We start from the raw sequence: 288,358 nt of genomic DNA, 5'->3' as shown, positions 1-288,358 counted from the left end.
GGATGGTAAAGTGCTGCTTGTGGGAGTGTACGAAGTGACAAGGTGGGGAGTGGGGAGAGGGAAGGGCAGCTAGGTGCAGTTGGGATGTTAGACGGATGGCGGGGGGGGGGGGGGGGGGGGGGGGAACAGTAAAAAGACTGGGGATGCATTGGTGGAACAGAGGGCCGTGTAGTGCAGAAATCGGAACAAGGAAGGGGCTAAATAGGGACGGATAATGACTAACGAAGATTGAGGCCAGGAGGATTATGGAAATGTAGGATATATTGCACGGAGAGTTTCCACCTCCGACATTCAGAAAACTGGTCTGGTGGAAAGAATCCACATAGAATGCAGCACAGTGATTGCTTAGCTTGTAGATCATGTGACTGGTTTCCCAGGTGGCCCTGCTTTTGATGGGCTAGGTGAAGCTTGAGACTGGAGTGGAGTAGGTGGTGGTGGGAGGATATATGGGACAGGTCTTGCATCTGGGTCTATTACAGGGATATGAGCCATGAGGCAAGGGATTGGGAGCAGGGGTTGTGTAGGGATGAATGAGGATATTGTATATGATCAATGTGTGGCAGAATACCGGTTTGGGAGGGGTGGGTAGGATAACGGGTAGGACATTCCTCATTTCAGGGCACGATGAGAGGTAGTCGAAACCCTAGCAGAGATTGTGACTCAGTTGCACCAGTGCTGGGTGGTACTGAGTCACGAGGGGAATGCTCCTATGTGGCCAGATGTTTGATATGGAGGTTGTGGGTGACTGGAGAGATAAGGTGTGGGAGATCTTTTTTTGTTGGGAGCATAATTACATTTTGTGAAAGCCCCAGTGAGACCCTCGGTATGTTTTGAGAGGACAGATGTGACAGCCATGGGAGGCTAGGCTGTATGGAAGGGACTTCTTGGTATGGAATGGGTGGCAACTGTTGAAGTGGAGGTATTGCAGGTAGTTGGTGGGTTTGATATCGACAGAGGTGCTGATGAAGACATCTTTGAGGTGGAGCTCAGCATCAAGGAAGGTGGCATCTCGTGGTGAGTAGGGCAAGGTGAAGCAAATGGGAAAGAATTTGTTGGGGATCTGGAGGAATGTGGATAGGGTTTCCTTCTGCCAGGTAATCCTTGTGGTTCAAAACAGCAGTGGCTGAGACTTTGCCAGCAGGTAGGATTGTAAGGTTTTTATTATTTTTAGGTGGTGGGCTGCAGTTCTTTCTGTGCATGTAAGGTTACTTTGGATGTTGAGGGATTTGGGGAATTTTGGTGAGGCACAGTTTGAAATTAAGAAATTCTGGAATGTTAATAGAGGGTGATTTGGGGACAGTGAGGATGGATCACATTTGTCCTCCCGACTGCATCTAGCTGCCCTATCCTCTCTCCACCTTGTCCCTGTGTGGTCCCACAAGCAGCACTTTTCTGCCCCCCCCCCCAACCCTATCCTGCTATCTGTCCCCCTCCCTGCCACAGCCTCCTCCTTACCCCCACCATCCGGTCGCCTCTCCCATCATGTGCTGTGCTCGCAATTTGGCATCAGCAGCCAGAGACTGTGATCATGTGTGTGTGAGTTGCGTTTGCACGTTTGCACGAGTGTGTGTGTATGTTTGTTGTCTGTTTCCAACAAAGTCGTTGTGGGCTAAGAACTCACTTTCTGACGGTCTCCTTTGTTGCCCCTGTATATGACTCAGCATCTCTGCTATATGGTGAGTAGCCACTATCCTTGTTGGCACACATCGTTCACTTCTCCTAAATGAGTCTCCGTGGCTACTGATCCCCCATGGTACACCAAACGGGTCGGTTCGCTGTTGCAGAAACAGCGAAAAACGCAAGCCAAATTTAAAAGAACGCAAAATCCCCAAGACTGGAAAAGTTTTACAGAAGTTCAAAATGTGGCGCGTACTTCAATGCGAGATGCTTTTAATAACTTCCATAATGAAACTCTGTCTCGAAATCTGGCAGAAATCCCAAAGAGATTCAGTCATACATGAAGCACACCAGTGGCAACACGCAATCAATACCTTCAATGTGCGTTAACAACGGTGAAGTCACTGATGACAGTGCTATTAAAGCAGAGTTATTAAACACGGTTTTCCGAAACTCCTTCACCAAAGAAGACAAAGTAAATATTCCTGAATTCCAATCAAACACCTTCCAAGTTGAGAAACATAGAAGTAGATAACCTTGGTGTCGTAATGCAGCTTAAATCACTTAATAAAGACAAGGCTTCTGGTCCATGTCAGGTTCCTCTCAGAGTATGCTGATACAATAGCTCCATATTTAGCAATTATATACAACTGCTCGCTCACAGAAAGATCCGTACCTAAAGACTGGAAAATTGCTGAAGTCACAACAATACCCAAAAAGGGAAGTAGGAGTAAACCGTTGAATTACAGGCCCATATCACTAATGTCGATTTGAAGTAGGGTTTTGGAACATATACTATATTCGAAGATTATCAAGTACGTCGAAGGAAACGATTTATCGACACTTAGTCATCACGGATTGAGAAAATATCGTTCTTGTGAAACACAAATAACTCTTTATACTCATGAAGTAATGGGTACTATCGACAGGGGATGTCAAATTGATTCCATATTTTTAGATTTCCAGAAGGCTTTCGACCCAGTTCCTCACAAGCGTCTTCTAACCAAACTGTGTGCCCATGGAATACCGCCTCAGTTGTGCGACTGGACTCGTGATTTCCTGTCAGAAAGGTCACAATTTATAGTAATAGATGGAAAGTCATGATTTATATTAAAGATATAGGAGACAATCTTAGCAGCCGCCTTTGATTGTTTGCAGTTGATGCTGTCATTTACGGTCTTGTAAAGCCATCAGATGACGAAAAGTAATTGCAAAATGATGTAGATAAGATATCTGTATGGTGCGAAAAGTGGCAATTGACCCTGAAAAAAGAAAAGTGCGAAGTTATTCACATGAGTACTAAAAGGAACCTACAAAATTTCGCTTACGCGATAAGTCACACAAATCCGAAGGCTGTAAATTCAACTAAATACTTAGAGATCACAATTACAAATAACCTAAACTGGAACGATCACATGGATAATATTGTGGGTAGAGCAAACTAAAGACTGCGATTAATTGGCAGAACACTGAGAAGGTGCAACAGATCTACTAAAGAGACTGCTTACACCACGCTTGTCCGCCCTATTCTGGAGTATTGCTGTGCGGTGTGGGATCCGCATCATGTGGGACTCACTGACGACATGGAAAAAGTACAAAGAAGGGTGGCTTGTTTTGTATTATCGTGAAATAGGGGAGATAGTACCACAGACATGATACGTGAATTGGAGTGGCAAGCATTAAAACAAAGGCGTTTTTCGTTGCGACGGAATCTTCTCATGAAATTTCAATCACCAGTTTTCCCCTCCGACTGCAAAAACACTCCGTTGGCACCCACCTATATAGGGAGAAATGATCATCACGATAAAAAAAGAGATATCAGGACTCGCACAGAAAAATTTAATTGCTCGTTTTTCCCGCGCGCCGTTCGAGAGTGGAACGGTAGACAGACAGCTTGAAGGTAGTTAATTGAAACCTCTACCAGGCACTTTATTGTGAATAGCATAGTAATCATGTAGATGCAGATGTAGATTCTAAAAAAGGGGGAAAGTAGTCTTGCTTCTGCTATTGGTATCAACTCACCTACCTTCCCACTAATATACAAAAGTTAGTGCAAACATGAATAAACCTTCTGCTTATTAGAAATCAGGCATTTCTCTGGCAGTAGAAAAACGCCTTCTGATCTACATGATGAAAAATCATTTAACGAAAAAAAAACCACTTTTGACCTATGTCTTCAGAATCAGTACTTGTACAACAGAAAGTTCCTTCTACTCTGCACTTTGTAGTGGCTTGCAGAGTGTAGGTGTAATTTTAAAGAAGAACACGACTGCATCTCACAAATAGGAACTGGGGAATGCTAGAAGCTTGCTACCATTACGACTACAGAAATTTTCGTCCCAAGTAACACAGTGATGTTCTTGCAACTGTTCGTTATTCTTTGCGGCATGTACAGCTTTCCACTGAACTTTAGCAATCAGCCCTTGCTGACGCTGCACATTTTCAGTGCCATCAAACAAAATAATTATGTTAATGCCATTCGGTTCATGTAAATAATACAATAAAGATACAATGCATAAGTAGGTAAATTACAACATCAAACAATCACACAATAGATCACTTACAAGATAAATGCATACATACTTAGATAAATGACAGTCAGTAATTAAACAGCTAGGTGAATGACAATAAATAATAAAGTAGACACACAACATGACTTATGGTTATGTAGCACAGTCTGCTCCAGTGGTTCAAATAACGGCCCCCATACCCGGGAAGGATGACATACCAAGGCGGCCACATAATTTAGAGGACTGCAAAGTACCTTCAGTGATATATTTAAAAATTGTATTCCTATATTCAATATCATTCCCCAACTTTTCTAAGCTTACATGATCGGATCGGAAGGTGTGAAGACTGTCTCTTAAAACGGCATAAAGGGAGGTAGGACATCAAACGGCCCGACTTGGAGCAGGAGAGGCACCACAGGACATTTTAATTTCCACTGTCTATACTTTTACAAATAAATTCATAAAACTTTAACCGCATGACCAGGAAGGATTCAGGAATCATACTCATAGCAGTGGAAGCTCAAAAACGTAACAAAACACTTTTTTTTACATGTGAAATTTCATCATGTTTTCACTTACTACTGGCTGCATTTGTTGCTATAGGTACACTTTTCTTCCTAAGTAAGAGAGACTCTTCGATGACTTTTGTACAGCATACAAACCATAGTTACAGGTGTATGAAACTCTAGAAGTTATTTAATTTATGAAAACATAAATGAACTGTTACATTTTAAACTTCATGTTTAGAAAAAACTCAAGTTTTGTAGTTAATTATCTCAATTTTTTCCACAGTATTTTAATAGATTTGGAAAATTCTAGAGTTTCATACACCTGTAACTACTGTTTGTATGCTATGAAAAATTCATTGAAGAATCTCTCTTACTTAGGAAGAAAAGTGTACCTACAGCAACAAATGCAGCCAATAATAAGTGAAAAAATGATGAAATTTCACACTTAAAAAAGGTATTTTGCTACATTTTTGAACTTCCACTGCGATGAGTGTGAGTCCTCAATCCTTCCTGGTCATGGTGACAAATTTTTATGAATTTATTTGTAAAAGTATAGACAGTAGAAATTAAAATGTCCTGTGGTGACTTTCCTGTTCCAAGTCTGCCCGTTTGACGTCCTACCCCCCTTAAGAGCATTGTTATAGCTTTTTTAAATACATATACTTTGTGTTTCTTTTTGATGATTGTAGGTGTTACAGCATTCAGCCTAGCAACTGCCTTGTGGTTGCTAATCCTTGTATTCGTCACAATACTATTTGTCCAGGATTATTTGGTCCTAAGAGGTCAAGTATGCTTTCGCAACCATTTACACTTCGAGTGGGCTCCTGAACCAATTGTTCAAAACAATTTTCTGAGGAAGCATTCAGTAGAATTTCAGATGAAGTTTTATGCCTACTGCCGTCTTTAAATGTATAATTTTTGCAGCATAACGAGGGTAGATTGAAGTCACGCTGTCTATAATTGTATAAGTGGGGAACCTGTTTGAAATGAGACTCAAGTTTTCTTTGAACTGTTCGGCAACTACATCTAACCATACTGTAAAATGGGGTGAAGTAGATCAAAAATTGATTTTTTTTAAAGAAAAGAGGACTTAAATGATTAATGAGAATCTGACAAAAATTGTCAGGTATTTTACATTTATCATCTTTCAGATTCCACTAACATTATATTTTTACAGAACATGGTTACCAAGACAAAAATTATGAAAATCCTATCCGCTTTACCCCACTACTTGGGGTAAAGTGGATCACCTATATATTTTCATAGTTAAACCACTTTACCCCATTCAAGGTGGAAAGTGGACCACTGTATGTCTTTTATGATGAAATAATGGTGAATGGTAGTATATGTTTTTAAAAAAGACATTTAATATCAAAATTATGACTGAAAATACAGTTAAATGAGTACTACTTTTAAGAACTTGAACACAAAAACAACATCATAAAAATGTTATCATGTCACATATGGCAATTCTATCAACTCCACATTGTTCATATTAATGTCTGAGTCTGCGTAAGGTGGAAGTAAGACAAAACGAATGTTGTTTGCTTCACAATCTTGGATAACTTGTAATGTTGAATGACTTGTTAGATTGTCACATCAGGATACACAAAATGTGTCTCTTTTTTGCCACCTTTTTTCCTTAAAAAACTGACCATAGCAGTGTCTTTATCTGCTTCCATAATTTTTCCTACATAACATCTTTCTCTTTTTTCAGTATTGAAGGGAACAAGGACATGATCACCTTTGTCATAAGGCATTTCAGAAAATCCACTCTCTTCTGTTTCCTTGACATCCCCCATATCAGCATCATTAACTGCTCTCTCTGCCTCATCTGTAACAATCAAATCTTTGCATTGGACACTTTTTCCTGGCAAAATGTTGAGTCGTTTCCCAACTTTATAAGAGCCTGTTGGTATTTCACTTTCACGAGTTTTATGTTTCAGGCAGTTTGCTCAGAACTTTTTGTGGATCTAGAGGGACTATGCCAGAAGCTTTACAACCCGATTTCACATTCTCTGCTGAAGTAGAATTTATGGCTTCGAATGCAGATTTCAGCAATCTAGGAAATTCTGTTTTAGGAAGTGGTCCCCTGTTTTTCATCTTCCACACACCAAGAACTTTTCGACATGCTCTCTTTAAAGGACAAAAGTATGCCACATCCAGAGGCTGTCATGTGTGAGTTGAGTTAGGTGGAAGTAAGACAAAACGAATGTTGTTTGCTTCACAATCTTGAATAACTTGTAATGTTAAATGACTTGAGAGATTGTCACCAATAAGTACTTTTGGACCACCAAGCCTCCTGCAATATGGCATAATTATTGTGGAGAACCATCCACAGAAAATGTCTGCATCAAACCATCCACTGGAGTTGGTTGTATGCAGCACCTTCAGTCCATCCTGAGTAAATGTATTTTGCCTTATATACCACATAAGGGGGAAGAACATTTCCATGTGCTGCTGCAGCAACCATGATGCTGGTGTCACTTTTGCTCCAGTCTACAATTCTCTTAGGATGTTTTATGCCCCTCTTCACAACTACCTTGACTGCTCCTGGATCATCTGTAAAATTTGTCTCATCATAATTTATAATGTGAGACAATGGAACTCTAGGTTTCTAAAATAAGGTACAATAACTTCCTATGATATTCCAGATCTATCCCTCTTTATATTCTCTGAACATTTCACATTCAGTTCACAGTTCTGTGACATAAATGACTGAAACCAGTCCACACCTGGCATATTGTCTGTAAATCGTGACTCTGTCACTCCCTTCCTGTTTAGATACTGCTGTACTACAATTCTAATGTCTGTACTTCCAAGTGGAAACCCCCAATGTGCACATAGAAGAAGACCTTCCACAAGACATTTCTCCTCATTTTCACTTAACACAGTCCACCTTCATTAATTTCATTAATTTATCACCTTCTTTCACCAATCTTTGAAGTGTAGTATGAGGCACAGCATAAATTTCAGAAGCTTTTCGCAAAGTCATTTCATTGTTCTTTACTTTTTTCACTGCTTCATGCAAATAAGCTTCATTATAATTCCTTTTTCCTTTTGCTCCAAGCTGCTTTATGTATTTTTGGGGCATCATCCACTTCACCCCTGGGATCACAAAAAAGTCATGTTTGGTACAATAACTAAAAGATAACCTATGATAAGAAAGTGAGTTTCACATACATTGTAGATGTAGTATTGCTCTGATTGAATTCAGCTGAAAAATAGATGTAGCTACTAACCTGTGGGCAGTGCAACTGTTTGTTTTCGTTGAAATCAAAAATCTTTAAATGTACACTAAGATAATAATTGCTGATGGTTGTCGCAATCTTCATTTCTCATCTTGCTTATGACACAGGTAACAAACATACAGGTCACAGCCTTCTATGTACGTCTCAGGGTTCGTGTTGCTATCTCCTGTCACCTAGATGGCAGTGATTTAGTACAGTAATGTGTCTTTGATCTGCTTTACCCCATGTGATCCGCTTTACCCCATTCTACGGTACTATTTCGCAGGAACTACCTAATTCAATTTTGCTACAAGGTAAACTACTTCTGACAGCAATAAATACTCCACCACCATCTGTATTTAATCTAACCTTTCTGAACACTATTAGGTTGTTTGAAAAAATTATGGCTGAACTTATTTCTGGCTTTCCATACCTATAACGATTTGAGCTTCAGTGCTTTCTATTAGGGCTTGCTGCTCTGGTTCTTTCCCTACACAACTATGACAATTTACAACTACAATACCAATCGTGTCTACAACTAACTTACTGTGTTTTACCTGTCCCCTTTTAGACGGATGCCCATTCTGTGGTTCCCTGAGACCCTCTAACCTCTTGTTAAAATTCTTTAATCAGAATTGCATATAGCTCATAGCACTGAATGGAAGTAATGGTTTACAGATCATAAGTGAATTTTATGATTGTTCACAAGAGGAGACAGTAATTTGTGGCATTATTTCTGTTGCATCCTTTGCAACTTAAATAGCTCATCACAGTCATATTGCAGTTTCCTAGCCAAATTATCTTCCCACAGAGGAATTAAAAGTGTTTACTTGATGTAGGTGACGTTAACTGGAATACTCTCTTTCAAATTCTGAAGGTGGCAGGGGTAAAATACAGGGAGCAAAAGGCTATTTACAATTTGTACAGAAACCAGATGGCAGTTATAAGAGTCGAGGGGCATGAAAGGGAAGCAGTGGTTGGGAAAGGAGTGAGACAGGGTTGTAGCCTCTCCCCGATGTTATTCAATCTGTATATTGAGCAAGCAGTAAAGGAAACAAAAGAAAAATTCGGAGTAGGTATTAAAATCCATGGAGAAGAAATAAAAACTTTGAGGTTCGCCGATGACATTGTAATTCTGTCAGAGACAGCAAAGGACTTGGAAGAGCAGTTGAACGGAATGGACCGTATCTTGAAAGGAGGATATAAGATGAACATCAACAAAAGCAAAACGAGGATAATGGAATGTAGTCAAATTAAATCAGGTGATGCTGAGGGGATTAGATTAGGAAATGAGACACTTAAAGTAGTAAAGGAGTTTTGCTATTTAGGGAGTAAAATAACTGATGATGGTCGAAGTAGAGAGGATATAAAATGTAGACTGGCAATGGCAAGGAAATCATTTCTGAAGAAGAGAAATTTGTTAACGTCGAGTATAGATTTAAGTGTCAGGAAGTCGTTTCTGAAAGTATTTGTATGGAGTGTAGCCATGTATGGAAGTGAAACATGGACGATAACCAGTTTGGACAAGAAGAGAATAGAAGCTTTCGAAATGTGGTGCTACAGAAGAATGCTGAAGATAAGGTGGGTAGATCACGTAACTAATGAGGAGGTATTGAATAGGATTGAGGAGAAGAGAAGTTTGTGGCACAACTTGACCAGAAGAAGGGATCGGTTGGTAGGACATGTTTTGAGGCATCAAGGGATCACAAATTTAGCATTGGAGGGCAGCGTGGAGGGTAAAAATCGTAGAGGGAGACCAAGAGATCAATACACTAAGCAGATTCAGAAGGATGTAGGTTGCAGTAGGTACTGGGAGATGAAGAAGCTTGCACAGGATAGAGTAGCATGGAGAGCTGCATCAAACCAGTCTCAGGACTGAAGACCACAACAACAACAACAGTTGATGTAACAGCAAGCCAGATAATTACCATAAAAGTTATAGTGGTGATGTCTAATTAATTCAAATCTTCAAATATTCATCACAATAAGTTATCTCGTTAATAATTAGCAGCCCCCAGGGGCTCAGCATTCATTTGCTTGGCGACCCCGGGGTTCCTGAGCTGGGGACTGGTAAGCGCCACCAGTCCCCTGTCACCGTAAGCTCAGGTCATACTTCAGCGACCACCGTGCGGCGCGACGGTGGAATGTTGTATGTCTCAGGGAATGGGGATCTTGGCTTGACCGCTCGGATCGCGAGGATGAAATAAAACTCAATAAACAACCCCTCAATCTCAAGATGTGCTGCGTGCTGATGAGATGTATGGCTGTTGAGGTGGAACAGCCATTAGCGGGCGACCTCTGGGGAACCTGTTGCACCTCAGTTGTATGAGGCTTACCTCAGCACACAGGGCTCTGTCTAGGTGGACTTCTAGTTCCCTAGCTGCTCGTGGGATCGAGATGGAACCCTTGAACTTTTATTCTTCTCCTCCTAGCGGAAAGGGTGGACCGCTGGTGGGTTCTAACACCCAATACAACAAGAGGGCTCGTGTAGCCAGTCCTCCTGATTCAGTTACTACTAACAGAATGCAAACTGCTTCGCAGAATGTGTTTCTCATAATGAAAAGAAAGGAGGGGAATTTCGATAAAGTTTCACCATTTTATATACAGAAAGGCTTAGAAGGCATTGCTGGCACCTCAAAATCTGTCAAGCGCTTGCAAAGTGGAACCTTGTTGGTTGAAGCATCTAGCTTCCAGCAAGTCCAGAATCTTCAGAGAGCACAATTTCTTGGGGAGTTTGCGATAGAGACTGAATTTCACAACACCTTGAACTACAGCAAGGGTGTTGTGACTTGCAAACATCTTGTTGACATTCCCTAAGACGAACTGAAGGCTGAATGGTCCTGGGAAGGTATTGTCGATGTGCAACACATTATGAAACAGGTGGATGGTGCTCTCATGAAGTCTGACTCATTTATTCTTACGTTCAACAGCACCAAATTGCCAGAGCATGTGAAGGCAGGTTTCCTACGTCTCAGTGTATGGCCTTATTACCCCAACCCCATGCGGTGTTTTAAATGTCAACACTTTGGACACACTACTCTCGGCTGTAGAGGGGAAGCCACTTGCGGGAAATGTGGTAAAGCCGCCCATAAGGGAGTTGGTTGCTCCTCTCCTCCCAAGTGTGTCAACTGCTCGGAGGATCACACTGTGTGGAGTAGGGAATGCAGAGTTTTCCTTGAGGAACGGAAGATACAGGAACTTAAAACCACAAAACGCATCCCGTATGGTGAGGCAAAGAAAATATACAAGTCCCAGCAGCCGCCCATGTTCGCTGCCTCCCTTTCTTCCGTTCTGAAACAGCCAGTCTTGAAAACTGATGCCGCTACACAAACGGAGGTTGTTACTGTCAGAACTAGCACCTGCGTTTGTCAATGTACGTATGCTGTTGCCGTTCCTGTGAAGCCTGCTGCTCCCCCCCAGCTTTCTGACCAGGCCATGGTAGCTGACATCATGGACCTTCCTGCCCCTTCCCGGGTCCAGTCTTGTGCACTGCCCAGCACTGCTACACCCCCTACTGCTTCTGAGGTTTTGGCTTCAATGCCACCTCAGGCCAAAAAATCCAAGCCAAAGCCAAAGGTGAAGACTTGCCCGCTGAAGGAGACTTAAGTTATAACAGTCTGCTGACGTTGATGTCATTCTCTCTGACGTCTCTCTCGACTCCTCTTCAGAGGCGATGGAGGTTGATGTCAGACTGGGGCAATCATCTCGCCCCAAAACTGAGCCTCCACCTGTTGTGGGCTCTCCTCCTTTGCAGGAAGTGAGGATGAAGGTACTGCCACCCTGATAGATGGCTCCCATTATACAGTGGAACGTGAATGGATTCTGGGCACATGTGGAGGAACTGCACCTCCTAGCACGGCAACACCCCCTGTGCCTGTGTTTACAGGAAACGCATTTAAAACCATCTGATGCTCCTGTACTAAGGGGCTATATGCTATATCGCAAGGATGACCTGAGTGGGGAAAGGGCCAAATGCGGAGTCGCTGTGTCTGTCACTAATGACCACCACTCCTCTGCTCTCCCCCTGGATACTGACCTGCAAGCAGTTGCAGTTGAAATTCATTCACGTTGGAGGCTTACTGTTTGCTCCCTTTATTTACCTCCTCTGGATGCAGTGAACTTAGAGGCTCTCACAGATCTTATCGAACAACTCCCCCGCCCATTTCTCCTCCTGGGCAACTTCAATGCCCATCATGTCCTGTGGGGCTCCACTTCTCTTTGTGCTTGAGGTCGAGTTTTGGAGAGCCTCTTAACATCCCAAGTGTTGTGCATCCTCAACACAGGTACTCTGACTTATTTCTCTGCTGCTACTGGGTCATTCTCAGCCATTGACCTATCTTTCTGCTCTCCAACCCTCACTGACTCTGTTCACTGGGAGGTCATTGATGACCTTCATTCCAGCGATCACTTCCCCATCCACATTCATCTCCTGGATGGTGTATTGCTGGAGCAGAGGCCACCATCGAGGATGATTGGCAGGGCTAACTGGCCACTGTTCAGTCGGTTGGCTGTCTTTGAACGCCACAACGGCATACAGGAATGGGTGGATCACATCACACTTGTGATCCATCATGCTCCTGACCTGTCCATACCAAAGTCTTTTGGCCCTCTTAAGTGGCGCCTTGTGCCTTGGTAGACAGAAGAGTGCCGTTCAGCCATCCAGGACAGGGGTGCGGCTCTTTGACGATTTAAATGCCGCCCAACAGCAGTCAATCTTACCGCCTTTCGAATCACGAGAGCCAGGGCATGCCGTGTCATTAAACAGAGCAAGAAAAGGTCATGGCAGGAGTTCCTAGACTCCATCAATCGTTTCACTTGTTCTACAAAAGTATGGGAAGCCATCCAGAGGATTTCCGGTAAACGCAGCCGTTTACCAATAGCTGCAGTCCTGAACCAGGGGTGCCTCCAAACTACACCCAGAACCATTGCTCAGACGCTGGCAGAGTATTTTGCACAAAGTACTGCCACTGCAAACCAGGATCCAGCATTTCGTCGCTACCGTGCGACTGTCGAAAGAGCAAACTTGGACTGTTGGTCAAACAGTTCTCAGGCCTACAACTCCCCTTTCTCCATGTGGGAACTTGAATCGGCACTTACTGAGAGTTCTGACACTGCACCAGGTCACGGCCACATCCGGTACTCCATGCTTCGACATCTGCCAGCAGCGTCAAAGGAAATCCTCCTCGAATGTTTTAATCTCATATGGCAGACAGGAGTGTTCCCCACCTCGTGGGGGGAGGCAATCCTCATCCCTCTCCTCAAACCAGGAAAGGACCGCACATATTCCAGTAGTTAGCGTAGTATCACCTTGACAAGCTGTGTCGGAAAGACCCTGGAATGGATGGTTAACCATTGTCTGGTCTGGCTGTTAGAGACGAGACAGCTCCTTAGCCGCTTTCAGTGTGGATTCCGGAAATTTCGGTCCACGGTCGACAACCTGACCCTCCTAGAGGCGGCTATTCAGCAGGCTTTCCTCCACCAGCATCACTGTATCGGTATCTTCTTTGATATCAGTAAGGCATATGATACTACTTGGAGACACTGTATTCTTGCACAACTGCATCAATGGAGCTTTCGTGGTCACCTCCCCATTTTCATTCAGCCTTTCCTGTCTCAGCGGTTTTATCTGACCCGCGTTGGTAGCACACTGTCTGATCGCTTTGAGCAAGAGAACGGTGTCCCCCAGGGCAGTGTTTTAAGCGTTACCCTCTTTGCCATAACCATCAACAGTGTAACGTCTACAGTGAGGAGTCCAGTACAGTGCTCCTTATTTGTGGACGACTTTGCTGTTTTCTGTTACTCTTCCAGTGTTGCAACTGTGAGCCATCAGTTGCAGCTAACAGTGCGGCGGTTAGAGGAGTGGGCTGCAAAGAAAGGTTTTTGGTTTTCTGCCGATAAGTGTGTTTGTGTTCATTTTAATCGTTCTTGTCATCTTTTTACTTCGCCTGCCTTGCATATGGGGGATACTGTCCTACATTTTAGAGACACAGTGCGGTTTCTGGGCCTAATTTTTGACTCCAAGTTGTCATGGCTGCCACACCTACACGACTTGAAAGCTAGAACCCTGAAGGCACTAAACATCCTCAAGTGCCTCAGCCACAGGTCTTGGGGAGCGGACAGGGCGCGTCTCCTTCAGTTTTATCGAGCTTTTGTGCGTTCACAGCTGGACTATGGGTGTACAGTGTATGGGTCAGCGAGGCCGTCTTAGTTGCAGATCCTTGACGCTGTCCACCATGCTGGGATTCGACTGGCCATGGGTGCTTATCGGACCAGTCCCATACCCAGCCTCTGTGCTGAGGCTGGGGAACCGCCACTTACCATTCGGCGGCAGCTCCTGCTGGTGCACCAGGCTTGTAAGTTTCTTGCAGCTCCCACCTCGCCTGCTCACCATCTTGTTGCTCATCCACCTCTGGACCGCCTTTTTTCCCACTGTCCTCAGGCTACGTTGCCATTTGGGATCCGTGTGCAATGTGTCCCTTGGTGTGGAGTCTGTACAACCCCAAATCCTGGGTTTTAACTGCCTGGCACCCTGGTTACTGAAGAGGCCCGGAATGATTTTAGATTTGTTGCAGTACAAGAGAGATTGCATTCCTGCCACCGTTTTTAATGCAACATTTTCTGTCATTTTATCTGAGCACTACGACTATGTAGCTGTTTTTATGGATGGTTCAAAACAAGGGGATTCCATTGGTTGCTCTGTTGTTTTTCCGGATCGTGTCCTCAAGGTCCGACTGCCTCAAGCATTTACTGTCTTTGATGCAGAATTATCTGCGATCTTGTGGGCACTGGAGCAGATGAGACATTCTTCCTGTCCTAAATTTCTTGTCTGTTCCGATTCACTAAGTGCCCTTCACTCTTTGCAACATTTGTATCCAGCAGATAAAATAGTCCAGACCATCCAGGATGTCCTCCTCCACCTACAGCGATTGGGGAAGGTGGTGGCTTTCTGCTGGATTCCGGGGCATGTCGGCATTGCTGGGAATGAAAGGGCAGATCTCGCAGCCAAGGAGGCGTGTCTCGATCCACAAGTATCTCAGTGTGCTATACCCTTGCATGCACTCACCTCGCTGTTGAGCTCACGAGTCATGCGTCGGTGGGAGGATGAGTGGCTGGAAGTGACTGACAATAAGCTCCGTATAGTCAAGCCCACAACGCATGTGTGGTGTACTTCCTTTCAGCCCCGTCGACGGGACGAGGTTCTCCTCACTCGGCTTCGGATAGGCCACAGCCCTGTAATGCATGGCTTCCTGCTCCGGCAGGTCACTGTGCGCCACGTTTTATTGGATTGCGTTTTATTTTCTGACCAGCGGGCCGTGGCTGACTTGCCAGCGGACCTGCCATCTCTTTTAGGCAACACTCGGACGAATGTGGTTAAAGTTTTAAAGTTCTGTGCCATGTCTAATGTTTTTACAAAGGTTTTAGGGAGAGGATCTTAATTTGCTCACTGTGTGACAAGCTCGCCCATATTTTATGTAAGTAGTCAGCCAATGACAATTTACTGTGGCATTCTTGTTGCTACGTTTTCCCTTTCCTTGCGTTCTACTTTCTTATGTAGCATTTTCCTTCTTTTCCTGCTTTATTTGCGTGTGTGTTTCACTTTTATTAGGTCTGTCCACATTTGTTCCCTTTAATGTGTGTCAGGGCGCTGATGACCTCGACGTTGAGTGCCCATAAGCCCCAACACGCACAATAATTAGGAGTCATGATATTCTGAGCGTTGCACATATCTGGAATCTAGGGCACTTCTGAAATGCTAAGATTCATATGCCAACATTGGAAATTCATTAGTTCAACTGCAAAATAAACAAACATTGTGAGGTTTGCTCCTACTGCTGGCAACGAAGAATGTCCCTGTTTATGTACATTGTTGTAAATGTACATTGCTGTAAGTGTTAGTTTTCGCTAAGACATTGTCCATCAGGGTACAAGCAGCAATGGAGCCTCACAAGCAGCTGTCCAATTCCATAATAATACCTCCACATGTCATTCTCTGAAGCTCTTTTTATGACTGCAGTTTGTTAGCTTGCACTCATATTTCCTGACGAAATAGAGCTCATTAGAAAAAAAAGAAGATTAGGATGAAGACATTGTGAACGGGGAGAAATTAGTGGAGGAGGATTCAGGGTGCTGATCTACGCCAATCCTCATCTCATCCATAACAGCATGCCCAGCTGAATGTGAATGTGTCTACGAAGATGCTTACTAGGGATGAAACAGAATGGGAGATTGCCAGTTTTTCATTTTCTGGAGGAAAGTTGGCTGTGAATGTGCTAAAGGAGGTTCCTCTACTTATGCTTGCCCTTGAGTAGGTGACTATGTCATCAGGGCTTTCTGTCTTAATTTTGATGAAGCCATGCTACTCCTCACAAAGAAATACCAAGAAGCAAATGCTTGAAAAGTATAAAAGAAATACTGAGTGGACTGTGTCACTTGAGGAACTGGATAAAATTATAGCTATCATATATGATCGGTGTGTGATTTGTATAAAAGATGATCTTTGGTTGCATTTCTGGGGCCTAATTTGTTCAAGGATGTTATGTCAAAGGAAAGAGTTTAGGAGCTTCTGAGATTTTTCTGTTTTGTTGAAAAATCAGTCCAAGCTGAGTGCCTGCCAGCCAACAAACTTTCTCTTGTATCTGAAATTTGGAGAAATTGGGAGAAAATATAACCATAAATGAGTAACTATTACCAAGCAAAACAAGATAGAGGTTCACTCAATTTGTGCCCAACATATTCAACAAATATGGTCTCAAATTCTGGATTGCTGCCAGTGTAGCAACAGAGTATATATGTAATGCTTTCTCATACTTCAGAAAAGAGGACACACATAGAGAGAAGCAACCAATCAGAGACTGTGTCATTCTGTGTGTGCATAAAAAAGAAATCACCTGTGATAAGAGTGCATAGCAGAACCCAATGACCTGAGTAAAAATTACAACAAAGTCACATGTAGAATACATGCAATTATAATATGGATCACAAATACTAAATGTGTCTACACGATTATACAAAGAGTTAACATTCATGGTGTCTCAAGAGGAATGGTCAATATCCAGTGATATGACAAGAACGACCATTTGAAGCAGAAAAGTCTAGTAAACATTGACTCTAAAATGCTTACCTTAACAGCTCTGAGAACTTCTTTAACTTCTATACTGTGAAACAAATATCTTGTACTGCAAGCTCTACAATTTCCACATTTTGGCATGAGGTACTATGGACCAAAACAAGAAAAAACCGTCTAGTAAACACAGTTCTAAAATATCTAGCTTAATGGCTATGAGCACTGGTTCAACAGAAGATATGTACAGTAGTATAGATTTTTTTCTTATTTTCATCCATGCTACCACCTATCAAAACGTGGAAAGCAAAGACCTTGTGATAGAAGAGATTTGTTTTGCAGTACAGATAATGAAGTAGTGCTGATAGGCCTTTAGGTATACATTTTAGAGGCCATATTTCCTAGCATTTTTTGCTTCAAATAATTCCTGTAATATCCCTGAATACTGATCATTCCTCCAAGAACACCGCTACGAAAGACTACAGTTTAGGGAACTTGCTAGCATGAACAATGATAAATCAGTAAGATATTTTTTATGGAAATAGGCAAGTAATGTGTTAGTTATCATGTAGGATGCCTTGCTGCAACTGTAAAATGAGTCGGGCTGTTCTTTTCATTTGAAAATTAAGTCAGTGCATACTTCATAGTTTGAGGGGTTTGTCTTCACATATGTTGGGGTAAACTGAAGCCTGTTGGTTTAATGTGGGTATTTAGGTTGGTGTGTAGTTTGGTGGTGCAATGTATAACATCACTTGTCAAATTGTTCTGTAGCAGTGTTTATAGTTGGTTACCTGGATTTCAGCCTGCCAGATGTAGCATCTGGGATATAACCACAAATAGGAAGCTTGGAGTTGACTTCTATCTTCTTACACTTATGTGACAAAATCTTGTGTGTTCAGTTGGAGAGAGGTGGGTTAGAGTTGGGAGCCAGTGAGTTGGTATAGTATTTAGACAGCCTGTGATCACAGGTGATGGTGCATTGAAATGGGTGTCAAACTTACTGTTAGTGACATAGGAGCATCATATTCTTCTATGCTATAGACTAATCCCAGTACACAGAAGCAGAACATTACAACTCTTGATCTCCATGTGGTGCCCCATAGATTTTGGAGGATATTATTCCTGATACAAACTTTGGTTGGCCTACTTACATAATTAGATGGTCCTGCAAAGGACATTTGTCTTCATATGATGTACTCTACTTGTTTAATATGGCCAGATCAGAAAATGATGACTGTATGAACACTAGTTGTTAATGCTCATTTGACACCAACCTGGAGACACATGCAGGGCAATTGGCAGGTAAGTTTTGTGGAGGTTAGCAACGCTAATCCCCCTGTGGAATGGTACAACCATATTTTATGTTACATTGGTGAGTGAGGAGAGTAGTGTGTTGGCAATTTGCGATGATCTCTGTGTGCTTGGGTAACCAGCCCCCTTTCTGCAGCTCAGTGAGGTCTTATTATTTATTTATTTATTTACTAGCCTTTGCTCCCTCACAGAACTTCACTGAAACACACCATGAACAATTGTGCTATCAAGTTGGTTTAATGGTACAAGGATGTCCTGAGCAAAGAGATTGAAAGCAGTGAGGTAGGCTGGGCTAGAATAAAGTACCAAAGAGGTTGAGTGAGTAAGAGACACATATGCATACCACTAGCCCAAAATTTTTTTGCTTCAAATGAGCATTCCTGTTATAGTGCTCGGTATTGATCACCCCTCATGGGACACCCTGTATATATAGATTACCTAAAGTTTTTACATTTGCCCTGCATGCTAGAAGCTGCTACAGGCCATGTGTGACTCTTACTGTTATTATTATTAAAATCACAGTGAATGAATAAAATTATTTCTTTCTTTTACAAGTGCAGTTATCTGTGCAGCCCTGAAACCCAACACCATTTTACATTACTTAACTGTTTAAAAAGAAAAAAAAAATGAAGAGAAAGTCATCAAGTCATCTAGAAAAGTTGGAGAGATAGAGGGCAAGGGGATAATAAGACTGAGAAAGGCAAGGGACCACCTAGCTGCAGACAGGTGTTGGACATTACCAGTAATGATAAAAAAGTAAAGAAAATAGTGAGATAAAGCTAGGCATAAGTAATACTTGTTCATGATCCAGTTATTGTTTTATCTGCATATAATGAAGGGCAATCAACTAATTGTGGAGCAATACAGTATCTTCAGACCCTCAGCACCAGATCTGGAAAACATGGCCTTCTTCTTTTCTTGAAAAATGCGTGTCATTCCCTCTTGTAGTTAATCTGTAGAGATAATGAGAACAAGGTCATTTTTACCTCAGCATGAGGATCATCCCCTTTGAAGGTATTAGGTAACCCGTTTTTGGACGTTCTCTAATGTCTGGCAGAGTACTATACACTCTTCTTTCTGTGCTGGTACTGTCTCAGATATGATGCCGTTCACCTGTCATCCATCTTTTTATGCCTTTCTTTGTCAGTTATTGGTCATTTCTCTCACTTTTACAATACTTGACTTTTCTGAGTAAATATTCAACATCCTTTCTCCAGATCCATAGATTGACTTGATATATTACGAGTCTTTCAACCAATATTATCAGAGAGGCTCCAGAGATCCTTATGATGACACTGCACTGCATTCTGTGAGGATTTGAGGTCTCACTTGCTGAAGTTTGAATGTGCACACACTTGTACTGAGAGAGATTAATGATGTCAACTGGCAATAAAGTTTAATGAGACTAATTGATAATCTAAATCATTGATAATCTACATTTATTTGCTGCAGTAGTGGCCACTTTGCGTGTAAGCTTCGAGGCCTTCTCCCAGACTTCAGAAATGTGAGAGAAGTATGTCCTAATTTCATTCAGTTATATCCCCAAATATCTGTTAACCACTTTCCTATTAATGAGACCACCATTTATTCTAAGACAAGGATTCATAGGCTTTGTCAACTTTCCCTTCAGCAGCATGCAGGAAGCCTTGTTTGTGGCAATCCTCAATATATTGTGTTATGCTTTTGTTCTACCTGAGCTCTAGAGTTTACACTAATAACGATAAGTGCACCATCAACACCCTCTCCACCCCACCCACCACCCCACCCCCACCCCCCAGGGGGCATGCCACTCTTTGCCAGGTTCGTGCTTGGCTACCACAGGGCCCCAGCCTTTGCAGCACTTTTTCCCTTCTGTGCTGCATGTCTATCCTCTTTCTATTCTTTTTCCTCTTCCTTGGGGAACATGTCTGAAGTATTCTTCATTCTGTTGCTCACGTGTGAACAGTCTTATCTTTGTTTTTTGCTGCCTTTTGCTTTCTTTGTTTCCCTTTTCCTGTCATTCCTCTACTTCGGTATTTAAGGATCCTCTTTCCTCTTATTCCTCCCTGTGTGCTCCTGAAGGCTGGCCCATGCGTCTGACGCATAACAGGTGACTGGGTAACGCATAATTCCCAGCCCCAGGTCAACAGGTAGGGTTCACATGTACCCCCTGGTACACGCCAGGCCCAGGGAGGGGTGACTGCCTGAGCTATAACCTTCCCAAATTGCCAATTGGTCCCTCCATCAGGTGCTAGGGAAATGTGACCTGAGGTGAGAACAATCACCTAAGATGGGTATGCCACCTTGTGAAGGAGGGGGCCCTCAGTTGGAAGGAGCACACCATTGGAGACACTGGCAATCATGGGGGATTTGCTTGTGATGAGTCAATCATCTTCCCACTCAACTTCTACAAAACGTAAACACAATGAGGCTAATGATTCAATGACCCTCCCCACTGCTCCACGGTTCCTCACGGTCTCACGCACTGAAGACAGTCAGTCTTTTGCCACAGTAAATCCGGTCATTATTCAGAAAGGTGTCAATGCAATTGCTGGCCGTGTGAAACCTTGCTCTCATTTATGGAATGGTACTTTGCTTTTGGAGACCACTTCCGATTCTCAAGCACAACAACTGCTTCCTGCATCGCTTCTCCACAGTTACCCTGTTTGTGTCGAGGCCCACAGAACCTTGAATTCTTCCCGTGGTATAATTTACACCAGGTTGCTCGACTGTATAACTGAGGCCAAAGTACCATCTTACCTCTCAGATCATGGTTCATCATTTAACGAAAAAGGTAGATTCCTCTTTAGTGCCCATCTGCACTCTTTCTCACCTTTGATAGAGTGGTGCTTCCGTCCAAGCTCAAAGCAGGCTATGAAATTATCACAGTCCTGCCATACATTTCGAACCTGATGCGCTGCTACCAGTGTCATCGTTTTAACCACACTAGAATGTCTTGTCGACACCCACCCAAATGTGTCACCTGTGGTAGGGATGCGCACTAGGGTGATTGTCCACCTCCTTCTCCCTCCTGTATAAACTGCAACGGTGGCCATGCCGCCTCTGCTTCGGGAGTGTCCAGTATATCTTGATGAGTGGGCTTTTCAAGAGATCCGGATAAAGGAAAAGGTGCCTTATCCAGTTGCTCGCAAGTTACTGGCTAGTCACAAACCCTGTGTTCTCCCATATGGTATCTATAGTTCTGTTCTTGTTACCTCTCACGCCATGAAGAACATGGCCACACAGACATGCAACGTCCAATTCAGCTCTGAGGTCGTGGAATTGCCCAGTGTCAAGGTAGCATTGCCAACCGCCCCTCCCCCTCCCCCTTATCCAGCTATGCAAGAAGCTGTCAAACTCTTGCCTCAAGGAGTGAATCCACCAGCTGCACAACCAGTAGCCCGAAAATGACAGAAGGAATACTCCTGTGAAGACTTCCTCTGTCCCTCCAGCCAACCAACACCAGAGACTTCATCTAACCAGAAAGGCTCGAAGAAGTCCTCCAAAGGCCTTCTCCTTCACCACCTCAAATATCCTCTTCGATGGTGTCGGCACACGATACCTTAGCCCAGCCAGCCTCCATGTCACAGGTGCGCACCAACAACCCACAGACTGACTGCACAAGCAAGCTGATGCTCTGCAGACCTCATGGCGCAGGATCCTCCTGCTGCTGTGCCCTGTAGTAGCGCCTCTTCTGCATCTGTCACTTGGCAGCCGCCCAGGTCCCCATGTCTCTTCATCGTGACTCTCCTCCAATAGAATGTTTGTGGCCTTCAGTCCCACAAAGAGGATTTATGGCTGCTTTCAGCGTCACAGCATGCTCTTGTATTCTGCCTTCAGGAAACGAAATGGCGCCCTCACAACCACTTTGAGCTTTCACATTTCTTACTGATTCATTTTGACCTTCCCCCTGAGGTCGGCATTCCCTCTCATGGGGGCATCATGCTGCTCATACGGGATGACATTCGTAGTCAACCCATCTCGCTGACTACCAATCTTCAAGCTGTGGCAGTTCATTATTTCTTTTCCCACCTGACTTTTTCCCTCTGTACTAAATATGTCCTTCCATCATTTGTTGTCACCAGGGCAGACTTCCTTCAACTTATTGGGCAGCTACCTCCCCAATTTTTGCTACTTGGTGAGCTAATGCACATCATCCCCTTTGGGGCTCTCCCAGGACCTGTTAGAGAGTTGCCCTCTTGGCTGACCTTCTTAACCAACTTAACCTCTACTGCCTTAACGCTGGAGCACTCACTTTCCTTTCCGACTCCTTGCACACCTATTCCCATTTGGACCTATCCTTCTGCACTGCCCAGCTTGCCCATCGTCTTGAATGATCTGTTCTCTCTGACACCTACTCAAGCGACCATTTCCCATGTGCTATCCGTTTGCTGACCCCTACCCCATCTATGTACATGCCTAAATGGTAGCTTCCTAGGGCTCACTGGCAGCTTTTCTTCTCCCTGGCGACCTTCGAAGAACAAGATTTCCCCAGTTGTGATGACCAGGTCGAATATCTCACAAACGTTATCCTTACTGCTGCAGAACGTTCCATCCCCCACACTTCCTCCCTACCATGTCGTGTCCCAGTCCCTCGGTGGACTGAGGCACGCCGCAACGCAATTCGCGCACATAGACATGCTCTCTGCATTTTTAACCACCACCCTATACTGGCAAACTGCATTCATTATAAACAGATGCGTGCGAAGTGTCATCACATTCTTTGGGATAGGAAAAGAGCTAGCTGGATTTCATTCACTAGTTCTTTTAACAGTTCCGCACCTTCCTCTGCTGTGTGTGCCAACATCTGACAGCTCTCTGGAACCAAGATCCATTCACCAATTTCCGGCCTGACAGTTGCTGATGATGTCATCGTGGACCCAATTGCTGTCTCAAACATCTTAGGCCATCATTTTGCGGATGTTTCGAGCTCTTCCCACTATCACCCTGTCTTCCTCCATCAGAAACAAGCAAAGGAGGCTCAGGCGATACCCTTCTCTTCTCTGAATTGTGAGTGCTACAGTGCCATCTTTACTGTGAGGGAGCTGGTTCATGCTCTCAGTTCGTCCTGATCCTCCGCCCCAGGGCCAGATGCAGTCCACATTCTGATGTTGCAGCACCTTTCTCTTGCAGCCAAGCACTTTCTACTTAACACGTACAACTGCATCTGGGCAGTGGGCACATTTCCTGGATGCTGGCATGAAGCCTCCGTCATACCCATACCCAAGCCCAGTAAGGACTAAAACCTTCCTTATAGCTAACGCCCCATCTCTCTTACTAGCTGCTTTTGCAAAGTGATGGAATGTATGATTCATGCCTGGCTGGTGTGGTGGCTTGAGTCTCGGAATTTACTAACGAATGCACAGTGTGAATTTCGAGTGTGGCATTCTGCAGTTGACCATCTCTTTACTTTGTCCACCCATGTCATGAATGGTTTTCTGCAGAAATCCCAGGCTGTGACCGTGTTTTTCAATCTGGAGAAGACCTACGACACCTGCTGGAGGACTGGTATCCTTCATACTCTTTATACATGGGGCTTCCTGTTTTCTTCGGGCATCTTTACAAGACCAAGTTTTCAAGGTGTTTGTGGGTTCTGCCTTGTCGGACACCTTTATACAGGAAAATGGTGTGCCTCAGGGTTCCGTCTTGAGTGTCATCCTCTTTGCTATCACCATTAACCATATAATGGCCTGTCCCCCACTGGGCATCTCCGGCTCTTTTTTTGTAGAAGATTTTGCCACCTCTTGCAGTTCACTGTGGACCTGTCTCACTGAGCGGCGTCTTCAGCGCTGTCTTGGTTGTCTTTACTCCTGGAGCATCGACAATGGCTTTTGCTTTTCCCCTGACAAAACCATCTGTATGAATTTTTGGTGGCGCAAATGGTTTCTCCCACCATCTCTACATCTTGAGCCTGTTGCCCTTCCATTCGTTGAAACTACGAAATTTCTGGGGCTCATGCTCGATAGGAAACTCTCTTGGTCCTCCCATGTGTCTTACCTGGCAGCCCTTTGTATGCGGTCCCTCAGTGTCCTACGTGTCCTCAATGGTACTTCCTGGGGTGCCGATTGAACCACCCTCCTCCGTTTGTACTGGCCACTTGTCCATACAAAACTAGACTATGGGTCTTTGTTTATGCGTCTGCATGCCCATCCCTCTTACGCCATCTCAACACCACCCACCATCACGGCATCCGTTCGTCCACAAGTGCCTTTTACACCGGCCCAGTTGAGAGTCTGTATGCTGAAGCTGCTGAACTACCAATGTGCTACTGCTGTTACCTTCTCCTCAGCAGGTATGCATGCATTTTGTCTGCCATGTGTGGCCACCCCTCCTATGCCTCCTTGTTTGATGATTCCTTTGATCATCAGTAAGGGGCTTGTCCCTCTTCTGTGTTACCTCCTGGAGTCCGCTTTCGCCACTTGCTACAGTGGCTTAACTTCACACTATCTGCAACATTCCTAATGGGTGTAATCCCTTCACCACCTTGGCTTTATGAAACCGCCCATGTTAACCTTGGCCTTCATTCGCTTTCCAAGGACACTACACCAGCCTCTGTCTATCGCCTCCAGTTTCATGACCTTCACATGGAACTTCATGATAGTACCTTTGTCTACACTGGTGGCTCTGGGATTGACCGTGAGATCAGGTGTGCCTTCGTCATTGGAACCCATGTCTTTCAATATCAGCTTCCAGTACACTCATCAGTATTTACAGCTGAGCTCTTCGCCTGGTGTCAGGCCATGGACTACATCTGGTGACACAGCCTTTCCAATTGTGTCCTCTGCTCTCTGACTCACTCAGTGCCCTCCAAAGTCTATGTCCACTGCACGCTGCTCATCCCTTAGTGCAGCAGGTCCAGGAAAACTGTCACTTGCTCACTCTTTGTGGAGCCAGTGTCATGTTTCTGTGGGTCCCTGGTCATGTCGGTCTGCCAGGAAACAAGGCTGCTGACGCTGCTGCCAAGGCTACAGTCCTTGTACCTCAGCCTGTGAGTACCTACATTCCCTTTGATGATCTCTGTGTTGCAGTCTGTCGGGAGGTGGTGTCCCTTTGGCATCGCCAAAGGTCCTCCCTTCATGGAAATAAGCTTCGGCTTGTTAAGCCTCTCCCAGCACCTTGGACGACCTCCACTTGGCTCTCCCACTGGGAGGAGATTATTTTAACTTGGCTGCATATTGGACACTGCCTTCTTAGCCATCATCATTTGCTAAGTGGCACTATCCCACCACTTTGTACACACTAAACCCAAATTTTAACTGTCTGCCACTTCCTGCTGGAATGCCCCTTTTTAACAATTTACGTTCCAGCTTGGATTTGCCGTCTAATTTATTAGCCATCTTAGCGAATAATTCGCGGGCTGTCGACTGTGTTTTACTTTTTATCCGCCGAAGCAATATGGCGAAGACCATTTAATTTTTAGTTTTGTACCTCCATTTCTGTATGACATTTTTTTAGCCCTTTTTCCACCTGCCTGTTTTTAGCTGTCTCCTATTCTGTCCATTGGGACTGATGTATAGTCATTTCACTCCTCTCTGTGTTCGTATTGTATAGTTTTGACTTGGGCGCGTATGACCCCAGTTGTTTTTTGCACCCTAAAGCAAAACAAAACAAAACAATCAACACATACAGTGATGCGAATGACCATTGCACACTTCTCTACCATTTCCAAGAGTAATTCAATCGTTGCATTCCAGAAGGGCCATAGAGAGACCCTTCAAGTCGTCCTTTTGTTATTACTCTTCTGACTGTCACATCAGGAGATTTACATGTCAATAGTCAATCGTGACAGTAGTCTATGAAGAATATATACAATATTTGGGGAACTTCAGCTGTCTAAATCTTGCCAATAATGAAGGCCACCAAAGTTTATTGAATACTCCAGTAATGTGTATCATGTCATAACTATAGACCAGACTTTTATGTAATTACATTTTTTCTCCTTCCCTTCCATGCACATGAAAAGTGAAATTCTCATAAATTATGTTGCCAGTGGTGATATATTTCATTTTATAATTGCATATTTTTTACATAATTCACTATAATTACATGATTTTACATATTTTAACTTTATACTACATGAAATTATGTATGTTATTAATTTTTTACTCTTCTTATCTTCAGTAGGCTGCCCCCTATAGAAGTATCTGAACCGAATTTACCACAGATGTTCAATACAAGAAGTAAATTATCTTTAAAAACCACATTATAGTGCAATAAAACGTGTGGTAGTCTTTTCAAATACAGATCTATTCCACATATGTTACTTACAGGGTGCACGGTATTTGTAGTGCTACTTACATATAAAAAGAAGCAAGTAGTAATCAGAGAAAAAGTAATGTCAAAGAATACATGACAGAAAAGTAGACACAAAGAATATTTATGTACTTTCACTGTGTCTGTGCATTTACACAAGTAGCATGACTCACTACACATGGTTACTTACGCTTTGAGTTGTATTGTGAAGAATGTGCTACGGCTTAATTTTCAAAGTTTTGAAATTTAAGTTCTCAAAAGCAAAGTTCAACAGTGGAAAATCCAGGACGTAATGTAACAGTATTATGTAATGTATAGTTGCTACTCACCATATAGCAGAGATGCTGAGTTGCAGACAGGCACAATAAAAAGACTGTCAGAAAATGAGCTTTCGGCCAACAAGGCCTTCGTCAGAGTTAGAAAATAAAAACACACACACAGACACACACACACACACACACACACACACACACACACACACACACACACACACACACTCGCGCGCGCAAGTGTGCGCACACATGCTTGGGTGTGAGTTGTGTGTGTATCTCCGATGAATGTCTTGTTGACCGAAAGCTCATTTTCTATGTAGCATTGTCAGAGCCATTATTGCATATACACTCCTGGAAATGGAAAAAAGAACACATTGACACCGGTGTGTCAGACCCACCATACTTGCTCCAGCCACTGCGAGAGGGCTGTACAAGCAATGATCACACGCACGGCACAGCGGACACACCAGGAACCGCGGTGTTGGCCGTCGAATGGCGCTAGCTGCGCAGCATTTGTGCACCGCCGCCGTCAGTGTCAGCCAGTTTGCCGTGGCATACGGAGCTCCATCGCAGTCTTTAACACTGGTAGCATGCCGCGACAGCGTGGACGTGAACCGTATGTGCAGTTGACGGACTTTGAGCGAGGGCGTATAGTGGGCATGCGGGAGGCCGGGTGGACGTACCGCCGATTTGCTCAACACGTGGGGCGTGAGGTCTCCACAGTACATCGATGTTGTCGCCAGTGGTCGGCGGAAGGTGCACGTGCCCATCGACCTGGGACCGGACCGAAGCGACGCACGGATGCATGCCAAGACCGTAGGATCCTACGCAGTGCCGTAGGGGACCGCACCGCCACTTCCCAGCAAATTAGGGACACTGTTGCTCCTGGGGTATCGGCGAGGACCTTTCACAACCGTCTCCATGAAGCTGGGCTACGGTCCCGCACACCATTAGGCCGTCTTCCGCTCACGCCCCAACATCGTGCAGCCCGCCTCCAGTGGTGTCGCGACAGGCGTGAATGGAGGGACGAATGGGGACGTGTCGTCTTCAGCGATGAGAGTCGCTTCTGCCTTGGTGCCAATGATGGTCGTATGCGTGTGTGGCGCCGTGCAGGTGAGCGCCACAATCAGGACTGCATACGACCGAGGCACACAGGGCCAACACCCGGCATCATGGTGTGGGGAGCGATCTCCTACACTGGCTGTACACCACTGGTGATCGTCGAGGGGACACTGAATAGTGCACGGTACATCCAAACCGTCATCGAACCCATCGTTCTACCATTCCTAGACCGGCAAGGGAACTTGCTGTTCCAACAGGACAATGCACGTCCGCATGTATCCCGTGCCACCCAACGTGCTCTAGAAGGTGTAAGTCAACTACCCTGGCCAGCAAGATCTCCGGATCTGTCCCCCATTGAGCATGTTTGGGACTGGATGAAGCGTCGTCTCACGCGGTCTGCACGTCCAGCACGAACGCTGGTCCAACTGAGGTGCCAGGTGGAAATGGCATCGCAAGCCGTTCTACAGGACTACATCCAGCATCTCTATGATCGTCTCCATGGGAGAATAGCAGCCTGCATTGCTGCGAAAGGTGGATATACACTGTACTAGTGCCGACATTGTGCATGCTCTGTTGCCTGTGTCTATGTGCCTGCGGTTCTGTCAGTGTGATCATGTGATGTATCTGACCCCAGGAATGTGTCAATAAAGTTTCCCCTTCCTGGGACAATGAATTCACGGTGTTCTTATTTCAATTTCCAGGAGTGTAGTAAAGGACATGTGTTGTCAAGACTGTGAGAGCGCAAACACAGGCCTAGCTGCCCAAAGTTTTCCAACTACCAGTGACTTCTACTGATTCAGAACTAGGGAGTGTGTGTATCGTGAAAAGTTTGCCTAATAGTACTTCTTAAGAGTTCATCACTATTTATGGTGATGATGTCTCGTGTCACATCAAAATTATCATCTAAATTCAGATGTTGGAGTATGATCGACTATGCTGACACTACTGATGGAAAGATTATTCTGTGTTGAGCGTGCATTAAGCAGATCGCATGCACTGTTAAGTCCCAACTTCAGTGACCTATACACAATGATGTGCACACGAAGATCAAAGTAGTGGAATAATGTAGGAGGCAAATATTATTGACACAGATGTGAAAGACTCCAAACTCCACAAACGATTTTTTCAATGAGGTGTGGGCCACTATGTTTGCTATGTGCTCCACTAAGTTTGCTGTGAACGTTCCATGGTACAGACTTCAAGCACCTGAATATTGCTCATTTCTACAAAAGCACTGTGGGCAACAGATTCCTGATGAAGCAGTATTAAGGGAAAAACTATTCAGATTTTTGTCACCAGGAGTCTCTGAAAAGTATGCTGCTCTTAACAGGGTGTCCCAGGAGGAATGATCAGAAGAACAATCATTCAAAGCAAACAAGTCTAGTAAACATGGTCTCTAAAAGGCATACCTTAAGGGCTGCGAGCACTTTGTTTTGAAATACTGAAGATGAAGCATCTTCAATGCTTCAAAACAAATCGTTTCTACTGCATGTCCTTTGCTTTCCATATTTTGACAGGTGATAGTATGGACAGGGAATTTTTGCATCTTGGAGAAAACCTGGAAAAAAACCAGGAATTTTTCATTATTTCAGACTTAACTTAAATTTTTGTAATTTTTACTGGTAAGAACTGATAAACAGCACAATGTGTCAATGGCTTTAAGACGAAGGTCAATGGAATACTTCATAACAATAAACTGCTGCCGACGAACGTGACGTCACAATTGTTTACATTAACTTCGTTTGAGCAGTTGTCCATGGGCCCACACGTATGCGTAGTTGAGTTGCATATGAGCAGTACCTTCTCCTGCTTCCAGCTACATGTAGAGTGGCTGTTATCTATCAGCAGTAGCAACAAGCAGCCAGATGCTAACCGAAAAAAAATTTCTGGCACTCCCCAAGCTGCTAGGTTGTCGCGTGCTCGTAGCAATCTTGGTTGAAGGGCGGAGGGGGTTAGTGTCCATGTAAGGCATGCTTCCATTTAGTGATTTTGCTGTTTCCTCTTCGTTTACACTTCTCACTTCAAATGAAAGATGGTGTCCAGTGAAAGAATGCTTTGTGCTAAGTGTGAGAAAAACGTTAAAAATAAGGAATTCAGTGTTTTGTGTGGAATGTGGTGTGGAAAATCGCTTCACATGGAATGTATGGGGCTCACCAACAGCAAAAATCGCATTCTAGCGTGCTCAAAAGGTAGCTTAAAATACGTTTGTGACAACTGTGAAGTGAGCTTAGCTGGCGAAATCTCAGAAGACATTAATACAGTGAAACACGAACAAATCTTGTACTCTAAGCACCAATGCAGTGTTGATCTAGTTGAATCTTATGCAAATTGTGAAAAAAACTTACCAGTGACAACAAGCAAATAAAAGAAAAACTAGACACTGTGATTGCCACAAACTCTAAGTTAGAAATATTGGTACCGCGAAGTGAAGAAGCATCTCAATCATCGAGAAACACAGCAAGACAGTGTGCAGAGGATGTAGAAAACAACATGCCATGTATTATAACCAGAAATAAAGAGGTAAACATCGCTAATCTGAGGCAAAGTTCAAATACAGGTCTGGAGTGTGTCAGAGAAGCAGCACCTATCACCATCACCAATCACAGCAGCAGCAACAAGCCTACAAATTCATCAAGTGGTAATTTTCCAATGAGAAATAACGTTGAAGACCCAAACATTGCTAGAGTGGCATCTAGTACAAATGTAAACAAGGAGTGTGTCAATGAAACTTTACCCCTCATTAAAAACAAACCAAATACAGACGTAAACAATCTGATGGATGAAAACTCTTCGGAAGGCATCAATACAGACTGGCAAGAAGTGAAAAACAAGCGAGGAGGCAGAATAAATTCGACTGTAGCGAAGCAAGAAAATGAACTGGCCAAAACCACTAAAGACACAGAAAATGAAAACGAAACATCTTACAAGACTGTGCTACAAAATGGAAAATCTGGTGAACAGTGTTTGAGGCCCACTATACAAACATTTGTGAATGCCAATACTAAACACAGAAATAAAGCCATAATTTTTGTCCATGGACTCCAGCTGAAAATCCAGCAGAGAGTATTGGGTGTGTCATATAATAGGCTATTAACATCAAAGTTGATTTCATTACATTTAAAAGAAAAAATAATTAAAGATTCAGATTCTTTATTAGTCATTCAGCATTATTACATGCAATAGACTTCGTCAGTTCATCTAACCTATTAATTTTACAAAATAAATTTTTACATATTTAAGTTGATATTGGACATTTCTAAAAATTCTTCTAATGAATAGAATGGATTAGTTAACAAGAAGTTATGAACATTGTCTTTAAATAATTTGTCAGGCTTGATTGACCCATTTTTAGACAATTTGTTATATATTTTAATTGCCATATACTTATGACTATTGTTAGTTTTAGCTAATCTATTTTGTGGCAACAGCAGAGAAGTACACGTTCTTGTATAGTAGCCATGCCTTTCACTTGTTACACTTAAATTAGGTAGTTCAGCAAGTATGTAGTTAACACTGTCAAGAATATATAAATTAATTACTGTTAAAATTCTATATTTAATGAACAATGGTTTACAATGTGTTCTATTATCTACCTTAGCCATTACTCTGATTGCTTTCTTCTGGATCACCATAATTTCATTTACTTTTCTGCTGTTTCCCCAGAGTATTAACCCATACCTTAAAACAGATTGAAAAAAGGCAAAGTACGCTGTCCTTACGTACTCAAATGTCACACAACACATCAGTCTCTTCAACAAATATATAACTCTTGACAACCTAACCACTATGTGATAAACATGAGAGTTCCATGTTCGACTGTTGTCAAGTACAATACCTAAAAACTTTGCCTTTTGTTTTTCTATTTTTGTAGTCTTTGATAGACTGAACCACATATTCTGGGTCTTTTCCTCATTTAATAGCAGACTATTGGCATTAAACCATGATGTTGCATTTTCTTTTGCCAATTTCATATCACTTACAAGGTTATCAAGTACATGGTTTACAGATAGAAAAGTTGTGTCATCTGCATACATATATATCTTTACATCTATATTTCCTGGTAAGTCATTTATGTGTACAAGGAAAAGAAATGGTCCCAATTTAGATCCCTGTGGCACTCCGTGTTGAACCTTTTGACAGATGACTTCCTGAACTCACCACCTGTTTCCTTTTATTGAGGTATGATTTGATGAGTTTTAAACTTTTATCACATATTCCATAGTACTCAAGTTTAGAGAGTAGAAGTGAGTGGTCAACACAGTCAAAAGCTTTGCTCAGATCACATAAAGTTACCTGTGTGTGCGCATGGTCCTCAAATGCTACTAGAATGTCTCTGACTAAGAGCTCTATGGCATGTATAGCTGACCTTCCTTTTCTGTAACCAAACTGTGATGCACTTAACATACCATTTAGTTCTAGGTACTCATACTTCTGCTTGTATATTATGCCTTCAAAGACTTTTGCTAGTACTGGAATTAGTGAAATTGGTCTGTAGTTTGCAGGATCTGATTTGACACCCTTCTTAAAGACTGGAGTTACCTTGGATAGTTTGAGAGGATCAGGAAAAAAACCTTCTATGAGACACAGGTTTATAGAATATGTTAATGGTGCTGCAATGTAATGTATGATTTCTTTCAATAGATTGTTTGACATATTAAAAATATCTGTGCTGTATGAATTTTTCATTTCTTTGACTATTTTAAGAACTTCATGTTGGCATACCTCTTTGAAGTGTTTCAATGATGATCTGGCCCTGTTATGATTTAGGTTTGCTCTCTTCAGATAATCTATACATGTTACATTGGGTTTACTGATCAGCTTTTTGATATCATCAGCACAGCTTACAAAATATTTATTGAATGTATCTGCTGGTATTGGGACTGTCTTGTCGAAGTTTCTGACTTCACCTTTAACAGTATTAATTACTGACCAGGCTGGTTTGCATTGGTTTTTACTATTTTTTACAAAATTTGTGTTGTATCTTTGTTTTGCCAATTGAAACTCTTTCTTATACAGTTTCTTAGTGATTTTTTCGAGATCCTTGATTTCATTAGAATTGTTCACTTAGGCAGGGTGCTTCAACAGCAGTAGCTAATTTTTTAGATTCTCCAGTACTTTGGTGTACCAAAATTTACCCTTTCTTGTTTTATGGTATTTCTTTTGAACAAGATGGGCTTTTAAAATACCTGTTAAGTGATTGTGGAATGTTTCATAAACTGTTTGGGCACTAGAATCACAGTTTTGAAATAATTTGTCCCAGTTTGTTATGCTCAGCTGGTGTGTTAGTTTTATGAGATTGTGTTTTGTTAATATTAAGGTATTAGATTTTGTTAACTTTTGTGCAGCCTTGCTCTCATCCCCTTTTATAAAATGTCTTAACTCTACTGTTAACATGGAGTGGTCTGAGAAAACAAATTCCTTTACCTTGGTGGAGTACATATCACGAGCACAGTTGACAAAAGCATTATCCAAGCACGCTTGTAGTCTTGTTGGTTTTGAATTTACATGATGGAAGTTGTGCTGCCATAGCATATTCAGTAACTTATTTACACTGGGTTTGTTACATGTTACATCAAAGCTTGAATTAAAGTCTCCCCCAATTACAGTTACATACTGTTTCCATTTCGTTATGTAGCAGAGTACACTGTCTAAATTATCTTAAAAAAGTTTTATCATCTGAGTCAGGGGAATGGTAGATACATACTATGATAAGTTTCATTATATCACATATGATCCCGGTAATTTCAAAGTGTTTCTCTACACATGCCCAACTAAGATATAGTTCTCTACACTCTATTTCATTTGAAACATAGATAACAGTACCGCCATTACGGTACTGAGATCTGCAAAAATTGTTTCCATGTTTATAACCTTCTGGTACATAGTATTGTATTTGTTCTGGTTTAAGCCAATGTTCTGACAGACATAAGAAAGAATACTTATTCTGTGGCAATGACTCCTCCAGAATTTCAACTTTATTTTCAAGACCCTGAATGTTCAAAAATAGGATGTTGTTGTGACTTATCTGTGAGTTAGCAGGCTGGTTTTTCACTTTTTTTCCCCTCTTGGCTAGAAACCATAAAAAATTATCACTGAATGATGCAGATGTATTTTTCCTTTGGCTCCTCCTTAAGCATTACTGTGTTGCTGCTCCAGTCGTTGGTTCTGCTGCTGTTGCTGCTTCTGCTGATGATGATGGTGCTGCTGCTGTTTCACTTATTTCTGGTGTTTGTTGTTCCATAACTGCTGTGCCTTTCTGTGAATTATTAACATTTGGAGTGTTCACTTGCATTAATAAAATTTCACATTTGTCTTGGAGAGGTGTAGCTTCACTGACAGCAGATTTCACATTGGAGTCTACAGGTAACACACACTTCCTGTCCATGAGAGGCATGAGTTTTCTATCATCACACTGCACATTTGAGATTTTATTTACAAATTCTAAAATGTTTGTTACTATTACGTTTTTCCCAAGTACATTTAGATGGGAACCGTGTGTTGTGTGAAATTTTTTCCCTAAATTGCTGATGTTCACAAATGTTACATTTTCAAAGCGCTTGCAAATATTTTGCATCTCTTTATTTGCAGTTTCAATTTCTTTATTCACACAGGACCATTCTATCAAGTCGTAACGGTGTGGCACTGAAAAAACAATAACATTTGTTCCTCTCGGCTCATACAGTTTTCTTTTTAGTGAGATTAAGAGATCGTTTTTTTCGTTCCTAGCTGTATCATTTGATCCTGCCAGGAAGATGGAAAAGTCCTTTTTGCTCAATGAGGAAATTTTTTCTTGACTCATTGACGTAGCAGCACTGAATTTTGCTCCTGGTTTTATTGTACAGTTAAAACTAAAATTCTGACTACTTGTACGCCGAAATTCAGTGGCTATATTTCGTCCTTGGCTGTCAGCATACAGTTCAATTTTACCGGTACTTGCTGTTCCGAGATTACCTGTTTTCTGCCTACCTTTGCAGTAAGCGAAGTCTTGTTTGGCACTATTTATTATGTCTTTTTTGCTAACACATGTCGATATTGTCTCAGTAGAGCAGCTTAGTGGTGGAAGATTTTTCGTGAGCACTTTTGCATATGATATTTTACTTAACTGCTGCTGAAATATTCCATGTTTTACCTTATTCACAAAGTTGTTTGGTTTTACACATGGTACACTCGCACTGTTAACTTCACTTTCACAATCCGTAGTTGAAAGAGCTTGAAAGTAATTTTCGTTCACTATATTTATGTTTCTTTCGCCGTTTTCTGTATCTTGTATTATCTGTTTGTGTCTTGGGTTGTACTTCACTTCCGTCCAATTCTCCGACGTATTCGTACTTTCATGGCGCGAGTTTTTCATGTTCCATTCATTTTTTTCTTCTTTAAGTTTCTTGATATCCATCTTCAAGGAACTGATGATAAATTGTAAATTAGACACCCGTTCGCTGAGCTTTGTAATTTCATCCTTACAACTGTCACAATTTTTCTTTTTCACGGCAAAATTCACACTTTTTCTCGGAGACGCACGACGAATTTTTACTTCTATAGTCTATAAGCATACAAAGGTATTACATGTTTCACATTATATATACACACAAATCCAAACAACATACAGAAATGATAATTTTTAAAAGTACATTTGAGCAATGATATAACATATTTAAACACTATCTTAGTATTCACTCAAGCTGTATATTCATTTCTCTTTGAGACATAGGCCCTAGTTTCAAATGATTTTTAAAACATTTTAGGTACGTTTCTTTTTTAATGATTTTGGGGAGTTTATTAAAAAACCTTTTGCCTGCTTCTTCAGGGGCAGTCTTAGACAGTTTTAGATTTCTTTTTATCATGTAGTAATTTTCATTTCCTCTTGTACCGTGTTCGTGTACATCTTTATTTAGGAGGTGTTTATCGCTTCACCTTACCGCCGTTATACTTTGGTATATGTACAGTGAATATACTGTCATAATATTATAGTGTACAAAAGCTTGCCTACAAGTCTCTCTTGGTGGTATTTTTGCAATGGATCTCACTGGCCTTTTCTGAATTGTGAATATTCTTTTTAAGTAGCCAGCTTGCGCACTTCCCCATCTATGAACTGAATAAGACAAAAGTGAGAAGACAAGTCCACAATACATTGATTTGAGGACTTTATCATCCACAGTCTTAGCTGTTTTATGCATGATGAAGATCTGTTTATCTTTTTACACATTGCATCTATGTGGTCCACCCATGCCAAATGTTTGTCTATTATAGTTCCTAGAAAGTTTGTGCTGGTTACTTCTTTAATAGTCTTTCCATTTATATTATAATTATCACTATGCTTGGTCTGAAATACTACATTCATTGTTTTAGACTGATTCATAAACAGGTTGTTTTGTGTTAAATATTTATTTGCATTTTCGATATTCAGTAGTGCTTCTTTCTAAAGCTCCTACTTTGTGTCAGCTGTGCAAATGATTGTTGTGTCATCAGCAGTTTCTGATTTATATAGCTAGGGAAGTCATTTACGTAGAATATAAATAGTATTGGCCCAAGCCCCGACCCTTGCAGCAAACTGTGTTTAACTGTTTGCAATTCTGATCTGTAGTTTGTTATATTTCCCCCACTAGTATGTCTGATTTCTGTGCATTGTTTCCTATTTGTAATCTATGATTTAAGTATGTCATTTTCCTCTAATTCCATACTGATATAATTTCATCATTAATTTTGAGTGGTTCACACAATCAAATGCCTTAGATAGGCCCATAAAAATCCCACAAGTCTTTTGTTGCCTGCCAAGTAAATTAAGAATGTGCTCAATTATATCTGTTGATGCTGTTTTTGTTGACTTCCCTTTTCTGAAACCATGTTGTGATGAATGCAGTATACTGTACTTTGTTATAAAACTTACAATTCTATTCTTTATTATCATTTCATAGATTTTAGCAAATGTTAAGATAAATGATATTGGCCTGTAATTTCCTAATTCATCCCTGTTCCCCTTCTTAAATATTGGCTTCACTTTACTTACTTTCAGAGGATCTGGAAATATATTTCTGGGGAAATGTACATCAGGCCATAACAGTTTTCAGGAAACAAAAGGCAATTATAAGAATAATGAAACAAGTGAGCAGCAGAAAATCATGCAAACCTTTCTTTAAAGATCTAAAGATCCTACCCCTTCCCTGCATTTATATACTGGAAATAGTCACGCATGTCAAAAAAAGCATACTGAGAAAAGAAAACCTTTTTCCTCAAAACAAAAGTGTCCATAATTACAGTCCCAGGTCAGACAGTGACATACATGTCAATCATTGTAACACCACATTATGCCAAAAAGGTGTATATCATGCAGGAACAAAACTTTACAACAGATTACCTAGACATATAAAATCTCTTACTGAACTACAAAGCTTTAAAAAGTCTGTGACATCCTACCTTCTGAAAAACTGCTACTATTCAGTCTCACAGTATCTTATGCAAGAAAAAATGTAATTTGTATCTTTAATTGTAGAAATAAGTTATAAATACACAGTATTTCAAAAATTTGTAATTATTAACTGTATAGATCCAATTTGTCATAAAAATTTATAAAATTTATGTTTGATATTTGAAAATCCAATAGCCAAAAAATGTTTTCTGTCCAATATCCTGTGTACAATATATGTACTTAAAAAGAGATTTATATGGACAAATAAATAAATAAATAAATACCTTCTTCTGTCGCAGCATTCAGCATGTGTGTCAATGATTTTAATATACATTCTCTGCATTCCTTTATGAGATGTGATGTGACACCATCCAAGCCAGATGAATGTTTAATTTTAAGTCGTTTTATTAGGTTTGACGCTTCTGTATCTGTTGTAGGTATAGTATGATTTGTACGTGGGGGTTTAACAATTTGTTTTATTTTGTATTATTAATTCGTCTGCTACAGTAACATAATATCTGTTAAAAGTATTGGCGACTTCTAGAGGGTTTGCATTGCTTTTCCCACTCATCAGTGGGCAGATGTCCTCTGCCCAATTTGTTACTTTTCCTCTCTCTTCATTAATGAAAGACCATATACCTTATGAGTAGTTCTTTCCCTTATCTGTAGACATCCTGATGAATGATGCTTTAGTTTCTCTGATAAAACTAAAGTACTCTTTCTTTTTTATTTTATACTGTGTGTTGTACGGGTTTCAGTATTTTTTTGTTTGGAGAGGTCATAATACACTCTCAGATTATTTCTGACATGGATTACTTCTCCAGTCACCCAGCCTTTCTTTTTTTGTTGCTTTTTGACAAGCCTTTTACTAACAGGACATGTAACATCATAATAATAATTGAATAAAGAAAAAAACTGGTTCCATGAGGTGTTTGCGTCTTTAGCTGCATATATTGTTTTCCAGTTTTCTGCCTCTAATATCTTTTTTAGCAGCTTTATGTTATGTGAGTAGTTCTGTCTTCTCATCTCCCATATCTTTTGCACTGAATCACTAGTCTTTATATTTATGTCTATAATGATTGCAAAATGGTCTGCTCATGTGGAGTTTATTACCTGTGTGTCACAATAGCATGTAGGAATATTTGTTATCACATGATCAATTATGGTTTCACTATGCTTTGTTACTATGGTTGGTTTATCTATTTTTATTTTTAGATTGTATATGCACAATACGTCCAGTAGGGTCATAGTATTGTCTGTATTTTTACTTGTGTCTATGTTCAGATCTCCTATAATGATCAAATAAGCATATGTTTTTAAGAGGTGTTGGATTATATCTTCCAGCTGTTCAAAGAAGGTTTTAATTACACCATTTAGTGATCATTACAAACCTAATACACAACATAAATTCCCCACAATTTTAGTTTCCAGTGCTGTAGCTTCAAAGCTCAATTCTGTAGTATATTTTGTTATATTTATGGCTTTAGTTGATTTATAGTTAGAAAAAAGGGCAACCCCACCACCTTTATAGGAAGTTCTGCAAAAACTGGCTACTTTCACATAATTCTTCAAGTTGTATATTCCTATGTGATTTTCTTTTAGCCCATGTTCTGTAACTGCTAGAATGTTTGGCCTATATTCCTGTAATATTACCTCTAGTTCCTTTGTTTTACTGTTTATGCATTGAAAATTTTGGTGAAGTATTCTAACAGTTGGCTTTAAATTTAATAGCTCCCCTTCCTGTAATATACTAAGCACATCACTTGCTCAATTTGCTTCTGGTACTATGCAGTGATTTTTTTCAGTTTGTGTCATTAAACCTGGGTCATATCTTCGTCCTATGTTTATATTCCTCTCACTATTGTCACACTGGTATTTAAGATGGACAGTTTTACTTACATCTTTTTCCATGTTCTCTTTCTGCTTACTCGATACCATAAAAAATCCTCACTTAGTGTACCAGGTCTCCTAGTTCTCAGGCATCTGTCTTGATTGGAAGCTGCTTCTGCTGTTGATCTCCCAGGCCTCAGGTACCTCTTCTGTGTGGTTGCTGTTGCTGGTGGCTCCTGTGCTCTCCGACTTGGTGACTGCCCTTCTTTGTTAGGTGCTGCAGCCAATGACCCTTGTATGTTTTCTGCAGCTAATGACCATTGTATGTTTTCCTCACAAGCATTTTCATGCCCTGAGATAGTATTATGGAGTCTGCTGTTCTGGATGCTGTTGCTGATGACGACAGCTCTGCTGATGATTGTGGTGATTCTGCTGCTAGTGGTTTATCTGACACTGCTGCTGAGAATATCGGAGCCTTTGCTGCTGCTACTGGTGTTTGTTGTAGCTCTCCTGCAGATAATGATGGTTCCACTGTTACAGACGACTCTTGTTTTGGTGGAATTGGGATTGGAGACCCTTCCATTACAGATGACTCATTAATAAATTTAAGTATTTCGGCACTAATAATCTTTTTCCCTTTTACGTTCATGTGGAGACCATGTCTTGTGAAGTGCTCTCTGTGAACACTGTTTATCTCTACGAAAGTCGTATTCTGGAAACCTCTACATATTTTCTCAAATAGCCTGTTTGCTGTAACAATCTCGATGTTTACACACGAGTTTTCCATCAGATCGTGTCTCCTGGGGATACTAACAATGTAGAAATGCACTCGAGGCATCCTTTTGATTGTTTTCTTTAGGATTCTCATTGCACGTCATGTTTCATTACAGTAAACGTCATTTGCGCCTCCTATTATGATGCAGCTGTTACCGGTCGTCAATATGCTGTCACTGTTTTCCAAAATTTCGCGTAGTGGCGCGCCTGGTGTGATGATGCCTGTTACAGTAAGGTCTGGATGATTTCTTCTAGTAATATCTGTAACTCCTCTCCCATGACTATCTGCAAAAATGTATGTCTGTTGCTTGTATCCTTGCTTATGCACCAGGTGGTTGTTTACTTTTCTTTCTTTATGAATATTTGCCTTGTGGTTTTCTCCATTTAATCCACTTGCATCTTTTTGTGTGGATAGTTTGTTCATATTTTTATCCATAGACGCACTATTAACACTTTCTTTTCTTGCGTTTAATTCACGTGTCTCTTTTTGAGTGATCAGTTTGTTCATATTTCTAGTTACAGTCGTACTGTTTACACTTTGTACATTTGGTTGTGCAGACCTACGAATTTTATGGCTAGCATTAATGAGATCTTGTTGCCTTGACGATTCAGACAGTTCCCGTATGGTTAGTGCCACATTTTCCATTGTTTTTATATATTTTTTTATAATGTCAAGTTCTTTTTGAAGTTCGTCATGCACGTTGTCTTCTAATCCCGCGTAGCACTTTTCACTCACGGTCTCGCGGCCGTTACCCTCTATGTTACATTTACACTGTGTTTGTAAATCTTCCTCAGCAAAGCAGTGTGAATGGCACCATTTATGTTTAAACACGCATATTCTAATTCCATTTAGCACTGTTTCGTCACATACAATACACTTGATTGAAATTAAGTCCTCATAAACTGCAGAGCGGTTTAAAGTTACTTGTACACTTGCCACCATCTTGGTTACTAATAGGTATTAGCGATTAGGAAATATGGAAGCGTCCGATCCCACCCGTCTGCTTTAACCCATGACATCACAAATATGGCGGAAACAAAAACAAACTCACACACTTTCCAATAGAAGCCTAATGACACTAACGGGACAAGCGCGGGAAATGGGGTGTTTTGGGTGGGGGGCAAACTAAATATAAACAAATTTAGACGCCTTGCGTACCTACAACGCGTAAGTGAAGACAGCCATGCATGAATACCGACCCACCTCCCCAGGGGTCGTAACCCCTGCAACCCATAGAAGATAAAGATGCTTCAGTAGCTGATTAGTGTTTTTTGTCTTTAAAAAAAAAAAATCTCACGGGATAGAACGAACAGATCAAAGATAAATATAATAAACTAAAACAGAAACTCGAGGAAACAGATAATTAAAATAAATAATAAGTGTTTCTAAATTTAAAAAAATCTTACGAGATAGAACGAACAGATCAGAAAAGTAAATAAAATAAGATAAAACGGAACTGGAGACAGCCACACTCAAACCAAACTCCGCGCCGTCATTACGTCACACACAACACCCTTACGTCACGGGTCAAAGCTGACGCGTTGGATCGGACGCTTCTGTCGACCCAGCGATTAAAAAAGAATGCTGTTTTGGTGACAAAAAAATCCTGGTTCCACCTAACCTAAGGAAACGAAGAGGTGGCACCACAGCTGAAACTGTAGCTAACTTCTTACAGAACACTTTCCCAAATCACAACAATTTTACAGTTGAAAAACTGGAAACAAAAGGAATAAATAATAGCTTCAAAATTGGTGTTGATTTCGACCTAAATGATAAAATAATGGACAACAGTATATGGCTGAAGAACATTGTGATAAAACGTTTTTTGTTCCGGAGGATGCCCAGTGCACCAGTGCGATAAACTCCAAAGACCAAGAGCATTTCAGTGAAAAAGGAAATGATATCATTGAAGAAAATGCTGTCTTAGTTATAACGAGTGTAAATGTACAGTACCTCAGAACAAAACTTGATACATTATCACTGTTTGTTGATGAAGTGAGACCTGATGTACTATGTACACTACTGGCCATTAAAATTGCTACAACATGAAGATGACGTGCTACAGATGCAAAATTTAGGCGACAGGAAGAAGATGCTGTGATATGCAAATGATTAGCTTTTCAGAGCATTCACACAAGGTTGGCGCCGGTGGCGACACCTGCAATGTGCTGCCATGAGGAAAGTTTCCAACCGATCTCTCATACATAAATAGCAGTTGACCAGAGTTGCCTGGTGAAAAGTTGTTGTGATGCCTCGTGTAAGGAGTAGAAATGCTTACCATCACGTTTCCAACTTTGATAAAGGTCGAATTGTAGGCTATCGCGATTGCGGTTTATTGTATCGCGACATTGCTGCTCGCTTTGGTCGAGATCCAATGACTGTTAACAGAATATGGAATTGGTGGGTTCTGGAGGGGTCATACAGAACACTGTGCTGGATCTCAACTGCCTCGTATCACTAGAAATCGAGATGACAGGCATCTTATGCGCATGGCTGTAATGGATCGTGCAGCCACGTCTCGATCCCTGAGTCAACAGGTGGGGACATTTGCAAGACAACAACCATCTGCACGAACAGTTAGACAACATTTGCAGCAGTATGGACTATCAGCTCGGAGACCATGGCTGCGGTTACCCTTGACGCAGCATCACAGACAGGAGCACCTGCGATGGTGTACTCAATGATGAACCTGGGTGCACAAATGGCAAAATGTCATTTTTTCGGAGGAATTCAGATTCTGTTTACAGCATCCGTGTTTGGCGATATCGCGGTGAACGCACATTGGAAGTGTGTGTTCTTCATCGCCATACTGGTGTATCACCCAGCGTGATGGTGTGGGGTGCCATTGGTTACATGTCTCGGGGATCTCTTGTTCACATTGATGGCACTTTGAACAGTGGACGTTACATTTCAGATGTGTTACAACCTGTGGCTCTACCCTTCATTTGATACCTGTGAAATCCTACATTTCAGCAGAATAATGCACGACCGCATGTTGCAGGTCCTGTACGGGTCTTTCTGGATACAGAAAATGTTCGACTGCTGCCCTGGCCAGCACATTCTCCAGATCTCTCTCCAACTGAAAATGTCTGGTCAATGGTGGCCGAGCAACTGGCTCGTCACAATACGCCAGTCACTACTCTTGATGAACTGTGGTATCGTGCTAAAGCTGCATGGGCAGCTGTACCTGTACACACCATCCAAGCTCTGTTTGACTCAATGCCCAAGCATATCAAGGCCGTTGTTGAGTGAAAATGTAATCACATGTCAGTTCTAGTATAATATATTTGTCGAATGAATACCCATTTATCATCTGCATTTCTTGTTGGTGTAGCAATTTTAATGACCGGTAGTGTATATGTGAACACTGGCTAGCCCAGCCAGGAACAAAATACTTCAGAAACATTGAATATTTAGAAATGGTGAATGCATGGTATAGAGAAACTACTATCCACGGTGGTGTGGCTATGTGTGTAAATAGTAAACTCAGTGCCAATAATATTGACTTAAGTAAATTTTGTGTAGATGTAGACCTAGAATTAGCTGCTTTGGGACTGTCTGAAGCCAATGTAATTGTTGTGTACCGTTCTCCACATGGCAATTTTTAAATTTTCCTCAACCAGTTGGAAAGCTGTCTGTGTCACCTAGTGCAATTAGGGACAAAAATTGCTTTATATGGAGACTTCAACATTCATATTGGAGAAGGTAATGATAAAGAAAGAGCTTTCATGAACTTAGTAAGCAGCTATGGGCTATTTGTAGGAAACTCTCTACCAACAAGAGGAGCTTTTTGTCTTGATAGAATTGTGACAAACCTAAATAGTTGGGACTACAAAGTAAGTGTGGTGGACCCTATACTAGCAAATCACCATCCAGTAATCATGAAGTTATGGACAAACTCAATAAGTACATAACAAATTCCCAGCTGGCATTCAAATTAAGTATTCCAAAATAGAGTTATTACAAAGAAAAGCTTAAATGATTTCAAAACTACAGTGTTTTCTAGAGATTGGCACCAAATAATCGATGAATTGCCACCAAATTCTGCATTCAACCACATGTTCCAGACCCTTAAAGTGAAATTTGATGAACATTTTCCATTAAAACCCGAGAGATATTAAAATGCTAAATCAAAATGTAGATGAAAAACTAACAAAGTAAAGAGGTGGTATACTCCTAGACTACCCAATATAAAATGTATTGTCCAAATACTAAATGACAAGGTCAAAGCTGCTAAAGATATAGATATTAAGGATAGACTGTACTCTAGTTATTTACTGACCAAAAGATCTAGAGAAAGGAAGTAGAAAAAGCAAAGAAGGAAAGCAATGCCAGATTTATTGAAGAATCTCACAATCCCTGTAAAGCAGCATGGATCTGGTTAATGGGCACAGGAAAAAGCCCACCTCTTGCTCTAATTCTTGCAATCCAGATGAGTTTATAAAAATAGTGGAAAACACAGTAGATGAAATTCCTGACTTTGGAATAGATCCTGCAGCTGCTGTGAAATTTGAGAATAAATGCAGGATGGTAAAGTGGAAGAGAGTGTATCCAAAAGAAATAATAAAAATTGTAAAAAGCTACAAATCTTCAGGGAGCCCTAATATTTATGGCACATCCTGTATTATGTTAAAAACTATAATCAGTGACATTGCACAGCCATTAACAGTAGTAATAAATAAAAGCCTCCGTGCAGGGAAATTTCCGGACTTCCTGAAAGTAGCACGCACAGTGCCTGTTTACAAAAAAGGCAGTCCACATGAAGTGTCAAGCTACAGGCCCCTATCTATAAAACCAGTACCAGCGAAGGTGATGGAGTTGATAATGAAAGAACAACTATTAAGTTACTTTAAAGGAAATAGTATCTTTTGTGATGTGCAACATGGCTTTCGGAAGGGCAGGTCAACAACAGCTGTACTTGACTTAGTACAAACATAAGTCAGTGTTTTGAAGACAAAGAGTCTATAGCACTAGTACTCTGTGACCTTAGTAAGGCATTTGACTGCATCCCACATACGGCCCTTCTCAGAAAGCTAAAAAAACATATGGTATAGGGGGATCTGTCCTGCAAACTCTTTAATCCTACTTGAGAAACAGATGACAGATTGTCTCCGTGCGAGGAGCTGATTCAGGTGAGAAGAAGCTACAGCATGGTGTGCCGCAGGGATCAGTGACAGGGCCCCTGCTGTTCCATATCTTTGTACACTCCTGGAAATGGAAAAAAGAACACATTGACACCGGTGTGTTAGACCCACCATACTTGCTCCGGACACTGCGAGAGGGCTGTACAAGCAATGATCACACGCACGGCACAGCGGACACACCAGGAACCGCGGTGTTGGCCGTCAAATGGGGCTAGCTGTGCAGCATTTGTGCACCGCCGCCGTCAGTGTCAGCCAGTTTGCCGTGGCATACGGAGCTCCATCGCAGTCTTTAACACTGGTAGCATGCCGCGACAGCGTGGACGTGAACCGTATGTGCAGTTGACGGACTTTGAGCGAGGGCGTATAGTGGGCATGCGGGAGGCCGGGTGGACGTACCGCCGAATTGCTCAACACGTGGGGCATGAGGTCTCCACAGTACATCGATGTTGTAGCCAGTGGTCGGCGGAAGGTGCACGTGCCCGTCGACCTGGGACCGGACTGCAGCGACGCACGGATGCACGCCAAGACCGTAGGACCCTACGCAGTGCCGTAGGGGACCGCACCGCCACTTCCCAGCAAATTAGGGACACTGTTGCTCCTGGGGTATCGGCGAGGACCATTCGCAACCGTCTCCATGAAGCTGGGCTACGGTCCCGCTCACCGTTAGACCGTCTTCCGCTCACGCCCCAACATCGTGCAGCCAGCCTCCAGTGGTGTCGCGACAGGCGTGAATGGAGGGACGAATGGAGACGTGTCATCTTCAGCGATGAGAGTCGCTTCTGCCTTGGTGCCAATGATGGTCGTATGCATGTTTGGCGCCGTGCAGGTGAGCGCCACAATCAGGACTGCATACGACCGAGGCACACAGGGCCAACACCCGGCATCATGGTGTGGGGAGCGATCTCCTACACTGGCCGTACACCACTGGTGATCGTCGAGGGGGCACTGAATAGTGCACGGTACATCCAAACCGTCATCGAACCCATCGTTCTACCATTCCTAGACCGGCAAGGGAACTTGCTGTTCCAACAGGACAATGCACGTCCGCATGTATCCCGTGCCACCCAACGTGCTCTTGAAGGTGTAAGTCAACTACCCTGGCCAGCAAGATCTCCGGATCTGTCCCCCATTGACAATGTTTGGGACTGGATGAAGCGTCGCCTCACGCGGTCTGCACGTCCAGCACGAACGATGGTCCAACTGAGGCGCCAGGTGGAAATGGCATGGCAAGCCGTTCCACAGGACTACATCCAGCATCTCTACGATCGTCTCCATGGGAGAATAGCAGCCTGCATTGCTGCGAAAGGTGGATATACACTGTACTAGTGCCGACATTGTGCATTCTCTGTTGCCTGTGTCTATGTGCCTGTGGTCCTGTCAGTGTGATCATGTGATGTATCTGACCCCAGGAATGTGTCAATAAAGTTTCTCCTTCCTGGGACAATGAATTCACGGTGTTCTTATTTCAATTTCCAGGAGTGTATATGACATAGGCTCCAATGGGCACACCTTGCAGTTTGCAGATGATACAATCTTGTTCTCAAAAGGAGAGAATGTTGTACAGGCAGTCTAACAAGCAGAAGTATTGTGCAACGGAGCTAAGGCCTGGTTTATCATGAACAAAATGAAAATTAATGAAGAAAAAACTCAGAGGATGATATGCAGCCTCAGCAATACTGGAAAACTGGGTAATGCAGCAGATGTTAAACTTCTGGGCTTTCTCGTTGATACCAAATTAACCTGGCAACAGCACACCAAACATGTATGTTCCAAAATTCCACGGGTCCTGTACCTCTTGAGGAAACTGGAGAGTATAGTACCAGAACAGTACCTTCTGACTGTGTACTATGCAATGTACCACACCCACATCAGTTATGGGCTGTTGTTCTGGGGCCATTTTGCAGGCTGCAAGAATGTGCTTTTACTCCAAAAGAAAGCAATGAGGATCATTACTTCAAGAAAAAAACAGACCACTGTAAACCAATTTTCACCAGGTTAGGTGTTCTGACTGTTTACAGCCAGTATATATTGAACTACCTCTTCCACTTAAAGCGAAACCAGGATACCTACAGAAAGAGAAATGAAGTTCACAAAAACAGCACTAGCAACAAAGACAGTATTGACATGCCAAGGTGTTGATTAGCAAAGACACAAAACAGCTTCCCAATGGTGGCCCTAAAATTATTTTGTGCTCTACCTGACGACATTCAGTCTTTACCATGGGAGCAGTATAAAACTATTATTTTGTGTAAGCGAAAAGAGCAACCCTTCTATAATCTTGAAGAATTCTTCTCTAGTAATACCATAGTGTTTACTTGAGCTGCAGCTCAGTTCCATGACTCCAACAGCAACCGTTATATTTAATTTCATTATATAATGTATCTATTTTATTGTTGTGATATTATTGTAATCTAATTTATAACTTAAATATGTCATGTAGTATTAAATTACTATCATACTAGACTCGTATTCATGTATTTTGATAATGTTGTATCTTGACGCTGTCTGTCCAGCTGTGGCTGATGAGTGACATAGAATTGGTAATAAAGTAATAAAAGAAAACAAAATGGATTTCTGTGGTTGGGAGCTATCAAGTGAATTAAAATACATTCACATAAATATGGAAGGATAACATATGTTATTAGTTTCAGTTTTCTGATTATATTTTATTTCCACATGTTCAACAGTTAGTCGCCTTGTAGAACAATGAAGTTATTTTTGTCAGTTTGCTAAATAAATGTGGCCTTTGTTAATATTTTCCTCAGAGGCAGTCAATTTATTAGAAATGAAGTGTTTCATTCTGCATTATTGGCTAGTTTCAACTGTTCACTGAATTTCCACTTTTTCATTGTCTAGCATTATTCCATAATAAAGAACCAAACATGAGGTAATATAGTACTGGTACTCCAAGAAAATTTGCATCCCAAAAACCGCACTGAGATCTTAATATCAGGTTGGGGCCTACTCCATTGTGAATCTGGACGTATGAATGTGCACTTTAAGTTGAATTATGCATTTTAGTATGGTGTACGAAATTCCAATGCTCTTGGAGTATCCTAGTTCTTTAATGACATCATGTAAGATCTCTTAATACTATATATGTACAAACATACAGGCTTCCTATGTCATCGTAGTTGCCCACATGCAGTAACGTCCATTTTCTGGCGCTCTCTGACAACTGCTGAAAAGAAGCTGTTTCTAACAAGTCACAGGAAAATATTATGAATGGTACTTTGAAAAGCGTTAGTGTGAAAGTACATTTCCTTTTATGCAAGATGAATTATGTTATGTGTGCGAATGTGCAATGAATTTCTTAAATCAGAAACTTAACACTTTGAGGACTGGCCACTTAGAAGAATTTCGAGCCCAAAAATACCAGATATTAATGCCATTTTTTAAAATTTTACTGGCACATTTGTGTGATGTATCTTAAAGTGTCTCTCACACAAAAAAGACCACTATTATGCATGCAAGTTTAGCTTTTCTTGTAGCTACACTGTGTACGTTAATTTAAACCATTAACTTTTCCTACTTGGGTGTTCACACTACTTTAACAGTGATGTTGTTATTGGCTGACTACGTCACGTGTCCTATGCTCTGAATATCTGCTGTCATTGGTTGATGAGATCACGTGACATGAGCTATGACTGGCTTACAAAAGCGCATTTCAATCTCGATTGCAATGCTTTGGAAACTAACGTTGTGGCATACTATCCACAAGTTCATCAAGGCACTGTTGGTCCAGATTGTCCCACTCCTTGATGGCAATTCGGCATAGATCCCTCAGAGTGTTGGTGGGTCACGTCATCCATAAACAGCACTTTTCAATCTATCCCAGGCATGTTCGATAGCGTTCATGTCTGGAGAACATGCTGGCCACTGTAGTTGAGTGACATCGTTATCCTGAAGGAAGTCATTCACAAGCGGCCCTTATGGCACCTTCCATGATAACCAGCAGTGTACGTCGGCCCCACATAATGCCACAACCCAATGCCACTGTGTCTGTGTCACAATATATACAGGGTGAGTCACCTAACATTACCGCTGGATATATTTCGTAAACCACATCAAATACTGATGAACCGATTCCACAGACCGAACGTGAGGAGAGGGGCTAGTGTAATTGTTTAATACAAACAATACAAAAATGCACAGAAGTATGTTTTTTAACGCAAACCTACATTTTTTTAAATGGAACCCCGTTAGTTTTGTTAGCACATCTGAACATATAAACAAATACGTAATCAGTGCCTTTTGTTGCATTATAAAATGTTAATTACATCCGGAGATATTGTAACCTGAAGTTGATGCTTGAAACCTCCGACGTTCAGTTGCGTGTTGTAACAAACACGGGCCACGATCGGCGAGCAGCATCTGCAGGGACATGTTTACGATGACGACCGTGTTTACGAGTGTGGCTGTAGTGCACTGTTGTGCTTTGGTCTAGCTGTCACAGTGTCCGCATGTAGCGCTTGCTGCTATTGTTATTCTGCATTTGTCTCCGCACGCAGACCAACTGTAGTACACCGTGTTACCAGACGTCTGTGATAGTGTAGTGTTGTAGGTACTGTGACCATGGTGTATTCGAACTCTGAAAAGGCGGAGATGATACTCATCTATGGCAAGTGTCGACGAAATGCAGCTGAAGCCTGCAGGGTGTATGCAGAATGGTATCCGGACAGAGAGCATCCAATGTGCCGCACATTGCAAAACATCTACCACCAACTGTACGCAACAGGTATGGTCAAAGCATGCAAACGGGTCCATAACAGGCCCATCACAGGAGAAGCAGGTGCAGTTGGTGTGTTAGCTGCTGTTGCCATGAACCCACACATGAGTACATGGGACATTGCGAGAGCCGGTGGACTGAGTCAAAGTAGTGTCACGCGCATACTGCATCGTCACCGCTTTCACCCGTTTCATGTGTCGCTACATCAGCAATTACATGGTGATTGGCATTAACAGAGAATGAGTTGCAGTTCTACCTGTTTACCGATGAAGCGGGTTTCACAAACCACGGGGCAGTGAATCTATGGAACATGCATTACTGGTCCGTGGACAATCCTCGCTGGCTCAGACAGGTAGAGTGACAGCGACCGTGGACTGTAAATGTGTGGTGCGGAATCATCGGTGACCACCTCATTGGTCCTCACTTCATTGCAGGGGCCCAAACAGCTGCAACATACATCGTGTTTCTACAGAATGATCTGCCAACGTTGCTCGAAAATGTCCCACTGGAAACGCGTCGACATATGTGGTTTCAGCATGATGGTGCACATGCACATTTCGCAATTAAAATTAGGCTGACCCTTGACAGGATGTTCGACGGGCGTTTCATAGGACGTGGAGGACACATAAATTGGCCAGCCCGTTCTCCTGATCTTACACCTCTGGACTTCTTTCTGTGGGTTACGTTAAAGGAGAATGTGTACCGTGATGAGCCTACAACCCCCAGAGGATATGAAACAACATATTGGGGCAGCCTGCGGCGACATTACACCAGATGTACTGCAGCGTGTACAACATTCATTACGCCAGAGATTGCAATTGTGTGCAGCAAACGATGGCCACCACATTGAACATCTATTGGCCTGACATGTCGGGACACACTCTATTCCATTCTGTAATTGAAAACGGAAACCACGTGTGTACGTGTACCTCACCCCTCATGGTAATGTACATGTGCGCCAGTGAAAAAGACCAATAAAAAGGTGTTAGCATGTGGACGTAATGTGCTGTTCCAGTCTCTTCTGTACCTAAGGTCCATCACCGTTCCCTTTGGATCCCTACGTAATTCGGTGCTCTCCGATACACACGATCGAACAGCGAAGGAGTGGTACTCAAGCGTCAACTTTAGGTTACAATATCTCTGGATGTAATTAACATTTTACAATGCAACAAATGGCACTGAGTATGTATTTGTTTATATGTTCAGATGTGCTAACAAAACTAACGGGGTTCCATTTAAAAAATGTAGGTTTGCGTTAAAAAACATACTTCTGTGCATTTTTGTATGGTTTGTATTAAACAATTACACTAGCCCCTCTCCTCACGTTCAGTCTGTGGAATCGGTTCGTCAGTATTTGATGTGGTTTATGAAATATATCCAGCGGTAACGTTAGGTGACTCACCCTGTATATATTGTGACACAGACACAGTGGCATTGGGTTGTGGCATTACGTGGGGCCGACGTACACTGCTGGTTATCATGGAAGGTGCCATAAGGGCCGCTTGTGAATGACTTCCTTCAGGATAACGATGTCACTCAACTACAGTGGCCAGCATGTTCTCCAGACATGAACGCTATCGAACATGCCTGGGATAGATTGAAAAGTGCTGTTTATGGATGACGTGACCCACCAACACTCTGAGGGATCTATGCCGAATTGCCATCAAGGAGTGGGACAATCTGGACCAACAGTGCCTTGATGAACTTGTGGATAGTATGCCACAACGTTAGTTTCCAAAGCATTGCAATCGAGATTGAAATGCTCTTTTGTAAGCCAGTCATAGCTCATGTCACGTGATCTCATCAACCAATGACAGCAGATATTCAGAGCATAGGACACGTGACGTAGTCAGCCAATAACAACATCACTGTTAAAGTAGTGTGAACACCCAAGTAGGAAAAGTTAATGGTTTAAATTAACGTACACAGTGTAGCTACAAGAACAGTATAGACTTTCAAAATAGACTTTCTATACCTACTCTTGTGTTTTTAGAACTTTTATGTGCATATTAAAATTATATAGTGGAGTATGGTGTTAATTCAGATGTTGATTTCAGTTGAAATTATTATTTAATGCTAAATATTTATTAAAACATTTTCATGATATTACGTATTTTCTTACATGTTTTACCATTTTTAATTACTTAAATATTTACATATTTTGTGTGTTGGTATTGCAAAAAAATTTGTGCTGCAGTCATAACTATCAGCAATGATTGCAGATATCTGATATACAGTGTCACTAATTGACTTTCCCTTCCTGAAATCATATTAAGTCTGTGTGAGCCCTATTAGCTCTATCTAAGCGCAAATAAATCTTTCAACTTAATAAGAGTTTTATGAGGACGTGATAGAAATTTGGGGACTATTTCAGCAGTGTCCCATAAAACTCCCAGTCAGCCTGGACTGAAAGTCGGCACTGAAACTTCTATCATACCAAGAAAATGGGACAGTTTTGCTTGAACCACCTGGTAGACAAGAAAACCTGTTTTCCATTGTCCTCTGAAATTCTAAATCTGCAGTTCAGTAGAATCACAGACAATTATTTCTACAAATACAGTAAATATCTGAACTCCAGAACCCCAGGTTTCATTCTGGATACTGGAAATAATTTCACTGTATTATTCAGCTGCTCATGAAACAATTTCATCCAAGAAAGATGTTCTTCATAAATGTCTCTGCGTGTAATTAGTGCCATCTTTTCCCTCACTGCAAGTGATAATCCCAAAATAAGTCAGTCACTTCTTCCTCATTCCTAGTATCATCAAGTATATTTTGATGGAATCCTTCATTGTTCCATTTTTTCATGACTATGATTTGGCTCGTCTATATTTCTGTAACTAATAAACATATACAATGAATTTTGTTTTTTGATGAATGGGAAACTCAAAAAGTTTTTTTTTCCTCTCCATATCTTTTCCTAAGTGTCCAATATGCCTCCCTAGAGATGCACAGCATATGTCAATGTGGTATTCAAATTGTTCCCTCACTGCAACGTGAAAATCTTGAGTTACAGCTTCCACAGCTGCTGTTATGTGATGTCTCAGTTCATTCATTGTTGTTGGTAGTGGAGACACATAAACAGAATCTTTTATAAACCATCACAAGAAAGAATCACATGTAGTCAGGTCTGGTGACCTTGGAGGTCAGTAATGTAAGGCTGAATCATTTGGTCCAGTGCGACCAATCCATCATTCATTAAACATTTGATTGAAAAGTTCCCACACTTCCAGGTGCCAGTGTGGTGAATCGGTCTCCAACTGTGGGAAAAGAAAGTCCTCAAGCATATCGAGATATGTACTTCATGTAACAGTGTTCTCAGCCCCTTTTCTCATGAAACTGCACAAAACACGTTAAATGTTGGAGAGCCCCTCTCATGTTGTACAACTTCATATGGTTGTTCCGTACCCCATATTCTCACATTATGATGGTTCACCTTTTCATATAAATGGAATTTTGCCTCGTTACTAAACACTAAGCATGTAAGAAAACTGTCATCCTCCATCTTGCCAAGACCGAAATTACAGAACTCCACATGTTGTCACCTTCAGGAAGAGCTTGCAGTAGCTCAATTTTGTATGGTTTCATGTATAAACATCAATGCAAGACATGCCAGATGGCTATCAGGACCATTTTGAGCTGTCAAGCTGCACAGCGAATGGATTTCTGTGGACTCCTTGTGAAACTATGGCTGATGTGTTCAATGTCCGGTGATTTGCCTTTACACAAACAACCAGTTTCTTGGAACTGTTCATGCCATTGTCCAATGCTCTGTGCTGTAGGAGGATCCCCAACATACCTATTATGAAAGTCACACTGAACAGTTATTACTGACTCACAATGTGCAAAACGTAGAATACAAGACACTTTCTATTGTCCTGACACCATTTTTACTAGAACTGAATTGGGCTCACATTGCTGCTACCTACTATCAGGAACCATTGTAAAACTTGAGAGTTTACTCTTTCCAACAGTATATTGTTCATGCACATATCTCAAATAATATGAGAGTTATGATTTTTTTAAAAATCAGATGATTCTTTTTGATACACCCTGTATTTTGATGGTCCTTCATACTGGGTGTAATTCTGACACTATTTGCTGGCCCATATCATCCGATAAATAACTAATGACAAAAGCAGATTTAATTGTCTCATTCCATATGTTTGAGAATACACTACTCAATCTTCATGAAAGCCGCTGAATGGTCATCATTACCCAACTACTTAAGTGATTAGAAGTGACATGTATCAAATAATTGTCAGCTTGCTCTCCAGTGATTGAAGTTGCTAATTCTCTTTAATGATCTTGAATAATTTCATGTACTTTGCAAAAAGCTTCTTCTGTACGTCCTGCAATCAGGAAAGTTCACTCTGGAAATGCTGTTCAGCAAATCTACAGATATTGTCCAACTTCCAGAAAGATACACAATATCTCAGTATGTACGAATAAACTATGTGATCAAAAGTATCCGGACACCCCCAAGAACGTACATTTTTCGTATTAGGTGCATTGCGCTACCACCTACTGCCAGGTACTCCAGGTCAGTGACCTCAGTAGTCATTAGACATCATGAGAGATCAGCATGGGGTGCTCCGCGGAACTCCCGGACTTCGTACATGGTCAGGTGATCCGGGCGTTATTTGTGTTATACATCTGTACGTGAGATTTTCACACTCCTAAACACCCACGGGTTCCTTGTTTCCAATGTGGTACTGAAGTGAAAATGTGAAGGGACACGTACAGCAGAAAAATGTACAAGTCGATCTTGTTGGTTGACTGACAGAGACTGCCAACAGTTGAAGAGGGTCGTAATGTGTAACAGGCAGACACCTATCCAGACCATCACACAGGAATTCCAAACTGCATTAGGATCCACTGTATGTACTATGACAGTTAGGCGGGAGGTGAGAAAATTTGGATTTCATGGTCGAGCATCTGCTCATAAGCCACACATCATACTGGTAAATGCCAAATGACACCTCACTTGGTGTAAGGAGTGTAAACATTGAATGAGTGAACAGTGGAAAAACATTGTGTGGAGTGACAAATCATGGTACACAATGTGGCGATCTGATGGCAGGGTGTGGATATGGCGCATTCCCAGTGAGACTCATCTGCCACGTGTTTAGTGCCAACAGTAAAATTCAGAGGCAGTCGTGTTATAGTGTGGTCATGTTTTTCATGGATGAGGCTTGCACCCCTTGTTGTTTTGCATGGCACTATCACAGCACAGGCCTACATTGATGTTTTAAGCAACTTCTTGCTTCCCACTGTTTAAGATCAATTCGGGGATGGTGACTGCATCTTTCAACATGATTGAGCACCTGTTCATAAAGCACGGCCTGTGGCAGAGTGGTTACATGACAATAACATCCCTGTAATGGACTGGCATGCACAGACTCCTGATATGAATCCTATAGAACACCTTTGGGATGTTTTGGAATGCCGACTTCACGCCAGGCTCAGCGACCGACATCAATAGCTCTTCTCAGTGCAGCACTCTATGAAGAATGGGCTGTCATTCCCCAAGAAACCTTCCAGCACCTGACTGAGTGAATGCCTGTGAGAGTGGAAGCTGTTGTCAGGGCTAAGGGTGGGCCAATGCCATGTTGAATTCCAACATTACTGATGGAGGGTGCCACAAACTTGTAAGTAAATGGAAATGCCGTGTGGCTAGGGCCTCCTGTTGGGTAGACTGTTCACCTGGTGCAGGTCTTTCGAGCTGATGCTACTTTGGCAACTTGCATGTCGATGGGGATGAAATGATGATGATAAGGACAAAACAACACCCAGTCCCTGAGCGGAGAAAATCTCTGACCCAGTCGGGAATCGAACCTGGGCCATTAGGTATGACATTCCGTCATGCTGACCACTCAGCTACCAGGGGCAGACAACTTTTAAGTAATTTTCAGCCAGGTGTCTGGATACTTTTGATCACATAGTGTGTATGTATAGTGGGTTACATAAAATCAAATGGTACTGTGCAACAATTTTTCTCCATTCTGATGTCTAATGATAGCTTAGCCCATTAAAAAAAAACTGTGTACAGTTAACAAATTGCACTCTATACAGAATCTAGTATTAAAAGTGCCCTTAATGCCACAAATGTTGATCTTGTCTCACAACTGAACTGAACAGAGCTGAGCATATGTGCTGTGGCTGTAGGACTGCTGCTGATATTGTTCACGTGCAGGTGACCACAGTATTTGTTCAAGTTTCAGCAAATGCAGTCTCTAGTCATAATTGTCACTCATGTAGTTCAGTTGGTACACATCATAGATTATATATTAAATGCTCTCATACATGTCAAAATAAAGGGAAAAAAACAGTTTATCCACACCACAACATCAGTTGACAATTTGCATATCTGGAACCCTGACACTCTTTCTACAGGTGCTGACAAATGTACATTGTCCAAGAAAAAAGTTCTTTGTCTGTGATACATGAACCAGCTACACTTTTGGCACTCCAGAAAAATAACATACTCATGTCATTAGCTACCACGGAGTAACCCTTATCTTTGGTTATTGAAAGTGAAACCAAATAACTTGCAGGCTTGAAAGATTTCACTCCTTCCATGGTTACCACAGTGCCAGCTCAGTCCTGCCAGAACTCATGGGTACCAACTAGTATAAAACTGCAAATGGCAACTGCCTCAGTGACCTGATCAGTACCTCACCTTTCAGCTCCTGATGACTGGTTACCTCTTGACTTTGTTAGCTCAGATTTGTGTTGTCTTTGAGGGAGATGGGCTTTGGAGAGAGAAAGTTCATATACAATGGAATCACTGAAAAGGACACATTCTAGATGCTGAGATTTTTATGTTTCAGATGGGTGGACTTTTGAGAGGATGAGTGCATTTTTTAGTTCATGTGAAGTGGATATCTGGATAAGGTATACAAGTACAGACCACGAAGTAATCATTCGCCATTAGTACTCAATATTTTACCTAATAATAAGTAATATTGATTTGGAAAAACGGTTTTTAAGGAAATTTATTTATGGGCTGGACAGTGTCATACTTTTCCTGAAAAAAGATGATGTTTCCATTCAAAATAGTTATTTTTAATAGGGATGATAGTGCAGTTTAATGATACATTTCAGAGTTTTCCTCTGTAATGACAGGAGGTAACTACTTGGTTTGGTGAAGGTCAGTGTTTAATTTCAGATAATGTCTCATTGTACAGAATGTAATGTCATGGATTAAGGGTGACTAACTTTTTTTTGTATAGTTTTACGCATTGGTTGTGGTATGAGCCGTGTGCAATACAGTAAGGTCCAAGGCTGTTTCTACATTATATTGTTGGGTACAGAAAGTTGTTTTCTTTAATACCTTTGTACAACCTCTAATTACAAGTTGGCCTTTTCTATAAAGATAAGCACTACACAGTTCGGTTTTAGTCAGATACATCAATATGAGACATGAGCACGGTTACAGAATGATGGTAATTAGTGTATGTGATGGGCAGAGGTAAGCTCTGAAGTTCACTTGAAACATGGCTTAGTAATTAGTATTGACTGGGTGAATGCTAAAGTGGTATACAAGGTATAATATTTCAAGAGAATAAGTGATCGTAAACTTGCAAGTAATACTTCAGTAATTCAGTTGTGATTATTATAATTATTAATGCCAGTTTTGATAGGTCTTAAGAGAGAGAGAGAGAGAGAGAGAGAGTGGGGGGGGGGGGGGGGGGATATTCACATTTCACTGAAACTTGTATACAGAATGAAATCAGGAGCCAGTTTAAATATCAAGCCTAGCTTTCTTGTCTAAGGGTTGAGAAAATGGAAAGGAATGACACATGCCTCCTTTCCTCTTCTTTTTTTTCCAAACACAGCAAGTGTCAATATTTGTGGCAAAATTGGTTTGTTTATTACACTCATAATGAGCAAGGACTACATCTATGTATCTGAGAATAGTGTTAACATGAGTGAAAGCTAATTTAGAGAACCCAGTTTCATAATTTACTGCTAAATGTAATTATAATTATGAAGCATTACATGCATGTCATTCACAGGGTGCTGTTAACCAGATGAGTCATGTAATTATTGCTATAGGAGAGCATTTATAGTGGACTCCCAGCTTAATACAACTTCTACAGTGATAGCATATACAGCTGTTAGCAATTAAGTCCAGTTTTTCATTAACTTGAATATTTGCTGTCATTCATTGATTCATCTAGAGAATGTGTATGTATGATAAAGGAGATCATCTAGTCAAAACTTGTTTTTCAGCTTTAACTTGGAGGAATTTTATAATTGGAGCAAAAGACAAGCATTTTCTCCAGTCAAAATGATCCTGATGATTTATGATTATAACACTGATTTAAGATACAATTCATCTATTGTTGTGCTCAGTGGCTGTCACAGGCAATTCTTAATAGCATACAAAGGGCACACAGATATGTATTCTCTACTGTGTATAAACACCTACAAGAACAGAAAGATTTTACAACTCTCCAAATCGAAATCAGCACTAGAAAAATAAACTAAAGACAAGCAACAATCAGACTTTTGGAAGACTGTGTGGTACTTTTACTAATTTATATCAATTCTTTTTTCTTTCCCCTTCTCTTTGTTTTAGTGTGTAGGTTTTTACTTTTTATTTTTATTGGTTTACAGAATGTAACTTTTGAAAAAAAATTATATTCATGTGTGCCTTTGTCAATAAATGAAGCTGAACAAAAAAATGTATTGAAATTGAAAGCACATCGAAGATTTATGGCAGTGACTCCTAAATATACTGTGCACAGTACCTCATTATGAGACACATTTTAATTTTGCTGTGTCATTTTTATAGTGATACATAATATATTGTTACCTATAGATTTTAAATTGTTACATTTTTGTTTTTTTGGTGATTGTTTTTATATCCAACAAAGTATCAAATGTGTTCTCCTTCGGTGCTGTCAGTGTAATAAAATACTGAAGCTACAAAGCATCTCTCAGCAAAAGCCAATACGGCAGGCTGAGGTTGTTGGATCAAAGTATGTGAACAGTGGGCACCACCTCAAAGCCATAGTCAGAGCTCCACCCCAGGCCCGCCAGCAGTGCACATACCTGCAGCAACAATGATGCACTCTGTCAAAAATCATGTAAGAGATGGATTTTTATTATATATAATAGCTCTTGTTTTAGCCAAAAATCTTTGAACTATGGTAACAGACTGACTAATTAAACTAAACATGACTTTTATCCTGGAAATGAAAAGACGAAAATGATATTATGTGACAGGAAAACAATTAAAGAGAGTGAACAGCAGTGGAGTTGATCTGAAAAGTATATCAGGCCTACGTTCCCAGAAGTGTAGTCTATAGGTGGCACAGCAAGGTAACTAATGTGTGCCTTTGGAATTGGCAGCCCACCCAATAACTTTAACTGCATTTCAAAATAATGTATTGTTACCAAGATAAAACAGTAAGGTGTTTCACCACTACCATGCTCTTTTGATTTCTTCCACCAACAGTCAAAATTACCACATTCATGTATTCTATCAAAATTTTCCATAGTTTTAGCTACTCATCCAATCCATTGCCATGGTACTGATAAAGTTGTCTACTGTAGTGTTAACTAAGACTCAGAGTATGAATCTTAAGAGCAATGTGTGTAAACTACCACTCCACTGTTTAAGTTAGGCCTATTCTAATATGTGCAAGAGGATAGCATTCTCATATACACAATTTCTTTCATTTGCTGACAGTCTTCTGACAGATGGAACACATCATCAGACACTTCTTGTGAGTTTACTGCTCTTTGAAGAGAAATCAGTTCTTTTTATTAAAAGAGCTTTTCTATTTCAATGAAAGATACAGAAATTATACAAACATATGAATTTATACCAATATTCCATACTTACATCCAAACAGTGGTTGCCATGAGCCAATGCCACAAGTACTCTACTCGGGGAAGAAGGCATTTTTGGATTTTTGTGAACTACAAGTGTTTAGAGACAGAAATAGCCCATTTCAAAGTTTTACACTTAAGCAGGAGTAGGTCTCCATCTTGGCTTCTTAAAAGATTCAGAATAGTTTTGGACATTACAAGCTTTAAGAAGGATACACCCCTAAGTTAATTTTAAATACTTTTTTTGTAACAGTTTAGATAAGCATGATTTCCATGTCATATACATGACTATTGGCTGTTCAGTCATTTTCTCTGACTATGGCTCCAGAATTTACCTTCCCAATCAGTAAATGGGTATTTAGTACAGAACTGCATGTGATCCTGAAGTTCTGTAGGCACTTGAGTAGTCCTGATGACTGAGCGTCTGAAGATGACAATAAGTCATGCCTTTTGGACTAAGCCAACTGGCTGAATATCTTGGAACATTTAAAAAACAAATTATATATGCTTCCCTAGCTGTTGAAGAAGCAGCAGTTTTTTCTTCAAAGCAAAATGTTTCTCATTTGCTGCAGTTTTCTTAGTCCCCTAAAAGTACTGCAGCAAATGTATCCAGCAGATTAAACGATACAGCAGTGAAGGAAAAACACTGCTATTTCAACAGCAAGGGAAGCATGTATAATTTGTTTTTTAAATGTTGTCAGGTATATAGATGGTTGGCTTTGTCCAAAAGGTGTGATATTTTGGCAAACTAACTTGTTGCCATCTTCAGACAACAGGTCATTAGGACTGCCTGAAGGTGACAAAAAATCAGTTTGTGTCATTTGGATGACATCACCTAGCTGACTAGCCAAGAACATTTAAAATAATCATATGCTCAGAACACCTGAAATGACACGTTTCATTATGTTGTGTACTGGGGTATGAGGGAGTCTCGGGAAATGAATAAGAAACCAAGAATTCCTGCTAGGAACTCAACATGACAAATGAGACATTCCCTTGTCAGCTGTCATCCCGCTGCTGACTCAGAGGGCCATATAGCTGAGGGAGGAGGAGGAGGGGCTCACACTCAACCATCTGGCTGTAGCAACTCACTGTATGCCACATTTTGTAACTGATGCATTTTATATTTTAATAAGAGGGTGGGGGCAAAACTATATTGACATTTGCCCATGCAGATGATGACAAGATGGATGTGATAACACTATTGAAATTTTCATGTAGTGTGTTGCAGATTGCCTAGTTCATTGATCCAGTGATCAGCCATGCACACTTACCTTCTATACTATTTTAGATCATTCCAAAGGATTTATCCTTTTATCATAAGATTCAGAACTGTCTATCAACATGAATTTGGTGTCCCTAAGTGTGTGTGTGTGTGTGTGTGTGTGTGTGTGTGTGTGTGTGTGTGTGTGTGTGTGTATGGGAGAGGGGGGGAGGGGCAATATGAATTCACACCCTCTCGAGTTTTTTTTGTCTTTTCATATTTTAATTCTTGTTGTATTTTACTGTTTTTATACTTTTAACCCTCTCATCTCTTAAAAAGATTTTAGTTAGGCCACCATTACAGTTGTGCATCTACAGCTAGTCTGCACCTTATTCTTTCTTTTGTCCCAAAAGAAGTTGTATGTATTTGTTGCTAAGTGTGGGAATTGCTTGAACACTATATTGGTTGCATATAATGCTTTTGGTGAAGAACGGTGTCAGCAGTCTTTCAACTGCTGTATTTCGACGTAAATTCACGTTGAGAATTGTGTTGGTAACCTAGTGGCTTTCCACCAACTTCACCTGTGTGCAATCACCTTAATACGTCAAACTGATGTGAAGTATCCTTTTTGGCAATATTTGTAATGGTGTACTCAGTCTTGTAATAAGACTGTGACCTATTTAGTGGTCACTCTCTGAACAAGTATGTTCCTAAAACTGTGTAGATTACAAGGAATATTGCTGAGTTAAACATTTGGAATAAACATACTTCTGATATGTGAGTTGTAACTTGACTGCTACAAGAAGTATCATGCTGTGTCTTACCTATCTTAGTTCCATGCCTGTGTGGTTTGATGTTGCTCCCCACACTAATAATCTATCCCATAGAGTTTCTTTTCTCTCTCTCTCTCTCTCTCTCTCTCTCTCTCTCTCCCTCCTCCCCCCTCCCCCTCTCTACATCTGTATCTGTGTGATTAATGTACCCAACATCTGTATGAACTGGTTACTGCAGTCAAGCCTTAATATTCTCTACAATTACAGTTATTATCCTCACCCCCAACACATGAACTTCCTTCCATTAGCAAATTAACTATTTCTTAATGCCTCAGAATTTGTCCAGTCAATCTAACTAATCTTTTAGTCAGGTTATGCCATAAAGCTCTTTTCTCCTAAGTTTGACTCAGTACCTATTCATTAGTTATTCAACTTATCCATCTAATTGTTAGTATTCTTCTGTGACACCACATTTCAAAAGCCTCTGTTCTCATCTTAAATAAACTGCTTATCATCCACACAGACTTTCAAAAAATGATACATTCTAAGCAAATACTTTCAGAAAAGATTTCATAAGACTTAAATTTATACTCAATGTTAACAAATTTTCCTTTTTAGAAAAGCTCAGCTGCTATTTCAAGTTTACACTTTCTATCCTTTCTACATTTGCAGTTATCAGTGACTGCTGCCCAAAGGGCAAAACTCGTCAATTACTTTCAGCTATAATTTTCAAAACTATTTCTCCTATCATTATTTGATTTAATTTGACTACAATCCATTACCCTTGTTTTATTTTGATATATCTTCATCTTGCCATCTCTGACAGAATTGCAATGTCATTACCAACAGTTAAAATTCTTATTTCTTCTAGCTTAACTTTAATTCCAGCCACTAACATTTCCAGGCACTAAGGCCAGTCTGCAATGAGCAGCAGCCACTAATATTTCCAGGCACTAAGGCCAGTCTGCAGTGAGCAGCAATTGCTGCCTGTGAGAATGTGAAGCCATGTAGTAGAGATAGGATCAGCATATCGAGACTGTACTAAAGGGAAGGGGAGTGCAGGAAAAAGAAGGGTGGGGAGGGAGACGAGAAGCGGAGGAGGAGATGGGACTGTGCAGATGCACTGAGGGGATAGCAGGTGTGTGTGAGACTGGAGTGGGAGCAGGAAGAGGGTAGAGTCAGGTGGGGACAGGGATTAGCAAAGTTTGAGGCCAGGGCAGTTATAAGAATGAAGGGTATGTTATAGGAAGGGTTCTTATCTATGCAGTTCAGAATAGCTGGTGTTGGTGGGAAGAATCCAAACAGCACAGCCTGTGAAGCAGTTGTTGAGCTCAAGCACATCATGCTGAGCAGCATACTTGGCAAATTTCTTGATGCAGTAATTTACCAACAGCCGTATGTATTTTATGAACTTGGCAAATGGTTGGTCCGCCCGTCTCTTGGTCACACATTAGTTATGGCCGTTAATGTGGACAGAGAACTTGTTAGTGGTCACGCCCACATAGAATGTTGGACAGTGTTTTGTAGAAGGTACCTGTGGCAGCATTGGAGTAAGTCATAGTGGGAGGATGTACGGGTCAGGTCTCAAGGTTAGGTCTTTTACAGGGATATGAGCCATGGGGCAAGGGGTTTGGAACAGGGGTGGAATAGGGACAGACAAGGATATTTCATAGGTTAAGTGGGTGATAGAATACCACTGAGGGAGGAGTGTGGAGAATATTTCTCATTTCAGGGTACGACTGCATATAGATGAAACCCTGATGGAGAACATGATTCATTTGCTCCCGTCCTGGTTGGTACTGAGTCACAAGGGAGAACTCCTTTCTGACCAGTTTACATCAACAGCTATACTCTTCAAGCCATCTTCTTATGGTGTGTGGTCGAGGGCACTTGCTACTGTCACTCTCCCACCTCTTTCCAGTTCCAGGTGAGAATGGTTTGTGAGAAGAACGTTCTTAGTAAGCCTCTATGTGAGCCAGAATCCCTCTAATTTTATGTTCATGGTCATTTCGTGAGATATACGTATGAGGAAGCAACATATTGTTTGACCCTTCTAGGAATACACACTCTTGGAAAATTAACAGTAAAGCACACCATGCGCAGAATGCCTCTCTTTGCATCACCTGCCTCTGGATCTCTGTGAAGCTTTCATGATTACTAAATAAACCTGTAACAGAACTTGCTTCTCTTCTTTGGCTCTTTTCTATTTCATATATCAATTCTACCTGGTACAGATCCCAGATTAATGAGCAGTATCAAAGTATTGGTCAAACAGGGGTTTTGTAAGTTGCTTTCTTTGTGAGTGGGATATGCTTCCTGAGGACTCTTCCAATGAATCTGTCTGGCTTCTGCCTTACTGTGATAAATTTTATGTGGTCATTCCACTTTAAATTGTTTCACATGCATATCCTTAGATGTTTTATGGATGTGACTGCTTCCAGTGATTGTTCTGCAATCATGTAATCATACAGTAGTGGGTCTTTCTGCCTATTTATGTTCAGTATGTTACATTTGTTTATGTTGAGGGTAAATTACCAGTCCCTGCACCAAGTGTCAATCATCTGTGGGACTTTTCAGGCACTGTGACTTCTCTGTAGGCAACAGCCTTGTGGAACTATTGACATTATTCATTTGGTTGTTTATATCTGTTATGAGTGGTAATGGTCCTATAACACTCCCTTTGGGTATGCCCGGAGATATTTTTATGTCCACAAGTTTAGCTCCGTTGAGAGTGTCATGCTGTGTTCCATTTGCTAGAACTCTTCAATCCAAACACACAGCTGGTTTGATATTCCATACACTCGTATTTTGTTCATTAGGCAGTAGGGTGAAACTGTGTCAAATGTCTTCTGAAGTCAAGAAACTCAGCATCAACTGGACACCAGCATCTAATGCTTTCTGGCTCTCATGGACAAACTGTGCAAGCTAGGTTTCACGTGATCACTGTTATTGAAGCCCATGTTATTTCCTACAGAGGAGATTTTAGATCTCCAGTAATGTTGTAATACATAATTACAAAACACGTTCCAAAATTTTAAAGCAGGCTAATGTCAGAGATATAGTCCTAAAGTTTTGCATGTCTTTTCTATGACCCTTCTTGAAAATGGGAATGACCTGCTATGGTATGTGAGGGATGGTAGGTAACTAAAGAGATAAGGTGCAGGAGATCTGTTTCTGAACAAGGTAGTGAGGATAATTTTGGTCTGTGAAAGGAAGGGTAACTTTTGTCCATGAAAGCCTCTGTGAGAACCTCAACATATATGATGAGGGATTACTCATTACTGCATCATGAGTAATTAGGCTTTATGGAAGAGACTTCTTGGTGAGGAATAGTTGTCAGCCATCAAAATGAATGTATTGTTGGTGGTTGGTAGGTCTGATGTGGATCTGAAAGCTGGAGGCTTACCTCCAGCAAGGTGGCTTGCTGGACTGAGAAGGACCAGGCGAAATGAATGGAGGAGACAGTGTTGAGCTTCTGGAGGAATGTGGATATGGTGTCCTCATTGTTAGTCCAAATCATGAAGGTGTTATCATTGAACTTGAGCCGGGTGAGGGTTTTGGGATTATGGGTGGTTAGGAAGCATTGCTCCAGATGGCCCATGAAGAGTTTGGCATAGGATGTTGCCATGCAGGTGCCCATGAATGTACCATGGTGTTTGTTTTTAGGTGATGCATTCAAAGGAGATGTAGTTGTGGGTGAGGGGATAGCCAGTCACAGTGATCATGAATGATATTGTCCCTACTATTGTCCCCTCCTCTGCCATCCACCCATCCTATGCAGCATCCTTGTTCATACCTGTTCCACCCCTGCTCCCACCCCATGCCCGGTGGCTCACATCTCTGTAAAAGATGTAGCCACAAGACCTGACCCATACATTCTCCCACAATCACCTACTCCAGTCCTGTCACAAGCATCTCATAACCCATGAAAGGCAGAGCCACCTGTGAATGCAGCTATGTGATCTACCAACTTTGCTGCAACCACTGTTCAGCACTCTGTGTGGGCATGACCACTGACAAGCTGTCTGTCTTCATGAATGGCCACTGCCAAACTGTAACCAAGAGACAGCAGGATCATCCAGTTGCTGAGCATGTCATGCATCGTGGTGTACTTGACTTCACTAGTCCCTGTTCCACCTTGCCTCTATCCCCTTACTGCTCCCACTCCATCCTTACCCACACCTGCTATCCACCCAGCACATCTGCATAGTCGTTTTCCCTTCTCTGCTTCTCTCCTCTCCAGTTTTCCTCCATACCAGAGACACCTGATACTAACAGCTCACCACACTGCCCCATCATATCCCTGCACACTCGCACAGGCAGCACTACAGCATCTCCCTCCCCCCTCCATCCATACCCTAATATCCCTCGCCCTCAATGCCCCATTTGTCTTCTGCCCCTCAGCTACCCCTCAGCCAAGATTGCTGCTCACCACTTTCATGCTTTAGTGCCCAGAAACAACAGTGGCCATATATGTGTGAGTTGTGCATGTATGAATGTGTGTGTGTGTATATTTTTCTATGTCTGAAGGAGGACTTTACTGATGGTGTACGATATCTAACAGTCTTCTTTCAGTGTGTGGGTCTGCCACTCAATGCCTTCTTTATGTGGTGGTAATCTATCAATTTTATATTGTTGTCATTCTAGCCTAGACTTTCTGTTATCCTCTAAGGTAAATCATAGTGCCAGTATTACTTAGAATGTTCCTATACCTCTAAAACTCAAACTGACTTTCCCCCAGGTCAGCTACTACCAGCTTTCTGTAGGTAAACTGTTACCATCTTGCAACCATGACTTATTAAACAAACATTTTGGTAATACTCACACCTGTGATCAAATTTACTTCTTTTCCATAACCCTTCTATTTATTCTTTGCGCCTTTGAACCTTCCTTTCTTTGCTTAGAACTTCCTTGCCATCTGTGGTCTTGATGTTCCTGTAGCTGCTGCTTTATCCTCCAGAGTTTTTTAAAATTATCCTGTAAGCAGCATCTACCTTAACTATAGTTACACATGCTTCTACAGCTTTGCATTTCTCCTTTCGTCATTCTTGTTTTGCCACTTTACAATTGCTGACAGTCTCACTTTTTAGACATATGTATTTCATTTTACAAGTTCCTTTAGCTGTATTTTATATTTTCTACTTTCCTCATTTAAATTTAATATCTCCTGAGTCATCACAGATTTTCTGCTAGGACCTGTCTTTTTATGTAAATCTTCCTTTATTTCATTCACTACTTTATCTCACAAAGCTTCCCATTCCTTTTCTGTTCTATTCATGTTCTATGTTTTGGTTTGTCATTGCCTAATACTATCTTTGAAACCCTGAAAAGTTTCCAGTTGTGTTAACTTATCCAAGTCCCATCTTCTAGCTTCCTACTTTTTTTTACAGTACCTGAACCTTTTGTCTGCAATGTCTGCAACTAATAAATTATTGATTGAGTGCTCAACTGTTCTTGGAACTCTTTTGAAGTTTAAAACATTGCTTCTAATTCTCTGTATACAACAATGCAATCTATCTGAAAACTTCTTCATTACACAATATTCTGTCATTTTTATAAACCAAGTGTTTGCAATTATTAAACTGTGCTCTGTGAAAACTTCTGGTTGGCAGCTTCCCCCTTCTTCCTCCATTTCATGATCTCCTGCTCTTTTTCTTTCTCATCCTCTTCCCACTACTAAATTCTAGCCCCCAAAAATTGTTAAATTTTCTCCTTTCTTAGTATACTGACAAATTTCTTTTATCTCATCATACCCTTTTTAAATATCTTTTTCACCTACAGAGCTAGTAGCATGTATTATTTTACTACTGTGGTGTGTTTCTGTCTATTTTGGTTTGTGATAATCCATTCACTCTGTTCTTCATAATAGTTCACCTAGATGTCTCTCTTCTTGTTCATTATTAGACCTACTCCTTCATTAACCCTATTTGATTTTGTATTGATACCCCCTCACATGGCCAGAAATACTGTTCTTACCACTTCTGCAGTTTGGTATTTTTGACTACATCCAACTTCAACCTGTCCATTTCTCTTTTAAAATGTTTCTAATCTACCTACACCGTTATATTTATTTTGTTTTAAATGTCTAGTTCCATAGATGAAGTCCATAAATTGAGAAGCAGAGCTCCATGTTCACAGAATATGCCAGCACATGAAATTACAACAGAAAACTAATAACATATTAAATACACTCCTGGAAATTGAAATAAGAACACCGTGAATTCATTGTCCCAGGAAGGGGAAACTTTATTGACACATTCCTGGGGTCAGATACATCACATGATCACACTGACAGAACCACAGGCACATAGACACAGGCAACAGAGCATGCACAATGTCGGCACTAGTACAGTGTATATCCACCTTTCGCAGCAATGCAGGCTGCTATTCTCCCATGGAGACGATCCTAGAGATGCTGGATGTAGTCATGTGGAATGGCTTGCCATGCCATTTCCACCTGGCGCCTCAGTTGGACCAGCGTTCGTGCTGGACGTGCAGACCGCGTGAGACGACGCTTCATCCAGTCCCAAACATGCTCAATGGGGGACAGATCCGGAGATCTTGCTGGCCAGGGTAGTTGACTTACACCTTCTAGAGCACGTTGGGTGGCACGGGATACATGCGGACGTGCATTGTCCTGTTGGAACAGCAAGTTCCCTTGCTGGTCTAGGAATGGTAGAACGATGGGTTCGATGACGGTTTGGATGTACCGTGCACTATTCAGTGTCCCCTCGACGATCACCAGTGGTGTACGGCCAGTGTAGGAGATCGCTCCCCACGCCATGATGCCGGGTGTTGGCCCTGTGTGCCTCGGTCGTATGCAGTCCTGATTGTGGCGCTCACCTGCACGGCGCCAAACACGCATACGACCATCATTGGCACCAAGGCAGAAGCGACTCTCATCGCTGAAGACGACACGTCTCCATTCGTCCCTCCATTCACGCCTGTCGCGACACCACTGGAGGCGGGCTGCACGATGTTGGGGCGTGAGCGGAAGACGGCCTAACGGTGTGCGGGACCATAGCCCAGCTTCATGGAGACGGTTGCGAATGGTCCTCGCCGATACCCCAGGAGCAACAGTGTCCCTAATTTGGTGGGAAGTGGCGGTGCGGTCCCCTACGGCACTGCGTAGGATCCTACGGTCTTGGCGTGCATCCGTGCGTCGCTGCGGTCCGGTCCCAGGTCGACGGGCACGTGCACCTTCCGCCGACCACTGGCGACAACATCGATGTACTGTGGAGACCTCATGCCCCGCGTGTTGAGCAATTCGGCGGTACGTCCACCCGGCCTCCCGCATGCCCACTATATGCCCTCGCTCAAAGTCTGTCAACTGCACATATGGTTCACGTCCACGCTGTCGCGGCATGCTACCAGTGTTAAAGACTGGGATGGAGCTCCGTATGCCACGGCAAACTGGCAGACACTGACGGCGGCGGTGCACAAATGCTGCGCAGCTAGCGCCATTCGACAGCCAACACCGCGGTTCCTGGTGTGTCCGCTGTGCCGTGCGTGTGATCATTGCTTGTACAGCCCTCTCGCAGTGTCCGGAGCAAGTATGGTGGGTCTGACACACCGGTGTCAATGTGTTCTTTTTTCCATTTCCAGGAGTGTAAAATGTTTATGAATCCAATAAAGATTTCAAGCTGTAAGTTTATGTAAACAAAAATATAACCCAGGAATCAGCTTATGTTTTCAAGGATCTCTGTGACAGAATAGAAGGAATGACCATGGGGAAACTCTTTAGTTTGGATTTGAAAGTGCGTGGATTACTGGTAAGATTTTTTATTTCTTGTGGTAGCTTGCTGAAAATGGATGTAGCAGAATACTGCACACCTTTCTGCGAAAGAGTCAAGGAGGTATGATCCAAATGCATTGGATTTCTGCCTAGTATTAACTGAGTGAAAGCTGCTAATTCTTGGGAATGAGCTGAAATTGTCAATAAGAAATGACAGTAAAGAATATATATAATGAGAGGCCAGTGTCAGAATACCCAGACTAATGAACAGGGGTCAACGAGAGGTTTGCAAACTTATACCATTTATTGCCCAAACCATCCATTTCTGAGTCAAAAATACCCTTTGATAATAGGAAGAGTTGCCCCAAAATATAATGACATACAATCATAACTGAATGAAAATAAACAAAATAGATAACTTTTTGTGTTGAACTATCACTTACTTCAGGTACTGTTCTAAATTGTAAAAGTGGCAGTATTAATTCTTTGGACAAGATCCTGAACTTGGGCTTTCCATGACAGTGTACTATCTATCTGAGCACCTAGAAATTTGAACTGTTAAGTATCACTAATCATATGCCTATTCTGTGTAGTTTAAAAACATCAGATTTGGTTGAACTGTGTTTTGGAAACTGTATAAACGTAGTCTTACTGTGATTTAGCATTAGTTTATTTTCTCTGCAAACCATGAACTCATGTCTTGGACTGCACTATTTCAAACAGTGCCAACATTGCACAAAATGTCTTTTATTACCAAGGTAGTATTGTCAGCAAGCAGAAATAGTTTAGAATCACTTGTAATACTACAAGGCATATCCTTTATATAAATAGGGAGCAGGAGTGGCCCCACTCTGATCGCTGGGGCAACCCACATTTAACTGTGCTCCTTCAGACCCCACTAACCATTCTCAGTACTATGGAGAATGACCTTTTTCTGTCTGTTCTTGAAGTAAGAGGTGAAACAAATGTAAGCTACTCCCCTAATTCCATAATGGTCCAACTTCTGGAGCAATATTTTGTGATCAACACAATCACATGCCTTAGTTAAATCAAAAAATATGACTAGCATTTGAAACCTTTTGTTTAATCCATTCAGTACCTCACAGAGAAAAGAGAATATTGCATTTTCAATTGTTAAACTACTTCTAAAATTAAATTGTACATTTGACAGCAAATTGTATGAAGTGAAATGATCATTTATCCTTACATATACAACTTTTTCAATAGCTTCACCAAACACTGATGGCATAGAAAAGGGCCTAAAATTGACTACATTATCCCTTTCCCATTTTATAAAGTGGTTTTGCTACTGAATACTTTAATTGTTCAGGAAATTGACCATTCCTAAAGGGAAAATTACAAATATGGCTAAGCACAGGGCTAACATGTACAACTTAGTACTTTAGTAATCTGCTAGATACTCCATCATATCCTTGACAGTCCTTAGTCTTTAGTGATTTAATTATTAACTCAATCTCCTCCTTGTCAGTATCACAGAGGAGTATTTCAGATACCAGTCTTGGAAAGTCATTTTCTAAGAGTGTTATATGATTCCCTGTAGAAACTAAGTTTTATTTATTTCACCAGCTATGTTCAAAATGCGACTGTTAAATAGTGTACCCATGTCTAACTTATGAGTAACAGAAATATTTTCACTATATACTGACTTTATATGATCAACCTTTTGGTTCTGACCAAACACTTCCTTCAGAACTAACCGTATGGATTTCATTTTATCCTGTGAATTAGGTATTCTATTTGCCTACCTAATAACATTTTTAAGCATCTTACAATACTGTTTGTAATGGACTACTATAGCTCAATTGTCATGAATCTGTCTGTCTAAGTTTGTGGTAAGTTTCCATGGGACCAAACTGCCGAGGTCATCAGTCCCTAGGCTTACACACTACTTAATCTAACTCAAACTAACTTACACTAAGGACAAAACAGACACACACAAACACACACACACACACACACACACACACACACACACACACACACACACACATGCCCGAGGCAGGACTCAAATCTCCGGCGGGGGGAGCCACGCTAACCGTGGCAAGGCGTCTCTTCTTCATGACAACCTTATCCCACTAGTCAGCCACCCAGGCTGTCTTTTACTAATAGTACCCTGTTTAAAACATTCTAATGGAAAGCAGCTTTCAAAGAGCATGATAATTGTGTCAAGGGAAGCATTATATTTTTCATCTATGTTAGCAGCACTATAAACATCCTGTCATCTTGTTTCTTAACGAGATTTAAAAAATTCTCTATTGCCATTGGATTAACTTTTCTACTTAGTTTGTAATTATATATAACCTTTGTTTGAGTACAAAAACGTTTTACTGTTAAAATTTGTGCATTGTGGTCTGAAAGGCCATTCACCCTTTTAAGGAATCAAAACGTTCCTTGCTCTGACCTGTGGGACTTCAGATTTGTTTTTTCTTCTTACAACATCCTCCTTAGAGAATCAAATGAGGGGCTGTTTTACCTCCAAAATAATTTATTTCAGCAGATGCCATCATCATTAAACAATGCAGTGGAGCTGCACACCCTCAGGAAATTTAACAGCTGTGTTTTATCCTTGCATTCAGCCCTGCTACATTATTACCAAAGCAACATGATATTGGCTAATGTTAAAAGGCTAGATGGGCCTGGTATCAGGGCTGATGCCTCTGCATTTAATGAAAATGCTGCTGTCTCCATGTGCCATAGTCCACAATTCATTCCTTTTATATAAAGGAATTCCACTGTACAAGTTTACAAACATATGAATCATTACACTTACGTCACTGCAAACATTATACATGTGAGTGACATATCCTCAGATAATCACCCATGTACTTCCTGCAACACAAGATTTTAAGTGAAACAAACTTATGGCAACCAATCATATCAGAAGAAATTGTGACAAACCAGCGGCTTGGCTGATCTGTTGAGCACTATACAGAGGCAAGTGGTGGAGAACTGGTTTTTTTGTTGTGTATTGCTGGGCTAGGTGAATTGGGGAAGTTGAACAGAGATGTAGCATGAGTAAAGTGGCTGAGTACTGGCTTGTCCACAGACAGAGCATGATACTGGGGAAAGCCTGAGGAAAATGTGCCTGGTGACAAAGGGGGTGAATGTCAATGTGGCCTGGCAACTGATGTGTTTCAATAAAAGTATTGTTCATGTACTAAAATAGCCAAAACTGCCTACAGTTAAGGTAAAGATAATATAAGGACATTTCTGGAATTTTTGGAATCCCTAGAGCACAATAAAATTATTACCAAATTTATATGACAGCTTATTTGGATGTCATTAAAGTTTAAATGTTTGTTTATTTATAATACATAACATTGATTAGCAGACATAATATAAAGCAAAATGTTAAATTATTTATTATTTTTAATTAAGCTGTGATACAACAGAATTCTGCATACAAACACTATTATTTAGCTTCAACATGTTGACATTGCAGTAGAGATTAAGATATAATATTTACATAAGTATGATTTGCAATGTTCATAAAAAAAAGAAATGACCTTTGACTTTCAAAATGCCACAGTGACGAACAGAATACAGTTGTGTATTTGACTAGATTTTGAGATTTCATTTCTGAACAAAAGTAAAATAATAAATTAAAAGGATAAAGTAGAGACATTTAGTTATAGTATAAGATGTATATATATGTGATTTAAAAAATTAATTTTCATAATGTATACAAAACAGTGTAACATGTATTTTCCATAAGGAGGACCAGGGAAAGTAACAGACTTGACAGCAGTAGATGGTCTTGTGACCGAGCTCTGGAGTAGGCAAGCAGAGTGGTCTTTTGACACTGTCATTGGTGTAGTGAATACAGTTTTCTGATCATTGTCACTGGAACAGCGAAGGTTTTTGTTGGCAAGATTGGGCGGTTGGCAAGCCGCTTGTGATAAAGTGGTTCAGGATAGTGGTAGTACAGATTTGTTGTGATTGTAATTGACTGCATTAGGATATTAAAGTATAAAGAGGGATGGGTGCCAGAAAGTAAACTGAATTCATTCATAAAGACAGTAAGTGAGAAACCAGTTGGTGAAATAAAATCTGGTTTTGATTATGAATTTGAAGAGATAAAATCTAAAATTGGAAAGAATAGTGAGGAGCTGGGAAATATAATCAGTGCTGTGTATAATAAATTGATCAGCTGGAAAATAAATTTGCAGAAGTAGAAAATAAGCTTTAAAATAATGTTAAAAGGGTTGCAGAACTCTCTAATAGAGTAGAGGGATGGAAATAGTGTTATGAGAAAAAACAGAAGCTGTGCAAAGTAACCTTGTGGGGAAAATTCAGGTGCAGGTACAAAACTGTACATTACTTGAAAGACAGACAGAGGCAGAAATTAAATTAATCGAAGTGGGAATTTCTGACTTTCATAAGAGTATCTGCAATAATAAAAGGGAACTAGAAGGGGAAATTAATGTATTGAGGGAAACAATTATGAATGCAGCAGCAGGGAATGGAAATGTGTTGTTGAGATGTTCTTTGGGACATGGATATCAGTCAAAACTATTTAGTGGGGAAAGTAAGTACCATGCAGTTGGCTTTTTGGCTGCATGCAGTGATGACTTTGTGACAGGAAAGAGTGATGTGGCAGGAATAAAATTTGTTGGAAGGGGGTGCTTAAACATGGGCAGCCAAAATGCAGATAAGGTGTGTGATCTTTTAAAATTTGTTCTTGAATAAATATGGGGGTCAGGCAAAACAACTAAGATTGCAGAATGACTTTTTGAATGGACTTAGTTATAAGAGTGGAAAGAAGAGTTTGAGAGAGGTTTTTTTTTGTTAGAGAACTAAATAAATTACATTGCTTGGATAGACCACTGGGTGTGCTAACAGAAATTTCAATAGTAAAGAAAAGGTTAACAGAGCACTTGCAGTGGGATTTGATTCATAGTGAAACAAAGTCAGTGGAGGAATTTCTAAATTTTGTGGAGAAGATTGACAGGGTTTTTGTTATAGACCTAAATACATGGAACAGAGGGAGAACGAATGGCAGGTACTGTGAAAGGGTAAATAGTAAAAAGGAGTACAGTAATAAATCACAGTAATTAATCACAATAACAGGCCGAGAGAGGATATAAATGGTCAAAATAATCAGGATAGAGATTGGAGAAGCAGGCCTCAAAAGGATAACAGAAATTTTGGGGGGAGAAGGGACAGTTTTGATCAGAGGAGTGATAGGGAAGGTATGAGAATAGACAAATTGCCAGATGCAAACGGACAGGATAGGCAGTCAAAAAACTTAATGTCTGCATGGGGAATGGTAATTATGATGTGAACAGCACCAGACAAGGACATGATGGGATGAGGAATAAAATTAGCAAGGAAAATAAAGAAATTGATAAGTGTCATATGAATGCTGTCTTAAGTAATCAAAAGTTTTGGGGAGGATTTAATAATCACAGAAACAGAGATAAAAAGAGAAAATGGCACAAAGGTCAATACCAGTAATAGAACAATACAATTTTAGCATTGATGAGATTATTTAAGAGAGAAACAAAATCAGAGGACAATATTGGTTGAAGTGCAACAAAATTCATTGACATATCAGAGACAGATGTTGTAGTTTCATCAAAAGGGGGAACAGAAGTGGATATGGAAACAAGGGCCAATGTTCACAGTAATAATGAGTGTGATGAAGAAAGGAAAGGAAGAAAGGAAAGAGTCTACAGTGAATTACAGGGAGAATTATGCTGAAAGTAAAGAAAGGATTATTCATTGTAGTGTAAAGGGTGTGGTGTCTGTGATAATGTAGCAGATGTGGATGAATTATTTGTTGATAATGTTGATGTGCCTGTGGTTGCAGGTGATAATTATGGTTATGAGTTAATTGTAGAAATGGAAATGTGTGATCATATGGAAACTGCTATAGTTTGCCCTGAGGATAAAACTGAGACCTATGCTTCCTTAAATGGCGAGCATGCAAGTCTGAATGATGTCAATTGATGGACAGGAGGAGGCTGATTGTGATTAAAATGATCATATGCGGAATTACACAAAGCATTGTTGCCTGAAGAATGGGATGAATTAAAATTTAAAACTGCTAATAAATAGGAGGAACAAAGTGTAGAAGAGACTGTTTCAAGTGCCATTAAGGATCTTTTTGAAGTGGATAGTGATGTGGATTTTGGAGGCAGATGTAAAGGTATTTGGATTATGTAGGAAGAAAGCAGAAGTGAAATAGAAGGTGATTTATTATTGAACAGAGCTGAAGCAGTCAATAATTTATATCAATGTGGGAGGAACTGCAGATGTAGCCTTATTAAACTCTGGCTCAAGTTTATCTCCAATTTTTGAATCTTTTTGGCAACAAATTAAATGTTTAAGATTAATAGAACTATCAGTTACAGGAGTAAGGATTAAGACAACAACTGGAGCATCTGGTAAGCCCATCAGCAAAGAAATATCATTGGTATTTGAAATTAGTGATTATTTTTTAATATAAATTGTTATGTGACAAAGGGTTTGGCACTGAATATAATTTTGGGTATGGATTTCTTGTACAAACATGACTGTAGCACTTTTGTGAAGGACAGAGTGGTGGAATTTGATGCAGGTGGAAACAGAAAGAGAACAAAATTTAAAGAACTGAAAGGAGGCAAGTCAAGGCTCATTTACAAAGGATAGATTAGATATGTTATGAAATGTGTACTGAACAAGTAATATATGACAAAATAAATGAAATGGGTCATTTAAATGAGGAAAAGAGGATGCAGATTCCAGATTTTGTTGTGTAAGTATAAATATATTATTATGAGAAGATATGTTAAAGGTACAGACAAAATGGGGCTGATGCCTTGTCAAGGTTACCACTGGTTGGGGAAGAAAGTAAAGGGAATGGAGTAGAGAAAGAACTACAAATACTGTACATGAAATAAGTGAGTGGAGAGAATAAGACCAAATACATCTGTAAGGACTTGAGGAGACCAAACATTGAAGTTAATTAAAATCAACTTTGGAATTAAAGGACATAAGAAAATTGCTCAATTTTATATAATTTTTAAGGGGATTTTATTTAGGTATAGAAGTTTTGGCAAAGAGGAGTGGAAAATGTAAAATGCAGGCAAGCATCTGGAAACATTAATAAAATGGCTTCTTGTGACAGATGTCAAAAAGTAAAGTATAATTCTGCTGCAGTACAAGGAGACTTGCAGAATATTATTCATAACAAGAATAGTGAACTGCTGGCTATCAATCTGTTTCGGAGACTACCAGCATTTTGAGTGGTGTGTGAAGTATGTTCTTTAAACTCTTGATGTGTAAGGCTGCATCCACTAAAAAAGGCTACCAGCCAGAGTATAATTAACAGATAAAAATCTAATAGTCATGGGGGACTGGAATGCAGTTATAGGGGAAGTAGTAGAAGAAAAGGTTACAGGAGACTATGGGCTTGGGACAAGGAATGAGAGAGGAGGAAGACTAATGGAGTTCTGTAACAAATTTCAGCTAGTAATAGCGAATACTCTGTTCAAGAATCACAAGAGGAGGAGGTATAATTGGAAAAGATCAGGTGACATGGGAAGATTTCAGTTAGATTACATCATGGGCAGACAGAGATTCTGAAATCAGATACTGGAGTGTAAGGCATACCCAGGAGCAGGTATAGACTCAGATCACACTGTAGTAGTGATGAAGAGTAGGCTGAAGTTCAAGAGATTAGTCAGGAAGCATCAATATGCAAGGAAGTGGGATACAGAAGTGATAAGGGATGAGGAGACAACACTTGAAATTCTCTAAGGCTTTAGATACAGCAGTAAAGAACAGCTCAGTAGGCATTACAGTTGAAGAGGAATGGGTAACTCTAAAAAGGGCAATCACAGAAGTTGGAAAGGAAAACATAGGTACAAAGAAGTTAACCATAAAGAAACCTTGGGTAACAGAAGAAATACTTCAGTTGATTGATGAAAGGAGGAAGTACAAAAATGTTCAAGGAATTTTAGGAATACAGAAATACAAGTCGCAGAGGAAGGAAATAAATAGAAAGTGCAGGGAAGCTAAGATGAAATGGGTGCATGAAAAATGTGAGGAAATAGAAAAAGAAATGATTTTTGGAAGGACTGACTCAGCATACAAAAAAGCAAGGGTGGTAACATTAACAGTGCAACAGGAATTCCACTGTTAAATGCGGAAGAGAGAGAGGATAGGTGGAAAGAGTACATTGAATGCCTATATGAGGGGGAGATTTGTCAGATGTGATAGAAGAAGAAACAGGAGTTGATTTAGAAGAAATAGGTGATCCATTATTAGAATCAGAATTTAAGAGCACTTTGGAAGACTTGAAATCAACTAAGACAGAAGGGATATATAATATTCCATCTGAATTTCTAAAATCATTGGAAGAAGTGGAAACAAAACAACTATTGATATTGGCATGTAGAATGTATGAGTCTGGGACATACCATCTGACTTTTGGAAAAATATCATCCATACAATTACGAAGACTGCAAGAGCTGACAAGTGCAAGAATTACTGCACAATCAGCTTAACAGCTCAAGCATCCAAGTTGCTGACAAGAATAATATCCAGAAGAATGGAAAAGAAAATTGTGGATGTGCTTGATGATTATTAGTTTTGCTGTAGAAAAGGTAAAGGCACCAGAAAGGCAATTCTGATGTCATGGTTGATAATGGAAGTAAGACTAAAGAAAAATCGAGACACGTTCATAGGATTTGTTGACCTGAAAAAAGGGTTCAACAGTGTAAAATGGTGCAAGATGTTCGACATTCTGAGAAAAATTGGGGTAAGCTACAGGGAGAGACGGGTAATATAGAATATGTACAAGAGCCAAGAAGCAATAAAAGGGATGGACGACCAAAAACGAACTGCTCATATTAAAAGGGGTGTAAGACAGGGATGTAGTCTTTCCCCCCTACTGTTCAATCGTACATTGAAGAAGCAATGATGGAAGTAAAAGAAAGTTTCCAGAGTGGAATTAAAATTTAAAGTGAAAGGATATCAGTGATAGGATTTGCTGATGACATTGCTATCCTGAGTGCAGGTGAAGAAGAATTACATGATATGCTGAATGGAATGAGCAATTTAATGAGTACAGAATATGGGTTAAGACTAAATCAAAGAAAGACTAAAGTAATGAGAAGTAGGAGAAATGAGAATAGTAAGAAATTTAGCATCAGGATGGACGGTCACAAAGTAGATGAAGTTAAAGAATTCTGCTACCTGGGCAGCAAAATAATCAATGACAGACAGAGCAAGGAGGACATCAAAAGCTGACTAGCCATGGCAAAAACGGCATTTCTGGTCAAGAGAAGTCTAATAGTATCAAACATAGACCTTAATTTGAGGAGGAAATTTCTGAGGATGTACGTCTGGAGTACAGCATTGTATGGTAGTGAAACATGGACTGTGGGAAAACCGGAACAGACGAGAATTGAAGCATTTGAGATGTGGTACTACAGGTGAATGCTGAAAATTAGATGGACTGAAAATGTAAGGAATGAGGAGGTTCTGCACAGAATAGGAGAGGAAAGGAATATGCAGAAAACACTGACAAAGAGGAGGGACAGGATGATAGGACATCTGTTAAGAAATCAGGGAATTGCTTCCATGGTAGCAGAGGGAGCTGTAGAGGGGAAAAACTATACAGGAAGACAGAGCAAATAATTGAGTACATAGGTTGCAAGTGCTACTCTGAGATGAAGAGGTTGGTTGGCAAAAGGGAGGAATTTGTGGTGGGCCGTATCAAACCAGTCAAAAGACTGGTGAACCCCCTCCCCCGCCAAAAAAAAAAAAAAAAAAAGGCCTTATGCAGACTGAAGACAACGAGGACTGGAATTAACACTATCAACTAGCAATGAATAGTGTCAACCAAAGTCAGTTTTCTCTTGTGTGATTTAAGTGTTATGAGATCATATGATTCTAGAGTAAGAAACAAAAGCGTGGATAAACTGCGTTACATATAAGGTGATGGACAGGCTGGCTAATAGTCTAATACACAACAACAATATTAGCACACACCTTTGTGGGCCAGTTAATAAGTAATCACTTGGAATTTTAATTGAGGAGTGTATTCTCTGTGCTACTTTGTCTCAAATGTGATGGGCAAAATTGACACAAAATGGTGGTAAGTGGGGGGGGGGGGGAGGCCATTCAGCCGTCTGTTGAGTGCTATATGGAGGCAAGCAGTGGAGAACTGGTTTTTTGTTGTATATGGCAAGGCTAGGTGAATCGAGAAGGCTGGCCGGAGCTGCAGCAGGAGTAAAACGACTGAGGACGGGTTTATCTGTGGACAGAACATGGCACTGGGGAAAGCCCAAAGCTAACACACCTGGCTGCAAAGGAGGTGAATGCCAAGGTGGTCTGGCAACTGAATGTGTTGCATTAAAAGTATGGCATATCCACTAAAATAGCGAAAACTGCCTACAGTTGCAGTACAGAAAATGAAAGGACATTTATGGAGCCCCACCCATACACTGCTATCCTTTACCTTCCCTGCCCTCTCCAGATTGTTGCTTCCACTACATGTGACAGTTGCATTCTGATCCGAGCTGCTAGATTTGAGATCATGTGTGTGTGAGATGTACTAGGTGTTGTAAATAAATGGTGTGTGTTTCCCTTTCTTTGTCTGATGAACGCTATGGTCAAAACCTAATGTGTAAGTGTCTTTCAAGTCTGCCTGTCTACAACTTAATGCATCATCTTCATGGTAGTACTCTATCTTTTCTTTACATTGTTGACATCGAAACCTGTAGTTTCCATTGTTTGTTAAAATTATTACCATATTTATATGGCTCTGATTTAGAAGTCATTAAAGTTTAAATGTTTATTTATTTATAACACGTAATAAGTGTTAGCAGGCTTCTTATTAACACATATGACACACAAACAAATAGGGTTGACATCGGTTATATGATAAGCAAGCTCGTTGTGCAATATGCACAAAAACAAATTGTTAAATTATTTATAATTTTGAATTAAGCTGTGATACAACAGAATTCTGCACACAAAGACTATTATTTAGCTTCAGCATGTTGATGTTGCAGTAGGGAGTATGATGTAATAATTTATGTAAGTATGATTTATTATGTTCATAAAAAAAAAAAAAAAAAATTAAGGAATGTGCTTTGAGTCTCATGGTGCCACAGTAGAATACAGACATGTACTTGACTAGCTATTGTAATTTCTTTTCTGAACAAAAGTAAAATAATAAATTAAAAGGATAAAGTGTAGACATTTAGTTATTGGATAAGATTTAAATAAATGTACATTTAAGAATATGTTAACTGAATTTTCATAATGTATACAAAACAGTGTAAAGTGCATATCTGATAAGATGGGCCAGGGAAAATAACAGACTTGACTGCAGCAGTTGATCATGTGACCAAGCTCTGGAGTAGGCAGGAAGAGTGGTTTTTTGTTGCTGTCATTGTTGGAGTGAATATGGTTTGCCGATTATTGTCGTTGAAGAGTGGAGGTCTGTGTCGGTAAGACCGGGAGATCAATGAGCCATTTGTGATGAAGTGGTTCAGCATAGTGGTAGTATGGACTTGTCGCAATTATAGGTGACTACATTGGGACATTAAAATAGTAAGCAAGTAAATATTAGTGCTGAGTTCAGTGTCAAGAGTTAATCTGATTTGTAACGAGTTTCAGTGGAATTTAGAAAACACTACAAAATGTTTAAATTGTGTTACATGTACTACAAACTGACACTTGTTAGCATTCAGAACATTTATTCAGTGTCTTGCTAGCTGTGCTCTGCTCTGTACACTGACTCATGAAAGTATCTGCTGCAAGTCTACTTTGAAATGTATGGCCACCTTTTTGTAATGTTTCCTTTGTTTGATTCTTTGCTTGCAAGTAAATTTGCAAATTGAATTTAAACCAATGCATTAGCGATCTCATTCTCTGCCAGGTTTGTATCTAGAAGTCTCAAAGTGCTCAAAAACATAACTGGACTAATATTTTTCCCCATATTTATAACTGTGTTTTACTGATTGCAACATTTTTGCCAGCAGTTACCAGTGATTCTAAGAATATTCAAACTATTTTATTCACAGTATTTGACACAATTATTTTAAAAGTCCAGATAATTAATTCTGTTCAGTGATTAACATCTATTCTGTGTAATTATATGTAGAATATTTGAAGTTGTTCAACACTGGACAAAATTATTGAGGCTTTTAAAAAAACTATGATGGAAGACTATGCATAAAATAGTTTTGAGTAATGGTGTCTATTTTTTTACCATAAAATCCATGAAAAATAAAATATTTATTCTGAACACATGAAGAATCAGAAATAAACATTCTGGATGTGTTAAATACACAGTTAACTAGTCATAATTCAAATCTAGCTGATGGTATCTTTTTGTAAATCTGTTGCTAATATACTGATGTGGGTTGTTCTTTGCTTAATATCATGTAGTCACAACAGTGACAAGTCTTACCTCCTGCAATTTGAATGGTCTATAAACCGGCCCTCAGTGATGCAGAATGGATGCTGTGGTGCATGAGTGTTGGTGACAGCTGGTGTCACTGATGTTGCTTGAACTGGAGATGATGCCACCTGTTTTGTTTGCGAAGTTGCTGTGGTAGCTGGAGGGTTTACATGAGGAGGGCTTGTGACGCTCTCCTAACAACAGGAAATTTAACTGCTTCACAATGACACACATAACAACAACATTGTAATAATGTAGCAAAAAGTCTTGATGAAATGTTATAGTTTGATTACTACAAACGCAGGATCCAGTTGTGTTGTATATTTTTTGCAACACCAGGAAGTCTAAGTTTATTTGTTGTAAGGATGGAAAAACATTTTATACAAAGCAGGTAGGCTGGGGACATGCTATCATGGAACAAACTGTGGTATGCTTACAAGACATTTTGTAGTTTTAACATTACACTCTATATGTATCATTTATTACATAGTTATGTGCATTTCATAACACTGATCTACATAGTAAGACACTTCTCTTGCAAAAAGCAGATTTTATGAAATGTTCCCATTTAATATACAGAAGTAGTTGTTTCAGTATGTTATGCATTTGTAACAATGAGGGTTGTAACAGTGTTTCACTGCAACTTTACATAGTCTGTAAGAGCTGTAGTTTACTGTGTACTGGGTTCCATTTCTTATGTGAAGATTAATGAGAATGCAAGAAGAGAAGTTTGTCTTTCACCAGACAGAGTATTCAGCATACACTGGCGACTCACCAATTCTGGAGATTCATCACTGTTAAACAAAAAAGATCAATACTGTTAAACAAATAAACAAGTTTTGAAAAGAAAAGAGAATGTTGTTATTAATTTAGGAACTCATGGAAATGTGGAGTGTATTTAGTTATAAAACTTGCAGGTTTTGAACTTAGACATTTAGGGTAAAATGAACTACTGATATGAGGGTTGACTGAATAGTAATGCCTCCACCTTTGTAACTCCTCAATAGTCGGCAGCATTGGTATGCAGCAGGTACTGGCTTGTTCCATAGTCTCTTCTCTACAGCTCCAGTTGGCGGGAAGCCTTTGGACTAAACAGTTGTGTTGTTACAGGGTAAAGTATGGAACCCTGTGCAGACGGTTGGTCAATACAATTTAAGCAACATGCAGTCATTGAATTTTTGACAACAGAAGGTGTCACCCCAAAGGTGGTTCATCAGAGAATGAAAGCAGTTTATGGTGACTGTGTTGATGTGAGTACTGCATGTCATTGAGTGAGTAAGTTTAAAGATGTTGAGGTGGGAACATCTGCCTGCATGACAATCAAAGAGTTGGACGTCCTGTGACAGCAACCACTGAGTTTCACAAGCAAAATGTTGACATATAAATACAGGATGATTGTCATCACTCAGAGAGAATTTTCAAGCACAGTTGGCATTTCACAAGAAGGTGTGGGTCACATTATTGCTTTGCTTGGCTATTGGAAGATCTGTGCACAATGGGTAGCCTGGATGCTCACTAGTGAAATGAAAGGACACCACCGTACGGCATCCTCCATACAGTCCAGATTTGGCACCATCTGACTTCCATCTGTTCGCAGTAATGAAAGATGATCTGCGGGGACATCATTATGCTTCTGATGAAGATGTGGAGAGAACTGTGAGACTGTGGTGCGGAAACAGAGTGCCGACTTCTTCCATGACGGCTTCAGAAAACTTGTTCACTGTTGGCAGCAATGTCTCCAATTCGCTGGTGATTATGTGGAGAAGTGGATATTGGTAATTAAAGATCACATTCTAAGGATTATTTGTGCATTTGATTTATTAAAACGTTCCCATCCAAACCCAATTAACGAAGGTGGAGGCATTACTGTTCATTCAACCTGCGAATCATTTGCTTGGGAATATGTGAAAATGTGTAATTCTTATTTGTAAGTATTTCATGGATAATATCAGTCAGAAATGAATCAGATTTTATTCAAACAATAATACAGAAATTCTGGTGCTTTCTTAAACCCTATAATTAAACTACCACAGATAATTTTATGATTTACGACTGGGTGTCAAGTACTTATACACGCAGCCTTTCTTGTATATACTGTTCCAATTAGTCACTGAAACACACATTAACATGAGAAGAAGAAATATACTAAAAATTAAAATTTAAAAATAAATACATAAAATGGTCACTAGATTAGCTGGTCACTGCAGCTACGCATACCATCTGTTGGTATTCCTTGGGCTTTCTGATCGGCCCAGGAGCCATCACAATAGCAACATGTCTGCATGACCTATTGGAATGATGCAACACATCTGTTCGTATAAAAATAATGGAAGCAGTAAAAGTAACTGTGGTAATCTGCTGTTTACTACACTCACCAACCATACCAGACATAAAACAGGCTGCTGTGGCAAAAGTAGTGTGCACACTGACATTAGAACAGCATGTCTGCAATTATCTGAGGTGGCTGCCAAGGGCAGACCATCAGCAACCGCCATCACGAGATCTGCTATGCACGTGCAGCAAAACACCAGTGACACAGATGTTAAATCTGTTCCACACATGTAAATACTGTCATTGTATGCTAGTTGTATCTCTTTTACAGTCATTTGTTTCCTTGTGTTCCTATTTAGAACACAAGAGGCAACATTGAGGGTTGAGTTTTTGTGTGTTTTGGATTCTGTATTTTTTCTGCTGTTTGGCTCTTCCGTGGAGGCTTTACTCCAGTCACTTTTGCACCAACTTCAGGTGCATATGGCTATGTTGGAGCAGCAGTTGGCTGCATTATTCAGGCTAGCTCATTTGATGAATCTGTGAAGACTGGTAAGCTTATGAGAAGTGGCTTTACCAACATTTCATAGTGTTCCAGGTGCCCAACACAAAGGTCTGTAAGGCTTTTTATTTATTGTGAATACACCATCACATGTATCACTCATTGTACCAATTAGCTCCTATGCAAAACCAGCATCACTTTCTTTTGACAATCTGTGTAGTTTGCTACCATCCTATCACCACAAGCATACACATGTGGTCAAGGCATGAGTTGAATTCTACCACTGTCACAAGCAGCTGCAGCAGTTGTTCCAAGTTAGGGTGACCAAGCTTTTTGACCTCAGTCATAAGTGCCAGTTTGGAGCCTTATGCACACACTATGGTCAGAGAGACCATCATTTGCATGGCTCCAGGAAAGGAGGTGCTTCAATGTACTCTTCAGTTTGCAGAACCTGTATTAGAAGAGGTTCACAGTTGTTCAAGGCCTCCCATGCTGTGAATTACTAATTAGAGGCTTGGAATGATGTCACCATTGTTGACAATGTTGTTGTTTTGTGCAGCATTAACAGGCACCCTGCCCCAAGCAGTGGGCCTCTTGGCATTTGAAAAAAAAAAAAAAAAAAAAAAAAAAAAAAAAACAACGGGTCACATAGCAGAGGTATGTCGATGTCTACCCTCGCCCCATCCCCACCTCTACAGGAGTCATTACAGGAATCAATGGACATTAATATTCACACTGTTTCATTGCCATGTTTTCCATTATCTGAAGCCCACAACAAACTTTCCATTGAAATGTGTTCTACAAGTCACACAGGGGCCACTGTGTGTCTACTCAACGCATAGTTGTACACCAGGCTAGGGTCCCCACTGTGGCAATTTTTGAGTGTCAATTTGTAAGCTGTAACAAAAAGAAGTTTTCTGTTCTTGGCCAATTCATAGCCAGTTTATAAGTCAGTTGTCCACTCCATTACATAATTGGTGATAAATGATCAAGTACTAAATATTTGCTTGGGTTAGTTACCTTTGCAACTTTTGGTGTCTCTGTTGCTGATGTGGTGCATCTGGTGTCAGACCAAAAGCCTTATCATGAATTGGATTCCTTGTGTTCTGAATTTTGTATCTATTTGATCCAGTGTCAGGTTGTGCAAACAATTTCACAACATACATTGCCCTCAAACCCTCTGACCACTCTCATTTTTTTGGGAGGTGTGGCTTTTGCCAGTAGCTTTAGGTGATCAGGTTAAGATGGGCCCAGATTGCTTAACATCACTGGGAGTGATAGGACTGATTTCCTGAAGTGAGTGAACTATGCTCTTAGTGGTAATAAAGAAGCCATCCACTCAGCTCCAACCCTGTGGTGACTTCAAAGTTATTATTAATGCACAGGCAGTCATAGACACCTACTTCCTGCCTCGTCTGGAGTAGTTGCTCACAAATTTGGCTGGGGGACAATTCTTTTTGAAAGTCGACTTGGCTGAAGCCTATCTTCAGACTTCATTGGACAAGGCCTCAAAACAGTTTGCTTGTAGTTAATATTCATTTCAGTCTCTATTAGTATCAGTGGGTAACGTTTGGGATCACTAGCACACCTGCCATCTTTCAACACTTTTTAGAATAGGTTGTGACAGTTATCCCTCAATGCATAACTATCTTGATGATATCATTGTGACAGGTGCCATGATGGAGGATCACCTACCTAACTTCTGTTTTCTGTTTACTGTTGTGCAAGCTGTGGGCCTCAAATATAATCTTGCTAAGTCTAACTTTTTCCAGCCTTCCATTGTTTATTTTGGTCTTGAAATTTCCCAGCAGAGCATGTGGCCCATGGAACAATATGTCACTGCCACTACAGCTTTGTCCCATCCTTCTAATCCATAGGAACTTCAGACATTCCTCAGAAAAGTGGCGTATTATCACAAATTTATTCCCAGAATGGGTAGTATCACCTGCCTCTTGCATTTGTTGCTTCAGAAAAGTGCTCCTTTTGTTTGGTCTGCAGCCTGTCAGCATGCTTTTATGCAGTTTAAGGATAGTCTTCATTTTGCACCATGTCTTGCAACATTTCATTCTGGTACGCATCTGCTCCTGGCCACGGACACATCCCAGTATGGGCTGGGGGTGGTCCTCAACACATTGGTGTGGTCATCCGACTGGCGACCAGCAGTGTTTTCGAAATCCAGGATGAACCTGCAGCACTGGGACAGGGGAACTACATAACTCCTAAAGCGTGCGCATGTAAACATGCCCATCAACACATAGGGGAAAGGGATCAACTGGCTGCCCTGACAAGGTCTACACCTGGCCCCCACCCTCAAATAGGGTCTAAACTACCCAGAACAGTTGATGCTGTCACAGTACTGAGGGCAACAAAACAAATACGAAGATTTGCATGTTCAGTAAAATAGGCAAAGAGGAGCATTGTACTTTTTCAAGGAAAAAGCTGGAACTTTTAAATCTGGAGAGGATCATGTAGAGAAACTGGCTCAAGTTGAGAAGAACAGTTGACCAAGCATTGGGTTGCTATGTGGCTAGCAGAACATGATAGCAGGAAGCCTCCCTCACTGAAAAGAAACTTAAAAAAAAAATAATAAAAAAAACAGTGACTACTGCATAATGTGTGTAAAACGGAGTATAGCACTATCAATAGAAAGACGCTGAGAAGGACATGTAACCTTCAACAAATATTGTTGCAGAATCTTATGGAAGGACTTCCACAAAAGCCAAATAAATTCTGGTCATTTGCAATGGTTCTTAGTGGCACTAAAATTAGTGTCTATACACTCACAGATGACCCAAGTAATAAATCCAAGATTATCAATGCAAAAGCAGAAGTGCTGAACTCCAGTTTGAAATGAAGATAAAGGAGTACTGCTGCAGTCAATTCTTTCACTATTGCAAAGATAAGTCACATAGATATTTGTATCAGCTGCACTGAGAAACAGTCGAAATCACTAAAACTGAATGAGGTTCTATAAGCCAATGGAACTGCTGTCACATTCTACACAGAACTTGCATTTGAATTAGCCCTTCATCTAATTATAATAAACATAAATCCCTTGGAAAAAATTTTAATCAGCAGTTGGAAGAAAACAGGGTCACACACATGGGCCAGAAGGTAGCACAAGTGACTGACAAAACTACTGTCCACTATCACTGCGGGCCATTAAACTTTAATCTTCCTTCTGTTTTCTCCAATATCACTGACATCAATCTGTCTTGCAAAACCAAACCTGTGCTTTCCTGACATGACATCCTGAAATCAATGAATTAAGGCATTGGGGGGGGGGGGGGGGGGGGGGGGGGGGATGCAGGATTTCCTGATTTTTGGTAAAGCATTTGACTCAGTACCAATGATTATTAGCAAAAGAATGTACATAAGGGGTACCAAATGAAATTTATGACTGATTTCAGGGTTATACCATGTTAGCCTAAACATTTCTCTTACAAACATGTTTCCTCCTCCTTCTCCTACTTAGTTTCTGCTTCTGAGGAGGCCGAAACACCCCAGGAGTGATGAATCTATATACTTTGGTTGGTTGGGTGGTTGGTTGATTCAGGGCAGGGGACCAAACAGTGAGGTCATCGCTCCCATTGGATTATGGAAGGATGGGGAAGGAAGTCAGCCATTCCCTTTCAAAGGAACCATCTCAGTATTTGCCTGAGGTGGTTTAGGGAAATCATCAAAAACCTAAATCAAGATGGCCAGACACAGATTTGAACCATTGTCCTCCCAAATGCAAGTCCAGTGTGCTAACCACTGCACCACCTTGCTCAGTCATGCTTTGGAAAGAAAGGCATGTGTACCCTTCATTACTTAAGACATCTGCAGCACAATCAACCTCATCAACAGCTTCCAGTGCAATCTCTGCTGTATCAGCAAATAAATTATTGTCTGCAGTTCCACTCTGCTTCACACGAAAACCACCAGCACATGTGCTTGACTGTACATCTGGTCCAGACTCTATGCCCTCTAAACATGACCCATTATCACCCAATGAGGCTGATACTACTGTACTTAAATCAGCCACGTTGCTATCCACACATTTAGTTACTCTAGTACAGACTAAATTTATGAAGGGAAGAAATCACATGGGAAGAGAATGGGATGTGTAAGGGCTTCCCAGTGAAACTTTTGCAGCACAGTCAATCTCCTCAACAGTTTCCAGTGCAATCTCTGCAATGTCGGCAACAAAATTAATGTCTGCAGTTCCACTCTGGCAACATGGATCTAGCAGGAAACGAGATTCCGCAGTATCTCAATGTGAACATGAAGAACAACAGTACAACTGCACACACAACAAAGAACAAAGGTGTGATATTTGTGCAAGAAACCATTATTGATGTTTGATGATGGGCTCAGGCCCAAAACTAATTAAAGTGAAATAAATCAGTCATTCAAAAACTGTGGTTGGTTGAAATTTTTTCTTCAGTGATATTTTATGGAATATCCTAGAGAGGAGCTCACTTATAGCAATGAGTTGATTCAGGAGTGGCTGTTGAGGTTCTGGAGGCAAGAGTATAGGCTGGCTGTATTTACAATGGTTGCATATCTCTACAATGTTATCAATGAATCTGAACCAGACAATGGGTTAAGATGGAGACTGGATAGTAGAGTTTCCCCTATGTTATATAAACAGACTGGTGCAGAAAGGAGCCTATGCTAGTTCTTCGAATTTCTAAATCTTGTCTTCAAGGAGGAATAATTAATGTCAGAATGTAGTTAACCAAAAGAATTATAAAAGGGCAATTGTTCTGAGGTCAGGAGGATGTTGGGAAAAATAAATTCTATGACAACAAGACAACAGGCTAAGAGAATTTTCTTGTACAGGATTGAAGCATCAGCAGTAACAAAATACATACTGTTTGCGATATTTAAGAAGAAAGTAAAGAAGATTAAAGTTTTAATCCCCTGACAACAAAGTTGTTAGAGAGAGTGGTTGTGGAATAGTCTCATCACAATGTCTTCTGTATTGCTGTGGTAAGTGCCACACTGCATACTGAGCAACTGGTTTGATGCACCTGATTCTCAAGTTTCTCTCATAGCAGAGTGTAATACCTCCAATCATTCAGATAATCTGTAACTGGCACCTCTAATTAGTAAGTTGTTGACCACTTTCCAATACAGCACTGCTGTGCTGCCTACGGGAGTTGGCAGGGAAGAGGTGGGGAGATGAAGGGCTGCTACTTGCAGAGTCAGGTGGCTGTGCAGGGGTGCAGGTTGGGGAGGAAGGGGTGGGGGGACCGTTGGTAGAGGGAGGGGAAAGGGAGGAATATGAGGAGAGAAGGAGAAGAGACTAGTAGGTGTGTTGGTGGGACACAAGTTGTGTGTACTGCTGAAGTGGGTGTTGGACAGAGACTAGCAAAGTTTGAGATGAAGGGGGTTATGGGAATGAAGGATATAGTGTAGTGAGCGTTCCCACCCTATGCTGTTTAGAAAAGCTGGTGTTGGTAGGAAGAATGCAGATGCTACAGGCTGTGAAGCAGTCATTGAATTGAAGCTTATTGTGTTGGGCAGCACTGGGTGATGCACCTGCCTCTTACGCACAGTTTGATGGTGGCCATTCCTGTGGACAGACAGCTTGCTTGTTTGTTGTCATGCCCACGCAGAAAGTGGCACAATGGTTGCAGCTTAGTTTGTAGATCACATGACACTGGACTCGCATTCGGGAGGACGACGATTCAATCCCGTCTCCAGCCATCCTGATTTAGGTTTTCCGTGATTTCCCTAAATTGCTTCAGGCAAATGCCGGGATGGTTCCTTTGAAAGGGCACGGCCGATTTCCTTCCCCATCCTTCCCTCACCCGAGCTTGCGCTCCGTCTCTAATGAACTCATTGTCGACGGGACGTTAAACACTAATCTCCTCCTCCTCCTCCTCCTGTAGACCACATGGCTGTTTTCACAGACATCCCTGCCTATGATGGAATAGGAGATGCCTGTGACAGGACTGGAGTAGGTGGTGATGGGAGGATGTATGGGTCAGGTCTTGCATCTAGGTATACTGCAGGAATATGAGCCATGAGTCAAGGGGTTGGGAGAGGGTTGGAGTAGGGATGGACAGGGATATTGTGTAAGTTTGGTGGGCAGCAGAATACTATTGCAGGAGGGGTGGGGAAGATACTGGGGAAGGATATTGCTAGTTTCAGGTCATGACTAGAGGTAGTGAAACCCTGGTAGAGAATGTGAATCAGTTGTTAAAGTCCTGAATGATACTGAGTCAGTCATGAGAGAAGTGCTCTTTTGTGGCTAAAGAATGCATATGTGGGAAGTGGTATGTGATTCGAGAGAGAATGCACACGAGATCTGTTTCTGTACAGTGTTGGGAGGGTAATTTCAGCCTGTGAAAGCCTAAGTGAGACCCTTAGTATATTAGGGGGCTGCTTGTAACTACAGATGTGATGACCTTAGGTTGCTTGACTGTATGAGAGGAACATATTGGTATGTAATGGCTGGCAGCTGTCAAAGTGGAGGTACTGTTGGTGGCTGGTAGGTTTGATGAAGAGGGAGGTACTGATGTAGCTATCTTTGAAGTTGAGGTCAGCATCAAGGAAGGTAGCTTGTTGGGTTGAGGAGGACCAGGTGAAGTGAATGGGGGAGAAGATGTTAAGGTTCTGGAAAAATGTGATAGGTTGTCCTCACATTCCACCAGAACCTCAACACCTTCTGATACATTTGCTTCACCTGTCTCCATCCCAGCAGATTGCAGCTCACATCAAGTGCAATCACAGTCTACAGTTGGGGCTTAGCGCCTGAAGACAGTGGCCATGTGTGAATGAGTTGTGCTTGTGTGTGTGTGTTTGTTTTTTCATTAGTTTTCATTGTGCCTGTCTGCAACTAAATGCTTCCTATTTGTGGTGAATAAGAAGCTATCCTCATATTGTTGTAACCTATTAATGTGTCTTCTGAAATTATATACATTGCATATTTAAATGTAATTGAGCTATATGAGTGGACACTGAAGTAATTGATCAAATTTATGGAATAAGTGGAAAAAATTTCTCTGCTGTGTAATAATAAGCTGACACAATCCTTGTGAAACAACTATGTAGAGAAAGCATAGAATTAAAAAAAGGAGGAGGGGCAGAAGAAATCAGAATTTCTTTACGAGGTCAAATGAAGTCACACCTGATCTCATTTTTTCTAAACATTTGTGGGATTCTATAAGAATAAGAATAAGAATCTTTATTACCTGTTCAGTATTTTCTTATACAATAGGCTTCATCAATAAGTTCAATTACAGTATAAAGATGGTTATATTCTCATAACAATGTATATATAAATCATATGAATATTAGTGTAGTACAATATCACACATTTGGAATTTTATGTATTGTTAATTTTACAATAAAAAAGAAAACATTATACAGATTTATATTAAGCAGGGAGTATTCATGTTGATGACACTATGTCATTATCATATACATGTTGACAATACTATGTCATTATCCTAAGCTATTGATACAAATATAGAGCACTCGAAATAGGTCTATTATGCTTATATGTTAGATAATGTTTTTCCAAATTTAGTTCCTACTACAGACAGAGGTACCTTTCTCTATATATGGTACAGTAAGAGTACTCACTACACTGTCTAAGAGTTTCAATGCACTAAACAAGCAGCTACTATTTTTAACTCATTAAATAAGTTTTTACTCTACAGAGATCCTGTTAAGAATATGTTCTTCAGCAACTGTAAAGTAGCAGATGATTACTGTTAGTAATGATTTAAACAATGTGCACTTAGTCTTTCATAGGATATGTGATCCTGTACTGATCAACAATGAATAACTCACTGTGCTAATAGCCATCTGCGTGTGTAAATGAGTGCAATGTGAAGTGAATTACAATACCTGTTGAGAACAGCCTGGCACTTGAGACTCAGGCAGACACATGCGGCGAACAGCGTGGAAGGCAAGTCCTGGTCCACACATCAGGCGACGGGGTTGTGCGCGATCACCAGTGCACTCGATGTAAGCTCGGCAGTCACCCTCCACAGGCATCCGACCACGACGGCTCCCACAGCTATCATAACAAAACGTATAAATAATGCTGCCTTACCCTTTCTTTTCTATGGCTGCTATCTCATTTATATTCTAGATCTGGAGTTGAATTTTAACTGAACTGGACAGACATAGCCAGAAACAGGGATACACTGATGAGCCAAAACATTAATGACCATCTGTTTAATAATGTGTTGGTGCAATTTTCAGACAGAATACAGCCATGATGGATTCAACACGTCCTTGGTAGGTTTCCAAAGGTATGCAACAACATATGTCACCGCTCAGATCAGGCAATTACCACAAATTACAGGCTGGTGGTTTGCAGTCGACACCTGATATGTGTTCCAACCGGTACAGGTCATGGGCGTTTGCTGGCCAAGACATCAAAGTGGCTTTAATGCCATGTTCCTCACACCACTGCAGCAAGAGTCTGACCTTGTGACATTGAAAGTTATCCCGCTGGAAGGTTTCATTGCCATATGGGAAGACATCACACATGAAGCGATGCAGTTGGCCCTCAATAATGTTCGCATAGTCCACAGCTTTCATGGTGCCTTTGATTACTACCATGGGTGCCATAGAAGCCCAACTCAACATACCCCATCACATAATTCTGCCCTCACCAGTCTGCATCTGTGGCACTGTGCATGTTTCAAGCACCTAGATTATGGTGTGTAAGGACAAAACTGTTGACCTGGTGTAAGAAGAAATGTGGTTCATTTGACCAGGTGACCCATGTCTAATAATCTATGGTGGAAGCTCAGAGATGCCTTGCCAATTGTAATTGATGATGTTGTTGGGTCAATATGGGAACAAGTAGGGGGTCATGTGCTCTGGAGTTCCATGTTCAACAATGGCGTTTGAACAGTGTGCTCTAAAATACGTGTGCCTGCAGCAGCATTGTATTCTATCATCAGATCTGCCACAGTTCACTGTCCATCCTGCTTTACACAGCAGGCAATACTCTGGTCTCCATGCTTTGTGATGAGACATGGATGTCTAATACCATGTGGCTTGCTCATTATTTCATCATCCTCCAATCACATTCCACAGATGCTAATGACAGTAGTATGCAAATAGCTGACCAGCTTCACAATTTCAGAGATTCTTGTTCTCAGGCTCAGGGCCATAACAATCTGACTTCTGTCAAAGTCACTCATATCAGTGAATTTACGCATTTGTGGTCATTATGTTCGCTACAAAGACCACCAATTCATCTCTGTTCCACTTATATTCTTTCCTTACTGCATCATGTGACTGAAACACTAGGAGAAGACATTCAGTCTTGTGGTGGCAGTAGTCATAATGTTTTGGCCCATCAGTCTATAATAAATGATTAATGTAAACAAAAGGCTGAACAAAACATGAAAAATTAATGTTGTCTTGCTCTAATCACCTGTGCATGGCCTATATATGTATTTAGTGCATTCTGTGACTGAAAATCTTCCACTTAAGTAACTTGAAATGAGATGCAGATGTCAGAGTACTATGGTGATGTTAATGACACACTTTTGTTGTAAACTGAGATTTGACTAAAATGAAAGGACATAATTGGAAATGATATGTACTGAAACCTATTCAAGAAAACCAATACTTTACTATACTCCACTAATTCCACATGAACAACTTTGACCACACCAGCCAGCAATAATGTCCAAGTGCTGCCTCAGGAATGGTACCCAGCAATGACTGCAATGTGACATTGCCTACAAGCACTGTTTTCCAGTTTTTTTTCCATGCTCAAGTTAATGTCAGTTGCCATGCTGTATGATTTCTGGTAGGGTAAACAGACATACACCATACACAATGGCCTTAATAATGCAATAATATGCATTTTACATCAGTAGAAACTTTCAGGTTTTTATAAATAAAAAACAGACAGCAACACAATCAATTTGTTACAATATAAATGGTGCAGCTAAAATTTTTAGTGAATTGACCAATACCCAAAGAAGGACAGATTTTGAATTTTCTTACATAAAACTGAGCACTGGGGCAGCATGCTCAAAAGTACCAGGAATGTCTAAAACAGTAAGCAGAAGCAGCTTCATTTAGCTAACCAAATATAGTGAGTTCAGAGCCTAATGAAATAGTGCAATGGAGCAACTGATAACGTGGAATTTTGTTACACAATGAGAAAGATGGTGATGTACATGCAAACTGTCAGCAAATTTTTTGTTTATGACTGGATAAAATGCTTTTTATATGGAAAAGACACTATTTATGACGTGTCACATTCACTAACTGTTGACAGCCACAATGTCAAGCAAACCTGAGCATATTCTGCCACAAAATCAGTTGCTGCCTCTGAGACTGAAATAGAGATTAGCCAAAACAGTTTTAATGCTGTCATTCAGAGATATGTTTATTAAGAGGTAGATCTATTGCACATTTGGGGCATGTAAATTGCCTGACAGGCCGAAGGTAATACAGATGGAAACTACTGAGATTTCATTGACCAGCAAAATTTTGTAGGGCTTGATATGAACACATTTTTGGTGAATACACTAATTAATGTCTGCTTTTGTCATGTAAGTGAAGTTTTGATGTTCATAAATGAATTTTAGACTACATCTCAGATTATCTGAAATCCTACTGTTTCTTATGCCTACTTTTATGAGCCAGATGTTCCAAAAACATTACATTGTAAACTTAGTACCACAATTTCCATCAAATTAAGTTAAAAGGAAATAACATGCACTTAAAGAAAAAGAAAACATGATAAATAATTACCGTACTGTTTGTTTATGTATAACTTGAAATATACTGACCTGTAGGCTTAATGAACAATGTATCTTTTTGTGTATTTACATCTTTTATTGTTGCTTCTGTCTTCAATATTTTTCACTAAGAGTGAGAACTTTGCTTGCTGTCAAAGGATTGTGGGATTTATTGTGAATCTTACAAGCAATGTTTCTTCAGGGCTGAGTGCAGTGAATGAGCACTTGGGAAAGTAGAGAGACCCTTAGCTGTGCTGGGCTGTGTCAAGTGCCTTTATGCAGGGTTTTCAGAAAGGAAGTTTAGCTAGTAATAATGAGTAAGACAAGAGACAGTCTGAACAGGGTCTTTAACATAAGTAGTGAGCCGGATAAGATAGCCTTTCTGACTCTGTGAAACCAATGTGCAATTTGTTAAACTGTTAAAACATTGTGACTGGCCATGCCTCACTAAAGCTGCAATGAGGATTAATGTGAGGCTGTAGGTGACAATAGAGACAGTTGACTTCATACACATTACACTGACACCAAAAGGTGGTGGTAGTAGTAGTAGTAGTAGTAGCTTTATTCATCCGTAGATCTCTTTTTACAAGGATATAAGACATGTTAAAGTATTTACAAGTTTAGACCAATTTAAAATAAGCTAATTTGTATACACATACATTTACAGACTTCTAGTTAGAGATAATCATTAGATTTACTCCTGGTATACTATACTTTTTTCACAAATAACTTATTAAATAAAGTAATGCCACACTGTTCACTCATATCTCACTATCAGTCATCGCACACACTATACAATCATTGTTTCATAACACTTCACTCACCACACACACACACACACACACACACACACACACACACACACACACACACAAGCGTGCGCGCACTGGTGATCTGTGATCTCTGGGCCATTTACTGTGCCACAACTTCCCATTTGCTATCCTGAAAAACTGAGTCAGCATTCCTCTATAATAAGTGACATGTTGAGCTCAGAAAGAGAAAGAGGTGTTAGCATTTTGCAATGCATAGCTTGGGAGTAAGTTTTTCTAGAAAACGAAAAAAGAAGAAAAAAACATAGTGTGAAGGTGTTATGTGGAATGTTGGATGTTTTATAATCATTACTATTATTTATTTGTATAACATTTTTTTACCAAACCCCTACTCTGTTTTATCTAAGTAATCCTTCAATGTATAAAATGTATTGCATAACAGGTACTTTTAGCTGCCTTTTTAAATAAGTGTATTTTTGCAATTTCTTTTATCTCTTTTGGTAATTTATTGTACAGTTTTATTCCTTGGTAGAAAATGCTGTTTTGAGTTTTATGTTTACTTTTTCTTGGCAAATGTAAGTTGAGCCTAGCTCTTGTTCCATAGTCATGGACAGAACCATTTGTGCAGTAATTATCAATCGACTAACATTTTTGGTTATGATTCTTATGGCTATTTTATGGAGTTTGAAAACTGTGTTCATATTTAGTGCATTTGTTCCCCAAAAAAGAATGCCACAGCTAAGAATTGAGTGCACATTAGTATGTAACTAAAAGACACTGCATCTTACACACTGATGATAGGATTTTTAGAGCATAACATGCTGATGACATTCTTTTTGCAAGAACCTTCATGTGTTCTCACCACTTCAACTGAGAATCAGTATTCATTTCTGGAAATTTTGCATTTGTTACACAGTCTATAGAGGTGCCAACTACATTTAATTTAAGATTTTCTTTTTCCATCTTCAAACTGAAATTCATGGCATTAGTTTTCTTTATGTTCAATGTCACCTTATTGCTTATTGACCAATTGTAAACTTCCTTGGGAGCTTCATTTGCTTTCTCTGCAAGGAGTTCTCTGGTTTTTTCAGTGACTATAATATCGCTGTCATCAGCGAAGAGAATTATTTCACCATGAGTAACATGGAAAGTCATTGATGTATGTCAGGAATAGTATTGGTCCTAATATGCTACCTTGTGGAACCCCTATATTAATGTATTTTTGTTCTGATATGTGTTTCACTAAATGCTTAGATCTATTTGAAGTATATGTTATCACTACTGTTTGTACCCTATCTGCTAGGTATGATTGAAACCAGTCATTAGCTACCCCTCTTATTCTTAATGCTTCTGATTTATTTAATAGAATCTTGTGGTCAACTGTATCGTAGGCCTTAGAAAGATCCAAAAATATGCCTTTGACACACTCATCTTTGTCAAGAGCATGAAGTACAACCTTTGTGAATTCTATTATGACTGACTCCGTATTTTTGCCACTTCGGAAACCAAACTGTGAGTTGTTTAAAAGATTGTGTTTATTCAGGTAATTTATTAATCTGTATTTCGTAATTGCTTCTATTATTTTTGAGAATGGTGACAGCAGGGAAATGGGCTGGTAATTTTCTGACCAAATTTCTCTAGCTCCATGGTTACCATTATTTTGGGATGTCATGAGTTCAAATGATCCAAGAAGCCCTCCAGTCTTTCCCAGATGTGGGGTCACATGACGAATGTGTCGTCCACGTATCTGAAGAAACATGTCAGCTGGTAGGTGACAGTTATAATGGCCTCATGCTCAAACTTCTCCAAAAACAGATTGGCTGCTACCAGAGACAAGGGGCTACCCATCACCACTCCTTCAGTCTGCTCACAGAATTGGCCTCCACATAGGAAGTAAGTTGATGTTAAAATATGTTTGAAGAGATCCAGCAGAGCTTCATCAAACATCTTACTAATAAAACCGAATGTGTCCTAGAGTGGTATCCCAGTCAACACGGACACCATGTCAAAACTGACCATAATGGCTGCATCTGAGATATGGCCACAGTTTGTATTGAAAGCCAAAACACCAGTTTCTATCTACAGGCCAACAGTTGCCATCACCCAGCACACAAGACCAGGGTACTTGGAACACTTTGACACTGAGCCAAGGCATTTTACAACTTAGACAGCTTGACAACAGGGTTGGAACATCTTCAATGAGTGTTCACTGACAATGGATATTCGATCAGGGACAACTGCAAAGCGTTATGTCCCACCAGATGACCCAGTACAATGGAAGAGGTACAAGAAGAAGAGACCAAGAAGGCCACTTTTCTGCTGCATGCAGGGACTATGTCTGCCAAGTTCAGCAGAATCCTGAAGAAACACGAAATCAAAAGTGTGGTCTACCTACCACCAGAACAGTGGACTTAAGATGTATGGAACACCAAAGACATACTAGGTTAGGGAATGCCACAAAATCAGCAATATCAAAACACTGCCTTGTGTATGAACACACATAGGTTACAATACAACCAGGATCCTGGCCCAGACTCCCAGATTCTGGGATAGTGTCTAAATGAATCAACAGAAATCAAGATGGCAGAAAATATAATCACTTAGGAAGGAGGGTATCAACTCAACACTGCTCAGAATCTGGCATGAGAAGTACTACAGAAACAGTGGAAAAAAGTTCCCATTTCCAGTAATGAACCACAGAAAATTGCAGGCATAAATGACAGGCTCAGACCACCAGAGTACTAGATAGTGACCACCACCTCAGCACACACTCATGAGATATGGAACAATGTGAACAATCTGAGACCTCAGGGATTGCATCTCATGGGCACAGACCTTATATGGAACACTGTACAGTGGTCTCTGCTGCAAGAGGCTGCTGCAGGAGGTACAGACATAAAACTCCAGCAGCAGTGCGGGGTTGCACGGAGTGCTTCTCATGGGCATGGACTGAATATCAAACACCAGGAGATGGATACCGCTATGAGAGATATCTGCAGTGGGCACAGACGATGTAGTGAATATCTACAGCGGCATGAGACTGCAGGGTACAAGCCTCATGGGTGCAGACCAAATACAGGATATCAGGTGGTGGCTGCCACCAAGGGAGACAGTTACAACAGGTGATGATGGAACAGGGAACACCTGGAGCAGTGTGGAACATGCCCTGTGGAACACGCCTCACAGGTGCACGCTGAACACAGAACATCAGGAGATGTGTACCACTGTTAGAGACAGCAACAGTGAGCATGGATGGCATGGGGAATGCCTATAGTAGTGCAAGATTGCAGAGAACATGCCTCATAGGCATGGACTGAAAATAGAATACCATGATGCAGCCACCACCATGGGAGACTGCAGCAGTGGGCATGAATGGAATGGGGTACATCTGCATGCCTTGTGAGCATGGCCCAGAGAGGTTATACCCGATCCGGAGAGGATGGCAGAAGGAACTCCAGGCACTGCTCGGGCATGAATATGGGACCCAGTCTGTCAGGTAGCCAGTCTCAGGAAACATTTAATGAAGACATCAAGTTCCAGTGTGGAAATATCATTTTGGGAAGATATGGACCACCAGCGGAACACCCAATCTCAACAAGATGACAATGATTCACTGGGAAGTCTATAAGATTGTACCAACATATCCATATTTTAGAACTTCTTCAACCTGCCCATAAATGATAGAATTGAATACATAAAAAAGTATGCTTATTAGGTATCACGAACAAAAAGCCACAGCTGCAAGTAAAAATATAATATATTAAAGAACTAAAAATACAGCAATGACATAAATATAAAGAAAAATGTCATGGATGAAATCAGTAGCTTTGTTATAAACATTTCTCACAGTTTTGGCATACCACAGTAGTTCAAAAGGGCAGGAATTGTAAATGAAAACTGAGCATCAAGTGGTTACAGATGCAGACAGGGACCACTGCTATGTATCTTCAAAAGTTCTTGAACACTGATCATTCCATTCAAATAATAAAAGCTGTTGGAAAAATCCGTCAAACAACAGACATACTCAAGATCTTTTTCTAAAAAGTACAATCGTTGTTGAAGAAACAGTACTCTATTATTGGCTTTTCTGATTTTCTGGATTTTGGTCAGTTGACTCAGTGCACCTGCTGTTACTTCAGGATAGTGAATTTTCAATTCTTCAAAGTGCAAATTAAGCTGAAAGAATACCTAAACTGAATAAGTTAAAAGAAGTTTAAATTACAGGTAACTGCAAAAGAATCTTTGCAGATTATTCTGTTGTCTGTAGGGAGGTGACAATGCCAGAAGACTATAGCAAAGTGCAGCAAGACATGTAGAAGATTGACGATTGTTGCATTAGCTATTAATCAGTTTCAAAAAGAAATCTCCTCTTTCATATCATACTTGCAAGTGAAACCAATCAATTATTGATGAAATTATTTAATTGTATATAAAAACAAAGATGAGGTGACTTACCGAACAAAAGCGCTGGCAGGTCGATAGACCTGCCAGCGCTTTTGTTCGGTAAGTCACCTCATCTTTGTTTTTATATATAATTTTTCCCACGTGGAATGTTTCCTTCCATTATATTGAAATTATTTTATTGGATAGATAAAAAAATCTACTCACCAAGCCGTGGAAGAATACACACATAAATAAAAGACTGTTGTGACTGGCAAGATTTCGGAGCCGGTGGCTTCTTCTTCAGGCAGAAGAGTTGAAGGCGAAGGAAGAAGGGCGAAGGAAAAGTACTGGAGATGTCTAGGAAAGGGGATAGATTTTGGGAAAGTTAACCAGAACCGTAGATCAGGGGAGACTTACCATATGGGTTAGGTTCCCCTGACCTGCAGTTGTGGGTGACTTTCGCAAAATCTACTCTTTTCCTGGACTTACTGTATGGGGTAAGTCTCTCCTGACCTGCGGTTCTGGGTGACTTTCCCAAAATCCCTTTTCCTTCCCTTTTTCCTTCACCCTTCTTCCTTCTCCTTCAACCCTTCTGCCTGAAGAAGGAACCAGTGGCTCTGAAAGCTTGCCAATCACAACACTGTTTTATGTGGGTGTTCTGCTGCCGCTTGGTGAATAGATCTTTTATCTATCCAATTAAATTATTTCATCACTACTTTCAAATGAGCAACAATTTCTTTCTCATGGCTTGTGAAATGCTGTCTATTTCCATTAGTGGTAATCTTGACTCAAGAACTACTTCCCTTCATGGAGAGTTAAGTAACATGCAGTAACAATGTATTGTGGCTGCACACACTTTTGCATTTACACTCAAATTGACCCAGATTACAATTACATTGTATTTTTCCTCGGTGATGAAATGCAGAATTACTTAAGGGTATTTTTTAGACCAGAACTAGGAGGAAGTGGTACAGAAACAATATAGGTGGAAAATTTTCCATTTCTCTAGACTATTTAAACTGAATTTTGTGTGGAAATTTGCAAAAGTACACATATCAGTAACAATTCCAATAAAAATGTGCACAACAACATTTATTAGAAAATCCTCCCAGACTGTTCAGTTTCTCACTCATTACCATTAAAAACCATAGTGAGCCTGAATTTCTAAACTCTTATTAATATCACTGCAGTAGCCATCAGAAAGATCGCAGGAGGCACACATCGGCACGGTGCATCACGGACAGTAGTTGCCGCAAGTAAAGTCCTGTCCACCAGAGGACACACGAGAATTCGGCTGTGTCCTCTGCCGGCGGAACAACAACAACTCAAGCAGCACGGGCCGTGCCCAATCAGTTCATATCAGACATGCCTAGCAGACAGTTCCTGGTCTACACTAGGTGAAGTGCGACGGAAACGTGAATCGTGTTACTACACAATTGGTGACGAGTAGGGTCGTTCTTTCACATGTTGCGTCATTGTTCTGTTTTCGCAGCTTATCCACAGCATGGAGGATTTAGTGCGGGTTTTGGTTGAGCAGCAGACAGAGCTCATGGCAACCATGAAACAGGTGCTTCCGGCGTTGTTCTCCACGCAGTCTGCTTCAACGCCGTTATGGGTATAGGTATGATGAGACAGCGGAGGATTGGGATGCATATGAACATCACTTTTGGCAGCATTTCCAGGCGTTTCGTGTTGCTGATGCAGAGGTATGTCGTGCTCATTTCTTGTCTTGGATATCTCCCTTGCTGTATCAAGTTTTGCGGCAGCTAGCGCTGTTGCAGAAACCCTCGTCCTTGTCTTTTCATGCATTGTGTTCATTGCTGTCTTCATATTATTGCCACTGCACGCATGTTGTGGCGGCTAGGGTCGAGCTCAGTCAAAGCAAGAAACAGCCCCATCAGTCTTACCGGGCGTGGGCCGCTACCCTGCACGGTTTTAGTCGCAAGTGTCATTTTGTCATGGAGGAGTTGCGAGATTCGTATGCCCTTGTAATGGTGCACGACGTCATTGTTCATTCGGCCCCTGATAGGGAGGTCCGGCAACAGGTCCTGCAGTTGGAAGACCCTTCCCTTGAGGAAGTCCTGTCCATTGCTCAATCGTATGAAGTCTCTCATGCCGCAGGTCAACAGTTGGAAGTGTGGTGTGACGTTACAGCAGTTCAGGGCAGCACAGCCACATCCACTGCGTCTGGGGTGGACAATGTGCGAGCGGTACAATCCAGCCGTTACGGCTGCTCCCGCAAGGTGCGTAAACAGAGTTACGGCCACCAGCCCCTGATACCGTCCTGTGCGTCGTGCTATATACATCATGATCGGTCAGAGTGCCCCCAGCATTGGACCGTTTGTCACAAATGTAATAAAAAAGGACACATTGCTAAAATTTGCCACTCAGCCTCAAAAGAATCGAAGGAAGCAGGTACAGAGGACATGGACGTTGACATACAGGAAGTTTCTTCAGGCCACGCTCCTGACGCATTGGCACACAAACTCTTTACCGAGGTGTCGGTTCAGTCGCGCCGATTACAACTGCAAGTAGATACATGTGCGGCAATTTCCTTGTTGAATCCACAAACTTACTCTGACCTTGGGTCGCCCCCGTTGGCGCCAGTTTACCGGCATCTACGCGGTTATGGTAAACAGTTCATTCCCCTACTGGGTCAATTCACTACCGACGTTACTGACGTATCAGTCACGTGGCCTCTTACCTTTATTGTTGTCAGTGATGCGAGCTCTGCTAACCTTTTTACATTGGATGCCTTTCAATGTTTCGGTTTTTCTATTGCAGACACCGTACAGTTGGTCTCCGAAGATGTTCCCTATCAATCATTGGAATCTTTGATCTCTGACTTCAAGGATATCTTTGAGGAGGGCCTGTGGCGTTTTTCAGTCTTTGAAGCTCACTTGACGTTGAAGGCGTCGGCTCGCCCACGTTTTCTACGTGCGAGGCAGATCCCCTTGGCTCTCCGCCCTCAGGTAAAAGCAGAGCTAGACCGGGTGACAGTCCTCAAGGTCATTCTTACCATTTCTTCTAGTAGGTGGGCTTCGTCCCTCGTTATCATCAGGAAACCCTCAGGAAAATTACATCTTTGTGGCGATTTCAAGGCCACCATTAATTCCCAATTGGTGGTGCACACCTATCCCTTGCCTCGTTCTGATGAATTGTTCGGCCAATATTGTTCGAAAATCGATCTTTCTGAGGCTTATCATCAGATACCACTTGATAAGGACTCCAAATGGCTGGCGGTCGTCAACACCCGATTTGGCCTTTACCAATACCAGCGGTTGACCTTTGGAATATCCAGTGCCCCGGCGATATTTCAGCGTTATCTTGAGCATGTCACGTCGACAATCCCTCATTGTATTAATTACCTGGACAACATAATTGTCACAGGCCGCAGCACGAAGGAACACTTGCACAACCTTTGAACCCTCTTTCTCAAATTCAGGTCCGTGGGCCTGCATTGCAACCTGCGTAAGTCGAACTTCTTCCAACCATCCATTGAGTATGTGGGCTACACCATCTCCAAGTTTGGTCCAAGGTATCGTCGACCTTCTGCGGCCTGCTTCTCTGAAGGAGTTACAAGCTTTTTTAGGCAAGATTGCCTATTACCACCGATTCATTCCCAGGGCTTCCACCATAGCCCACACCCTGTACTGCCTTCTGTGCAAGGGTGTTCCTTTCGATTGGTCGCCTGCATATGAGCGAGTGTTCACCTCGTTGAAGGGCCTCCTCTCGTCAGTGTCTTGTTTGGCTACTTTTGACCCCAATAAGCCATTGGTCCTGGCTACAGATGCTTCGCAGTATGGGGTGGGGGCAGTCCTGGCCCATTGCAACGCGGATGGCTCCGAGCAGCCACTGGCATTTGCGTCTAAAACTCTTAGTCCCGTGCAGGCCCATTACTCCTAGGTGGAAAAAGAGGCTTTGGTCATTGTCTACGCTGTTACCAAGTTTCACCCTTTCTTGTATGGCATGAAGTTTCTGTCAGTCACTGACCATAAGCCATTAATATCGTTATTTGGCCCCGCCTCTCAGATTCTGGATAGGGCGGCCCACAGACTGCAGCGCTGGGCCTTGTTCCTCTCTAAGTACCATTATGACATTCATTTTCACCCTACCGGACAGCATGCCAACGCCGACGCTCTTTCGGCGGGAAGTGGCAGCTGACCCAGTTTTCCAGCAAGTCGTTCACTTCGTTCAGCAGGGGTGGTCATCCCGACCTCCAGGCCAGGCCTCGGACCCTCTTCGTAATTATTTTGTTCTACGAGACCGCCTCTCAGTCTTGGAAGGAGTTCTCCTTCTGGCTACCAATGATACAGCTGCTCGCGTGGTTGTTCCTGCAAATTTGCGAAGGGAGGTCCTCACGTTATTACATGAGGGGCACTGGGGTGTTTCTTGTACTAAAACCTTGGCTCGCAGACATGTGTACTGGCCCTGTATTGACAGAGAAATTGAGCACTTGGTGGCCGCCTATTCCCAGTGTGTGAGCCAACAGGTGTCTCCCAGGTCAGCGTTCTCTTCATGACCACCTGCAACCCAGGCATGGGAACGTGTTCACATAGATTTTGTGGGCCCATTTCTCAATGGCTTTTGGCTCATTGTCATTAATGCTCATTCCCGAATCCCATATGTGGTTCGCTGCTCCGCAACCACTTCAGAAGTTGCAATCCAGGCACTCGCAAAAATCTTTTCAGTGGAAGGTCTGCCAGTCACCCTGGTATCGGACAATGTACCTCAGTTTATTTCGCAGACCTTCCAGGATTTTTGTAGGCGCTTCAGTATTCATCACGTTTGCTCTCCCCCCTTTCATCCAAAATCGAATGGGGAAGCCGAGCGCATGGTGCGCACATTTAAGATGCAGATGAAAAAGTATGTGCATAAATTTCCTGCGGAGGAGGCGTTGACATTTTTCCTGACGGCATACCGAACCACATCGATGGGAGAACACAGCCCTGCAGAGCTCCTCCATGGGTGCCAACCTAGGACTCTGCTGCACCTCCTCTGGCCTGGTCCTCACCAGTCTTCGGAAAACGGGGTACCCGGCTTTTCACCGGGTATGTCGGTCTGGGCACGTGGGTTTGGTCGCAATCCACGTTGGATACTGGCAGTGGTCCTGCACTGCAATGGCCACCGGCTCTATACCTTGCAGGTGGGGGACCGGGAGGTACGTTGTCACCAAAATCAGCTACGTCCACGTTTGGGCACCCACCCTCTGACCCCTCGGGCACCGGCTTCCCCATTGCCAGCCCCCGTGTCGTTTACTCAGGGGACGCTACAGCCCCTCCCACCTGTGACTCCACCACACTGCGATGGTTCTCAGCCTTGGTGGCCTCCAGTAGCTCCAGCACCAACAACGCCATCGTTAGAGATGCCCCGGCGAGAGCCAGCCCCCCTCGCAGGCCCGGTTTCTCAGGAGGCTGGTTCACCTGTGGTCATCCCTTCCCCATCGTCCTCGCCACTGGGTCTGGCCCCTCCTGAGGTGGACCAGGATCCGGAGTTGGACGGCTTGTCACCCGTTCTGTCCCGAGCTCTGGTGGTGGGGCGACGGGGGCCTCTTCGTGTGGGTCACTTCCAACCGTATTCGAAGGTTCGGGCTCAAGGGTTGGCAGATCCCCCCGACTCCAGCCTTCCAATGGACGTGGAGGTCATTGCTACTGCACGATGCTCCACCTTCCAATGCAGTGGATCACAGTGGCTTCACTCCCCAAAGGAGGAGGAGTGCAGTAGCCACCAGAAAGATCGTGGGAGGCGCACATCGGCATGGCGCATCACGGACAGTAGTTGCCGCAAGTAAAGTCCCGTCCACCAGAGGACACGCGAGAATTCGGCTGCGCCCTCTGCCGGCAGAACAACAACAACTCAGGCAGCACGGGCCGTGCCCAGTCAGTTCATATCGGGCATGCCTAGCAGATAGTTCCCGGTCTACACTAGGTGAAGTGCGACGGAAACGTGAATCGTGTTACTACAATCACAAAATACACTCCTGGAAATTGAAATAAGAACACCGTGAATTGATTGTCCCAGGAAGGGGAAACTTTATTGACACATTCCTGGGGTCAGATACATCACATGATCACACTGACAGAACCACAGGCACATAGACACAGGCAACAGAGCATGCACAATGTCGGCACTAGTACAGTGTATATCCACCTTTCGCAGCAATGTAGGCTGCTATTCTCCCATGGAGACGATCGTAGAGATGCTGGATGTAGTCCTGTGGAACGGCTTGCCATGCCATTTCCACCTGGCGCCTCAGTTGGACCAGCGTTCGTGCTGGACGTGCAGACCGCGTGAGACGACGCTTCATCCAGTCCCAAACATGCTCAATGGGGGACAGATCCGGAGATCTTGCTGGCCAGGGTAGTTGACTTACACCTTCTAGAGCACGTTGGGTGGCACGGGATACATGCGGACGTGCATTGTCCTGTTGGAACAGCAAGTTCCCTTGCCGGTCTAGGAATGGTAGAACGATGGGTTCGATGACGGTTTGGATGTACCGTGCACTATTCAGTGTCCCCTCGACGATCACCAGTGGTGTACGGCCAGTTAGGAGATCGCTCCCCACACCATGATGCCGGGTGTTGGCCCTGTGTGCCTCGGTCGTATGCAGTCCTGATTGTGGCGCTCACCTGCACGGCGCCAAACACGCATACGACCATCATTGGCACCAAGGCAGAAGCGACTCTCATCGCTGAAGACGACACGTCTCCATTCGTCCCTCCATTCACGCCTGTCGCGACACCACTGGAGGCGGGCTGCACGATGTTGGGGCGTGAGCGGAAGACGGCCTAACGGTGTGCGGGACCGTAGCCCAGCTTCATGGAGACGGTTGCGAATGGTCCTCGCCGATACCCCAGGAGCAACAGTGTCCCTAATTTGCTGGGAAGTGGCGGTGCGGTCCCCTACGGCACTGCGTAGGATCCTACGGTCTTGGCGTGCATCCGTGCGTCGCTGCGGTCCGGTCCCAGGTCGACGGGCACGTGCACCTTCCGCCGACCACTGGCGACAACATCGATGTACTGTGGAGACCTCACGCCCCACGTGTTGAGCAATTCGGCGGTACGTCCACCCGGCCTCCCGCATGCCCACTATACGCCCTCGCTCAAAGTCCGTCAACTGCACATACGGTTCACGTCCACGCTGTCGCGGCATGCTACCAGTGTTAAAGACTGTGATGGAGCTCCGTATGCCACGGCAAACTGGCTGACACTGACGGCGGCAGTGCACAAATGCTGCGCAGCTAGCGCCATTCGACGGCCAACACCGCGGTTCCTGGTGTGTCCGCTGCGCCGTGCGTGTGATCATTGCTTGTACAGCCCTCTCGCAGTGTCCGGAGCAAGTATGGTGGGTCTGACACACCGGTGTCAATGTGTTCTTTTTTCCATTTCCAGGAGTGTAGTTTACAGTGAAATAAGTGATCAAATGATAAAATAATATTTAATGCTGAAAATAAATAAATGAATTTTCACTCTGCAGTGGAGTGTGCATGATCTGAAACTTCCTCACAGATTAAAAGTGCATGCAAGACTGCGACTTGAACCTGGGATCTTTGTTTTTTTGTAGGCACGTGCTCTACCAGCTCAGCCATTTAAGCACAATATACGAGCCACCCTCACAGGCTGGTAATGAGTTGTGCTTGGATAACTCAGTCAGTGGAGCAGTTGCCTGTGAAAGGCAAAGGTCCCATGTTTGAGTCTCAATATGGCATAGAGTTCTAACCTGCCAGGAAGTTTCAAAAGCAATGGAATTTGGAAGGTCATTAAACAGCAAACACAGATAAAACAAGTACATGCATAAAAACATATAGGGGAAGAACAGGGATAGGTTAGTAAAGGATCCACACAACTGTACCTTCATCAGTGAGATGGGGGCAAGATGCCACCCACAAAGGAGTCATGAAAACAGCACAAAAATTAAAAATCAGCACACATGGATGAAGTGCCAGTCTGTGTACTGGCAGAATGCACAGGCATAATATCAGCTTTCATAACTAATATAATAAATAAGTCCTTCAGCTAAGGTATCTTTCCAAGGTATCTAAAACAAGCAAAATAATTTAATTGGATAGATAAAAATATCTACTCACCAAGCAGTGGCAGAACACACACAAAAAAGACAGTTGTAACTGGCAAGCTTTCAGAGCCAGTGGCTGCTTCTTCAGGCAGAAGGGTTGAGGGGTAAGGAAGAGGGGTGAAGGAAAAGGACTGGAGAGGTCTAGGAAAAGGGGTAGATTTCGGGAAAGTCACCCAGAACTGCGGGGCAGGGGAGACTTACTGCAGGGATGAGAAGGAAAGACTGATTGTTGGGGATTGCATTGGATGATATTTGAAAACCTCAAAGAATTAAAGGTGGAAGACAGGATGATGTGCAGACAGAGATTATTGCTCATACATCATGCGTGAGGTAATAAGAGTGAAAAGCTAATTGCATTGTGCGTAATAGAGGTGGGAGGGGAGCAGTGAAAAATAGATGGGCAAGACAATGAAAGTTGTAGAAAACTAAAACGGTGAGAAGTAAAGAGTAGTTACTGTGAAGAAATGCTGGGTCAGAAGAAATTAATGTAAATTAAGGCCAGGTGAGTGGCAAGAAACTGGTGTCTGGGGGAAGAATCCAGATGGCACGAGTGGAGAAACAGGCATCAAGGTCATGTCTGTCATGCTCTGCAACAGGATATTGTGAGTTGCCAGTATACACCCTATGCCTATGCCCATTCATCCAAATTGATAATTTGATAGTAGTCATCCAGATGTAGAAGGCCAAACAGTGTCTGCATATAACAGCTGGTATATGATGTGTGTCATTTCACAGGTGGCTCTCTCTTTGATAGTATATGTTTTGCCAGTAACAGGGCTGCTATAGGTAGTGGTAGGAGGGTGCATAGGGCAAGTCTTGCAGCAAGAATGATCACAGGGGTAGGAGCCATAGGGTAGGGAGATGGGTGCAGAAGGAGCATGGGGTCTGACAAGAATATTGTGGAGATTGTGAGGATGACGTAAGTTTGTTGGTAGGTTTAATGTCGACAGAAGTGTGTAGCTGGCCTTCGGTGAGGATGAGATCAACATCAAGGAAAGTGGCACGAGATTCAGAATAGGACCATGTGAAATTAAATTGGGAGAAGGTATTCAGAGATTCCTGGAATGTTAGCAGGTTAGCCTCACCATGAGTCCATACGGTAATGACGTCATCAATGTATCTAAACCAAACCAGGGGCTGAAGACTTATGGATCCCAGGAAAGTGCCTTCCAAGCAGCCCATGAAAAGGTTGGCATAGGAAGGAGCCATCCTGGTTCCCATGGCCATACCACTGATCTGTTTGTATGTCTGCCCCTCAAAGGTGAAATAGTTGTTGGTAAGTATAAAGCTGATTAAGGTGAGCACGAAGGTTGTCATACGGTTGGAATCAGGTGGGCACTGACTGAGGAAATGTTCAGTAGCAGACAGACTGTGTGCATGGGGGATGTTGGTATAGAGGTAGGTGGCATCAATGGTGACAAGCAAGGTATGTGGTGGGAGTGGGACAGGCATGGATTTCAGACATTCTAGGAATTGTTTGGTATCTTTGATGTAGGAGGGGAGTCTTTGTTCTATGGGTTGCAGGTGTTGGTCAACTATGTTCATTGGGTGCTTTGCAGCCAGGTGAGGATGATTGGGTTTGTGGAGCTTACGAAGAAGGTAAAAAGGTAAAAGGTTCTTCCTAAGAAGGTAAAAGGGCTGCACCCCTCATACCTCTGTTATGTACAACGCACTTAGCTTTTCACTCTTATCACCTCATGCACGATGTTTAAGCAGTAATCTCTGACTGAATATTACCCTGTCTTCCACCATTAAGCCCTCAGGTTTTCAAATCTTGTCTGATGCGGTCCCCAACAATCAGTCTTTCCTTCTCGTCCCGTGTGATAAGTCTCCCCTGACCCGTGGTTTTGGGTGACTTTCCTGAAATTTACTCCTTTTCCTAGACCTCTCCAGTACTTTTCCTTTACCCCTCTTCCTTCTCCTTCAACCCTTCTGCCTGAGGAAGGAACCACTGGCTCCGAAAGCTTGCCAATTAAAACCATCTTTTATTTGTGTGTTCTGGCGCCACTTGGTGAGTAGATTTTTTTATCTATCCTATTAAATTATTTTGTCAACAATTGATTGTTTTTGTTGTTATAAAACAAGCAAAAGTTGTATCTTCACAAAACAAAGGTAATACGAAAGACACAGGAAACTGCAGACCTGCTTCTGTCATCATTTAAAACAATAATTGAATAAATTATAAAAGATGAATTACCTTAAAAAGGTTACCTCACCAACAAAGCTCTCATTGGTTTCTGGATTAGTAAAAGTACAGAATCATAGCAGAGTTTACAAAAGTGGTACTTGATGCTCTAGACAATGATGGCAGTGTCACAGGCATTTGTTTAGATCCATTCAAAGTCTTTGATACTGTTAATGATAAAATCACACTAGAGAGGCTACAATCATTAGTAATAATGGGAATAGCAAATTAATCATTCTGTTTTTATCTGGAAAATGAGTTAGAGGTCAAAAATAGCAGAAATCTCCTTTCTTTGGAAATATTTAAGAGACAGAAAATAAATTATTACAGGAGTTCTTTGGCATAGCATATTAAGACTATTATTATTTTTAATATACATCCGGATAATGTTAGACACAAGAAAATATTATGTTTGCTGATGACAGAAACACTGGTTAGCCATTTTAATTGTGGCAATCTCTACACAAAATGCTTTGCAGTGGACAGAAGTTAGTTGGTAAACAACATGCATTCAGGTTGTTTACCTTTGATATTGTAGGAGGTACCAGTAGGGGGACTGGAGTAGGTGGTAATGGGTGTATGCATGGTGCAAGTTTTACATGGGGTTAGAGGTTAGGAGGGTAGCAGAAAGAGACTGTGGGTCGTGTGGTGAAGATAACAAGAAGACAGAATCTCATTTCAGAGCCTGACTTATGAAAGTTACAGCCTTAGAAGAGTAATGTAGTGGCCATCCAGGGCCTGGTAATACTAGATGACAAGGTGGAGGCTTCTGAGTTTTTCTGGAAGTGTGGGCTATATTAGAGTGCAGCACGGGGCAATTGCCAGGAGAATTGTTTGTAAATAAGATCTGTGGCGTAGCCATGGGAGGGGAAAGCATGGGAGAGTTGTTGGTGTAGATGGTAAGGTTGACTCCATTCACTAACAACAGTAACTTCTGTCAGGTATGAAAATCATCTGTTACTGACAAGCCATGACACTCATCTCCAATTCCTGTCAGTTAGAATCTTTTTATGACCTTCATTCTTATGCCGTGTTACATGAGTGTGAGTGATATACAGAGGGGTTCAGAAAAACGTAGACACTCTTTGATAGTTAATATCTTTGGAACAAACTGAGATACCATTGCAATTTTGTGTGGTAGTGTAGTCCATTGTTTTCTCAACAGATCATGGTATGCATTTTCCAGCAGCTGGCAGTGCAGCAATGAATGAAGTAAGATTGTCTTTTGAGGAGCACAAGGACATATTGAAGTGGCACTGGAAGTGCAAAAATATGATAGAGGTTGTAATGGTTCTTTATTTACGTGACCATTATGGCACTCCAACCCCAGTTCTCGATACCAGTAATATCGTACTACTTTTCTGCGAAGTAACAGACATATTTTTGTGACAATATTCACATTTGGTTTTATTAATGTATAGGTCCTCTGATTATCAATATATTACAGTGATATGGTTCTTGTGTGTATTCATTTCTGTGAGACTGTCATAATCTTTGACTTACTTGTAAGCGTTTTGGCGCAAATGCAGACAGAGCAGTCTTTGTTCCACTTTGCAGAAGTTAAATTGTTATTTCGCTTTGTAAAAGAACAGTCAAGTCTTGTGTTTGGTTAAAGTGGAAATTAAATATATGAAGATTGATACAAAACTGTTTTCTTGATGATGTGACAATTAAGAAGAAGAATATGTGAATTTACAAGAAGTTTAATAAAAATGTGGATCTTGAACACCAAGTCAAAAATTATTTCTATCATACCATTGTTCTGATCTGGGATTGTTTGATCATTAACAATTTCCTGTAAAACGGATTTGTTAGGTCTTCAAATATTGCTAAAATACAGATCTGGACCTTCTAGCAGTCAAAGTGGAATCACTCTAGAATCAACAAGATGAGCCATAACAACTTCGACAAAATCTACGTGGGAATCCATTCAAGATAAGTTCCAAAATTAATGACTTTTTTACAGTGACTTCATTATTTCCATTCTGACGATACCATCCACAGTCAATAACTTTGTTGTTGCCCGATAAAGCTAACATATGCGACATTATCAATGCATGGACATTATTAATCTGATTTCTAACCTACTTTGCAAGTGGTGGTATTGTTAGAAGGTGCAATAGCAATGGCATGATGTGTATGGAACTCAGCCACAAACACATAAAACAATTCATTGCATTCAGGATAAATTTAAGGCTGACAGTACTCTTCAGGATGTGGCCAACCAAAAACATCAAGTCCAGGTTCCAGTGCTGCTGTGTTGTAACATTCTGTTAGGTAACCTAAAAAGTCTGTGAAGCAAGTGGAAAGTGTACATTCCAAGATTGCTGTGTGCTATGAACGAGGATGACCTGGATCAAAGGATGGAGTACTGTGAGTGGTTTGAGGGCATACTTCATGAGGATGAACAGTCTGCAGGGTGCTTATCTGGTCTGTCAAGGCACAATTCAAACTGAACAGTACTGTAAACCACCACAGCCACATGTACTGGGCTCCTGAAAATCCTCAAGTTCGCATGGACAAATGTGTTAATCTATCGGGTGTTAATGTGTGGTATGGTTTGTCATCAGGCATTTGACTGGCCTATTCTTCTGTGGAGGTACCGTAACTAGTGAGGTGTATCTTCATATGATGCAAACATTGATTTTACCTGCCATCTGAGAGGTGTTTGGAAAAGAAAAATTTTACCTACAACAAGATGGCACCCCGCCTCACTAACACAGAGATGTCAGAGCCTACTAGGACAATATCTATCTGGACCATGGATAGGTCAAATAGGAGGTGTTCAGCACCCACCACAATCTCCAGACACCTCTTGACTTCTACCTGTAAGGAAAGTTGAAAACAAGTTTATCAACAGAATCCAGCTACACTGAATGAACTATGAGGAAACATTGAGGCATCCTGTGCAGCTATCACACCAGCAACACTGACAGCTGTAGTTCAGTCAACAGTTCAGCAGCATCTATGTTGTTTGGCTGCCAATGGGAGTCACTTTGAACACGTAAAGTAATCTTCTCCCCCATGCAAGAATTGTAACGATGTCATTTCGTTCCATTAATATTGACTATCAGAGAGTGTCTACATTTTTCTGGACCCCTCTGTATTATTGCTTGTAAAAACATTGTACACTATTTGTTGATACACCATTAAATTGGGTAACTTCACTCAAGGTGTGGCCAACGGCATGCCCAAACAAGATATATCATTTCTCCAAGTCAACTCATCTTGCTGTACTGATTCCTACAACCAACTGGCTCATACACACCACTTCACTGCCACAATTTACATCAGCACTGGAGAATCATATGACTGCCTGACACAAGTTCCCACACTGCTTCACCAGAATGTTCTTTTAATGAGGTGACTAATGTTTCGTCTGGAGAGGCTTTTGCTTTTCTGTTTATGTCCTCCTTCTTCCTCTTTTTCTCATTTCTTTTATCCTAGTTCTAATACACACTATTCATTGCTCATCCTCTAATTTATCTGTACTTCTCACTCTGTTCCAATCATGTCTGAACTGAAAATGGTACAGTGGTCACCAATGTACTATCTTTGACCTCCTACTCTCTCTCCTTTCAACCTCACAACAGGTGGGTCCCACTCATCCTGAGCTCTGAGTGATCTACTTTCTTTTTTAACCTTCCCCAACCTATCTCTTCCTCCTCTCTGAAGAAGGAAATAATAGTTTCAACACCAATTATAGTGTTTGTACTTGTATCTACTGACAGTACTAAATATTTTGCTTTTTGATGATAATTACTGGCCAGCAATTCTGTCTCATACATGTTTTAGTTTCTTGGTTGTTTTTCGCTTTTCATACAAAATTCAATTTGTCATGTATTATCGAAGGATTTCTGCTGTAACTTGTCTTTTGCCTTTTTAGTTCTATCCTGTCTTATATATTTCATCTCTCAAAGCTATCCATTCATCTACTGTTGTATTTATTTCCCATTTCCAATCAATGCTAAATGCTCCCTTCAAAACTCCCAACAAGCAATGTTTCTTTCAATTTATTCAAGTTGCAGCTCCATAATTTCCAATTTTTCTGCAGTTTCTTCAGTTTAAAGCTGTAGTCCATAACCAATGATTTATGTTCAGAGTCCGCATCTTTCTTGTGTATGTTTTTCGGTTTAAAATCTGGTTTCAAAATCTCTTTCGCATCATTATATTATCTACCTGAAGGCTTTTGGGTCTTCAAACCTCTTCCATGAATACAATCTTCCTTCATGATTTGTAAACCAAGTGTCAGCAATGATACTTGTGTTCTGTACAAAATCTCTTTCGCATCATTATATTATCTACCTGAAGGCTTTTGGGTCTTCAAACCTCTTCCATGAATACAATCTTCCTTCATGATTTGTAAACCAAGTGTCAGCAATGATACTTGTGTTCTGTACAAAATTCTATCAGGTGTCTTCCCATTTCATTCCATTCCCGCAGTGTATGTTCTCCTACTACCTTTCCTACTATTTAATTTGAGTCCCCCATCAGAATAAAATTTTTGTCTCCTTTCATGATCTGAATAATTTCTTTTATCACATCATAGTTCTTTCAATCATCTCATCATCTGTGGATGTAGTAGGCAAGTAATACAAACTTGAGCTACTGTGATGGGTGTTGGTATTGTGTCTACCTTCGCTACAATAATGCATTCACTATGCTGTTTGTAGTAGCTCGCCTACTTTCTTATTTCTTGATTCATTATTAGACATATTTGTGCATTACCCTAATTTGATTTTGTGTCGATGATCCTGTACTCACATGAGTAGAAGACCTGTTCTCCATGCCACCTCACTTAACTAATTCCCACTGTAACTTCAACCAACCCATTTCTCTCTTGCATTTTATCAGCTTACTGATCAATTGTCTAACATACCACACTCCTACTTGGAGAACATCCTCTTTACAGTTCCTGCCCAAGGAAACAAATGGGTTACTATTTTACCTCTGGAATATTCTACCCACGAGGATGCCATCATCATCATCATCATCAAATCATAACAGTAGAGCTCCACGTCCTCGAGAAATATAATGGCTGTAGTTTCCCCTAGCTTTCAGCCATTCACTGTACTGTAAAAGCAAAGCCATGTTGACTAATGCTACAAAGTCAAACCATTCATTCACTCAGGGGAGCCTTCAGGGATGGAATTAACATATAAATAGTACCTATTTTTGGGGAAAGGAGGAAAAATAGAAAGAAAGAAAGAAAGAAAGAGAAAGCCATTGCTCTTCTTCTTACACTTCTCAGCTACTGTTTTTATCTAATACTTTGTACTAAATATTTGTGTAACTTAACTGCTGTACTAATTTCAGAGATCACTATCAGCTGTCTACACAGAGTGAGGCAGCTAAGAAAGGTCACCTCAAATATTTCCAGAATGAATATCAAGGTGCAATTTTCTTTAAGTTACAGTAGATGACGTGGCAAATTTTCTGAGATATGCAAGGAATTCTTAATGTTTATAGCTGCAAAATATGACACCAATTCTTTTAATGGAACTATGTACTTATTTCTGTGGCATCAAAAAGAGTCTTTGGAGGGCAATTCAGTCACATAATGGGTGGAACTTGATCAAATAGTAACAAGGTAACAACACAGCTAACCACTATCTCACTGTCAGAGGAAGAGATCCAACAAATGTCTCCCTTACTGTAAAAAAGCTTATGATCATTAACCATAGACCCCAAAAACTGTTGTTGCCAACTGCAGTCCAACATTCACAAAAGAAGAAGAGAGAATGTGGATCTTGGTCTTGGATGGTTTAGTGAATTGTGTTAGCGATCAGCACATCATCAGTGTAGCAAACAACAGCTCCAGTGGTGACCTGTATGGCTGTATCCATCAGATTCAGGTACTGAGGGAGTTAAAAGATTACTGTATGAGTTAATGGTTGGTTGATTTAAAGGAATGGCACAAACAATGAGGTCATTGGTCCCACTGGATTAGGGAATGATGGGGAAGGGCATTGGCCATGCCCTTTGAAAGGAACCATCCCGGTCTTTGCCTGCAGCAATTTAGGGAAATCAAAGAAGATCTAAATTAGGATGGCTGAACGTGGGTTTGAACCGCCATCCTCCCAAATGTGAGCTTAGTGCGTTAACCACTGCACCACCTCACTCGGCCATGAGTTAATGATGCTAACTACCACCTTCTGTTGTTTTACTTTCTTTACCTGCTCTTCTTCTGAACTGGCACATGCTTTCCACCTGACTGTTGAAGTGTCTACTTCAGACGTTTTACCTTATTTTAATTCATTGGCTTAAAATCAATTAGCATTTGCTGTTTTGTTGTTTTTCTATCAGTAGTCATTTCTACAAATTATCTGCAGGTGTTTATATAACTATGAGTTAGCTGGCACAGCTGGCCAGTCAGCACAAATGCGCCAGAAATACACTGGTTTCCAAAATTAAAGCAACAAATGGAAATTTTTGCAAGGTTGCATTTATTTTGCCACAAAACAGTACAAACAGGTGATAGCAAAGTAGAAACAACGTATAATAACACAGAATGCAAACAACTGTGACATGCATCACAGTAGACAAAAACGTTCTTCACTTTTTCCAACTTAACAACACACACATTGTGACAACTGGTTAATGCACTCACTAAGGGGTGTGACCACTTCTGGTAGCAACACAGGCCTGACAGTGACAGAGCATGCTGTGAGTAATGTCATCAGTATCATGTTGAGGCGACAATGCTCATTCTTCCTGCGGAGCTGCTCGCAAGTCTTGGAGAGTAGTTGGTAAATGTTGACGTGATGCAACCCGTCTGCCTAAGTGCATCCCAGACATGCTCTATGGGATTCAAATCAGGAGTGTGAGCCGGCCATGCCATGCAGTATCTTTTGTTTCCAAGAAAACATCAACCACTCATTCTCTATGAGGTCAAGCACTATCATCCATCAATACGAAGTCTGGGTGCACAGCACCTCGCAACAACTGTATTTGAGGTCCCAAGACCTCATCATGATACCTGACAGCAGTTAAACCTTTCTGATTCACCCATAAAATTTCATGAAGAGGTGTTTGAATGGTCAACATAATCCCTGGTCACACCATTAGTGATCCTCCTTGATATCAGTCTCTTTCCACGGTCTCAAAATCATTTTCCACATTCCTTTCAGATGTGAATCCATCGAGAACCACTCTCCAGACCAAATCGGGACTCATCTGTCAAAAGAACATTGGCCCACTCTTCGACTGTACATGTGGCATGTTGACAAATCCACTCTACACATTCCCTTCTGTGAAGATGTGTCAGAGGCACACATACAGCAGGTTTCCAACAATAAAAGTCACTCTATTAAAGCCTTCTCTACACTGTTTGCCTCAATACATGTCTAGTGGGTACTGCGTGGCCTGATGTCAGTTGCTACGCAGTACTGTGGTGGTACTGCATGCCCTTACAGCTAAGTAATGGTCCTCTCTTTCTGATGTCACATGTGGTCAGCAATGCCCTGGTCTTCGGGATACAGTATTGGTTTCTATAAACATGTTGCCACATCCAAGAAACAGAACAATTCATGTTAAGCCATCAGGCCACATGAGTCTGTGACTGTCCTGCCTCCATTCTTCCTACGGGCCTCCACCACAGAGAGTCTGGTAGGCATCTTCTCTATGCCATACTGCACCGTCTGTGACTGTGTACACAGTGATTGTGGATGTGGGACTACCCAAAAAACACTACTGCATTTGACAGGCGCCCTGACATCATTGTTGGTGAGGTTTTCCATTGATTGAAATGCCATCTTCCATGCAGGACACATTGTATGGACATCTGTTGATTGTTTGTATGTTATATCATGAATTAGACACAGGATGGGGAAACAGCAGTTTGTTGCTTTAATTTTGGACGCCCAGTGTATTTGTAAGATTTTTTTCAATCTTATTGGTGACATTACAGTACAACTTGGTTTATTATCATCTTACTTGAGTGTTCTCGAGAGAGAGTGCTTTAATCTTCACATAAATGACAAGCCAATGAGGTTACAGTGAGTGGAGAAGTATACATAGTGTAATGTTTGCATCAGGTTTATGCTTAACAATGTATAAAGTCAATGAAGAGCAGTAAGTATTTGACTCGAGCACATATGGGTAACCAAGCATTAGGAATGTTTAGTTAAAAAAAAAAAAATAATAATAATAATAATAATAATATGAAACACTCTGGCGGGTTTAAGCGAAAACACAGGAAAAAGAATAGAGTAAACAAAAATTGAACAAAATTGATAATTTTTTACTCAGCCTTCTACAAGTACGTCAGGCCCAAACATTTGTGCTGATTGTGATTCAGATAATGTGGTATCTGTTGGGAAGCCTATTGACGACAATCTGATAATAAACACAGTTAAAAATACTGCCGGCCACTATGAAGCCACTGATCATGTTGATGACATCTGTATATGAAACAAGGAAATAATGGTCGACCTATAAACTCTTCGAAATGGGACTTGGGAAACTTCACGATCAGGACATTGAGTGATAATGAAAATGTCTAATTCTTAACTGGGAACATTACAGCCTTCAGGTCCATTTCCTAAAGACCCACACTAGAACAACAGGTGTTTTTCAACATTGTTCTATGTTTTAGTTTCTAAGTATGGACCATTTAATCATTTTTGGCTCCATTATTCCAAAATTCTAGATGCTGCCTATTGTCATCCTTGCTGGTTGTTTGCTTCAGAAAGGAATAATGTATAGTGTACAGGTAATCGAGACTGGAAGCACTTATCAAATAGAATTAAAGAACACAGTTTCTCGAGTGGCCATACAGAAGAATGTGCTGCGTTCAAACTTTGGAAAAAGAATAATACTATTGACAAAGAGTTGAAAATGAAATCTGTAAAGAAGTGTCATTTTAGAACATGGTTCTTACCAGGTTATTCGATATCATGCTTACTGTAACAAAAAGTTTATTGCTTTTCAGAGGACATTGAGAGAACTTAAGTCAGGAGGAAGGCTACCATAGCAATTTTCTGTCTGTTATAGAGCTTGTCATCCAGTATGATCACAATGGGGCAAATTTTGGATACGCCGAAAGGTAATCATTTTCACGTCTCAACAATTTTTTAGCATTTTATTGTTTGTTTAGTTTTTTCAATTGCTTACATTCGAAAACCTTTTTAAAATCATATCTTTTTGTTTGTCCAATCCACAAGGTATCTGAGTCCAACAATTCAAAACGAAATGATTGAGAATTAGAGGATCACCATTTTTCGCCGTCATAACGGACAATACACAGGATATATTGAAGGTAGATCAGCTAAGCATTGTTCTGAGATATGCAGTAAAGAAAAGATAAGAAAATGAACAATTAATTGCTATAGAAGTAAAAGAATTATTTCCAGGGTTTTATGCAGTCATCAAACATAGAACAGCAGATTTAGTCAAGCAGGTGATTAAATTATTTTTTACTGACAAAAATATTTATTTAAAAAGTTCGAAGGTCAAGAGTGTGATGGGGCCAGTGTGTTGAGCGGTGTTTATAATGATGTAAAAAATAGATTAAGAATATTCAGCCAAATGTGGAGTGTGTACATTCTACCAGTCATAATTTGAATTTAGTGATAAATTATGCCATTGGCAGTTATGTGGAAGTACAGAATTTTTTTGCAACAGTGCAAGACTCGTATAATTTTTTTGGGAAGAGTGTTAACCATTTGGATGGACTGTCAAAATTCACTGGTGGATCAGAAACCACTCTAAAAAAAATTGAATACAGCTAAGTAGCGGTCTAGGGGAGTTAATAAGAAATTTGCAATAAAACTTCATTTTTTTAAATATAATCAAGACACTATCAGAAATAGTACTGAAGAGTTCCAATAAAGATGAGAGTAGCGAAGCAGAAGGTATTAAAAAAAAAAAGTGCTAAATTCCGAGTCCATATCCCTTTGTGAATTCATGCACCAAATATTGAAAGACATCAATTATGCATCCAAAATTCCACAAAAAAAACACGATATCAATTTGGACGTGGCAAATAGAGCTTTAACAGATGTTACAATAAAACTGATATTTTATAGCTATGATTTCGAATCATTCAAGTGCAAAGCCAGTGGAACTGTTAAAAAAAATCTGACAGAGATTACAATTTTCACAGAAAACAGTGAAAGAAAGTTAAAAAAAAACATTTTGATGAACTAGCTTTTGACCACGGATTTCAAAACAGGGAAGAAATATTTAAAGTTACTATTTTCAGAAATGTACTACACTCAATAACAGCTCAGTTAAACACATGTCAAATATTTAATTTCCTAACACCATTACTTTTGCTCATTGTAGATGAAGTAACTTTGTTACAAAAATATTCAGTTCTAAGGGAAATATTATGATATAATAGACCCTAATTTTTCACTTTAGTTTGTTAATATTTATCACCTTGTTCTATCTAAATTGACTATGACATGGACTGTTCACCAATTATGTAAGGATATTATAATTAAAAATGCAATGCTAGAATCCAATATTATGGAAGATTTTACCACAATTTTATAATTTTATACAATACATGGCACTTCTGCAACAGCCAAAAGATCATTCAGCAAATTAAAAATAATAAAAACTTATTTAAGGAATAGTATGTGTCAAGCTCAACTCCAACATTTGGCACTCAAAGCAATTGAAAACAGGACTGCATCAAGTCTAGATTTAGCAGTAATTACTGATGATTTTACAAGAAGTAAAGACAGAAAAAAACTGTAAAATACTCTTACTGACAATTACCAATTGGAAATCATAGCTCTAAACAAAATGAGGCTGATTGGTACAGTACACTGAGCTCACAGCACACTAGTTTAGCAAGAATGAGTTGCTGGCTCTGATGACAGTCCACCTCCCTGCACCTCTGTGCCTTCACAGATGCGCAAGTCCTGACTTTGCTGTTTCCAGAGTGCTTCGCAGTAAGGGGCCATGTTTTCATGGCTGTCTAATTCTTCTTCATTGTTTATTTTTTACTAGCTTCTGCCTGCAACTCTGTTCGGTTGGTATGGACCAACATTGAAAATTATCTCATTGGATTCTTTTGTCGGTATGAAAGTATCCTATGTCCTACCCAGGTTGCACTCTATCCATGTGCAAAATTTCATCCAAATTCAGCCAACAGTTTCTGTATGAAAGCTTAACAAACAAACAAACTTTCACATTTATAATACTATTATGAAGTATGATTAAATATTATATGCTGCGTTACTCATAATAATTTACTTATAGTAAGTAGGTTTGCCTTATTGTGCCAAGAAGTGGGTAGCAAGAAGCTGATGATGAAATAGTTTTGCATCTTTAAAGTAGTTAGTTTAGTTTAAATAGGGCTTCAACTTCATTTTTGTCCTGGGGCCCTTGGTTATATAGCTACACCACTAGGCACAATCAGGTAATCTTTCAGAAAACAGTCTCACTGCTGCACTAACAGTTGGGTACAACTCACTGCAAACGTAAATCATATCCATTTTTTTGACTACCATGTACATTGCAAAAGTTTAAATAGCTTCCAGAACAAGTTGTCTGATTTCTACAACAGCAGAGCAAAGACCGATGGGCTTCAAGCACACAGACAAACATACAAACCACACCTGAGTTACATGTTTACATTTAGAAATTATTTTGTTCCTTGTATCATGTAAATTTTACAATTAATCCTAAAATGATTCTTTATTGTTAACCACTAATACCTTTAGGGAGTAAACGTATTGGCATGTAAGATGTAAGAGCTCCAAGATGTCTGAAGAAGCTCCTGCAAGCCGTTCAGTTAACTATTTTACTTGGTATTCTTAATGCACATTTCTGTAGAATAAATAATTTTCTTACCTTAACTGTACCATAAGATTATGCCATAGGACAACAATGAGTGAAAGTATACAAAGTGTGCTAGGCATATTATCTGCAGATTAACACAAGAAGAGATATTTTCAAGTGCAGATTAGGCAAAATTAAGTAATATACCTGCGTGTACGACCTTGTTAACTCTTAATTATGTTATATTGTTAACTTTTAATTATGTATTGTTTTTGTATTAAGCTGATATGTCTAAAGGGACAGTAAAATGATCTGTGGATGAATCATCAATTAACTAACTAGTCAACAAGGCTGCAATGCATAGATTTCGGCATAAATGTGACATCAGTGCTTTGGTGATGTTTAGCCAGCTGCAATAATTTTTAAGATGACTATAGATATTTCATTAGTATTTTTTTATCATTGACCTATGCTTTTAGATATACCTTGAGAAAATATTTAAAATAAGTTAAAAATAGCAACAATGTGGGAAAAGACAGGTTGCTACTTCCCATCAAAAAAGACATTTTAAGTTGCAGACAGGCACTATTAAAAGACACTTACATAAAGCTTTCAGCTGCAGCCTTTATCAGAAAAGGAGGAACACACACAAGCAAGTGCACCTCATGCACACATGACCACCAACTCCGGCAGCAGGCATTTTGGTCTGAGCCGCCGGAGCTGGCAGCCACGCGTGCATGAGGTGTACTTGCTTGTGTCCATGAATGGCATGTGTTTCTCCTTTGCCAATAAAGGCAGTGGCTGAAAGCTTTGAGTAAATGTCTTTTAATGGTGCCTGTCTGCAACTTAATGTGTCTTCTTTGCAGTAAGTAGCAACTTATCTTTTCATACATTGTTGATATTCCTACCTGGAGTTTCCATTGTTTAAAATACATTAAGAGCAGTTTCAATATTGCAGAGATGCTGAGTCGCAGATAGGCGCAACAAAAAGACTTTCACACTTAAAGCTTTCAGTTAATGGCCTTTATCAACAATACACCCACACACACACACACACACACACACACACACACACACACTCACGCAAATGCAACATACACACGACTGCCTTACATTGTTACATTCCATCCTGGATTTTCCATTGTTTGATTAAGAAGAGTTTCAGTATTTAAAAAATGCTCTAGAACGATATAAATTTAGTATGGTATCACATCATGAGGAAAAATCTGAAACACAGAGCATAGATCGAATTTAACACATAAAAACATTTAGAACATTAAATTACAAGGTATGATCAAAAAATTCCAGAACGTTCATAATTTTGCACCAATGGTGTGTTGGAGCAAAATGCAGTTGGTATAGCAGCACACTCCCGTGTTTAATGTGCAAGTGCTGGAAGCTTCATCATTACATGTCTCCTAGTTATTGTTCAGTGCTGTGTTTGAGTAGAACATTGCGTTGCACAGTTTGTGAATTTCGAGATGGCAGAGTTAGAGGAGCAGCATATCTACATTAAATTTTGCGTGAAATTCAAAAAAACCTGCACATAGACACACCAAATGAGCAGGAGGCCTATGGTGATGAGTGGTTAAGCCATACTGTGTGTTACAAATGGTTCATGTGTTTTAAAAATGGCCAGATGGAAGTTAAAGATGACCCTCACTCAGGACACCCTTTCACGTTTACCAACACCACTCACGTCAGGAACATCAATGAAATTGTGTGCACCAATCGAAGACTGACTTTCTGAGAGATTGCAGAAGAATGTAACATTTCAGCTGAATCACGTCAGGAAATCCTGACACAGCATCTTGGATTGCATTGTGTTGTCACCGAGTACATCTCACCGTTTATGGGTCATGACCAGAAAGACCTTCGCCTCGAGAACAAGGTGTTCCTTAGAGAATCAGAACTTCCTGTGCTCCATACATGAATGGAACAGGAAGAAACCCTAATAACTGGTACAATGGGACGTACCCTCTGCCATGCACCTCACTGTGGTTTGCAGAGTATAGATGTAGATGTAGATGTAGTGATGAGACATGGGGCTACAGTTATGATGTTAAGATGAAGGTTCAATCATCACAATGGATCAGGGAATGTTCTCCAAGACCAAACAAAGCTTGCCAGGCCAGGTCAAATGCCAAAACCAAGCTGATAGTTTTCTTTGACTTAGAAGGATTAGTTCATCATGAATTCATGCTACAGGGACAAATTGTTAATCAATGGCACTACCACGGCATATTGTGATGCCTGTGAGAAAATGTGAGGAGGAAATGGTCTGAAATGGGGTGAGACAATTTTTGGCTCCTGCACATTCATCCCTGTTGGTATGTGACTATTAAACAAAAAACAAAATCACTGTGTTGCCCCATGCTCCATACTCTCCAGACCTGGCCCCTGCCAAAATTTCTTTATTTACAAAGTTGAAAACCCCATTGAAAGGATGAAGATTTGCAATGATAGAGAGATAAAAGAAAATTCGCAGACGGCACTTTGCCTGCGAACCACCAAGAGGTGTACCAAGACTGCTTCTGGAAGTGGTAAGGTGTTGAAACTCATGTATCATTTGTGGAGGAGATTATTTCAAAGAAGATCATGTACAGTAAGTAAAAGGTAAGCATAGAAAAACTTTATGGACAAAGTTCTGGAATTTTTTGAACAGACTTCATATGTGATAGGTTGCAGCCAAATGTGTAAGATACCTCAATGACCACATATACCTGGGTCTGCACTTCTTGAGTTTATCATCGAAGAGCTGTCCCTCTGGGCAGCTCAGAACTGATATGTGATTGGTTATCTCAGGCTTTGTGCCATCCTTGGCAGGTGCTAATGAAGGCAAGCAGACTGCATAGTAGGCAGGTGCATGGGCCAGTGCGTGCACTGCGCCCAGTTTGCTGCTGCAGTCCACAGCTGCTCCGCAAGAGGTAGGAGTGGTTGGTTCTTTAGTCGCAGGACTGTCCATGCAGCTCTTGCTCTCCGGGTCATAGCGCTCATCACATTTGTCTGTGGAGACAGCGTGTGTGATCATAAAATAGTGTTCACTTGCAAATAATTGTTTCTAGTTTGGTAAAAACACTGGTTACATGTTCAATGTAATACTGTAAGCAGTTGAATAGTCAAGATGCTGAAAGCTAAATAAAGAAAACATAAAAAATAAATCAATAAAAATAGTAGAGTGCCAGAAACAACAAGAAAAAGAAGATGGATGTTTTTTGGGCATTTATAGAAAATGAATGATGACAGGCTGACAAAGCAAATGTTCAGGTGTCTTGGGGGAAAGGAATCCACAGTGAGTTTGATTTGAGAAGTTAAAAAAGATTTAGAAATGCATAATACAAAAGCAGGAGAATCAGCAGAAACGAATATTTTCAGAAGGAAAGTGTTAAATTTATAAGGATTCTGCCATGCCAGAACTGTTCATCGTCTCACATAGTAACCAGTCATACACCAGAATCAAGCAGAGCAAATCTGCAGAGGGCAGTCCAGCATACAACAGCCAGATGGGTTTGCATACCCGTTGGGCCCATGGGCAGCAGTGTGACCATCAGAAGTCGCTGACCACATGGTCCTACTTGCCTCTGCAGGATCACACAGCTGCAATTAGACTCAGTGATGTTAAGGCCCATAGTGCTCCGAGCCATTTGAGCCAGACCCAGCTGTACTCTGGCACCTTCAAGGCTGTGCCTGGCCAGTTCAATCCTAACAATCTCTCTGGGCCAGGGGCTGATCATAGTAGTGGTTTAGCAATCAGAGTCTCACTGAGGACCCATCAGCATCTTCAATTCTATATTCCAGCCAGCAATCTCCATCACACAGAGCATCCAGTGCTATCTCAGGCTTCACTGAGACGTGGCCTCTATACTGGGCACATGTGTGGATTACAGTATTGGCTGCAGTAGAGAGTCATGCTATTAATTTTCTATCTAAAATGAATCCAGAAATTGACTTTGATATTTCTTGGAGTCACGAGCCCAACAAACAGTAAGTGCAACTCTGACTTAACCACATACTGTCAATGTAAAAGCTTATTCAAAGGAGGAGATTTGAGTTCATGTGTTTACTAATAAACTTGTTCTGCATTGTTTACCTGGACTGTGTTCTTACTGCACCTCCAGTGGCACAGTGCACATCAGCTGGCAACAAAGTGTTTTGTCATTGAACTCAATTATAAAATGTATACTACCTCCAAAGTAGATAGTGTTTTCTTACAAGTAATTCTCTGTTCCAGCATGTCTGTTACAACAGATACTACTAACCAAGTGTTGATACCTCTCCAGAATATGCAACAGATTCAAGAACTGCAGCTAGAGAAAACTGCTGTCATCAACATGACACTGTCAGAAGTCTCCAACTGCTTGTGATGCATCAATTCACTGGTAAAAAGCACTATGTGACTAAGCTTGAATAACTTTTTCTGGTGCATGGTATCATAGGTGACATTCAGAAGTGTGCATACTTTTTAGTCTATGCAGACCCCAAAGTGTACTTTTTACTGTAGTAGCTCAATCTAGGGGCTGAGGTTCATGCCCTTTGGTATGCACAGTTGAAGTTTTGTGTATTTGACTATTTTGACTCCCAAGTGCACATCACTGCTGTCTGTAACAAATTTTTCAGCAGCCATAAGCTCAGTGGACAGTCATAGAGAGTATCAATAGCAGCATTATAGAATCTGTCCAGAGGCTGCCATTTTCAGTATGCAAACCCTCCCAGTGCAAACAATCTTACACCACATCCTTAGTTCAGGGCATGATTCCCATCCACTCATCTGATGTAGGGCTCTGCAATGATCTCCTTAAGCTTAAGGATCCCTCATTGGATACATTTCTTCCCATTATTACAGCCTTTACACAACCTGTTAGATCCTCAGCAGTGTTGCAGGACCCATCTCAGATGTTTGCAACTCACCTAACTCCCTGGATCCAGTCTCAGCCTCGGCCTTTACACAGGCTCAAGTTGCTCACCACAGGTGAAGACACTTTAGGCATATGATGCCTCCATTAGCTGTCCTCCCATGGTAATTGCTTCATTGCATCAACAGAACTGAATGCTTGCCTGTGTAAAAATGGGCAAAAGACAAAAGTTTGTGAGTCATCTCTGAAATGAACGTGGACTGTGCTCACCTATCCCCCCCCCCCCCCCCTCCCATAATTCAGGAACAGAATAGGTGCCTGGTATTTTTCCTCCAGATGTTCTGGGTGTCCAGGCTGCTCTCCCTAGACTCTTAATGCTGATTGTGGTTGTCAACACTGTTCCAGTGGTTTTCCAAATTGATACATGCTCATCAATGACCACTGTTGACAGGAAAACATATCACCACATGGGCTCCCGTCTGCTCCAGGTGTTCTCCAAACTGCTAAAGAGCTACAACAATGACACCTCAAGATCACAGGTCAGTTTAGTGTGAGAGTCTTATTCACAGTGAGTATTCTCATGTTTGACGTTATGGGATATGAGCATTCTGGAGTTAGACCCTTTCTGTGCCCTGGGGTTCTAAGTCTATAATTCTACTAACAGTATCCAACTGTTCATGGCCAGATAATACCTACAAGATCTTTGCTCTGAATATGAATCAGTTTTTTCACATCCCTCTATCAGAGCCACAGGATTTGAGACACATGCTGCATTCCTCGCCTCATCTATGCCCCGCTTCTTTAAAGGGCACGCAGTTCCTTTTGTGCTCAGTAGTAAGCTTCAGAGTGAACTCCAATGCCTGAAGGATTAGGATATCTTGACCCCAATCCCCAGCATTCATCGGCCACTCCCATTGTCAATGTGGAAAAACTGAATGGTTTGTTAAGGATTTGTGGGGACTTCAAAACCACGGTTAATGCCCAGTTCACCATTGGTCCTACCCTATACCTAAGGCAGGAGACATTATGTTGTGCCATACCAGTGGCAAGATCATGACAAAAATTGCTTTGTGTGATGCATACCTCCAACTCTCACTAGATGATGTGTCAAAAAACATCTTGATCAACAGCAGTCAATTTGGAATTTTCTGGTACATATAATCAGATTCCCTTGGCATTGCCAATGCATCTGTTATCTTTCAACACTACTTAGAACATCTTACATGAAAGGTGGCGGAGATGACCAACTACTTAGGTGACATTACTGTTACTGGTAAAAATGCTTAAGATTTAGCCGCCAACCTCAACTCCTTATGTGACACACTCCACTGTGCCAATCTCGAGTGTAACAAGGACAAATGTAGTTGTTTCTAACTACAAGTAGAATACTTGGGACACATGTTCAGCACATCAGGGATATGGCGCACACTGCACTACATCCTGATGATTGAGGAACTCCTGGCTCCCAACAACAGTAAACAATTAAAATCCATGTTTGAACAGCTTAACTACTGTAGAAAATTCATTCTTCATGCAATGGCCATTGCTGAACTTCTCCACCAGCTGTTGCAGAAAAATGTTAAGTAGGATTCCTATATGCGACAAGGCTGTCAGAGATCTCAAATAAGCATTTCTTCATCCAACATACCTCAGGACCTATGACCCTTCCAAGCAGTTGCATCAGACAATAACCTCGGAGCAGTCCTTTCCCATGAAGTTCATAGGAAAGAATGCCCTATTGCATTCACCTCCAAGACACTAACAAAGTACTACATATTTATAGCCAAATAATGTAGGAAGCACTGGATATTACCTTCGCCCTGAAGAAGTTCCATGATTACATGAATGGCAGAAATTTTGCTCCATTAACCAACCATTAATCTCTTTTGCCATTGTTCAAGACCAGCTCCAAAATTCCAACCAGAATGGCATGTTCTCTCCAGCGATGGGCATAGTTCCTGTCAGGGTACACCTATGAGATACAGTATAGGTCCACAGTGCAGCACACCAATGCTGATATCCTCTCAACACTACCCCTTGGACAGGACCTGGAGATCAACTCCATGCCAGAGCTCTGTTTCCACATGGATACAGAATCAGAAAAAGAGGTGGCAAACTTTCACTTGGATTTGGCAGTCATAGGCTGCTGATCATTAGGTGACTCGGTCATCCAGTATCATCAAAATGAACAATCAACTCTCAACGGCATCCTCTTGCTTAAGGGGACAATGGTCAAGGTTCCACAAGCCCTCAGACAAAGCATCCTGCACTTCCCCCATGAAGGTCATTGTAGAAATCACAGTTGGGCTGCTTGATTTGTTACTGATAGGTTTGAACAACACGCAAGTGTTGCTGAGCTGTTTCAGGAATTCCATTGGGAATCCTGGAGGGAAGGTGATGTTTGTTTTGAGGAACACTATTGAGCAAATTTGGAGAACCAGGATTTGAAGCTGGCTGTAGAACGTATACTACCTCCAACATATATTGTGTGTAAGGACCATGAAGATAAGATACAAGAAATTAGGGCTCATAAGGAGGCACATAGATAGTCATATTTCCCTTGTTCTATTTGCAAGAGGAACAGGAAAGGAAATGACTAGTAGCAGTCACAGGAGGTGACTGGCGCCACAGTCCTACTTGCTATGCAGGATCACGAGGCTGCAAATAGAGCTGGCTGTGTCCTGGCATCTTCACAGTCTTTATGCTGGTGTCCAGGCTGTGCCAGGCCAGTTCATTCCTAACAATGAGCTCTATGGTGCGGATGCCTATCACAGTAGCGGTTCATCAATCAGAGTGTCACTAAGGAACCATCAGGATTTTCAACATCATTTCCCAGCCAGTAATTTCCACTGCGTAGAGCATCCAGTGCTGTCACTAGGCTTCGTGAAGACATGGGCTCTGAAATGGGGACATGTGTGGTCTTTGGTCTTGGCCCTTGTAGTGCTTTGTGTTATTAATTTTTCATTCTAAAGTGAATCCAGAAATTAACTTTGTTATTTCTTGGGACCATGAGCTCAACAAACAGTTACTGTGTCATTCAAGAGCAGCTCTGACATAACCACATACTGTCAACATAAAAACTTATTCCAAGGAGTAAAACTTACTCCAAGGGGGAGAAATGAGTTCTTGTAATTAATAATAAACTTGTTCTGCACTGTTTGCCTGAGGGATGTTCTTATTGCACCTCCAGCAGTGCAGTACATATCAGATTCCAAGCCAAAAGCAATATGAGAATAGGCATGAAGCTGTCAGAAGAAAAAATAGAGAGAGATAGTGAAAAGATGGAAAAATTGGAGGAAAAGGAGAAATGGACATGAGATGGAATTTAAACTGTCACGTGATCTCTGGTTGGGCGGAACAGAAGGAGGAAGAATTGATCTCACTGTATACTGGTAATTAAGAACACGCTATACTGGTACCCCTAAATTAAGAAACCATCACTAATGCACAAATAACACAAGAAAATTAAACAACAGTTAGCACAAAGCTTGAGTATGTCAATTTTACATTAGTGCTGCTCATAACTGCTACGTGAAAACCAAAGGGCTTGCAATCCTCTCAAGCCATTTGCACAAAGCAGACAACTGCATAAGATTTCCTGACATATAAAGCTGTGTACTGGACAATTGTTTGAGGTTTACTGTTGCTTATCAAGAATAATGATCTCACCAACTGAGTTATCTATGCATGATTCACAACCAATCTCACACCTTCCATTTGTTTGTTCCCATCTCCTAGCTACTGTACTCCTGAGAATCTTTCCCACATGGCTTGTTGAACTGGTGTAGCTAGGGTAAGGGATATATTAGAGAGTGAATTAACCTAGTGTTTGTTTGTGAAATGGTTCCGACAGCAGTGAGTGTTTCTGATCAACTTTAGTGTGCACTTGCTTTGCAGCAAAATCATTTTGATTTGGCTTTGTTTGTAAGCTCAAATTATCTGCAAAAAATATTAAGACACATTTGTCTGTGGGATCACAAATATTTAGGCAGATGCATTGACATCCGAGTCTTTTCACCTCTTTTTCCTAGCATGAATCTTATTGTGTAAGCTCAGATGAGTCATAATGTTCACAGTACATTACCACCCCCCACTCCCCTTTGCCATGTTACAAACACTTTAGGAGAGGAATGGTGTCATAGGTTTAGTAGTTACTGTATATACTCAAATAATCCGCATGTTTTTTCCCGAATTTAAGTATGAAAAACTGTGGTGCGTGGATTATTCAAATTAAGTTTGGTACTGCTCTGCCTCCAACAATAGATCCCATTATACTGTTGCATTGTTGTGGCCTTGGTCTGTGTCATGTCAGTAGTACAGTAGCACATTAGAAGTGAAGCGTTAACAACATCTTCGAACTTGTTAATTAAGGCTACAAGTTCTCATTATTGCTTGTACACTGCTAAAGAAAAACTGAAAATTATTGAAGAAGCCGAGAATATTGGAAACTGTTCAGTGGAAAGAAAGTATGACATGAGTGAGGGCTGTATTTGCAACTGGTGGCAAAAAACAAAATGCAGCCTCAAGAAACTAACAGTAATCGCTGGGCATTTTTCAGCCAAAAAGTGTAGCATCTGGACCTCAGAAAAAGGCTCTGCGATTATTAGATGAGAAGCAACAATATGGATGCTTGGTGACAAGTGAAATGTGCCAACTTAAAGAACTAGGTGTTACCAATTACAAAGCTAGCCAGGGCTGATTATCAAGATTTTTTAACCGAAATGGGTTAGGAATCCAAAGGAAAACTACCATCACTCATCGGCTTCCATGCGATTATGAGGAAAAAATAGTGCATTTTCATTGTTACATGATAAATGTGCAACGCAAACAGTTATATATGTTATTGCAAATTGGTAGTGCTCTCAACAACACCGTTAACAGGAAAGGAGAATCAAGCATCATGATATGAACTGGCAGCAGTCAGAAGCAAAGGTGTACAGTGATATTGTGCATAACTGGCGATGGATGAAAGCTACCACCTTACGTGATTTTTAAAAGGAAAACTATACCAAAAATATCAGTGAAAGGTGTATTAGTGAGAGTGAACAGATGGATGGACAATGACTGTGTGATTGACCAGGTGACGCATGTTTGGCAACATCGTACTGGTGAATTACTGAATTTATGTAACATGTTGGTCCTGGACACCTTCCATGGACATACAACTAAGGAAGTGCAAGACAAATTACAAAAAGGGAAAACTGACTTGATTATTATCCCTGGAGGCCTAACATCCATCCTACAACCACTAGATGTGTGTATAAATTGTTCACTCAAAGCTGCACTTAAACAGCGATATACACAATGGATGGCTGATGAAAACCACAAGTTCACATTGAGTGGAAAAATCAAACAGCTAGATTTGCCCAAGATTGATGAGTGGGTGAAAAGTGCGTGGGACTCCATTCTGCAACCACTGGTGGAAAAATTCTTCAAAAATGTGGGTTCACAAATTCACTGGATGGACCAGTGGATGACGCTCCATGGGGAGGTGGTGAAGACAACAATTCTTCCCTCGCTAGTGATAACAATGAAAACGATGATGAATAGAGAGGTAAGGGAGCATACATGTTGACTAAAATATTTTGTTGCACATATTAACATTAAATTCTTAAACATGGTAATTCACTTTTTTTCCCTATGGTAGGTAGGCCTAGAGTCCTGGCTGGTGGGGATAATGTTGCCCGGCCAGCCACCTGGTTATGGGCCAACTGGCAGGCCCACCGGCTGGATAGCTGCATGCCGCTGAATTGGTTGCATTTTAATGATTTATCAACCTGTACAACAGCATGAGAAGATTATGATGCATTTCTTCAAACCAATTGACATTATATGTAATTTTGAACACATCATTACCTCAGAAAAAAAATTGTGGATAAAACAAATTAAAGCAAAAAATAAATTCCCTCCCTCAGAATTAAGGTGCACAGATTATTTGAGTATATATGTTATACTTACAGCAGGTGGGCAATTGAGACATTATAACCATAGTGAAGAATGGAGAGAAGCTCTGTCAAAATGTTTTAAGTGCATCTCACAAACATCTATGACAAAAGGGCACAACATTAAGATCTGAAATAATCACTTGCAAATAGACACTAAATCCGTTCATTAGGAATTTCAGGTCATCGTCAAAGCTACATAGACAATTGTTTAGCACACTGTGCATTCGAAACAGACTGAAAATATGGTATACAAGGTATCAGAACACAGCACCACACAGCATAAGTTGTGTGGTGGCTTTTGCACAGATACTTACCAGAGATGTGTCCAAGGTCAGTGCCACACAGGTGGTAGTGTATGCAGTCCTCAGGATCTGGGAAGATGCCAGGTTCCAGGCAGCGGAATGGCAGTGGTGCTGGAGCCACTTCGCATGCTGGGCCATCCGGCACGCAACTATTTTGCTGGGTCTGAATCACACATTAATATTAGTAGAGAGGCACAACTGTCTCGTGATATTGTGGCACAAAATTCTACATTAGAGTACCAAACTAGAAGGAAAGTAACAAAAGCTAAAGAATTTGTGGTGTAGATACATAACCCAGTTGAAATTTGCAAGTGTGCTGCTGTTCAATTGTTAATCAGTGATACCCAGGCTACTGACTGAATAAGATAGTAAAAATTAAATCACTGTCCAATTATTTGGAAGGAATCCAATACGATTTCCAAATCATCCATCCTAATTAGATTTTCAGTAATTCCACTATATCGGAGTGAGTGAATTCAGGAATGGTTCCTGCGATGGTAGATATAATGTGATGGTACAGAATCAGACGTAATAAAATATGTGCCAGAATTGCTAATTGCTGGCTCAAATTTACCTTCAGGAGGTGAAATGTATAGTACATACTTGGTGCACATACCACTTATTGTCTGGAAAGAAGTACTGTGGGGATAAGACCCATCTACCATTGACAAGACAATGGGAGTAAAAATGGATTGACACAGGAGAGGGACAGAAGGGGAAGAGTACATGGACTGAGAAAGGGGGGTGGGAGGAGCAGATTGACAGAGAGGGGAAGAGGAAATGGACAGAGAGAGAGAGAGGGGAGGAGTAGAAAATGGACAGAGGGGGGGAGGGGGCATGTGCAATATATGTAGCACACCCATATGCAGGTGAAATTGCGAGTAAACAGATAGTGGCCATAAAAAGTGACACATTTCCTAGCATCCAGGACTAATAGTTTCTTCATCAGTGAGGAGAAGGGGGTTTGGTGTGGAAGGTTAAAAAGGATGGGCTAGTCATTCAGACCCAAGGATGAGAATACTATTTTTACTTTTGTGAACCTATTGATAGTACTACACATTTAACCTCCTGAAGATAAAAACTGACCAGCAATTCTGTCTCATATGATTTTCTCAACTGAATTTTTCTTTATTAAATTTTGATGTCAGAATTCTCTTGATTGTATAGATTATTAATATTGTAACACAGCTTGTCTGTTGACCAAATTCAAGAGTTTCACTTACAGTAATTGTTTCTGCTGTGTATATGGAAGCAAATTTTATCAATGTATGCTGTCCCTTGCAACTGTAAGAAAAGACAATTTGGAATATCCTTCCTAATCTTTCTTGGGCTTATTGAAATTGTCAATGTTCATCTGCAATATGCTCCCAGGTGTTTTATTTAAAATGCTAATATATTCCTTTCTCTGTGGTTAGCATCACATATAACATGAACTACCAGTTGATATTTTGAAAAGGCAGATTCATTTTCCATTTCAGGATCTGAGTATAATATCCCTCTTTGCACAGTGATGCACTGCTGATGAAGACATTGCTGTACCTAAATCTTCTCTGTTAGTATTCTGTGAATGGAATTGTAAAAGCATATCTCATGCCTTAATGAGAAAAGTGGTCTGATGTAGCTGAGAACTAACAGGTGTTTCAGTACAAAGATATGTTGATAACGAAATTTGTATGAGAGAAAATAATAATATGTAAGAATAAACACACAGAGAAGCATATGAATTCAAAGTATTTTACAACTATTTATAAAAAAACTGAAAGCAGGGAATGCACAGTGTCAAATTAATTTCTGTGTACATTCTTCTGCGTAAGAAGGACTCATACAAGTGATAAGTGTAATGAAAATTGTTGTAATATGAAGAAAGTTGAATTTAAAATTGATTATAACATTTAGCATCTCATTTCATTAGCTGTAATTACACTTTTTAATCATTAGTAAATCATTCTCACCCAAATGTCAATGTCAACATCCCTTTGCACCAGAATATTTCTTGTAAGACCCCAGATACAATTAACTAATGCCAGCACAAAAATTTGCCCACAGCTGTAATTAAAAGTCGATAAACCTAAGTTCAAGTGCTTCTTCATCATTGTCTAAACTTGGCATGACAGAAATGCATGATTACTTAAAGTTTTATTTAACTAATGTAATATGTGCATAATCAGAAAATCTTTTCTTTAATTGCCTTTTCCACTCACAGAACAGGTATTTCCGCCTCCTAAAGAGGGACAGGATACACTGCCAACGGGGATGATGCGGCCATTGAGTTGTGCGCAGATTACCAGCCGGCTGCAGTCAGCACAGGTTGGTCCCACGATTCCAGCATCACAGTCTTCCTCTGCCCCAGCCAGGTCTACTCCTTCAGCACGACGCTGCCTTGAAGGGACATGAATGTGGACGGGATCGGTGTTGTTCTCATCAGCTTGCTCTGCGCAGCCCGCTACCTGCCAACATCATATTATCATCGTCCACAACACTGGCGTGTTAGCTCAATATTCATGCACGTGATGCCCACTAATACTAACAATAGAATATATGTGAACAGATAATAAAACTCAAGTGATGATTTTTCTGACTGTGGAAACTCAGTGTGTCACTGTTGAGGGAAAGAGGTTAACATTCATAAAGTTGTAAATGACCTCTCGATCAAACAACCAGCCAACTCCATAAATTAATGACTGAGACAACCATCACATACTGTAACAAAACACAACACACATTAATGATCAGTGCTTCCAATCATGAAATTTACCATTCCACATACCCTTTATGACAAGAGAAAATGCATTCTTACTGACCAAAATTTTCACTATTCCCTCCATTTGGCAGTACCTGTAATTACTTATCTAACAATGAAGGTCTGCTCTTACAATAACTCAGGTTATGGATGAAATGAAAAAGACTGCTAATTACATCATTGTGATGTGCTAGTAATTCATTTACTTTAATCCAGTGCACACTGGTTCAAACATTAAAGAGCACTGAACTAATGTGTGATGCAGCATTGTCCCACACTTTAAACAATGAAACAGTTACCACTCATAACCTTTTCCTTTCCCATTCCTTTTTCCTCAACTGGAACCCCTTTCTGAACAAAAAGTCTCCTAAAACCTCCATTTCAACTACTGCAATAACCTCAAAGCCCATTTCCATTATGCATTCTAATAATGGACTGATACTGGCAGGAAATAGTTTACTTAGAAAGTTTTAGAATTATGTAAAACATTTGTATTGGTTGTGTTTCATGACCAATATATATATATATATATATCCACCAAGAACTTTCCTCAGGCAGCGCTTGACTGAACCTATCATGCGTACCCACCAGCCTCCCCACCAAGCCGCACGTGGTGGTATGAATTTCCAACTGATTCCATGGTGGGCACAGTAGAGCTGTACGTCAGTATGCTGCATGGTTTTGAAAAGCTCTGCCAGTTCTGAGTTGGCTGCATGGAATGTTGTAGCATTGTCTGAGTAGACAGTGACTGGTAGGCTCCTACGTCCTGCAAAGCGTTGCACGGTCATCAAAAATCTGTCAGTGGACATGTCAATTGCAAGTTCAATATGAATGGCCCGTGTTGTTGCACATGTGAATAGGACCATGTAGGACTTTTTTGTTTGATGTCCAGATTTGACATATAATGGTCCGGCAGAATCGATGCAAATGGTCTTGAAGGCTGAACTCTGTCCAGTGGTAGTGGGGCCTCCATCTCTTCATATCGGCGACTGTGTATTATCTTGCACGGTAGGCAAGAGTGAAGAACTCTCTGAACAGCTTGTCATCCTCACAGAATCCAAAATTCTTCTCGCAGTTCCCCTAACACAATCCGCACACCGAGATGATGCAGTCTTATATGTGTGTGTCTGATGAGAAGCTCAGTGAAATGGTGACGTCCATCCAATATAACTGGATGCTTCTCTGAGTGTGACAGTGCAGCACACTGCAGCCTACCACCAAGACGAAGGATGCCATCCGATATAAAGGGATTGTATCGAGCAATCTTTGATTCCTTGGGCAATTGTTCTCCCTTACGCAATGCAGACAGTTCACTAGTGAATAGTTCCTCTTGAACTCTTCTGATCCAGTAGGTGCGGGTATTTTGTAATTCCAAAGCACTAAAACTGCCGGAAATTCTATTTTTGTTTCTTGTTGTGCTGATAAATCGAAATACAAAGGCAGTTATATGCAGTACTCGCCAATATGAACTCAACCTTGCAATGTCCAGTAGTGGTTCAGTGATGGTGATCAGAGTGATATTTGCTCTCGTTTTGGCTTCTGGCATTGATGGAGGCGGGGCTGAGATTTCCAGTGGCCACAACTGCTTGTCTTCTGAAAGCCATGCTGGACCACCCCACCAGATATCAAGAGTGGCTAGCAGATTTGCTTCTAGTCCCCGCGTGAGATGATCTGTAGGATTTTGGCTTCCCGGACAATGCCTCCATTGGCTGGGTGTGGTGTATGTCAATATCTCTGTCACACGATTACAGATAAATGTTTTCCATTTGTTTGGATCACTCCGTACCCATTCCAAAGTGACTGTCGAGTCGCTCCACAAGGTAGCTCTGTTGGCATCAAACCCTGTTTCCTGGCAAAAGGAATGAAGGAGTCGTGATCCAACCAATGCAGCAAGTAACTCCAACCTGGGTAGAGTTACCTTCTTGATAGGGGCCAGTCTGTTCTTGCTACAGAAAAGGTGCACAGTGTATCCAGTTTCAGTAGATGTCCTTATACACAAAACAGCGCCGTAGGCTCTTTCAAATGCATCACAGAATACATGCACCTCCGCAGAGCCACCTGTGCCCAGCGTCCCTATCCATCTAGGAATATGTAGTGATGACAAGTGATGAAGCTTTGAGACCCATGTGTGCCAACGACATGCAAGATCTGTGGGCAAAACTTCCTCCCATGTAAGACCCCTCAGCCATGTGTCTTGGAAAATTATCTTTGAAACTATCCCAACAGGAGTGAACACACCCAGGGCGTCATAAAACTGAGCAGCTGCTCGAAGAACATTTCTCTTGGTTGCCAGTTTGTCCATTAGATTTTCAGCTATCTTCTCGTAGTCACTGCAGATAGAGTCATCTTCTGTGTTCCAATTAATTCCTAAAACTTGGGTTGTGGTCTTTGTTTCAGGGTCTTTGACATCCCATATTGCCTTCAGATCATTCGAATTAGTCGCCCATTTGGACAATGGAAGACTTATCTGCTGGAAAAGTTCTGTCAGTTCATGGTAAACAGTTGCAGCGGTGTCGCTGTCTCTAACACTCGCTACGAAATCGTCCATGAATACTGACTTGTTTACAAGTCCTGAAGATGGTTGATATTTTTCGCTATTTAGTGCTGCTAGCTCCCTTATGGCAGCTGACAACAGGAATGGGCTTGGTGCAAGTCCAAATGGTAAACGTTTGAAGCGATATGTAATCACGTCATTTGTGGTCATGTAGCCACCACTTCCAGCTTGCTCAACACGATACCAAAGGAACCTCGTGAGGTCTCTGTCTTCTTCTTTCAACGTTAACGGCAGGAAAGCTTGGTCCACATCACACACTAAACCCACCGGAAATGTGTGGAATCGTAGTAAGATTGCTGAAATATCCAGAAGTAAATTTGGTCCCTTTTCGAGGGCATCATTCAGCGATAGAGACTCTGGCTCATGTGAGGATGCATCGAAGACTATTCTGTACTTCACACTTCCACTGATGCATTTTTTCACAATGTGGTGTGGCAGGTAGAACGTGTTTCCAGCAGTACAGTCCTCAGGTGCTACCTCTACCTGGTTCTTCTCAATATATTTCGACATGGTCTCGTGGTAAATGACCTTCAGCTCTTCATTCCCTCGCAGCTTGTTTTGTAAGGAGCGAAGACGTGCTTCAGCAGTTGTGCGGTTGCAGGAGAGAGGCATAGCCTTCTTTTGAGGCAGAGATACAACTCTGCGGCCATATTCCACACAGTATGATTCTCGGAATTCCTTATAAATAGGGTGGTCCATGGGTTTTAATGCTCGCTCTTGATGTCCAGTTATCCCGATTGTCTCCAGGTCCCAAAATCGGCGCACTGACTCATCAGATATATCACTGTAGCTACCCTGAATAAAGTTGACAGTTGGTCTGTTGACGGTGGTGCTGGATCTGTTTCCACTGAGAACATATCCAAAGTTTGTTGGGAGAAGAACCAATGATGGTGATACCTTGATTGGTTGATCCAAAGTCACGATTCTCCAGTAATAATCAGTTCCAATCAGGATTTCAATAGGTAGATCTTCAGTGTCTCCTTTAGGATCTGCGAGTGGTGCACCACCCCTCAAGGCCATATCTCCTACATCTTGTGGCACTGTTGGTTGCTGTGAAAAATTATTTGTGCTTTCAAAGGCTGTTACTGATATGTGGGAATTAGTGGAGCACCCCATCATATTAAACTGCACCTTCTTCCTTGAGAGTGATGAACTGTAACTGTATTCGAAAGTAGTTATCTCGAGGGTGTCGGGGAATGAAGACTCCTACGCCATCTGTTGGTGTTCTGTTTGCTCTTACCAGTGGGTCCTGTGATACTCACACGAGCAGTCTGCAGGTATGTGAGGTTAGAAGTCATAGTTTCAATTTTATTTACTGCTGAGGTATGGCTACTACAGATAGAAATGTGATGCTCCCCCTTACATTTCGCACAGGACGCCTTTCCCCGTTTGAAACACTGATTTCTGTTGTGGCCACGTCTCAGGCATAGAAAGCAACGGTTCATTGTCTTGAGGGCGTCGATTCTTGCCTGCAAGCTTGCAATCTTTTGGCAGTCTTGGCCCCAGTGCCCTCTTTCGCCGCAATACACACAGAAGGGCTCTGAATTCTGTTGTTTCTTCTTGTCCCTCTTCGTTTTAACCTTTACATGGAAAGCAGATGCTGTTGGTACGTAATTTTCGTGTGGTACAGTATCTCCACGAATTTTGTGTGTGTTGATAGCTCCTTCCACCTCTTCATTTAAGAACTCCATAAGGTTGGTGAGGTTCCCTTCTTCAATCTTTTGCCTTCGGGCATGAACAAGCCAATTTTTGCAAATTTCTTCAGGAAAGGCTCGAAGAAGTTTGGGTGCAAGCACTCTCCCATAAGAGTCCACATTTTCTCCTAGTGCTCGTAGTGCTTGGATGCGCTTATGGCACTCAAAGTAGGTGGAATTGAGAGCCTCTGGACTGCCTGAAGTCGAAGTGTTAAGATTCTCCAAGAAATCCAGGTGACTTTAGATAATTCTGTTCTTATCCCCATATTTGGATTTCAAAATTTGCTTAGTCTGCTCATATGTATCAGCTGTAACAGCAATGCCATCGACCAAGTCCTTAGGTTCCCCATCAAGGTAACCACGGAGGAATATATGCTTGTTCATTGTTGACACCATCGGATTCTCGTCTATGGAAGCTGTGAATTGCTCCCAAAATCGAGGCCAAGCTTCTATATCCCCTGAGAATGCGTGCAGTTTGATAGTAGGCAATTTTATGTCCATACAGGCGTGTTGTTGAGCCGCTGACGTCGTGTTTCTGTCTCCTGAGCGCGCTTCTCCTAGAAGGCCTTTCGCCTTTCGGAGGGCGCGTTTGCATTTATCAGTATATTCCTCACAAGCTTCCGTGTCGGCTTCGTATTCAGAGTCATCCAGCAAGTTCTGTATTGTATCGTTGAGTCGGGTCAACTCTTCTAATGTTTCCTGTAGGCGTTCCTGGAAGTGTTCGACTTCTTCTGCAGCTGTAGAACCATCGAAGGCGTTTATTTGGCTGACGAACGCGTCGCATTCGATCGCAAAGTCGACCGCTTCCGGCGCAGCCTCCCCAAGTTCGTAGCTACTGCTTCTGCCATGGAGAGTTGGTGGTTTTGCTTTCTGTCGCGAGAGTGCGTTCAAGGACAAGACACACCGTCAGATGGATGCTATCGCTAAGAGATGGCGCTGTCCTGGAGTGTGAACCGTTAGCAGCCCCTAGTGGTGTTTGTAGATGATGCGACCGTGCAGTTTTCAGCTTCCGCGACCTTTAGTAGTGGTTGCTGTTGCTAACAGATGGCGCTGCAGTCTACCAATACTTTAGCAAGTCCCATTTGTGCTTTGCAAATAATACGCCAACTGCCCTCTATTGCTCTGCCACCAACAAACATGCACCAAGTAACATCACATACAAATCAATCGCCCCACAGTGTCCTTTGCTACAGTTTCAGAGCAATGCCGCAACTTATCTGTGTGAGCTGAACGTGGCGTGACGTGATCGGATTTTGAGATTGAAGTCGCTCAAAACCTTCTCCGCCGGACACTTGGACCAGCTAATCGCTAGGATGCAACGGCAACTTGCTGTAATGCAACGCTGGGCGCTGCTAAATAAGATAACCATCAACCCGACGAAGACGGCAGCCGTTCTATTCACACGGAGGAAACCAGTTCTGAACGACAGACTCCAAATAGCTGACCAATTTATCCCATGGTCGCTGGGAGTGAAGTATCTCGGTGTCTACCTTGACAAAAAATTACTCTTTACGCAGCATATTGACGACAAGAAGACGGCAGCCCAGAAGATGGCCAGGTCATTGATTCCGTTCCTGAAGAGTAAGGATCTCAACCCTAAGACTAAACTCCAATAGTATAAGGCAACGGTGGAACCCACAATGTTGTATGGCTCCACCTCGTGGGGAACTACGTGCGTCTCCAACTACAACAAACTCCAAGCGCTGCAAAATATTTGCTATCGATGGATCACAGGAACTCCATGGTGGACAAGAAACGTCGACATCCGCACCGCACTCCACGAGACCACTATACAAGAGAAGTTCCATGACAAGGCTCTACGAGTTTTTGACAAGATCGATGCCCTTAGGGACGAAGTTCGACAATTAGAATCGGTAGGAACGGTAAACCTTGCAAGATGGCACAAGTATAGAGTACCGAAGTCAACAACGTTTCACTCCCCATAGGCAATCTGTCATAACACGAGGAAGCAGTCACACATAACAGCCTTGACACATTTCACCCTCCACAGGAGATAGACATCACCAAAGACAGCAGGCTAAAGGACCCATTGCGTGCCCAAGCCTAACTGAATGTGTAATGAATAAAGTGTTTTCCTTTTATCCTTACATCCCATCCTAGAAGAATAAGTCATCAAGGATGATCTCTTCAGTCCACACTACACACTATATATGAAGGAAAAAAAAAATCTCCGCCGGCGTCGAGTCCTCTTTAATGTGTAGTAGCACTCTATCTCTTCATGTCTTCCCGGGTTTCGGCATCAAAATTTTGCTACACACTAGTGAAATCAAGGACACAGTAAAACTTCTGCTCACACACACCTTTATTCTCACACGTCCATTTTACAGTTACAGTTGAAATATATCCGCTGCAGAGGGCAGCACAATGTACAGACTTAACAGAACACCAACAGATGGCGTAGGAGTCTTCATTCCTCGACACCAATGACAATAAACAAGCTCGAATCTGACCGTATTGCAGTCTGCCTGGAAGTAGCTGTTGCCAACCACATAGGTAAAAGCACAACCTACTGCACATACTGGACTGACTGGGAGAGCTATGTACATCTGGTAGGTCTCCACATCAATGGTCTCGCAAATACCAACAAAAAAAGACAGATTGATGAAAATTTGGAGCACTTTGTCAAAACATTGAGCAAATGCTACTCAAGGTTAGTGACAAAGATGCACCAAAACATATGCAAGGACTTTCCCAAAGAAATACAAGAACTACTGAGGTCTAAATGACACTTCATAAAATGGTGGCAGATGTACAGGGATTCAATAGCCAGGAGGATAGCCAACATTCTTGCCCAAGAAGTCAGGACACACCTAACTGAACTCTCAAGCGGCCGATGGGCTCAGTCACTCCACAAAATATAGCATAATCCACTAAAGTTCTGGTAGATTGTAAAATACCAGCAAGAAGCACAAAAGGCCGTTAAACCACTCCATGGCAATAATGACATAGTCTGTGCAGCCTCTGACAAAGCTGAGACAATGCCAATACTCTTGAATGCCAGTGAGGGAGAAGTTCAGTTCGGTTACACCAAACAACACCCATTTTGCAGTAGTTAATTTCTTCACCCAACACACATATCCATCCACACATATACAGACGCAGGCAGACATATGTATATGTGCGGATGGATATGTGTGTGTGTGCGAGTGTATACCTGTCCCTTTTTCCCCCCCGAGGTAAGTCTTTCCGCTCCCAGAATTGGAAAGACTCCTTTCCCTCTCCCTTAAAACCCACATCCTTTCGTCTTTCCCTCTCCTTCCCTCTTTCCTGATGAAGCAACTGTGGGTTGCGAAAGCTTGAAATTTGTGTGTGTGTTTGTGTTTGTTATTGTCTCTATCAACGTACCAACGCTTTCGTTTGGTAAGTTACAGAATCTTTGTTTTTAGATATAAAATTTATAATTGAATTTACTTGTCACTTAGACATTACAATTTTAATAGAACTATAAGAACATTAACATAAAAATATACAAGTAGGATAACAACATACAAAAAAAAAAGCTAGAGATTCTCACATCAAAGATTATTTCTATTCTTACATTAACACTGTTTCACACTTTCATAGAAACAGCAAGTATTTAAATGTGAGAAATTACAGATATTTATTATGTCAGGGAAATATTAACTGCGCTTTTATTGTCAATGATTCATAAACTCTTCAATACTGTAAAAACTATTGCTCAATAACACGTTTTTTAATTCTCTTTTAAATATGTGCAGTTTTGGTATTATTTTTAGTTCTTTGGGGAGAGCACTGTAGAGGATTTTGGGTTGGTATAGTACACTTTTGCGATACATAGCTGTTTCATGAATTTCTCTGTGGAAATCATTCCTATTCCTCATTTCATTGTTGTGAAATTCTCTGTTTAATGCAGAAAATTCCTCGTGTTCTTTTAAGAAACATATCCTTTCACATATGCATAAGGATGGTAGTGTCATGATTTTTAATTCTTTGAAAGCATGCCTACAAGAGTCTCTATATCCTATACCTTTTATTATTCTGACTGCCTTCTTTTGTAGTCTAAATGAATGTTTTGTTAGACTGTTGCTCCCCCAAAACTGTACACTGTATTTTAATAAACTGCGCATGAATGAGAAATAAACACATAACACTGTTTTAATATTACATGAGCTTTTAATCATTCTATGTATATAACATGTTCGACTTAATTTTTTTGTTCAATGATATTATACGCTTTTCCCATCTTAAGTGTTCATCAAACCATACTCCCAAGAATTTAGTGTATGATGCTTGTTCAATCTTACACTTACCCAGTTCTACTGTAAGGTTAGTTTTTATTTTATTTGTAATATGTCTGAAGCTGATCCACATTGTTTTTTTGGCATTCACAATGGGTCTGTTTTCATTAAACCATCTGTCTGCTTCGTCTGTTGCTAATGTGACTTTTTCCTGTAAGTCAGCTTCACTATTTGCTTTAACAAACAAACTTGTATCGTCAGCAAACAGTACTGCCTCTGCTTCAAATAGTTGACTTGGTAGGTCACTGATAAATATTAAAAACAGTAATCGCCCTAATACAGATCCCTGGGGTACTCCGTGCAAAACTCTCTCGAATCTTGATGAATATGTCCTATCTGCATGGCTTATCTCCACCTTCTGATACCTGTCCGACAGATATGATTCAAACCATTTGTGGGCAACTCCATGTATCCCATAGGCATATAACTTCCTAAGCAGTAACTTATGGTCCCAGAAAATATTGCCCGTACCATAGGCTTAACAGGGGATAATGAACGTATACAAGAGAAGGGCAGCAGAATGGCCATAGATTTGTTTAATCCGTGGGAGAGTGTCATAGAGGTACTGAAGGGGCAGACCCTTGAAGATAGATGCTAACTGTTCCGAGAAAGTCTGTTAACAAAGTTTCAAAAACCGGTCTTAAATGATTACTCTAGGGATATACTACAACCCCCTACGTAGCGCTCACATAGGGATAGTGAAGATAAAGATTAGAATATTCGCTGCACGCACAGAGTCATTCAAACAATCATTCTTCCCACGCTCCATACGTTAATGGAAGAAACCCTACTAACTGGTACAGCGGGACGTACCCTCTGCCATACACCTCACAGTGGTTTACAGCGTATGGATGTAGTTGTAGCTGTAGACGCAGACACTGGGTAGCAGGCGTGGAACAAAAGGGGGGTGGGAGGTGGGTTCATTGGGCTCTTGGCCTCCCGCCCCCCCCCCCCCCCCCCCCCACCTGGCCCCAAGAATATTTTACAATAACGTATACATTTTACCTTTATACATTCAAATTTCTCAGCCAATTTTGAGAAATAAAGTAGCATGATAACTAAGAATCTCGAAAATGGCAAGGATTCTAGAAAACTACAACCTATGTTTAACACAGGATACTTTTTAGTTGTTTGTTTGAGGTGCTACTCATATGGATACAAGAGGACTCCCAAACAGGGGAAAGTTCTCGGAGAAAGGAAAAATATAGTGTAGTAAGGTATTCTTCCTTCAAAAAATTATTTAAAAGTCGGTATTACGGAGGTTTTTAAAAGGGTCGGCACTGAATCTTTTTTGTGGCTGCTTTTGTCTTCCATATTAAAAATACCGTATACCCTCACGCCTATCCCCCCCTCCCCGCCTACAAACTATCGTTTGGGCGCCCTTGCACGGATGGGCCTATGGCCTGACCGCCTGCAGGGAGTATTTCAGACAGGTAAAGGCTGACCATACCTGCAGCTAACGACAAATCCGACATGGCGCCTGAGTCCACAGGTAAAACCGGCGAACCACAGGAAGCTCCTTTCGCGAGAACTGAATAGTTTTTCTTCTAAGGTCTCCCATTCGAGTTACCCAAGGATTTCTATTTCAAACATTTTATTGGCTGTGATCCAGCAAGCGTATGCTATTCAATTACAGAATGTATATACAGCCACTTTGGTTACACAAAATTTTGTCAGTTAGCCACCGTTTCGATTGCACTAGGGAAGTCCTCATCAGAATGATAAGTTACGTGGAATACATGTAATCACATCATCGTTTAAAACATCTGAGCAAAAGTGCTCTCGTCAAACAGAAACTTCATAGGAATATATTAGTTTTTATTCCTATGACATTTCTGTCTGACAAGAGCACTTTTGCTCAGATGTTTTAAACCATGGTGTGATTACATGTATTCCATGTAACTTTTTATTCTCATGAAGATTGCTCCAGTGCAATTGAAACCGTGGTCAGTTGACAAAACTTTGTGCAACCGAAGTGGCTGTATACACGTGCTGTAGTTTCTATTACACTTTCGTATGGAGTATACCTACCTTCTACATCCTAATATTGCACTTCTGAATCCATTAGATGTCTGTTGTTGTGCCTATGTGTTAAGGTTTCCAAATACTGGTACAACACTCTAGACTTAGGTGCACTAGCGTCTTGTAGTTGATTTCCATTACGTAAACGCAGCATTATCATAGACCCGTTGCAACAACTCTAACTCTTCCATTCGCCTTTCCTAACATGTTCCCATTCCGGATTCCTTCTTAGTAGTACTCCTAAATACTTGAACAATGTGACATACTCAAGCTGACCATTCCTAATCTTGTAATCGGATACTATTGGGCTTTTTCTCTTTGTTGCAGCATTATCTTGCATCTATCCTAATTTAAAAAAGCAGTTCTCCATTAAACCAAGCGGAAATTTTGTCCAAGTTTTTCTGCATTTCCTTACGACTATCCAATGACGATACTTCCCTATACAGAACAGAACTGTCAGTTCAGTCTCGTATGGCTGATTGCTGTATCCATGAGGCTCGAACGCACCACGCGGCACTGCAGTGTCAGCCGGGTTGCCTAATCAACAGGCGCATACGATTAGACGACACTAGATGGTAGCTCCGGTCCGGCATACAGAGGGGCACAATGGATTAGAGCGCATATATGCAGAGAGAGAGGGAAAGAAAGATAGAGAGAGAGGGAATGGTCATAGGTGAAATTGCACGTGACTGGCTGATGAGTCGCAAAGACATGTTTACGCCACGGATCCATCTCGATTCGTATGTTTCAAGCGCTTTCCGTGGTTGGAACTTTGTTTTCAAGACTTTTGAAAATGCCTGAAATGTATCTGAGTTATTTTCGGAGTCGTTACGCAATCCGTATGTGTTCGGACTTTGGTCAGACAGCAGGTCGTATAATTTAACGCCTGTGAGCGTAAATATGAGCTTTTAGCTGACAAGAAGACCTTACGGACAAGCCCTCCTCGAGTTTCTTCATATTTATGGTATTTCAATGCCTGTGGTCGGAGATTAATTTCTTAATGGAGTGCGACGCAATTCTGAAAGAAGGAATGCTCGGAAAAAAATTGCTTTCAAGGATTAGAAGATTCCCAAGCGATGTTACGTCCAAATATTTCGCGAGCATTTACTGAGGCATTGGTAGGTGAATGTATAGAATCGAAGTCTAGTGATCGAGGAGTCTGGTTCAAATCTTGTACGTAGCATTTTTTTACCTATATTTGGTGACAAATGGAAATTTCAATAAATAAATACTGAATCACAATTTTCTAATGAAAATGTAATCTTTTATTTTTAATTGCTGAACACGTGACGTAAATTAAAAATTTATACATACATGTAAATTCCTTATATACAATAATTCTGGTGAACTGGTGGGTTTTGTAAGCTCTTATTTCCATGTAACAAGGAAAGAATGAATTACTGGGCATTTGCAGTAAACAGAGCGGATATAAAATATCCAATAAATAATGCATTTTCAGCTGACTAGCAGACCTTTCTGTAGAAATTGAATCTCTTTTACACAGGGAGAATTCATTAAATGACTTGTCGGGGATACTAGACATGGCAGCTTTTTGCTTCCCTTCTTTACTCAGAGTTTTAGGTGACTGTTTTAGTTTGTTCCTGTGAAAGTAATTCGCTCTCCTGAATATTGCAATGTACTGATACACTACATTCGTCTATACGATCACCAGACTTTACGAAGCCTGTATCTGCCAGTCCTTGCAACTAACTTCATGTTTCACTATCAGTTAATATGATGCAGAACACAGTGCTTCAGTCGATTTCGGTATTATCGCTGATTGCTAGTGCCACTAAGTTGTGAACACATTATTTTTCGCATTTTTAGTTAGTTACTGTAGCACTGTTTACTGCAAAGAAGTGTCCACCTGAAGATATTTTGCTGAACAAATTGCCTTCACAGTACTTTATAGTCTCGTGATATACCACACGTGCCGATTTACTGCCTACATTAGGACTTCAATATCTATTGTGTATTACAGAAATTTTCTTGTTGTATTTGTTCTTTTATTTAGTTATAACAGGGTAGTGCAATGTGAATTCTCAGAAGTGCTTGTTATTCGTTACGTTGCTCATAAAAGGGATTTACCCTGAATCCATGGTTGGTTGGTTGTTTTGGGGAAGGAGACCAGACAGCGAGGTCATCGGTCTAATCGGATTAGAGAAGGATGGGGAAGGAAGTCGGCCGTGCCCTTTCAAAGGAAGCATCCCGGCATTTACCTGGAGCGATTTAGGGAAATCACGGAAAATCTAAATCAGGATGGCCGGACGCGGGATTGAACCGTCGTCCTCCCGAATGCGAGTCCAGTGTCCTGAATCCATGAATGATTCTGGAGAAACCTTATTATATTTTCTTACGGCTTCTAACACTTACTCATTGTTGAAACCGGAAGATTGCTTACGATTTTTTCTGTCGTTACGTGTGTTTCATTTTTGACTTCATGCACTTGGTATGGAAAACAAATCTTACAACAACGCAATGTGGAATCTCTGTTCTGGTTAGTGAAGCAATTTGACTCCTGAGCAAGTTTCTAAGCAGAAATTCAGAGATTCCTAAATAATTTTTACATTCGCTGTATCAACTCCACGTACTACAAGAGTAAATAACGCTAGCGAGCTGTATTAGTGTTCTAGTAAGCACACAGTAGTACAAAAAGCTACTAGTAGTGAATTTTTCGCCATTTCATCTTACATTTTTGTCTCAAATACAGAGAGGTATACTAGTGGAATTTACTCTGTGCTATCCTTCGTTCGTACGTTCCGCCGCCGTTTGGCTGAAACATGGCCATCGTAGCGGTGATGGTCACTCTCTCTCCGTATATACAATAGGGAGGCTGAGGGCGCCGCCTTTGCCACAAAATTTTGCTCTGCCGGTCACAAGGCTGGAACTAGAGCTTCGTATTATCCTTCCGCTCTCTGGGTTTGTAAAGCAGGCAGTTACGGCCTTCTTCACGCAGCAGACTGATGGAGCAGGCCATGGGAGCCGTGGAGCGGTGCGAGTGCCGTAGGGGCGGTGCACTCGGAAATCTCCAGCACGTTTGATCCCATGTGGCTTTACGGCCTCGTGTACGAGCTTTTCGTGCACGGGGCCCGACGTCATACGGTAGCCTGCTCCACTCAGGACCAACGCGCTGTTATTCTCTTTTCGCCTGCCAGAGGACAAACAGCGGTAGATACCAATCGGACAATGAAGAATGTGTATCGGGCAGCATGACTGTCGATAACCAACGCTGTGGAATGGTGTGCCAAGTTCCGCGCTGCTACTTCATGATAATGCACGTCCACATATCGCAAATGCCGTAACGCAGAAGTTAAGCCAAATCAATTGGAGACATTCGAGCACATTCCCTATAGTCCTGATCTCTCCTCATGCGATTATCACGCCTTCGGTTCCTTAAAAAAGGTCTTGAAAGATCGACGATTCATATCGGAAGAGGATGTACAGCAGCCAGTTATGGAAATTCTTCACACCGCAGGACGCATTGTTTTTCCAAACGGGTATCTTCAACTTAGTAGGATGATTATCTAAATGCTCAAGGCGATTTTGCGTGGTTGACATACCGATTCTGGACTGTACGACCTTCGATCAGAAACTCTTTGAGCGCGCTTTGTGTGTCTAGAGCGCCGCTCGGGTGGTTGCTCGGCCCCTGCTGTTCCCCGTTGCATATGTCCAACGTCTCATGTTTGTGCGCTTCCAGCGCTCTCCGCCCGGGATATGATTGCAGAGATGCTACGACGACGTCGGCAAGTCGCCTATGATGTTCTTGGCTTGTGGTCGACGAAATGGAGCCTCAAATTTAACGCCACCAGAGGTCAGGCGCGTGTGTTCCCCAGATGGGCACTGTCTCTTGCCATATCACTTGTCTCCATCTTGGTTGTCCCCGTACCGTGGCCCAGGACGGGAAAATACCTGGGGGTGATCCTGAACAGACGTTTTACTTGACAGATTCACATCGCAGACGCCAGGAACAGGGTTCTGAGGCGATTCCGTGCCTTGTACCCTCATCTTAACCCGACGTCAACGCTGCCTCCACACTGCGACCTCACTAACTGGGGCTGGTGATACCCGTGCCGAAATTTGTTGTCGTACTGTGCGGAAAGGTCGCGGCAATGACCATCCAACGACTGCAAACAGTGCAGAGTTGGGCAGTGCAGCTCGCCTTCCGCCCGATTATTCTGCACGTCAGTTCTACGAAGACACTGGCTTCTCACTCTTAAGGGACTGCCTCCGTCAGGCGAGCGTCTGTGTTTATTGGAAAGCTCAACAGTCTGAGAGCCTCCTCATCTCTGAGAGACCACGCGATGGCTGGACTTCATATGGTTACAAGCCATACCTGCAGTATCAGAATACTCCCACCATGAAAGACGCTTAACCCAGCTAACGGTTCATAAGACAGACCCAAATAAATATTGCAAGACGCTGGACCTGCAGGAATACTACTGGACTGCTTTGCCTGCACTACAGCAAGGCCGTGTGGGCATTTCATTACTAAGTGACTGAGCGAGTGAGTGACGTCGGCAGAGCAATGTGGAGGATCAGCTGGAGCATCAGCAGTTCTATTTCCAGGGTCGACGTCCTGCCATATAGTGCGACGAGCGCCGTTCGCTTACCACATTCAGCGCTCAGAGAATGTACTTACAACTTCTTGGAAATATAACTTAAACTGGTTATGTCTTTGATACAAAGCGGTTATCGGTCTAATATTATGTCTGACGTTGGTGCTCTTCAGAAGAGAGTTAAGTATTGTATGTATTCCATTCAGTAATAGATACTGTGAATTTTTACTCACAACTGACATTACAGGCATGCTCAATACATCACTACCATCATTCGTTAACTATCTGCTGTACATCCAAGCAATCTTTCGGTCTTCTTTTCGAGTTCTTCTTTGTATAAACTAGAATAAAACACAAGAAACTTAACCTGTCACGTAATTTTTCGTCTCTGTTGGTTCCCCAATACAACTTTTTTATTTTTGAGTCATCAGTTTGCTGATTGGTTTGATGCGGCCCGCCACTAATTTCTTTCCTGCGCCGTCCTCTTCATCTCGGAGTAGACTTGAGATCTACGTCCTCAATTATTTGCTGGATGTATTCCAATACCTGTCTTCTACAATTTTTACCCTCTACAGCTCCCTCTAGTACCATGGGAGTTATTCCCTGATGGCTAAATTCATGTCCTATCCCTTCTTCTTCTCAGTGTTTTCTACATATACCTTTCCTCACCGATTCAGCGCAGAACCTCTTCATTCCTTACCTTACGAGTCCACCATTTTCAACATTTATCTGTAGCACCACATTTCAAAAGATTCGAGTCTCTTCTTTTTCGGTTTTCCCGCAGTCCATGCTGTGTTCCAAACGTACGTTCTCAGAAATTTCTTCCTCAAATTAAGGTCTGTTTTTGATACTAGCAGACTTCTCTTGACCAGGAATGCCCTTTTTGCCAGCGCTAGTCTATTTTTTATATCCTCCTTGCACCGTCCGTCATTGGTTATTTTTCTGCCTCGGTAGCAGAATTCCATAACTTCATCCACATCGTTATCATCTATTCTGATGTTTAATTTCTCACTGTTTTCATTTCCGCTACTTCTTATTAATTTCGATCTACTTCGATTTACTATCAGTCCATATTTTGTACTCATTCGACTCTTCATCCCATTCAGCAGATCCTGTAATTCTCCTTGACTTTCACTGAGGATAGTAATATCATCAGCGAATCTTATCACTGATATCCTTTCAACGTGAATGTTAATCGAACTCCAAAACCTTTCTTTTATTTCCGCCATTGTTTCTTCGATGTAGAAATTGAACAGTAGGAGCAAAAAACTACATTCCTGTCGTAAACCCTTTTCAATCCGAGCATTTCGTAGTACTTGGTCTTCCACCCGCATTATTCCTTCTTGGCTCTTGTACATATTGTATTGTATCTTTCCCTACAGCTTACCCCTATTTTTCTTTAACTTCGATCATCTTGCCCCATTTTACACTGTCGATTGCTTTTTCCAGGTCGGCAGATCCTATGAACGTGTCTTTATTTTATTTTGCTCTTGCTTCCATTTCAACCGCAACTTCAGAACTCCTTCACCGAAGCCTTTACATTTCCTAAAGCCAAACTGATCGTCATCTAACACATCCTCAGTTCTCTTTTCCATTCTTCTTTATATTATTCTCGTCAGCAACTTGGATGCATGAGTTGTTAAGCCGATTGTACGATAATTCTCCCAATGATTTTAGAAATTCTGATCGAAGGTTATCTATCAAATCTGCCTTATCTGATTTTAAGTCTTCCAGAGCTCTTTTAAATTCTGATTCTAATTCTCGATCCCCTACCTCTTCTATATCGACTCCTCACAGAGGTCTGTTAATGTTACCACTTTTGCTTTTAATTTCACTGAAGCTATTTTGACTTTCCTGTCTGCTGAGTCAGTCCTTCTGACAATCATTTCATTTTCGGTTTCTTCACATTTTCCATGCAGCCATTTTGCCTTAGCTTCGGTGCAGTTCCTATTTATTTCATTCATTCTAAGTGACATGTATTTCTGTATCTCTGAATTTCCTTGAACATTTTTGTACATCCTTCTTTCATTGATCAGCTAAAGTATTTCTTCTGTTACCCATGATTTCTTCGCAGTTACCTTCTCTGCACGACGGTTTTCTTTCCAACTTCTGTGATTGCCTTTTTTAGATAAACTATTTCCTGTTCAACTGAAATGTCCACTGAGCTATTCCTTATCGAAGTATCAATAGCCTTAGGGAACTTCAATCGTACGTCTTGATCTATTAGTACTTTCACATCCCATTTATTTGCGCATTGATTCTTCCTGACTAGTCTCTTAAACTTCAGCCTACTCTTCATCACTGCTAAATTGTGATTTGAATCTGTTTCTGCCCCTGGGAACGCTTTATAATCCAGTATCTGATTCCGGAATCTCTGACTGACCATGATGTAATCTAACTGATGTCTTCACGTATCACCCTGCCTTTTCCAAGTATACCTCCTCTCTTGTGATTCTTGAACAGAGTATTCGCTATTACTAGCTGAAATTTATTGTAGAACTCAATTCACCTTCCTCTTTTCTCATTCGTAGTACCAAGCCCATATTCTCCCGTAATATTTTCTTCTACTTTTTCCCTTGCAACTGCATTCCAGTCCACCGCGACTATTAGATTTTCATCTTCCTTTACGTATCGTATTACCCTTTCAGTATCCTCATCAACTTCTACTATCTCTTTATCTTCAGCTTGCGATTTCGGCATGTATACCTGAACTATCAATGTCGGTATTGGTTTGCTGTTGATTCTGATAAGAACAACACTATCACTGAACTGTTCACTGTAACACACTCTATGCCCTACCGTCCTATTCATAACGAAGCCTACTCCCGTTATACTACGAGGGTGAGTCAAATGAAAACCTTAAATATTTTTTAAAATATTATTTATTGTGCAGAAGTGGTACAAAGCTGTATCACTTTTCAACATAATCTCCCCCACGCTCAATGCAAGTCCTCCAGCGCTTACAAAGTGCATAAGTTCCTTTAGAAAAAAATTCTTTTGGTAGTCCGCGCAACCACTCACGAACCGCGTGGCGTACCTCTTCATCGGAACTTCTATCCTCCCATTGCGTCTTTGAGTGGTCCAGACATATGGAAATCACTTGGGGCAAGGTCTGGTGAGTATGGAGGATGAGGAAGACACTCAAAATGCAGGTCTGTGATTGTTGCAACTGTTGTACGGGCAATGTGAGGCCTTACATTGTCACGTTGCAAAAGGACACCTGCTGACAGCAATCCACGTCGCTTTGATTGAATTGCAGGCCGCAGATGATTTTTTAGATCAATGTATGATGCACTGGTGACTGTGGCCCCTCTAGGCATGTAATGCTCCAAAATGACGCCTTTTTCGCCCCAAAAGAGAGTCAGCATAGCCTTCCCTGCTGATGGTTCTGTTCGAAACTTCTTTGGTTTTGGTGATGAGGAATGGCGCCATTCCTTGCTCGCTCTCCTCGTATACGGTTGGTGGAAGTGAACCCAGGTTTCGCCCCCAGTAACAATTCTTGCAAGGAAGCCATCACCTTCTCGTTCAAAGCGCTGAAGAAGTTCTCCACAAGCATCAACACGTCGTTCTCCCATTTCAGGAGTCAGCTGCCGTGGCACCCATCTTGCAGACACTTTGTGAAACTGGAGCACATCATGCACAATGTGATGTGCTGTCCCATGACTAATCTGTAAACATGCTGCAATGTCATTCAGTGTCACTCGGAGGTTTTTCTTCACTATGGTTTCAACTGCTGCAGTGTTCTGTGGAGTCACAACACGTTGTGCCTGACCTGGACGAGGAACATCTTCCACTGAAGTCACACCATTTGCGAACTTCCTACTCCATTCGTAGACTTGCTGCGTGACAAACATGCATCTCCGTATTGAGCCTTCATTCGTCGATGAATTTCAATAGGTTTCACACCTTCAGTACGCAAAAACCGAATATCAGAACGCTGTTCTTCCCTGGTTCAAGTCTTAAGTGGGACGGCCATTTTTATATTGATACTGCGACGGTATGTGTGCATCTGCACTATGCTGCCACCTACAGGCCATTATGCACGCTGTTTGTAGCACACTTACCAACTTACAGGGTAACGGCGCGAAATTCGATTTGTTATTACAAATTTAAGGTTTTCATTTGACTCACCCTCGTATTTTCTGCTGCTGTTGATATTACGCTATACTCATCGACCAGAAGTCCTTGCCTTCTTTCCATTTCACTTCACTGAGCGCTACTATATCTAGATTGAGTCTTTGCATTTTGCTTTTCAGATTTTCTATCTTCCCAACCACGTTCAAACACCTGACATTCCACGCCCCGACTCGTAGAACGTTGTCCTTTCGATGGTTATTCGTCTCAAAATGTTAGCCTTTAGTTGATTATTTAATTTTTCCTCATAGTCACCTCTCTTTTTGTCGTCCCCTCCCGGAGATCCGAATGGAGGACTATTCCAGAATCTTTTGCCAATGGAGAGATCATCACGACGGTTTTTTCAGTTACAGGCCACATGTCCTGTGGATACACGTTACGTGTCTTTAATGCAGTGGTTTCCATTGCCTTCTGCATCCTCATGCCGTTGATGATCGCTGATTCTTCAGCCTTTAGGGGCAGTTTCCCACCCGAAGGACAAGAGAGTGCCCTGAACCTCTGTCCACTCCTCCGCCTTCTTTGACAAAACTGTTCGCTGAATGAGGGTGACTTCTCGTGCCGGAAGTCTTCGGCCTTCATTGCTAATGATTCTGATTCAAAATGTAAGTGATGGTTGGGTTCGAACCCGGGACCCAGAACGTTTCGATTACTAATCAAACGCACGACTCCTTTTTTTAAACTCATTTTGTTCGTTGGATTTGTTCGTGGTGGACGTGCCCTTGGCACCCGTTCAAGTTCATCGTTGTTCCACTGACTCAGTTTTATATATATATATAGAGGGCAGCTGCTGACCCTCTGACCGAACACGCTGAGCTACCGTGCTGGCACCCCTAGACCACTGGTGCAATTCCGATACAATAACGAGCACAACAGTATTAAAGGGAGAATAACTCTCAAACGTGGCAAAACTGCGCTCCATAATCGACTGGGTGTTATTACCATTTATAAGCACTTTCTAACAGAGAAGTATGTTACTGTCCTTCTGATAATGAAGCTTTATAAATTAAACACGCTTTCTTTACATTCACACTCAGAAAAATGTATGATAAATGTGTCAGTTGGGCACTTCGCATAATTTATGGGCTCTCTGCAGCAGTCCTGACCTTGATGGTGTGATCCCGGCTCCCCCTCCTACCCCTCACCCCTCCCAGCCACGTCTCCCATTATCTTGTAGAGCCAGCCGCAGAGTAGAGAGGCAACGTAGAAGCACGCTTCAGTAGTGACATCGGGTACAGTAGTGGCTTTGCACGAGGCGAGACACGGATCTAAGTTTGTGTCTTCTGGAGGGAGGTTTGACGATGTCACAATTTACTACAACATCCTCCCTCCCAAATCTAACTTATCGTATGCCCACTTTCACAGTGATATAGATTCCTACGACTAGAAGAGAGTTGGGGATAAAGTCATTGGAACTATTTTGTTGTTGTTGTTGGAGATAACATCCTGGTTGGAAAATGCGACATACGTAGATGAAAGGACGAGGTGGCAACTACTGGACACTGAAGAACCTGCGAACATTGTGCATCACATATTTATTACGGTGGTGTACAGGACTACGCCGGTTTCATACTGCAAAATGATTACAGCACAGCACAGGTAAAGCTAGGTCTAAAAGCCCTCAAAGTACTCCCCTGCAACGTTCACCACACGATGCCAACACTGTGCGAGGCGCTGAATACCATCTGCGTCACCATTTCCTACACCATGGCTGAGTCGGGTCATCTGTTGTCACAAAACATTAAAGCCGGGTTGGAGATTATCTCCGCTCGGGGTCTGGGTGTTGCGTTGTCCTCGTCATCATTTCATCCTCATCACCGGCGCGCAAGTCGCCCAATGTGCTGTCGACTGAAATAAGACTTGCATTTGGCGGCCGAACTTCCCCGCACAAAGCCTCCCGCCCAACGATGCCATCCGCTCATTCATATTCACAGTGTCCTCTCGTGTTACACACCGCCTAACACGTGGTGGTTCCTTTACTACTCTTGTGAGATCAAAGTCACAGGGCCAGAGGTCAGGGGGGTACGGTGGGTGTTCCAGTTCTTCCAATCCCCAGCATCGCAGTTGTGCCTTACATATTTCGACTATCAAAATTTTATCAGTTGATTGTCAAAGCATTAGTAACAAAGTTCCCGAATTTACTGCCCTCCAGGAAATTCCTCGCGCTCAAATTATTCTTAGGATCGAGAGCTGACTGAAAGCGAAGTGGAATGCTCTGAGACATTTAGCGATTCGTGGAACGTATACCGGGAGGACAGATTAGTGACCATAGGAGGGGGAGTGTTCATTGCAGTTGACAAAAATTTCGTCTCAATTGAGGTAGAAGTTGGGTGTGAGAGTGAAGTTACCTGGTTGCGTATAACACATACAGGTGAAACCCAATTAATTGCTGGATACTTTTACCGGCCACCCAATTCTGCTGTGACAGTTCTAGAGTCATTCAAAGAAAATCTACAGTCATTAGCTCGTAAATACCCCGATCATGCAATACTAGTTGGAGGTAACTTTAACATACCGAGTATAGACTGGAATATCTATGGATTCATTTCGCGAGGTACAGGAAGGCAGTCGCGCAAAGTACTTTTGAAAACTGTCTTGTGCAGTCCACACGCAATGGAAATATCTCACAAGGGAACCTCCCCATCGCACCCCCCCTCAGATTTAGTTATAAGTTGGCACAGTGGATAGGCCTTGAAAAACTGAACACGGACCAATCGAGAAAACGGGAACAAGTTCTGTGGAACTATGAAAAAAAAAGCAAAATATACAAACTGAGTAGTCCATGTGAAGGATAGGCAACATCAAGGACACTCTGAGCTTAGGAGCGCAGTGGTCCCGTGGTTAGCGTGAGCAGCGGCGGAGCGAGAGATCTTTGGTTCAAGTATTCCCCCGAGTGAAAAGTTTAATTTTTTGTTTTCAGACAATTATCAGAGTTCAGGCACTCACACATAATCAACTTCGTTCTCCAAAATTCCAGGACATGTTCAGATTTGCTTGGACATATGCAGGATTTGACGGTCTAGAGACGGAAAAATTTGAAAACGTTGAAAACATATGTTTTGACAGAGCACAGGGAAAACTGTGTGACTGTGAAACTGTGTGACTGTGCACAAGTTAGGTGGGTCGACAACATATTCCTGCCATGTGGAGCACATGCCCTCACCAGTGTCGTATAGAATATATCAGAAGTGTTTTCCTGTGGAGGAATCGGTTGACCTATGACCTTGCGACCAAATGTTTTCGGTTCCGATTGGAGAGGCACGTCCTTTCGTCTACTAATCGCACGGTTTTCCGGTGCGGTCGCAAAACACAGACACTAAACTTATTACAGTGAACAGAGACGTCAATGAATGAACGGACAGATCATAACTTTGCGAAAATAAAGAAATTAAAATTTTCACTTGAGCGAAGATTTGAACCAAAGACCTCTCGCTCCGCAGGTGCTCACTCTAACCACGGGACCACGGCACTACTCACCTCACAGTCTCCTTGATGTTGCATATGCTACACATGGACTACTCAGTTTGTATATTTTGCTTTTTTTTCCGTAGTTCCACACAACTTCTTCCTGTTTTCTCGATTGATCTGTGTTCAGTTTTTCAAGGCCTATCCACTGTGCCAACTTGTAACTAAATCTGAGGGGGGGTGCGATGTGGAGGTTCCCTTGTTAGACCTTGTAGCTACACACAGGCCGGACCTTATCGACAATGTCAGTATAGAAACGGGGATTAGCGATCAATAGCAACTATGGTTAAGGAAGTTAATAAATCTGTCAAGAAGGTTAGGAGAGTGTTTCTCCTAGATAGAGCAGACACACAGTTGCTAGTATCTCACTTAGACAGTAAACTGACATCACTTAGTTCCAGTAAGAGGGACGTAGAGGAACTATGGGAAAACTTTAAGCAGATTGTAAATCGTGGTCTTGAGAGTTATATGACTACACTCATGCTCATAAATTAAGGATAATTGCAGAAAGTGGCGCCACACAACGTGGCACTACACAAAACCGGTGCTAATAGCATAGGCACATAGGGAACACACACGACACAGATCTGTAAGTCCACAGCATTTGTGAAGTTGAGAAAACCGTCCCGAAACACATGTGCTACAAAACGCCACTGTTTCCTGCGCATATACCCCGACATCAATATGGGATATGATCACTATGCACACGTACACAGGTCGCCCAATGGGTTGGCATACTCTGGATCAGGTGGTCGAGCAGCTGCTGGGGTATAGCCTCCCATTCTTGGACCAGTGCCTGTCGGAGCCCCTGAAGTGTCCTAGGGGTTTGAAGTGCAGCGATACGTCGACCGAGAGCATCCCAGACGTGCTCGATGAGGTTTAGGTCTGGAGAACAGGCAGGCCTGATATCTTCTGCTTCAAGGTACTCCTCCACGATGGCAGCTCGGTGAGGCTGTGCGTTATCATCCATCAGGAGGAAGGTGGGACCCACTGCACTCCTGAAAAGGCGGACATACTGGTGCAAAATGACGTCCCGATACACCTGACCTGTTACAGTTCCTCGGTCAAAGACATGCAGGAGTGTACGTGCACCAATTATAATCCCACCCCATACCACCAAACCACGACCTCCATACAGGTCCCTTTCAAGGACATTAAGGGGATGGTATCTGGTTCCTGGTTCACGCCAGATGAAAACGCGGCGAGAATCACTGTTTAGACTATACTTGGACTCGTCCGTGAACATAACCTGGGACCACTGTTCCAATGACGACGTACTGTGTTCTTGACACCAGGCTTTACGGGCTCTCCTGTGACCAAGGGTCAGTGGAATGCACCTTGCAGGTCTCGGGACGAATAAACCATGTCTGTTCAGTCGTCTGTAGACTGTGTATCTGGAGACAGCTGTTCCAGTGGCTGCGGTAAGGTCTCGAGCAAGGCTACCTGCAATATTCCGTGGCCATCTGCCGGCACTGATGGTGAGATATCGGTCTTCTTGTGGGGTTGTATACTGTGGATGTGCCGTACTGTAGCGCCTGGACACGTTTCCTGTCTGCTGGAATCGTTGCCATAATCTTAAGATCACACTTTGTGGCACGCGGAGGGCCCGCGCTACGACCTGCTGTGTTTGACCAGCCTCCAATCGCACTAGTATTCTACCCTTCATAACGTCATCAATATGTGTTCTTTGAGCCGTTTTCAACACACAGTCATCATTATCACGTCTGAAAACGTCTGCACACTTACTCGCTGCACTGTACTCTGACACGCACCAACACACCTCTGCGTATGTGGACTGCTGCCAGCGCAACGGTGCGACGACTGCAGGTCAAATGTACCGCATTGTCATACCCCGAGGTGGTTTAAACCCGCAAACCGCCCACCAGAGCGTTGTTTCACCATGTATCAGCATTATCCTTAATTTATGAGCATGAGTGTAGTAATCGGCTAGACCGCTAGAGGATGGAAAAGACGTACCATGGTTTAATAACGAAATTCGGAAGATGATGATGAAGCAGAAGCTGCTGCACTCTCGGTTCAAAAAGGGAACGCATAAATGAAGACAAGCAAAGGTTAGTAGACATCCGTGCGTCTGTGGAAAGATCTGTGCGCGAAGCGTACAACTACCACCGTCACATCTTAGCAAAAGATCTGCCAGAGAACCCAAGAATATTCTCGTCATACGTAAAATCGCTGAGAGGGTCTAAGGCTTCCATTCAGTCCGTTGTTGACCACGCTGGTGTGGCAGTTGAAGATAGGAAAACGAAAGCAGAAGTTTTAAATTTCGCATTTAAGAAACCGTTCACGCAAGAGAATCGTGCAAACATACCATCCTTTGACCATCGAACAGACTCCCATATGGATGACATACGAGTAGGGCACCCGCGGTCTAGGGGTAGCGTCTTTGATTCATAATCAAAACGTCTTCGTTTTTTGATAAATAATCAGCATTGGCGGCCGAAGACTTCCGGCATAAGAAGTCACCCTCATTCTGCCAACGGTCTTGTCAAAGAGGGCGGAGGAGCGGATAGAGGTTCAGGGCACTCTCTTTTCCTAGGGGTGGGAAATTGCCCCTAAAGGCGGAAGAATCAGCAATGATCAACGACATGAGGATGCAGAAGGCAATGGAAACCACTGCATTAAAGACACGTAACGTGTATCCACAGGACATGTGGCCTGTATTTGAAGAAGTGTCATGATGATCTCTCCATTGGCAAAAGATTCCGGAATAGTCCCCCATTCGGATCTCCGGGAGGGGACTGCCAAGGGGGAGGTTACCATGAGAAAAATATTGAATAATCAACGAAAGGATAACGTTCTACGAGTCGGGGCGTGGAGTGTCAGAAGCTTGAACGTGGCAGGGAAACTAGAAAATCTGAAAAGGGAAATCCAAAGGCTCAATCTAGATATAGTAGGGGTCAGTGAAGTGAAGTGGAAGGAAGACAAGGATTTCTGGTCAGATGACTATCGGGTAATATCAACAGCAGCAGAAAACGGTATAACAGGTGTAGGATTCGTTATGAATAGGAAGGTAGGGCAGAGGGTGTGTTGCTGTGAACAGTTCAGTGACCGGGTTGTTCTAATCAGAATCGACAGCAGACCAACACCGACAACGATAGTTCAGGTATACATGCCGACGTCGCAAGCTGAAGATGAACAGATAGAGAAAGTGTATGAGGATATTGAAAGGGTAATGCAGTATGTAAAGGGGGACGAAAATCTAATAGTCATGGGCGACTGGAATGCAGTTGTAGGGGAAGAAGTAGAAGAAAAGGTTACAGGAGAATATGGGCTTGGGACAAGGAATGAAAGAGGAGAAAGACTAATTGAGTTCTGTAACAAGTTTCAGCTAGTAATAGCGAATACCCTGTTCAAGAATCACAAGAGGAGGAGGCATACTTGGAAAAGGCCGGGAGATACGGGAAGATTTCAATTAGACTACATCATGGTCAGACAGAGATTCCGAAATCAGATACTGGATTGTAAGGCGTACCCAGGAGCAGATATAGACACAGATCACAATATTGTAGTGATGAAGAGTAGGCTGAAGTTCAAGACATTAGTCAGGAAGAATCAATACGCAAAGAAGTGGGATACGGAAGTACTAAGGAATGACGAGATACGTTTGAAGTTCTCTAACGCTATAGATGCAGCAATAAGGAATAGCGCAGTAGGCAGTACAGTTGAAGAGAATTGGACATCTCTAAAAAGGGCCATCACAGAAGTTGGGAAGGAAAACATAGGTACAAAGAAGGTATCTGCGAAGAAACCATGGGTAACAGAAGAAATACTTCAGTTGATTGATGAAAGGAGGAAGTACAAACATGTTCCGGGAAAATCAGGAATACAGAAATACAAGTCGCTGAGGAGTGAAATAAATAGGAAGTGCAGGGAAGCTAAGACGAAATGGCTGCAGGAAAAATGTGAAGACATCGAAAATGATATGATTGTCGGAAGGACAGACTCAGCATACAGGAAAGTCAAAACAACCTTGGTGACATTAAAAGCAACGATGGTAACATTAAGAGTGCAACGGGAATTCCACTGTTAAATGCAGAGGAGAGAGCAGATAGGTGGAAAGAATACATTGAAAGCCTCTATGAGGGTGAAGATTTGTCTGATGTGATAGAAGAAGAAACAGGAGTCGATTTAGAAGAGATAGGGGATCCAGTATTAGAATCGGAATTAAAAAGAGCTTTGGAGGACTTACGGTCAAATAAGGCAGAAGGGATAGATAACATTCCATCAGAATTTCTAAAATCATTGGGGGAAGTGGCAACAAAACGACTATTCACGTTGGTGTGTAGAATATATGAGTCTGGCGATATACCATCTGACTTTCGGAAAAGCATCATCCACACAATTCCGAAGACGGCAAGAGCTGACAAGTGCGAGAATTATCGCACAATCAGCTTAACAGCTCATGCATGGAAGCTGCTTACAAGAATAATATACAGAAGAATGGAAAAGAAAATTGAGAATGCGCTAGGTGACGATCAGTTTGACTTTAGGAAAAGTAAAGGGACGAGAGAGGCAATTCTGACGTTACGGCTAATAATGGAAGCAAGGCTAAAGAAAAATCAAGACACTTTCATAGGATTTGTCGACCTGCAAAAAGCGTTCGACAATATAAAACGGTGCAAGCTGTTCGAGATTCTGAAAAAAGTAGGGGTAAGCTATAGGGAGAGACGGGTCATATACAATATGTACAACAACCAAGAGGGAATAATAAGAGTGGACGATCAAGAACAAAGTGCTCGTATTAAGAAGGGTGTAAGACAAGGCTGTAGCCTTTCGCCCCTTCTCTTCAATCTGTACATCGAGGAAGCAATGATGGAAATAAAAGAAAGGTTCAGGAGTGGAATTAAAATACAAAGTGAAAGGATATCAATGATACGATTCGCAGATGACATTGCTATCCTGAGTGAAAGTGAAGAAGAATTAAATGATCTGCTGCACGGAATGAACAGTCTAATGAGTACGCAGTATGGTTTGAGAGTAAATCGGAGAAAGACGAAGGTAATGAGAAGTAGTAGAAATGAGAACAGCGAGGAACTTAACATCAGGATTGACGGTCACGAAGTCAATGAAGTTAAGGAATTCTGCTACCTAGGTAGTAAAATAACCAATGACGGACGGAGCAAGGAGGACATCAAAAGCAGACTCGCTATGGCAAAAAAGGCATTTCTGGCCAAGAGAAGTCTACTAATATCAAATACCGGCCTTAATTTGAGGAAGAAATTTCTGAGGATGTACGTCTGGAGTACAGCATTGTATGGTAGTGAAACATGGACTGTGGGAAAACCGGAACAGAAGAGAATCGAAGCATTTGAGATGTGGTGCTATAGACGAGTGTTGAAAATTAGGTGGACTGATAAGGTAAGGAATGAGGAGGTTCTATGCAGAATTGGAGAGGAAAGGAATATGTGGAAAACACTGATAAGGAGAAGGGACAGGATGATAGGACATCTGCTAAGACATGAGGGAATGACTTCCATGGTACTAGAGGGAGCTGTAGAGGGCAAAAACTGTAGAGGAAGACAGAGATTGGAATACGTCAAGCAAATAATTGAGGACGTAGGTTGCAAATGCTACTCTGAGATGAAGAGGTTAGCACAGGAAAGGAATTCGTGGCGGGCCGCATCAAACCAGTCAGTAGACTGCTGACAAAAAAAAAAAAAAAAACAAAAAAAAAAAAAAAAAAAAACCGAGTAACAATAAGCGTCCCTGGCGTAGAGAACAATTGAAAGATTTAAAAGCAAATAAGTCACCACCTGCGGATGGAACTCCAATTCGGTTATACGAAGAGTACTCTACGGCACTGGCCCCTTACGTAGCTTGCATTTATCGTGGGTCTGTCACCCAGCGCAAAGTCCCAAGCTATTGGAAAAGGGCGCAGGTGACTCCAGTATAAAAGAACGGACCCGCAAAATTACAGACCAATATCCCTAACCTCGGATTGCTGCAGAATCCTTGAACATACACGCAGTTCGATTATAATAAATTTTCTTGAGACCGAGAAGCTTATGTCCACGAATCAGCTTGATTTCAGAAAGCATCACTCGTGCGAAACTTAGCTTGCCCTTTTCTCGCATGAAATATTGCGAACTATGGATGAAGGACAATAGGAAGATTCGATATTTCTAGATTTCCGGAAAACATTTGACACGGTGCCCCATTGGAAGCTGTTAACGAAGGTACGAGCATATGGAATAAGTTCACAGGCATGTGACTGACTCAGAGTTCTTAAGTAAAAGAACCCAGTATGTTGTCCTTAACGGTCAATGTTCATCAGAGACAAGAGTCTCGTCAGGAGTGCCCAGGGAAGTGTGATAGTACCGCTGTTGTTCTCAATGTACATAAATGATTTGGCGGGCAGGGTGAGAAGCAGTCTGCGTTTGTTTGCTGATGCTGCTGTGGTGTACGGTAAGGTGTAGAAGCTGAGTGACTGTAGGTTGATACAAGATGACTTAGGCAAAATTTCTAGTTGGTGTGGTGAATGGCAGATAGCTCTAAATGTAGAAAATTGTAAATTAATGCGGATGAGTAGGAAAAACAAACCCGTAATGTTCGAATACAACATTGATAGTGTCCTGCTTGACACAGTCAAGTCATTTAAATATCTGGGCGTAACGATGCAAAGCAATATGAAATAGAACGAGAATTTGAGGACTGTGGTAGGAAAGGCGAATGGTTGATTTCGGTTTACTGGGAGAATTTTAGGGAAGTGTGGTTCATCTGTAAAGGAGACTGCATATAAGACGCTAGTGCGACCCACTCTTGAGTACTGCTAGAGTGTTTGGGATCCTTACCAGGTCGGATTAATGGAAGGCATCGAAGCAGTTCCGACAACACTTACGTGTTATGGCGATGCTTCGGGAACTCAAGTGGGAATCGCTGGAAGAAAGGCGACGTTCTTTTCGAAGAACACTATTGAAAAGCTTTACGCAACCGGCATTTGAAGCTGAGTACCGAAGGATTCAACGGCGCCAACATACAGGGCTATTACAAATGAATGAAGCGATTTCATAAATTCACTGTTGCTCCATTCATTGACATATGGTCACGACACACTACAGATACGTAGAAAAACTCATAAAGTTTTGTTCGGCTGAAGCCTCACTTCAGGTTTCTGCCGCCAGAGCGCTCGAGAGCGCAGTGAGACAAAATGGCGACAGGAGCCGAGAAAGCGTATGTCGTGCTTGAAATGTACTGACATCAGTCAGTCATAACAGTGCAACGACACTCCAGGACGAAGTTCAACAAAGATCCACCAACTGCTAACTCCAATCGGCGATGGTATGCGCAGTTTAAAGCTTCTGGATGCCTCTGTAAGGGGAAATCAACGGGTCGGCCTGCAGTGAGCGAAGAAACGGTTGAACGCGTGCGGGCAAGTTTCACGCGTAGCCCGCGGAAGTCGACGAATAAAGCAAGCAGGGAGCTAAACGTACCACAGCCGACGGTTTGGAAAATCTTACGGAGAAGGCTAAAGCAGAAGCCTTACAGTTTACAATTGCTACAAGCCCTGACACCCGATGACAAAGTCAAACGCTTTGAATTTTCGGCGCGGTTGCAACAGCTCGTGGAAGAGGATGCGTTCAGTGCGAAACTTGTTTTCAGTGATGAAGCAACATTTTTTATTAATGGTGAAATGAACAGACACAATGTGCGAATCTGGGCGGTAGAGAATCCTCACGCATTCGTGCAGGAAATTCGCAATTCACCAAAAGTTAACGTGTTTTGTGCAATCTCACGGTTTAAAGTTTACGGCCCCTTTTTCTTCTGCGAAAAAAAACGTTACAGGACACGTGTATCTGGACATGCTGGAAAATTGGCTCATGCCACAACTGGAGACCGACAGCGCCGACTTCATCTTTCAACAGGATGGTGCTCCACCGCACTTCCATCATGATGTTCGGCATTTCTTAAACAGGAGATTGGAAAACCGATGGATCGGTCGTGGTGGAGATCGTGATCAGCAATTCATGTCATGGCCTCCACGCTCTCCCGACTTAACCCCATGCGATTTCTTTCTGTGGGGTTATGTGAAAGATTCAGTGTTTAAACCTCCTCTACCAAGAAACGTGCCAGAACTGCGAGCTCGCATCAACAATGCTTTCGAACTCATTGATGGGGACATGCTGTGCCGAGTGTGGGAGGAACTTGATTATCGGCTTGATGTCTGCCGAATCACTAAAGGGGCACATATCGAACATTTGTGAATGTCTAAAAAAACTTTTTGAGTTTTTGTATGTGTGTGCAAAGCATTGTGAAAATCTCTCAAATAATAAAGTTATTGTAGAGCCGTGAAATTGCTTCAATCATTTGTAATGACCCTGTACATTGCGTGTAAGGACCACGACGACGAGGTACGAGAAATTAGGGCTCATACTGACGAATATCGTCAGTCGTTTTTCCCTCGCTCTATTTACGAGTGGAATAGGAAAGGAAATGACTAGTAGTGGTACAGGGTACCCTCCGCCACGCACCGTACGGTGGCTTGCGAAGGATCTACATAGATGTAGTATGCAGTTTTGCGCTGTCGTACGGTAAGATTGCTCTCTCCACTGTCAGCGTCTCCCCCATCGGTGGCAGCGTGTGATGAGCATTACAGGGGACTACATCGAGGGCCTTTAGACCCAATTTTGCCTTGTCAGATGTATGTGTGCTGTGCTGTAATCATTTTGCTCCATGAAACCAGTGTTGTCCTGTACGCTACCATAATAAATATGTGAGGCGCAACGTTCGCGTGTTATTGAACGCCCGTACATGTAGTCCCCAACTCGTTCTTTCATTTGTACATGTCGCATGTTGCAACCGGGCTGAAAAAAAAATAGTTTCAATGATTTCAGCCCCAATTCTCGTAATAATAATAATAATCGTAAAACAAATGAAATGTTTTAATATAATAATAATTTGTTTACATCAGCGCTTAGTACATCGCTTTAACAAATGGCTCTGAGCACTATGGGACTTAACATATGAGGTCATCAGTCCCCTAGAACTTACAACTACTTAAACCTAACTAACCTAAGGACATCACACACATCCATGCCCGAGGCAGGACTCGAACCTGCGACCGTAGCGGTCGCGCGGTTCCAGACTGAAGCGCCTATAACCGCTCGGGCACAGCGGCCGGCAACGCTTTAACGCAACTTCCAAGAAACTTCAGTTCTGATAATATAGCATTTGAAAGCAGACTTGCCGTCGGCAGCAGGTCCGGTGGCCTGTAGACGGTCTCCTTTACTTGGCTGCAAAGCTCTACGAAGGCGGTCGGGGTGCAAATTCATACACGTGACCAAGAAACTGGAAAGCATCTAGTGTAAAAAATTTCTTTCCATTTTCGAAACTCATAGTTTTCATGCTGCTTTTATGAGATGTTTGGAAATTGACATGTGACCTACACGAAATTGATGATTTTCAAATGAGTAGTAATATTAGTTCACATCTTCTAATTGGGAAACATGGTCCCATCTCTGTCAGGCATTTAATTGTCAACTGCAAACTAATCGCGTATATGGCGGCCATTTCTGCAATACAATTCTCAACTCTCTACCAGAAGTTAATCATCACTTGGGCTTGGACAATCAGACCCACGACTTCAGTGACAGCTCTCAGTTCCATTAAACTTGGACGTTTGTTAACATGTATATCATCTTTCATATACCTGCGCGGACTACCAAAATAATATTTTTCTAAAGGAATTTATGCACTTTGTAAGCGCTGGTGGACTTGCATTGAGCGTGAGGGAGATCATGTTGAAAAGTAATACAGCTTTGTACCACTTCTGCACAATAAATAATAATTTTAAAAAAATTAAGGTTTTCATTTGACTCATCCTCGTACTTCATGAGCTACGCAAGATCGATCAGGAGCCCAAAAAATATAATTCCGTTAAACTGATCCATTTAAATGAAAATACACATCATTGCTTGTAAGCACTATTACATTTGTGTCATCTTTAAAGATCACATGCATATGTACAGGGAGGTCTTCTCATTGTTGTAAATCGCTATCTTTCATCTGCTGCCGGTCGGAGTGGCCGAACGGTTCTAGTCGCTACAGTCTGGAACCGCGTGACCGCTACGGTCGCAGGTTCGAATCCTGCCTCGGGCATGGATGTGTGTGATGTCCTTAGGTTAGTTAGGTTTAAGTAGTTCTAGGAGACTGATGACCTCAGCAGTTAAGTCCCATAGTGCTCAGAGCCATTTGAACCATTTTGATCTGCTGAACCGTTACCATTGTATCTTGTATTCAAATGGAATTCTAAATCCAGACTTTTTCTCTGGCGCCTTCTACTTAAAAATATTTCCTGTTGCCTTGAAAGCTGTAATCTACCGCAGTAACGTACTGCGACTTGGAGCTGCGCCATTAAAATAGCTATGAAATATCAGCCGTGTTGTAATGACAGACACAGCATTTAGGACAAAGGTATTGTACACCAACGTGAGATGATCTATCGTCCACTGTTCCATTGGTATTGATATGGAGGACAGCCCCGAAGTGATGCGCTGTCTCCCTCCCGTCACTGACATAGCAGTCCGTTTTGATTAGTAGTATGGAGTTTGGATTCTTTTAGAGCGACACCAGTGTGATACGGAGAATTTTATTGAATGTAGCCTAATGTGTAATACATTTAGGTTAATGCACCTAAAAAAATTAACATTTCAATATTTAGCAGACTTCCCACAGGTTTCCTTCAGAGAATGGATTCTTGTCGACAATTAGTGAACGAGACGTTCAAACAACGCAGGTTCGATTTAATGGTACCAGACACGCTCTATCTTCCCCTCTCAGCTGAATTTTCGATGGAAAGCAATATTAGTGGAACTTTTTTTGAATTAGTGACCAGATTTACCAACAGAACTCAAGTCAGAAGAGTTTGCTAGCCACCACAGTCTCTGGAAATCCACATCATTCAGTCATTGCTGTGCAACGCTTGATCGGTGGCAACTGAGACTGTCATCTTGAAAAATAAATTGCCCAAGGTTTTCACCACTGAAATGGTCGCTAACTTTGTTCATTACTTCCTTTTCAACGATTTTACATTATTCCATACGACTGACTTCATCTCTACATATTTTTACCCTTCCTTTGGAACAGAAGACACCCGTACCACACCCCTTTACTAAACTTTTCGATTTGAATAACACACTCTTTGTTCAGTTCCTCTCCAGTTTCAATTGAGTGTTTCAAGCCATCATCGCTTCCACACACACACACACACACACACACACACACACACACACACCAAACTTCTTTTCGACATAGAAAATTAATCTGTCTCCGTCTCGTACGATCCAGTCTTCATACATGTTGCAAACTGAATCATAGCTGCAATGTTTTTCATTGTCAGCGTAGGTTTCTTCTTGATAGTCTTCTTCCTGACCTGGCATTCATCTTTGAAAGTCGTCTAAACATTGTACTATGTGAAATACACTTCTGAAAATCTCATTGTTTTGAAAGCAATATCACTTGAACTCATTCTCCTTTCCGCTTGGTGTCGTTAGCTTGACATTTTGGTACCTCTCTGCTTTTATAAAGATATACCCAGTTTCGTAGTCAATGAACAATTTCCTTGCAATTTCCCTGTTCGAATATCCTGTATTTTTTTAGCGCTACCACCATTCCTTGCTTCCTCGATGAAATATCATTCTATCTTACCATAACCTAAAGCGAGAATTGTAGGTTACATATTCTGCAGGTACCTTTTACAAATACTTAAAACCATAGCAATATTACAACAATGCTGTGCACCTCACAAACCATAGCATCCTACAACTAAAATATTAACGAGTCACAGCTGGAACACAGTCAACTCATAGAAATAGCCGGTTGTAACACTTAGTAGAAAGATTAAATAGAATGATCGTATAGGTTCAGTCGTAGGTATAGCAAACAGCAGACTTCGCTTTATTGGTAGAGTTCTAGGGAAATACAGTCAGTCTACAAAGGAGGTTACTTACAAATCGCTCGCGTTTCCCATCCTGAAATATTGGTCAAGTTTATGGAACCCGTACCAGATAGGACCAACAGGGGATATTGAACGTGTACAGAGAAGGGCAGCACAGATGGTTACAGTTTTATGCGACCGTTGGGAGAGTGTCACAGAAATTCATAAGAAACTGAACTGGTAGACTCTTTAAGATAGACGTAAACTGTTCCGAGAAAGGCTACTTACATTGTTACCAGAACCACCTTTCAGTGATAACTCTGGGAATATACGACAACCTCCTACGTATCGCACCAGTAGAAATCGTGGGAACCAAATTAATTACAGGATGCACTTTTTTTCTTTATTGTTATTTCATGCCTCTGCCCCACACTGGCAGGGTAGGGCTGACAACGGCACAACCAGTCGCTCTTCAGCCCAGTGGCATACAAACAATAAAAGAGCAAACTCATACATAAAAAATGGAGGAAAAAGGGGGATATAAAAATACATTAAATGGAGATAATGGAAGTTAAAATATACACTAACACGGGGACAGTTAAAGTCGACATACATTTAAAATAACACAGTTGGCGATTAGTGGGGCACTTAAAATATACCGAAGTCACACAAACAAGTTAAAAGTCAAGATGCACAGAGGCATTTGAACTGTTGTTTTCCCCGCGCTCCTTACGTGAAAGAGTCGTAAAATCCGATACATGAACTTCACAGTGGCTGGCAGAGTACGGGTGTAGATGCACATGTGTTTAACAAGAAGTAACACACAAAATATTAAGCTGAAACTTATTGTGACTTATTTTCTCTCCGGATCGAAGGAAAACGAGTTTTTCACGCTTCAGCAGCTATTAGTAGGCACAAAGTTTCACAAGGGACTACTACTATGCCATCTAGTGGCATAATGATAAATTATTGGCACTTGTCAACAAGATTTTTCAATCGTGTTGAGTTCGTAGTATTTTTTTTTTTTTTTTTAAACCCGGAAAATAAAATTCTCTTCATAAAATGTTATTTTACATATTTCAATGAATGTTTCAGACTGAAGTAGGGTTCTACAAATATCAACATCCAAGCACAACATTGAGTGAAATGAAAAACAAGAAAATATTGCAGTTCAACTAGCGAGGAAACATCACCCACTCGACTTCACATTTTAAGAAGAAGAAGCCTACTTGCAATCAATTAAGCACGAAAGTCTGGACCATAATTTTGATAATATGCAGTAATGACTTTCTAAATGTACAGCATTTAAACTTACGCGGTTCCCTTCGTTTGTTAATGCAGCAGCCTGAAAGTACTATACAGCATAATGAATAAGTGGATTGTGAAACGCTGTTTCGACGCTGATAACATGCTTTGTTCATTGTGTCTAAGTGCGCTGTTTCTAACCTGTTACTTTGAACATTTTTATGTTGCGATTCACAAATGCAGTGTAAATGAATGAAATGATGTTTCAAAAAAATGATTCAAATGGCTCTGAGCAAGCACTATGGGACTTAACATTTGAGGTCATTAGTCCCCTAGAACTTAGAATTACTTAAACCTAACTAACCTAAGGACATCACACACATCCATGCCCGAGGCAGGATTCGAACCTGCGACCGGAGCGGTCGCGCTGTCCCAGACTGAAGCGCCTAGAACCGCTTTTTTTTTTTTAATCTCATTTTGTTCGCTTTCGTTCGTTGTATCTGCTCGGGGCGGACGTCGTAAGACATCCGTTTAAGTTCGTTGTTGATCGATTAACTCAGTTTTTTTTATAACAGAGGGCTGCTAACCCTCTGACCGAACACGCTGAGCTACCGTGCTGGCTTTCGGCCACAGCGGCCGACAAATATTGTTTCATCAAAGAAGTAACTTAGCGCTATTGAATTATTTACATGGTTGTTGTTTGCTATTTTCTTTCGATTTTAAAGCTGGCACTGTTAAAGTGAAGTTCATTCGCAGGAAGTGCGCTATTTTTCAGTACGATTGGAATGATTAAATCATAAATACAAATAATTAGCTTCATTTCATAGTTATTCTTCAGTTACTTAGGTTTATTAATTTTGATTTTAGAGCGTATGTAGAGCTGCAGAATATAAATACGAGAATATCGTTAAAATAATATTGAACGTATATATGCGTAAGGTTGACAATTTAAGTAATCGCTATTTCTGATGTAGAATAACATGTTTTCGAAAGATTTCAAAGCTCGTTGGGCAGATATATCCACCTTCCACCTCCTGCCTTTCCACATCCCCAAAGAGGTCCCTGGTTGTCAAATGGTTCAAATGGCTCTGAGTACTATGGGACTTAACATCCGAGGTCATCAGTCCCCTAGAACTTAGAACTACTTAAACCTGACTAACCGAATAACATCACACACATCCATGCCCGAGGCAGGATTCGAACCTGCGACGCAGCAGTTGCGCGGTTACGGACTGAAGCGCCTAGAACCGCTCGGCCATCCCTGGTTGTCACTCCGCTGTACAGTACTTCAGGCTCGGGCATTAAGTGACAAACAACCAGTTCCCGCGAGGATGGCTGTAACTGCATAATATCAGAGTTATTGTGGTGTCATAGATAGGTACCACTCCAACCTGTGTCTCACAGTTCGCAATAGAAATGCACAATTCTGAGAGGCACCGATAGTGGTCGCCCGGGGATCTGGCGGATCCAGTGCTGCGCAGCCACTGCGCCACACCTTCTGCAGCTTCGACTACAAGTGCCCTCTGTCGCCGTGATATAGGATGTGGAGCTACACACCAGTCTCAGTCGCAGTCTTCGATAGCCTTCAGTCTTAGTCAGTCTTCGACAATTAGTAGCTCGAATAGTTCAGAAGGTAGTTCAAACCAGTCACGAGCAGCTGAGGCCTGGTGCCATGACGCCTTGTCATCCGCAAAAGTTCCATCGTTGTTTGGGAAAATGAAGTCCATGAATGGCTGTAAATAGTCTCCAAGTAGCCGAACGTAAACTTTTCCAGTCAACGATCGGACTAATTGAACCAGAGGACCCAGTCCAATCCACATAAACACAGGCCACACCATTATGGAGCCAAACCAGCTTGCACAGTGCCTTGTTGACAACTTGGATCCACGGCTTCGTGGGATCTGGGCCACACTCGAACCCTACCATCAGCTCTTACCAACTGAAATCCGGACTCATCTGACGAGGCCACGGTTTTCCAGTCGTGTAGGGTCCAACCAATTTGGTCGAGGGGCCCAGGAGAGGTGCTCCAAGCGATGTCGTGCTGTTAGCAAAGGCATTCCCGGTGTTCAACTGCAAAAAATGGTTCAAATGGCTCTGAGCATTATGGGACATAACGTCTAATGTCATTAGTCCCCTAGAACTTAGAACTACTTAAACCTAACTAACCTAATAACATCACACACAGCCATCCCCGAGGCAGGATTCGAACCTGCGACCGTAGCAGTCGCGCGGTTCCAGACTGTAGCGCCTAGAACCGCTCTGCCACACCGGCCGGCTGTTCAACTGCTGCCACAGCCTATTAACACCAAATTTCGCCGCATTGTCCTAACCCATATATTCGTCGTACGTTCGACTTCTGCGATTATTTCACGCTGTGTTTCTTAGCACTGACAACTCTACGCTCATACCACTGCACTTGCTCTGTAAGTGAAGGCATTCAACCACTGCATTGTTCATGATAAAATGTAATTCCTGAAATCTGGTATTCCCGGCACACTCTTTATGTGGTGTCACCGCCAGACACCACACTTGCTAGGTGGTAGCCTTTAAATCGGCCGCGGTCCGTTAGTATACGTCGGACCCGCGTGTCGCCACTGTCAGTGATTGCAGACCGAGCGCCACCACACGGCAGGTCTAGAGAGACGTCCTAGCACTCGCCCCAGTTGTACAGCCGACGTTAATAGCAATGGTTCACTGACAAAAACGCTCTCATTTGCCGAGACGATAGTTAGCTTAGCCTTCAGCTACGTCATCTGCTACGATCTAGCAAGGCGCCATTACCAGTTAATATTGAAATTATAAAACATGTATCAACAAGAGCGATGTACACCACTTATGGATTAAAGTTAAGTATTACATCAACTACGTACTTTATTTGCTACTATTAATTCCCTTAACTGTTCCAGACCTCGCGCCAGCCTGCGTGAGCTTAAGCGCGTGCCTTTCGGCTTCCTCTATAGTGGCTTGGCTGTCTTGCCAAGTCACAACACTTTACACTGTAGATCTCGAGATACTGAATCCCCTAACGATTTCCGAAATGGGATGTCTAGCTCCAACTACCATTCCGCGTCTAAAGTCTGCTACTTCCCGTCGTGAGGCCTTAGTCATGTCGGAAAACTTTTTGTAAGAATCACCTGAGTAAAAATGACAGCTCCGCCATCGCACTGCCCTCTTGTACCTTGTGCACGCGATACTACTGCCGGCTGTACACGTGCACGTCGCTATCCCCCGTCTTTTTGTCACCCGAGTGTATACTTCAAACACGAGTGAAGCACCCAGAAGACATTGTCGGATGGCAATGTAACTTCGTGTACGTGCACACTACCAGCAGGTATGTAAAAGATTAAGCTGGCCGGTGTGGCCGAGCGGTTCTAGGCGCTTCAGTCTGGAACCGCGCTGCCACTACGGTCGCAGGTTCGAATCCTGCCTCGGGCATGGATGTGTTTGCTGTCCTTAGGTTAGTTACGTTTAAGTAGTTCTAAGTTCTAGGGGACTGATGACCTCAGATGTTAAGTCCCATAGTGCTCAGAGCCATTTGAACCATTTGTAAATGATTAGACTTACAATTTTCTGTGACAGCTACAACGGTCTCCTAGGTGCATTAGCGTAGTTCGTGTTTAATATTGTTCCCAGGGATGGTGTGGCATACAAGGGGCGTGAAGAGCGTCAGACTTTCAATGATCACTGAGAAGTACACGGAGATGCTGCGTACACATGTGAGATAGCGTTATCAGGACCTTCCAGAGTTTTAGAGGTCCCTCGATGTGGGTGTCCATTTGGCCGCCTGGTCGAATGGTGCACTGTCTGGCCCGATGTTAGCAGAGGGAGCCTCAAACTGCACTACGCTCTTTAGATTGTTTTTTGTAATAACTGGACCTTATTGCTTTCCATTCTATTGTAAAGTGACTTCGCAACGCTTGGAGAAAACCATAAGTTAAATAAAACTCCCGATTACTTTATTTTCGTGTTTGCAGCACCCTGTAGTGCACCTCTCCTTACCGTTGTGTACGAAGTGATAAACAAAAGTTATGGCCCAAATTATCGCCTGAAATCGGTTGTTGTGGCTAATTTCTAGCAAGAGTTCTTTTTTTGCTTTTTTTATTTCAGTCTCTGATCACAATATGAATTCTTTAGACGATGACCGGTTTCAGTCATCCTCAGATCTTTTTTACACCATGTCCTAAAGTGATACGGCCATAAAGGCATCGTTAAAACATATAAATATAATCAGCATGGCATCGTCACATCGATTATGTCGCAGTTGGTGAGTTCTTCTTTTACTTGGAGGTCGAGTTGGTCATGATTCCTTGTAAGTAGGATATTTCTGTGGACTGTACGTTACTAGCCAGTCCAAAAACGTGCATTTCCAGTAGGTCACTATGCACGTAAATATATAAACGCTCTTACAGAACTGTATTTTGAGGACAATCATGACCCCAAGGCCCCCTCCCACCCTTCCCTCCCTCCGAATTGTACCCTCACATGTAACGAGTGCAGCGTTGCTTTTTAGCCGTAGTCACTTACCTGGATTCTCCTGCAGCGTGAGAACGCTTCCCTCTTGCTGTAGCGTAGCAACTAACCTCTGAGGCAGGTACGCAGGTCCGCAGCTGTGCAGAGAAGGCGGTGCCAGGCGGGCAGCGTAGCAGCCGACCTGCAGTCGCATTGGAGGGCGCAGCGTCGGCCACGCAGAGGACGAAGCCTCTGCAGTCCGCGGGCACCGGCCACAGCCCGGGGCCGCCGGAGCACAGGTCCCCACTGCGGAAACAGAGCAGCGTCGTCTACTTGGCGTCGCCTCGCGACTGGGGAAGGCGTGCGGCATTTGGACAGGAAAGCTGTGGACGTAGGAGTCCACTGGGAGGGAGAGGAGAGGAGGCATTTACCCCCTTCTGGTATGTGGAGGATGTAGTGTTTCAACGTCTGGAGCTGCACCACTACAGGTCTTGCTGCCATCACGATGTATGATAAAGTACATTTGTTTCGTGTTCAGCGCGGAGCCTTGGCATCAGCGAATGAATCTTCCGGAGCGATTTGAGGTGCTGCAACAAGCTACCGTCGACGAGTGTAAACATGCCGCTCATGCAACGATGTATCAGTTCGCTTTCAGTCACGTTTACTTGTACACCTTTGTTAAATAACGTAACACGTTTGTAAGCGGCAGTAGACTGTATACAGGGTGGTCCATTGATCGTGACCGGGCCAAATATCTCACGAAATAAGCGTCAAACGAAAAAATTAAAAAGAACGAAACTTGTCTAGCTTCAAGGGAGAAACCAGATGGCGCTATGGTTGCCCTGTCAGATGGCGCTGCCATAGGTCAAACGGATATCAACTGCGTTTTTTAAAATAGGAATCCCATTTTTTTATTTCATATACGTGTAGGACGTAAAGAAATATGAATGTTTTAGTTCGACCACTTTTTTTCGCTTTGTGATAGATTGCGCTGTGATAGTCACAAACATATGGATCACAATTTTAGACGAACAGTTGGTAACAGGTAGGTTTTTTAAATTAAAATACAGAACGTAGGTACGTTTGAACATTTTAAATCAGTTGTTCCAGTGTGATACATGTACCTTTGTGGACTTATTTCTGAGAACGCATGCTGTTACAGCGTGATTACCTGTAAATACCACATTAATGCAATAAATGCTCAAAATGATGTCCGTCAACCTCTATGCATTTGGCAATACGTGTAGTGTTTCAACGTCTGGAGCTGCACCACTACAGATCTTGCTGCCATCACGATGTATGATAAAGTAAATTTGTTTCATGTTCAGCGCGGAGCCTTGGCATCATTCCTCTCAACGGCGAGTAGTTCGCCTTCCCTAATGTCCGCACATGCATTGACAATGCGCTGACTCATGTTGTCAGGCGTTGTCGGTGGATCAAGATAGCAAATCTCCTTCAACTTTCCCCACAGAAAAAATCCGAGGACGTCAGATCCGGTGAACGTGCGGGACATGGTACGGTGCGTCGACGACCAATCCACCTGTCATGAAATACGCTATTCAATACCGCTTCAACCGCACGCGAGCTATGTGCCGGACATCCACCAAGTTGGAAGTACACCGCCATTCTGTCATGCAGTGAAACATCTTGTAGTAACATTGGTAGAACATTACGTACGAAATCAGCATACATTGCACCATTTAGATTGCCATTGCTAAAATGGTGGCCAATTATCCTTTCTCCCACAATGCTTCACCATACATTAACCCGCCAAGGTCGCTGATGTTCCACTTGTCGCAGCCATCGTGGATTTTCCGTTGCCCAATAGTGCATATTATGCCGGTTTACGTTACCGCTGTTGGTGAATGACACTTCGTCGCTAAATAGAACGCGTGCAAAAAATCTGTCAACGTCCCGTAATTTCTCTTGTGCCCAGTGACAGAACTGTAAACGACGTTCAAAGTCGTCGCCATGCAATTTCTGGTACATAGAAATGTGGTACGGGTGTAATCGATGTTGATGTAGCATTCTCAACACCGACGTTTTTGAGATTCCGGATTCTCGCGCAATTTGTCTGCTACTGATGTACGGACTAGCCGCGACAGCAGCTAAAAGACCTACTTGGGCATCATCATTTGTTGCCGGTCGTGGTTGACGTTTCACATGTGGCTGAACACTTCCTGTTTCCTAAAATAACGTAACTATCCAGCGAACGTTCCGGACACTTGGATGACGACGTCCAGGATACCGAGCAGCATGCATAGCACCCGCCCGTTGGGCATTTTGGTCACAATAGCCATACAACACGATATCGAGCTTTTCCGCAATTGGTAAACTGTCCATTTTAACACGGGTAATGTATCACGAAGCAAATACCGTCCGCACTGGCGGAATGTTACGTGATACCACGTACTTACACGTTTGTGACTATTACAGGGTCATCTATCACAAAGCGAAAAAGTGATCCAACTAAAACCTTCATATTTCTTTACGTGCTACATGAATACGTATTAAAAATGGGGGTTCCTGTTTAAAAAAAACGCAGTTGATATCTGTTTGATCTATGGCACCGCCATTTAGGGGGCCAACCACAGCGCCATCTGGTTTCCCCCTTCAAGCTAGACGAGTTTCGTTCTTTGTAGATTTTTCGTTTGATGCTTATTTCGTGTGATATTCGGCCCGGCCACTATCAATGGACCACCCTGTGTACACTAAAGAGCCAAAGAAACTGGTACACCTGCCTAATAATTGCGTAGGGTCCCCGGGAGCACGCAAAAGTGAAGCTACACGACGTGGGATTCACTCGACTAATGTCTGAAGTAGTGCTGAATGGAACTGACACCTTGACTCTTGCAGGGCTGATCATAAATCCGTAAGAGTAAGAGGGGGTGAAGAACAGCATATTGCAAGGCATCCCAGATATGCTCAATAATGTTCACGTCTGGGGAGTTTGGTGGCCAGCGTAAGTGTTTAAACTCAGAAGAGTGTTCCTGAAGCCACTCTGTAGCAATTCTGTGCGAGTGGGGTTTCGCATTGTCCTGCTGGAATTGCCCAAGCCCGTCGGAATGCACAATGGACATGAATGGACGCAACTGATCAGACAGGATGCTTACGTACGTGTCACCTGTCAGAGTCGTTTCTAGACGTATCAGAGATCTACTATCACTCCAACTGCACGCGCCCCACACCATTACAGAGCTTCCACCAGCTTGAACAATCCCCTGCTGACATGCGGAGTCCATGGATTCACGAGGTTGTCTCCATACCCGTACACGGCCATCTGCTTGATACAGTTGGAAAAGAGACTCGTCCAACCAGGTAACATGTTTCCAGTCATTAACAGCCCAATGTCGGTGTTGATGGGCCCAGGTGAGGCGTAAAGCTTAGTGTCGTGCAGTCATCAAGGGTACATGAGTGGGCCTTCGGCTCTGAAAGCCGGTATCGATGATGATTCGTTGAATGATTCACACGCTGACGCTTGTTGGTGACCCAGAATTGAAATCAGCAGCAATTTGCGGAAGAGTTGCACTTTTGTCACGTTCAAAGGTTCTCTTCAATCGTTGTTGGTCCCGTTCTTGCAGGATCTTTTTCCGGCCGCACGATGTCGTAGATTTCACGTTTTACCGGATTCCTGATATTCACGGTACCCTCGTGAAATGGTCGTACGGGAAAATCCCCACTTCATCGCTGCTTCGGACATGCTGTGTTTCATCGCTCGTGCGCCGACTATAACACCACATTCAAACGCACTTAAATCTTGATAACCTGCCACTGTAGCAGCAGTAATCGATCTAACAAGTGCGCCAGGCACTTGTTGACTTATACAGGGGTTGCCGACCGCAGCACCGTATTCTGCCTGTTACATGTCTCTGTATTTGAATATGCATGCCTATACCAGTTTCTTTGGCGCTTCAGTGTATCATGATCTGTATCATGTTCAACGCGGAGTCTTGGGATCAGCGAATGGACCTTGTGGAGCGGTTTGCCGGCTTTGAGGTGCTGGCCCAAGCTATTGCCGACACGCAAGGTAACCATACTCGCAAGAAGATGCGTGTCGCTGAGTAAAGATGCGCTCATTGTTATTAAAACTGCAGAAATGAAAGAAACAGATAAGTGGTCATGCAAAGATGTTTCAGATCACTTTTAGCCACATTTACTTGCAACCTTTGTTAAATATCGTGACGCTTTTGTAACTGGCAGTAGACTGTTTATCAAAGTGCAATGAATTCTTGTGATTTGTTGAACGTTACTCCGTGGTCGAGTGATGAATTTTTTACCTGCAATGCTTAACATATGATTACTAGAAGAATAATTCCGAAACGCATTAATAATGCTCAGTCAAAATGTTTTGCCAATACAACGGGTGAAAGCATAGTGCGAAGTGAAAAACAATGAAAAAGGGGAGGAACATGCAAAGGAAGCAATAACAACAGGAATACATTCACATATAAAATTGCCACATACAGAACTGAATCGGCTATTTATGAAAGGGCTCTTGTCACGAAAAGTAAACTGTTAGGAAATTAAAAAAACTGTTTATTTTCCTAATATTACTAAATACAACAGATTAGTTATTTTAATTCTACTAGCTGCTAATAATAACAATGATTAAAGGAAATTATGTTGTTTATGTTGCATGATAGTGCCTATCAAAGTTGTCTGTCAAGAGTCCTTTCATAAACAAAGGGCTACAAACCCCCATTCATAGAGACAAAAGTAAAAAAAAAGCAATGATTGATTGAGACTTTATGAAGGCTATTTATTTTACATTAAACATTGTATACACAACTGAGATTGGCTGTAACAGATACATGAGAATGGGTTTTTAACAAACGCAAATTAACATTAAAGTCTCATATCATTAAATTTCACAGTTCTTTTTCAACTTTAGGCCACTCAATCAACTCGTCATAAAAAAAAAACCCACACGTTCCTCTGGGACGAATTGAACAAGCTTCTTTATATTGTCCATTTTCTTTATAGCGATAGGTATTTTCAGTGTATGCTTTGTGTAGGGGTAGAGAAGTGGATGATTGTGTTGGGATAGCTAGTTTGAATGTGTTATAGAGGATTCCACTAATAAAAGCTGATACTGTTATTTTCCTTTACTTGATTGCTGGAACGAGAATTCATGGTAGTCAGAAATAGTAAAATATTCTCTCTTTCCCTTCTTTCCAGATTTGGTTTCTTCTGAAACAGTACATTTTCTATAGAACTGAGGCCACCATTTTTGAAAATCCAAAATATTTTCTGTTTTTATCTAATCAACATTAAACTTTCCCTGTACCGTGCACGTTAATATCATTTCACATACTTCTTTTATTGTGTAACATCGGTCACATTTCCTCAATGTTCTTTTGACAAGGCGAAAGACACTGTTACAGGGCGGATAAGAATAGTCCCTTATGGGCAGTCTGTACACAGTCTTTTTGAATCTTCCACTGACTGTAGGAGAAAATAGGAACCTAATCATTGCGTGATTTTTGTTTTGACCTGCACAGTTATAACTGTAAAGGTAAAATTCATCAACATTTTCTGGTATATAATCATTGATATACTTCATTAGAAAAGAGCAAACTTCATTTCTGCCCTTTCCTGCAACTCTTTGGTTGTACAAGTAAAAGGATGCTGTGTCAGTACTGCTGTTGTGGATACAAAATGGATAAACTGACAGCTACCTAAGGTAACAGACACCCTGAACTGGAATTGTGGGCAAAAAAATGTTTTCTATGTAATCAAAACACAGCAGCTTATGTCTGCAGGGAGACAAAATTCTACATCGCGCAGCGTGGGGCTCGAACCCACAACCCTGAGATTAAGAGTCCCATGCTCTACCGACTGAACTAGCTGGGCATTCTGGGATTGTAGGCGACGGATTGCACCTCACAAACTACTCTTTTGGGTGGGGTAGACCCTTACAGAATCTCTCCATGCTGTTTAATGTTTATCTGGCGTCACACACGTCACGTATTTCAGTTTTATTGCTATCATGTTCGGCACAGTATTGTTTTGTTTCACGTAGCGAAGTATAAAATTTGTTACCTCTCCTTTTATGCAAGAGTAACTGTGCAACAGCTACTCGCTTTGCTGTGTCATTAAGGTGAGGGTTTTTGATTCGCGTATTAAGCGTCTCACACTCACAGCAGGTGTCAATTTGGAGCCTTCCCAGCCAGTAGTTAAAATGTTCGTTGAATACCTTTTACACCACGACCAAGATATTTTTCTAAAAACATATTGTACATTTTCTTTATGTTAAGCATTGCGTCCAAATAATGTATTTCTTTCAACTAGTAGTCACTAGTTTCTAGGGGGAATGACTTAATGTGGTCTTTGATTTGGTCAGTATAATCTTGTGGAAAGGTCTTACGGTTCTTCTGTTGACCTCTCAAATCTCTAGACGACTCACCTTTTAAAATTAGATCTTTCAGTCTTCTAACTTTTTTTTATCCCTTAAGGCGCGAAAACTCAGAAACGCCTTTCTGCAAACCTTAACTCGTTGTTCAACACCCATAACATGAAACGTAAATGAGCCCATATGTTCAACAGTATGCGAAGGCTTAGTAAACTCCTCTTCTTTGTCATCTGTGGGGTTAGGTTTCAACCTAGGCCTTCTACTTTTCACTGGCTGGGCATCTGTTGATCATTAATAAAATAAGTATTGTTCATCTTTGCTTGCAAAGCTTCCGCCTCTGCTAAGAGTGTCAATTTGGTCCTCCTCAGAAAACATGTTGAAACATTTCATTCTGCACCTACAAAATGCAGTATAAGTTAGTCCCATTTCTTTTAAAATCAGTTTTAAAATGTAAGACTTGAAGATATAGGCTAAGTTAGGGCATAACAAAACTCAATAAATTGAAGCATAACCTACAACACGAACCTACAGAACTGTCTAGATCTAAGGTATTTCAAAATAAATAAATCAACTTCGAGCATGGTGTCGCTGTCTTTGGTGCTTGAGAAACATTCTCTTTATAATTAATATACTCATCACCACGGATTCTTCCTTTTTTTAGACGATTTACTTTGTAGTTCTCGATCTTGCGAATTCCTCTTTTACGTTTATTACCTTCCATTACGTCATTATCCCCCCCCCCCCCCCTCACCCCATGAACCATGGACCATGCCGTTGGTGGGGAGGCTTGCGTGCCTCAGCGATACAAATGGCCGTACCGTAGGTGCAACCACAACGGAGGGGTATCTGTTGAGAGGCCAGACAAACATGTGGTTCCTGAAGAGGGGCAGCAGCCTTTTCAGTAGTTGCAGGGGCAACAGTCTGGATGATTGACTGATCTGGCCTTGTAACATTAACCAAAACGGCTTTGCTGTGCTGGTACTGCGAACGGCTGAAAGCAAGGGGAAACTACAGCCGTAATTTTTCCGGAGGGCATGCAGCTTTACTGTATGATTATATGATGATGGCGTCCTCTTGGGTAAAATATTCCGGAGGTAAAATAGTCCCCCATTCGGATCTCCGGGCGGGGACTACTCAAGAGGACGTCGTTATCGGGAGAAAGAAAACTGGCGTTCTACGGATCGGAGCGTGGAATGTCAGATCCCTTAATCGGGCAGGTAGGTTAGAAAATTTAAAAAGGTAAATGGATAGGTTAAAGTTAGATATAGTGGTAATTAGTGAAGTTCGGTGGCAGGAGGAACAAGACTTTTGGTCAGGTGAAAGCAGGGTTATAAATACAAAACCAAATTGGGGTAATGCAGGAGTAAGTGTAATAATGAATAGGAAAATAGGAATGCGGGTAAGCTACTACAAACAGCATAGTGAACGCATTATCGTGGCCAAGATAAATACGAAGCCCACGCCTACTACAGTGGTACAAGTTTATATGCCAACTAGCTCTGCAGATGGCGAAGAAATTGATGAAATGTATGATGAGATAAAAGAAATTATTCAGATTGTGAAGGGAGACAAAAATTTAATAGTCATGGGTGACTGGAATTCGGTAGTAGGAAAAGGGAGAGAAGGAAACGTAGTAGGTGAATATGGATTGGGGGTAAGAAATGAAAGAGGAAGCCACCTGGTGGAATTTTGCACAGAGCACAACTTATTCATAGCTAACACTTGGTTCAAGAATCATAAAAGAAGGTTCTATACATGGAAGAATCCTGGAGATACTAAAAGGTATCAGATAGATTATTTAATGGTAAAACAGAGATTTAGGAACCAGGTCTTAAATTGTAAGACATTTCCAGGGGCAGATGTGGACTCTGACAACAATCTATTGGTTATGAACTGTAGATTAAAACTGAAGAAACTGCAAAAAGGTGGGAATTTAAGGAGATGGGACCTGGATAAACTGATTAAACGGGAGGTTGTACAGAGTTTCAGGGAGAGCATAAGGGAACAATTGACAGGAATGGGGGAAAGAAATACAGTAGAAGAAGAATGGGTAGCTCTGAGGGATGAAGTAGTGAAGGCAGCAGACGATGAAGTAGGTAAAAAGACGAGGGCTAATAGAAACCCTTGGGTAACAGAAGAAATATTGAATTTACTTGATGAAAGGAGAAAATATAAAAATGCAGTAAATGAAGCAGGCAAAAAGGAATACAAACGTCTCAAAAACAAGATCGACAGGAAGTGCAAAATGGCTAAGAAGGGATGGCTTATCTCACTAGGGGTAAGACAGATACTGCCTACAGGAAAATTAAAGAGACCTTTGGAGAGAAGAGAACCACTTGTATGAATATCAAGAGCTCAGATGGAAACCCAGTTCTAAGCAAAGAAGGGAAAGCAGAAAGGTGGAAGGAGTATATAGAGGGTTTATACAAGGGCAATGTACTTGAGGACAATATTATGGAAATGGAAGAGGATGTAGATGAAGAGGAAATGGGAGACAAGATACTGCGTGAAGAGTTTGACAGGGCACTGAAAGACCTGAGTCGAAACAACGCCCCGGGAGTAGACAACATTCCATTAGAACTACTGACAGCCTTGGGAGAGCTAGTCATGACAAAACTCTACCATCTGGTGAGCAAGATGTATGAGACAGGCGAAATACCCTCAGACTTCAAGAAGAATATAATAATTCCAATCCCAAAGAAAGCAGGTGTTGACAGATGTGAAAATTACCGAACTATCAGTTTAATAAGTCTCAGCTGCAAAATACTAACGCGAAATCTTTACAGACGAGTGGAAAAACTGGTAGCAGCGGACCTCGGGGAAGATCAGTTTGGATTCCGTAGAAATGTTGGAACACGTGAGGCAATAATAACCTTACGACTTATCTTAGAAGAAAGATTAAGAAAAGGCAAACCTACGTTTCTAGCATTTGTAAACTTAGAGAAAGCTTTTGACAATGTTGACTGAAATACTCTCTTTCAAATTCTGAAGGTGGCAAGGGTAAAATACAGGGAGCGAAAGGCTATTTACAATTTGTACAGAAACCAGATGGCAGTTATAAGAGTCGAGGTGCATGAAAGGGAAGCAGTGGTTGAGAAGGGAGTGAGACAGGGTTGTAGCCTCTCCCCGATGTTATTCAATCTGTATATTGAGCAAGCAGTAAAGGAAACAAAAGAAAAATTCGGAGTAGGCATTAAAATTCATGGAGAAGAAATAAAAACTTTGAGGTTCGCCGATGACATTGTAATTCTGTCAGAGACAGCAAAGGACTCGGAAGAGCAGTTGAACGGAATGGATGGTGTCTTGAAAGGAGGATATAAGATAAACATCAACAAAAGCAAAACGAGGATAATGGAATGTAGTCAAATTAAATCGGGTGATGCTGAGGGAATTAGATTAGGAAATGAGACACTTAAAATAGTAAAGGAGTTTTGCTATTTAGGGAGTAAAATAACTGATGATGGTCGAAGTAGAGAGGATATAAAATGTAGACTGGCAATGGCAAGGAAATCGTTTCTGAAGAAGAGAAATTTGTTAACATCGAGTATAGATTTAAGTGTCAGGAAGTCGTTTCTGAAAGTATTTGTATTGAGTGTAGCCATGTATGGAAGTGAAACATGGACGATAAATAGTTTAGAGAAGAAGAGAATAGAAGCTTTCGGAATGTGGTGCTACAGAAGAATGCTGAAGATTAGGTGGGTAGATCACGTAACTAATGAGGAGGTATTGAATAGAATTGGGGAGAAGAGGAGTTTGTGGCACAACTTGACAAGAAGAAGGGACCGGTTGGTCGGGCATGTTCTGAGGCATCAAGGGATCACAAATTTAGCATTGGAGGGCAGCGTGGAGAGTAAAAATCGTAGAGGGAGACCAAGAGATGAATACACTAAGCAGATTCGGAAGGATGTAGGTTGCAGTAGGTACTCGGAGATGAAGAAGCTTGCACAGGATCGAGTAGCATGGAGAGCTGCATCAAACCAGTCTCAGGACTGAAGATCACAACAACAACAATAACAACACGTCATTATCACTCTCTGACAATTTTAGGAGCACACGAAATCTTCTTAACAACTCTTAAATTAATTTTATGTTAAAGATATCACTTGAAACTAACCTACAGCAATAACAGTCACAATGAAGAGAGAGGAACAGAACTAAAAACTACACAGACTAGTGAACAGAAACAACTAGTTACTTGATCACTGCTGCCAACCGTGCTTTAATTAAGAAAGGGCTCTTGTCATTAACATGAGCCCTTTCATAAATAACCGATTCAATTTTAAGGAGACTGGACTTCATCAAGGCAGTTAAAGGGCAATCACTACGCAGCAGTTGAAGCCAAGATCCCCTTGAAATCTTGCTTTCACAAAACAAACTACAGCAGAAGAAACATCTCCACTTTAATAAGGATGTGGCTAAACTACGGGAATTTTCCAAGCCATCTGTACCGCCTCGGTCTTCGTGATGCGCCTTATTGTCAGTGTAGAAATGATGTAGTTGCTCATGTGAACCTCCTGCTATTTGTTTGTCCCCCTTAAGGAATCACCAAGAGGAGCTATTGAGTAATCCGTGACGGAAAAGTGTACCTCTCCCAGTGTATAATAGCACCCACTTGGGATCAGGAGTAGCTTCCATCTACGAAATAGTGATAAATTAAGTCAACAAAAGTGCATGTTCACAATAAGAAATGTCCTACGTACATTCATAGAAAAATATAACATCAATGAATGAAAAATTATGATTTCAGTGCTTATGGTACGTCAGCAATAATTATTGTATTACTATTATAAAAATTGAATCTACACACTCATTCTTATTGTACGACCACCCGAGCACCTTAATATTGATATTCTTAATGTATATTTTATATGAGTGATTGTATGGCAAAAGACCAATAAAGAACTAATAATTTACGTTGACTTTAATTTTCAGCAGCAGATATTAAAATGTGGCATAAAAGGTCTACAAGCTATATGTTACTGTTATTACGATGTGTAAGTATCAGAAAGAAATAAGTGATAAGATATATCTAAAATTTGAAAGGAAATTTTGAAATTCATTTGAAGAACCAATTTAAAAACGCTGAGAATATATCAAGATGTTGCGCCTGAAGCCTCCATGCCTGTGCTCCACTCGTTTACGATCTCCGGTTCTCATAGTAACGCATTATACAACAGCGAGGTACAAGGTGACAATTATTGAACTGTACGACATAAAACCATCATAGCCTCTGAACGATTTGCGTTAGGACGTACAATCACCACGTTTGGCCGCGGGGCGTGATGGGAATTAGTATGCGCTATATGGTTTAGTGACGAAGCCCACTTTCATTGGATGGCTTCTTCAATAAGCAAAATTGGCGCATTTTGGGGACTGAAAATCATTTCGTGATCGACTAGTCTCTTCATTCTCAATGGGTGACTGTGTGATGTGCAATGACCAGTCACGGAATAATCGGTGCGATATTCCTTGATGGCACGGTGATTCCCGAACGGTAGCTGAAAGGTTTGGAGGATTATTTCATCTCCATTATCCAAAGTGACCCTGATTTCGACAAGATGTGGTCCATGCAAGGCGGAGCTCGACCCTATCGAAGTAGGAGAGTGTTTGATGTCCTGGAGGAGCACTTTAGGGACCGCATTCTGGATGTGGGATACTTAGAGGCCACTGGCATGGGCTTCGATTGGCCGCCATATTCTCCGGATCTGAACACATGCGACACCCTTTTGTGGGGATATATTAAAGACAAGGCGTACAGCAATAACCCCAAAACCATTGCTGAGCTGAAAACAGCCATTCAGGAGGTCATCGAAAACATCTATGTTCCGACATTTCGGCGGGTCATGTAGAATTTCGCTATTCGTGTGCTCCACATCATCACCGATGATGGCAGGCATATCGAACATGTCATAACCTAAATCTGAATATCTCTAGTGAAGTTTACATGCTGAATAAAGTGTGTGCATGCCTTAGATTGTAACTAATTTGCAGCATTAACTGAAAATTTCTAATTGAAAAATATCAGAAGGATTGTGCCCCTTTTTATTTGAAGACTTTCGCAGATCGAACCTGCACTGATCATTAATTTTTCGGAAACAAAACTCATTTAATTAAAGCAGAATTTTACGAAGATAATGTACACATTCACACATGGTAATAACATTATAATGGCAGACTGTTTATTCATTACTTTTTGTCGAGCTTTCCTAGAAATGGTTGTAATTATATTAAACAGCAGACTAAGCAGTGCTGAATATTACAGGAAATGCTGTGGTGTTAACAATCGGTAAATAACATGTGTTTGTTTGGTTGCTGGGCTACTCGTGAGAAATTTTTCGGTGAAGTTTTTGGAGCTTCGCTGCGCGCAAGGTGGATAGGAACGTCTGCACGATTTTGCTGAAATAGTCTCCATTCTTTTCATCGTCGTTCCATTCCGCAGCCCTTTTCGAGTTACAGAAAGAAACTTCCAGCAGTCGGGCACGGATTCCAGCTCCAAATAACCATGGCTGCTGTGCACTGTCCAACATCTGTGCCTAGTTCTCACAATGGCTTGCCTTCCTCCTATTGCACAGTTTAATCACAGCAGTAGTTTACCATTTGTCTAGGAGAGAGGTGAAAAAGATCGAAAAAGTATCCTTTACAGGATTTGAGGCTTCGTCACACTAAGAGGTGCAACGCATGACAACATGCAGTTATGCTACGTCAATCTTAGGACTGTTAACAGTCGGTTCTGTCGGCTAGTTTCGGGATTCTTTGGGGCGTTTGAATGCTGGACATCTGTTTCACTTTATCCAAAAAATCCAAAAAAGTAATTATTGCAACACATTTTTTCAACTTTAACTATGCCACTCGACATTAAAAAATATTGATTACTTGACGACACTGTTGTGTAATTTGAAGCACACTCTGACTTCATCGTATTTTTAGTATGGCGGAGAATATTTTAATCAGACGGATGGTGTCGTGATAGGGAGCCTATTAGCTCCATTTATAACCAATCTGTTTATGGAGGACTCTGAGGAAATCGCCCTGGACATGGCTCCTGCAATGTCTAGCTGCTTTTATGGTTGTGGTCGGCGACATGTTCGCTGTCTGATCTCACTGACATGAAAAGCTGGGAAAATGGTTCAAAAATGGTTCAAATGGCTCTGAGCACTATGGGACTCAAAACTTCTAAGATCATCAGTCCCCTAGAACTTAGAACTACTTAAACCTAACTAACCTAAGGACATCACACACATCCATGCCCGAGGCAGGATTCGAACCTGCGACCGTAGCGGCTGGGAAAATACTTGGATCACATCAATAATATCCGCGACAACATCAAGCTCACGACAAAGGTAGTGACAGATGGTGCCTTGCCGTTCCTTAATGACATCGTCCACCGTAAAGTAAATTGGTGTCTCAGCCACAATGTTTACCTGAAACCCTCCCACATGGACCGATATCTATACGTTAACTGCTATCACTATTCGTCTCAGAAACGTTCTGTTTTGAGGACCTTGATGCATCTAGCGGAAGCCGTCTCAGACGCTGAAACCCTGCCGAAGGAATTGAGCCACTTAAGGAAAGTATTCAAGGAAAACGGCTACAACAACCGCCAGATTTCGCTAGCTGTCTTTTCAAAACCTCGGAAGCAGAAGGACCCCGAGGAGCACTCCAAGAAGCTCGCGTTTATGCCGTTCTGTGGGCCAGTAACAGGGAAGAATATTCGACTCCTAAAGAGGCATAAAATCGATTCGATCTTCAGTACTCCAACAAAAATTCGACAGCCTTTGAGTCCTGTGAAAGACGATGTAGGCTTCAGAACAACAGGAGTAGTATGTAAATGGCCGTGTGGGTGTGGAGAGTCTTACGTCGGACAGACCGTGCATGCTACTAAACAGCGCTGTGTAGAGCACGAGAGATGCTTTCGACTTGAGTTCTCTGAGAAATCAATGGTAGCAATGCATGCTGTAGAAAACGGACACAATATTGCATTCAAGGATACCTGAGTTATTATACGGACTAATAGTTTCTGGGATAGGTTAATAAAAGAAAAATTTGTAACAACACCCTGAGTACATGTAGTGGCTACAGATAACTAACAAGGGAACCTCCCCATCACACCCCCCTCACATTTAGTTATAAGTTGGCACAGGGATAGGCCTTGAAAAACTGAACACAGATCAATCGAGAAAACAGGAAGAAGTTGTGTGGAACTATGAAAAAATAAGCAAAATATACAAACTGAGTAGTCAATGCGCAAGATAGGCAACATCAAGGACAATGTATGCTACGGAGCGCCGTGGTCCCGTGGTTAGAGGGAGGAGCTGTGGAACGTGAGGTCCTTGGTACGAGTCTTCCCTCGAGTGAAAATTTTACTTTCTTTATTTTCGCAAAGTTACGATCTGTCCGTTCATTCGTTGACGTCTCTGTTCACTGTAATAAGTTTAGTGTCTGTGTTTTGCGACCGCACCGCAAAACCGTGCGATTAGTAGACGAAAGGACGTGCCTCTCCAATAGGAACCGAAAACATTTGATAGCAAGGTCATAGGTCAACCAATTCCTCCACAGGAAAACACGTCTGATATATTCTATGCGACACTGGTGACGGCATGTGCGTCACATGACAGGAATATGTTGTCGACCCATCTAACTTGCACACTTGGCGAATGGGTAAAAAGATTCTTCTACCTTGCCCGATTTAGGTTTTCTTGTGGATGTGATAATCACTCCCAAAAAGGTGATGAAAACATAAGAGTTTGTCACATAAACTGCAACAAATGAATGCAACAGTTTCACAGTCGCACAATTTTCCCTGTGCTCTGTCAAAACATTGTCTGAAAATAAAAAATCAAACTTTACACTCGAGAGAAGATTTGAACCAAGGACCTCTCGTTCCGCAGATGCTCACGCTAACCACGGGACCACGGCGCTCGTAAGCTCACACGTTCCTTGATGTTGCATACCATGCGCTTGGACTACACAGGTTGTATATTTTGCTTATTTTTTTCGTAGTTCCACACAACTTCTTCCTGTTTTCTCGATCGATCTTCAGTTTTTCAAGGCCTTTCCCTGTGCCAACTTATAACTAAATCTGAGGGGGGGTGTGATGGGGAGGTTCCCTTGTAAGCACGCCTTGGGACACGGCCATCGGAAGGATGAAGCGGGTGAAGAGGGCGCGCGACGAAAACACGGACATACACGGCGTGCAGCACCAGTGATGTCACAGCGCGGCTGTATAAGGTCGCTAGCAGCAACCAGAAAACAATCATCACTTGACAGTAGCCGAGGAGTACTCGGCCGGAAGCTCGTTAATTTAAGAAACTTGACGTGGCTGGAAGCTCGAGAGAATTTTGTCAGTACATATCGCCGTGAAACCATCCACTCGTACAGAGTGTATTATAATTGCTTCTATTTCCACACAATACCCTGTTTAGGACTGCGGTTAGTTGATTTCAGTTATCCTTTCTAAAAAAAAATTAATATCTTTCCGTCAAAAACTATGATTAAAAAATAAGATATTCAAATTCCATTAATTATACTCTCAGAGTGACTTCCCAGGACGTTGGTTATTACTTTGAAACAAACGGGACATTGGCAGGGCAACTGTTCTGCCACTTATGATGTACCAACTGCACCATACATAAAAACACTGAGTTATTAACATACGAGAGCTTGTAAACAAACGACGAGGTAGATAATGTGTGATACTGTATTTCCGAAAAGCGTTGAACACTGTACCAGATCATAGAGAAATCATCAAGACTCGGCCATACAGAGTATCTTTACAGATATCTGAGGGGCTCTAAGCAATTTTGATTGAGAGACTGGACGACGAATATGTAATGAACAGTAGCTACCTTTAAATTACGATAAATGTTGGTTAAGATCATAACAAAGCGAATTTATCCGATAGTACCCGATTACAAGGTTAGTAATGAACATCTGGAGTACGTGACTAAAACGAGATCTGAAGTGGAACTAACAAGTGATATCTGTAGTATGAGTTTCATGGGATACTGTGCGTTTGAAAAGGAAATCGCGTACAACACACTAGAATCACAAGCTCTAGTGCAGTGCCCCAGCGTTACGAGTCCTTATCGAGCAGGTACGACAGACGAGCGAATCTGGAGGCACGCTCCTAGGATCTAACACGTCCGTACAGCCCATACCAAAGTGTAACAGAAATGCTGGGGAAATTTACACAGGAATCCTTGTGGTCTTCAGTTCGAAGGCTGATTTTTAGTGCAGCTCTCCACGCTAGTCTATTCTTTGCAAGCCTCTACATAACCACAGCAACCTACATCCATTTGAATCCGATACTGTATTCGAGTCTTAGCCTCCCTCTAAAATTTTTAGCCCCCGAACTTTCCTCCGTTATGATTTACAGCTTCTAGAATTTTTTGGAAAATCATGATTTGTATAAAGCTGTTGTTTGACAACCAGTTTCTCTCAGAAACGGACCATCCTCAGGTACAATGTGACACCCGGCATCTCATTAATGATGTCGCATAATACTTGAGGATGGTCTGTTTCTGACCGAAACTGGTTGTTTAATAGAGTGACAATATAGTTCTGTGGAAACCATGACTTCCACAAACTTAAGTTTATATTCGATGCTTCAGAAACGCTTTTTTTGTTATTGTCAGTCTGCACAGTATTTCTTCTCAACACATGCCTCGAAAATGAGATAAACAGAAACTACAAAATGGCAAAGGTGGAATGGCTAGCGTAGTAATGTAAAGCCGTAAAAGCATGCATGACTAGGGGAAAGATAGATGCCACATAGGAAAATTAACTTAATATTTGGTCAAAAGAGAAGCAACTGTAAGAATATCAAAAATTCAGATGACAAGACAGTCCTAAGCAAACTATGGAAAGCTGTACTGTGGAAGGAATACGTAGTGGGCTATATCTACAGGAAGAAACACGTTCCGGTGAATATCAATTTTCTGAAGGCCTTACCTCGGAAACAAAGCATTTTCAAACATAGGTTTTAATGAATTTTTTTATTGCACGCGTATGGGAATACATAACCAAAATAATGCCCATCAGTTTTGAAAAATGGGAAACAATTTTTAGGACAATATTACACAAACAGAAGAGGAAGAAGATGAGCTGTAAGATATGATACTACGAGAAAAATTTGGCAGAGCACTGATAGACCTGTGTCTAGACACGTGGAGTAGGCGACACTCCTTCATAATTACTGAGATCCTTGGAAGAGCCAGCCATGACAGAACTATCCACCTGGTATGCAACATGTACGAGACAGGCGAATACCCTGAGTCTTCAAGATGAATGTGATAATTCCTGTTGTAAAGAAGGCTGGTGCTCACAAGTGTGACTATTAACGGACTATGAGTCTATTAAGCCACAGTTACAAAATCTTCTTCTGCCTTTCCCAGATTAGGCCCGTCGACTTGTTCTGGCCTCAGTTCTGCCTTGTAACTGTCAGTCATATGACCTCCTTTCCTATGGGTTTGTATTGTAAGACCATTTCAGGAATCCTTGTTTATTGCATTCGTTCCACATGTCCCTTACAGTTTTGTTTATGTTCTTATATTTTGTGATCTACTACAAAAATATTCACGTCTTGTCTAATGTTTTCATCAGGAACCCTTTTCACCGCAGTGCAACCTTTGACTCTTCGTGAAAATTTCTTTTCAGCCGGCTGGACATGGCTAGAATCTTTCCTCTTCATAGCCCCGCATTCAAGGACACGGTGCAGGTATCATCTTATAAAATTTCATTTTTGTGACTCTTCGTGTATTTTTTAATGTTCTGCTTATTGTGCAACGTATACCCTGATAATTCTGCAATTTAATGTCCTTATCTTCCTTAAAAGTGTTATAGCTCCGTGGTTACAAAGAATGGAAAACCTGGTGGAAGCGGACTTGGGAGAAGCTCAGCATGGGTTCGAGAAATTTAGGAACTCCCGAGGCAGTAAAAGCCTACGACTTACTTAGAATACAGGTTAAGGAAAGGCAAACCCGCCTTAATAGCGTTTGTATATTTAGAGGAAACATTTTACACTGTTAACTGGATTAGATGCTTTGAAATTAAATAGAGAGAGGCAAAAGTTATCTACAACAGACATAGAAACCATACTGCAGTCGTAAGAGCCGAAGACAATGAAAATGATGTTATTTGATGTGTACACTGAGCAAGCGGCTATGGAAATCAAAAAGAGATTTTAAAACGGAATTAAGTTTCAGGGAGGAGGTTTGCCGATGGTACTGTAATTCTATCATGGAGATCAAAGGACTTGGAAGATCAGTGGAACGAAATGAATACTAAATCTGAGCACTGGCCTCTTGCACGACTTACGTCACAACTTGAGGAACAGATATTGCCTTGACACGAGGTTATAAGATGAACAGCAACAAAATAAAAACGATGGTAATGGGAAGCAGTCAAAATAAATCATCTGATGCGGATAGAATTAGATGAGAAAGTGAGTAGTAGATGGGTTTTGCCATTTGGGCAGCAAAATAACTGACTTGGATGAAGTAGATTACATATAAAATGCAGCCTGGAATAACAAGAAAATCAAGTTTGAATCCACTTGGAAGCAGCTGTGCCTAGCAACTGTACTTATTTCAGGTAGTGCAGGGTACAGTAGTCAGTCGCAAATAATGCTGACTGCATATCCAGATTTCAGTCACTACGTGGCCTGCCATCTTCAGTGCAGTAAATGTAAGTTGAAATATTAAAGCCAGAGAGCGAACTCAACCTTTGACATGAGTAGTCCAGTTGTGACTATGTGCATATCTGAGTGGTTTTAATGTTTTAAGCTACATTTACTGCGCTGAAGATCACTACACAGTGACTGAAATCTGGATATGCAATAAACATTATTTGTGACTGACTGCTCATCCTTTTACTACCTGATAACAAGAAAAGATGAAAAAGAGACATTTGTCAACATCAGATAGACATTTAATTATTGTAAAGTCTCTTCTAAAACTAAATTAACTAAAAGAAGGGATTGGTTGATACCAAAGCGGGAATATAGTACGCAGGTTCAAATAGAAACAGGTTTCAGTAGTTATACGAGATTACAGAATTGACCAAAGAGGAGAACTGCATCGAAAAAGTCTTCGGACCGGGTACGACGACAATAACAACAGATAAACTTCGATAATGAATGACATAACTTAATAGAAAGAATTTGGAAGTAAGATTAAAAACAATTACGATAAGACTGGTCCGTGCTCGTCATAGCACGGTACCAACATCTTCCAAAAAGATATGCGCGGAAATGTGACTTTTCAGGGGGTCGTATCTTGGGTTCTGTTGATCACAGAGATAAGAGGGCGGCAAGTCTTTCGGGTATCCCTGGGCTCAGCGACGATTTGTAGACCTATCGCAAGAACGGGCTTACTCTAGCTATCCTACAGTACAGGGTTACCATTTAAACAGCACACACTTTCTTCAGCCCAGGCAAACTGAGCAAACACTTGGTCCTTTTGCGTTAGGTTTGGTCTAAGGTAGGCCATAGGCGGTTAATAAAAGCATCGTTTGTTCCTGGGTGGTTCCCAAGATAGCCCTGAAAAAACATAATTTTTGTGTACCAAAAGTACCAGTTGTAGGGATGATCACTTCTATAATTTTTATTCATGGTAAACCGTTGAAATTTTTAACATGTGTTCTTGAGCTGATTTTCCTTCGGAAATTAGAAAATCTTTTCGATATCATTGTCCGTTACCGAGATCCAGAGTCTCAAAGTTACCGTATTTACGCAGAAAACTACAAAAACCATTTTTAGCCGTTTTCGAACAGTAGGTTGCAATTATATAAATAACTAACAGTAGAAAATGGCTCAAATTTTATGTTAATTCTGCAGACATTAATCTAGAAACACCATTGACCCGTTTTCGGAAATCTTTATCCTTTATTGAGATACACACAAAAAAACATGATTTTTGGGTGCCAAAAGTACCAATTGTAATTCCAAATTTTTATTCGAGACAAATAGTCGAAATTTTTTTGCTGTATGTTCTTAAGATGGGGAACCTTGAATCTTTTTCTCGATATCATTACCCGTTACGGAAATTAGCAGGTTGAAAGTTACCATGCTTAAGCACTTAACATCCGGTCTGAGGCATAGAAGGACCTTGAACAGAGGTAGTGAGACGATTGCAACGGTTTTTGGGTAACCAAACTATGTTTTAAGTCACCACTTTTGACCAATAAAACTTTATGACGCGATGTCTCTGTAAATGGGTACTTTACGCCTATACAGGCTGTCTTGATTTGGAAATGATTCAACGGTGTCACTTGGCGGCGTAATCACCTTATATACGAAAATTTATTTTGTCATGCGAAATTGTAGTTGCGAATCAAACGCTTCAATTTTTAGTATATTGTACATGTAGCCTAAGAAGTTGAGCATTTTTGTGTAATGTGGTGAAAAGTAAACTTGCGCCAGAAGAGAGACAATTTTGTGTGAAACTTATATTGTGTGTACTTATTAGTTGTTTCTATGTGTCACAGTGTGTAAATGTGTCGAAGTATATGAATTAACTGTCAAAATGTTACTGATCTACAGAATTCATTTTATATAAGCAGCACACCTTGCTGTAACAGGGAAAAAGGGAACCGGTGAAAAATTCTCCAGTCGGGAAACAAGAAAACGTGAATATGCTCCTCTTTAAAAGAATCTGACGGAAAAGTGGGGAACCAGCTGCCTCAACTCTTATTCCACCAAACTCACCAAAAATTTAGGCGTGCAGACATTTCACACTTTTTGTGCTGAAAGAAAGTAGCAGAGGTAGAGCGAGAGAGAGAGAGAGAGAGAGAGAGAGAGAGAGAGAGAGAGACTGTGGAAGAGAGAGGAGATAGTGATGTTTGGAGAGAGGAAAGTGGCAGTGAAAGAGAAAGAAAGATGTATAAAGACAACAACCGTTAGAGCCAAAGAGCAAGGAGGTATTGATGGTCAGTGAGAGCCAGTGGCCGTAAAAGAGAAAAAGAGATGGACAGAGACAAAAACAGTGGGATCAAAAAAGAGAGGAGACATTGGAACTAAAAAAGAGAGATGAGTGGAGACCAAATATAGGTTGTGGGGGGGGGGGAGGGGGGGGCAGGACCTGCTACCCCCAACCAGACTGGCGAACTTCAACGAGAACAATTTGCCCACTTTTCCCCATTCACTACACCCACGTGTTAAAGTTTCTCGGCCTAGGCGTAAAAAATCCGAGCAAACCATCCCTAAAGGACATGTGAGAAGAGGAGACAATTGTGGCTCAGGAGAAAGACAGCAGACTGTAAGCGAGAAAGAAAGAGGAGAGAACAAGAATGGGACAAATGCAGCAGCATTGGGTCACAGTGACAGTGAAAGTGGCAGGGAAGGAGTCAGCAATAAGGAAGAGCGAGAGAAACTGATGAAGACAGTGACAATGTGAGAGACAGACAGAGAAAGTGCCATTGGGAGATGGAAGAAAAAGGAGACTGTGGTATACAGGCAGTGAGAGGAAGATGGTGAGTACCAAGGCTTTACAACAAAGAGAGACTAGGTAAAAGGATTTAGAATATTCTACGAGGATTGGAACTAAAATAGTGTCAACTATTTATGCACAACGCGATACAAAAGAGTTACATGTTTGCACCTGTTACTGCCCTTCAAAGTAGTCACCAGGGTTGTGTAGAACCCGTTGCCAGCGGTGTGGAAGGCGTAGTATACCGTTAGCAGAGCCTGTTCTGTTGATGGTGCGAGTGGAGCGGTCTAAAGTTAAGGTGATTATCGTTTACGACTGTGATGTGTTATCCTAATGCATTATGTTCCTCCACGGCAGACCGTCAATGCAAAGTATTACGGTTCGGTTTTGGAGCGTCACCTGCGACCAGCTTTGCGAAAGAAGCGGCGACATTTCCTGCGCAACCCACCCATCATTTTGCACGACAATGCGCGGGCGTATACAACGCACGATGGGATTGGGTAGTACTGTACCATCCACCATACTCCCGGATTTACGTCCTTGTGACTTTGATTTGACTCCGAAGATGAAGGAACCATTCGTGGCATTCGCTTCAGAACTGTTCCAGAGATTCGACAGGCAGTAGACCGCTCCATTCGCACCACCAACAGAACAGGCTCTGCTAACGGTATATCACGCCTTCCACATCGCTGGCAACGGGTTCTACACAACGCTGGTGACTACTTTCAAGGACAGTAACAGGTGCAAACATGTAACTCTTTTGTAGCGGTTGTGAATAAGTAGTTGCTACTATTTAAGTTCCAACCCTCGTATGTTAAAAGGGCGCGAATACGTTCGCATGTCAACATTTTTGATGACCAATTCGGAATGTGAATTGAGGGAGCTGGTTCCTCATTTTTGTGTCAGACTCTTTTAAACAGGAGCGTATTCGCCTTTTTCGTGCTCCGACTGGAGCATTTTTCAGCTGGTTTTAGAATAATGTTCAGCTGACAAATCGATAAGAAAATAGTTCAAAAGAACAATGAACTCATAGAACCAGTGGATAAATTTTATACTTATGGCAGCTTAAGGCCATGGCTAGATGGACATAAAAAACAAACAGGATAGTTTGTATGACCTGAACCGCTGTTGGCTAACCAAATAGACTTTTAGATTTCGATGTCTCTGAAATGCAGAGTTTATTATCAGTATGCGTCACCAGTTCTGACTTATATCAGTGAGACACTGACTTTCTAATGCGAAAACCGTCAGAATCTGAAAGTTACTCGATGAGTAACAGTGAGATGCATGTTGCGAATTACTAGAAGAGAGAGGAAAACAAAACGAACAGGGAAAGTCTAACATGAAAGACATAATTATAGCTGTGATGTTATGACATCGAGGTGAGGAAGCCAGGGTGGCGAACGAACGGTGTAGGTGGGCCAAGGAAATTCTATGCTGCACTCGAAGAAAAAAGAAAGGAATGAAGCAACGCCCTGGTGAAAGGGAGATAGATGACGTTACAAAATACTCAGGTGCAACATTAATACAAGGTATAGATGAAGACATACCGGTAACGCACGGAAACGCCGAGAGGAAGCATTCATTCAGCAGTGGGTGTGTTGATGCAACTGACGATGATTATGCTTCTGAGTCAGCGTTGGAGGTATAAGTGATTTAAACTGTATTTGTCAAAAATTATAGGCATACTTTATCATGAGTCTTGCGACGACTGTTGAGTGAGGCACTCCATTCAGTCGATTTGTAGAGAATTATGTTTCACTGGTATTCTTCTGGTATGGTGGACGCATAGACCTTCCGTCAGAATATTTTATGTTAAGGCCGCAAAGCTCCGGTTGCATTGATGGAATAACATCGGCAGTCTTTTCTTTATTTTACATTAGGACTCATTTTTTTTTTCTTCATCAGAAGAGAGAGAGTGTACCTGCTCCAGCATCCTCCACGCTGTAGCAACGTACCTAAATAGCCGGTAGGGGTCTTTTTGAAAGTCAAAGACTAGCTTCCAATGGGTGAAGATGGGTCTAGCGTTGTGTTTCCTAGAAAGGACATCGCAATAATGAATTGAACAATTTAGTAAAATGAAGTATGTAGCTTACCTTGCGCTTTGACGTAGTTTGTGCAATGTCCATATTATTATCAACTGCAATGATATATATTACGAAAGAACGAGAATGAAGTACGGAAAAAGGTGAGTTAGGGATTTAAAAGAAGGGAACTAGCTTTTCGACTTATTTGGTAGCTTAAAACAAAATATCTTGACTTATTCGCGCTCTTTTACTCGTTTATATCAGTACCCTTGGGAGAGCCAGTCCTGACAAAACTCTACCATCTGGTGAGCAAGATGTATGAGACAGGCGAAATTCCCTCAGACTTAAAGAAGAATATAATAATTCCTATCCCAAAGAAAGTAGGTGTTGACAGATATGAAAATTACCGAACAATCAGTTTAATAAGTCTCAGCTGCAAAATACTAAAGCGAATTCTTTACAGACGAATGGAAAAACTAGTAGAAGCCGACCTCGGGGAAGATCAGTTTGGATTCCGTAGAAATGTTGGAACACGTGAGGCAATACTGACCCTACGACTTATCTTAGAAGAAAGATTAAGGAAAGGCAAACCTATGTTTCTAGCATTTGTAGACTTAGAGAAAGCTTTTGACAATGTTGACTGGAATACTCTCTTTCAAATTCTAAAGGTGGCAGGGGTAAAATACAGGGAGCGAAAGGCTATTTACAATTTGTACAGAAACCAGATGGCAGTTATAAGAGTCGATGGACATGAAAGGGAAGCAGTGGTTGAGAAGGGAGTGAGACAGGGCTGTAGCCTCTCCCCGATGTTGTTCAATCTGTATATTGAGCAAGCAGTAAAGGAAACAAAAGAAAAATTCGGAGTAGGTATTAAAATCCATGGAGAAGAAATAAAAACTTTGAGGTTCGCCGATGACATTGTAATTCTGTAAGAGACAGCAAAGGACTTGGAAGAGCAGTTGAACGGAATGGGCAGTGTCTTGAAAGGAGGGTATAAGATGAACATCAACAAAAGCAAAACAAGGATAATGGAATGTAGTCGAATTAAGTCGCGTGATGCTGAGGGAATTAGATTAGAAAATGAGACACTTAAAGTAGTAAAGGAGTTTTGCTATTTGGGGAGCAAAATAACTGATGATGGTCGAAGTAGAGAGGATATAAAATGTGGACTGGCAATGGCAAGGAAAGCGTTTCTGAAGAAGAGAAATTTGGTAACATCGAGTATAGATTTAAGTGTCAGGAAGTCGTTTCTGAAAATATTTTTATGGAGTGTAGCCATGTATGGAAGTGAAACATGGACGATAAATATTTTAGACAAGAAGAGAATAGAAGCTTTCGAAATGTGGTGCTACAGAAGAATGCTGACGATTAGATGGGTAGACCACATAACTAATGAGGAGGTATTGAATAGAATTGGGGAGGAGTTTGTGGCACAACTTGACTAGAAGAAGGGATCGGTTGGTAGGACATGTTCTGAGGTATCAAGGGATCAGCAATTTAGTATTGGATGGCAGTGTGGAGGGTAAAAATCGTAGAGGGAGACCAAGAGATGAATGCACTAAACAGATTCAGAAGGATGTAGGCTGCAGTAGGTACTAGGAAATGAAGAGACTTGCACAGGATAGAGTAGCATGGAGAGCTGCATCAAACCAGTCTCAGGACTGAAGACCACAACAACAACATCAGTACCCATGTCATGTGTTACAATGCATCGAGTCAAGTAAAGTAACATGATTACATGATTTCATCCTCCAGGAACAAATCCAACAAACTTTATACCTTTCAGAAATTTTTTTAGCTATTACGTGTATGCTCTTGAGTCATATGATGTTATACATTGTTTACTACGGTTGGTGAATCTTCTGGATTTTGGGTTCAGGACGGACTTTAGCCTATAAATTGCAAGATGTAGGTGTGCCAACACCTTTCAGCTAAGATCGCTCACTGCGCTGAGGAAGAAAGGTTTAACTGGTAAAAAAGCTAGAATATGTCAATATGTTTTCATTTAAATGTTTTTGAAGCTGACAGATAAGTTGAAAAGCCAGTTCCCTTCTTTTACCTCACTAACTCTGCCTAGGACAAATTTGCTTCTTGTTGTACTCTGGTAGGAGTAGTTTTCATTCTGGTTCCCAACTTTTACTCTACCATAAATTTGACATTAGACCGCCATAGGGTGGCAACCGATGTAGATTTCTGTTGGTTCGGGCGACGACTTATCCGTTACAGCTTTTCATTGTCTTTCGAACCATGTTGGTTACATAGTAGCAACGGTTAAAGCTTCCAAAAAACAACTGGACGACCACTGATCACAGGTATTTGTCTACTTTCTTACAAAATTTGAAACGATTTGCATTAGCTTGACCATAGAAGTGACGTGTTCAAAGGAACTCACAAAAACGTGTTTTTTGCACTTACAGTCTGAATGAAACTAGACATTTGAAAGTGAGTATTCAGTTTTATAGTTAAGAACTAATTTATTTATTTGGATCACTTTAAGAATGAATTTTACTTGCTATATTTAGCTCGAGTTTAAACCGTAGCACTTCGACAACGCTTAAACGTTATTGGATTAAAAAAGTTTCGTTTTGAATTTATCTATTTATCTATCTTAGTGAAAAGTTGAACTTATTGACACAAGTATAAAATATATAAGGGGCGCGCTTCGTAAAATCCGAGCGGTGCGCATAAAAATGGTGCCATTGGCTAAGCTTTAATTTCAGCCCAATTAGCATCTTTTGCAAAAGGAATTAATGATTTGCACAATTTGCCTAGGCGCCTACTCCGATTCGTCGTTCAAACCTTATTTAATATACTGTAAAATAGCTATAGTATCACAGATGTTGGAATACCTATACAAATGGCCGCTGACCCGGGCTGAACCAAAAACTTTCGTCTCATGTTCCTAGCTAGAAACCGACAACCAAGACACCCCCCCCCCCCTCTTCCACCAAACCGCAACTCCACGTGCGGCCTACAGTGTAAGGATACGCTTAAGAGGGCGACTGAAAATTTTTAGAATGTCATGGTTCTATAACAAATGAAATTCGTTTATATGTGACAGTTACTTTCAAAATTTTTGTGAGTTGATTGGTGTATAGTTTGTTCGATTTGCTCTAATCGTTTGTTAATTATCGTGGAAAGATTTTGTGTGCACCCACCTTGACTACAGAACGTTCCTGAGCTACGATTTTTTACGGGTTTGAATAGCGATTAACGGTTAAACAATGTGAAGATCGGCGTAGAAATGCATTTGGCAACAAGCTACACCCAAAGCAACAATTATTAATAATTGGTACAGCTAATTAAAAGAGATCGGTTTCGTTCTTAGTGAAGAATTTCTTGAAGGACGCCAAAGAAGTGCTGTCACTGGTGAAAATACTGCCGCTGTTCCAGCAATGTTTTCACGATGCTCGAGTGACATTTTACGAATTTATTCAAACGACATTGGGCATTGGTATGAGTCAAATCCAAAACATTTTACGTCAAGAGTTAGATGTGAGAAAACTTGGTTGTCGATAGGTGCCACATAAACTGATTCCCCGTCAAAAATAACGATGCATTGTTTGCTGCAGAAAAAAATTGAAAAAAAAATTCTTAGACAGCTCTTCAAATTTGATCTGGACTGTCGATAATGGTGATGAAGCTTGGATTCATTGTTATGATCCTGCAACGAAAAGTCGTTCACTTCAACGTTTTTTCGAATAGAACCTATGCCTACAAAAGGACGACGAATTCGCGGTGCTGGTAGAAAATGGTAGCTAGTTTTTTCTTTTTCTTTTTTTTTTTTATAAAACGGGCCATATTGGTACTACGGCATTAGAAGGCAGACGTACAGTTAATGCCGACTGATACATAAATGTCTGTTTACCGCAAATTTTTGAAAAAGTCAATGAAAAATTTCCAACAAGACAATGCACCATCGCATACGGCGAAACAAACAACTGAGTATCTGGATGCCCTGAAGGTCAGCTCCATGGACCCTCCAGCATACAGTTCGTGATTTCTTTTTGTTTCCAAAATTGAAGATAAAATACATGGATTCAACTTTTCGTCATCAGGTTCAGCAGGGGAACATTATAAACATTTTATTTCTGAAATGCCTCAGAAAAAAGTGGCAACATTGCTTTAAGGACTGGTTTCATATAATGCAAAAATCTTTTAATGTGAAAGGGGAATATTTTGAAAACACTAAAATAATTTTTTAAAACTAGTTTGATTTTTTTTAAAATTATCAGTGTCGCCCTTTGTTGAATATTATCCATGAAAGAAGATCTCTTAACTGACTAAGGTACGGAAGTGACATAAAGTAAAGCACATCAGTCGTGAAACACTCCTACACAACAGCGGAGCATCATTTCCTCCTTAATGTTCAAAACTCTGATGACCTGAATGATAGACCATTCGGTATTTTTAAATAATTTACAACTGCGCTGTAAACACCCTAAAGTCCAAACTGTTCATCAGCTACAGCAACTGATTAGTGAAAGATGTTGAATTCTGTTCTGAACGAATAGCACACAACATTCTCTTGCTCTCGGTTTATTGTTAATGTGGTTCCATTTAAAGACTTCTCCATTTTCTTCATTCCGTCTTTATTTCCTGCACGACCGTCAGTGAATCTCTCCTAGTCCTCCCACGCCAGACAAATATACTGAAATTCAGGAGGATCTACAGAGTAGTAAAACTTGGTGCAGGGACTGGCAGTTCACCCTCAACGTAAGTAAATGTAACATAGTGCGTATAAATAGGAGGAAAAATTCGTTATTATTTAATTACACGATTATCAGTTACTAAAACAGTCACATATTTAAAATATCTCGGACTACTAGTCTGGAGTGATCTATCGTGAAATTACCATATAAAACTTATAGGAAAAGCGGCCTCCAGAGAGAAGGTCGTTGGAGGAATGGTAAGGAAATGGAATTCGCTCACAAGTGAGGTAGCATACAAACCTTGCGATTCTTAAGAATTACTCGTCAGTTTAGGACCACTACTAGGTAGGATTAACGGAGGAGAGACGTCCCTCACGGATAAGTTAAGTCTGCGACAATATCACGGAGATGCTCATCCAATTGCAGCTACTTACGCTACAAGACAGGCATTGTGTAACACAGAAAACTTCTGTTCCCAGAAGAGCTCAACAAAAAATTACATTTTCTGATTGTATCTCACGAAACAACAGTGACGGTGAAATCAAAGAAATCGAGCTCATGTTACTTTTTACCGGAAGTCATTCTTCTCGGGCATCATTCCCGAATGTAAGTGGAGAGAGGGAAATGTTAGTTGGACGCAATATACTCTCCGTTACTCGTGGGAAAATGGCTTGCGAAATATAACTGCAAATTGTTCCTTTGGACGGAAATTAAGGATCATTAGGATATCGTGTCGTCTATGAGAATGTCATTAGAGACACGGCGCAGCTCAGATTGGATAATTATGAGGCAGCAAATCGGCCGTGACCTTTTCAAAGGAATCTTCGCAGCATCCACCTTAGTTGCTTTGGGGGAAATCATGGGAATCTTACAACTACATGGTCGGACTGAATGTGAACTCAGCTCCTGCTGAATGCGAATCGAGTGTCATGACATTCTGCCACCTTTTGTAGTTCTCTTAAAAAGACTGGAGGGTGGCTAAGAGGTTTGGTGGAGCCAGAATTGTAAACTTGGCTGCTAGATACACGTGCCAATACCGGTAGAAGCATACGAACTGTTTTCTGCCAGTGTTGTGAAAACAAAGCTGGCTCAAATGGCTCTGAGCACTATGGGACTCAACTGCTGCGGTCATTAGTCCCCTAGAACTTAGAACTAGTTAAACCTAACTAACCTAAGGACATCACAAACGTCCATGCCCGAGGCAGGATTCGAACCTGCGACCGTAGCGGTCTTGCGGTTCCAGACTGCAGCGCCTTTAACCGCACGGCCACTTCGGCCGGCAAAACAAAGCTGATTGCTTTACAGTATCAGTATGAAAAGCAACTTGTTGCTGTTGTCTCTGTACCATTTCTTTATGTTAACTTACCTTTAAAGACACCTTGTGAATTTTAACAATTAATCTGCTATGTACTCTAGTTGCATTGCCGCTAGAAGGGCAGTGTGAGTGATCCCGGATCTACTACGTTTTTCATTCGTAACGCATTTATTATTTTCTCTCCTTTGAGAGAGGTAGTAGGTGTCTTCACAAAGTATCATTCTGCTCCACATCAGATACAACACGTTTGGGTCTGGCATTATCTGCGTACTGTTACTATAGCACTACTGCGACTGCTGGAAACATATGTCGATTCCTAAGGTAAGTTATTTTCTTACACCTGATGTCAGATAGACTTCTCTACTTTACTTGCTTCATAAGGGATGTTTTTGGGAATACACATTATCTAATGAAAAGTATCCAGACACCCCAAGAAAACACGGAATTGTCCAGTAGATGTCACGAGAGGGCACCCACCAGTATAAAAGTAGTATTGTGTTGTCAGTAGAGAATCAGTAACAGCAGAATGGGTTGACAGGAGAGTTCAATGATTCGAATGTGGAATAGTCACTGCATGTCACCTGAGCATCAAATCCGCCAAGGAATTTCAGTTCTTATAAAGCTGTCAAAGTTGACAGTTGAAGTAATTGTGACAAGTAAATGCAAAGGAAAAACCACAGCTAAAGCAAGAGAAGGCAGCCCTGACGAACAAGGACCATCGAGCACTGTGGAGGATGGTTGTAAAAAATCGCGTGAAACCAGCAGAAGGAATCACTCGTGAGGTCCAAACTGCTACCAGCATTCCAGAGAGCATTGTGATTACTTGTATGAAGTTAAAAAGAATGTGGTACACTGTCGAGCAGCTCGTCATAAGCCACACATATCTGTAGTCAGTGATAAGCGATGCTTGATGTGGTGTAAAGAGCGACGCCAGTTAACAGTGGATGCTGTGAATGAGTGATCTGGGGTGATGAATGGCGCTATACCTGTGGCAATCCTGTGCTGGCACACCGGTCGGCAAAAACAATGCGAAGATCGATTAGTAGGCGCTGGATCAAGCACACCTATCACGAGAGAGGCCAGAGACACACTGACAAGCAACATGCCGCCAACGCCCTCTCGACAGCATGTACGAGGCCTGTTCAGAAAGTAAGCTCCGATTGATTGCTAAATTGAAACCACAGTGAACATCAGAAATGTTTTACTTCTAACAATTAGCTACACCTTTCAGCTACTTCTCTACCTAGTCGCCGTTCTGACTTAGACTTTTGTCATAGCGTTGTACCAACTTTTCAATAGCCTCATCGTAGAAGGCAGCCGCCAGTGCTTTCCGCCAATTCTCCACGCTGGCCTACACCTCGTTGTCTGTGTCAAAATGTTGTCTTCAAAGACAGCGATTCATGTGACCAGAGATTAAACTCAGGGGGAGACAATTGCGGACTGTATTGTGGGTAATCTCACATTTCCATTTGAAAACGATGCAGGAGCATCTTCATTGCCCCTGCAGAATGCGGCTGAGAATTGTCTTGAAGAAGAAACAGCACGACAGTTATGTAATGTAAGCTGCATAGCTTCAGGCGAAATTTCTCACCAGGCCCTCGTACTTGGCGGCAGACACTATTTTCTAGACATCTTTACGCACTCACTGCGAGCTCAGAAATGAGAAGAGCGACGTGATGCTAACTGGGGTTATACTAGAGACACTACCCAACACATCTGTGCAAAGCTTTATCGGATTTTCATAGTCGTTTCCATTTCGCGACCGATCGGAGCTTACTTTCTGAACGCCCCTCGTATTTAGGCCGCCGCCGCAGACCTGAGGGCGTCAGTCACTCATACTCCCACTGACTCAGTCTTCCAGGTTGGCGCCTGTTATTCACTCACAGAGCAGGTATAGTTCATCACAGGTTATGACAGTACAAAGCTGCCATATTAGTGCCTATATTGGGACTAGCAGTGAGAGACTAAAGTTTATAAAAGCGAGATTACTGCTGAACTTTACATCAGTCTGCAAGAGGACTTACTGAGAAGCTTGTACCACAACACACGGGCTCTATTCAAGTTAAGTTTCCAGTTCATGTAAATAAAGAACCCATACTAATCCACGTGTGCATTTGTGTTATAGAAAGAGGATACCGGTCATCCATAACAACGTCCTCTCCCTTGCTTCCTTGCAGTACAAGACTACAAATCCAATGGACGGATTTGGATTTGGTGAACGTCTGGAGTGTGTGACTTCCCACCATGTTTAGTACCAACAATGAAGTATAGAGGAAGCGGTGTTACGGATGGGGATGTTTGTTGTGGTTAGGATGTCGTCCTCATATTGTGCTTATGGAAACGTTAAACGTGGAAGATATGGACTCATTTTTCAGCATTGTGTACTGTGCACAGTAGAGAGACAGTACGGAGACAAAGATGGTTTCTGTGAGCATGACAGTGTACCTGTCTTAAAGTATTCAAAATGATTCAAATGCCGGCCGAGTAGCCGAGCGGTTCTGGGCGCTACAGTCTGGAGCTGCGCGACTGCTACGGTCGCAGGTTCGAATCCTGCCTCGGGCATGGATGTGTGTGATGTCCTTAGGTTAGTTAAGTTTAAGTAGTTCTAAGTTCTATGGGACTTAACATCTGAGGTCATCAGTCCCCTAGACTTAGAACTACTTAAACCTAACTAACCTAAGGACATCACATACATCAATGCCCAAGGCAGGATTCGAACCTGCGACCATAGAAGCAGCGCGGTTCCGGACTGAAGCGCCTACAACCGCTCGGCCACAGCAGCCGGCTCTTAAAGTATTATATGTGAGGCAATGCTTTGCGGAAAATATCACTCCTAAAATGGACTAGCCTGCCGAGAGTCCCGACCTGAAGCCACTGCAACACTTTCGGGTTGAGTTAGAGCGTCGACTTCTCTCCGACTCCAGCGTACAGCAACACTACCTCCTCTGGTTGCGGGTTCTGAAGGAGAATGGGCTGCCATCCGTCCACTGACATTCAGACACATCATTGAAAATGCCCCCCAGCAGAGTTCAAGACATCATAAAGGCGAAGAGTGGACCCACCCCATATTAACGTTCATTAACAGGTATCCGGATACTTTTGATCGGTTAGTGTATGTGGATAGCAATTTGTACCGTGAAACTTGTGTTTCGAGAAATAGTCTTGGGAGACATGAAAAACAGCTAGAGTGCATAACAGAGTTCACTGATCGTTTTGGTAAAAAATCCAGACGAATATATTACACTTAAACGATGTTCCGAACATGCGTAATGTAATTGGTTCATGTTTTACTCACCTAAGTCGTTCAAAATTTTCTGCCTGCAAACTGGTACCCTGTGAAAAAGAAAAGTTTTTCAGGAGATATTTTTGGCATAGAAACACGTTAGCGTAAGTCTGGATGGCCCAGGAACTAGACAGGGAGCGTGGAATGACAAACAGGAAACGACATGATGCACCACTCTTGAGGCAATAAATCATCATAATCGCTACCAGCTATTTGGCGCGCACTGCTGGTTAAATACACCTTTTAGATTGTTGCGTACGTTACGGCTTTGGATCAGACGCGTCCACGCAATTGCTGCAAACTTTAAATGCTCGTCTAATCCGCTTCCATTAGGTCGCCATCTCCACCTATCTTTATCTCTTGGTATCCAGTGTATGTCTGGTCCAAAGAGCCCATCGATCTCATGTTTATAAAGGCTTAGGACTTTTCTGTGGAGTGAGGGCAGGGGAATGACGGCACTGTGGTCTTATTGAAGGAACTATTCCAGCTTTTGCCTGAACCGATTTAAGGAAATCATGGCGGATGTAAATTGGAACGGCTCGATGGAGATACGGATCACACTATTCCTGACAGTTTTTTTAATACTGCTCATTTGCATGCTTAAAATTCTTTTTGAGATTTGGCCCATTCTACAACTGTGCTCTTTACAATCAAAGCCCAGTGTACTGGTTGTCCAGCAGATGAATTCGCAATTGCTGATACTGTATGTGGGAGGACTGAAGGATTGAAGATATTTTCAATTTGCTTATGGGTCAAAGATGTTCGAGATAAAAATACAGGTAATGCAGCTAAACTGTTAACCACAAATGTTTCCCGAGCCGATAAAGGTATCGCAATTCTGTTTTCACTCAAAGGAATAATGAAAAACTCTTCTTATATCTTTTCATAGCTACAAGGCATGTTTTAAAAGTAAGCACCGTTTTGAAATTCCGTTGCTGCAGCACAGCGGTCGCCATTTGGCGCATCTGCGCTTTGTCCCGCTCTCTGTTGGGAGGCCACAGACACCATTACAGAATCATTCAGCATGTTTACGTTTGTTTGCGAGAATTTGAAACGCCTCCTCCGATTGACAAACCGATGACTGTAAAATAGATCTGTGAATCATTTTCTTAATGCTAAAAGTGTGAAAACGGTTGAAATTCACGGTCAGATCAGTGATGGGCAAATACACTACTGACCATCAAAATTGCTACACCGAGAAGACATTCAGATGACAAACAGGTAATCATTGGACAAATATATTATACTAGAATTGACATGTGATTACATTTTCACGCAATTTGGGTGCATAGATCCTGAGAAATCAGTACCCAGAACAACCACCTCTGGCCGTAATAACGGCCTTGATACGCCTGGGCATTGAGTCAAACAGAGCTTGGATGGCGTGTACAGGTACAGCTGCCCATGCAGCTTCAACACGATACCACAGTTCATCAAGAGTAGTGACTGGCGTATTGTGACGACCCAGTTGCTCGGCCACCATTACCCAGACGTTTTCAATTGGTGAGAGATCTGGAGAATGTGCTGGCCAGGGCAGCAGTCGAACATTTTCTGTATCCAGAAAAGCCCGTACAGGACCTCCAACATGCGGTCGTGCATTATCCCGCTGAAATGTAGGGCTGCGCAGGGATCGAATGAAGGGTAGAGCCACTGGTCGTAACACATCTGAAATGTAACGTCCACTGTTCAGAGTGCCGTCAATGCGAACAAGAGGTGAGCGAGACGTGTAACCAATGGCACCCCATTCCATCATGCCGGGTGATACGCCAGTATGGCAATGACGAATAACCGCTTCCAATGTGCGTTCACCGCGATATCGCCAAACACGGATGCGACCATCATGATGCTGTAAACAGAACCTGGATTCATCCGAAAAAATTACGTTTTGCCATTCGTGCACCCAGGTTCGTCGTTGAGTACACCATCGCAGGCGCTCCTGTCTGTGATGCAGCGTCAAGAGTAACCGCAACCATGGTCTCTGAGCTGATAGTCCATGCTGCTGCAAACGTCGTCGAACTGTTCGTGCATGTGGTTTTTGTGTTGCAAACGTTCCCATCTGTTGACTCAGGGATCGAGATGTGGCTGTAAGATCCGTTGCAGCCATGCGGATAAGATGCCTGTCATCTCGACTGCTAGTGATACGAAGCCGTTGGGATCCAGCACGGCGTTCCGTATTACCCTCCTGAATCCACCGATCCCATATTCTGCTAACAGTCAATTGGATCTCGACCAACGCGAGCAGCAATGTCACGATACGATAAACCGCAATTGCGATAGGCTACAATCCGACCTTTATCAAAGTCGGAAACGTGATGGTCCGCATTTCTCCTCCTTACACGAGGCATCACAACAACGTTTCACCCGGCAACGCCGATCAACTGCTGCTTGTGTATGAGAAATCGGTTGGAAACTTTCCTCATGTCAGCACGTTGTAGGTGTCGCCACCGGCGCCAACCTTGTGTGAATGCTCTGAAAAGCTAATCATTTGCATATCACAGCATCTTCTTCCTGTCGGTTAAATTTCGCGTCTGTAGCACGTCATCTTCGTGCTGTAGCAATTTTAATGGCCAGTAGTGTATTATGAGCGATGGGATGGTAAGGAAACGGGTGAGGGCTTTTAAAGATGGCCATACGAATGTGCATTATGATGAACGAAGAGGGCGACCTTCAGTCATTACTGACGATTTAGTGCAGAAGGTTGGTGAAAATGTGTGAGAGAAAAGACGCTTTACAATTTCGACGTTACGTGATGAGTTTCTCAAGTATAAAGAAGTGTGCATTGCGCAACTGTTACAGAAAACTTCAATTATCGAATGTTATGCAAATCAGGAGGTAGATTTCTTTGAGGATGGTATTCAAAGCTGGTTATACGATACGATAAGAGCCTAAATACTCGTATTGGTGAGAATTATGTAGAAAATAGATTAAAGTACAGGCTTTCACGTAAAAATAAAGTTTCTAAGCAAAGTATACTTGTTTTATTTTTATTTCAAAACGATACTTACTTTTAAAAACACGCCTCGTATATCAATTACGGAGATAATGGTATCAACATCACATTTTCGAACAGAATTGTAGTAACATCTGCTGCTATTGTCGTTATAAATGAGAAGAATGCAATGACGTTTCACTCTTCAAAACCACATTAGCTGCTTCGGAGGAATTATAATATTTACAATTTAGGATTTATATGTTTTGAACTTGAAAACGACTGCTGTTTTATGCGAAAGTTCGTGTTGTACACATAGTCGCGTCAGGCTGATAGAGTGTTCCACCTCTACGCTACTAAGAAAGTCTACTTACAAAAGCGCAATAACTGAGAATAGTTAAATTTAAAGTTGATGCTAATAACACTTTGCTACATTTGGTTCGACCGACATACCAGCTATAAGGCAAACAACGTGGCAGTTGAGGATGCTTCACCAGTTAACTACAGAAACGGCTCAGCTCTTGCTGCTGCTTGAGACTGGAAAGAAAATTGCACGTAAAAAATTCTACGGATTTCTGAAACAGAAAACTGAAGTATAAATATTGTTAATAATTTCGTGTCCTGAGTTTAACGTCATGATACACACTTACATTTCAAAATTTCATCAGCAACAGCAACAAAAAGAAAATCACGAAAGAATGTAGCCATAAAGACTGCCTTGAAATTCTATTTACATCATCAACTCTTTGAAATTCCCACCATCTATTACAATACACGTTTGCAGTTAGTACAACCTCCGGAGTTGTCAGAATTTGTGCATATACGTCATATGTGAGTTTACCCCAGAGAAAAATGTCAAATGGCATGAAATCAGGCGAACGTACAGGCCAGCTGTTAAGGCCTTCACATCCAATCCAGTGAACAGGAAAGAACTGGTTGAGCGCTTTCTTAGCCGCAAGCGAGTAGTGTTATACACCAGTCGTTTCGGTCTCACATACATCTTTTTATTTCAAGTGGTACTTCTGCGAGAGCCGGTAGCACTTGGTATAACATTACAGGTCGGGATTGATCTAAGAGGTCTTGAATATCTTATTTGTATCTGTCAGTTGGTATGGAGAAATTGAGATTTGGGGGATTTCTTTATATAGTTTTGCGTGATTAAGTCCCGACGCTATGCAAAGCTATCATTTAGTTACGTGCGACTTGCGATCTGTTATGTGTTACTTTCCGATAGTAAATCATATTTTTTCTAACTACCCTTAAAATATGACTATAAATGTTTGAGATCATTTGGAATAATATTTTAATAACTATGTAGATGACGTGACATCATTCGTTTACTCTTACAAAAAGGAAAAAAAAGAAAAGAGTGTTAATTGTGCGTTTATGGACGGTCAGTGTCGGGATCAGTGATTACGATTCCAGAAATAATTGATTGGACGAAGTTCAATTGCACACAATCGCGTAGGGCGAATTATGATCTTGAAATTGGTTGTAGGTGTATGCAAGTCAATTTCGTCACAGGCTAGTAAGCATCACAAATGTGTCGCGGTATCAAGACTGCTTTCGCGCCGCCGATAGCTTGCTTTAAACTCGCGAAAATACAATTTACGCGAATTCTTAATTATCGTGAAAGGGTAGAATATTTGATGAGCCATTGTGGAGGACGTAAGTTTGGATAGAAAGATCATTTTAAAAATCCAATATAAATCCTGTTGATCGAAGTAGCTAGCAACCCAAAAGCTCATACGTGGTTGTCAGCAGAAACAGTGTACTGTTTTTCATGTACACGTTTACACTCTACATCGAGGTGTGGATTATTCGTGGGCGCGAAGTAAACTTTTGAAAGCATCTGATTAAATAAAAGGAAAAATATAAAAAAGTTTATTCGGTTATTTTGTTATTTCATGAACAGTGGTATTTTCTTATAGTGGTGTAGAGCCTTACGTATTATTAATATTGTGACAGTCTGATCGTAAGTGCTCTCGTTACAAGTCGAGTTTTGGGCCTGATTAAAAGTAGCTGGTTCTTGAAGTCTCAAAGGTTAAGTGAAGAATAATATCACACAGAAATAACGCTGCATCGAAACCCAGTATCTTTATACTATATTAAGCTAGCTATTCCGAAAGCAGTTGATACCGTGGCCGTGTAGTTGTGTGTTGTCGACAACAAATAAGTAAACACAAACATTAACATTTCTCCTGCTCTGATATCGAAGAGGGAAAGAAGAGACGACAACGACGACATACACGTATACACATACAAACGGTATACGTGACGCCTTACAACACAACACAACGGACGTCACGGTATATTGGTACGAAATTGTGGGTATATTTTACCAGTTAAGTAAAGACCAGTCATGTAGTCCCCAGTAGTACCGCCCGAAACGTTCACACTCCACTGTCTCTAATGTGCAACTTGCTTCATCCAGTGCGGATTGCCAGACGCCCAATACTGCGTATTTATACACTTAAAAGGCAATATACTGACTGACTCCTCATCACCCGGCTCAAACCGTTAAGGATAGCAACTTGAAATTTGGGGAGGGTGTTCATCTTATGCTGTAGTCGTCGTTTAAGAAGAGATTTCTCGAAATTCCACCCCTAATGGTTGAAATAGCGGATAAAAGTTTTTTGAAAATATGTCGCTTTTAATGCAATTTTGAAGCTAGGCCTACGGAAATTAGTATTTGGTTTGAAACTTCCTGGCAGATTAAAACTGTGTACCCGACCGAGACTCGAACTCGGGACCTTTGCCTTTCGCGGGCAAGTGCTCTACCAACTGAGCTACCGAAGCACGACTCACGGCCGGTACTCACAGCTTTACTTCTGCCAGTACCTCGTCTCCTACCTTCCAAACTTTACAGAAGCTCTCCTGCGAACCATGCAGAACTAGCACTCCTGAAAGAAAGGATATTGCGGAGACATGGCTTAGCCCCACAGCCTGGGGGATGTTTCCAGAATGAGATTTTCACTCTGCAGCGGAGACAAGGTACTGGCAGAAATAAAGCTGTGAGTACCGGCCGTGAGTCGTGCTTCGGTAGCTCAGTTGGTAGAGCACTTGCCCGCGAAAGGCAAAAGTCCCGAGTTCGAGTCTCGGTCGGGCACACAGTTTTAATCTGCCAGGAAGTTTCATATCAGCGCACACTCCGCTGCAGAGTGAAAATCTCATTCCAGTATTTGGTTTCTTTGTCAGAAATGAATAAATACTTGTTTCACCATTTCTGGAAATTCACCCGTTATGGGAGTGAAATAGTGGGTAGTTACATCAAGAATTTTTAAAGCTAAGTATATGAAAATTGTTATTTCACATGTTGGTTATATATAAAGAAATATATGTTAGGGAATGAAAGTTTCTATGAAACTATCACTACGGGAACGCAGAAGACAAGATTAACAAGAATCGCTTTTGGTCAGAAGTAGATTCAGAAAACATGCTTCTATAGCATTAATTAGCGTGAAAAGCTTAGAAGGTGTTGCAAGTTTTCAACAACATAAAAATTCGATTAAAGAATAAAAACCTGTGGAGACCATATAGTCTATGCAAGCAAGCAGCAGACCCTAAGCAGATTTATTATATTCAGCTATCCATAGTTTGTAAAGGTAGCTTCATCGAGAAAGAGAATTCTGTGAAGAAAGAACTTGACCTGATGAGATTTTCACTCTGCAGCGGATTGTCGCTGATATGAAACTTTCTGGCAGATTAAAACTGTGTGCCCGACCGAGACTCGAACTCGGGACCTTTGCCTTTCGCGGGCAAGTGCTCTACCAACTTTTTTTAAAATTTATTTATTTATTTTATTTTTTTATTTATGTATTTATTTATTTATTGTTTGGAAAAGCTTCAATATGGGATTGGAGCCAGATCATTCGGTTGATACACTAAACGGGTGAAGGTTTTAGAGCTCGAACAGCTATCCAATACCTGTTCTATTGAATACAATATGAAGCATATTACCGTACTTGCGACGGTGATCCGCGTAGTTTCTAATTTTAGTATATTCCGTTTCCATGTGTAACTGAAACTCGCTGTAATCTTCGCCCGTCAGCCGATTGAAGACATGACTTGTATATTGGCCCAACAGGCACATGACGGCATTATTTTTAGTTGGCGGAAAATATTTGACGTCTGGTCTGTGCAGTAAGTTCGTGTCGATGTTATTTTCAGAAGTCCTAGTTATAAGGGCGACTTTATGACGAACCCATTGCCAATTGCGCATGCGGTGACTGCAAGTATATCTGTGGGGAACAGTATCCACTTGGTGACAATCTGGACAATGGGCTGTGTCGCTTAGCCCAATCGCATGCAGGCGCTCGTTTGTGCTGATAATGTTGTTAACCGTTTTGTACCATGTCGACCTGACCAAGGACGGAAGTACACTGCTTCTGATGTTCGCCCACAGGACATCCCAATTGACTCCAGTGTGCTTATGTTCGATTTTGTTCTTGCCCTCATATTGTTTCCTGTGCTCCAGAATGTCCTTGGCAGTTAAGGGTCGATGTTGGAGAAGGACCTCGCTCAAGTAGCTCTTTTCCAGATAGTATGTGCGGATGTGGGAGAGCTGGTAGTCGATCGTCTGCACATTGATCGGCGGTTCTACGCTTTTCGGCGCGACTGCCTCAAACAACTTTGCCGTAAGGGTGTCAGAGTAGTTTTGGATTAAGGATGTCATCCGTTTAATGTACAAAGCTATTGCTTTGGCGTTCAGATCGGTCAGACCCATACCGCCATGCGGAGGGTCGAGGGTCACAGTCTTCGCGTCAACTCGAAATATTTCCCCCCGCCATAGAAAATTGGTCAACTTGCTCATTATCTGTTTGGCTATGACAGTGGGGATTGGAAAGACCTGTGCCACATAATATGCTCGCGACAGGATACATGTATTTATAAATTTAACCCTCTGAATTTGGTCCATACTGCGATAAACGTTATCTATTAAAGCACCCTTGACTTTGAACGAGACATCCCGCCAATTTGCCGTTATCATCCTTTGTGGAGGGACCGTCAGTATCGTCCCAAGAGATTTGTGTTCCGTAACATGGGTAGCCCATTCTAGGCCGACATCGTCAAGTCCCCTTATACGTAGAAATTTGCTTTTAGTTTCATTCATTTTTGCGCCAGAAGCGGAACAATAGCTTCTGAGGTCTGCCTCCAGTTGAACTACATCATCCCTGTTCCTCAAGACGATGCCGACATCATCAGCATATGCCCCAACTGCAGTTTTCTTCCCGGCGATCGTTATGCCCGTCATGTGCTCTTGTACTAGCCGCAGCAATGGTTCTAGTGAGATGACAAAGAGCAACATGGAAAGGGGGCTTCCTTGGGGGACACCCGTTGCGATGGTAATTGGTCTTGTGAGCTGGCAATTGACGGAGATCGTGGCGGCCAGATCAGTGATCATATTGCGCACGACAGCGATGGAGTCATGCCCGAAGCCCATCCTCCACATCGTTTCGAAGAGGTATTTATGGCTGACACTATCAAATGCTTTATAAAAGTCGACAAAAAGGAGGCCGCAATTAATGGTGCTGGCAGACGACAGAGCGACGATATCTCTATATTGTGCTGTAGTCTGAAATATTGATCGCCTATAAGCACAAGTTTGCTGTTGCCCAATTATGTTTGCGGTCAACGGCATCATTCGATTGTTTAAAGCTCTCTCAATAATCTTATAATCTGAATTAAGAAGAGAAATCGGCCGGAAGTTGTTAATCTTTTTACATCCCTTATTTTTAGGAATCAACACGATTTTACATTCTTTAAGTTCTGATGGTACAAACTTTCCCCGCAGTACGTCGTTAACGGCTTGTGTCAACTTATCACCTATGATACTCCAATATCGTTGATAGAATTCGACCGGAAGGCCATCAGGGCCCGGCGATTTACTTTTAGGGGAGCCGCGAATTATTTCAAGGACTTCATCTGGACTAAAAGCTGAAAATAAGCTGGCGTTGTCGTCGGCAGTAATTGTGGAGGTTGTAAACGCAAATAACTCATCCAAATCGTCCTCTTGCGTTGCTTCTGCCTCATACAGGGCACTGTAATACCTGTGGATTTCTCTGATTATCTCGTTTTGCACAGTGAGGACAGTACCGTTTTCTAATTTAAGTTCGTCCATGAATATCCGTCGTCGGTTCTTGCGATGTTTAATCAGATGATATAACGCAGCCGTTTCGTCCTCGCTAACAGATCTGGCTTTTGACTTAAGTTTAAGACCCTCCAGTTGTTTTCTCTTTAAGCTTAATAATGTCGCTTTAATTTTCTTGATGTCGGACAGGCACCTGTCTGAGCCATCTGCCTGATCATACAAATCCCTTAAGACCATGTAGTAAAATTCCATTGTACGGTGAACTGCCCGAGATCTCTCTATACTATAAGATATAATTACTTTCCGTAATTTGCGCTTCGCCTTGCGGGTCCACCACTCCAAAACACTCGGAAAGTTGTGTACAAAGCGCAAGCAAAATACCCAAGCTGTCTTTAATTCGACCTCGAGCTCGTCTTCTGTTAAAAGGCCGACATTCATGCTCCACTGATTCCTAAACCAGTGAGTTGGTTGCCGGTCTAAGTTTATGCAGGCACTCACACTACAGTGATCAGAGAAGCTGACTGGAGTGATTTCCACTTGTAGCAAATTCCTCACTATGTGACTTGACATATAGATTCTATCAATCCTGCTACTGGAATTATGTGAAATGTGCGTGTATTTCACAAGCGTGGGATACTTAACTTCCCACGCGTCCCTCAGTTTCATTTGGGAGACAAGAAAGTTTAATTCAGGGGAATAATTAAAATTGGGGGATTGATCTTTATGGTGCAATACACAATTAAAATCGCCTGCGATGATCAAGTTTGGAGAGTCTCTCCGCAGTAAGTAAATGATATCCTCCTTAAAAAACTTCGATCTGTCAGCGCGCCGTGTACTTCCAGATGGTGCATACAGATTGATTACACTGACGCCCATGATATTCACGCCTATGCCCCGTCCAGAGTCTAACTTTTCGACATCGGTTAGAGGTATTCCTTCCCTGACTAAAATCGCTGTGCCAGCACTGAATTCAGGAGCGAAATTGATTAATCCAACATAGCCGGGAATGTTAATTTGCCATGTTGCAACCTCTTGTAAAAGGGCAATATCTGTACCAGAGTCAAACAAAAATTGTTTTAATAAAGCAAGTTTTAACTCTGACGTAATCCTATTGATATTAAGGGAGGTGATAGTATAGGCCTGTAGCATATAGGTAATGAGATGTAAACGTATAACAAAACGATGGCATCGAGCTCAAGAGTGCCGGCTGCAGAATTAAAAGAGGCATAATGTGAGCAGCCATGAGAGGATTATTGGATCAAGAAGCGAAATAAAAACCATAACAAGTGATACACTACGAATCATAGGCCGGTTGTAGCAAAAACGACACAGTGAATGCTGCGAACCATAACCGGATAAAAGGACAGAAAAAACACGAAGAAGCTTTGCAACCGTAGGCGACAGCATGGAACAAACCTTGTACCAACGGAATTACTACTGTGGAGGATGGGCTTCGCCGAGTTCTTTGCTGTTGTCATCACCGGATCGTTCCCTCACAGTTTCATAACTAATATTTCGGGGTACTACATCCGCTTGCGAGGAAGTGGAATTTCCCTTGTTGCGAGGAGCGGAGAGATTTGGCTGTGGATTGAGCCTTCGTCGTGGGGCGTTTTGAGGACCCGAAGTTTTTGTGGATTCTTTGAGACGAGGTCGTGTCGTGGTCGCAGCACTGCCGCCAGCAGCTGGCAGGTTGGTAAACACTTTCACTTCTTTACTTCCGCCCGAAACTTGTTGTCGGGCGTCAGCTGTAGCGCGTTGTTGACACAACACTTCCTCACTGTGTGCGCGTTGTAGCGGCTGTTGTCCTTCGGGCGCGGCACTCAAAATTGAAGGTTCCTGTTCATGACCCGGCGTCTCAGAATTCGGCATCCCCTCAAGTCCATCCGCACTGGCTTCAAAATCGACCCGCATAACATCATCTGGTACTAAATCCTCCGCGATTGATGGTTTTGGTTTCCGGGCTGCAGGAGTCGCATGAGATACTTCCTCATCTGAATGCTCATCACTACGTTCCAGGGGCCTTTTCTTTTGCTGAGACTCACTTTCAAGACAAACTGGCGCAGCAGTTTGCCGTCCTACGAGTGGTGGAAACGCATCAGCGGTTATGGGCTGGGTCTCGGAGGTAGTTGCCTGGGGAGCATCAACATCAGGGTGTGCAGAAGAACCAGAAGTATCTACTGCCATTACCTCGTTAAGTGTTAATCTACGCCGCGGCTGGAGATTATTTTTTAAGACAAAAATTCGGCGGGGGCAGTCCTGGCGAAGATGGCCTAGTTCATTGCAGATATGGCAGGTGGGGACTTGACCAGAGTATATAATGTGAGCCTTATAACCATCAACCGTGATGTGAGAAGGAATGTTCACTTTTACTTCCATGTCCACAGATCCAATCCCATTGAAACATTGTAATTTGTAGCGAGACGACCACTTTTCGTTGACAATTTCTTTAACCTCACCAAACTTAGAAAGTGCATCTTTAATTTTAGCATTGTCAATCTCTATGGGCAAGTTAAGTACTCGAACTGTCTGAATCGAGGTATCGGCACGTGTTACAGTAACCATACTAGTGGTGCCGTCGCGATGAACAAAAGGGACTTGTTTGCCGATTTTTTCAAGAAGTGGATCAACTGCTACTGGACTGAGAAACTTGACAAACACGCAATAACGATCAGAATCTAGCTGGGTGGTGTGCACAGAATCAGAAGTGATGCCTATTACCTCGGTTAGCCAGTCATGAATCTCGAGGGCCGTCGGTTGAACTCGGCGGGTATCCTTGTCAAAGCCAAAAACCAGGGTGTTTTTCCGGATGGTGGTAGACATGGCGCTGCAGCTGTATGGAATCCGGTCAAGACCGAATCCCGTACAAGATCGGCAAGTTGCTGACGAAAAGGACGACCACAAAAAAAAGTACAATGCACGTGAATCACTCGGACACAGAAACACACAACGGCAAACAGTAAACACTGGCAACGACACCGACGACGCGGAGCAACCAGCTAGCACGTCCGAGCGCGGCGACAGCGAAAGCCGAAATGCGCCAACTGAGCTACCGAAGCACGACTCACGGCCGGTACTCACAGCTTTACTTCTGCCAGTACCTCGTCTCCTACCTTCCAAACTTTACAGAAGCTCTCCTGCGAACCTTGCAGAACTAGCACTCCTGAAAGAAAGGATATTGCGGAGACATGGCTTAGCCACAGCCTGGGGGATGTTTCCAGAATGAGATTTTCACTCTGCAGCGGAGTGTGCGCTGATATGAAACTTCCTGGCAGATTAAAACTGTGTGCCCGACCGAGACGAACTCGGGACCTTTGCCTTTCGCGGGCACACAGTTTTAATCTGCCAGGAAGTTTCAACTTGACCTGATGTTGCATCAGGACCGGCCGACTGAATTCCACGCGTCTTCAACAATCCCGCTGGTTAACTCGCTGGTGAAGTGACACGTGGTACGGATAGAAGCTGTTTGCGAAAAACGCGGACTGACTTACTCCAGAGGCACTCGGTTCCTCTGGAGCTGGCTTGTGGATTACGAGCTACAGCTGCCAAGACATCTAGTTCATTCGCTTCGCTCGTTGTAGACTTTCTCCTTGTTCTATGCGTAGTACTACAGTGCCCTTTCAAAAACAATTTGTCGCACATTCCATGAATTGTCATTCTTGTTGGATACCGTCTGTCGGGGTATCTTTGTGCGTAGAACTCAGCTCTTCTCTTCGCGTTTCTTCTGTATTCTCCGTAAAACAGTAACATATCTAATTTCGCTCGGTTTGTGAAACGTATTTTTTTTCAACTGGCCAGCACTCGATACACGTGAACGACAAATAAAATGAAAGCTACATTTTTTATGCACCTCTTTTATATCGGTACTGCGACAGTGCAACACTGTTTTGTCCTTATTCGACTTGATGTATTTCCTTATATGGATATGAAATTACGAATTTATGCATGAGGTAACAGTCAGTTTCGTGTTCAAAACAGATAAATTAGAAGTTGTAAACATTGTAATTACTCCGAAAGTAGTAATCGTACATTAATGAGTGAAACGCTGTTAAATTCATCTCTCTAGAACTGCAATACTAGCAAATACAATTACTATAATTTCATTTGAAAAAGTGTAACTAACACACTTATGAAAAGAGACTAAACGTCATTTAGCCAAGACTTTTTCTCTACTCATCTACGTGGAGACAGAATTGCGATTTCTTAATCTTAACTATTTCCGGAAATATTTGAACACTTTAGCTGAATCGCCCTGTATAATGAGTAGTGTGCGTAGGTAAACTACTCTACATCTACATCTACATTGATACTCCGCAAGCCACCCAACGGTGTGTGGCGGAGGGCACTTTACGTGCCACTGTCATTACCTCCCTTTCCTGTTCCAGTCGCGTATGGTTCGCGGGAAGAACGACTGTCTGAAAGCCTCCGTGCGCGCTCTAATCTCTCTAATTTTACATTCGTGATCTCCTCGGGAGGTATAAGTAGGGGGAAGCAATATATTCGATACCTCATCCAGAAACGCACCCTCTCGAAACCTGGCGAGCAAGCTACACCGCGATGCAGACCGCCTCTCTTGCAGAGTCTGCCACTTGAGTTTATTAAACATCTCTGTAACGCTATCACGGTTACCAAATAAACCTGTGACGAAACGCGCCGCTCTTCTTTGGATCTTCTCTATCTCCTCCGTCAGACCGATCTGGTACGGATCCCACACTGATGAGCAATACTCAAGTATAGGTCGAACGAGTGTTTTGTAAGCCACCTCCTTTGTTGATGGACTACATTTTCTAAGCACTCTCCCAATGAATCTCAACCTGGTACCCGCCTTACCAACAATTAGTTTTATATGATCATTCCACTTCAAATCGTTCCGCACGCATACTCCCAGATATTTTACAGAAGTAACTGCTACCAGTGTTTGTTCCGCTATCATATAATCATACAATAAAGGATCCTTCTTTCTATGTATTCTATCTGTTCCTCTATATAATTCAGTGAAGCCCAAAGACCTGCTCGGGATGTGTTGCACTGTAATCCCTCTCCCACCCCCGCCCCCTCACAAACGTTTCCTCGTGTTTCCTTTTTTTCCGATAAATCCCACAATTAGGGATATGTGGGAGAGGGTTTCCAGATCTGTCACTTGCTTCACGAAAAACCTACCCGAAACCTTGATCGACACTAAGATATTGGGTTTACTTTTAATATGTTTGCTTAACAATTTATCCCAGATAAAGATATGAGGACCTAGAGTCGACATGTGTATCTTTAAGTTTGTTATGTAGCAGTAAATTCGGTGACTTGGTCGCCGTGCGTTGCATCTGCTCTTCGTCTTTTTCTTCTTTTGTTATCCACGCTTCATTCTGTTCCTCTTAGGGAGGAGGCCGGGCTGATTGGTATCAGAAATGCTCTTTGCCATCGTTTGAGATTGGTTTTGCACCTTTACTGTGTTGAGAGGTAATGCTAAAAGGGGGAAGAGAAGAGTATGCTCCCAATTAGGAACTAATAGAAAGCAATTTGGTTAACAGCTGTGTTATTCACCTTTCAGCCAGAATAAATCTCCGAAAACCCTGACCAGAGTTGTCCTGTTCTTGAGTTCTTTGTTGTATCGTGCTTATTTACTTTTTTATACTTTCTATTTTCTACTTCTCTGCGCAAGTTGCCATCGCTAGTGCAGAAATATTTGGGGGCTTACGGAAAATTTTATTCCGAAATCTCTTTTATACTTTTCAACCGAGTTACCAGTGTGAGTCTTACAATGCCTATACGTCATCCCAGGCTATCCCTTCAGGACAGAAGCGGTTCAGTCTAATAAAGTTCTCTGAATCCAACCTTACGTTACTTTTCCGGTGTCTCTGCTGAATAGACTGGTGTCACCACGTCACTGTTTAACCAGTAGGGTGCGTGGGTGGCACATTACGTATGTGGTCGCTGGAGGCTCCAGGATGAATAGAGCAGTTGCTCCTTCCTCTCTTTAGTTCCACCTTTTGTTCAGAGCAGGTGCTCTTAAGTTCTAGCCTCGTGCCGCAGGTCTCTGAGCGTCTGTTCCTCAGGACCGGCCACCAGACACGTAGACTGAACCCCCACGTCTCCTCTTACCTATTCCTTCATTTAAGCCCAACTCCTAGCCTGGTAGCAAGCCTTCGCCTCCGCGCCCGAGGCGAACCTTCATACACACCGAATTGTGAGAGTATAGTCAAGAATTTACTTCAACTCTCTCTTTCATTTCTACCCGGCCTCCCTTCTGACGCTCAGAACCATCCCGCTCAAGTCAGCATGAACACCACAGTGAACTCTTTACGATCCGGTACGTTTTCAGCCAAATATCATGCTAGGTGATAGTGGGACAGGAAGAGTCCCACTTGGGAATAAATCGGACAAAGTTCCGGCATTTCCCTTGCGGCCAAGGGAAACCTCTCGAAAACCTACATCTACATCATTACAAGTCAAACCAACTTACAGTGTGTGAGGGACCATATTTCTGGTGCCACTATCTGTTCCCTCTTCCCTTTTCCATTCACGAATTCTGTCCGTATATAGTATTAAAGATTTGGCAGACAATAATTACAGTACTCTCAGACTTTTTGTTGGAGATGCAATTACCCTTAATGAAATGGTATCTGGAAAAAGAGCCTGACCAAATATTCAGTGATTTCAAAGTGGTGCAAAGATGAGCAGTTTGCTTTAAAGGTCTAAAAATTTGCAATATCGCACTTCGAAAACACAGGATCGTAGTACTGCAACATCTTCTTCTTCTTCTTGGTGCCATACACCTGCAGTGCGTCGGCTGCTAACAGGCGGCGTTCCCTTGCTTCTTGAACCAGCTCTTCAAAGTTGTCGACGCCAGTCCATGTCTTGTCTTGATATTCTGTGACCATGATTGCTTCCTTCTTCCTGGTGGGCGCTTTCCTTCTATTCTGCCTTCTGGAATTAATTGCAGAAGTTCTCATTTCTTTCCTCTCATAATGTGCCCCAGGTGCCATGTCTTTCTTCTTTTAATTGTCCACATTAGCTCTCTATCCACCCGGGCTCTACGCAGCACTTCCGCATTGCTCACTTTCTCAGTCCATGGTATTTTTAATAATCGGTGCAAGAACCACATTTCTGTTGCTTCCAATCTCTTTACAGAAGCTGCTTTAATTGACCAAGTTTCCGCTTAATGGAGTAGGACGGGTATAATATAGTACACTCCTCGAAATGGAAAAAAGAACACATTGACACCGGTGTGTCAGACCCACCATACTTGCTCCGGACACTGCGAGAGGGCTGTACAAGCAATGATCACTCGCACGGCACAGCGGACACACCAGGAACCGCGGTGTTGGCCGTCGAATGGCGCTAGCTGCGCAGCATTTGTGCACCGCCGCCGTCAGTGTCAGCCAGTTTGCCGTGGCATACGGAGCTCCATCGCAGTCTTTAACACTGGTAGCATGCCACGACAGCGTGGACGTGAACCGTATGTGCAGTTGACGGACTTTGAGCGAGGGCGTATAGTGGGCATGCGGGAGGCCGGGTGGACATACCGCCGAATTGCTCAACACGTGGGGCGTGAGGTCTCCACAGTACATCGATGTTGTCGCCAGTGGTCGGCGGAAGGTGCACGTGCCCGTCGACCTGGGACCGTACCGCAGCGACGCACGGATGCACGCCAAGACCGTAGGATCCTACGCAGTGCCGTAGGGGACCGCACCGCCACTTCCCAGCAAATTAGGGACACTGTTGCTCCTGGGGTATCGGCGAGGACCATTCGCAACCGCCTCCATGAAGCTGGGCTACGGTCCCGCACACCGTTAGGCCGTCTTCCGCTCACGCCCCAACATCGTGCAGCCCGCCTCCAGTGGTGTCGCGACAGGCGTGAATGGAGGGACGAATGGAGACGTGTCGTCTTCAGCGATGAGAGTCGCTTCTGCCTTGGTGCCAATGATGGTCGTGTGCGTGTTTGGCGAGGTGCAGGTGAGCGCCACAATCAGGACTGCATACGACCGAGGCACACAGGGCCAACACCCGGCATCATGGTGTGGGGAGCGATCTCCTACACTGGCCGTACACCACTGGTGATCGTCGAGGGGACACTGAATAGTGCACGGTACATCCAAACCGTCATCGAACCCATCGTTCTACCATTCCTAGACCGGCAAGGGAACTTGCTGTTCCAACAGGACAATGCACGTCCGCATGTATCCCGTGCCACCCAACGTGCTCTAGAAGGTGTAAGTCAACTACCCTGGCCAGCAAGATCTCCGGATCTGTCCCCCATTGAGCATGTTTGGGACTGGATGAAGCGTCGTCTCACGCGGTCTGCACGTCCAGCACAAACGCTGGTCCAACTGAGGCGCCAGGTGGAAATGGCATGGCAAGCCGTTCCACAGGACTACATCCAGCATCTCTACGATCGTCTCCATGGGAGAATAGCAGCCTGCATTGCTGCGAAAGGTGGATATACACTGTACTAGTGCCGACATTGTGCATGCTCTGTTGCCTGTGTCTATGTGCCTGTGGTTCTGTCAGTGTGATCATGTGATGTATCTGACCCCAGGAATGTGTCAATAAAGTTTCCCCTTCCTGGGACAATGAATTCACGGTGTTCTTATTTCAATTTCCAGGAGTGTATTTACCACCCTTATTCTCAGATGGAGCGACATGTCTGTGTATATCAGCACATTTCGTAGCTCTCGGTTTGTTTCTTTGGCAATCCCACAGCGAATCTTAGTTTCCTCATGACAATCAAGTTCCGAGTTTATCACAGATCCTAGATATTTAAATTTGGTTACTTTCCCGATTTTACTACCATTAATGACTAGGGACTAGTTTTGACCAGGAGTTATTTCAATTGACATCCATTTAGTTTTCTTGGCATTTATTCTGACACCAAAATGCTGACTAGCTTTATCTATTTCTGTAAGTATTTTCAGTAGCTCAGCTACGGACGTGCAAACAAAGCTGTGTCGTCGGCATACCGTAAGTTCCAGATCTTCACTCCATTTCTTTTATACCAAGTAATTCTAAGAGTCTTGACTGGATCGAAAAATCTTGTCCAGATACAAATTGAACAGTAATGAGGATAGTATACAGCTCTGGCGGCCTCCTTTCACTATTTGCACACATTCTGTTTTTAAATTTTTGTTAATTCTGACCTCTGCTCTCTGATTCCAGTATAAATTCTGAATGATTATAATGTCCTTATCATCCAATCCTATTTCTCGTAAGATTGTGATAAGTGGGTCATGTTTAACGGTGTCAAACGCTTTCTCATAGTCGATAAAGCATATATGGATATCCTGCTGATAGTCATAGCATCTTTGCACAGGTATCTTCATGCCAAATAACGCTTCTCGGGTTCCCATACCCTTCGTAAAACTAAACTGGGCTTCTACACAATGCTCCTCACATTTATAATAAATTCGGCTATGTATAATTCTCATAAAAGTTTTCAGAACATGACTCATCAGAAAGATCAATCGAAATTCTGAGCTCTTCTCCTTAACTGTTGAGCTAATCGTGGAAACAGGACGCAGTCACAGGTCTTGGTGAGCTTCGTATAAAGAGCTAGCAAATACTTGGACTCTAACAAACACAATCACACTGTAATCCCGTGAGGGATTGGAGTAGTGATTTTCTTTTATCTGAAAACCCTTTGCGGTCGCCCATTAGAGGCCGCTCAATATGGGATGCCGAATTCGATCTTTGTCTGTTGCTATACCACTTGCGACCAGCAGAGACGGTGCAGTGTGTATGTGAAGTACATTTTGTCAAGCTATTTGTGTACTGAAGCGTCAGATTGGTAATCAACCCTCCTAATGTATTGCGACTGGCTGACGTGAAGTTACGATCAACACTTCTTCGTGAAGATATGTTTTCTGATATCTATAGAGGAGGCCAGAAAAATGCAAATACTCTTTGATAGTCAATATCAATGAAACTAAATGACATACAGATACAGTTCTTGCTCGGGGGAGGGGGGGGGGGGGGGGACGTTATTGTATGTGTTCAAAGTGACCTCCTCTTCGTCTTGTCCATCGTCCAGGTGGATTTTCATCCATGTAGGCTCTGACATCTCTGTGGTAGTGAGTCGGAGCGCCATCTTGTTGTAGGTAAAATCTTTCATTTCCAAACACCTCTCGGTTCGCAGATAAAACCGACGTTTTCAGCAAATGATGATACACCTTACCAATTACGGTACCTTCAAAGAAGAATGGGCCAATCAAACCGCGCGATGACGGACCACATCACACATTAATACGCAGTAGATTAACATGGTTGCCCATGTGAAAGCGAGGATTTTCGGCAGCCCAGGACACGCATTTGTGGCGGTTTGCAGCACCGTTCAGTTTGGATTGCGCGTCGTCAGACCACATAACGACCTGTGCAAACCGCCCGTCACCTCGATTCACGGCTTCAAACCGCTCGCTGTGCTCTATCCTTCGATCCGGGTCGTCCTCGTTCATAGCGGCCTCGCGTTGCTCAAACGACGATTTTGCTTAATTCATTGCTGCACTCTCGTCTGCTGGAAAACGCGCACTAAGATCTGTCCAGAAAACTATGGCCTATGCTACTGCGCAAAACTGCAACGCTATGTCATTATGTTTCAAAGCAATTAACTGTTAAAGAGTGTCTACATTTTTCTGGACCGCTCTGTATTATAGTGTAAAAATATTATCATCGGTTACAAGCGGATAATTTTGTAACACTAACACATAATTATGATGCAAGAAATGACAATGACGGACACCTCACCACAAGCGGTAGAGGTACGGCAAGTTCGAGAAGAGGTGATGGAAGCAGTAAATATGAATGCTAACCTTCTCCTGATAAGAAATTTAAAATCGAAAAAGTCACCACGGTGTTTAATGACAACAGACTAGAGAACATATATAGGGTGCTACAAAAAGGTACGGCCCAACTTTCAGGAAACGTTCCTCACACACAAATAAAGAAAAGATGTTATGTGGACATGTGTCCGGAAACCCTTAATTTCCATGTTAGAGCTCATTTTAGTTTCGTCAGTATGTACTGTACTTCCTCGATTCACCACCAGTTGGCCCAATTGAAGGAAGGTAGTGTTGACTTCGGTGCTTGTGTTGACATGCGACTCATTGCTCTACAGTACTAGCATCAAGCACATCAGTACGTAGCATCAATAGGTTAGTGTTCATCACGAACGTGGTTTTGCAGTCAGTGCAATGTTTACAAATGCGGAGTTGGCAGATGCCCCTTTGATGTGTGGATTAGCATGGGGCAATAGCCGTGGCGCGGTACGTTTGTATCGAGACAGATTTCCAGAACGAAGGTGTCCCGACAGGAAGACGTTCGAAGCAATTGATCGGCGTCTTAGGGAGCACGGAACATTCCAGCCTATGACTCGCGACTGGGGAAGATCTACTGTAGAACGACGAGGACACCTGCAATGGACGAGGCAATTCTTCGTGCAGTTGACGATAACCCTAATGTCAGCGTCAGAGAAGTTGCTGCTGTACAAGTTAACGTTGACCACGTCACTGTATCGAGAGTGCTACGGGAGAACCAGTTGTTTCCGTATCATGTACAGCGTGTGCAGGCACTGTCAGCAGCTGACTGGCCTCCACGGGTACACTTCTGCGAATGGTTCATCCAACAATGTGTCAATCCTCATTTCAGTGCAAATGTTCTCTTTACGGATGAGGCTTCACTCCAACGTGATCAAATTGTAAATTTTCACAACCAACATGTGTGGGCTGACGAGAATCCGCACGCAATTGAGCAATCACGTCATCAACACAGATTTTCTGTGAACGTTTGGCCAGGCGTTGATGGTGATGTCTTGATTGGGCCCCATGTTCTTCCACCTACGCTCAATGGAGCACGTTATCATGATTTCATACGGGATACTCTACCTGCGCTGCTAGAACATGTGCCTTTACAAGTACGACACAACATGTGGTTCATGCACGATGGAGCTCCTGCACATTTCAGTCGAAGTGTTCGTACGCTTCACAACAACAGATTCGGTGACCGATAGATTGGTAGAGGCGGACCAATTCCATGGCCTCCACGCTCTCCTGACCTCAACCCTCTTGACTTTCATTTATGGGGGCATTTGAAAGCTCTTGTCTACGCAACCCCGGTACCAAATGTAGAGACTCTTCGTGCTCGTATTGTGGACGGCTGTGATACAGTACTCCATTCTCCAGGGCTGCATCAGCGCATCAGGGATTCCATGCGACGGAGGGTGGATGCATGTATCCTCGCTAACGGAGGACATTTTGAACATTTCCTGTAACAAAGTGTTTGAAGTCACGCTGGTACATTCTGTTGCTGTGCGTTTCCATTCCATGATTAATGTGATTTGAAGAGAAGTAATAAAATGAGCTCTAACATGAAAAGTAAGCGTTTCGAGACGCATGCCCACATAATGTATTTTCTTACTTTGTGTGTGAGGAATGTTTCCTGAAAGTTTGGCCGTACCTTTTTGTAACACCCTGTATGATGATTATCACGTCAGACGTTTCAACACATATGACAAACTCCTGAAAAGCTACCCTGAACTGAAAGTTAAAGGCAAGAAAAAGAGAAGGCAATACAGTTTCAAATGAAATTGTACGCTGCAGTTCAATATCATCGAGCAGCTTGTGATGGCGAAGTACGATGAAGCGCGAGAATGCGGTTATTCCATTCAATATTGGTACTAAATGATAAATGTCGTGTGACTAGAGCCTCCCGTCGGGTAGACCGTTCGCTGGGTGCAAGTCCTTCGATTTGACGCCACTTCGGCGACTTGGCGTCGATGGGGATGAAATGATGATGATTAGGACAACACAACACCCAGTCTATGAGAGGAGAAAAATCTCCGATCCAGCCGGAAATCGATCCCGGTCCCTTAGGATTGACATTCTGTTACGCTGACCACTTTTTTTTCTTTCATTTTGTTCGATATAGTTCGTTGCGTTTGGTCTGGGTGGAAATCACAAGACATCCGTTCAAGATGATCGTTGTTTCCTTGACTCAGTTTATTTTTTTATTACAGAGAGCACGCAGCCCTCTGACCGAGCACGCTGAGCCACTGTGCCGGCATCGACTACGAGCTTGCTTCCGAAAGACAGTTATCCATGAAATGGAAGGGAAACACCGTCTCGACGTTGCATCAGTTAACAGCGCAACACACAGCTACACGATCGATGTAACTACTATCAATGAACAGACGATTGGCAGAAATCTCGGTATAGGGTGGTCCACTGATAGTGACCGGGCCAAATATCTCACGAAAGAAGCATCAAATGAAAAAACTACAAAAAACGAAACTCGTCTAGCTTGAAGGGGGGAACCAGATGGCGCTATGGTTGGCCCGCTAGATGGCGCTGCCATAGGTCAAACGGATATCAACTGCGTTTTTTAAAATAGGAACCCCCTTTTTTATTACATATTCGTGTAGTACGTAAAGAAATATGAATGTTTTAGTTTGAGCACTTTTTGCGCTTTGTGACAGATGGCGCTATAATAGTCACAAACGTATAAGTACGTGGTATCACGTAACATTCCGTCAGTGCGGACGGTATTTGATTCGTGATAAATTACCCGTGTTAAAATGGACCGTTTACCAATTGCGGAAATGGTCGATGTCGTGTTCAAAATGGTTCAAATGGCTCTGAGCACTATGGGACTTAACTTCTGAGGTCATCAGTCCCCTAGAACTTAGAACTACTTAAACCTAACTAGCCTAAGGACAACACACACACCCATGCCCGAGGCAGGATTCGAACCTGCGACCGTGGCGGTTAGGCGGTTCCAGACTGTAGCACCTAGAACCGCTCGGCTACCCCGGCCGGATCGATATCGTGTTGATGTATGGCTATTGTGATCCAAATGGCCAACGGGCGTGTGCTATGTATGCTGCTCGGTATCTGGACGACATCATCCAAGTGTCCGAACCGTTCGCCGGATAGTTCCGTTATATAAGGAAACAGAAAGTGTTCAGCCACATGTGAAACGTCAACCACGACCTGCAACAAATTATGATGCCCAAGTAGGTGTTTTAGCTGCTGTCGCGGCTAATCCGCACATCAGTAGCAGACAAATTGCGCGAGAATCGGGAATCTCGAAAACGTCGGTGTTAAGAATGCTACATCAACATCGATTGTACCCGTACCATATTTCTACGCACCAGGAATTGCACGGTGACGACTTTGAACGTCGTGTACAGTTCTGCCACTGGGCACAAGAGAAATTACGGGACGATGAAAGATTTTTTGCACGCGTTCTATTTAGCGACGAAGCTTCATTCACCAACAGCGGTAACGTAAACCGGCATAATATGCAATATTGGGCAACGGAAAATCCACGATGGCTGCGACAAGTGGAACATCAGCGACCTTGGCGGGTTAATGTATGGTGCGGCATTGTGAGAGGAAGGATAATTGGCCCCATTTTATCGATGGCAATCTAAATGGTGCAATGTATGCTGATTTCCTATCGATGTTACTACAAGATGTTTCACTGCATGACAGAATGGCGATGTACTTCCAACATGATGGATATCCGGCACATAGCTCGCGTGCGGTTGAAGCGGTATTGAATAGCATATTTCATGACAGGTGGATTGGTTGTCGAAGCACCATACCTGACGTCCCCGGATTTCTTTCTGTGGGGAAAGTTGAAGGAGATTTGCTATCGTGATCCATCGACAACGCCTGACAACATGCGTCAGCGCATTGTCAATGCATGTGCGAACATTACGGAGCCGGCCGAAGTGGCCGTGCGGTTAAAGGCGCTGCAGTCTGGAACCGCGAGACCGCTACGGTCGCAGTTTCGAATCCTGCCTCGGGCATGGATGTTTGTGATGTCCTTAGGTTAGTTAGGTTTAACTAGTTCTAAGTTCTAGGGGACTAATGACCTCAGCAGTTGAGTCCCATAGTGCTCAGAGCCATTTGAACCAACATTACGGAAGGCGAACTACTCGCTGTTGAGAGGAATGTCGTTACACGTATTGCCAAATGTATAGAGGTTGACGGACATCATTTTGAGCCTTTATTGCATTAATGTGGTATTTACAGGTAATCACGCTGTAACAGGATGCGTTCTCAGAACTGATAAGTTCACGAAGGTACATGTATCACATTGGAACAACCGAAATAAAATATTCAAACATACCTACGTCCTGTATTTTAATTTTAAAAAACCTACCTGTTACCAACTGTTCGTCTAAAATTGTGAGCCATATGTTTGTGACTATTACAGCGCCATCTATCACAAAGCGAAAAAAGTGGTCCAACTAAAACATTCAAATTTCTTTACGTACTATTCGAATATGTAATAAGAAATGGGGGTTTCTATTCAAAAAAACGCAGTTGATATCCGTTTGACTTATGGCAGCGCCATCTAGCGGGCCAACCATAGCGCCATGTGGTTTCCTCCTTCAAGCTAAACAAGTTTCGTTCTTTTTAATTTTTTCGTTTGACGCTTATTTCGTGAGATATTTGGCCCGGTCACGATCAATGGACCACCCTGTATACGCTTCCAATGGCCAAATGGAAAGTTTGGGCCCCGACTGTCATGGGAAATGGAAAAACGGTACCTTCCAAATATCTTCGTAGATGCAAGTGTGAGCGAGAAGATGACGAAAGAACATACGAACACGCTTTTTCTGTCAGTCTTGACTCCCCATTTGCCGACAAAATCACTAGCACTAAGTGACTTTTAGTCTGGACATAAGGCTGAAAAAGTACTACTGGAAGCTTCTGGCGGAAAAGATTAGTTTTAAAAATAATTCCACCTAAAACTACCAAATATGCACGACCTCTGGACGTGTATTTCTTTAGAGAATATAAAATATATCTCAAGGGAATAATATTTCGTAAACTACGTTCCAGCAACGTCCAGCCAAATTTGCATGACAGGTTATTTATCATGAAATTCATTTTGTCGTGTAAAATCAATTATCTGCGGAAATATATAGACCAATGCTTCGTTACTTGTGGCAGAACTCTGGCTACGACATTGATGAATCTTTGGACAACTTCAAAAGTGTCACTGACATGGCTTTCAGCACTAATATTATAGATTGTGTAGGTGTCTCATATGATCAACTTGCTTTTCTTCATTTTGCGTTTTGTAGTCATTCATATTGCTTTGAGTATTTTATTGAAAGTCCTTACCTGCATTTATAGTGAATATGTCTGCATTGCGTATGGCTTCTACAATGACATTTGCGGTGACATCTACAGCCTGTTTGCAGAGTCTTGGAGAACATCGAGACTCGCCAGGTCATTGAGAGGTACGTAAGGGTCCTACGAGTGTAAACAAAATGTCATACAGATATGTTCGTTCGAATGCAAATACTTTCCTTGTGACTGAAATGTGGCGACATGCACATGGTCCCTGAGCGGAAACGACATTACCATTCCGCGTGCTTCGAAAATTCACTATCCTACATGCGGACACTGCTGTCGGAAGTGGTGCGATTCCTTGTATTTCTGATTTCTTGTATTAAATTCGGGATTTTGAGCGGCCTTGGAGTAGCCTCGGCTTTTGGTCTGATTGATTGCTGCTTACAGTGGAACGTCATTCACTGCCACGACGTCCTTAATGTCTGCAAATTTCTTAACGTCAGTGCTATCTCTATCAATTGGACCATGGTTTCCAGAATAGTGGACACACCTTAGAATAGTAACGCTGTGTTCCGCAACATTAAGCACTTGTAAGGTTCTACTGTAAACACTGATAGCGTTGTAGAACTGGCAGGAACTATGGTTGTATTGGACAACGCGTGTCCAGTATGGCAACATGTTGTGGAAAGTATTGTGGTCCGAAACTTAAAACACGGACAGGAATCGGGTGTACTTCACCTTTCTGATATTTTTTCGTGTAGCTTTTCACATGTAGCACTGGGGCCGAGTACCGGATTTCGCGTAACATTTTCTCCTCGCTAAGTGAGGTGTCAACATCCCTATAAACCATCATTTTTGTGTTATGCTGTTTGGGATATATGCTGTTTAATTTCTCTCAGCCCATATTTTGCTATCCAGTAGTTTGTTCGCCGTTGATTGTAAATTTGTTTCTATTTGTACAAGATTTCACCCTGCTTTGGCAATTTCAGTTATGTGCTGCTTGGCTGCACGAAATGAAATATTATTTTCCCCACGACTACTGGGTATAATTTACTACCTGATTTTTTCAGCACTTTCCACAATAATTATAAACGACCCATTATCTTTATTATTATATCTGTTGTACTTGCTGGAAAGAATAAAGTTTAGTGCGCTTTTATCTAACGCTCTACCATTATGATCCCTAATTTTGTGTGACTTAACTGCCCCAGGAGTTGAAGCTACTGAATTATGTGAAAAATAGGTACGTCGTAATGCTGGGGTTAGATTGCACACGAATCCTTTTCACTTGAATGTCTGGCTCTTCACTTCTCCTTAGTTTGTTAGCACCAGTACCAGTCGATTCCAGCAGCACGCCAGTACTCGGTTGAATGATGGGCTGATCCTCCTGCGTAGCATCACCCTGTTGATATTTGTCTATCGTATGCACATCTTCCGGTAGTGACGCGTTTTGCTTACGGTATTGAAGCATCTCGTCCATCCCCGCCGGATCTGAATAACACTTGCAGTGGCAGTATTAATTACCTGTAACTGCCCGGGAATGTTTATTTAACTGTTAGTTTGAACTGAGTGTCTATAATGCAAACAGAGACACTTAGTAAAACACCAAGCACCAGACTCGTTCGCCAAACGTTATCGACTGAGGAGGGACGCGAATGGTTACAGACCTGTTTGACTCGCAGAAAAGTCCAATAGAAACGCCGAATAATTCTAATTGGGACGCATTCGGAGAAAGGAGTTGTGCACCTCGCGAAAATCTTCTTGGAATATTCCAAGAACTGCCTTTCAGTGTGGAAACTACAAATTTCATTTACTACTGTCCTCTAAGTATGAATCTCGTAGACACACTGAAACGTAATTAGGCTAACGGCTCAAGCAGAGACATATAAACAATCATTCACACCACGGTTTATCCAAAACTGGAACGGGAAGATGCGTTAATAATAGTACAATGGAAAGGTATGTTCCTCTACACACTATACCAGTGGCAAAGTACGGTTGTAGATGTAAAGGCAAAATCGTCAATCAAGGTATAGCTTACCAGTAAGCAGGTGAAAAGAAAAACAGCACAAGTTGTTATTCCCATTTGCTCTATAAGCTGTATCGCAGCTGACTGTCTAGTGGAGTTTAAACATTCGAGCTGCCTCCTGGCTGCGGTACTTATATAGTAACACAATTGAGGTTACTAGCGGCTGCATGGAGTATGGAGTATTCAGCGGATACCGCACGGCATGTTTACCGCCATTAGTGCGTCTGTGCTGCAGCTGTACACGCAAGAAACACCTCGTGGAAATGTCATCTTTTGTTCAACGTTCGCCAATAGACACGGGTGCTTCGAGCTGTTCTGTTACTGTTACGTACGTAGTACAGTGGTTATTTCCTTCTCACACAAACACACGTATATTCATGCATCCGCTGCACAGCATGAGAGGAGAAAAAAAAAACAAAAAAACGAACTCTTTGATAAATTGGACTGTAGTGCTGCAAATCGCTTTCAGCGACATCACAAATGTTGCAGCTGCGTCAGGCCAAAGCAGACAGCTAAGGAAATCTTCCCGTAAATGCAAGTATGTACCTCCAAACAAACTAAAACAAACACCGAAATCCTCGCGCGATACACATACATATGCCTTTTCTAAGTCCGAACAGATTGCCGTTCCTACAGATTTTTTTTTCTTTTCTGTTCTTCTGTATACCGTCTTCTCAGTAAGAAGATAGTTCCCATATTCTGCTGTTGCTGTCTTTGGAACTGTGTGGATGATATTTTCCCGAAAGTCTGATGGTATGACTCCAGTTTCTAATATTCGACGCGCCAATCTAAACCGTCATTTGGGTGCCAGTTTCCCCAAAGGCTTTAGAAATTGAACAGGAATGTTATTTACTCCCTCCACTTCGAAAGGTGCCTATCTGGCTCGAAAAATGGATTACGTATAGAAGTAAATCCGAATACATCCGATTTTATGAAATGAATGCTTACATCTTCACCACAACGATTTGTTGAGGACAAAGAGTTCTTATGGGCCAGCCGCAACTGTGTAAGTCCATTTCGTGAAATGAAGAAAACGCACAACAGTTGCTGAATCGACAAATTTTATTTTTTATTTCATTACGACATTATACAAGCAGGCCAAGGCGAGCATGGTACGTCATACACTTTTATTTAAATGTACATGTTCTCTTCCCTGTTGTGATGGATCAATCTCGGTTCTGCTGTCACTTCCCGCTTTTCCAGTTTAAATAGTTCACCAATCACAGCACGGAAGAATGCCTTTTATAGAATTTATGTAAATAATTCCACACAATATGTGATTTATCTTCCTCTCTTTATTGCATTGACATGTATAAAGATGCAGGTGACTTCTGGTGTACAGCCGTGACGTCGTTTTTTTCGGATTTTTCTATTTGATTCGGATCTTTTGTTCCAGGACAACATTGGGGTGAGGATGACCTCAGATGGTCAAGTGATTTAATTTGTAAGTAACGTCCTGTTCTCTCTTTAAATTTATTTTAATTCATTTTAGAAATTTTACCCGCATAGTTCCTTGTTTGACATTTCAGACTTGAGTATCCGCTCCCACTGACCTGTAAGAAAATATTTGCATTATTACAGTTTAGACCAAATGATGGAACTTCAAGTGTTCCGAAACCGGTCGTGTATACAATAAAAAATTGTTCCTTCAGCAACTGGCGTGTGGTTTCTTCATTTTACAAAATGGATTGACAGTGGGCGTACCAAAAATGAAAACCGAATTTAAGTGAACATCAACAATCGTAGAAAATATCTGATCAAGCATAAAAGTGTTTAAGGAACGTAGGTTACAGCCATTTGCAGTGCAAATTGGTATGTGGACCCAGTCTGTTATAATGACACGCAGATGTAAGGCACCGAATAAGACGATTTCCATAGAAAAAGGACTAAGTCTCTACCATCAACGACAGCACCAAAACCTACCACTTTTTCTGAAATTCATACAAAGAAATGTGAAGTACAATATTCGTGGAGGTTACTACTGTTGATGATGTAAATTCTAATAAATAAGATTCCACCAACTGTGGAAGGCAAATTGTATTTTCCGCATCAAGTTAACGTATTGCTTTGTGAAAGTCTGCCTAACACGTTTAACTAGGAAAATGACTGGAAAGAAAATTTAATATAAATTCATATAATCGACTTTAGAAGAGAGAGGAATTAACAATTGCATAGTTTCATTAGTGCCCACAAAAGAAGTGACACACAGAGTTCCAAACGTAAGAAAATCAAAGTCTAATTCGTACAAGTCGAAAGCATTTACAAAGCATGTCGTCTTCTTTGTTTTTCGATGTCTTTTTCCGCAGTCGCAGTTATATAAGTTAAGTAGGATAATGTCGTCTTTTGCGACTGTAATGAAGGTCTTATTAAGACCATACACGTTTCGCTTATTTTAAAGCATCTACAGTGGTCAGTTTCTTTTTTACCTCATTCTTCACGTTCTTCTAACCATACGTGTTAGATTTTTGTATACAGCACTTTCACTGACATCAAATGTATTGTCCGCAGCTCGTGGTCGTGCGGTAGCGTTCTCGCTTCCCGCGCCCAGGTTCGATTCCCGACGGGGTCAGGGATTTTCTCTGCCTCGTGATGACTGAGTGTTGTGTGATGTCCTTAGGTTAGTTAGGTTTAAGTATTTCTAAGTTCTAGGGGACTGATGACCATAGATGTTAAGTCCTATAGTGCTCAGAGCCATCGAATGTACTTACGTTGTTATGTTGTGTAGGTCCACTGCCATTTCGCCGTTTCGTGTTCGTTTTCATAAAAAAGGTACACGAAATGGCGAAATGGTAGTGGACCTACACAGCATAAAAAAGTAAGTACTTCATGTCAGTGAAAATGCCGTTACGTTTCAAAATGGCTCTGAGCACTATGGGACTTAACTGCTGTGGTCATCAGTCCCCTAGAACTTAGAACTACTTAAACCTAACTAACCTAAGGACATCACACACTATAAAATAAATAAAATAAAATAAAATAAAATATTAATTATGTATTATTGTATGATAGTGATTGGTTGTAATTAATATTTACGTGACGTTTAATTATTCGGTATCAGACGCTTGACAATGGCTTTTTCGTAAATGTAATGTTATTCGTAGTTGACCGTGAAATAAGACTCAAATAATCGGACTTCGTATTTAAATCGTTTCCAAAGACTGCTGCGGTAGTTGCGGACTCAAATCTAAATCTCAATATTAGAATAATTTGCCAGCCATGTCAATACGTCGTACAGAGGTGACTGTCTACTAAACATAAAAAGTTTACACAGTTAGTTAAATCAGATATATTCAACGAATAAGCCTACAGTTAAATAATTCTACTTACTTTCATAAATATAAATTCTTTACAGATTCGAGTGCCTAGTAAGATTGCAACTCGCAGTGATCTTATATAACATTAAATATGGCGGTGTGCCAGTCAATAAAATATACGTGCTTCCCGCACCACTTATCCAAGACCTCTCTCTCCTTAATCAAACATAAAGAGTATCGTAATTGTGTTTTTGTTTTATCAGCGACACAGCGCTGCAGTTCTGTGCCATAGGCTTTATTTATTTCTCACAGATTAATTATTTAATTAAGATTTCGCGTTTCCGAGGAAACTCACGCACGGCATGCAAATGTGCCTTTATATTGCCCCCTGAATTGCGAGGCGAAAGGACACACCTGCAGGCGAGCAATTCACCTAAAGGCACAAGAAAATCTAAGTTATCTACAACTATTTACATGACTTACATTATACTGTATATTATATACAAAATTTGAATGACGCGCGTGCGCCGAAAAAGTTCTTATGTTGGCAAAACAGAGTGCGTGCATGCGCAGAAGCGTCTGTGTAACTACGGCACTGCCGTTATTTCGTAAATTTAGATCACGCGGCACAGTATTGCAGTTCATATTGTTCGTGTGCGCGCGCATTTCTTAGTCGTTGCACAAAGAAAATATTCCACCAAGATTACATATGAAGACTACATTCTATGACAGGTAACTTAGTTTTAAAATTACAATATTTGTTATAATACAATACAACTTTAGATTGTTGAATGTTCTTAGTTACATAGCATTGCAATGAAATGCTTCAACGAAAAATGTTCTGTTGTTTCAGGTGCGTTGACCTATACACATCGTGTCGTTATTACAGTTTATATTCATCTACTGAAGAGCTAATACACTGAATTATGCGTCTGGTCAAGCCTGCCAATGCAAAGATCCTGCGTCTTACCTTATTTTGCTGGAAGCTTCATTGCGTCTTCCCGCAAAATTTTAGAATTGGAAAATATCTTCAGATCTTTGTTATTTCTCATACATTCACGTCCAGGTTTTCATATGAAACAAAGAGAACAATGTAACAAATGACAAAATAACAAGTCCGACACGCAGTCGCCAATATAAAATAAATAAAATAAAATAAAATAAAATATTAATTATGTATTATTGTATGATAGTGATTGGTTGTAATTAATATTTACGTGACGTTTAATTATTCGGTATCAGACGCTTGACAATGGCTTTTTCGCAAATGTAATGTTATTCGTAGTTGACCGTGAAATAAGACTCAAATAATCGGACTTCGTATTTAAATCGTTTCCAAAGACTGCTGCGGTAGGTGCGGACTCAAATCTAAATCTCAATATTAGAATAATTTGCCAGCCATGTCAATACGTCGTACAGAGGTGACTGTCTACTAAACATAAAAAGTTTACACAGTTAGTTAAATCAGATATATTCAACGAATAAGCCTACAGTTAAATAATTCTACTTACTTTCATAAATATAAATTCTTTACAGATTCGAGTGCCTAGTAAGATTGCAACTCGCAGTGATCTTATATAACATTAAATATGGCGGTGTGCCAGTCAATAAAATATACGTGCTTCCCGCACCACTTATCCAAGACCTCTCTCTCCTTAATCAAACATAAGAGTATCGTAATTGTGTTTTTGTTTTATCAGCGACACAGCGCTGCAGTTCTGTGCCATAGGCTTTATTTATTTCTCACAGATTAATTATTTAATTAAGATTTCGCGTTTCCGAGGAAACTCACGCACGGCATGCAAATGTGCCTTTATAACACATCCATGCCCGAGGCAAGATTCGAACCTGCGACCGTAGCGGTCGCGCGGTTCCAGACTGTAGCGCCTAGAACCGCTCGGCCACTCCGGCCGGCTGCCGTGTACGAAAATCTAACACATATGTGCAGAAGAACGTTAAGAATGAAATAAGAAACAAAAATGCCTGACCACTGAGAATGCTTAAAAATAGAGTGAAACTCGTATGGTCTTAAGTCTTTTATTACAGTCGCAAAAGATGTAACAGGTTTTGTACCGAGCCTGAAACATACTCGCCCCACCAATACACAAATAGCGACATCCACACGTGTCCAACACATTACAGTTGCAACAACTTCACTATGCGAATCAGAAAATAGATACGTGCACACTTCTACAAGGAGACAAGCTGCATCTCACCACCTCAACGTCCAGCAACCAGCAACTCGCGCCATTAGACAGCAAACACGAACTTCGTCAACACAAGAGTGCCGGCCACAAATCCTCAGCGAGGCGGGAGGCTACCTGACTGGTTAGCTCAACCGGATCTCAAAGCAGACTTCCTGCGTATCTCACAGACTATCTGAATACCTCACACACTACCCGAAAGATGAGTAATTTACCCGTAATTAATACTAGGTACAGAATAGCATCTTTACAATAAGTCTGGTAACTAGTAGGCAAAATGATTGAATTGTAAACATATCAAATTAAATACTGGAAGCTGCAATGTAACAACCAGCTTTCAACCTTATTTGACAACAAGTCTTTCAAAGCTCGGTCAAATTATGACTCTAATACTGAACCCTTTATGTCTTTCAAATCGACCCAATTCCAGCGGGTCCTCTCCCTTATGAAGCCTACAATGTGCTCTTTTCACCTATCTGCCCTCTTGCTCTTTTAATGGCTTCCTCGCACCTATCTTCTTTTTTTCTGTCCAACTTCTTTGTCCTTTTTAGAGATCTTAGTTTCTGTGAAGTGCAACCACAATCAATGCGCAACACTGTGAAGATACTTTGTAGAAACTACGATACACAAGGCCATCAAAGTGTCTTCATAATGCTGCGCATTGATTGTGGTTCCATGCTCAAAGAACTCGACAAGCAATTGAAGAAGGAGGTCATCCTGACCTTACCAGAGCCGGCCGACGTGGCCGTGCGGTTAAAGGCGCTGCAGTCTGGAACCGCAAGACCGCTACGGTCGCAGGTTCGAATCCTGCCTCGGGCATGGATGTTTGTGATGTCCTTAGGTTAGTTAGGTTTAACTAGTTCTAAGTTCTAGGGGACTAATGACCTCAGCAGTTGAGTCCCATAGTGCTCAGAGCCATTTTTTGACCTTACCAGAACTTGTGTTAACAGCTTTGGATTTGAAGCTTCCTGGCAGATTAAAACTGTGTGCTGGACCGAGGCTCGAATTCGTATCTTTTTTTTTCTTTTGCCTTTCGCGGTCGATAGAGCAGTTCCAGTTTTAGTGTGCCAGGAAGTTTCACATCAGCGCACACTCCGCTGCAGAGTGAAAATTTAATTCTGGAAGCTTCCGATTTCCTTGGTGGGGGAGATGTGGGAAGTTTCCACTGTTGGCTTTGTCGTTTGCCCTTGGGTTGTATTAATGCTGTCGGACCAAATCTTCGTCTTGGACGGAAACGCCCGCCCCCACACTGCCAATCGGACGAAGTCTACGGTTCAGCGATTTTGTTGGTCCTCTGTACAGCCCGGACCTTCCAACGTGTGATTTTCACATCTTTGACAACCTGAAGAAAGTAATAAGTCAGGGCTTCCCAACCTCTTCAGCTGGCGGACCCCTTCTACAGGCGAGAATCCTTGGCGGACCCCTAGTTAATCAAGAGCGAAACCCATGGGAACTGAAAGCTTCTTAATGCAAGTGCCATGTTCCCAATGACACCCCCCCCTCCCTCCCCCCCCCCCCCCACCGCGAAGTAACAATAGTCTTTGGAGCTTCTTGTGATTGTTCTTCCTTTGGTCGTCCTCCCTCCTCATTCATTTCAACTGGAAACTTCCCTTGTGAAGGCGATGGAGAAACCGCACCCTTCTTCAATGATCCTGACATCAGCCACGGATCCATGTTAGAAGTAATAAACTGCTCAAAAATCGACTTATGAAATAGGTAGTGCACTGACAAAGCAAGTTTAACATTTAACGATGCCTGGAGCCGCATACGTGCCAGCGAGCGCTGTGATTGGTCGACAAAGCTCGCTCCGCGCATGCGTAAAGGGGTTTCAGCGCATCTAGCGCCGTGAGCCGGCGCGCAAACGACCCCCGTATTGTTGCGAAGCAGTCGATCAGAGAAGCCGCATTCACAGCCACTAAACTTTGTATGGCTTCTCAATTAGGAACCGCAAACGCTGCTTGGGAATACGACCTGAAGTAAAAGTATACATGTTTTACACACGAAGAAAAAATTGTGATGAATTTTATTTTCACATTTTTATTCAATAATTTTACTCATTATTTTACACGATTTGGTCAAAGGTGGCTGCGGACCCCCTAGCAAGAGCCGGCGGACCCGTAAGGGGTCCGCGGACCACGCGTTGGGAAGCCCTGTAAATACGTGGACGTCAGTTTAAGTTGGACGAGGATGTGCAGGACTGGGTGCGATTGTGGACCCGTCAGCAGCCGATCGCGTTGTACGGAACAGGACTTGATCATCTCTTGTTCCAGTGGGATACATGTTTTTACACGTGCGATGATTACTTTTGAATAGAACCATTCCATCGTCCCACAGTGGTGGGTGTACGGTTTTCATTTGACTGCCCTTCATACGTAACCCAATAAGTAGGTAGAGTGATTTTCATTAAGAAAATATTACGAATGAATGTCTTTGAGTGGGTAAAGACATTTTAGAAGCTCGGCCTACCCGTTTCTCGCAGATCAGATGAATGGATTATAGGCATCTAACATTACATACGAACGCTCTACAGTGCCTTCGCCCTGTCACCTCTCATGGAAATAACCAACTACAAAACATGCTATCTACGCCAGGAAGTGTCTGTAAACATTTTGTCCAGAAATTGTTCCCCATGGTGTGATCTATCAACCCTAGACCTTTGATGCAAAGAATCTGAAACAGTCTGTACATTTAGTAGGGAACGGTAATAGTACTAACATTGTCTTTTGCCACAGTTGAGAACATTCATCTTTTAAATTGTATCAGAATTTTGCTAACGACATTGATTTAGATTTTTCTTCCAAAAATAAATCAGGTGTTCGTTTAATGAGAGCATGGTATTCTTCTGCTGATATGGTTGAGTATCACAAATTGTCAATAAATGGGTTTCTAATCAACAATTCATTTTGACAGTTAATCTGCTGTTCATTTGGAAAATCCTGATTATAAGCTTCGTTTAAACCTGTGAGAAGCAGAGTAAATTCTTCAGTAAATATCTGTTATTTCAACCCCTTCCTCTACTAAAAAAATAAGTTTATTGATCTGTGTAAAAATGTTCCTGAAACAGGTATTTGAAGCAACCTATTTCTATAATCGACGTTTGAGTTCGAAATTGTATTCTAAAAAGATAGGATGCACCTAGTCCATCAACTAAAAAATATGGTTTAGTATCTTTTCTTGTGATGACCAGTATATAAAAAGAGATTTAAGTCCACTGTTCGTGTCTTCACACAGTATTTTGAATAAACGATTACATAGTTCACATAATTTAAAACTTACGGGATATTAGGCCGTAGTCGATGTATAAAAGCCAGCCGTTGTGGACGAGCGGTTCTAGGCGCTTCAGTCTGGAACCGCGCTACCGCTACAGTCGCAGGTTCGAATCCTGCCTCGGGCATGTATGTGCGTGATGTCCTTAGGTTAGTTAGGTTTAAGTAGTTCTAAGTTCTAGGGGACTGATAACCTTAGATGTTAAGTCTCATAGTGCTCAGAGCCATTTGAACCATTTTTTGATGTGTGAAACTTTCTCCTAACGTTTCCTCTCCGACGGCGGGAGACATCTTCAGAGATAAAATCGCGAAGAGCAACCAGAACTCGAGGGAGCACCGAACGTATGGGCAGTGTAGAGTCCAGTCCATCACGTGACGTCGGCTACGGGATTATTGCTATTAATGTCAACATTCTCGATTGAAAGTAATCGATCGTCATTCTTCCGTTGCAATGTTGACATCCGAATTTTATCTATCACCTTCCTCTTTTTTGTTAGAATTATTGTTCAAAAATGGTTCAAATGGCTCTGAGCACTATGGGACTGAACATGTATGGTCATCAGTCCCCCAGAACTTAGAACTACTTAAACCTAACTAACCTAAGGACATCACACAACACCCAGCCTTCACGAGGCAGAGAAAATCCCTGACGCCGCTGGGAATCGAACCCGGGAACCCGGGCGTGGGAAGCGAGAACGCTACCGCACGACCACGAGATACGGGCAGAATTATTGTGATCTTTATAGTTCTCAATTGCATCTCTATACATACGCGCGTGATAAAGCGATGTTTTCGATATGACGCGCATCTCAGTGATTTTTATTGGTAAAGATGTTCCGCTATGGCCGATTTATCCTTTTGTCCCAGACGGCAGTTCCTCTTGGTTCAACAAGACTGATGTTAACACTTCTTAGTGGGGTAACAATGTAAACCAGTCCATAACTAGAAGGAATTCATATACAACCGATGTAGCCAAAGGGTGTCGTATATCTTTCGCAGATCTTGAAATATTCTTTTATCTTTCTGGTGAGTGCGAAACTAGTTCCCACAGCGTACTTGCTCAACACTTTCCCAATGCGATCTGCAGTGGTATTGATGAACGGAAGGAAAACTGCCCCTTTGCGCGGCCGTCGTTCCTCATCGCGCATTATCATGTGCGTATGTATAGAGAGGCTATTGAGATTTATAAACACCATAATAATTTTAACAGGAAAGACAAAGGTGTTAAATAAGATAAAATTTGGATGTCAACATGGCCACGTAAGAATTACTTTCAATCAAGAATGAACTATTTAGTAGACAATCAGAACATTTCTTTTAGATTGTGGCAGGTAATGCTGCCGTCTTGCAAACTCCTCAGAAGAGCAAAGCGAATTACAAAATAATGTTGAAAATGTATCTTCAAGGTACAAAACGTAACAATTGACCCTAAGCAATAAAATATGTGAGGGTCTCCACATGATTAGTAAGAAGGTTTCGTCAAGCTTCGATGAATCGATAAGTAAAACAAATTTGAGGCTTATAGATCGAACGAAAGTCCTAGAGGTTAAAAATATAAACAAGGGAACTGAGAAATATCAGACGTTGCGGCGAAGGTGAAACAAATGTTGGTTTATTGACTCGACCCTTAAAAGGCCCCAGAAGTGTAGTAAGGAGACTTCTAGCGCTACGGTTGTTCGATTACTTCTAAGATATTGCTGAGCACTGTGCATGTTGTTCGACTTTTTTTTCTTTATTGTCATTTTACACCTTACACAAGGTGGGCTGGCAGCGGCAACTTTACGCCGCTCTTCAGCCACAGGCAGTACAAAGAGAGAAAAACAACGAAGACACAGAAGTAACAAAACATAACGATGGACAAAAAACAGTAGACACATGTAATTAAAAAGCACGAAGCCGTTCACACGCGAAGAAAAACAAAAAAACTGTCGTTGTTCGACCTCTTCCTGAACATTACTGAGTACTGTGCCATCATTACCTGGCGGGAGGAGGGCATCGAAAACGTTGAATGAAGGCAGCTGATTTTGTAGTATAGCGAATTAGGGAAGAGAGCGTTGCGAATTATACAGGGTGGTCCATTGATCGTGACCGGGCCAAGTATCTCACGAAATAATCGTCAAACCAAAAAACTACAAAGAACGAAATTTGTCTAGCTTGAAGGGGAAACCAGATGGTGCTATGGTTGGCCCGCTAGATGGCGCTGCCATAGGTCAAACGGATATCAACTGCGGTTTTTTTTAATAGGAACCCCTATTTTTTATTACATATTCGTGTAGTACTGCTAACGGTTTTTGTTGCCACAGCCGAACAAAGAATGAATTAGAACTCGCGCTCGCCGGAGTGGTCGATTGGTTCTAGGCGCTACATTCTGAAACCGCGTGACCGCTACGGTTGCAGGTTCGAATCCTGCCTCGGGCATGGATGTGTGTGATGTCCTTAGGTTAGTTAGGTTTAAGTAGTTGTAAGTTTCAGGGGACTGATGACCTCAGAAGTTAAGTCCCATAGTGCTCAGAGCCATTTGAACCAATTAGAGCTCGCACATTTGGATTTCGGTGTTCGTTTTCTTCGAGCTTCGTACGTGAGTGGAACGGACGAGAATCTGAAGCGATTCTGTGAATACTTTACGAAACGCTTAACTGTGAATTACACAGTAATCGTGTATCGTTGCGCTGTAAATGAGGTGCCCCAGCAGAACATAATTTCCGTCGTGCAGCACTAACTGTTTCAGAGACGCTGAGTATACTTTATAAGTGCTTAAAATATGAATTATATACTACATATTCCCAACTATTTGGCAAGATTGCCACAAAAACAATTTACTTTTACAATCCGCTGAGTTATCTTGGTAGAACACATATTTTCTTAAGGTGAGATCGAATGTAGAGCGTTTTCAAGAAAGAGTAGTATCCTGCGCCATGCAATCGCTACATAGTTGAAACATTTTGTGGTAGCTACGTTTATCACGAGTGTATTCTTTAACTCATTTTTCATTAAATATTTGAATGAAACCTCAAAAGAGATGTGCCTGCTCATGTTACAGCAAAATAGCTCTAGTTGCGTTAACGTATACTAGAGACTGGGGTAGGGTAGATGAAACGTTTGAGCCTTCGAGAGGTGAGCGTGGCTTTGCGACCTGGGCTAGAGAGTCTGTATACAGAGAGAGTGGCCATAGGTGAAGTTGCCCGTGATTGGTTGAATAGCTTTGGCGCCATTTTTCTGCCAAACGTCTCTCGCGCTTCCTATGTTCGCCGTGCTTTTGAGTTGAATTGAAGTTCAGAGGACTTTCGGAAACGATTAAAAGGTATTTGAATTATTGAGAGACTTCTTATGCGTTGTGCATGCATGTTCGATTTAGTTGTATATCGTTTTTAGTACGTAATTAGCGTTTGCGATCTTAAATACGAGTTGAAATAATGAAGCGTTTTGTGATGAAGTCGGTAGGCCTACATGTTTGAAGTAAACACGTTAGTAATTGTACAGTATTGTTTTTTGACATCTGTAATTCGTTCTGCAGACGTTCTTAAACGATGCCAGGTTGTGCTGTATTTGGTTGTAAACAACTGCTTACGACTTTCATTCATCTGACGTAATACAGGTACGTTAAATCTTTAGCGTTATGCACTTTCGATGCAAAACAAATGCTATACACAATATTTTTTACTTACGTTACTTTAATTGCAATATGTCTAGTAAACAAACTTTAAAGGAGATACATGCAAGTAACGAATAATTTTTACAGCCACTGTATCAAATTTTCCTGTGCTGTACGTAGTAGGCTACTGTGAGTATAGAAAAGGCATTCAACGAATGATTTCGCCATACTGTCTTGTGCTTTTGATTCGGTGAGTGTGTACTTCACTACTGGCCATTCAAAAGTCCCGTCCGCAGTTTGACAGAAAAATGGCCACCGTATCGTCCGGTTGGCCACTCTCTCCCTATACAGGCTCTCTAACCTGGGCCTGTGCTAACTGCGGCTCGCGAGCTACAGGCCGGCCAGGCTGGACGGCTGACGGGCTGGCAGGCCAGCTACAACCTGGTGCCGAGGCGAGACGGAAGCGAGCGAGCCTGCGGTGGCCCAGTTGCCCGGGGAGCGCGCATCTGCCGCTCCCGGCGTAGCAGCCCAGCGGTAAACCGGCCGAGTGCCGGAGGGTTGTGCCCGCTCCTCTTCGAGGCAAAGCCGCGCAATTTGACGCGGACTGCCGCGTAAGACCTTCGGCTCACAGTTCCCGGTTGCCTCCGATTACCCAACGCCCCCAGCGTGATTAGCACGTTCTTTTAGGGACTCTGATGGAGTACCAGGGCTCCTTAACAGGATCACGCCCGCGTGCCGCAAGCCTTTTCTTTTCCGCACCTCCCTTAGGTGCCGAGCCTCTGCACTAACAGTGCATGTTAGGACGTAGGGAGTTCCCACTTCTATAGGGCACAGTATACACTATTCTCGCATATCGAGAAAAGCAAAATTGTCGTCCCCCCTCCCTACCGAATAAATCATCCTGAGTACAAGATGGCGGACGCCAGTAGTACTTCTCCTGCTGTCACCCGCAGAAAGGCTGCAACACAAGGGGCGCGAGGATCGGCTGCACCCGTCGAAACTCGCATCCCGCAGCTCGAGTCGCGCCGGCCAATCACCGACTCGTCAGGGCGGACGTTTCACCCACAAAAAGAAGCACACTGAACATAACATTACATTCACCTGTCACTGGACAATCACGCACCATTGTCCCACCGACGCCGCAGCCTCAAGAGATCGAGGCAGTGGCGGCGGAAGCGGACCCAGAAAACCAATACACAGGTCCCTGGCAGGTGGAGGGCCCAAAACGCAAACAACGCAAAGCTACACAGACAAGCGAGCAACCAAACTCGCTAGGCAACCGAAAGGTGCTGTTGCCCGCACCAGCGACCACACCTCAGGCTAGCAACAACAACACAAAACCGAACGCAAACACGGCTGCGGCGAACAACAAATGGTTCAAATGGCTATGAGCACTATGGGACTTAACTTCTGAGGTCATCAGTCCCCTAGAACTTAGAACTACTTAAACCCAACTAACCTAAGGACATCACACACATCCATGCCCGAGGCAGGATTCGAACCTGCGACCATAGCGGTCGCGCTGTTCCAGACTGTAGCGCGTAGAACCGCTCGGCCACCCAGGCCGGCGGCGAACAACAACAAAGCACACAAAACCGCAGCTGTGCCCACACAACACAAGACTGGTTTCCCCCAGTCGTTATATAAAACTACGGGAACCTCAGAGCCCGTAACACCACATTCGCGAAAAGGCACACTAACTGCACACTACATGCAAAGTACGCTGGGGATAGGGCCTCACTGTCCGTTGCCACAGACAACGAATACAAAGATCTTCTGACCTTCCTCAAAGAGCAGAAGATCGAACCTACACGTACAGAACGCTGGACGACAGAACCCAGCAGTACGTGATCAAGGGAGTGTATCCCAGCATCCCCAACGACACAGTACAGGCGGTGCTCTGCTATCTGGGATTCGACTGTAAAAGTGCCTCCCGGATGACGGGGTTCCATACACACGCACCGCTACCACACTACACGGTTGAGTTGGCCAACACGGCTGATTCCCGCGACATCTTTCAGATAAAGAGCTTTCTGCGGGTGGACGTACGTGTAGAACACTACGAACCACCCATGGCCTCCCAACAATGTAACAACTGCCAGCGATTCGGCCACTCAGCCCTTCGTTGTGGCCTGGCATTTCGTTGCCGCGGATGTGCTGGCAATCACAGATCCAACACGTGCACACAAAGACAGCCAAACCAGCGACGCTGTGCCAACTGCAATGGGCTCCATGCGGCCAATTTCAGGCAGTGCAGCATATACAAACAGGCACTGAAGCGTAAATAAGACAAACACAGGGCACTGCACGACATCCCACGTCCAAGGCCGGCGCCGAACCCAGTTAGGAACGGCGCAACGTTTGCCAAGGTTGTTCGCCCTGGCGGAACGGCACAGGCTCCGGAACCTCAGCGCCCTTCACACATACACGGAACAACCACTGCAACAGCTACACAGCAGCCAGAGACAACACCAGAAAATCAACAAGCATCGGTGACAACACCTATGCCCCCACACAACACGACTCCACTCCCTTAAGTCTCGTGCTGCGAAGAAACGCACACTACACAGGAAAACGCACCAACACAAGAACCACAAGCGCAGGGGAAGAATAGACGTACACGAAGGCACATGGCGGGGAACACCAAAACACCACAACAAGCCACCCAGCAACGACAGACCAGTAACACACAGGCAAACAGTCAACAAGACACCGAGACTGTAACCCACGCCACTATCCCCCTCACCACAGAAGTAACACAGGCGCCACAACTTCTGCCACAAAACATGCCATCCCAAACAACATACCAATACCCTCTCAAGCGGCCGCTAACTCTGCAATAGCACCACAGGCCGCCACATCCAACACCAACACATCACTTGGGGGAATATTGGAAACACTATTCCCTCGACACACGACCGCTCAAATCCTCACCAAGGTGCTGACGACCGTCACTACGCTTATCACACAGCTCATGAGTGCCGAACCCGGCCAATACTGGGCTGTCATACACACTGCCATCACGACACTTTTTCACACCTCTACATGAATAATGCACCACACCCGGCCTGTAACGCAAACCCACGTACACTATCACAGATCCAGTTCTGGAATTCAGACTCGCTCAACAACAAAAGGGCAGAATTTGCCGCGTTCTTAGAGCGCAAGGGAATTCTTGTTGCACTACTGAGCGAGACTAAGCTTAAACCGCACAAACAATTAAACTTTCCCAGCTCTGTGTCTATAGTACCGACCGACCGGGCGACGCAGTGGCAGGTGGAACTGCAATCGTCATACACAAAGACATTGAGCACACAAACATAGAGCTCCCTGAACTGGAAAAAATCGAGACCACGGCCGTCAGGGTCAAGTTCAACGGAGCCTACACTACAGTAATATATGTACACAACAGTTCTGAAAGCATTTCAACACTCGATATCAGCACGCTACTCAACATATCACCGCGAGTAATAGTCGCTGGAGATCTGAACGCCAAACACCCAGATTGGAATTCATGCATACGAAATCCCAACGGCAAAAAACTGTACGAACATTCACTAGGCAGAAACTACATTACACTAGCGCCGACTAAACGGACGCACATTCCCTATCAGAGGGGACACAGGCCAGACGTGATAGACATGGCCCTCATCAAGGGCATTACATCGACACTCAACGTTGCCGATGTAAACGATCTGCCCTCAAATCACCAACCTGTAATACTATACATTGAGGAAACACTGCAGCACATGGAACAATGCAGGATGTTGGACTACGGGCGTGCGAATTGGACCTTGTTCAAGGAAACGCTCGATAGCCACATACCACCCATACTCGAAATTAACGAAACAGCACAGATAAACGAGGCAGTAGAAACCCTCACTAACGCCGTCCACGATGCAGTGGCGGGCACCATACCTGATCGCAGCACACAACAACACAGTGCTGACCTGCCCCAGGAAATCCTGGGCCTAATCTCAATGAGGAATCGCCTCAGGAGACAATGGCAGCGTACCAGGCGTCAGTACTTCAAACGGCACATTAAACAGGCTACAGGACATCATACACGACAAAATACAAACATATAGAACACAACAGTGGAACCAAAAACTTGAATGGCTGGACACCACGCGTCCTGGCGTGTGGCATCTAGCCCGACACTTAACCAGGGAGAAATTGTACACCCAACGCTCCAAGGGCCTGACGGACCTGCATACTCAGCGGAAGAGAAAGCAGAACTAATAGCCCGCGCCCTCGCAGCGTCATTCACACCGAACCTGGTACCATCAGATCCAATGTTCACACTTGCTACTGACCAGGAGGTTACGCGCATTTTAGCCCAACCACCGCGCGACGACATTCGACATGCTAGTACAGACGAAGTATCCTGGGCTATAATGCATTTCGCTGCTAGAAAAGCCCCAGGTCATGATGGCATTCAAAACCGTGTCCTCCAGGAGTTCACGGATAAAGCCACATAATACCTAACACACATCACGAATGCCATACTAAAACACCAACACTTCCCCGCTTTATGGAAGATGGCCAAGGTCCTGATGTTCAGGAAGCCGGGGAAAGACCACACTCTCCCACAAAATTACCGACCCATCAGTTTTCTGAGTTCGCTCAGCAAGATTGTTGAGAAGGTGATCCTCAAACGCATCACTAGGCATTGCTTAACAAATGACATCCTGAGACCGGAGCAATTCGGCTTCAGGAATCACCACTCCACAACACAACAACTCTTACGGGTCGTTGAACATATATATAACTCATAGCTTCAACGTCAACAAAGCAACAGGGGCGGTGTTGCTGAACATAGAAAAAGCTTTCGACCGTCTATGGCACAATGATCTCATTCGCAAACTCAGCGACTTCCCCGACGGGCTGGTGCATCTCGTACACACATACCTCACAGACAGGAATTTCAACACTGACGTGCAAGGAAAACAATCAACACGACACGGTATACATGTGGGAGTACCCCAAGGAAGCATCCTAGGGCCCCTGCTATTTAACCTCTACATAAACGATCTCCCAACCACACACAACACAACGATGGCAATCTACGCAGATGACACTGTCATCGTCGCACAAGATTGGAAACCATCAAACTTTACGTCACAATTACAGACCGCACTCAGAGTGGCTGAGCCTTGGTCAGAGAAATGGCGTGTTAGAGTAAACTTCGAAAAGTGCGAAGCCGTTCTGTTCACTCGAAGACCGGAGCAACTGCACAAACATCGAAATTGCAGACCAATAACACTACATGCACGCCCAATACGTTTCCGTGAGAAAATCAAATACTTTAGTGTCTGGCTGGACCAGAAATTACTCTGGGGGGCTACATACAACACATGACCAACAGAGCAAGCGCGAGGTTCAAACAGCTCTATCCTATGCTCAACAGGCATAGCACACTGAACAGGCGGGTGTACATGACACGTATTCGACCCCTGATGACGTACGCTGCCCCTGTCTGGGGATACGCTGCACCCACACGCCTGCGCCGTCTGCAGATCATACAAAACAAAGTACTCAAAATCATAAGCAATGCTCCACGATACACGCGCATCGCGGGTTTTCAACGGGAATACCGACTTGAGACTCTCACGAAGGTAATCCTTAAACTCACCACAAGACTATACAGATACTCCAAACATTCGCAGAACCCGTTCATTCTGAATCTGGGGAACTACGACTACAACCCTAGATGGAAACATAACAGACCAAAAAACATACTTGTACGGACCTAACATCTATGGCCAAGTACATGCAAACACAACGGTACAGGTGAGCCCCTGTTTATCAGCCACCATTACTGGATACCCAGTTGGAATACACCTGCCGAAAAACCGGCACCACGCAGGGAAGCCGTACCGTACACCACATGCAGACAAGCTATACCCACCCCCTGCACAGTGACATGATCTATGACCGATCTCTCACTAATATATAACGATCTTGACTGTTCCAGGAATGCAGCGGCTGCAACAGACCGGGATACATCGCCATCGCCTGCCACGGTATTGATGCATGATACCGATACTAACAAGCCCAACCTTGCATGAACTATCGCAGCTAGTAAGCCACTACTGCTCTTACTACCCATCCCACTGTCGCAGAGGCTTTTTTTCCCTCGGCACGAGCCTTGGCACTTTTTTCTCCTCTGCTCTTCAAATCTCTACCCTCATTCGCGTTTCGTCCACAATCTGATCGACCGTGTTAATGCATAATCTTACCCAGACGCACGGAACACACAGCCCATCATCCTGCGATCCACAGATTCAGGGGTGGATCCAGGATCTCGATCAGGGGGGGGGGCGGCAAATTTTTTGGTACCTGCCTTCCAAAAAATTAATTCCAAATAAAACCATTAATACTCTATAAGCGCGCACGCACACACACACACACACACACACACACACACATCTCTCTCTCTCTCTCTCTCTCTCTCTCTCTCTATCTCTCTCTCTCTCTCTCTCTATATATATATATATATATATATATATATATATATATATATATATATATATATAATTCTGCTTTTAGTTTAATTGTGTATCGCTATGTGTTAAGTGTGTTTAATGAAATAACTTACTGCATTACCTGAAAAATATTCTTCAAATACGACACGTGCACTTGAAAAACTCTGTGTTTGTCTGCTAATGTAAAATAATCTATAAAAATGCTAATGTTCATTTGTTTCCATTCTTAAACCTTCGAAATTAGTTCACCAATTTCTTTCATTTGACAGAATGTTGCCATCGAATTCGCGCATGTGTTTATACGCAGCAAAGACGATACGACTGCGAAAAGTTATAATAGGATATTTGACTGTGTTCAGGAAATCATCTTATATTGTTAATTACGTCATTTTATGCTCATAATAAGCTGTTTTTCCTCATTAATGTAAATATTAATAATAAGAAATTTCTTTCTTTCTTCTTGTAAAAAAAATAAGAAATAAAATAAAAATGCAAAAGTATAAATAAAATGAAATTTAATATAAAATATGTGTATTCAAAATGCTGCTCTTAAATATTAAATTCTAATCTCCTTCTACGCCCACTTTTTTTTTAAATCTTGCGATTACTTTTTCTACATCTACAGGAATCTGGTAATGAATATGCATAAGTGCAAGACCAAGAAGGCGGTTTTCATTCATCGATGTTCTTAAATAAGTTTTCAGGCGCCGCAACGACGAAAACGATCTTTCAGCAGATGCAATTGTCACTGGAAGCGTTGCCAGGACCAATAAAAGCTTATGTATTATGGGATATGCATCCTTATCACATCTAACCAATATGTCATGGGCGATGGTTGGAAGCTCTTTTTGTCGTTTCTTTTCTTGATTCCATTTCTCTCGCCACAACATCATTTTATCCCGTAACATAAGAGAATCAATGCCTTTGTCCACGTCAAGCAACGAACCGAAGCGGTTGGTGAGGGACTCTGCAATTTTTTCAGTTTCACCTGCAGAGATCTTCACAATACTTTCTGGACTGGAAACAAAGGTTGAACACATCCAAAGTTTCAGCAGAGAATCTTTCTCGTAAATCAGTTATAATGAAGTCCAGTAGGGGAGCATAGACTGTTACTCTGTAATATTCTTCTGCCGAATTTGTTTGAGGGTTGTCACGATAAACTTGGCGTCGACCGTGGCGAAGTATGCGAGGGATATTGAGCTCGATGAGGGTGGCCACCCAAAGTGTTCGCACGCTGTCAGTTTCTTAACAGTCAGACCGCACCTCAACACAACCTTCTTGACTTCAGCGGTTCGCAGTAGTTTCTAATATATGATATTTTTTCTGTCAAATCACGCTTCTAGGCCTACTACAGTGGTGACTTACATTATCACTATCGTGTTTCACTGAGTTTGAGAAGCAAAAAATGCGAAGCCTACGTTTTTTTAGTTTTTTTTTACGTTGTTGTTTTACGTCCTGTTGACAATGTGGTCATTTGAGACAGCTTAGTGCTAACGTATTGTAGCTTAATCTACAGACATCACTAACACCGATACCCAAGGGGGGACACGAACACAGTCTTCGCTCATGACAACGTCTAAAGCTGTTCCGCTACAGCGATCGAGTACCATTGGGTTTTCAGAGTCCTGTGAAATACTTATGAACTGGTGGCGAAATATATATTACCAATAAATCATGTGGGAGGAAAGCAGGTGGGGAATGATGGCATTATAGGATTCAGAAACAGGACGTAAACAATAAAAATTCATGAACTAGCAACAGGAGCTCATTTTTTCTTTAAATACAGTTATGACAGTTTAGCAAGCTCGAGAGCAGATTCTTCCTTCTACTCCGGCAGTTTCCTTGGCTATTTGCAAACACCAGTTCGTTTCTTCAAGATTTGACTTCCGAAATAAGCAAACAGTTTAGAACAAAGCCACAGCTCTAAGTTCTAACACTGTTATGAAATTCATGCTTTTTTCAGATTGCGGCAGAAGCATACGCTTAGTACCTCAGAATAAATTATATTGATGAGGAAAACGCATCTTCCTCAGTCTTTGGCAGAGTTGTCCTCTGCACTCTGGAGAAAGAGAAAAGAATCTGAGTTTTCTAGATTTCAGTATCTGTTTGAATCTGCTGACCGTAACATTTATATTCTTACTGGACAAAATAAAAAATAAAATGAGAGAATGGATTGTGAATGAATCCACAGACGTTATTTTCGTGTACATTATTACATTTGGCTAATTAATGTTTGTTCACATTCCGCATCAAAAGTGAGGAGAAAGCCAAAATGGGGGAGAAGCGTTCATCCAGATCGAAATGTGCAATTGCAGAATAAAAGGGACTGTCGTAAGGTTCTCACTATTTGCAACTAATGAGAATATTTTCAAGTATTCCTTCGGTGCTCACTGCCTAATTATCAACAACATCTCTTTGCAAATTGCCACTAGAAACAAAATCTTACATACGCACTGCAGGGAAAGTGCTAAAAAGGGACACACATCGCTCATGCCTCAGCGAATATTATCATTTCATTCGCAGGTATAGTTGTTTCTTCTGTAGTTTATTCGCTAAATGGAAGAGGCTTCAAGGTCTCTTTTTGAATTGTTACATCAAACTGCGTGCCATTGTTTACATCTTCGAATTCAAGTATAACGTACTAGATAGGCCGTCGTAATCAGCCCCTAAAGCAGTCGGAAAAAAAGATCGGTCAAGCACCAGGGGGGCAGGGGGGGGGGGAATTGCTCCCATTGCCCCCCCCCCCCCTTGGATCCGCCCCTGCACTGATTAGACAACTAACATGTTGTCGGAGGTGACAGTAGAACTTTTGGCGTGGTCACCACGTTGGTGCGGGCGTGGAGGGTTCAAATGGCTCTGAGCACTATGCGACTTAACTTCTGAGGTCATCAGTCGCCTAGAACTTAGAACTAATTAAACCTAACTAACCTAAGGACATCACACACATCCATGCCCGAGGCAGGATTCGAACCTGCGACCGTAGCGGTCGCTCGGCTCCAGACTGTAGCATCTAGAACCGCACGGCCACCCCGGCCGGTGGCGTGGAGGGGCCCCATCTCTATTTTAGGCTAGAAGCTCCCCCCACCGAAAGGCCCTTAGCGCTAGGATTTCACCCGGAACAAGTCCCGCCCATTCACCCCCCTCCAAGCCCATCCATAGTGCAAGGCCCTCCCCTAAACAGCCGCCAATCTCGCAAACTGGGAAGCTACATCAAAGTATAGTCTGTCTGTAAACTCAAGAGCGAGCAGCGCTTTTGGTGGGGGAAGTGGTCTTTCCCGGAAGAACCCTGCCACCGGCCTACAGGGCAACCCAAAATCAGTTGCCCGTTACCTATCTTGCGGTGTAGTTCCGCGTGCAGTGATATACGTCGTTTCTGTTCGTGGGATCTTAGTTGCCAATCTCAGTCAGTTGACTTTGTGTACTCACTGATATACTTCAGTATCCGGAAGTGATGGGTAATCGCCCTGCATTGCAAGAAACTGTGCAGAATACGAAGAAGATATATGCGCAGAACGAGCCTTCGATCGTCTCTAACGTTATTACATCTTGTGTTAAAGACGCTACACAAAAAGAACTGTTGGCTAATATTACCAGTCCCAATCAAAGGGCTGCAGTTTATGTAAACGTCAGCCTCGCCAAAATAGGACGCATAAGGAAGGAACGCGAAAACAAGGCGCATGGTTTACTGGAATCGCCGCGAAGGAAAACTAATAATTTAGGGAGGAAACCCATCGTTATTGACAGTTTCACAAAATCGGTCATTCGACAAATGATGGAGGACTTTTACATAAACCAAAAAAATAATGCCCACATTACGGAAATTACTCACTGGCGTGAAACAAAAAATACATTTTCGTTGCAGAAAGATATTTTACACAAGACATTGAGTGAAATGGGATTTACCTGGAAATATTTTCAGACATGTTTACGAAGACAATGACAAAAAAAGCAGTGCGAATCGAACTAATACAGCACACGTAATTATAATTATCTGGTTACTTTTTGAACACTCTTCGTGTTGCAAGAATTGTTAAGTTTTACTGCAGCCTTTCAAAGAAAACTTCTACCTTTTAGTAGAAATACAAAGTAAGAGCAAGCCTTACATTCTTCAGACTGATTGCACTAAATCTGGTTCGTCTTACGAATAGAGGAACATACATTCATATGAATGGGCATTCGGTTCTATGTTTGTAGTAGAATCCTGATTTCCGTTCTTATGTTAATATTATTTACTCTATAATGTTTTGTTTCGAAGAAGCTATCCTCTTTTGTTTTCCTTATACTCTTAACGCATTTGTCTAAAAATAAACGCGGACGGGACGTATCTGAACACAGCGTCGCCACAGATTTAAAGCGCGCGCCGCGGCAGGGCCGGTACTACGTTGTGGAACAGCCTGTAGAAGCGCCCTGTGACGTAGCAGCGTAGGCAGAGTGGGGACTCGCGCGCTCGCTCTTCGGTTTACCGACAGACTTTTATCGTCACAGTTCAACACATGTTACCCAGTGATGAAATTCAGTAATGATAAGAATTTAAATTTTTCTGGATAGTAATATAATATGAATCTGAATTATTAAAGAAATAAAAATATTTATGGAGAATTGAAAGCATCGCCAGCAATAGAAAACAAAAAATAACGTGGTGTTATTTAAGGGCAATAAGGACAAATTTTCATTAACGAATTCACTTATTATAATACGTTTATTTGAGGGGAAACAGCAGAGCAAACATACAATGCGAAAACAATGGTCTTGAATCCGTCATGTCAGTAGTAAAGCCACGGATGCAGTCAAATAACTCTGTTGTCTACAATCAACGTTATATAGAAATAAGTGAAAGTCGTTTTGTTTATGTAGGACCTCATAGTAGCTCACGAAAATTAAAGAATATAAGAATGCCATAAAGTAGAAATGCCTAATGAGAGCAGTAAGATTTTTGCTTTATGACATATTTCGTTAGTATTTGCATGGGTAATGGGTGAATTTTAACTTGTAAATTCTTCCAATGCCATACCTGCGCTTTATAAACGAGGTTATAAAGAATTGTGGCTGTTTCTGTGTGATTAGTGTCCTGAGTGCAAACGTCTCAGGAAGATTATCTGTTGTTACTCTTTGTCCTGTCTGTTTTTAACCAAAAGATTTATTAATTTCGTAAATGTCATTCAAACCAATTTTTAAAAACAATAATGATGATGTGTATGTTTGTCACAGAGCAGCTACGGAGGAAATAAATGCTGCAGTGTTTCACGGCTGTAAAACGTCCTTAATGCTGTACTAGTTCTTCTTCCACCACTAACAGTTTTCAGCAAAACTATTCAGTGAATAACACGCAAAAACAGCTTGGATCGATCTAGCAAGAACAAAGTAATTTTGATGCCCTTTGGAAGTACAGTGAACATTGGTGCTGGTTTCACATATACTGAGTTCTGAAACTGTGTCAAGTATACTGTGTTTCCTCTTTCTCCAAGTAAATTATTCTTTGAGGGTAGATTTTTCCTGTTTTAGCTTTGGGTGCCTTTTCTCACATAGAAGTATGTTTCTTCATAGCTATTCATCTGAATACTGAGTTCTCGTATTTAAAGAATTCAGTGCTAAATTGTTTTTTCTTATGTTTGCTGTGGAAGTAGGCCTACGTGGCACAGCTAAGGCCAATTGTGCACGTTTTTCGTATCGTATCTTTTGACTATCTGGCAAAATTTAAGACCTAACAAGATATTAATTTAACATTCACTCCAAGTGCAGCCGAACGCGGTAAACCACGTGTGACGTGGGTCAACTGAAACGATGCCCAGGCGCCGAATAAAGACCGGGAAAACCGGGGGTGAATGGGCGGGACTTTTTCCGGAGGGGTGAGTGGGCGGGACTTGTTCCGGGTGAAATCCTAGCGCTAACGATTCCTGTTCGCAGCGCATGGCTCTGCCTTAGCCGCTCCTTTTGACGTTTATTCCCTGTCCTGGCATCAGTATAAGAGCGGCAAGCGGAAATACACATCAGACCATCTGTTGCAATGGCTCACTGGGAGAGATCAACTCGAGACAGAGTCGTCACCCTTATTGAAGAAGCAGGATGTTCTGTCAGAGAAACTGTTGAAAGGTATGGCGTGCCGTATACCACTGTGATGAGATGGTGGAGGAACTACCTTGAAAGACACACTACCAAAGAGTTCCTGGCTCAGGCAGTAAGAGAGAGAGCTCTCGGCAGAACAGGGAGCTAGTGTCTAAAAGCAGAGAAAATCCCTTTCGGAATGCGAAGCAGTTGTTGCGGGAGACCAACTTCCCCGGCTCCAGTGACACAATTCGTCAAAGGCTGAGGCACGCTGGACTGCGTGCACGACGACTCGCCGTGAAACAAGGGCTCAGCTAAGACAGTGTTTTATACTGGCTAGCATTTGCGGAGCTCTGTCTGAGTGCGTCGTGTGAAAATGTCGTTTTCACTGATGAGAAGGTGTTTTCCACCAGTAATGACCGTCCAAGAGTCGTTTACAGGCCGCATAGAACGCGGAGGAGGCATTCTTCACAGGACAGAAGGAATTCTCGACAGCAAGCAGTACGCCCACATACTGGAAAATGTGAGTATTAGTGCTTTACGGAGAAGGGGACTTCACATTGTGAGAGGACCATTCTCCCTTTACAAGTCTGCAGCCGCGCATGGTATCAAGTTAGATCAAGTGGTGTGTAAGTCTAGGGAACAATGACTTCAGCAGTTTGGTCCCATAGAAGCTTACCACAAATTTCCAAAAGCAAGTCTGCATTCATTCAGCAGCAGCTCTCCATGACTGGCATCAACGTCACAGACTGGCCACCATCGGCTGCTGTTATGAACCGTATGGAAAACGTGTTGGCTGAGGTCGCCAAAAAGGGTAACGGAGAACTAGCTATGAAACCAACCAACTACAGCTGATGCTCTTAGGGATTGCACTCTTGAAGCCTGGGAGGATGTTCCTTCTTTAGGCTGTTACGTCCGACGTCTTATAGATTCTATGCCAAGACGCGTGATAGAAGTACAAAATAATAAGGGACTCTGGATAAAATATTAGGAGTCCTTAAAACGTTTGGTTATCTCATCTTTTTCTTCATTTTTCCTCATAGAGAACCAGTGGAAGATCTCTTGGCAATACAAAAAAATGTGAGTTGTTTTTCCTTTGAGTTGCCTTTTTAACTGAAGTGAGTTTCTTTTGAATATACAGTTTGTTAAGTATTCTTTTTTGTTTCATTTACACTCTGTCTAGATACCTGCAAAGTAATCAGCTTAGATGGACTAAAAGTATTTTCTGTTATTTCAAATACATCTTTCTCTTTCCCTCCATCCATTAATACACCCTCCGTCCACCAAAAATTAGGCAAACGACTTCATGTTACAATTATTCATTGTTAATTTCTCCTCCATTCTCCCTCTCTCTTGCCTCTTTTACATTATCACTTCAAGTGCCCTTCTACTCCATTCTCCAGAAACGTTGTAAACATACATAACGGTTTTCATTGAAACTATACGTTCTCGTTTAATTTCTGCTTTCTTTACTGAGCTCTCATTCCTCTCACGACCTATGAAACCGTATTCATTTATATCCCCTTACCTATAATCCATTCTTCGTTCTGAAAACACTCCTTTCTGTTCTCTCTCTTAAGAGATAAAACGAACTGCGACATAGATGTAAGTAAGGAATACTTTGCAAGCTTTTCGTTCTTTTATTTTCCATTTCTGCACTCCTATCCACTCCTAGATCCCTCCCGACTTCCTGGTACCCCTCCCTTGACATCTGCATCCACATCTACATGAATACTCTGTAACTGACAATTACGTGCCTGGCAGGGGATCATTTCAACAACTGTCATATTATTTAAAAATTTTATCTTGGAACTCTTTCATTTGGTCCAAGTGTGCATACAAATACAACAATATGGTAATTGTGAGTCAGCCTTGATGTAACACTTTTGTTACCGTATTTATTTATATATTCCTGAAACTATTTTCAACTACAGATATCGCCATCATCAATGTGTTCTTTGAATCTTATTTATTATACATTTTCAGATTGTTGTCGCAGTTTGCGGCTTATTTTGTGTGTTTTTCTGTTGCTGTTTCTCTAGGTATACATCATGTCATCTGCAAGTTCGATGGATGGCTTGCAGCTGCTTTTATGCACAGAAAGACAGAACTTCCGCACTTTGTTCACAATCAAAACATTACGCCATCTTGCTATTCGGGTGTGTCGCGAACACACGCGAACGGCAATACAATTAATAAGATTTAAGGAACCCACTGATAATTGCGATATTCGTCACTGAAACTAGTTTGGGGAATAAATAAACAGATAACAAAAGTGTTTTACATCAAGGCGGACTCTCAGTTGCCATGTTGTTGTCACACTATTTCTCTACCGTTCCAATCTCAAAAAGCGCACTGAAATAATGAACAACTAAACCTTACTGTACAAGCACTGATGCTCTTATCACAATGGTCATGTCTCCTATGTATATTGGGATAAACAAAATGTGGCATTCAGCGGAGGAGGTTGGCGATTGGAATTTAGTGAAAGACATCCCGCCGCAATGTAAAATGCCTACGTTCCAATGATTTCCATCCTAACTAATTTACTAGTTTCGTGACAGAATCTCCCCTATTACGTGATAGCACAAAACGAGCTACCTTACTTTTAATTTTTCCGGTGTCTTCCATCAGTCCTACCTCGTAGGGTTCCCATACCGCGCAGGAATACTCACGAACATGGTGGACAAGTGTGTTGTCGGCGATCACTTTAAATGATTTGCTGCATCTTCTACATATTCTTAAAACCCAGTTCCCGGGTTCCCTGCCCCACAATATTTTCCATATGACGGTTTCAATGTATGTGTGATCGCAGCTCCTAAATATTTAGGTCGAAAGGTCTACATGACGTTACTTGTGGATCGCACTCATCACTTCTGTTCCACTAGGTTATGTCCCATCAGTCCCTGCAGATTGTAACCTTTCAGATAGGACTCCAGTTGCATACTGAGACGATAGTCCATAGGGAAGCAGTTTGGTTGGAAGCCACTTATGAGGAATGATATCAAAAGCCTTTTTAGAACTCAATAAATACGGAATCAATCTGAAAGCCCCCGTACACAGTACACCATGTGTGACGAAGCACCAGCTGTGTCTCACAAGAGTAATACTATCCTAATCCATGCTGCTTTGATGTCAATAGGTAGTACATTTCATGGTATTTCATAATGATGGAACAAAGTATTTCTTCACACGTCCTGCTACACGTCGAATTTAATGAAATGGACCTATAACTCTGGATTAAGCTTATTTCCTCTCACGTGTATTGCAATAGTCTGTGCAACTTTCCATTATTCTCCCCCACCATAAATTCTAGAAAACTCCTCATAACGTCGTAGGAAAAGTAATTAAGCCATTGCATCATTCATGCATAAGGTGGACCCCTAAATTGTTAGCCCACTCAAGAATGACATTGCCTGTAGAAACGAACTATGATAGAGTCATGACAACATTGTGGAATATGTCTGGTGACACTGATAGTTTTGTTCCTTCTTGGAATGATAGAAAATTATCTTGCAAGATTCGCTTGACATATTCGGGGTGTACCTGTCAAAGGTTCTGAATGAATTCCACTTTAGTGTTTCATCGACTTACCAAATATATGTTTGGAGCTAGGTGAGATTACTTTCACACAGCAACTACAACTAATCTCATTGTCCACATTGTGAATTATTTATATCAGCCATCACAAGAGCAATGAGGAAGCAATGAACACTGCAGTTGGTTGCTTGCTCCATTGAAAATATTGATGCCCTGTGTAGCGTAATAAGCAGTAGCTCTCAGTTCCAAACTGGTGCAAGAGCAACATTTTACCTCCTTTGTGACAGAGCTACAAACAGTTATATTGAACTCAGAACGACATCTTTAGAAATTTTATCATAAGACCTCTCGCTACGAATAGTACTCAGCAGATCTAGAGGTAAGAAACATAAAATACTGTGGAACTGTTACTGAAAATACACAAATCTGTTAATGAAATCCTATCACTGAATACTCTGTTAACTACTCTTACAGACAGATTGCCATATTTGCCATATTTACGTTGTAGTCCGGTAAAACTATTTAAGTACAACAAAAGACTTCACGTTGATTAAGATAGCCATTCGTTGAATGGTATTATGATGAGACACCAGCTGTATTACCGTAGTGCATGTTAACAGCATTTCCCAATAGGTTACTGATCAAAATAGACACAAATATCAGAGAAATTTTCAACAATATGTTCCACCTCATGATCAAAAACTGTCTTATGATGCGCAGGCAGTTTTTCGATCTGACTCATGTAGCAACTTGCTGATTCAGAGTTACATCACATTTAAAGCCCAAACACAAAAACAAAACAAACCAAAGAAGACAAAAACTAACTTTCTTGGTGGTTGATCGATACAGGGCAAGAAACATAAACACATGCAGGTGCCACATTAGAAGATTTGTGGTAGACATGTTTGCCAACCAAGCTCCTTCTTGCTGTCTTCCAGGTCACATTTGTTACTCTGTGACTGCAAGGCATCTCATTTGTTGGCAACAAATGAGAGCTGTGAAGGACACAGCCCTGTGAAGCAGTTCATTACACAAGACACCCTTGTGCCTATATCAACAACAATAAATTTTTGGACATATACATGCCATAGTTTGAGATAATATTTGTTATGGCTTACCTAATGTTTTCTCCTTATGAAGTTACCATACAGTACTTCAGATAGCCATCAGGGTGCACTTACTTCCCTATCCTTCCCAGTTTGAAACACTGCTTTGCATCTAATCTCGTTTTTGAAGAGACATTCTACCATAACCCTCCTTCCTTTCTTTTAAACTCAATATGACTACTGAAGGCAAATGTCGCATGAAGATTAATTGGTCATCACACCTGCCATTTATCGGATGCACTGTCATTGACCATAGTAGTAAATTGCAGAAACGCCCTTCAACAACGCCTGTTTGTTTTCCTGAATGCAGTGATTAATTTATCTCAAAATGATCGCACTTTAAACAATACAACTTGACTTCCTCAGTAGCACTCACTCCATACAGGGCACAGGTGTTTTGAATTGCCTCCTCTGCTTTTACTCCTCATAACGTCAAAAATGAGAAATATTGAAAGTGTCATGGCATGAGCTATAGTACAAACTTGAACAAAATAAGACCATAGTTTAATATGCTAATAGCAACATGCTATACAAAATTGCCACAGAGCATGCTGAAACATAGTATATGTCATACACAACTTTGCATAATGTTATACTTCCTAATTCGAGTGCAGGAAAGTCTGCTGGCTATCATAGGCTTTATGCACGATGCGCCACGATCACCTGGTCGGACATCAGTCTGTATCAAGTGGACAGTAGCTGGTGGCACTGAAAATGGTCTTTCCATGATGAATACCCACAAGCCCTTTCACAAATATGTTTCTACAAGATTTCTCTATTATTGGCTGATTAGAAAACGAATGAAACTGTCCTTGACCTTCTGTCAGACTGATGTGCTTAGCAAACAGACAGAATAAGGCTTAAAAAAGAAAGAAAAGGGGTTGGTATGATGGCTTTGCGTTTGCGCTGCATGATTTTGACTACTAGAGCCCAGATAGGTTGTTCACAACAGCTCAAGTGGAGATCAAAACATCCCGTACTGTGTGCTGCATACCCCGTTATGACAAATGACAGACTGGCAAATTACATAATGCTAATACAGATGAAATACAGTGGTTGGTTGACTGGGACTAGCTTGTAACGGCTAAGGTGTGTGTTTGATTCCTGCTGGGAGTATCACTTTGTAACAGCCACAAACATACCCTTTTCACCTTAATTAACACTAATAAAGAACACAGGACTGTACCGTGGTTCAAAATAAACATTTAACATGTCCATGCACTACTGACTAGAAAAGAGTTGGGCTAGTTTTGGCTATCAAAGGCGGAAGTTGCTGCTTGCAAAAATTCTGTCTCTAGTAAGCTTTCTTACATTAGTAATGTTATTTTAATTCATGAAACAATCGTCATGTAAGGTCACACGTCCTTCATTTCTTAAGTGACCCTGAGGTTTTGAAAATATTGGCACTGGACTGGAATTCGAGCTCTGATTCCAGTTTTTCTATGGATTTGACCCCTTCGTGATGACACTGTCCCAGCATTTCGTTGTTTACTCATGATGCCAGAATCCTCCAGGTCTCTACGAATGGTGCTATCCTAACTGCTAGTGAAAGAGAAATTGAGGGTTGACACCTCTTCATATGGAATCAAAATGATGGTATGCACGCACTTGGAGTCCTAGGCAGCACAGAATTATTTGTTGCATTACTTCTAGCTGAACATGTGCACATCTTACTACTGCTGAAGAAACAAATATTTCATATCTATCCATAGCTATAAGACAATAGTGAAAGATGCTGAGTTCAAATCTCTACAACAGCGAAAGTTGCTAGGTTCAAATTCCCACCAGGCAAAAATCATTTGTATCATCGTTTCAGGTTCCAATATCAAGCTATTCGTGAACATACTTAATATCTGACATCGGATTGTTCTTAGTTAACAATTCATATAGGTTCTGAGTTCCATCCCCTGTCCATCACCACAACTTTACTTCATGGCTTTTCATACTTGTGCATTGCACTTTATTACATACTTTTCATGATTACTTCTCAGGGGCAATATAAGCTTCATGGAGTTCCTGGTGCATACTAAACATAATGTCATTTATTTCCAGGTTCGGAAATGATACTGGTGAACACTTCAATACTTTATGTCTCTGTATGCCTAGCTGAATCTATCAGACACACAAGCTTTGTTTGGTTAACAGTGGGTTCAAATTTGAAACACAAACAACAACTCATGTCATGCCATTTAATGAGTGTGATAAGACTTCCACAGTATCACTTACTGTAATACAGTTTAATTTACAAGCGGTAAGGACTGTCTCATCTATAATAGCATGTTTTCTAATATTTTTGTATGGTGGTATTGGTTTACATCTGGACTGATTTCTGTGAAGAGCAGTGTTCTCTAGTAATTGTTATAACGTCAAGTTGAACACATATATTTCAAAACGACACAACGCATATAAGTCACTGAGCAAGTTGACAAAGCAAGACATGTGAATAAGGTAACATTTGAATGAACACTGAGTCCAAGTCTAGCAGCCCTTGGCTGGCTCTGGCCGCGTAGGTGGCGCGGCTGCTGCATGGCTGGCAGACAGCGCCGCATGTAGAGGACGCGCATAATTGCGCGGCGGCACTTTGAATGATCGGCGAGTCACAACACTTTTCCCCCGTTTGAAATTTTTGCACTGGTCTTGATGGAGGCGGCCTGGAGATTGCTAACGTCCATAGGTGTTGTTTGACTGGCCGTAAAGTCTCGAGGAGGAGGCGTCCCGTACGGACGTAAGTGTCCCCGATGATAACGGGTCGAGATGACGAGACGTAGCGGTCGAATCGGCTGGGGCCCCGTGCACCAATCTGCCCATTGCGGCAAGTCCAGTTGATATAACAGGAGACATGGGCGATGTGTTGGCGTCCGTAGGAGAAGGAGGTGAGTAGATTGGCTCCGACAGATGGTCATCCGGTTCCTGCATGGGCACGTCTCCTGGTGGCGTCCGTTCTTGTGCTGGCACCGAGATGACGGTGAGAGGGCTGCGTTGTGAGTAATGAGAGATGCCAAGATCCCGAGCGTCAGGTAGAGCCAAAGGTGGTGTAGCGGTATTCGGAACAGGCGTTGCCGGCACACGAGGCCGAAGCTGGTCCGAATGACGCACTGCAACACCCGTGTCCGTCTGGATTTCATACAGGCATCGGCCACGGTGTCGTAAGATGCGGCCCGGACTCCATTTTGGCTGCCTGCCATATCCCCGTACCCAGACGAGGTCTTCGGCGGGGAACCGGCCAAGCGAAGGCACCCGCTGCCGTGAGGTGGAAGGCCACAGAAGATGAAGTAGCGTGCGGGGCTTTTGGCCATGTAAGAGCTCAGCCGGGCTGTGGTCGCCCATGGGGGTGAAACGGTAAGAAGCTAGAAACTGGAGAAGTGCATCAGCAGCAGCAGAAGAAGTCAGAAGTTTCCGCATCTGAGCCTTAAATGTGCGGACCAGTCGTTCAGCCTAACTGTTTGATTGTGGATGGAATGGAGGGGCTGTGACATGCATAACGCCGTGACGAGCACAAAAGCCCGCAAACTCGGAAGAGGCAGATTGCGGACCATTATCAGTAACAAGAGTAGAGGGAAGGCCTTCCAACGAAAAAATGCGGGCAAGAGCACTTGTGGTTGCCGCGGTGGTAGGCGACGTGCATCAGACAATGAAAGGAAAGTTAGAGTAGGTGTCAATTACGAGGAGCCAATAAGTACCTAAAAAAAGGTCCCACGAAGTCAGCATGAATGCTCTCCCAGGGCATCTCAGGCGAAGGCCACGGTGACAAAGATGACTTCGCGGCGGTGGCCTGTGACACACAAGGGCCACAGGCAGCGACCATGTGTGTTATTTCAGAGTCGATGCCAGGCCAGTACACATGATGGCGCGCCAGAGATTTTGTGCGAGAGATACCCCAGTGCCCATGGTGAAGGAGGCGCAAGGCCGTAGCACGCAAAGATGCAGGTACCACAACACGCGGTGAAGCATTGTTGGTGGAAAGGAGGATAACACCATCCCTAGCCGTGAGGCGGTAGCGCAAAGCGTAGTAGTTCTGCAACGGCTCAGAAGTCTTAGCGGACGGACGATCTGGCCAACCCTTCTGAATACAGCGTAAAACCCGGGAGAGAGTAGGATCAGAACCCGTAGCAACCGCCAGCCGGTCCCCGGTCATGGGGAATCTGTCCACAACCCGCTGCTCGGCAACATCCAGATGGAAACACAAAAGTTCGTCCCTATCGAATGCCAGATCAAGACCCATGGGAAGTCGAGACAATGCATCAGCATTCGCATGTTGAGCCATCGGCCGGAAATGAATCTCATAATTGAAACGAGACAAGTAAAGAACCCAACGCTGGAGGCAGTGTGCAGCCTTGTCGGGAAGTGACGATGATGGATGAAACAAGGAAACAAGCAGTTTGTGATCTGTAACAAGATGAAATTTGGATCCATAGGGAAAAAACACCAAACTTATGAAAAGCATAAATAATGGCCAAAGCTTCTTTTTCAATTTGAGAATACTTTTGTTGGGCATCCGTGAGCATTTTGGAGGCATAAGCAATGGGTTGTTCATAACCGTCAGAAAAACGGTGCGCAAGGACTGCACCAACCCCATATTGAGAGACGTCCGTGGCAAGAACAAGATGTTGGCCAGGTCGATAAGTAGCCAGGCACGAGGCCTGTTTCAGCATAGTCTTCAATTTCTGGAAAGCCGCATCACATGACGCAGACCAGTGAAAAGGCACGTTTTTATGCAACAGGCGATGCAACGGCTGAGCCACCGATGCAGCAGACGGTAAAAACTTGTGATAGTATGGTATTTTCCCCAAGAAGACCTGCAGTTCCTTAACAGATGTAGGCCTAGGAAGGGCATCGATCACAGCGACAGTTTGCTGAAGCGGATGAATACCATCCCGAGAGAGTTGGAACCCCAAGTACGTGATAGATGCCTGAAAAAATTGCGATTTCTGAAGATTACACTTAAGACTGGCAGTCTGTAAGACATGAAAAAAATGTGCGGAGATTCTGAAGATGTTCTTCAGTGGTGGAGCCAGTGACAACAATGTCGTCCATGTAATTGATACACCCAGGGACAGGGAGCAATAATTGCTCCAAAAATCGCTGAAAGAGCAGGGGCACTGGCAACCTCGAATGGCAATCGTTGGTATTGATAGAGGCCGAAAGGTGTGTTAAGGACCAGAAAATGCCAAGAAGCAGCATCGAGAGGAAGTTGATGAAAAGCTTCTGACAGGTCAATTTTAGAAAAATACTGGCCTCCTGCAAGTTTAGTGAACAATTCTTCAGGTCGGAGCATAGGGTAAGTGTCGATGAGGCATTGCGCATTTACAGTGGCTTTAAAATCGCCAGAGATGAATATCGCCATTTGGCTTAGCAACAACAAAGGCAGGAGGGGACCATTCACTGGAAGTGACAGGAAGCAAGACCCCTGAAGTAGTGAGACGATCCAGCTCCCATTTTACCCAATCACGAAGGGTCACAGGAATGGGCCGAGCCCGAAAAAACTTAGGCCGAGCAGTGGGTTTGAGCGTGATATGAGCTTCAAAGTCGTTTGCACGGCCCAACCCAGGAGAAAAAAAGGGACGAAAATGTCGTCGACAAGGAATCCAATTGAGCATAAGGAATAGCATCAGAGACGATATTGACAGAGTCATCTATGGAGAACCCAAAAACGCAAAAGGCATCGAAACCAAAAAGATTCTCTGCATTACTCTGGTCGACCACAAATATGGGAACAGTACGAACGATGGATTTGTAAGATACCTCAGCATCATATTGTCACAAGAGAGAAATCTTCTGTTTATTGCAAGTCCGTAATTGCCTAGTGACAGGTGACAGGATTGGAGAACCCAACTGAAGGTACGTCTGAGAATTGATGATAGTGGCAGCAGAACCAGTATCCACCTGCATGCGAACATTTCGACCAAGTATTTGGACAGTGAGGAGTAACTTCCCTGAAAGGGAAGAAGTGCAATTGACAGACAACACAGAAGCAGAATGAGCGTCACGGTGATGAACATCATGTATGTGGTCGGATTTGCAAACGGCAGACACATGACCCTTCTTTTTGCAATTGTGACATATGGCCCAACGTTGGGGACAGTCCTCCCGTGAATGTTTCGTAAAACACAGCGGACATGAAGGAAGTTGCCATGGGTTTTGCTGCAGTTCCTTAGAGGTTTGTTTACGGTTAGGCCGAGGCTGTGCGTGGGAGCGTACTGCGGCCATGTTGGCTGGCGAGGACGCACCGCACACGTCGTCAACAGCGCACAGAGGTTGTATTTTCCCGACGTCACCCCACGCCTCTATTTGCGCCCCAGCGGCGCGAGAAATTTCAAAAGACTGAGCAATGGATAGGACTTCATCTAGAGTCGGATTTGCCAACTGAAGGGCATGTTGCCGGACTTCTTTGTCTGGCGCCGACCGGATAATAGCATCCCGTACCATGGAATCGGCATAGGATTCTTTGTGAACGTCAGTAACAAATTGACACTTTCGACTGAGGCCTTGAAGTTCAGTAGCCCAAGCACGATAGGATTGATGCGGTTGTTTTTGACAACGATAAAAGGCAAAATGAGAGGCTACCACGTGCGTTTGCTTTTGAAAATAGACAGAAGTGAGCACATTTCAGCAAAGGACAAAGACGCAGGATCTTTCAAAGGAGCCAATTGCGATGACAACCGATACATTTGAGGTGAGATCCATGAAAGGAACAGAGACTTACATGTTTGTTCGTCCGTGACATGAAATGCCAAGAAGTGCTGTCGAAGACGTTTTTCGTAATCAGACCAGTCTTCCGCCGTTTGGTCGTAAGGAGGAAAAGGAGGTATAGACCATGACGAGAAACGCGCCACATTTGATGCCGCGACGAAATCGCAAATCGCCGATGTTAGGAGCGTTTGCTGTTCAATGAGACCTTGCAATAGTTGCTCGATAGCAGCCATGGAAACCTGTGGGTCAACGATGAAAAGGAAAAAAATCCCATCCTCGTCGCCAATTGTTATAACGTCAAGTTGAACACATATATTTCAAAATGACACAATGCATATAAGTCACAGAGCAAGTTGACAAAGCAAGACATGTGAACAAGGTAACATTCGAATGAACACTGAGTCCAAGTCTAGCAGCGGCTGGCTGGCTGGCCGCTTAGGTGGCGCGGCTGCTGCATGGCTGGCAGACAGCGCCGCATGTAGAGGATGCGCGTAACTGCGCCGCGGCACTTTGAATGATCAGCGAGTCACAACAGTAATCTCTCATGGTATCCGTTGTGTATAGTCAGACAACAGTACTGTAGATGGTTTAGAGGACTTGTGACACAGCTATGCTATGTTGGTTGCATACAGTTGGGTGTGGCCTACACATGGGAATGAAGGGGTGGCCTGCTTTTTGTGCTGTTGAGTGTACATGGAAAACCCTCTGCAGCACAGGAAAGGAACAATTATGAACAGATTTTGAATATGTTCACAGCAATATGACCACACAGTGTGTAAGGAAAACTACAAATATTCAAGGAGGGACAAGGTGCACTTTGTACAAAAACTGGTGCTTGTTAACTTAACTGGATATGCATGATAGTGAACTGCCACATTACGCATATTAAATTGTGCATGACACAAATTACAGTGAAATGAAAACGGTGAATGGTTGCATAGCTTCAAACAGTGCTACAGAATTGGAAGGTGGAAGATAAAGCAATTTCAAACAAAATGCTAACTTAATGATCGACAGCAAACTGCTGAATTGGTCTGAAAATTTGTAGATGAGATAAACAAACTTATCCCACTGTTCATTAAGGAATTTGTTTTCAGCTCCAACCAATTGGTATTCGATGAGCAAGTGCAATGAAAACAACCCTGGAAATTAGAGGTACCAAGAGAATTGTATCAAGGTCAACTAACATCAATGCCTTAACTTATTTGTATACAATTATGTCAACTGTTAATCTGGATGATAAATCCGCTGGAAAGTTATTTGTTACACTGCAAGAATTTGGAGATGCTCTGCCTCCTATGATTCTTTCTCATGTATGTACTCACTTCCCTCTAGAAGTCTGTAATGGTAGTTTCTGAACACTCTGGATATTCAAGTGTTATTTCATGCTAATTGTTTCAGTTGTGTCTTTCTGGTGCGAATGACATACGACTTCTGAACATCTACATCAGATGAATGTAGAACGGAGTTCTCAAGTCGTATAGGTTAAAAACTGTCTTTTGCAACTGTAATGAAAGTCTCATTAAGACAAATGTGTTTTGTTTTATTTTAAAGCACCTTCAGTGGTCACTACAACAAAATGGTTTTTTCTCTTCCAGTTTAGTTTGCTAGGATCATGAACATTTCACATGCTTTATTTACTGCTATAAACAGTATTCATTCTTATCATTACTCGCACTGTTAATAGTGGTAAATTAAAGCATGTGAATTGTTCAAGATCCTGGGAGGCAGAACTGTAAGAGGAAAAACCTGTATTGTTACAGTGACCAGTGAAGGTACTTTAGAATAAAGCAAAGTATGTTTCATCTTAATAAGACAAACAATGGAAAATCCAGGATGGAATGCAACAATATTATGAAAAGGACAGTTGCTACCCACAATATAGCAGAGATGCTGAGTCGCAGACAAGCACAACAAAAAGACTGTCACAAAATGAGCGAGCTTTTGGCCAACAAGGCCTTTGTCAAAAATAGACAACAGACACTCACAGAAATGCAACTCACACACCAATGAGTACATGTGTGTGAGTTGTGTTTGTGTGAGTATGTGTGTGTTTCGGTTGTCTATTTTCAACAAAGGCTTTGATGGCCAAAAGCTCATTTTGTGACAGTCTTTTTGTTGTGTCTATCTAACACAGCATCTCTGCTATTGGTGAGTAGCAACTATCCTTTTCATAATATTGTTACATTGGTCTTAATAAAAATTTCATTACACTTGAAAAAGATGTTATTTAAGCTTTACAACTTAACTATCTGCAACTTTAGAAAGAAGAGCCCAAGAAACAAAGATGACAACATGTAAGAGAACTCTTACTTAACATCACACTTAGACTCATAATACAGCTTCAATGTCTGCAACTAGACAACACAATCCTGATGTACTACATAACGGATGTGCCTAATCTGAGGAGATTGCCTGCTTGGTTACTGTCAGATTAACGTGTACAGGAGATGGAAGCATAGTAATCAGTATTTAGACAAGTTACTGATCTGAACAAATATTCAGTTCATAGAAACTTGAAGTGTTCATGACTGCTGTCAGACTGAACATGTGGTAGGTATCATGAAACAAGGCCATCAGTAATTAGATCTTACAAGGAACTCCTTGAGTGTGAGGTAAGTCTTATTTGTAAGTGATGTGTTAACAATTTTGGCAGGAAAAATATTAGCTGCTAGTGACTCACCATGTTCATCAGGAGGGCGACAGAAAAAGAGTGTGTGGGAGATGCAGAGATAAACCTTCTATGGGATGTTATTACACTTCACACAATAGATATTGTTAAAATGCAAGAAATGTTCGAAACAAACCATTAACTTGCAGCATGAACACCAAATGAATAATGGCATGCCACAGTGATTACAAGGGTTTAGACCATCAAGATCAAAAGTGAACTCCTTGGAAGTTACCAACCATGCAGGATGTTCAGCTAGGTATCCACTCTTAAACAATGTGTATAGAATCACATCTTGGGTTGTCGGGTGTTCTGCCGGATATCAGCGTCGTACTTGCACGATATTTCGGTCACGTAGCTCGAGACCTTCATCAGGTGCGACCTGAGACTGCTCCTCGAGTGGATCTGGTCCAGTATTTATGCCTATGGACTTCCCCCTCCACCAACGGCTGCAGGCGCTTCCTCTGTGGTCCGCGCCCATTCCCTGTGACCTGCTGGAGCGTTGCTGCTCCGTTTTCCGTCTGCTGCGGTTCTAGGTGTTCCCTCTGCGGTCCGCGCCCACCAAACCCGCTCCTGGGGGTTTCATCTACGGTCTGGGGTACCAGGCGTTCCCCCTGCGATCCGCGCCCGCTCACCACGACCTGTTGGAGCGTAGCCGTTCCGTTTTTCATCTGCTGCGGCTCTGGATGTTCCCTCTGCGGTCCGCGCCCACCAGTCCCACTTCTGGGTGTTCCATCTTCGGTCTGGTGCTCCTGGCAGTCCGTCAGGGGCTCGTTTACCATCTCCATGTCTCTGGTTCTTCTGTTTGTGTAGTGTTGCAGCTGGCCCCGTTGCTCCTTTAACAATTCCAGAGCCGGATCCCAGGCTCTGCTTAGCTGGTACCCTGTGTCACGATTCATAAGATCGTCAGCCATCTTAATCTCAATCGATTCTCTTATGACACTGTCCCAAAATCTGGGTGTTGGTGCTAGAATCTTGGTATCCTCATACTTCATGGCATGATCTAGCTCTAGACAGTGTTCAGCAATGGCTGACTTAGTCACCTGTCTTAATCTAGTGTGCCTCTGATGTTCTTTGCACCTGATCTCCACAGTTCTTGTCGTCTGGCCAATGTAGGACATGCCACATTGGCAAGGTATATTGTAAATCCCTGGTTTTCGTAACCCCAGGTCGTCTTTGACACTCCCCAGCAGTCCCCCGATCTTGTTGGATGGACAGAAAACACACTTGATATTGTGTTTACGCAGGATCCTACTGATTCTGGCAGAAATAGAGCCAGCATAGGGCAGATATGCCACCTTCCTTGCTTCATCTTGGTCTTCTTCAGGAACCTGTGGTATAGTGGCTGGTCAGAGTGCCCTCTCAATTTGTCTGTCCATGTATCCATTCTTGGAGAAAACTGTTTTGAGACGTTCTATCTCTATGGGTAGATTCTCTTGGTCTGATAGGGCACGTGCTCTGTGGACCAAAGTCTTCAGAACCCCATTCTTCTGTGCAGGGTGGTGACAACTGCTGGCCTGCAGATATAAATCAGTGTGTGTAGGTTTTCGGTACACACTGTGGCCAATTGATCCATCTGCTTTCCTCTGGACTAGTACATCCAGAAATGACAGCTGGCCATTCTTCTCCAGTTCCATGGTGAACTTGATATTAGGGTGGCATGAGTTAAGATGTTCAAGAAACTCATTGAGCCTGTCCATCCAATGTGGCCAGATCACGAAGGTGTCATCCACATACCTAAAGAAGCATGTGGGTTTGAATGTGGCTGTCTCCAATGGCCTCTCCTCAAAACTCTCCATAAACATGTTGGCAACCACAGGGGACAGTGGGCTGCCCATAGCTACACCTTCAGTTTGCTCGTAATATTGGTTTCTGTACAGGAAATACGTGGATGTCAGTGTATGACTGAACAGGTCCAACAGAGCACCATCAAATTTCTCTGCAATCAGTTCTAGTGAGTCCTTCAGTGGAACCCTGGTGAACAGCGATACCACATCAAAACTAACCATGATGTCCGAATCTGTGATGTGCAGTTGCTTGAGGCGTTGCAGGAAATCTTCTGAGTTGCGGATGTGGTGAATACATTTCCCCACATATGGAGCCAGGAGACCCTTCAGGTACTTGGCTGTTGTGTACGTAGGTGCCCCAATATTACTGACAATAGGACGTAGGGGCACACCCTCCTTGTGTGTTTTAGGCAGACCATACAGTCTGGGTGGCACTGGCGCTTTTTCCCGTAGTTGTCTAAACCCTTGTAATCACTGTGGCATGCCATTATTCATTTGGTGTTCATGCTGCAAGTTAATGGTTTGTTTCGAACATTTCTTGCATTTTAACAATATCTATTGTGTGAAGTGTAATAACATCCCATAGAAGGTTTATCTCTGCATCTCCCACACACTCTTTTTCTGTCGCCCTCCTGATGAACATGGTGAGTCACTAGCAGCTAATATTTTTCCTGCCAAAATTGTTAACACATCACTTACAAATAAGACTTACCTCACACTCAAGGAGTTCCTTGTAAGATCTAATTACTGATGGCCTTGTTTCATGATACCTACCACATGTTCAGTCTGACAGCAGTCATGAACACTTCAAGTTTCTATGAACTGAATATTTGTTCAGATCAGTAACTTGTCTAAATACTGATTACTATGCTTCCATCTCCTGTACACGTTAATCTGACAGTAACCAAGCAGGCAATCTCCTCAGATTAGGCACATCCGTTATGTAGTACATCAGGATTGTGTTGTCTAGTTGCAGACATTGAAGCTGTATTATGAGTCTAAGTGTGATGTTAAGTAAGAGTTCTCTTACATGTTGTCATCTTTGTTTCTTGGGCTCTTCTTTCTAAAGTTGCAGATAGTTAAGTTGTAAAGCTTAAATAACATCTTTTTCAAGTGTAATGAAATTTTTATTAAGACCAATGTAACAATATTATGAAAAGGATAGTTGCTACTCACCAATAGCAGAGATGCTGTGTTAGATAGACACAACAAAAAGACTGTCACAAAATGAGCTTTTGGCCATCAAAGCCTTTGTTGAAAATAGACAACCGAAACACACACATACTCACACAAACACAACTCACACACATGTACTCATTGGTGTGTGAGTTGCATTTCTGTGAGTGTCTGTTGTCTATTTTTGACAAAGGCCTTGTTGGCCAAAAGCTCGCTCATTTTGTGACAGTCTTTTTGTTGTGCTTGTCTGCGACTCAGCATCTCTGCTATATTGTGGGTAGCAACTGTCCTTTTCATAATATTGTTGCATTCCATCCTGGATTTTCCATTGTTTGTCTTATTAAGATGAAACATACTTTGCTTTATTCTAAAGTACCTTCACTGGTCACTGTAACAATACAGGTTTTTCCTCTTACAGTTCTGCCTCCCAGGATCTTGAACAATTCACATGCTTTAATTTACCACTATTAACAGTGCGAGTAATGATAAGAATGAATACTGTTTATAGCAGTAAATAAAGCATGTGAAATGTTCATGATCCTAGCAAACTAAACTGGAAGAGAAAAAACCATTTTGTTGTAGTGACCACTGAAGGTGCTTTAAAATAAAACAAAACACATTTGTCTTAATGAGACTTTCATTACAGTTGCAAAAGACAGTTTTTAACCTATACGACTTGAGAACTCCGTTCTACATTCATCTGATGTAGATGTTCAGAAGTCGTATGTCATTCGCACCAGAAAGACACAACTGAAACAATTAGCATGAAATAACACTTGAATATCCAGAGTGTTCAGAAACTACCATTACAGACTTCTAGAGGGAAGTGAGTACATAATATTTTGAATAGGAAACCATGCCTGGAAACATACTGTTTCTGTTCTATGATGGTTTCAATTCAGATGTTTAACTCATCCACTTCTGCTTGAGGAATTGGATTATGTGAGATGCAGTGAAATTATTATTAGGTAACAATTCAAAAGGAAAGATAATAAAACATCCGTTTATCACTTAAACACATTTGTTTGTATTAACACTTAAACATTATGTGTTTACATTATTTCAAAACAAAAAAGAACCCAGCATAATGTACATACAGGACAGTAGTGATGCGTTACAACAGTAGCTTGATGTGGCAGCCATCAACATTGTTACAGACAATGTACTTATGAAGCATGTTCTGGGACACTTCTATCCCATCTGGTGACTCTTCAGTTTCTAGGGCAGCAGCCAGAACTGGTGCCATCAGTGCTTCCTCTGTCTCTACAAGGGTCTTGTAAATTAAACTTTGCATACAACCCCACAAGAAGTTATCCATAGGAGTTAAATCCCATGATCATGGTGGCCGTCCGATTGGACCACCTTGGCCTACCCATCTTTCACCATATCATATGTTGAGATGTCTCCAAACAATATGTGAGAAGTGAGGTGGTGTTCATGCAGTGTTGCAGGAAGCATGTGCAGTAGGTAACATGTTGTGGAAAAGTGTCTGGACTCATAATGTGTACCCTTTGTAAGTGGTAGGGAGGCATTTGCTGCTCACACGGAACATCCCAGATGACTAACATCCATTGCACACAAAATTCTTCAAGGACTCATTGATGGGTTCTCTTCAGTGTGATGTAGTACATCTTCTTCATATTTGGGTGTGTGGCATAGGCATGGAACACCACAGTCCTGCCTACTCACAGTGAAGGTAGCTGTTTCTCGGAGCTGTTGTATAACTTGGGCAAAAAAATTTGTGTGATAACATGTTACACTGCAGGAAACATTTGTGATACAGCCAACTAGCAGCTCTTTCATTACCTCGAGCTTTGCCATACACAAAGAGCATGTTCATGTATTCCATAAACATGTACCGAACCATGTTTACTGTACTGGAGATGCACAGGCCCTGAATAGGTCTTGCAGCAAGGCAGATGTTAAGTGAAATCAGGTGACCATCTGACTTAGTACACATCATCCTGTCTATCTGTTGCATAACAGGATAGGCAACTCTGAGACTTTTCTCTTCCCCTCAGCAGACATGGATGTGTTACACGTCTAAATTGAAACCATTGTACAATGTAAATGGTACATTCCTAGACATGTGTTCCTGTTCAAAATATAATGTGTTCACTCCCCTCTACAAGTCTGAGAAGTTGGTAATTGGAATTTCTGAACACTCTATAGATCATGATATGGACTTCAGTCTGGAGGGGTTCGAGCAGGTCCAGAGCACCTCTTCACTAAATACGGAGCAAGTGATGTGAATGCACTGTCTATCTCATTGAGGTCAAAGATTCATTCTGGAAAGTTGCATTTCAAGGCAATCAGAAGATTCAGTGGGACAAAATGAACAGCTCCTTTTCTGTATCTGCTCCTGAATTCATCTCAGAAAAGCATATAAGAAAATTAAGGCCAATAAGTACGTCAAAAGCTTAACACAACAGGCAAAAACTACAGTGCTCTTAACTGCTGTGCCTTTTGTCATGAGCAACTGATACTAGATAGTCAGTGGCGTGGCACACTAATGGACAAGACTTCCTCCAGAATGGAGAAGCAGATGCTGTCTCCTAATTGTTGACAGACTGTGATGTTGTGTACATGTAGTGGCCACAAAGCATATTATGAACTCGAAGAGTAAACAGCGATACACTTTTAGTACATGTTAATTCTGGTGTTGTTGCTCATTGTTTAATCTCAGAAATCTTTTTATTTTCTTTCTAGATATATTTATATTGTTTAGCTTTAGAGTTGGATTTTGTATTAATCTCCCTTTGAGTGATATGTATATGGTATCTTATTGGTGACTACTGACAATATATTTTGTCTGCATCAGTGGTCCATGATACATAGCGTGTGTGTTCTCAAGTCTGCTAAAATCATAACTAATAGGTTGTCAGTATAGCCAGTGACTACATCAGTGCAGAGGTACTCTGTCCAGAAGATGTAGGAAGGGTCAATAGTTATTTTGCAAAAGACAGGTCTACAGACAGACATCTGTGGACATCCTTTTGTTATCTGTTTGATGACTTTGTGTTCCTCGTATCATTATTTGGCTACTCCATCTATACAATAGTCATGCACGCTGCTCTAGAGGTAGCAGGCACCTGCAACCCAGGAAGGAGCATAAACATCGTGGGCTGTCAAAAATTATTGAAGGTGACCACAATGTTGATCATCATCACAACTGAGTATTTTTGGTCTGAATAGTTTGTAGGGTCTGATTTATCACATCCTCTGTAGATTTGTTTTTCCCAAAGCCAAAATGATTTGGGCTAAGGTCCAGGAGATTTCTGTAAGGCTGCAGGCAGTTAAAGAAGAGGCTCTCCTAAGCTTCAGCTAAAGTGCTTAAAAATCATATTGACTTATATGATTATTGAGATTGACAGAACGTCATCCATGAATTTTTCATTACAACTGTGCTTGCAGTTTTCAAAGTTGCAGGCACCTTTCTCAGCTATAATCCTTCATTTTTTGTTTTACTTACATATGGGGTTATCAAAGGCAGAATCTGTTCTAATGGTCTCCCACAGAGACAGAAAAAAAAGGTGGGAACAGAGGTGAAATTTTTAGGGGTCTAAAATCATCTTAGGTAATGTGTCAAACATTAGAATGTGGGATAACGATGTCCAGAACCTGAGAGACAGTTCTCCGCAGTGGTGGCTTGTGCTTACCTTTGTTGTTGGGGTCCAGTTCTTAAAATTTGTAATGGAACTGTTCTGAAACTGTTTATTATATAACATTCATTTATATCATATTGCTGACACATATTCTAAAGATAGTAAATATGCAGTTTTACATGTAGCTAGTAACAAAATATATACAGACCTGAACTCACTGTTTGTGTGTGTGTGTGTGTGTGTGTGTGTGTGTGTGTGTAATACTGTAGTTGGTCTGGTGCACCAGCTTCACTATTTTTCCACGTACTTTAAAGGTGCGTGAGGTAATGCTGTTGCAACACACTTTGTCAAATAACTTTAGGTGTTTGGAGCTGTTTGGGTTCAAACCGAAGGTCATCAGATCTCCTTCTTTTGATGTTCATACTTATTCTAATTATGTTTATGTAGTCTGTCTGTGGTGTAAAAAGAAAAATGGTGTGATTGTGGGAGGAACCATGTAATTTTTTCCCCATTGGCAATGTACCAGAGTGCAAATACAGGAACCCTCCTGGCTTTTGCCTTATGGCAAAGGGCAAAAACCCTGAGAAAAATTTTGACTAGAAGTGGTTTATCCAATTAGCATGATAACTAATGAGGTCTTTATCCTGGCAGGTTACTTATACAGTAGTTGTGCATGCCTATTCTTCTGACTGCTAAACATATTAATTACTCTGTTGCTGAAGTTTGGAATGGAACAAACAGCCAGAGGGTTCAGCCTTTTCTGGCCCCTACTGTTCCTGAGGAAGGTATTAATTCTTTTTAAGTTGCTGAAACTGCGGTCTGCTTCTGCTGTTGAAACAGGTGTAGTTAGTGAAGTTGGCAGTGTTTTGTGCACTTCAGTGAATGATTCTTCAAAGGAATGTTCCACAAGAAAGGTGAACAGCTTACAAAACGATGTAATGCCTTTACAAGTATCATTACAATAAATAACTGACAGTTCATTTTCAATGTATCAGGGCAAATAAAGGGACTGTAATGTTATGAAAAATTATTGACTAAATTGCCTGGGAAATGTTCTTTGAAAGAAGCAAACTTTTCTGCACGAATAGTTTCGAAGCTGTTGAATACACGAGAGTTTTGGAATCTTTCTTTCAATTGGTTGGTCACAATGTCACACATTTTTTTGGCATCTACTGTCAGGTGAGGTTCAGTTCTACATTGGGAACATTTTCTTGCAGGAGCAAAAATTCATGTTCAGAAAGTCAATACCTTTCAATGTTCTCTAACATTTCAGAAACAGCTGCCTCAAAATTACATAATGCACTGGATATAGTAACGGTATTTGCGACAAAATAACCTCATAGAAAAAACTTAGTAGGAACAAAAGGTCTGGATTCTGAAGTAGATTTCGTAAAGCAAATGCTTCTGTTATTGTAATATCATCCCAAGAATCTTCTTCCTCAATCTTATCAAAACATTCCAATAAGTGTAATTTGTTTTCTTGAACATTAGTTACTACATGAGACTGGAAGTTACATGTAGTTGAAGAGACTGAAGGAATTCTGTTGTTGCAGAGTGTTCATGAGAATCACTTTGCCTAGGCAACGAAGAAAAAAATGTTGTAAATCCAGAAATATTTATGAAGAACACCTCACAGACTTTAGGTTTCTACTACAAACATTCTGAACAACCAAATACATTTGGTGTGCAAAACAGTCGACATACCGGGTATACATGAAGTCTGGGAACACTTTCAATTATTTATTGCACAAGAACCAAACACTGAACAGATGTCATACATATGTCATTTTGAAGAGAAACTCTGAAAGTTGTTTTTCATGTATACCGCAACAGCGTAGTTTGATAATTTGCCAATAGTCAGCTCTAGTTGCAAACAAGTCGAGTTCAGGTGCGGTGCGAGCTTTCTGTGTGTTGGAGTTTGACGCAGACGAAGTCACATTTCACATTAATGGGGAAGTGAATAGGCATAATTGTCAAATATGGGGTACAAAGTATCCACACGAATGCACTGAATTTGAGTGCGGTTCCCCAAAGGTAAATTTTTTTGTGCCTCGTCATGTCGAAAACTGTATGGGCCAGTCTTCTTTCCCGAGAGCACTGTACTGGTTATTCCTACTTGGACATGTTGCAGCAATGGCAGATGCTTCAAATGCAAGTGGACTCTCCACTCATCTTTTAGCAGGATGAGGCTCCAACATATTTTCATCATGAAGTTTGTGGGTACCTGAACATGGAGCTGCCACATCGATGGATCGGTCATGCTACAGAAGGGGACAGCCGTTTCCTGAAATGGCCTCCCCGATCACCAGATCTCATTCTATGTGACTTTTTTCTGTGGGGACACATTAAACATCTGGTGTATGTACCGCCTCTACCACATGATGTAGCAGAGCTCCGGAAGAGACTATGGGAAATGACTGCCACACTTGACGATGCCATGCTGAGACAGGTATGGCAAGAATTCGATTAACTTATTGGCGTCTGCCAGGTCAATTATGGTTTGCATATTGAATGTTTGTAAAAAAAAAAACTTTCAGAGTTTCTCTTCAAAATGTAATATGTATGACATCTGTACAATGTTTAGTACTTGTGCAATAAATAATTGAAAAGTGTTCCCAGACTTTCTGTACACCCTGTACTTGGCATATTGGAATGTAGTGTGCATCAGTGTCTGTACTCCACCATGACTGCCGCTCATTACTGGGGTCCAATTGTATTCCTGTGCAATGAGTTTTTCTTGAACATTGAAAGGTTCCAAACTTCTTTTCAGAACCTCACTAAGCCCACACGTTGTCCTATAATTAACATTTTCGAAGGAAAGGAATCTTTCAACATGTTTCTTCCCTTTGAAATACCATAGTATAATGACAAATTGCCTTCTGCATGTAATATCTGTTGTTTCATCTGCCTGCACAGAAACAAAAGTAGCAGTATTAATGTCTTCAATTAGTTCTTCAGTGTAGACTTGATACATACAGCCTGAAAGCTCATTTTGGATCATGTGTGATGTATATTTACATATGGAAGTACGGGAACTGCTTAAGAGGTCATCTAACATGCTCTCAGGATTTCTTAGAGGAGATACCAAATCTTAGAAATTGTCATGGTTTGCTGAATTCCAGATTTCATTGAGCCCTTAGTGATATATTGTAGTTCCACAAAACATTAAGCACTCTACTATTCTGTTTAATGTGTGTCTATTCTTCATAACTAATTTGTTATATTTCTGAATTGAAATTTTATATGCCGAATCAATCTGAGTAGCAATCTTAATTGTGCCAAACATTTTGCAGTTACAAACATTTTCTAAATGTAGTCTGCTTTCTTCAAGTTCTTCAATTTGTGCACTTAAATGCTTTAGTTCCTTATAGCCAACTGTTGTCCACAGTCCTTCACCACCAAATAACATACAATAGAAAAAAAATTTGTTTCTCTTCACTCACTGTTAACCAAGACTTTTTATGGAACCATACATTACAAAAAGTTTTCTTCTTCTTTCTGTCGAGTTGGGACAACAAGAAATATTTTGGTTGTGTACCTGATCACTTGATTTCCAGCTTCTCTTCCATACTTAATGAATAAAAGATGTTTTAAGCAAACAATCTACTTTATTCATTTTAAAATCGCTGTATCAACACTTTAGTTTCAATGACACAGCTCCAGAATACCAGACATTACTGAGAGGGTGACTTGTTTGCTATTTTTCATATTTCCCATCGATGAATGGCAGTCGAGGGGTAGGAATGCTGTACGTCACTTGACAGCAACTAAAATAGTTGGGTGATGTGAGACCCCAAGATGGCTGGCCCCAAACACTGTGAAGACTTGAGGGCAGGTGAGCAAGGGGAGGAGAGTAGGCACGTGGCAGGGCCAGAGGTGTTCACTGGAATGCAACGAAAGTGGTGTATGGGTGAGGTGGTCCACCAACTAGGCTCACTCGAGCTGACCCTAAGCTACACTAGGGAGGGCCAAGGTGGAGAAAGGGAAACGGTTTGGTGATGTCACTGTGATCGCAGTTTTAGGGGCCGGAGGTGTGGATGGGTGTAAGGGCTGTCTGCTGCTGACCCACAGCATGGCTGGGTGCGGGGAAAGAGGGGTACATATGCGATGGCCCGTCCACCGGGTCCTGTGCTTGCTGGCACACAGTGATGCTTTCGTGAGTGGTGAGTGGGGAGAAGGGGAAACTGCTTAGTCATGTCACTGTGGCGGCAGGCTGGGAGTGTGGAGGATGTACGGGGCTACAGGCCATCTGCCGCTGGCCCTCAGCTTTCGATGAATGGGATGGAGAAAGAACTGTTTTGTCACTGCAGCATGATACACTTTGTTTGGGTTTGCAACAGAGAGAACTGGGCTTGATTACGTCTGGTTTCTGTCAGTTGTACTGTGTCACAATCATGACATACTCAAACAGTTTGATATAAAACTCAAAAAAATATCACAAAATTTTTGGTGGGGCTGTGCCCCTCTGGCCCTATAGAACGAACTGCCTGTGGTTCTCTGGTTCCTCAGGATCGTAATGATCTTTCAACTGTCTATGAACCTTGTCTATCAATTCTTAATTAATGTATGAGATGGGGAGGAGGTCAGGCCACAAAGTGAGGATGATGGGTAGTTCTGCAGTGCTGGTCAATACGCCATGCAGAGGAATTGTGCAGGAAACAGAGCCAGCAGCAGATTCCTGCATCAAAAATTACTAACTTGAAGAATCACGTCACATAATAATACATTGGAGTATTGGTAAGTTTGGTAACCTTAACCTAAATAGTGTGAAATTTTGCTAATTGTCATAATTGTTGTTAAATGTAGTTCAATGGTTTTACTGAAACTTTGAAGTTCTGTGTATGAAAAGTCTGGGTGACAGATGGGTACTATGTTTGTTGGCTCCACACCAAAATTGTCTGAAGCACAAGAATTGTAAATACAGAATAAACAGATAACTTTACTGTGTCATTTTGGTACAGCAGACAAAGTCTTGCTTGATCGTTACCCTCTTAAAAGCCAATTATCAGCAAAGCAGTGTCTTGCTGAAGTTGACAGTGCACTTAAAAATGTGAACATCATTTTGCCAACAGTATAAGTGATGGGCAATGTATTTAGAATTCAAAGGATATTATGAATGTCTATTTAAATGTTAAACTTTTTACTAAATTGTATCAGGCATTCATTTTTCATCTTAATTCAGAGTCTCTGCTTCATAAAGCCCAGTCTTCAGGGATGTGAAATGAGGCGTGTTACACACAGACAGGTAAAACCAGCCACTTCAGACATCTGTAACGTATTGGAACCACAAACTGCAATAAGTGCTAATTTATTTATTATTATGTATCATAAATATTTCTAGTTACATTTTAAATGTACTACAAGCTGAAATGCGTAAATGTGTGTTAATAGAAAACAACTCGCTTGGAAAAGAATAATAATAAGACAACACAACTAATCTTCCTCTTACACAGATCAGCTGCTACTTATCAGAGAATGCTATAAGCTTTTTATGGAAAAAGCTGAAATCTGCTTAATTTGTAGACTTATGAGAAGTGAACTATATGTTACAGAATAAAAACATTGTAATAAATTACAGGGAGTGACTTACAATTTACTTTTTTTTTTCAATATCTGTGATTTACCAAATTCCTGACTGATGTCTGCTGACAACCTGTAATGACTCTTGTAACTAATGTGAAATTTATTTCTGAGCTGTAGACAGTGACACAGTATACAAGGTTGTCCCAAAACTTTAGTCAAAATTATACAGATAGTACAGAATCCTAAGCAGAGTGCTTTGAGACAAGGAACTGATGATGAATTATTTTTATACTCTTGAGACAACTAACTCACACATTAGAGCAAAAAGTGGATCTCATTACAATGAAATATAAAACTACGTTGACCCACCTTGGGGAGTGGAACTAAAAGAAGCCAGAAAGAACATAAGTACCTCGTCCAAAGGGTGATGGCAGCAGAGCTTGGGCACCTGAAATTTAGAGGTACAGATTTGTTCAGCCAGAGTTTTAGAAGCAGGGTGGAAAGATGCAGTATGTATCAGCACTATGTAGTTTCCTTCACAGAAAGTGGAAAAGCAAATTGAAAAAGTGTGGGACAGGATTTTAATGGTCTGCCCTGCGGACGTGTTAAAAAAAGAAATGGAGGGGTGGCCCGCTTGCTCTGGCATGTGGGGCTGGAGGTAACCATGTGGGTGATAGCCGCATCTGTACCCCCGCAGTATAGATGTTGGTGGCCCAGGCGTTTGGTGAACACGACGGGAAGTTGGCTGCAGTTAAGTTGGCAGCGATATTGAGGTGGAACTTCAGGATCCGCATCGAAGGCAGGGTC

General features: G+C 42.0%; 1 protein-coding gene and 1 non-coding gene across 4 annotated transcripts; both read right to left on the bottom strand.

The window, feature by feature from the left end:
* Nucleotides 1-56,971: 56,971 nt before the first annotated feature.
* Nucleotides 56,972-236,730, bottom strand: LOC124595237. Of its 3 annotated transcripts, XM_047133894.1 has the most exons (9): nucleotides 236,620-236,730; nucleotides 209,501-209,538; nucleotides 176,566-176,740; nucleotides 135,607-135,852; nucleotides 133,418-133,568; nucleotides 125,029-125,311; nucleotides 92,286-92,457; nucleotides 81,677-81,861; nucleotides 56,972-58,748 (listed from the first exon to the last, which is right to left on the bottom strand). In XM_047133894.1, the coding sequence occupies exons 1-9, from the start codon at nucleotides 236,662-236,664 to the stop codon at nucleotides 58,634-58,636; spliced, it is 1,410 nt and encodes a 469-aa protein (XP_046989850.1). In that variant the 5' UTR covers nucleotides 236,665-236,730; the 3' UTR covers nucleotides 56,972-58,633. The 3 variants fall into 3 exon arrangements, with proteins under 3 accessions (XP_046989850.1, XP_046989852.1, XP_046989851.1); XM_047133896.1 differs by lacking the exons at nucleotides 56,972-58,748; nucleotides 81,677-81,861 and adding an exon at nucleotides 81,969-82,461; XM_047133895.1 differs by lacking the exons at nucleotides 56,972-58,748; nucleotides 81,677-81,861 and adding an exon at nucleotides 91,844-92,125.
* On the bottom strand, nucleotides 182,215-182,287 carry Trnak-cuu. The gene has a single exon. It is a non-coding gene; the product is annotated as a tRNA-Lys (tRNA).
* Nucleotides 236,731-288,358: the final 51,628 nt, after the last annotated feature.

This window comes from Schistocerca americana, chromosome 2, assembly GCF_021461395.2.
Source record: "Schistocerca americana isolate TAMUIC-IGC-003095 chromosome 2, iqSchAmer2.1, whole genome shotgun sequence".
NCBI lineage: Eukaryota > Metazoa > Arthropoda > Insecta > Orthoptera > Acrididae > Schistocerca > Schistocerca americana.
This window is presented reverse-complemented; position numbering and strand designations above follow the sequence as displayed.

Bases quoted from the DNA above. Each gene is read 5' to 3' on its own strand.
- LOC124595237 (XM_047133894.1), bottom strand. From the start codon at position 236,664: ATGGGAATAACAACTTGTGCTGTTTTTCTTTTCACCTGCTTACTG. The intron at 125,312-133,417 runs GTAAGTATCTGT...CTGTCTCCACAG, and splicing joins TGACCTTGGACACATCTCTG to ACAAATGTGATGAGCGCTAT. The intron at 81,862-92,285 runs GTATTGTAATTC...TCCTGTTGTTAG, and splicing joins TGCCAGGCTGTTCTCAACAG to GAGAGCGTCACAAGCCCTCC.